The 267,692-nt window shown below is 45.4% G+C and overlaps 3 protein-coding genes across 4 annotated transcripts; all 3 read right to left on the reverse strand.

Annotated features, from left to right (window-relative positions):
* Positions 1–1,862: 1,862 nt before the first annotated feature.
* LOC143988279 (mitochondrial ubiquitin ligase activator of nfkb 1-A-like) lies at positions 1,863–38,756 on the reverse strand. Its single transcript, XM_077487730.1, has 4 exons — positions 38,538–38,756; positions 29,151–29,232; positions 13,604–13,724; positions 1,863–2,595 (listed from the first exon to the last, which is right to left on the reverse strand). The coding sequence occupies exons 1-4, from the start codon at positions 38,643–38,645 to the stop codon at positions 1,884–1,886; spliced, it is 1,023 nt and encodes a 340-aa protein (XP_077343856.1). The 5' UTR covers positions 38,646–38,756; the 3' UTR covers positions 1,863–1,883.
* Positions 38,757–53,850: 15,094 nt separating this feature from the next.
* Positions 53,851–54,485, reverse strand: LOC143986729 (uncharacterized). The gene is made up of 3 exons (XM_077485136.1): positions 54,320–54,485; positions 54,116–54,239; positions 53,851–54,035 (listed from the first exon to the last, which is right to left on the reverse strand). Exons 1-3 carry the CDS (start codon positions 54,374–54,376, stop codon positions 53,851–53,853), a joined length of 366 nt encoding a protein of 121 aa, XP_077341262.1. The 5' UTR covers positions 54,377–54,485.
* An 18,224-nt stretch (positions 54,486–72,709) lies between these two features.
* Positions 72,710–212,661, reverse strand: ECE2 (endothelin converting enzyme 2). 2 transcript variants are annotated; one of them, XM_077487732.1, is made up of 19 exons: positions 212,618–212,661; positions 168,876–168,962; positions 131,670–131,814; positions 124,642–124,857; positions 121,726–121,850; positions 120,496–120,642; positions 115,260–115,325; positions 97,545–97,733; positions 94,290–94,432; positions 89,818–89,932; positions 89,560–89,670; positions 89,372–89,470; positions 87,586–87,663; positions 87,383–87,486; positions 86,025–86,135; positions 82,734–82,801; positions 73,975–74,165; positions 73,753–73,848; positions 72,710–73,639 (listed from the first exon to the last, which is right to left on the reverse strand). In XM_077487732.1, exons 2-19 carry the CDS (start codon positions 168,960–168,962, stop codon positions 73,463–73,465), a joined length of 2,268 nt encoding a protein of 755 aa, XP_077343858.1. In that variant the 5' UTR covers positions 212,618–212,661; the 3' UTR covers positions 72,710–73,462. The 2 variants fall into 2 exon arrangements, with proteins under 2 accessions (XP_077343858.1, XP_077343857.1); XM_077487731.1 differs by lacking the exon at positions 212,618–212,661 and adding an exon at positions 209,327–209,528.
* Between the last annotated feature and the right edge of the window lie 55,031 nt (positions 212,662–267,692).

Consider the following 267,692-nt stretch of genomic DNA (forward strand, 5'->3'; position numbering starts at 1 on the left):
TAAAATTATATATATATATATATATATATATATATATATATATATATATATATATATATATATATAAATAACTTCGTTTTTGTTCACAAGTTTTATATGTGTGTGATACACAGGAAGTGCTGGCAGCTGTACCATAATTTTCACATTTTAGTTTATGAGGGCATACGACTACGGGTACTTTTAGAACTTGATCTAGTATCTACTGAGTGGACGAAGTATCCAAGAAAAATGTCAGAAAGCAAATCAAAGATACACACCTTACTCTATCTTAACAAAAAGGTAATACATTTTACCATCAAACTTCAATGCCTAACCGTTACCCAATTTTTGCTTAAATAAAATCATTATTCACTTAAATTGGCTAGCTGTAAAGAGCAATCTTAGGCAATAAGTTAAAATTCAGTAAGCTGCTAAAGCTACTCAGTAATTGCTGTAATTATACTAAAGACATAAAGTTAATTAATTATTTAATATACCTAAAGCTGGCTATGCACTGCAGCCAAAATAAAAAATCTAACAGATTCCTTCATTCACAAAATACAGCGCAGATGGACAAATCCTCCTGCTAAGCTACTGTATTCTGAATACCCAAACAGCAGCTGCATCTAACTGGATGCAGCAACTGTTCAACCAACACATTTTTGCCTGGAGCCTTTGATTTTTCATTTGAACAACATCGGGCACTAGTGGGCTGATAGGGCTACCCACTAAGTGAATTCATTCAGTCATCAGAAGCTGGACAAAATGTACACAGTGTATGGCAAACTTAGAGTTGGGTTCCAGAATTCAAATATCTCCTCGCTGGTGCACTGGGAGTGTGCTTCCCAAAGTCTGGGCTGTGAATCACACTCTCTCAGGTTAATGCATCATCAATCGCATTCCATGTATTTAAAGCGGAGCTCCCCCCTCCTCCCCCTCTACTGCTGCATTTGCCACTTGGTTTTTACAGGTACCCACTCCTACTTCCGGGTAAGATCACATGGGCGATTTATGAGCATTTCCGGCCCCTCCTGCTGCCTTCTGGGACACACAAAGGCCCCAGAAGATGGTGGGACCATTCACAAAGCGCAATGCAACTCGTGCATGCACAGTAGGAAACCCTTTACTTACAATGCCGGCACCTGCACCCAAAGCCAATTGATGAATCGTCTCAGGGATCCCTAGACAGGTATGTCCCCTTATATTAAAATTCAGCAGCTACAGTAGTTGTAGCTGTTGACCTTTATTTTTTTTTCTTCTTTAAATGGTAGAAAATTAAAAAAAATTTATTAGGCCCATTGCACACTAGAGATCCTGTCATTGGCGGAAAGCATAGAGTGACATCTCACTGTTTCCACCAACAAGAAAGAGATACGTGGAATAGGTTTTTCTGCCCTGCACGGTAATTCTATCACTGGCAAGTTTTCCCAGGCAACATGATCACTGACATTCTTCTAATTAAGGTTTTCTGTATGTGAGAGATAATAAAGAGCCTACACTGGGTGGGTATAAGAATTCTTGCTTCAAAAGCAGAGGATCCCTTCCCAGATTAAAAAAATTACTGACTAGATAAACTGGAATAGACTGGTAAATTACAGCAATATCTGGATGAAAAACTGAGGTCCTGAGCAGGCAGACTAAGGCTGTCCATACATTATACAATTTTCTTGTACAATTTTACTTTAGATTTACCAAAACCATATAATATGAGGTTAAACCTATACACTTTCAATTTGTATGCAATCAGGCAGGCCCTTGCACTACATCGTTTAAGGTAAATGTAAAGAAAATTCAATAAGAAAATTGTATAATGTATGGCCAGTCTAGGCTTCATATATGTATCTCCAGATTTAGCATTTCGTTTTGAGTGTACCTGTAAAGAATAAGGCAATAAAATTCTTTATTTATATCTGGAAAAGAGGAACGACTCTTTCTATAGAACATCTGCAGATAGGACACATGTGGTTAGGAAGAGCCTGGTAACACAGAAAGCAGCAACATACATGCCCACAAGGCAAGATCACACATTCTCGTGTTCTCGAAATGCAGATCACACATAATCTTTCAGAATCAACTGGCTCTTCATCAACATCCAGAGTCTGAATCTGCAGCTCATCCATGCGGTCTCGACTTTTCTGTTTCTCCTTATATCGCTGATAGGCTCGATACATGGCAATGCATACCACAACAGTCCCCAAAGCTCCAAAGAACAAAGCTGCACCCCTCCAAAAATTAGCTAGGGACTCTTGCTGATACAGTATGTCTTCATATCCAGAAAGGGATAAAAAGTATGTACAACCATCTTGAGGAGGCTCCAGTGAAATTTCCCCTTTATTATTGAGTGTCAATTTTCCTACTCCAGTTAGTATGGCGCCCACAGGCAGAATTTCCTCGGTTTCCAACACGCCTGTAGGCTTTTCCCCACTGAAGTAGTGCCCTAGTAACTCACCTAGACCCAAAGAGGCATGATGAAACCGTTCATGGACAATCTGCAATGTCAAACCGGAGGCATTCTGCGGATCACAAACTAGCACAGAGACCTCATTACCCTCCAGAGGACATAATTGGAAGGGAATTTCTTTCACAGACTCGTAAATTACTCGTACATATTCACTCCTGCAGAAAGAAAGCACGTTAGGCAAGTCACAAACCACCTTACTATTTCAAAGCTGCACCTTATCTTCACCATATATTAAGAGCCAACCTGCTGGCAAAGGTGCCAGCATATGAAAACAAAAAATACAATTCAAAGAATACAAAGCTTTTCAAGTAAGATTCTGGTCCTTTGCAAAGACTCTTCTACATTTCCTCATATGAGCCATATCCTGTACTGTTGCTACCTTTTTGAAAATACTTAAACGCATCCCATAATGCATTATTTCAGTAACTGTTAATTATGTAGTACTAAAAAAGTAATTGGTAGAGGGGGTGTCACAGTCTTGGTTTAAACAAAAAATTGCAGCTGTCATTGCTCATATTTTGTACCTCAGACCGCTGAGCCAAGTTTTCCATGGTTCCAAGTGTAATGCTCACCTATTACAGATCTCAAGGTTTACTAAAGACTACCCATAAAAAAATATATAAAAAATAAATTGTAGTATTAATCCTTTTTAGCCTCCAGAACCCTTTTGTTTTTTCAATTTTTTGCATGTTAAAAGTATGCTTGTTTTAAGTTTTCTTCTTAGTCTAGATGCATTTTTTATGTAAATCCATACCAAACATACAATTAAAAAAGCTAATACATAACAAACACATCTAGACTAAGATCAAAAATTAAAATAAGCATACAATTAAAAAGTTAACAAATGGGGACATGTCCAAGATAGCAAACCTAGCAAACGTGATAGAGGAGCTCTACTTTTATGTTAGCCTTGTCTGATTCTGGAGCACTGGCAGCTACCGACAACATCCTTTTACTCAGCTTTGCCTGCTGATGATGACCAGGCAAGCTTCACAGTTCTTATGCAGGCAATATTTAACTGTCAGGCGACACTTCCCTCTAAAATTGACTCCTTCCAAACAGACACCAGATTATTCCGTTGAGATATAGAGAAATTCAGCAATCTCTTGCCTGAAGTGGAACGCTGATGAGGAATCAGAGGATACCGTTACAGAGCACTTAGCTCAGCTGTACACCCTACGTACTAAAGCCTAGTACACACAGGCCGAATGTCGCACGGGCAAAAATGCCGGCATTTGGCCCATGTGTATAGCAGCCGGGCAGGCTTCTGTTGAAGGCTCATGACCAAAAAGGTCTGCCAACTGGCTCGCTTTCAGCTCTCTCAATGGCTGAGAGCGCTGACTGGAGTGTGCTGGTGGGGGGGGGGGGCCCTGTCAGAACACAATAGCTCAGCAGGGAAGATCGCTGTACTAACATTGGATTCTTAGTACAGAGAGTAGTGTGTACAAGGTTTGGTCTCTGAAATCTAAGGTGGAGGATGTGGAGAACTGCAATTGGAGGAACAAACTTCACAATCTGGGGCTGGCTGTGGAGGATCAAGACCCAACATCTTTTACTTAGCGCCTCCTTCGCACTCTGCTTCTGCAAGTGCCATTTTAATCTTTCTTTGCAGTGGAGCACTCTCATAGGCTGCCGGATGTTGGAGGCCCCCAGGAACCCCATTGCGTACCTTCATCCTCCAACTCAAAAAAAAAAAAAAAAAAATGGAAAAAAAAGTCCCCATTCCCGCGCTGCCTGGGTAACTTGTTTTTATCTAGGGGTGAGGAGAGCAGAGATATGCTTACCTAATCCCCTGATCCTCCAAGCAAAAGACCAGTCCGAGACCCCCGCATTCCAATAGTGAACCATTTCTGACGTCATGACGCCCAGAGCAGGCTTGATAGGACAGGAACAGTCCACCGCTGGACTGTGAGGAGTGCCATTTTCTGGAGGATCGAAAGATCAGGTGAGTATCAGCTCACCCCTAGGCAAAACAAGCAGTACACCCGTGCACAGCCCCACTACATGGGAAAAAACTTTTTTTTCCCCCCAGATTTTGGCTTTTATTTCCACGATTAGGACACTGTCCTTCATGAGGCAATGAAACAAGAGTACCTTCGTTATAGAGTTGCCAAGCTGATAATCTTCCTGGATTATTCCAGCAGAGGCTATGTAGGTCTTTTGATCAGGTGAACTTCACTCTCTGTAACAAGGGAAGTAAATACAGCAAGCTGTTTCCTGCTCAGCTGTGGGTACAGGATGTGGTATCTATCAGATTTTCACCAGAGGATGGTTCCCAATTGATTGAGATGCTACTCAGATTGTGAGTGGCCTGTTAATGCTATTTTCTGACGCCATAATGGCCGCATACATGTGATATAGCTCTGCCCCTATATCCACCCACAGGACCTGTGTAGCTCGATAAAATTCTGACTGAGAGCTACCCCCCGATTCTCCTTTTTGTCCTCAAAGTTTAACACCTACAGACCGTTACACTCAGGATAAGCTCTTACCTGCTGACTATGTCGGATTCCATCTGGGTTCAAGCCTCTCCCAGCAAGCAATCCCACATCTTAGGCTGATAAACACACCAACAAGGTGGGGAACCCCTTATGGTGGTCTTTTGGGGGTTGAGATGTTCTCTAATCAGAGATTACAATCCTCTTGTGGTATACCTGCTTTGGAGCCCAGATCCAGCAGCTGGGACTGCATGATGTCTTCTCTCCAATGAAACTCTTTCCAGGTCTGTCAATCTCTATAAAATGTTTTTTTCTTTTTCTTGCTCTCATGTCTCTAAAGACACCATACACACACACTGTGCAGCTTTTGTTGTCTGATTTCATTTAGATTTACTGAGACCATGTGGTGCAGGGGCCTGCCTGATTTGCACATAAAATTGAGGCTCTTAAGGTTTGACCTCGTAGTGTGTGTTTTTTGTAAATCTGGGGGAAAACATCTGCAGAGGATTGCATGATGTGTGGCCAGCTTAAAAGTGTGCTTCTGTGCGGATGGACTTTGGCTTCCCTCCTAATTGTACTAGCCCTTTTTTGAGTAGAACAGAGGACGGGGAGGACTGAGTCTCTCTCTCTCTCTCTCTCTCTCTCTCTCTCTCTCTCTCTCTCTCTCTCAAGTTCTCTATTTAAAGGGCACAATGGCCAGGTAATGGATGCCTTTGCGATTCAGGCATGCAGAGAGACAGCTTCTCATTCTGAGGAACAGTCAATGACAGGTAAGCCTTGCTATTCTAGTAATGGAGATCAAAGGGAGAGGGAGCAAGGAAGAATGTATTACTAGGGGATTTGGGGGGGGGGGGGGGGGGGGGGGTTGCCCAGATTTATTTTTATTTTTTCTTCCGCCACATCAGTGAACATGTTCGGGAAACCCAAATCAACTCTACCGTTCATCGTAGCCCCAAATCTTTTCAACATCATTGTAGCGTTTATCTCTCAAATCTGTGTTGGGTTTTTTTAAACGAATTATGTAATTAGTTTTACAGGAGGAAAATCAGGTCTTCTGCCCCAAGATCGAAGGTCGTAGGTCCAGAAGCCAGAGGGGGCAACTATCCAGAGGCAAACGGGTAACTGGATTTTGGAGGCTTTTGTCCATCCAAGAACTCCCAAAGGGGTTGGAGGGGTGCACAGTCAACCTTCATAAGATCGCAGAGAGCCAAGGCCCCTGAGACTCTCTCAGATACCCAGAAGCCCTTTTAATGCCAGGTCTGCCTAGGAGGCAGGCTGCCCAAAGGCCCAGTTCTGGCAAGACCACTGTCAAAATAACGGATTCAGTCCACAGTGGTGAAAGGCCAATATTGGCTGTTTAAACGACCGCCTCCAGAATGACCTCAAGAGGCTGAATCAATTTATCCGGATAGAGAGACTCAAGATGGAGTCTCTCCATTCCAAAATCCAGGTTATTCAACCAGGAGATTGGAGGATTTTAGTGGACTTGCAGGATGTCTATTAGCAGATCCTTCAGTCATACCAGCAGTTCCTCAGATTTGCGTTGGGGGGGACAGGCATTACCAGAGCCAGCTGGAGCCTACACAGAATATGGTCTACCTAGGGGCCCAATTCAGGACTCAGGTGGCCCCAGTTTCTTTGCCACTTCAGAAACTCCCCAAAATCAGGAAGAAGTTCCAACAGGCATTGGCTGCACCAGTGATGTCAGCATCCCAGGTCATTGTCTCAGGACAATGGCTTCATGTATCCTGATAGTCTCCTGGGCTCACTGGAAACTTAGAGTTTTCCAACAAGGCTTTCTGATGCAGTGGAAGAGTTTGTCCAGCCCAGTCAATCAGGATCACCAGCCGGATGCGTCAGAATCTCTGGTGGTAGATGAAACAAGAAATGCTAAACAGCATTGACCATTAGGCCTGCAGCCATGGATTATTGTCACCACAGATGCCAGCGTAGAAGTGTGGGGCACCACCTGTGAACAACTCAAGATCCAGGGCAGAGGAGAATTTGCCACTCAGGGCCTAGTTTCCAATATTCTGGAACTTCGAGCAGCATTCATGGTGTTGGCCACCTTGCTGCCTCACATATAGGGTGGCCCAGTCCTGCTACTTCTGGACAACATGACAGCAGTGTCCTATATATAGCAACAAGGCGGGACACACAGCCAACAGCCAATCCCTCTTGAGAGAGGTGGAACCGACCATTACATTGGCACAGCAATATCTCCCAGATTTGAGGGCCATATATATTCCAGGCTGTCAGAACATGGAAGGGGATCGCCTTTCCAGACAATTCAAGGATCCAAACAAATGGTCCCTTTACTCCGAAGTGTTTAAACAGATCACCCACGAGTGGGGGTGTCCACAATTGGATCTTTTTGCCTCGTCAACTAACTGCAAGGTGAGCCGGTTCCTCTCACACCACCCTCATCCATTAGCGGAGGGGACAGATGCCTTGACCCATCCTTGGGTTGCGCAACTGATCAATGCCTTCCCTCAAATTTCTTTAATCCTGAGGAGATTGTCAAATTCTCTGTCAACAGTCATCACAGTATTATCTTACTGGCCTTGCAGACCATGGTTCTTTCTGGCAATGGATCTCAGCGTGTGCCCACCGATCACTCTGCCGGTGACTCCTCATCTCCAGTTGCAAAGGGATTTCTTACATCTGCAACCATCACGACTGGCCTTAGTGTCCTGGAGATTGAAAGGCAGGGGTTACAAGAGTTAGGATGTTCTCCAGAGGTTATTAGAGCTTTACAGAGTTCCAGAAAGGGGTCAACCAATGCCATCTACTCCAGAATATGAAATAGGTTCATGAGCTTTGCAGCTGGACGTCCGTTTGCTCCTAGTGATCCAAATGTATCTCAAATCTTGTCTTTCCTCTAATCCGGATTGGATTGGGGCTCAGCCTAAGTTCGCTTAATGTGCAAGTTTCAGTCATCTCGGCTTCTGCCCAAAAGAAAGGGGCAGCAAACCTGCTGGTGGAGCACTTCATGAGAGCAATACTTAGACTACTCCCTCCCAAGAGAAATGGGTTCCCTCAATGGGACCTGGCAGTAGTCCTCAATTTGCTAGCAAACCCTCCTTGTGCTCTGACAGAAGAATGTTCATTATGGGATATCACCTTAAAAACGGCTTTCCTAATAGCTATAAATTCAGGGGGATAGGGTGTCGTAACTCCAAGAATTGGGGCAGCCAAACCTTATTCCATGTTCTTCCCAGACAGGGTTATGCTGAGATCATTGGATCACTTTGTCCCAAAAGTGGCATTAATATTTCTTCTCTAGAGTGGATGGGTGCTTCCAGCCTCCCCAGCGGAATCAGATGCTGATCTGCACGAGATGGACATTCCAAAAGTCCTTAAAGCCTGTTTCCAGGCTACTTCTACATTCAGACGTTCTGACAGACTTTTCATCCTATTTACCACAAAAATTTAAAAGGGAAAAAGAGGCCTCGGCCAGAACCATCTCGACCTGGATAGTAAAAACTATTCACTGGCCATATAGAGTGGCCGGGAAGGATCCCTCGGAGGTGGTTAGAGCTCACTCAACCAGGGCGATGTCTTCTTCTTGGGTGGCACAAGCAGTAGGGTCTCTTGAGACAGTCTGCAAAGCAGCTAGCTGGTCATCACATCATATGTTCTTAAAACACTACAGGGTGCATTCAGCAGCTCCCACTACATTAGAGTTTGGGAGGAAAACTATCCAAGCTTCTATGTCTTTATCATATGTATGCTGCCATGTTGGCATCAGAAAAATGTAAAATTGTATCACATACTTACTGTAATTTTCCTTTCCTGGCGCCAATACATGGCAGCATACGAACCCTCCCTCTGATCTTTGTGCTTTATATGGAGAATGGGGGAGGTAGCTGCTGAAACCACCCCACTATTAGCTGCAGTGTCTGGGAGCGGTGTGTGGGAGAATTACAGCAGTGTCAATGACCCCATCACCACACATTGTACTGTTTACATTTTTTTAAATTAACTTTATTGCAATGTCAAATAGTGACATTTTATTAAGTTTTGGCTTCAGCGCATGGCAAGGCAGTGAACTCTATCACACTGTGCTGCACCAAAAAAAAAGTACTGCATGTCTACTTTTTTTCAGTACACCCCAACGCAACACAGTGGTATGAACTGGCCAGGTAGGAGACAAGACATTTTGTCCCGTCTTGCAATAGGACTTCAATGGAATAGCCGCCAAACACACTTCTACAGCACCTGGTGTGAATATGCCCTCAATCAGTGAAGGTAAAGGACAATTTTTGCTTACTTTATGAGGCTTGTTCATCTCATACTGGATTTATGAGCAGTTTAGCCTGTCATACAGGAGCCTTTAGATTCACTTTATAGCTGAATCGCAAGGCTTCACTTCCTGTTTCCCTTACTGCAGAAGCCGGCGCCTGAAGCAGATTGATGAATCGGCTCGGGGTACCGACAACGTGAGATCCCTGGACAGACAAGTGTCCTTATATTAAAAGCCAGCAGCTACATTATTTGTACCTGCTGACTTTTATTTTTTTTAATTTTTTTTTTACAGACTAGAACTTTGCTTTAAGCTAATAAATGTTAAAAAAATGTTCAGACTTCGGTACCACTTTAAGGCACAAAAGGCTTTATTTAAATGTATTTCTTAATAGCCACAAAAGAGATAAATCCACTTTGTGTGCACCAAATACCTTTAAAAAGCCCAGATATTTCCATGTAAAAGTATCATCACTGGGTTACATACAACCTGCGCAGAAAGCACAGCTGTAAGTGGGACCACCCACTACTGGGGGAGAATACAAGACCAGACACCCTGTACACCTGTACAAAAAAATAAAAAGAGAGCAACAGTGAACGGTCTTTATTACAGAAAGTTCAGAGTTGCTGATTACTGCCTAAATCAGATAGAACCACATAAAAAACACCTAGATTAAATTAAGTTTACACATGACTCTTGTAGTAAGACAATATTTGTTTAGCCTAGATTTCAGCTTTAAATGATCCAGATAGCTTGTATTTTTAGTCCTTCATGGAATTAATTACTTTAATTGTATAGCCTTTGTGCTGGACACACTTCACCAAACCCCTGCATCCTACTCCACTGGGCATTCAAACTATTAAAATGTAACTGTTATTTCAATTGCTTCTTTAAAACTCATTTTGTCTATTAAAACTCACTAGACCCTTTCTCATCTTATCTCAAAATGTAGTAGCAAAGTACTCTCACCTGGCTCATTTCTTCGATACCATTCCACGGCTCTTTTTTCAACACAGTAAAAGAATACAAAAATAAGTGCTGCTAGGAGGATATAGAAGAAATAAGCCATATAAGATTAGTTTGTCAGTAAATTCTGAATGGCAGTGAGAGAAATGTGTAGTGGATAAAAGTGAATTTTAAAGAAAAAATAACATAGAAATAGAAATAACAATTACTTTTTAAAAAACGCATGTCCAGTGAAGTAGGATACAGCGGTTTGGTGAATACAAAGTCTATAAAATTAAGCAGATACTTAGCATGTGTAGCATAACAGGGAGATAATATAGCATAACACGAAGATATTATACTTCTGTACATCCTCATTTTGTGTAGGGATAGTTATGCAAACAAAAGTTATTTTATTTGTAATTGTTTTGATTATTTGTTTTTAATTTTACATTACATTAAACTATTTTATTATGCTGTTCTTATTATTCATCATTATGCACAGTATCTCACAAATGTGAGTACACCCCTCACATATTTGTAAATATTTTATTCTATCTTTTCATGTGACAAAACTGAAGAAATTACACTTTGCTACAATGTAAAGTAGTGAGTGTACAGCTTCAATAACAGTGTAAACTTGCTATCCCCTCAAAATAACTCAACACACAGCCATTAATGTCTAAACCGCTGGCAACAAAAGTGAGTACACCTCTATGTGAAAATGTCCAAATTGGGCCCAAAGTGTCAATATTTTGTGTGGCCACCATTATTATCACTGCCTTAACCCTCTTGGGCATGGAGTTCACCAGAGCTTCCCAGGTTGCCACTGGAGTCCTCTTCCACTCCTCAATGAGGACATCATGAAGCTGGTGGATGTTAGAGATATTGCGCTCCTCCACCTTCCGTTTGAGGATGCCTCACAGATGCTCAATAGTGTTTAGGTCTGGAGACATGCTTGGCCAGTCCATCACCTTTACACTCAGCTTCTTTAGCAAGGCAGTGGTCGTCTTGGAGGTGTGTTTGAGGTAGTTATCATGTTGGAATACTGCCCTGCGGCCCAGTCTCTGAAGGGAGGGGATCATGTTCTGCTTCAGTATGTCACAGTACATGTTGGCATTAATAGTTCCCTCAATGAATTGTAGCTCCCCGGTGTCAGCAGCACTCATGCAGTCCCAGACCATGACACTCCCACCATCATGCTTGACTGTAGGCAAGACACACTTGTCTTTGTACTCCTCACCTGGTTGCCGCCACACACACCTGACTCCATCTGAACCAAATAAGTTCATCTTGGCCTCATCAGACCACAGGACATGGTTCCAGTAATCCATGTCCTTAGTCTGCTTGTCTTCAGCAAACTGCGGGCTTTCTTGTGCCTCATCTTTCAAAGAGGCTTCCTTCTTGGAAGACAGCCATGCAGACCAGTTTGATGCAGTGTGAAGGCATATGGTCAGAGCACTGACAGGCTGAACACCCCCACTCCTTCAACCTCTGCAGCAATCATATATTACTATTCCCCAAAGACAACCTCTGGATATGACGCTGAGCAAGTGCACTCAAATTCTTTGGTCAACTATGACGGCCTGTTCTGAGCGGATTCTGTCCTGTTGAACTGCTGTAGGTCTTGGCCACCATGCTGCAGCTCAGTTTCAGGGTCGTGGCAATCTTCTTATAGCCTAGGCCATCTTTATGTAGAGCAAAAATTCTTTTCTTTTTTTCAGATCCTCAAGAGTTCTTTTCCATAAGGGGAGAGAGAGAGAGAGAGAGAGAGAGAGAGAGAGAGAGAGAGAGAGAGAGAGAGAGAGAGAGAGAGAGAGAGAGAGAGAGAGAGATCCCCTTGTAAGACTAACGACTCACATGAAACTGGGGAGGGAAAACTGCTAATTGGGCCCAATTTGGACATTTTCACTTAGGGATGTACTCACTTTTGTTTAGACATTAATGGCTTTGTGTTGAGTTATTTTGAAGGAACAGCAAATTTACACCATTGTACAAGCTGTACACTCCCTACTTTACATTGTAGCAAAGTGTAATTTCTTCAGTGTTGTCATATGAAAAGATAATAAAATATTTACAAAAAGGTGGGGGGTGTACTCACTTTTGTGAGATACTGTATATTCATGACTTAGGGCTCATTCACTCAGGCGGGTTCCTAGTCATAGCACATGAAGAGCAGTTTGTGCTTAGCTGCACATCTGCCTTCATTTTGTTAAGTGCTGCACAAACTGTTGGCGCTATATAAATCCTGTATTATAATAATAAGAAGAAGAATAAGAATAATGTAAAGCATTGGCTGTGCAGACTATCCCACACAGCTGAGTTTATCGGTATGCAGGGATGGTTGCACAGACCAGGATGCACTTGTCCCTGAGTACTTGTCAAACTTGGCTGCGAGTCTGTATAGCCGTTGCGTATCCATTCACTTTATATAAGATGCCTGCACCCAGCTCAGTGCTAATACAAAAAGTAAACAATTGGCTCTTCATGCTCTGTGGGAGGTGAACATCTGTGTGATTGAGCCTCTTAACATACAAGTCCTAATGTGACAGTATACATATGGCCCTCAGCAGGCAGACTTATGACTTTGAGTGCTTTGATAATTACTTAACAATTAAGGTCATCTTTTCACTCTTGAGGGATGAATATTACCTTCATTCTTGCTCATCAAATAAATAATCACTTCTATAGACAAGACAAAGCCTGGCCACAATGTTTACAAACGGTTTGGTTTTGCAAGGTAAGCCCCTTGATTATCATTAAGTGGATATCACACATCATATGCTATCTTGGAGAGGGACAATCATTATTGTATGGTATGAATCACTGTCAGGCAGAGGGTTAAAAGGTGCAAACCCCTGGCTGTCATTCATATCCATCCATCACTAGTTATCACGTTGTTAACTTGAATGATGGTGCAGGTCAGGTGTCCTGATAATTCACTGACAGCATATGCTTGCGCTGAGTTTATGATTAAGCAGTGAAGCAAGGACAGGTGAAAGGCTGCATTCACACAGACATTTAGCTATGCCACATATCTACTTATTTTTTCTGCTGGGATTGACAGCTGCATGCAGGTAGCACTGCAATGACAGGCTGTCAGCGGCCTCAGTTATTTGTGCCTGTCTGTTAAAGCAGCAATCATCTACCATGGTCATGGTTGGATGCGCTTTGTGTGGGTCTGGGATTCGTACAGTGGCTAATAGGTTCCCTTGGAAGTCTTTAATAGATATTAAAGTTTGACATAACAAGACAGAAAAATGCTGAGTTAGCCAACATTATACGTATAGTGCTTTAGTGTTTTCGGATGGAAGTCTTGGAAAATGAAGTGGTACATTGGATGTGTCACTCTTCTACAAAATATGGCAAATGATTAGGATGTTCTCACAGTAAAAATTTCCAAAAAAGATAGAAAACAACCCTGTACAATAATGAGCATAACAAGATGGGTCTCTTATCACCATCCTGCCATTCAGATACAGGCCAATGACACATCATTGCTATTGCTCTAACTGCCCAAAATTCTCATCTCACCAGCTTCTGGTTAGGCTGTTCCAAAACAAGCGGTGCTCTACCATTTTGTGCTTCTGAATTACAGCCTGGAGAAAGGGGTAGTTCTCACTACTGATAGCTTCACCAAATGCCTCCACTCTTCCTGTAAAGAAAAAAAATAGGATTACTTACTATATTAGTGGATTACAAGAAACTACATGAATGCAAATTAGGGAAGAAAAAAAAAGTAAGAAAATCCTCCAATTGCTGGAGGAGCCTCACCTGCCATGTTCATAAAAAACAAACAGAAAACAAAACAAAACAAAAAAACAAAAACAAACATGATCGATCACAGAGACCCCAAATTTGGGGCTCATATCACCTATGGTCCTGAGGATATGGGGCTCCTTGTGCAGCCTTTCAGAAGCTACATACAGCGCAGCCAGTTTAAATATAAGCTGGCACAAACTGTTTGCAGTAGACTGAGAGGATAAGCTCACAGAGCCTCTTGACTTTGTATTGGAGGCACTGAGCTCAATGGACAGCTTGGAGCCTTGGACCAATGGTCCAAGCTGTCCAATAAAAATGCTACCGTGGAGGCTCTCCTCTCACTGCAGTGTCATAGAAGGGGACCTGTGTCTAAAAGACAAATGTACTGCCCTCCTAACTACAAGGAAAAAACATGGGTTTATGGGTATAAGGTTTACCCATAATCCCATGTTTTTCTCACACAGTTTAAAGGGAGAATCTGCTGCTGCTAAAAAGGTACTTTTTAAGTCAAGCTAAATAATATATCATTATGCTATATTTTATAACATAATAATGCATTATTTATCTATTTACTGTGAAATTACTGGTTTGAAGTTTAGTAATTTATCCATTAAGCCACCTGCTTGAGTACAGTTTTTGAAAATATTGTAAGTTACCTTAAAAACAATATATAATTATTTGTATATTACTTACTTATAGTAATTAACCACTTGCCACCCAGGCCAATTCTGACACTTCTCTCCTACATTTTTTTTGCTAGAAAATTACTGAGAACTCCCAAACATAATATATATATTTTAGCAGACACCCTAGGGCACGCAGAGCCCTTTCTGTAGGCACCCGATGAAGAAGAGCACACACTGACCGGCTATCCTATACAAGGTGCATCTTGTCCACGCTGGACCTCCCCATAGAACTACATTTCCCACATGCCTCTAGGGACAGGGATGATGTGTCCAGAGTGGGCGTGAATGAGACAAGGTGGTTCTTTGGAGGAAGTCACGGCGATACTGGATGCCGGAGCCAGGTGAGATTCTAATGTGCTAGTCTCACCTGCAGCCTGCCTCTGTCTGTCCATAGTCTCAGCAGTTGCCCTCCACACTCATCACTCCACTCAGGGCCACTGACAGGGGGGGTACACAGGGGGATGGGTACAGCTGGACACTGCACTGTTTCTCTCCTTAAGCAACTGAAAGTTGGCTTTTAGCTGCTGTAAGGGGATAAACAGTGCAGTGTCCTGTAATTGTCCTCCCATCCCTGAGCCTGTCACTATTACTGACCAGTGCTGTTACAGTGTGTGCAGTTGATTGATAAAAAAATAGCACACCATTAATATGGAAATAGCATGACATTCCCATGTAAACAGAGCACTATTTATACGTAAATAGCGCGGCATTCATATGTAAACAACAGGGGGTGGTCATATGCAAAAGCTGCCCCTCCCTCAGTTCCCACCCACCATTATCTTGTGAATGGTGCCCAAGAAGTGGATGCAAACAAATTGAAAGTGGCTGTACAACCACTTTTACCTACAGGTAAGCCTATATTAAGGCTTACCGGTAGATACTGGAAATATCTCCTAAACCTTCACAGTTTAGGAGATATTTACAATAAAGCTGTGCACCAATGTCTACGGCACATTCACACTTTATAACGGGCAGATCATGCCGTTTCTAAAGGGCTCATGCCGCGACTGGCAGCTCCCGTGTGCATGTGCAGGAGTGACATTGCGTGACTCCGGCCAGTCACAGAGCCATAGTTTGTGGCCTCAGAAGGAAGGGGGGTGAAGATGGAGGCTCGCTGCTAGTGGGGGACATCGGTGACATCACAGGCTTCAGTTTCAGGTAAGTGACACATAATGGGCTACTATGCGATGCTTTACTTTTGCAGGGAAATAAGGAGGAAGTAAGTAGAACCCATCAGGGTTTACTTCCTCTTGAAGCAGGCTTGAGAGTCCTGCTTGCCACTGCCCTGCTGGATGTTCCATCAGGTACAGCATTCAGGTTTCTGTAATACTGGCTCAGCAGTGAGGTAGAAGGAAAGGGGGGAGGTTAACTATTTGGAGTGCACAGGTGAGCAGGGGGTTGGGGTGCAAAGGTGGGCAAAGAGAGGCAGTGTGCAGAGGTCAGCAGCTTTGTGGTGCAATAGTGAGCAGAGGAGGGCATGTAGAAGTAAGCAAAGAGGGAGGCTTTAGGGTGCAAATGTGAGCAGCTGGGCCGGGTGCATTTACATATGCAGCAGCTCTTGCTGTCCCTCTGAGAAGCAACCCATGGTGGATCAATTTTCAGAAGGCAGTTGACAGGTGGCTGGGAGGCCTTCTCACCACCAGTATTAACCCACTGTCAATTTGAAATAAATAAGTTGGTTTTGTGTTGCAGTTTGAGCACTTGGGCTCAAAAAGGTTTGTCATCACTGCTCTAGGGAATAAAATGGTGGCCGTTGCAACTTTTTATGTCACACGGTATTTGCGCAGCAATTTTTTAAACACCTTTTTGGGGGAAAAAATGTCATGAATAAAGAATAAAAAAAAAACACAAAAAGTTAGCCCAATTTTTTTTGTATAATGTGAAAGATATTACGCAGAGTAAATAGATACCTAAAATATCACTCTTTAAAGTTGAGCACACTTGTGGAATGGCGCCAAACTTCAGTACTTAAAAATCTTCATAAATTTTTTTACAGGTTATCTGTTTAGAGTTACAGAATAGGTCACGTGTGGTTTGAACACCGTTTATATATGCTAAAACAAGTCCTTATGCTGGCTAAATTAGTAAAACTATGAGAACTAATGAAGGTGCTAGCCAGTGCCTCACGCATATCTTCATAAGATCAATACAAAGCCCCTTTGAACAAAAAAAAATAAATAAAAAAAAACCAAAACACTGAAATATCTACCACACTTCAATTTGAGCTCACCACCCACATCTTTCCGGAGGCCTAGAATTATAGCTAGAGCCTAGAAGATCCCACAGTTCCTTTTGCAGTAGTCTTACCTTCCATAGAGAATCCCTGACAATTTAACTTCCATGGGATCTTTGCTTTGTGTTTGTGTCACCGGCACAAAATTAAAGCGGAGGTTCACACAAAAATGGAACCTCTGCTTTTTGGAATCCCTCCCCCCCTCCAGTGTCACATTTGGCACCTTTCAGGGGGGAGGGGGTGCAGACACCTGTATAATACAGGTGATTGCACCCACTTCCGGGAATAGACTCCCGCGGGAGTCACGCCCCTACCCCCACGTCCTGCTGTCTCCTGGGAAACACACAGGTCCCAGGAGATAGCAGGGACCAGTTAGGATGCGCAGCGCAATTCACACATGCGCAATAGGGAACCGGGAAGTGAAGCCACAACACTTCACTTCCTGATTCCCTCACCGAGGATGGCGGCGGCAGCTGCTGAGAGCCAAGCGATTGATCGGCTTCGGCTGTCAACATCGCTGGACCCTGGGACAGGTAAGTGTCCATTTATTAAAAGTCAGCAGCTATAGTATGTGTATCTGCTGGATTTTGATATTTTTTTTATTTTTTATTTTTTTTAGGTGGACCTCGTCTTTAAATTAACTAATAAATGTGTGTTTCTTTATGTGCTGGGTCTGCTGCAATCATAAATTCCCTACCATCCTATGGGATGTGCAATATGTTAATTTTAGTGGATGACTGCGCTAGTAAAGAAAAGTCCACGTGCTCTTCTTCAAAAATGGGTGATTAAACCCTCTTGAACAAATCACGATATTTGTGAGTGCAATATTTTATATATATTTTTAACTGAATACAATATACTATAATATATATAATATATAACTGAATTACAATAAAGTTGCGGAAGGATGGCCGTTTGTTTCCTATGAGTTTTTAAGATACCCACTAAGTGGAAATATCATAGAATGATTACAGAGATCCCAGTTGGAAAACTCAGATATACTCTGATACATTCTGATGAGAATTCTGATGCCCATTTTGGAAGGTGGTGGGGCATCATGGATTGGTGGAAGTTTAAACACAGCATCATGATTTATTCAGGAGGGTTTATTCACCCATTTTTAAAAAAGGGCATGGGGACTTTCTTTACTCTATATCTATCGGCGTATAACACGTACCCCAAGTTTAGGAGGGAATTTTAAAGGAAAAAAACTTTTAGGAGGGAAGTTTAAGGAAAACTTACATTTAAATGCCCATCAATGCAGCCTTATCAGTGTCCATCTGAAGCCTTGTCAGTGTCTTTTGCAGCCTTGTCCATCATTGCACCCTTGTCAGTGTCATATGCAGCTTTGTCACACAGCCTTCTCCATAAATGCAGCCTTGTCCATCAATGCAGCCTCGTCCTCTTGTCAGTGTAATTTTCAGCTTTTATTTTAAAAAATGGCGCCACTAAGGTGTCCTGTGTATCTCGGCAGAGCTCGGTAGTTCTCGGCCACCTTCGGCCCTTCACGTCGGCCTTCGGCCGCTCTCGGCTGTCGAGGAGGGCCGAAGGCGGCCGAAAGCCGCCCAGAGGCTCCAACATGGTGGAGGATCAGCGTATAACACGCCCCCGTGATTTTCCCCTGATTTTAAGGGGAAAAAAGTGTGTGTCATACGCCGATAAATACAGTATACACATGCACACACACAGTATCGCACAAAAGTGACATATGTTTATGTGTGTATGTAGGAGATTATATACACACAGTATCTCACAAAAGTGAGTACCCCTCACATTTTGTAAATATTTACTTATATCTTTACATGTGATGACGGTGAAGAAATTCCACTTTGCTACAATGTAAAGCAGCGAGTGTACAGCTTGTATAAAAGTGTAAATTTGCTGTCCCCTCAAAATAACTCAACACACAGCCATTTATGTCTAAACCGCTGGCAACAAAAGTGAGTACACCCCTAAGTGAAAATGTCTAAATTGGGCCTAAGTGTCAATATTTTGTGTGGCCACCATTATTTTCCAGCACTGCCTTAACCATCTTGGGCATGGAGTACACCGGGGCTTCACAGGTTACCACTGGAGTCCTCTTCCACTCCTCCATGACGACATCATGGAGCTGGTGCATGTTAGAGACCTTGCGCTCCTCCACCTTCCGTTTGAGGATGCCCCACAAATGCTCAATAGGGTTTAGGTCTGGAGACATGCTTGGCCAGTCCATCACCTTTACCTCAACTTCTTTAGCAAGGCAGTGGTCGTCTTGGAGGTGTGTTTGGGGTTGTTATGTTGGAATACTGCCCTGCGGCCCAGGCCCAGAGGGGATCATGTTCTGCTTCAGTATGTCACAGTACATGTTGGCATTAATGGTCCCCTCAATGAATTGTAGCTACCCGGTGTCAGCAGCACTCATGCAGCCCCAGACCATGACACTCCCAGCACCATGCTTAACTGTAGGCAAGACACACTTGTCTTTTTACTCCTCACCTGGTTGCCGCCAGACACACATGACTCCACCTGAACCAAATAAGTTTATCTTGGCCTCATCAGACCACAGGACATGGTTCCAGTAATCCAAGTCCTAAGCCCTTGTAAACACGATCGGAGATTCCACCGGAATGTGTCCGATTGGAGCGTTTTGTCGGATATTCCGACTGTGTGTGGTCTGCATCGGACTGTTTCCGTCTGAATATCCGGCGGACCAAATTTTCCAACTTGCCGGAAATATTTTCAGACAAAATGCTCCGATCGGACATACTCCGATCATGTGTAGAGAATTCCGATCGGATAAAGTGCCACGCATGCTCAGATCAAATTTATACATCAAAGCTATTGGCTACTAGCCGGAGCGTAGTTCCATCGTAACAAAATTACGTCATCACGTTCTGAAAGATCGGATTTTCCGACAACTTTGTCCGACCGTGTCTATGCAACAGTTTTCGGACAAGATCCGTTGGACAAAATCCGACGGATTTGGTTGTCGGAATCTCCGAACGTGTGTACAAGGGCTTAGTCTGCTTGTCTTCAGCAAACTGCGGGCTTTCTTGTGCCTCATTTTTCAAAGAGGCTTCCTTCTTAGACGACAGCTATGCAGACCAATTTGATGCAGTGTGCGCCGTATGGTCTGAGCACTGACAGGCTGACCCCCCACCCCTTCGACCTCTGCAGCAATGCTGGCAGCACTCATAGGTCTATTTCCCAAAGACAACCTCTGCATATGAGGCTGAGCACATGCACTCAACTTCTTTGGTCCACAATGAAAAGGCCTGTTCTGAGTGGATCCTGTCCTATTAAACGACTATTGTCTTGGCCACCATGCTGCAGCTCAGTTTCAGAGTCATGGAAATTATCTTATAGCAACATTTCTTTTTTCAGATCCTCAGAGAGTTCTTTGCCATGAGGTGCCATGTTGAACTTCCAGTGACCAGTATGAGAGAGTGAGAGCAATAACACCAAATTTAACACACCTGCTCCCCATCCACAACTTTAAGACCAGAGACCTTGTAACACTAATAAGTCACATGACACTGGGAAGGGAAAATGGCTAATTGGGCCCAATTTGGACATTTTCACTTAGGGGTGTACTCACTTTTGTTGCCATCGGTTTAGACATTAATGGCTGTGTGTTGTTATTTTGAGGGGACAGCAAATTGACACTCACTACTTTACATTGTAGCAAAGTGTAATTTCTTCAGTGTTGTCACATGAAAAGATAGAATAAAATATTTACAAAAATGTGAGGAGTGTACTCACTTTTGTGAGATATATTTTATATATATCTCTCTATCTGTCAGGGCTGGCTTAGTCCTTCCTCCTCTGGGCTGGCCACTCAGCTGTCAGCTAATTTCCAGCTCTCTTCTCTCTCCACAGTTACCAGCTGTTCCCCATGATGCTCGTCTGACCTGCCTATTTAAAGCTTTCCAGCTCACTTCTCCTTTGCCTTCGCATTGGTCACATCACAAGGTACTATCTCCTGCTGTTTGTTTCAAGACTGGCTTGCTGACATCCCTCCTGGCTCCTTATCCTGCTTGCAGTTGCTCTCCTTGGATCCCTGACTTCAGGCCTGGCTGATTACCCGATCTGGTTATTGAACTTTGGACTGGCTGACTACCCGATCTGGCTACTGGACTCTGGCTATGCTTGACTACGCTTTTTCTATTTACCTTTTTATTTTTATTAATAAACAAGTGTGATTTAATTGTACTTCTGTCTCAGTCTGATTCATGGTTTCTGACACTATCTCTCTTTATAGCGCTCTCTCTCTATATCTATGTATATATAGCCAGAAATACCATTCCCCATATTGCTTTTATTTTAACTGTGATCACTTTTATTCATGCATGTCGGTTTTCATCAATTAAAACTTACCATTTTTGACCTGCACTATTGGAGCCCCATTTTTTCTTTTCTTTCCATGTTCTGTGGATGAAAGCTTTTTTGGGTTCCTTTATTGGGTCTGGGCTACCTGTTAGGGGGTACTCCACATTTATACACTGGCCCCCCTTTGGATTTTTCGCTGACACCTCCGGCTACTTGATCCTTCTACATGACTGGAGATCAACATTGGATTGATTGCAAGTTGTCCATCGGTTTCTCTCATGGCTAATATCATTGGGAGGTCAGTGGGGCACACCTTTAACCGTCCAGGATTCCTGACGATTGGGATAATCCTTGCTTGATTGACCTGTTGTCACTGACAGTCGGGTCCAACAGTTTGTAAGTGTGCATAAGTCATACCATTTGCTTGAAAGAAATTTTAAAGAAATTTCCATAACACTTATACCTACATATTTATTATTATTGAATTTACACTACAGGATGTAAATTAATATTCACTATTCACTATTATAGGCATTTTTTGGGTGGTATCTTTTAAAGGTTGGCGCAGTCAGCCACTAAAATTAATGCGTGATTTTATGTCGGTATTACATTGTATATCCCTGTATGTTGTGGTCATTCAGGTGCTTATCTAATAGTTTTTGAAATTATCGATGCTCCCCGCTGAAACCACTGCCTGTGGAACGGAATTCCACATTATAACCGCTCTTAGGCCGCGTACACACGGGCGGACTGTTCGCCCAACTTTGTCCGTCCAACAGTTTCGGCAAACAGTCCGCTCAAAATTAGCATGGACGGACATGGCCACACACGACGAACGAACAGTTTGCTGAAACCGTGCGCGATGACGTGAACGGCACGTACGACGGGACGAAAAATACGACGTCCTATACACTGCATTATAGCTTTCGGCGTGAAAATCCTTTCTGAGCATGCGCGCAACTTTGTTTGACGAACAAGCCTACACATGAGCGGACTGTTCGCTGAAACAAGGTTTCAGCGGACAGTTTTTCGGAAATTCCGAAAAACCTTGTCCGTCCAACTGTCCGCTGAAACTGTCCGCTGAAAGCCCACACACGAGCGGACTGTCCGCCCAAACACTGTTCAGCGGACAAAGTTGGGCGAACAGTCCGCCCGTGTGTACGCGGCCTTACAGTAAAGAACCCTCTACGCAGTTTAAAGGTTAAACCGCTTTTCTTCCAGTTTTAGTGAATCTCTACGTGTCTTAATAAATTTCCTTACTTGGAAATGTTTTATACCTATTGTGGGGTTACTAGTACGGTATTTGCACATTGAAATCATATCCCCTCTCAAGCATCTCTTCTCTAGAGAGAATAAGTTCAGTGCTCGTAACTTCCTCATAACTAATGTCCTCCAGACTCTATTAGCTTTGTTGCCCTTCTCTGGTCTCTCTCCAGCACATCCTTCCTGACGACTGGTGCCCAGAACTGGACAGCATACTCCAGCTGTCCCGGGCCAGAGTCTTGTAGAGCGGGAGAATTCTCGTTTTATCTCTGGAGTTAATCCCCTTTTTAATGCATGCCAATATTCTGTTTCTTTTGCTTGCCGCAGCTTGGCATTGCATGCCACCGCTGAGCCCATCATCTACTAGGACCCCCAGGTCTTTCTCCATCCTAGATTCCCCCAGAGGTTCCTCCCCCTCCCCCCCCTCCCCCCCAGTGAGTAGATTGCATTAATATTTTTGCCACCCAAGTGCATTAATTTTATATTTTTCCACAGTAAACCTCATTTTCCATGTAGTTACCCACCCCATTAATTTGTTCAGATCTTCTTGCAAAGTTTCCACATCCTGCAGAGAAGTCATTGCCCTGGTTAGCTTAGTATTGTGTGCAAATACAGAGATTGAACTGTTTATCCCATCCTCTAGGTAGTTTATGAATAAATTAAATAGGACTGATCCCAGGACAGAACCCTGAGGGACCCCACTTTCCACCCCTGCCCATTCCGAGTACTCCCCATTTATCACTACCCTCTGAACTTGCCCCTGTAGCTAGTTTTCAATCCATGTACTCACCCTATGGTCCATGCCACCTGACTTTACCTTGTACAGTAAACGTTTATGGGAAACTGTATCAAATGTTTTTGCAAAATCCAGATACACCACTTCTATGGGCCTGCCTTAATCTAGATGGCAGCTTACCTCCTCGTAGAAGGTTAATAGATTGGTTTGGCAAGAACGATTCTTCATGAATCCATGCCAATTACTGCTAATGATACAGTTATACAGTCATTGCTAAAATCTTGAATATAGTCCCTTATCATCCCTTTCAAGAGCTTTCATACAATTAATTTTACTCTAACTTGTCTGTAATTCCCAGGAATTTATCTTGGCCCTTTTTAAATATTGGTACTACAAGTCTATTTCTAATTCTGTCCCGTTAGCCATGAGGGTGCTTCCTGTGACGTGTCATGAGGGTAAACATTGCAGTTTTGGTTACTGAACTGCCCCCTCCCCCCCCCCCCCCCCCCGATTCCCTCATGAAGACTGAGGAGAAGAATAAATTCAATACCTTCGCCATCTGTCCATCCTTAGTAACCATATTCCCTTCATCATTCTTTATGGGACCAATATGAACTGAGCTCCCTTTCTTACTATTTATGTACTGAAAGAATTTGTCCTCTACTCTCCATTGTCCCCTTTTTCTTCTTTTCTCCCTCTATTTTTTTCCCCCATCTCCTAATACTGGTAGCCTGGACTCCTAATTTTAGACTTTGTTACTTTAACCTGTGAATACCATGATAGAAAAAGGAATTTGTGGTAAATCTTGTTATTATTTGCTATTAAGTTAATTTGTGAACTAAGTTTTTATTTCCTGTTAACCTGTAACTATTGTAAAACTTGTCAGAGCATTTGTTTTGATTGTATCACAAATCTTTGGAATACTTTAACATCAGCTTTGTTTGAAAATAATACAAAATGTATTAAACAAAAATTAGGATTTTCGACTTACCAGTAACTTGGGATTCTTAGAGTACAGGACTTCTTTAAACTATTATATATAGATCTCGTCAGATGATTGGGACGCTAGCAAAAAAGAAAAGGCTGCAGGAACACCCACTATATAACCCCTCCCACTCCCAAATAGCTTTAGTTTTGTAGCAAATAATAGGGTGCTCATATAAAAATAAAATTAAAAAAAAAGGGGAGCGTTTCCTCTCCTGTACTTTACTCGGGAAGTTAAAAATCCTATTTTCCTGATCATACAGTAGAGCAGTGGTTCTCAACCTCAGTCCTCAAGTACCCCCAACAGGCCACGTTTTGGGAATTAGTCTTATATAAAATAGCTGTCCAAAACACCAAGTCATTGACTCTGAATTAAAGCACCTGTGCAAGATAAAGGAAAACCTGCAAACATGGCCTGTTGGAGGTACTTGGGGACTGAGGTTGAGAACCACTGCAGTAGAGCATACAGACATTACAAGTGGGATGTCCAAAAATTCAAACAAGGGGTGGGCAACACCACGAACAATGCCAACAGGCTAGAGGTGAAGAAAAGCTCAACAGACTCAGAGAAGGATGAACAGCGTATCCAATTTTTCAAAAAAGTGGAAGCAGCCGAGAAGTACACTCTCATCATGTGCACCAAGTAGTGGAGAGAAATTTCTTTAGGATGCTTTGGAGCAGAAGAAAAGGAAAGGATAAATCCTGATTAAGGTGAAAAACAAAGAGACCACTTTTGGGAGAATCTCTAAACATCCTTGTTCTTGTGCAACACAAAGAAGGGCTCCATGCAGGATAAGGCTTCCAACTCAAACACTTGCCACGTAGAGATGATAGGGGCATACAAAGATCCCAGGGGCACACATGAGAATGAACAGGTGGAGAGGTTTGATCTACTCCCTGAAAAAAACTAGAGAGAGTGATAGGCTAAAGTGTGGTACACACAAGTAGTTTTTTTTTCGTTCAACCCAGAAGGCTCAGCAGGCAAAAAAAAAAAAAAAAGCGAAGAGCTCAGGAGGAGCCACTGTACGAATCATCCAATGTTGGTACAGCGATTTCCCCTGCTGAGCTATTGTATTCTTACAGGGGGACGCCCCCCCTGCCAGAACACATTGGTCACCGCTTTCAGCCATTGGCTGAGAGCCTGACTGTGTGCCGATCGGCAGACCATTTTCAGTCAAGCCCCTTCGACAGAAGCTGACTGGATTCTGTTGGACCGGCTGCCGTACACAGGGGTCGAATGTTGGCGAGTTTCTGTTGAACCGGACGATATTTGGCCCATGTGTACAGGCCTTAAAAGGTCTCTAAAACAAAATGGCCTAGGCCAAGATTTGTTATTGATGAAACTCACAGGCAGTTTTTGGGCCAGAGGATGGTATACGCCCCACAGTATACTTTCTAAGATGAAAGTTCCTAGACTTGCACCAAGCATAGTAGGTTCTCCAGATGTGATGGTAGACTTTACAAAAAGTCAACTTCTTAGCCTTCAAGAGGATAAGAATGACAGAATCTGAAAGGCCCCTATCCCTAAGGACTGTGCAGGGTTTCAACAGCCATTCCATTAAAGACAGTGACTTAGAAGCAGGATGGCACACTGACCTTTGTTACAGAAGGACCAGACAAACTGAAAGAACACATGGAGTGCTTGCCAGGAGCTTGAGTTTGTCATAATACCCCATTCTCTGCAATTGAGTGCAATGAGGACCATAGGATGCCTTCCTTTTCAATCTTGCAAAGTGGAAAAGGAAGACTGTTAAGGGGTATAAAAGGTATATATTAGATTGAACTGAATTCTGAATTTAATGTGGACAGCAGACAGTGCTGTGACATGAAGGTATGCCCAAAAAAGGATCAAGTCTGCTTCTTTTAGAGCGGTGTGACTTTCAGTGTCTTCTTGATGAGTGACCTAAGCCATGGCATGGTCCGAATGTATGGTACAGGGGTAATGACCCCTTAGCTAAAAGCAGCTTGACATTTTTGATGGGGTAGGAGACAAATAGAAGCAGGGAGGAGGCAGAATGTAAAGACTGGAATGGAAACACTCTAGGCCCGGCATCTGAAAGATTCTGGGACCATATGCACAAATAATAACTACATAAACTGGCAGCCATAAAAATAAAGAGACTTTGATGGTGCTCTCCCCTTCAAGCAAATACAAACATGCATAAATAAAAACCAAAATGTTTATTAATATTTACAAAAAAATCAACTCAGCATTAAAGCGGAAGTAAAGGCAATTATTTTATTTTTTTTAAAAGCACACCCTGTAAGGCAAAGGCATAATGAGCTAGTATGCATAGCACGAGATGTTGCTTGGCTGGTGTCCTGAATGCAAAGAGGAAAAGGTGCATGTCCAGAAACCTCCATCAGAGCAGCGCATGTGCAGTAAGCAGCTTTCAGTTGTGCAGACGCAGCACAGGGGCCCTGATCATCCTGGACTGTACAACTATGCCATTGAAAGGGTGAAGGGTGGTAATATCTTACCCTCAAAATTAGAACTCAATTTGATATGACTGAATGTTTAAAGGTCTTTCAACCTGCGAGATCACCACATCAGTAGCAGGACTTATGAGGAGTTAACCCCTTTCTGGCTTCACCCTTTGCATGGTGGACATACCGCCTTCAAGGGTCTTCAGCGACTGAGCCCTGTGCAAGGAAGACTATAGCTCTGGACCTGTAAAGCACCCTGACTCCACATGCTTCTCTATGTGCCGAGGGGAGCGTCCACAGGGTTAGTTCACAGTACAGCAGGATTCAATAATATGCGGGATTAGGGTACAGTCCCCCAAGGCTCTGCCAAAGAGTCCACTGATCCAGAAGCTGCATAGAAAAATCGCAGTGGATAATTTGCAAAGATGGTAATGAATGAATCATCTTGAAAAAGAGAAAAATCCTCCATAAAAAGAAAGTTAGCTTTTCTTAGTAGAGAGAAAAAGTTTTAACACACCTAAGGACACTAGCAAAAATGACGTTAGCTGGAGGAGGGAAAAGTTATACAGAGGGCAGTCCCTGCAGCCTTTTTTTGCCAGTGTCCAAGCATTGTGGGTGTGTCGTTCTCAGAGAAGAACAGCAATACTCCCCCCTGTAGGGCTATGGGGTGCTCGTCCTAATGGCTGCTATGTCATAGTAAAATGTTGTAAAAACAGGGTAGAGCTGTGTAAAAAAAGTAGCAGTTTTTCTGGCAGTCTTCTAATATTGTGTATATGGCCCACTGGTATGTTACCAGACGAGAGGCATGGTTGTAAGATCTGATCATCATAGTGTGCTACTATGGTGCCCAGTGACTGCATGGTGTTTTGTTTTTGTATAACAGCGAACTAACCTTTTAAAGAAGCAGTGTCCTGTACAGTACAATCAGGAAATATGAACTATATAATAGTGTTCTTGGGTGATGGTAATTTATGGGTGGTGATTGGACAACTCTTTTAGGAAGATGGTAAGTTTCTGCTTTGACAGCATCCAATACCCTTAAAATCCTTTGTGTAAGGGTTTGTCCATTTTCTGTACAACTGTGGAACCCTGAAGGAGAAAACCATTACAGAGCCCATTCTTCTTTAGTGTCTGTCAAAGCTTGAAGCAAATAAAGGGAAACCATCTATTTAGGGAATTTCAGACCAGTGCTGGCCACACACACACACACACACACACACACACACACACACACACACACACACACACACACACACACACACACACACACACACACACACACGTCTGACTGTACCAGGTTTTTTTTTCTCAGAGAACAGGTGTAGGAACTCATCGCACCCCCATCATAAACCCCCTCCACTCAGGTGGAAAAAGGAGCAACGCGGCATGTTGTGCCCATTGTGTCATAGGGTGGGTGTGGCCAAATTGCACCAACAACAGAAGGGTCTTAAAGGGGCATTGTAATAAAAAAATAAATTAAAAAAAGGAGTGCAAGGTTCAGAACTGCACTATGCATGGAGTACAGTGTTCATGAGCACAGTACACATAGGATGCAGGGTTCAGGAGTGCCCTATGCACAGAGTACAGAGTTCCGGAGTACATTACACAGAGTACAGGGTTCAAGAGTATGTTATACATGGCTCAGGAGTGTACTAGTCACAGAATTCAGGGTTCAGGAGTGCACATTTCACTGGCCAGTTTACAAACAAACCTTTTTGGTTGTAAACTGGTCTGTGAGGTATGCACTCCTGCACCCCTGTCTGCACCTCATCTCCACTCACTTTCCCCCCTTCCACAGCTCACCTCGGCATCCCTAGCCATAACTAACCTCTGTTCACAGCTCACCTCTGCACCCATCTTCCACAACATATCTTTTTAACTCCCCACCGCCACCTCCTTCCTCCTCAACAGTTAAACTCTGCATCCTCCATCCCATCTCTCTTCTCAGCTCTGTTTTCTGCACCCCCACAGCTCTCACCATTGCACCCTCCCCCGCCCCCCCCCCCCCAATTCACTGTTCTCCTTTCCGAAATCTCTCAGCAGCTAGCCCAGTATTTCACTCACCCTCAATGCTCTACCTCTCCCACAGTGGCAGAGATACCATCCAGCAGGGGCATCAGCATCCAGGCACCAGGCTGCAGCTCGTCAGGCTTGCCTTCCCTGCCACACAGAAACACAATGTGCCCCAGCAACTGTCCCTGCCATGTCCACGCCCTGAAAGCAGGGGCAGAGAGTGTTCTGATAAAGGTGCTCTGTCACTTGTAAACACAGAAGCAGGCCTGAGCATAGACACATAACCTGGGAGTAAAATCATTGCATCCCTCGGTCACCAACAAAAGTAATTTCAGTATTGACTGCTGTGTAGGAGGGAGAATAAAGGTAGTGTTAATAAGGTGATTATAGAGGAGGAGGGGTCGGGCCTTGGCAGATACAATGTCACTTTGCCCCAAATGTGCACAGTGACACTCTCTTTGTAATGAAATTCGTCTGCTTTTCACACTACTTTGGAGTACCCTGTTCAGTAGTACTGACCAAAATGAAGTAATAATCCTATCATTCATGCATCTGTTTCTGCAGAAGCATGGGAAATTCAAAGTACACTTTTCTGTATAAGACTTATCACATAATATTGCATGAAAGATCAGTCCATCCATACCCTTCTGTAATGATCTCATCCCTTACCTTCCAATGCCACATAACTCGTTTCCGTTGTTGTTTGCATAAAGGTCCGCAGGTCAGCACTCACCTGTAGCCTGGGAGCTGCCTGGTGATTGGAAACACAAGAGACAGATCAAGGAGGTGATGGTGGCAGCAAGTACTCTACATCTACAGTACTATTAAAAAAAAAAGGTTACAGGCCTGAGCCAAGAACATTCTCCCCCCCCCCCCCCCCCCCCGATGAGATGCAAAAGCCAGCATATATAATCCCAACACTTCAGACAGTGCTGACTGCTATAAATAATGAATGATCACTTTAAAAAGTGAATACTGAATAAACTTAAGATGAAACGGTGCTCACATCAACCAATCACAAGACTGCAAAACATTATTTTTTTTTAATTTCCCTTGCACATAATTGGTCATTCAAACTGAACAAAGGTCACAGGTTCGGTGTATCTCCTATCATTCACAAAGTGAACAGCCTTCACTTTGGTAAATCAATAGAAATGTGTTTCAACCTATAGAGGTTTTAACTGCTGTCTGTATGTCATTCCATATAATTACTCATCACTTTCTGTTCAGTGTGACACCGGTCTCCTGGGAAGGAAGTGGGGGAAAATCTTCCAAATGGAAGCAGCAGCATGATCATGACAAAGGTCCCAACTCTTTCCGTCTACTAAAAATTATACATTTCTACTTGTGTCACTGTTAGGGAAATTCTATTTCTACACCTGTTCTGAGACCTGTCATATACAGTAGACAGGAACGTACAATAGACAGCAATGAAAACTAAAGTAAAGTAGAGATGGTCTAGATACTTAAATAAAAAAAATAAAAAAGGAGTACCAACTATCAGAATTCAGGTAAGATCTTACCTCTACTGCTGTCATATGACAGTTTTCCAGAAATCTTAATTTCCTTTAATTACAAAGATGAAAGAACAGATAAAGGCCACTGGCGGTAGATTTCCTTTATCGGTTTGCCTGTCTTTTCAACTGAAAAAGTCAGACACGATTCAGTTCTATCATATTTGATGTTGAGATTGGCTGAATACTGCCATGTAATGTATACGGCTACGCTAATGCTGGTCATACATACAGAAATTTCTAGGAAACTTCAATCAGCTTTTGGTTGTTTAGATCAGGATTATTGATTTAAAATTTCAGACGAGGTCTAAATCGCAAGTTTGTGCAATGACTCGGATCCTTTCCATCATAACTTCCTCATTTTATATTATTAAAATGTTCTAACATCAGTATCCTAAGTCCCCCGCACATCACATTCCCCCGCTTCACATCAGTTTCCCCTTTACATTAGTGTCCACTGCCCTCTTCACATTAACTCCCCCGCCCACAGCACTGGCCCCCTTTACATCATACCCCTCCCCCCTTTTAGATCTTCTTCCCACAGTACTGTGCCCATTTCACATTACCCCTCCCCCACATCACTATTACCCTTTACACCCCCCCCCACATCACTGCCCCCTTTATATTTATCCCTTCACAGTTCTTGTCCCCTTTACACCTCTCACCACTGCACTGCCCCCCTTTACATTACCCCCTCCCCCCACAGCACTGCCCCCTTCACATCACATCCTCCTTCCCTCCCCACCAACACTTGCCCCCTTTACATCCCCCCACTGCACTTGCTCCCCTTTACACCCCCCCACCCCACAGCACTGCCCCCTTCACATCACCCCCCCCCCCACATCACCCCCCCCCCCCACAGCACTGCCCCCTTCACATCACCCCCCCCCCCCCACAGCACTGCCCCCTTCACATCACCCCCCCCCCCACAGCACTGCCCCCTTCACATCACCCCCCCCCCCACAGCACTGCCCCCTTCACATCACCCCCCCCCCCACATCACCCCCCCCCCCCACAGCACTGCCCCCTTCACATCACCCCCCCCCCCACATCACCCCCCCCCCCCCCACAGCACTGCCCCCTTCACATCACCCCCCCCCCCACATCACTGCCCCCTTTATATTTATCCCTTCACAGTTCTTGTCCCCTTTACACCTCTCACCACTGCACTGCCCCCCTTTACATTACCCCCTCCCCCCACAGCACTGCCCCCTTCACATCACATCCTCCTTCCCTCCCCACCAACACTTGCCCCCTTTACATCCCCCCACTGCACTTGCTCCCCTTTACACCCCCCCACCCCACAGCACTGCCCCCTTCACATCACCCCCCCCCCACATCACCCCCCCCCACAGCACTGCCCCCTTCACATCACCCCCCCCCCCCCCACAGCACTGCCCCCTTCACATCACCCCCCCCCCCCACAGCACTGCCCCCTTCACATCACCCCCCCCCACAGCACTGCCCCCTTCACATCACCCCCCCCCCCCACAGCACTGCCCCCTTCACATCACCCCCCCCCCCCCCCACAGCACTGCCCCCTTCACATCACCCCCCCCCCCCCCCACAGCACTGCCCCCTTCACATCACCCCCCCCCCCCCCACAGCACTGCCCCCTTCACATCACCCCCCCCCCCCCACAGCACTGCCCCCTTCACATCACCCCCCCCCCCCACAGCACTGCCCCCTTCACATCACCCCCCCCCCCCCACAGCACTGCCCCCTTCACATCACCCCCCCCCCCCCCACAGCACTGCCCCCTTCACATCACCCCCCCCCCCCCACAGCACTGCCCCCTTCACATCACCCCCCCCCCCCACAGCACTGCCCCCTTCACATCACCCCCCCCCCCCCCACAGCACTGCCCCCTTCACATCACCCCCCCCCCCCCCACAGCACTGCCCCCTTCACATCACCCCCCCCCCCACAGCACTGCCCCCTTCACATCACCCCCCCCCCCCCCCACAGCACTGCCCCCTTCACATCACCCCCCCCCCCCCAGCACTGCCCCCTTCACATCACCCCCCCCCCCCACAGCACTGCCCCCTTCACATCACCCCCCCCCCCCACAGCACTGCCCCCTTCACATCACCCCCCCCCCCCACAGCACTGCCCCCTTCACATCACCCCCCCCCCCCCCCCACAGCACTGCCCCCTTCACATCACCCCCCCCCCACAGCACTGCCCCCTTCACATCACCCCCCCCCCCCACAGCACTGCCCCCTTCACATCACCCCCCCCCCCCACAGCACTGCCCCCTTCACATCACCCCCCCCCCCCCACAGCACTGCCCCCTTCACATCACCCCCCCCCCCCCACAGCACTGCCCCCTTCACATCACCCCCCCCCCCCCACAGCACTGCCCCCTTCACATCACCCCCCCCCACAGCACTGCCCCTTCACATCACCCCCCCCCCCACAGCACTGCCCCTTCACATCACCCCCCCCCCCCCCACAGCACTGCCCCCTTCACATCACCCCCCCCCCCCACAGCACTGCCCCCTTCACATCACCCCCCCCCCACAGCACTGCCCCCTTCACATCACCCCCCCCCCACAGCACTGCCCCCTTCACATCACCCCCCCCCCACAGCACTGCCCCCTTCACATCACCCCCCCCCCCAGCACTGCCCCCTTCACATCACCCCCCCCCACAGCACTGCCCCCTTCACATCACCCCCCCCCCCCCCCCACAGCACTGCCCCCTTCACATCACCCCCCCCCCACAGCACTGCCCCCTTCACATCACCCCCCCCCCACAGCACTGCCCCCTTCACATCACCCCCCCCCCCCCACAGCACTGCCCCCTTCACATCACCCCCCCCCCACAGCACTGCCCCCTTCACATCACCCCCCCCCCACAGCACTGCCCCCTTCACATCACCCCCCCCCCCCACAGCACTGCCCCCTTCACATCACCCCCCCCCCCCCCACAGCACTGCCCCCTTCACATCACCCCCCCCCCCCACAGCACTGCCCCCTTCACATCACCCCCCCCCCCCACAGCACTGCCCCCTTCACATCACCCCCCCCCCCACAGCACTGCCCCCTTCACATCACCCCCCCCCCCACAGCACTGCCCCCTTCACATCACCCCCCCCCCACAGCACTGCCCCCTTCACATCACCCCCCCCCCCCACAGCACTGCCCCCTTCACATCACCCCCCCCCCCCCACAGCACTGCCCCCTTCACATCACCCCCCCCCCCCACAGCACTGCCCCCTTCACATCACCCCCCCCCCCCCACAGCACTGCCCCCTTCACATCACCCCCCCCCCCCCCACAGCACTGCCCCCTTCACATCACCCCCCCCCCCCCCACAGCACTGCCCCCTTCACATCACCCCCCCCCCCCCACAGCACTGCCCCCTTCACATCACCCCCCCCCCCCCACAGCACTGCCCCCTTCACATCACCCCCCCCACAGCACTGCCCCCTTCACATCACCCCCCCACAGCACTGCCCCCTTCACATCACCCCCCCACAGCACTGCCCCCTTCACATCACCCCCCCCACAGCACTGCCCCCTTCACATCACCCCCCCCCCCCCCCCACAGCACTGCCCCCTTCACATCACCCCCTCACAGCACTGCCCCTTCACATCACCCCCTCACAGCACTGCCCCCTTCACATCACCCCCTCACAGCACTGCCCCCTTCACATCACCCCCTCACAGCACTGCCCCCTTCACCCCCCCCCCCCCACAGCACTGCCCCTTCACACCACCCCCCCCCCCCACAGCACTGCCCCCTTCACACCACCCCCCCCCCCCCACAGCACTGCCCCCTTCACACCACCCCCCCCCCCCCACAGCACTGCCCCCTTCACACCACGCCCCCCCCCCCCACACAACTGCCCCTTCACACAGCCCCCCCCCCCCCACAGCACTGCCCTCTTCACATTGGTGCTCCCTTTTACATCTCTCTCTCCCTCCCTCCACCAGCACTTGCCCCCTTTACATCACCCTCCCCTCACAGCACAGAATGAGGAAGGCCATCTGGTTACAAAGGATGGGGAGATGGCGAAGGTATTGAATTTATTCTTCTCCTCGGTCTTTACAAGGGTTTCGGGGGGCTTTAGTAACCAAAACGACAGTGTTTATCCTGGACAGAATTAGAATTAGACTTGGCAAACCTAACAATAAATTATCAGGACTGGGTGGCTTGCACCCGAGGGTACTTAGGGAACTCAGTCAAGTAATTGCCAGACCATTGTACCTAATTTTTACTGACAGTACCAGCGGATTGGAGAAAAGCCAATGTAGCACCAATATTTAAAAAGGGTCCAAAATACATCCCTGGGAATTACAGACCAGTTAGCCTAACATCAATAGTATGTAAACTCTTGGAGGGGATGATAAAGGACTAGATACAAGATTTTAGTAATGAAAATGGTATTATTAGCAGTAATCAGCATGGATTCATGAAGAATCATTCCTGCCAAACCAATCTATTAACCTTCTATGAGGTGAGCTGCCATCTAGATAAAGGGAAGCCCGTAGTCATGGTGTATCTGGATTTTGCAAAAACATTTGATAGTTCCTCATAGACTTTTACAATACAAAATAAGGTCCGTTGGCATGGGCCATAGGGTGAGTAAATGGATTGAAACCTGGCTACAGGGGTGAGTTCAGAGGGTGGTGATAAATGGTAAATACTCTGAATGGTCAGGGGTGGGAAGTGTCATCCACAAATGCAGAGATTGAACTGTTTATCCCATCCTCCAGGTCATTTATGAACAAACTAAATAGCATGGTATAAACAGTTCAATCTCTGCATTTGTGGATGACACTAAGCTAAGCAGAGCGATAACTTCTCCACAGGATGTAGAAACCTTGCAAGAAGATCTGAACAAATTAATGGGGTGGGCAACTACATGGCAAATGAGGTTTAATGTAGAAAAATGTAAAATAATGCATTTGGGTGGCAAAAATATGAATGCAATCTATACACTGGGGGGAGAACCTCTGGGGGAACCTAGGATGGAAGAGGACCTGGGGGTCCTAGTAGATGATAGGTTGCTGCTAGCAAAGCAAACAGAATATTGGCATGCATTAAAAAGGGGATTGACTCCAGATAGAAAACGATAATTCTCCCTCTACAAGACTCTGGTCGGGCCACACCTAGAGTATGCTGTCCAGTTCTGGGCACCAATCTAAATGTCTAAAAGGGTATATACCCTCACCTTGGAGAGCACCTGCTTCTACTACATTCTGTATCTCTGGGACAGGAAGGGCTGGAAAATCCAGAATGTTTTAGTTCACAAAAACCTGAGTCAAGAGGGAAATTCGTTGTCTAAAGCTATAACGTATTTTTTTTTGGACAGCGTAGGCAATGTGATGAAATCTCTGTTGTGTTTTTATCACGGTCTTTGTCCCTCAGAGGTGATTCATCCTATCTGCCCTGATGGCCATTGCCCCCAGGACAAAAAGTGATTGGCTATTTAAAGTCCTAAAGTAGTCATCCGAAGGTGTACTCAAGTGCATCTGGTGTGAATTAACCCTTAAGTCCCGGATGCAGTGCGGGGAACCGCATGTGATTCAGACAGGAATCGCACTGCATTCCTGTTCAAATCACGCAGTGCAATTTGAGCCCATTTTGTATGGCTCAAATTGCACCGCACTCACATGAAAAAGATGCATGCACTTTTTTTTTGCCACACTGGAATAACATCACATGTGTGAGAACACCCAACACCCGTATTGACACCCACATGACCAGAGCGCGATTATGATGCAGTATCAGGAATCACTGCAAATCCCGCATCGCATCAGTGTGAACCGGGACATAAGGGTTACTAAAGGTTAAAGTGGTATTAAAGTATTTTTAAATATTTTTTTTTAAACAACAAACCTCGATCCTTCTCTTCGTGGGTTCCCTGCTCTTGGCCCCTCCCTCCTGCCTAGTGCCCCAGAGCAAGCAGCTTGCAAAGGGACCACCTGAGAATAGGGTTGCCACATCATCCCTTTAGGGCTCTTTCACACGGATCATCACTGATCCACCCCGTGGATATCCACTTGCTCAACAGGGATCACTCCGTTGATCCCCGCTGAGCAGGAAGATGACAGGTCAGTTTCTGCACAGGGACGGACCTGTCAGAGCGCCGCTCTCCCCTATGGGAGATCCGATGACGAAGAATCGCAGAGTCCATCGTCACCTGATCTGATGATGGATGGAAAAGTAGGTTTTTCCTCCGTCACACTTTTTCGGATTGGAGCGGGTCGGATGTCAGCGGACATGTCACTGCTGACATCCAACGCTCCATAGAGCTCTATGGAGCATCTGTTCAGGTCCGCTTGAAAAACTGACAGGCGGACCTGAACGGATCGGCCGTGTGAAAAAGGCCTAAATCCAGGACACACATTAATTACACAGGTTCTACGGCTGATTAAGGTGGTAATATCTGCCTTATCTGCATGAAATCAGCCTCAGAACCTGTGTAATTAATATGTGTACTGGATTAAAGGGATGATGTGGCAACCCTACCTGAGAAGGCTTGCTCCTGACCCGTGGCCATTTAGAGATGGAGCTTGGCCCCACCCTCTCTCTCATTTCATTGGCTGTGTGATTGACAGCAGCAGGAGCCAATGAGGAGGGAGAGTCAAGGTTTTCGTGCACAACACTGGATTCAAATGGGGCTCAGGTAAGCATGGGGGGGGGCAGCTGCTGCACAGAAAAGGAACATAATAGAAAGCATGAAGACAAATAAACGTTCAGCCTTTACAAACACTTTAAACGTTCTTTTCTTCAGCATAACAAACATGTCAAACTTACTTGCTCTGTGCAATGGTTTGACACAGAGCAGCCTTGATCCTCCTCTTCTAGGCTTTCCTGCTGCTTTCTCGCTCCCGAGCCCTTCTCCGTGTGTCCCTAAGGCTGGGTTCACACCGGAGCGATGCGGGAATGCCGCAAATACGCTGCGTTTTCCCGCATCGCATGCCTCCCGCCGGCAGTTCACACTGCCCTATGCGGACTGCTGGGAGTGTCAGTGAAATGTTAATGACACCCCCAGATCAGTCCGCATATCGCAGTGCGATCTGCAAACTCGGACAGGAATCGGATCGCATAGTGTGAACACCCATGCGATCCGATTCTGCTGCAGACCAAAAAAAGGGTCCCGCGCGAGTTTGGGGCGGGTGCGATGCGAATTCAGCCATACTATCTGTATGGCTGAACTCGCATCACACAGAGATAGGATGTGATTTGCACTGCAGTGCGGTGCGAATCACATCCGGTTCTCGCTGCCGCAGCGGTGTGAACCCAGCCTTAGACACACAGAATGGGGCTTGGTCCTGCCCCCGCTCCCTCCTCACCTGGCTGTAATTGGCTCCCACTGCAGACTCTCAGTATCGCAGTTGGGCTTAAAGTGGGAGTAAACCCACTGACATTTATTTAAAAAAAAATTTGACCTGCAAGGGAAAAGGCATAATGAGCTAGTATGCACCACATACTAGCTCATTATGAAATACTTACCTTAGAACGAGGCCCCGACATCTCACCCGATACACACCGAGGGAGCTGACATGTTCCCTCGGCGTGTCTTCCGGGTATCGCGGCTCCAGCGCTGTGAGTGGCCAGAGCCGTGATATCGTCACTCCCGCACGTGCACGTGGGAGATTTCTTTCCGGCAGGGTCCGGCATCGGCGGGACTTTCAGCCGAGAATCCCGTGCGCATGCACCACTGCAGCCAGCTGCACATTGCGAGGGGCATATCTCCTAAACCATACAGGTAAGCCTTAATATAGGCTTACCTGTAGGTTAAACTTACAAAAATGACTATACAACCTCTTTAAGTATTGGCGTGGAGCCTTTGCAGCCACTTTACGCTTCTGTCAGCCTTCTTCACTAACTTCACTAATACATACAGTCAAGCTGGAAATGTACATATTTTAAAAGAAAGTGACATATAGCTGTTGAGAGCGGGGTTTCCAATAAGGAAGTGACTTCTCTTGGTTTCAACAAAATGACGGCCTCCAGCGGGAAGAAACAGACGCAATGCTGGAGGCAATTTGCCACACACACACACACACACACTTATTTTGGTAGCATCATTTTTAACCACTTCACCGCTGGAAGATTTACCCCCCTTCATGATCATGCAATTTTTCGCGATACGGCACTGTTATTTTAACTGACAATTGCGCAGTCATGTGATAAATGGTCAGTCCTTTTTTCCCCCCACAAATAAAGCTTTCTTTTCGGTGGTATTTGATCAGCTCTGCAGTCTTTATTTTTTGCGCTATGAACCACTGACAGAGCCAGTTCTAATCTTTCCTCACAGTATAAGCCTGGAGATTTGCAGACCAGTATTAGCGAATGGTGACTAGCTGTCAGCACTCCTTGTACCACGTTACAACCAGCACTGGATGAGACCTGCTCTGTGTAAACACAACACCTATAATAAAAGTACAATGGAAAGCTGCTCTCTCTAGCGCAGGCTGCTGTTGTGAAGCAAATGCTGGAACTTCTACGGGCGGAACTACACAGGCCGGGAAGTTGTGAAGATGCAGGGGGGCAACATTGTGTGTTACACATCACACCGTACCTGAATACGGCGGACAGCCGCTCTCTGCTTCCGGTACAGGTAATAGAAGAGGCTGGAGAGGGCCAGGCTAGAGCCCGCGCACACCGTCTCCAGGCCTGACAGCTCCATGTCACCCCGGCCACCTAGCGAGGTCCAAATCACTACAAACTACACACACGTCCTTCCCCCCAGCATCCTGTGGAGCCGGGCACTACTATTCCCGAGAGCCTCTGCGGTTCTAAACTGACCTTCCCGGCATGCACCGGGCATAGGGTGCTCATGTGCTCCCCTGCGGCTTCGCCTCTATATTATTTACAGCTCTACGAGTGGCTGCAGGAGGCAATACAATGCAGTCACAGCAAGCTGCAGCCTTCTGGGTTTTTTTTTTATAGTTAACCCTTTACTGGTACTTGGAAACTGACATTTCTTTAATCTTTTCACTGTTTGTGCACATTTAAAAAATCATTTTAGGTTTGAAGATTACGTAAAAAACCCCACAAAACATTATATATTGTATGAAAGCACCCTAGGGAATACAATAGTGGTAGTTCTATTTTTTGTAAGGTCACACAGTATTAGTATAACAGTTTATGGAACACAAAATTCCAGTAAACCCAAAAGTAGAACGTCCGCTTTAAGTACTCCTCACCCCCTGCACAATTGGCATGTCATCTTTTTGGGCGGGGGGGCTGGGTACCTGGTTTGGAGTGGGACTTCCTGTCCCACTTCCTCTGCCAGATTTATGGCCACCTAGGCGGCCCCTCCCTCCTGGCAATGTTCTGGGACACTTCACAGGTCCCAGAACATTGCCTGGCCATTGACGCAGCGTGGCTCGCTGTGAAGCCGCAAACTGTCATAACTGGGCGCCCACACTTACAATATTGGCGCCACAAAGAGGAGGGGGAGAGAATGGAGCAGAGGCGGCCCGCCCATAGGGGGCGCCCCGGGCGCCGCCCCCCTCTCCCTAGGTGTAAAAAAGTAAAAAAAAAAAACGGGCCCTTTAAGACATTTAAAAAAAAAAAAAATGTCATTTAACAATTTGACATAGTGTACTGTGGCGCCGGTCACAGTGCACTATGAGAAGCGCCACGTCGATGCAATCACAAGATTGCATCCATGGCGCTTCATTTGTGGGTTAAAAACCCGCCTTGCGGCGCACTGCAAAACGCCGACTAGCTTCCGCCCGTAAAATCACTGTGATTCTACGGGCGGGAGCATTGTCATTCTTAGACAGGCAGTCACTTCCGGCTTTCGGCTGCTTCACAAAACCCGGAAGTGACGTCGGCAGCTCCGTTCCTTAGCCCGAGCGGAGCTGCCAGACAGTGAGACAGGTGAGTCACCGCATAAAGGCTTTCTAGTTTCTACTTTGTTGAGAATGTTCATGCATTTAGCTGAATGAATGCAAAAAGCTTTCACAGCCAGAAAGGTTTCCCCAGGCCAGGCGACTTTTGCCGTGGCCAATCAGAGAATGAGCTCTGAAGGGGGAACTCCACGCCAAATTTCTGAAAAAAATTTGATGTGGGTTCCCCCTCCGAGAGCATACCAGGCCCTTAGGTCTGGTATGGATTCCAAGGGGAACCCCCTACGCCGAAAAAACGGCGTGGGGGTCCCCCCCAGATCCACACCAGACCCTTATCCGAGCACGCTACCCGGCCGGCCAGGAAAGGGGGTGGGGACGAGCGGGCGGCCCCCCCCCTCCTGAGCCGTAAAAAACGTGGCCTGGTACGGCTCAGGAGGGGGGGGCGCGCTCGCTCGCCCCCCTTTCCTGGCCGGCCGGGTAGCGTGCTCGGACAAGGGTCTGTTGTGGACTTTGGGGGAACCCCCACGCCGATTTTTTTCGGCATTGGGGTTCCCCTTTAAGTCCATTCCAGGCGGCGGAGCCCGCGACGGAGACTACTTTGACACGCGCTCGAAATGAGCGGACTGTCCTCCTCGTGTGTGGGCGAGTCCGTTCATTTCAAAAGTTGCGCGGACTTAGTACGACGAACTTAGTCCGCTCAAAAAGTGCCGTGTGTGGGCAAGTTCGTTCATTCAAAAGTTTGAGCGGACTGTTTGACGAACTTAGTTTCGGCAGACAGTCCGCCCGTGTGTACGCGGCCTTAGTCCTTTTTTTTTAACATTTATTCAGGATAAGCACAAAAGTCCTTCGATAGAGGGTCAAGGGATAAAAGGGGAGTTAAGGCACCTAGTAATTGCGGGTTGGAGGTATTGGTCAGATCCAGAGGACAAACAGCTCCACAATGGATCCAGAAATCACCGGATAGGCCCCGCTCACTTGACCTAGCAGCCGATGAGATGCTCAACAAAGTCTCTGCCACAGACTTGTCAATTAAACGAAGAAATCTTGAGAGTTGAGAAGAACTACCATACAATACCAGTTTCTTTCAGCCGACCCGGCGATACTGTATGGGTGTTGATCCAGGTTGCGTCCTCTAACTGAGTTTCCAGGCTCCTCCAGAGACACCAGCCTTGTGCTCGGTCCTCTACTAGAAAAGTCCTCCGCTGGATCCTCCAGGGTTCTTGGCTTTTCCCTGCAGGCGAGACAGCACAGGACCACCCCTGGATCAGTAGGCCCCAACACTTTTGTGGGCACAGGACCATGCGACACAGACCCCAGGCCAGGAGGGCCATGAGGTCGGGATATCGGACCCTGGAAAAATAAACCACAAAAAATGGCGTCGGTACCTTAAATACCCTCTCCCAGAATGCACAGCAGGGAAACCACTCCCACTGAGCTATTTCCGAGCAAGAGGTAGTATTCAATACATCCAGCCTGCTGCATTTCCACACTTACCGGCGGTGACAGCGACACCTACGGTCAAGTGGGAATCAGAGCAACCCAGCTAGACTGGGACCGGGCCACCGCCAGAAAAAGAGCTGGAAGAAGGAGCGGTGGCCCGGCAAGAAGAAAGGAAGAGGGAGACAAGACCCCCAAAGTCGGAAGAAGACCCCGGGCCTCAGCGAAGAAGAAAGCCAGGCTCCTCTGCTAGTAAAAGCGCTAGCAGAAGATAGCGGAGGAGTCCGGCGAGAAGACCCCCCAAGACCGAAGAAGACCCCTTGCGTGTTGTGTTTTATTTACATTTTTTCCACAGGTGAATTTAATAAGGGGGCTCCCGGATTCCAATAAGTCCCCCACCCGCAGACCCCGACAACCAACGGCCAGGGTTGTCGGGAAGAGGCCCTTGTCCTCATCAACGCGCAGCCCCCCTTCCCCAAAGCACCCCCCCATGTTGAGGGCACGCAGCCTGGTATGGCTCAGGAGGGGGCGGGGGCGCTCGCTTGTCCCCACCCCCTTTCCTGACCAGCCGGTGCTGCGTGCTCGGATAAGGGTCTGATATGGACCTAGGTGTGGGGGGGGGGGGGCATGCCGTTTTTTCGGTGTAGGTCTTCCCCTTTAAGTCCATTCCAGGTGACGGGGCCAGCGACGTGTCAATCTCGCCGCCGAAGGCGGCGACATTGACTTCTTTCGCTAGTCCCGGATACCTGAAGCTGCACTCAAAATGAACTGACTTTTCTCCGTACGGGAAAAGTCTGTTCATTTCAAAAGTACGGCGGACTAGCACACACACGGCCGTATTGTCCGGTGGACAAATTTTGATGCAAAACTACTTTCTAAGTCTGCCAGACTTTTGGGTAAAAAAAGTCCGCCAGAGCCCACACATGGGGGGACTTTTCTGCCAGATAGTTTGATCATGTGTACACGGCATTAGGGAGTGCTGGGACGGCTGCTGTACAAAGAAGGTTATTTTAGCCTAATGCATAGAATTCATTAAGTTAAAAACCCTTCTGACTTTACAACCCCTTTTTATTTTGCTTGCAAAAGAGATTTGGTCGGGGGGTTGGCCATTCCTTACACACAAATCCTATAATCTTGGAAAGGAAAGTTTGATGTCCACATCTGCTCCTGTGCTAACGAACTCTTGAAAAGGAAAGTTTCGTGTTCGTTTGGTGCATATTTTTAGAATTTTGCATATTTTAAAAGTTTGCAGCCCTAATATAGCCGAATTAGATTTCTGTAGAGGTAAATCATAGAGTGTACATAGATACACATTAGATTTCCCATTTTTTCATTTAACCACTTCAATACAGGGCATGTATACACCCTTCCTGCCCAGATTAATTTTCAGCTTTCAGGGCTCTCACAATTTGAATGACAATTACTTAGTCATGCTACACTGTACCCAAACAACATTTTTATCATTTTTTCTCACAAACAGGGCTTTCTTTTTTTTATATAGTCTTAATTTTTCATTTTAAAATTTTATAAAACAGAAAGGCTTCACAACAGGGATACATAAATCGGGGGGAGGGAGGGGAGGGAAAAAAGGGGACGGGATAAGGGGGAAATGGGGGAGGGGGGTGGGGGGGTACAATGGGGTGCATATAACCTGGTCCGTGTGTGGACAACCTTGTTAATCGGGAGGCATGTCTACAAGTGCTAACCAAAAGGTCACCCTTCCCGTCCCAGACATTCGATCCATATGGACAGGCCTCCCCTCCAAAATTGGAAGAGGGTAGGATGTTTATTAGCTGTAGATCCAAAGTCATTGTATATATGGCTCCCATAATGTAAATATCATAAGTGAACTCGGAGTACCTGGGTTGGCCAGAAACCTGTTGACCGTCCAGGTAGTTTGAAAGGTGGATACTAGGTACACTGAAGTTCTATCACAGCAAAAACACATAACAATCATAATGAAGAGAAAAAGAGAAGAAAAAAAAGAAAAAGGGGGAAAGGAGTAGTAGGAAAAGAAAGCTAGAGAATGGGGAGAAAGTGTGTGGAACGGGTCTCACCGGATTTGTTGATGCAGAGTCCACTTTAAGTAGAACCTGTAGATGTTGAGGAATGGTTCAGCTGGACACGGCCCCTAAAGGAAGGATCTGCTACAGCAAGTAGTGCTAGATCTACACTGGATGAGACCATAGTTGTGTCGTGTACATGGGTTCTCCAGGCTGTCCATGTAAGGTCAAATCTCTCGTGGGTATCCCTGCAAGTGGCAAGCCAACTCTCTGCTTCCATGATCTCCCCCACCTTCCTCAACCAGTCTGACTTGCTTGGAATGTGCGAGCTCTTCCAGTGTATTGGTATCAGGCGTTTTGCTGCATTGAGGATGTGGGGGAGAGCACTTTGTTTATATCGAGACAGGGGCATGGGAGGGACGTGGAGCAGAAAGTGTTTTGGCAAAGCCGTGATATCTATGCCCAGGCAGTCTGAAATGTGTTTGCCTACCATATCCCAAAATGGTGTCAACACTGGGCACTCCCTCCAAATGTGGAGGAATGTGCCTTTCATTCCACATCCCCTCCAGCATCGGAAGCAGTAGGGAAAATTCTAGCCAGGGTAGTAGGTACCCTGTACCATCTAGATAGAATTTTATAGTTGTTTTCTTGGGTCTTGGAGTCTATTGAACTCAAGTGAGTCAGACGATATAGGTGGTAGAGCTGTTCCTCTGTGAATTCAAGTTGGAGGTCTCTTTCCCATTCTTTGGCATACAGGTGTTTTACAGGCACTGATGGGGACAGATAAGTCAGTACTGATGGACACAGATAAGGCAGCACTGATGGCCACTGATAAGATGGCACTGATGGGTGGCACGGATGGGCACTGATAGGTACCACTGATAGATGGCACTGATGGGCACTAATAGGTGGCACTGATGGGCACTGGTAGGTGACACTGATAGGTGGCACTGATGTGCAGCACTGTTCAGGCACTGATTGTGGGCATTGATAGGTGACACTGTGGGCACTGACAGATGGCACTGTGGGCACTGATAGGTACCACTGATAGATGGCACTGATGGGCACTAATAGGTGGCACTGATGGGCACTGGTAGGTGACACTGATAGGTGGCACTGATGTGCAGCACTGTTCAGGCACTGATTGTGGGCATTGATAGGTGACACTGTGGGCACTGACAGATGGCACTGTGGGCACTGACAGGTGGTGCTGGTAGGCACTGACAGGTGGCACTGATGGGCACTGGTAGGCAGCACTTGTAGGGGGCACAGGTGGGCACAGATGAGCTGGCGGCACATCACAGTGATCGGGACTGATGTCCCTCTCACTGCTGTCGGTGATCGGCTTTTTTTTCTTCTCCTTGCGCTGTCAGTGCGAGGAAAAAAAATAGCCGATTACCAGCTGTGTTGACATCACATGATCAGCTGTCATTGGCCGACAGCTGATCACATGGTAAGGGGTCAGGATCTTATAGACTCACTGATCACAGAGCACGCGGTGCGCACCCTTCAGGGGGTGCACAGGCCGCTCGTGCACGGGACGAGGTTATTAGATGTAGTCCCATCTATCAGCTATAGCGTGGATCTCTAGAGGTTAAAAAAAGTCAATTTATAAGATATTTCCAACGCATAGCATGTACATAGCAAAAATTACACCCAAAAATATATTCTGCTACTCCTCCTGAGTATGGTGATACCACACGTGTGAGACTTTTACACAGTCTGGCCACATACAGAAGCCCAACATCCAAGTAGCACCTCTAGGAGTTCTAGGAACATATATTGCACACATAAATTCCTGCCAACCTTCACATTGTTGAAGGCCCTTCATATTTCTAACACATAGAATGTACTGTACATACCGATTCCAAATCAAAATAAAAGCCAAAATACATTCTGCTGAGCAAAGGGTAAAGAAAAGATTACCTGTGGTTTTAGTAGTGCAGTGGTCCACAGAGGAGAGCATTGGTCCAGGCAGCAGGCAGGAACGTGCACAGCGACAGCAAAACAGGCTGTCACGGTTGGATGCAGGCAGGAATACTGTCCATAGTCAGTACAGGTAGAGATGTTGTCAGCACAGCCTAAGGCCGCGTACACACGGGCGGATTGTCTGCCCAACTTAGTCCGCTGAACCGTGTTTCAGCGGACAATCCGCTCGTGTGTGGGCTTCAGCTGACTTTTTCAGCGGACAGTCTGACGGACTTTGTCTTTCGGAATTTCCGTAATTTTGTCCGCTGAAACTTGGTTTTGTCCATCCAAACTTGGTTTCAGCGGACAGTCCGCTCGTGTGTAGGCAAGTTGGACGGACTAAGTATGGCGCATGCTCAGAAAGGATTTACACGGCCGAAGGTTGCATTGCAGTGTATTGGACGTCGTTTTTCTAGTCCCGTCGTACGTGCTGTACACGTCATCGCGCAAGTTTTCAGCGGACTGTCTGTTCATCGTGTGTGGTCAAGTCCGTTCATTCAAAATTTGGACGGACTGTCTGTCGGATTGTCTGACGAACTTAGTTGGGCAGACAATCCGCCCGTGTGTACGCGGCCTAAGCATTGGTCAAGGTAGCAGGCAGGGATGTGGTCAGTAGCAGCAAAAGGATCGTCCATGCAGCAGACAGTAATACTGTCCGTAGTTAGTACAGACAGCAGGCAGAGATATGGTCAGTACAGCCAAAGTATTGGTCCAGGCAACAGGCACATGGTCCATAAAGTCCTGGGTCAGTGTAGGCAGAGATATTGTCAGCACAGCCAAAGTATTTTTCCAGTCAGAACCATCAAGCTTAGGGCCTTGGTCAGGAAAGAATGAGGACAGAGGTAGAGGCTTCTCCTACCCAAATCTCTTTGAAGCCCCCAGACAACCAGACCGTGTTCAGGGAACACAGAAAAACAAAAACAGTTTTTCTCAACTCAGAACACTCTTCTGGAGGCCCTCACATATGTGAGATCCCTGTGTAGTAGAGTGAAAGATCAGTCCAAGGGGCAGGCAAAAATATGGTCAGCAGGCCGAGGTTAGTGCAGGTAAAAGGCAGAAATAGACGGTAGGTGGAGGCATAGTCGAAAGTCCATGGTCAGTTCACGTGAAAGGCAGAAACATGGCAGATAAACAATGCAGACAGCAGGCAGTGGCATAGTCGATAAACAGGCCAGGGTCAGTTCACATGGAAGGCAATGATATGGTTGGTTGAGGCATAGTGCTTCTGTGGTGTCATTTGTCCCTCTGTTCTAAAAAACCTGGTTGATCCTGCCTGTTCCTGTGTCCCGCTTAGTGTGCTGACCATGGTAATCATGGCTGCTGTTCCATGATACCATGGTCAGATTACGTTCCTCTGTCAACCCACTGCTGTCCTCTCTCTCCCTGTCAGCTCAAGAGTCTTGTAGTGAGGCGTCTTTTTCCCGCCCCTCCCCTCCTGCAGCTATTTTGTCTGTAAAAAGTTACTGATTCCAATTCCTTCCAGTCCCTCTGCAATAACAAGATGTACTACACAGTGTATTCTTTTTTTTAATTCTGCAGTTAAATGCCTTTGTTCACATCGCTGATGTTCGTTCAGGTGACCACCCAACTGACGTCAGAGGGGAACTCAGCCCCGCCCACTGTAGTTTGTAGATCAGGGAAGAAGAGCGGTGTGTGGTCACGTGACCACACTGCCGAATTTAAAACAAAAAAATGCACAATGGAAATTATTTACTAAAGGAAAATCCACTTGCTCTGCAAGTGCACTTGAAAGTTCACTTAGAAGTAAAGTCACTGTAGATCCGAGGGGGATGCACATGATTGGATGATAAAATCAGCAGAGCTTCCACTCATTTCAGATCTACCCAAGCATGAGCTGCTTCCATCACTTGCTGGAGAGAGAATTAGGCATTATGCTCCCTCCAGCCTGCAGGGGGAGATAGACAGCCGGCAGACTTTCCTTCCTCTCTCCCCTTATCACTTGTTATCACATGACTGGAGAGAGGAATGAAAAGCTGCCTTCAAAACTGTGAGTACATGTGGGAGGGGGAGGAGAGGGAGGACACTCTGATGTGAAGGGGGCCTCTGGTGGGGACTCTGATTTGAAGGGTGCTACTGATGGGGACTCTGATGTGAAGGGGGCTGCTGATGGGAACTCTGATGTGAAGGGGGCTGCTGGTGGGGACTCTGATGTGAAGGGGGCTGCTAGTGGGGACTCTGATGTTAAGTGGGCTGCTGGTGGGGACTCTGATGTGAAGGGGGCTGCTAGTGGGGACTCTGATGTTAAGTGGGCTGCTGGTGGGGACTCTGATGTGAAGGGGGCTGCTGGTGGGGACTCTCTGATGTAATGGGGGCTTCTGATGGGGACTCTCGGATGTGAAGGGGGCTTCTGATGGGGACTCTCTGATATGAAGGGGCCTACTGATGGGGACTCTGATGTGAAGGGGGTGCTGGTGGGGACTCTGATGTGAAGGGGGCTGCTGGTGGGGACTCTGATGTGAAGGGGGCTGCTGGTGGGGACTGATGTGAAGGAGGACGCTGTTGGGGACACTCTGATGTAAGGGGGACACTGTTGGGGACACTCAGAATTAAAGTGGGCCGGTCATGATGAAGTCCAGGGCCAAATTTTTGTCCCAGTCCAGCCCTGGATCTACCCCTTATGCCGTGTACGCACGACCGGACTTTCCACCAGGCTAGGTCCAACAGTCTTCCCAACAGACTTTCGGTGGAGTTCCGACTGACTTTCCGAACTAGTGTACTTGGCCACACACAAACGGACTATGTCCTTTGAAAGTCCATTTGTTTTGAATGTGAGGACGTAAGACGGGACTAAAAATAAGTTCAATAGCCAGTAGCCAATAGCCTCCCTTGCGTCGTATTTGGTCCGTCGGACCAGCATACAGATGAACGGTTTTCGCCGAATTTAGTCCGTCGGACAGATTTGAAACATGATCGGATTGTTCAATGGACTGATTCCGTCTGACCTAGTCTGCTGGAAAGTCCAGTCATGTGTACGCGGCATTACATTTAGAGCGACTGCACTTCCAAGTGCACTTTCAGTGAAAAGTAGATTTTGCCTTTCATAAATAACCCCCAATGTGTAGTACGGCTTGTTATTGCAGAGGGGCTGGCAGGAATTGGAATATCTGACATAACCACTTTAGGGGAAATGTAACCGGGGGTGGAAGAATGTAAAATAACTAGCTACGTTCATTCCATTGTTGGCATAATAGGATTTTTATAACAGATTACTTCTAAAATCCTTTTCTTGGAGTACATCACGGGACACAGAGCACATAGTAATAACTATGTGGGTTTTAGGTGAATGGACACTGGTATAATCAAAAAGGAAACAGGAAGTGCCCCCCCCTATATAACCCTATATAACCCCTCCCATACCAGGAGTATCTCAGTTTTTGTAGCAAAGCAATATATACACATATCCCAATAAGAGGGGGGGGGGGGGGGGTGGGGGGGACTCTGACCTCTACTCCAAGAAAAGGATTTTACAGGTAGGCTGTTATGAAAATCCTATTTTCGTTATCATACATCACTTACCAGAACAAATGGCCACCGCCAGGCGTGAAGACCTATACTGCTGCCTGCAGCACACTGCGCCCGAAGGCGGTGTCCTCCTGCCATCTTAAATCCATTTGATAGAATCTTGTGAATGTATGTACTGAGAACGAGAGAATGTAATAATTTTTCTTCTGCAGAACGAGGTTCTAGGAGAAAGGAAGGTAAGGAAACATCTTGATTCAGATGAAAACCAGACACTACCTTTGGCAAAAAGGTTGGGTGCGGACGCAGAACAACCTTATCCTTGTGAATGATTAAGTATGGCTCTTTACAGGAGAAAGCAGCCAATTCTTATACTCTTCTTGCGGAGGTTGTCGCAACTAGGAATACCAATTTCCTTGTCAAAAGGATCAAAGGAATATTCCCTATAGGTTCAATGGGTTGTCTTTGCAACACAGACAAAACCAGATTCAAATCCCATGGGCACAAGGGTATTCTAACTGGCGGAGTTATCCGAGTTACCCCTTGTATGAATGCCCGGACTAAAGAGAGCGACACAAGCGGCCTTTGGAAAAACACTGCCAAGGCTGAAATCTGACCCTTCATTTCTACTCCTAATTGTAGAAAGGCCAGAAATCTTCCATACGTACAAGGATGCCAACCCGTGGTTTCACACCAAGTGACGTAGGCCTTCTAGACCCTGTAATAAATGGTCCTGGAGGTTTCTGGCATTAATTAGGGTGGTCGATATATACATATATATATATATATATATATATATATATATATATATATATATATATTCATTCACATTCCCTGTGTTTCTGACTTACCTGATTCCCGCTGCAGGACTGCTGGAAATGATCACAGACAGATACAGCCTTCACCCATCACGGTGGGCCATATCATGCCAGACCTTCATGGACCGGAAACAGGGAACATGGATTAGGACAAGAAAAGTAAGTGACTGTAGATTTAATAGAAAGCTTTGATATTTTTGCAAAAAAGAAAATGAATGCTATATTGGTGCATAGGGGAGCTGGAATTGAGAAAAAAAAAAAGTATACAAAGGTGAACTTACCCTTTAAATTTCAAAATAGTTAGGGCTCATTTACACTTGCTTCAGCTTCAACAAGGCTTAGGACAGGCTGTGGTAAAGCTCTCTGAATGCTAATCAAAGCTCCTGTCACTAAATAAAATGGTTAGCTTACAGTCCCATTTACACCTTTCCTTTGCTTTGCTTTGCTTCCGCTTTGCTTCAAAAACTATATCCCATGTTGCGTTATTAGTGGTGCTTCAAAGCGTCTTCAAAGCCTCCATAGAAGTCTATGGCATAGCTCGCTTGAAGCCCCACCGAAGACTCATTGAAGCCCCATGAAGCCTCACCGCAGCCCCACCAAAGCCTCATTGAGGCACCAAGCAAAAGTAAGGTGTAAACAGGACTGTAAGCTAACCCTTTTATTTGGTGACAGGACTTTTGACTGGCATTCAGAGAGCTTTAACAAAGCATGCCCGAAGCCATGTTTTGAAGCAAGTGTAAACTAGCTGTTACTGTTATAAACTTTATATAGGTATTATGCCCCGTACACACGAGAGGACTTAAATCCGAAGGAGTTTCCGCCGGAGTTCCGCCGGAGTTCCGCCGGAGTTCCGACAGAGTTCCGACGCAACGGACTTGCCTACACACGATCCCACTAAAGTCCGCCCGTCTGGTCCGCTGTGACGTACACCAGGTCCGACGAGACTATAAAACGGAAGTTCAATACCAAGTGCGCCACCCTTTGGGCTCCTTCTGCTAATTTCGTGTTTATCTCGTGTTAGTAGAAGTTTGGTGAGAGACGATTCGCGTTTTTCAGACTCGTATTTTTCAGAACGTTTTTCACTGCTTTTCAGTTTGTGCTTGTGAGGTTTGTATCTGTTTTTTAGTGCGTGTAGTCAGTTCGTGTCTGTATTTTGCAGTGCGATCTAACTGCGCTCGCTGACTTTCAGCTCGCTCTTCACAGGCCTTGCTGTTCTTCAGTGACGTCTGTTAAGTCTGCTCTGACAATCCGACCGTTTTGAAGCCATGTTGCGTGTACGTACTCGTCGTCGAGTTCGTGCTTTGCTTGCGCTTGGTGTTGTAGTTCATTCTGCAACCCAAGAACAGTCCTTGGACGGGGTGTTGAGGAGTTCATGGACGAAGAATTGGTTGCTCCAGCGTGACCAGTTCTCGCACATGCCTTTGCTTCGTGAGATCCGGGAGAATAATCCTGATGATTTCAGGAATTATCTCCGGATGACGGACCCCGTTTTTCACCGTCTGCTGGCTTTGCTGACCCCTTATATCAGCAGGCAGGATACCTGCATGCGGCAAGCCATCACTCCGGAGCAGAGGCTCGTCGCCACGTTGCGCTACTTGGCGACAGGGAGAAGCCTTCAGGACTTGAAGTTCTCGACAGGCATCTCCCCCCAGGCTCTGGGGATCATTATCCCAGAGACCTGTTCTGCCATTATACAGGTCCTGCAGGAGGACTATATTAAGGTAAGATTTAGCATTTAACATCACATTTTATTGTCTTTAATGTTTGCTAATGCCTTGTATTTCTTTCCTCAATCTCTAATTACCATGATTGCAATATGCTGTGAATGTCCCCTTTGTCCTCATGCATGCTGCAATCTTTTAATGCTCCTTTTTGTTTTTCATGCATATTTGCCTTCATTAAACCTCACCAACATGCTATGGTAGGCCCATATCCACCTAGTCTAGTCACTTAAAATGTCTTTTGTCAGCTCCATTCTATTGCTTTATCCTAAAACCAAACATTTTAAAGCTTATTCCAAATGGTCTGTGTCCCCTTAACTGAATCCCCCCCCCCCCTTAATAGTATCCCAAATGGTCTGTGTGTCCTTTAACTGGATCCCCCCCCACACACACTTAATATAATTCCAACGAGTCTGTGTGTCCTTAAATTAATGTTGAATTATATATTGTATTTTTAACACACTTCAACCCTGGAATGATTTTCCCCCCTTCCTGACCTTCATCACTTTTTTGGGTGATTTGGCAGTGCGTTGTTTGAATTGACAATTGTGCGTCCTTGTAACATGGCTCCTCCTAGTAAATTATCTTCATTTTATTAGCACAAAGAGATTTTGTATTTGGTTGTCTTTGATCACCTCTGCTTTTTTAGTTTTGGTGATTAACCACCAACAAACCCAAAATGCATTTTTCTAAATATGCATTTTTTTCTCTCTTTTCGCTCTAAAGAAAGATAGGCACAAAAATATATCACCATGATTTTTTGGGACATCATTTGATGCTGATACGTAGTCTTTTAGTAAACAAAAATGTGTTAAAATGAATCACAATTTAAGCGTTTCTTGATTGTTTTGGTTAAAAGTTCAATCGTTTCGTAAATATGGTCTATTTTGCTGGCATTTGTAAAATCTTGCCATTTTTGAAAATAGTAATGGCGTTGCTAACCGTTTTTTTTTTTTTTTTTGTTTTTTGTTTTTCTGGTGACTGCCACATTATGGCGGACACATTGGCCAATTCCAAACATTTTTGTGACCATTGTCATTAATACAGTGATCAATGCTGTCAAAAATTGTCTTGATTACTGTAAAAATGTCACATGCAGTGAAGGTGTTTTATTAAGCACAAGGGGGCCAAGGAATGGTTTAAAGTGTGTTCTGGGTGAGTGTTTTTCTTAACTGTCTGGGGGATGGGCTAGCAGTGACATGACCCTGATCACTGCTCCCAATGACAGGGAGCAGACGATCGGTGTCATGTGACTAGGCAGAAGCGTGAAATAAAGTTTGTGTTGTAATGTACAATGTTTAATGTGCAAAAGTACTTATTTTGTTTTCTTTCTTCTTTTTGCCTCCCCAGTTTCCTTCATCGCCACAGGAATGGCAGACTGTGGCATCCCATTTTGCCACCCGGTGGGACTTTCCTAACTGCGGTGGTGCCATAGATGGGAAGCACGTCCACATTGTGCCACCACCCCATTCGGGGTCATACTTTTTTAATTACAAGGGGTTTCACAGTATTGTGTTAATGGCGGTGGTGTCGGCACAGTATGAATTTCTCTATGTGGACGTGGGGAAGAATGGCCGCATGTCGGATGGAGGAGTCTTCGCCCAGACGGAGTTCTACCGCCGTCTACAGACAGGTGGCCTGGGCTTGCCACCTGATTCGGAGAATGTGGAGGAACTACCCTTCGTATTCATCGCGGATGAGGCTTTTGCTCTTGACAACCACATAATGCGGCCATTCCCCCAAAGAGCCCTCACCCCGGAGAGGAGGGTTTTCAACTACCGGCTGGCCAGAGCGAGAAGAGTGGTGGAAAATGCTTTTGGAATAATGGCCAGCCGGTTCCGTGTATTTCTGACGGCTCTAAACCTAGCGGAATACAAACTGAACTATGTCATCCTTACGTGCTGCATTTTGCACAACTTTTTGCACAAATACTCCAATACTTACTTATCAGGAATAATGCCGGAGGCTGGAGTTGGTCCAGAATCAATGACAGGCCTGGATACTGGCCGTACTGGCTTGGCCCCCCAAAGTGCACGTGAAGTGCGTGAAAGATATGTGACTTATTTTAACGGTAGGGGGGCCATTGCAATGCCACCCAATATTTAATTTTTAAAAAGAGGAAAATAATAAAATAACCTCAAATCTGAAATGTGTTTTCTTGCTTGCTTTTGGTTTGTGCTGTCTCCTATGTTATCCTAGTGCACTTGTAGTGCCAAGTGTATTTTCATTAAATTCAATAAGGCCCATTGTCACTGGATACACAAAATCCCTTTTCCCAAACTGGTATTAAGCATTGAAAGAATACGCCACACATTGTTGATTATTCAAAATTTTAATTTGGCCACATTCACATGTGCCATTGAATATTTAGTGATCTAAATTTTTTTTTTGGGTTTATTTAACTTTCTTTGCCAAACATTTTTTGGTTTGCTTTTTTTTCAATTTTTTAAAACCTTTTTTATTTTTTTGTGCTTTTTATTTTTCTATAAAAAATATGAAAAATGTATAAAACAACAATCAGCCACAATCGTAAAAATTGGTGAAGTAACAATCTTTGAACTAAAACAAGGGAAATGAAGAACATGATCGATATTATGGAGAAACGGATTATATTCTCCCCAAAATATCGATCATGTTCTTCATTTCCAGCTGCATATTGTCAATCTGAGTCTTCATGAGATCCAGGCTAGTTCGCATGTCATCTAGTTCCCCATTCCAGCCCATTATCTGGCCAATCAGCCTTTGTGCGCTGTCACTGGAAAATGGGGCCCTTTCCACAAACAGAACATCACCTACAATAGATGGGAAAAATTGGGTCAAAAATTATGCAGTCATACATGGATTTCAACAAGCTGGGGTGTCAGACACTCACCTGGTGGGGTGCCCAGCTCCCCTACTTCCTCCACCTCTCCTTCCTCAACCTCTCCTTCCTCGACATCCTCGGGGGGGGGCACTGGTGCTTGGAAATGTGTCGCTTTCCACAACCACAACATCACCTAAAATAGATGTAAAAAAATGTGTTTGGAAATATGCAGGTATACATCGATTACCTGAAGCTGTGGTGTCAGACACTCACCTGGTGGGGTGCCCATCTCCTCTCCTTCTTCCACCTCTCCTTCCTCCACATGCACATCCACGGGGGGGATGGGGCTAACCTCACATTCCTGCTGGCAAGGGTGGCGGTCCCTGGGATCCTGCTTTGTGAGGCTTTTCTCCCCTATGAGAAATTAACAAACAAAAAGGTATACTTTAGCACACAGATATTTAAGGCCAGAACTAGGAAGATGAAACCTTGATTAGAAGTGTTGTACAATTGTCGGTTTATGAAGAGATGCAAAATGTGAAGACATGAGAAATCAATTCACTTTGACAAAAAAGCAAATAATTTGCTTTTTGTGCGAAGGTTCACACATGCCCAACCCCCCCCCCCACCAAGTATACCAGGGAACCCCGTGTGGCGTGTGGTTTACCCTAATAAATGTTCTCTGGTGTCCCACACCTTTGCTCATGAGTGCAGATGTGTTTTTACCCAGCTGCCAAGTGTCCTCTCCTTCAATTACACTGAATGTTCTTTTCTAGTCATTGTATTTTGAAACACATCTAAACCACAATGTCCTAATCATTTGTTGTGTCCTAAAAATTACACACCCAAAAAATGCTGTTCAAACCCTGTATCATAAACGAGGTTTGCCACGAACAATTTACGAGGGTTTGGAAAAACGATACGATTCTTTTACTGTATACAACATGAAAGCAGCAATTTTTTACATTGTACAAAGGTAAAGCATATGGATCTGTATGCAATAATCATAAAATAGGAACACACGACAAGTACTTACTTTTTTTCAGAACTTTCTTGATCCTTCTGTATTGATCCGGCTCCCTCAATTTCAGGTCGGACCACCGTTTCCTCAATTGGTCTTTTGACCGTCGTACCCCAAAACGATTATGCAGGGTCTTAACTACTTTGGCCATGATTCTGGCCTTGCGCAAGTTCGGATGGGTGTATGGTCCATGCTTGCCATCATAATCCTTACTTCGCAAGATTCCCACCATCTCCACCATCTCTTGAAATGCCATATTTGAGGCCTTAAATCTCCTCTTTCCGGATCGGGACGTTTGTGGCTCCGGGGATTCCTGACTACTGGAGTCGTTCATATCAAGCACCTGTTGTGTTTCCGCCATGTTTCTCCTACTGCGCACCGTAGAGAAAAGGGGGCGGGAAATATTCTTGTAAAAGAACGTCATGGGCGGGCAAAGCAGGCGTAGTTCTACGCGTACGCACTGGATCTTACGCCAAAATCACACGTCGTACGTACGTTAAGTGCGCAGAAAGGGGCGGGAAACCATGAACTTGACTAAAAGAACGTCAGGGGCGGGCAACGCAGGCGTAGTTCTACGCGTACGCACTGGATCTTACGACAAAATCACACGTCGTACGTACGTTAAGTGCGCAGAAAGGGCGGGAAACCATGAACTTGACTAAAAGAACGTCAGGGGCGGGCAACGCAGGCGTAGTTCTACGCGTACGCACTGGATCTTACGACAAAATCACACGTCGTACGTACGTTAAGTGCGCAGAAAGGGCGGGAAACCATGAACTTGACTAAAAGAACGTCAGGGGCGGGCAACGCAGGCGTAGTTCTACGCGTACGCACTGGATCTTACGACAAAATCACACGTCGTACGTACGTTAAGTGCGCAGAAAGGGCGGGAAACCATGAACTTGACTAAAAGAACGTCAGGGGCGGGCAACGCAGGCGTAGTTCTACGCGTACGCACTGGATCTTAAGCCAAAATGCACATGTCGTACGTACGTTAAGTGCGCAGAAAGGGGCGGGAAAACATGAACTTGACTAAAAGAACGTCAGGGGCGGGCAACGCAGGCGTAGTTCTACGCGTACGCACTGGATCTTACGACAAAATCACACGTCGTACGTACGTTAAGTGCGCAGAAAGGGCGGGAAACCATGAACTTGACTAAAAGAACGTCAGGGGCAGGCAACGCAGGCGTAGTTCAACGCGTACGCACTGGATCTTACGACAAAATGCACATGTCGTACGTACGTTAAGTGCGCAGAAAGGGGCGGGAAAACATGAACTTGACTAAAAGAACGTCAGGGGCGGGCAACGCAGGCGTAGTTCTACGCGTACGCACTGTATATAACGACAAAAATCACATGTCGTATGTTCGTTTGCGAAAATAGGAACAGAAGTTGGGAGCAAGAAAAACGAAGGTAAGTTTAAACCATTTCCCCAAATAAGTGGCAGATCCTGGAGTCTATCTTGGGCTAAGATTAGGAGAGTCTGAGCTAACATTATGTTTTTTGGCTTGTGTATTGTCTTGCAGAAAAATGAATAAAAAATTCAGGGATCCAGAATTTTTAAGTCTGTTTATTGACAAGTATAAAGAAATGTCTAATCTGTGGCATACCAAGCACAAGGATTATTTTAATAAACAAGTAAGGAGGGCAACACTGGAGAGATTTGTGACATTTGTGCAGACTTGGATCCCAGAGGCAGACGTGGACTTTGTGGATAAGAAAATTCAAATATTGCAAAATATGTTCCGAAAGGAAAAGAGGAAAATCGCTCAATCCCAAACATCAGGAGCAGCACCAGGTGATGTATATGTACCCAGGCTGTGGTACTTTGAAAAGCTACGGTTCCTGGACGACCGGTGTAGACCCAGGGAGTCGCTTTCTACTCTTCCCTCCACCCTTCCCTCCACCCTTCCCTGCAGCATTCCCTCCACCTCAGCAGAGGCTGATGAGCCTTCCATCCTGGAAGAAGCGGATGCACCCAGCTGGAGCCAGGTATTTTTTTACCAAAAATAGTGATATTCAGAATATTAATGATGTTAACTAGATGTTATTCGAATTTGTACGCTATTATTGATGTTAAAAAATAGTTAAAATTTGGACATATCAATTTACAGTAGTGGCCACAAATGTTTGTCACCAGCAAAAACAAGAAATAGTGGTGTCATAATGATACTCTTTTATATGTATTAACAGAATTTTGAAGTCAGGAGCTGAAAAATGTTTAGGATTGATGAACAAAAAACTAAAACAATGTCCCTTTTTTATACACAGGAGGAGCTCAGCCAGGAGGAAGGTGGGGAAAGTGGCAGGCAGGAGGAGGCTATGCCCACTCTCAGCCAGGAGGAGTCCATGCCCTCTGTCAGGCAGGAGGTGGCCGGGCCTAGTAGAAGCCTCACAACATCTCAAGTGCCTCCCCTCCGTCTTCCATCCAAAAGGGCCAAAAAAAATACGCAGGCACAAGAGGAATCCCTGCGACTAATTAGAGAGGCTACTAATGTTTTAAACAGCCCCCCTGACGCAGAAGAGGCCTATGGCTGCTACATAGCCAGCCGGCTCCAGCAACTAGAGATGGGCCAACGTCTCCACTGCGAAAGGCTCATTTTCCTGGCGTTACAGAAGGGGTTCAGTGGAGAATTATCGGCCAACAGTAATATTGTGGAGCAAGTTCCTCCTGTTCCTCCTCCTCCTCCTCCTCCTGCCATGAGTCCACCACCGGAGACACAGCCTCCCAGGAAGGCTACAGGGAAGTCTGCAGGGAAGGGTGCAGTGAAGGGTGGAGCGAAGAGAAGAAGGTGATGACCTGGCTTCACTCTGGTCCGACCAACCACAGCCTGGGGACATATATACCATCTGATGCTGCTCTTGATGTCTGGGATTCTGGGACCATATTGGATTTTGTAATATTTGAATTTTCTTGTCCACATAGTTTCACGTTTGCCCTGGGGCCAAAAGGCTACACAAATGTCACAATTTTCTCCAGTGTTGCCTTAATTTTTTTGTTTGTAGAACCAGAATAAATGGATATTTTTGTTTGAAAATATAATTGCCTATGTGTTTTTTGGTCAAATACCTTTCTATAAAAGACAATGTGAAATTAACAAGGGACACTAACCTCCTTGAGGTTATAAACAAAATAAAAATGTTATTGTGGTAACTTGTCACCAGAATAAAAATAAAAAGGTTATTGTGGTAATGAAAAAAAAATAAAATAAAATAAAGTTTTTGGTTTTAACTTGACGGAACAATTAAATATGGAGATCACAATAAAAAAAAAATGGTAAAGAATTGTACCAAAAATATGTAGGCCAAAAATTAGTCACCAACATTTTTTCTTGTTTTTTTTTATTTTTTTGGAGTAATTTTTTCATCAATATTTTTGGGTGAAATCATGAACATTTTTATTCTTGTGATCTCCATATTTAATTATTCGGTCAAGTTAACAACTTTTTTTTTTTTTTTTTGGTTTTAATTGACAGAATAATTAAATATGGAGATCACAAGAAAAACATGGTAAAGAATTGTACCAAAAATATGGAGTAAAAAAAATTATTAAAAAAAAAATAAAAATAAAAAATATTGAGATGGGGCTTTAAAATAAAAACAAGATCATTCATGAGATGAGGAGAAATAAAACAGAAATGTGTTTGGTGAGAACTCTGTGAGTGAATATGAGCAGCAAAGCAACTTCGTTCTTCTAGCATTATAAATAAAAAGGCTTCGTTCTTCTAGCATTATAAAGAAGATGCGCTATACATTTAAACGAGCACAGAATTTGCAGCATGACGAATGTGCTACTTCCAATACGAACTGGAGTTTTACAAGACCGAGCACTTCCGTCTCGTACTTGCTTCAGAGCATGCGTCGTTTTAGGACTGTCGGAACAGCATACAGACGAGCGGACTTCTACATCGGACCTGGGTCCGGCGGAGTTCCGTCGGGAAAATTTGAAGCATGCTTCATTTCTAAAGTCCGTCAGACTTTTGCGAAGCTAAAGTCCGTTGCAGCCCACACACGAGCGGATAGTCCGCCGGACTCAGTCCGTCGGAGTTTGGATGTCGAAAAGTCCGCTCGTGTGTACGGGGCATTATGCTTTCATAAATTTGTATGATATATTCACAATAAAATCAGATGAACCCCCTGTGGTATACAAACAATCTGGCAAGGCTAATGCCCCGTGCACACGATTGGAAATTACGCCAGCAAAATCCGCACCGTGTGTATGCTCCATCTGACTTTTGCTGGGGAATTCCCGCCAGCAAAATATTGAGAGCAGGTTCTCAATTTTTCAGTCGGAAAACGTTCCAATCGGAAATTCCAATCGTCTGTACCAATTCCAACGTGCAAAATTCCTACGCATGCTCGGAAACAATTTGATGCATGCTCGCAAGCACTGAACTTCATTTTCTTGGCTCGTCGTAGTGTTGTACGTCACCGCGTTCTTGACGGTTGAAAGTTCAGAGGACTTTTGTGTGACCGTGTGTATGCAAGCCAAGCTTGAACGGAATTTAGTCGGAAAAACCATCCATGATTTTTCCGACGGAAATTCCGCTCGTGTGTACAGGCATAAGTATAAATAATAATTTAAAATTTAAATTGAGTAATTACTAAATATGCATGGGTGGGGGTGAACACTCACCATAATGAATTGCACATTATAGTACACGTTACCTCCCAATGTGCTGTCCTCCAGCAATGACTGGTCCAGGATCCTATCAGAAATTCATCCCAGGCTTCTGCCATCACAGCCAATAATTCTTTTGGGTCCCATGGCAATCTTCTTCGGCCACTGATAATCTAATCCCTGTCAGCCGACTATATTTTCAACATGTCAAGAATGAGTGGGGCTTTACATTGCCTGCTTGCAGTCAGTGTACAGAAAAGCCAAACAAATCACCAGTTCTACTTTATATAGATCTCCAGTTTTGTATGAACTTGTGTGTTGTATAACTAGAGGAGAGCAGAGCAGACAGGGTATTATGGGGTTTTGGAACCAGGTGTCTTCCTAAGATTCCAAGCACAATGTAGTTTTCTTTAGGCTGGTGTCTAACTTCCTGGAATAATCACCAGCATAACATTATTTAGCTTTACAGAAATGTATGGCTCTTGCAGGGGTAAGCACTATCAATATCAAATTACAATTAGGAGATTTATTTAATTATTGCAGGTACTTATTATAGCGCTGTCAATTTACGCAGCGTTTTACACTCACAGATACACTCACTGGCCTCTTTATTAGGTACACCTGTTCAATTTTTTTTGGCAACACAAATTGCTAATCAGCTAATCACATGGCAGCAACTCGGTGCATTTAGCCATCTAGACGTGGTGAAGATGACTTGCATTAGAATGGAGAAGAAAAGGGATTTAGGTGACTTTGAGCCTAGGTTCACATTGGTATGATTTTTCAAATCGCATGCCAGATCGGCGGCTATTGCCAGCAATGGCACCATCCGAATCAGTGCGGCTACTTTGAAGCACTGCACTCATTCCCAAAAGTAGTTCCTGTACTACTTTTGCTGACTTCGGAGGCAATTTGTATAAACATTTGTGCAGGAACCTGCACAGATGTCCGTCTGCATTGCCGGGTTGAAATCGTTGTGAGTTCAGCTGAACACACACGTTTTCTAACCTGTGAAACTAGGCTGAATGTGGCATGGTTGTTGGTGCCAGAGGGGCTGATCTAAGTATGAGACCTGAGTATTTCAAAAACGTCTGCTTTACTGGAATTCCCACAAACAACAATCTCTAGGGTTTACAGAGAATGGTCTAAAAAGAGAAAATATCCAGTGAGCGTCAGTTGTGTGGACAAAAATGCCTTGTTAATGACAGAGGTCAGAGGTGAATGGGCAGACTGGTGTGAGATGATAGAAAGGCAACAGTAACTTAAGGCTTCATGCACACGAGACGCAGATGCAAACGCTGCTGGACACATGTTGAAACCGGCGTTTAGAAACGCGCGTTTTGCCGCGATTTTTACCGCGATTTAGCGGCGTTTTACCGCGTTTTACCGCGTTTGCGTCTAGAAGCGTTTAGTTAAGCTAACATCATAGACCCTCCCCAGCTCAAAAAAACAGTATTATTAACTATTTCAGCAATTTTGTGAGACCAGAGTGAGTAGCAGCAGCTGTGAGAGCTGCAGTGTACTTGTATTTAGCGTGTCACTTGCCACGGCACCTGCCACAAGTTGTGGATTGTCCACTTGCCACGTCACTTGCCACGTCACTTGCCACGTCATCTGCCACAAGTTGTGGATTGTCCAACTGCCACGTCACCTGCCACAAGTTGTGGATTGTCCACTTGCCACGTGACTTGCCACATCACCTGCCACGTCACTTGCCACGTCACCTGCCACAAGTTTTGGATTGTCCACTTGCCACGTCACTTGCCACGTCACTTGCCACAAGTTGGGGATTGTTTACTTGCCACATCACCTGCCACGTCACCTGCCACAAGTTGTGGATTGTCCACTTGCCACGTCACTTGCCACATCACCTGCCACGTCACTTGCCACGAGATGTGGATTGTCCACTTTCCACGTCATCTGCCATGCCACCTGCCACAAGCTGTGGATTGTCCACTTGCCACGTCACCAGCCACATCACCTGCCACAAGTTGTGGATTGTCCACTTGCCACGTCACTTGCCACATCACCTGCCACGTCACTTGCCACATCACCTGCCACAAGTTGTGGATTGTCTACTTGCCACGTCACTTGCCACATCACCTGCCACGTCACTTGCCACGTCACCTGCCACAAGTTGTTGATTGTCCACTTGCCACGTCACCTGCCACGTCACCTGCCACAAGTTGTGGATTGTCCACTTGCCACGTCACTTGCCACGTCACCTGCCACAAGTTGGGGATTGTCCACATCACCTGCCACGTCACTTGCCACATCACCTGCCACAAGTTGTGGATTGTCCACTTGCCACGTCACTTGCCACATCACCTGCCATGTCACTTGCCACAAGATGTGGATTGTCCACTTTCCATGTCACCTGCCATGCCACCTGCCACAAGTTGTGGATTGTCCACTTGCCACGTCACCAGCCACATCCCCTGCCACAAGTTGTGGATTTCCACTTGCCACGTGACTTGCCACATCACTTGCCACGTCACCTGTCACAAGTTGTGGATTGTCCACTTGCCACATCACTTGCCACGTCAGCTGCCACGTCACTTGCAACAAGATGTGGATTGTCCAATTGTCACATCACCAGCCACATCACCTGCCACGTCACCTGCCACGTCACCTGCCACAAGTTGTGGATTGTCCACTTGCCACGTCGCTTGCCACATCACCTGCCACGTCACTTGCCACGAGATGTGGATTGTCCACTTTCCACGTCATCTGCCATGCCACCTGCCACAAGCTGTGGATTGTCCACTTGCCGCGTCACCAGCCACATCACCTGCCACAAGTTGTGGATTGTCCACTTGCCACGTCACTTGCCACGTCACTTGCCACGTCATCTGCCACAAGTTGTGGATTGTCCAACTGCCACGTCACCTGCCACAAGTTGTGGATTGTCCACTTGCCACGTGACTTGCCACATCACCTGCCACGTCACTTGCCACGTCACCTGCCACAAGTTTTGGATTGTCCACTTGCCACGTCACTTGCCACGTCACTTGCCACAAGTTGGGGATTGTTTACTTGCCACATCACCTGCCACGTCACCTGCCACAAGTTGTGGATTGTCCACTTGCCACGTCACTTGCCACATCACCTGCCACGTCACTTGCCACGAGATGTGGATTGTCCACTTTCCACGTCATCTGCCATGCCACCTGCCACAAGCTGTGGATTGTCCACTTGCCACGTCACCAGCCACATCACCTGCCACAAGTTGTGGATTGTCCACTTGCCACGTCACTTGCCACATCACCTGCCACGTCACTTGCCACATCACCTGCCACAAGTTGTGGATTGTCTACTTGCCACGTCACTTGCCACATCACCTGCCACGTCACTTGCCACGTCACCTGCCACAAGTTGTTGATTGTCCACTTGCCACGTCACCTGCCACGTCACCTGCCACAAGTTGTGGATTGTCCACTTGCCACGTCACTTGCCACGTCACCTGCCACAAGTTGGGGATTGTCCACATCACCTGCCACGTCACTTGCCACATCACCTGCCACAAGTTGTGGATTGTCCACTTGCCACGTCACTTGCCACATCACCTGCCATGTCACTTGCCACAAGATGTGGATTGTCCACTTTCCATGTCACCTGCCATGCCACCTGCCACAAGTTGTGGATTGTCCACTTGCCACGTCACCAGCCACATCCCCTGCCACAAGTTGTGGATTTCCACTTGCCACGTGACTTGCCACATCACCTGCCACATCACTTGCCACGTCACCTGTCACAAGTTGTGGATTGTCCACTTGCCACATCACTTGCCACGTCAGCTGCCATGTCACTTGCAACAAGATGTGGATTGTCCACTTGTCACATCACCAGCCACATCACCTGCCACGTCACCTGCCACGTCACCTGCCACAAGTTGTGGATTGTCCACTTGCCACGTCGCTTGCCACATCACCTGCCACGTCACTTGCCACGAGATGTGGATTGTCCACTTTCCACGTCATCTGCCATGCCACCTGCCACAAGCTGTGGATTGTCCACTTGCCGCGTCACCAGCCACATCACCTGCCACAAGTTGTGGATTGTCCACTTGCCACGTCACTTGCCACATCACCTGCCACGTCACTTGCCACATCACCTGCCACAAGTTATGGATTGTCTACTTGCCATGTCACTTGCCACATCACCTGCCACGTCACTTGCCACAAGATGTGTATTGTCCACTTTCCACGTCACCTGCCATGCCACCTGCCACAAGTTGTGGATTGTCCACATGCCACGTCACCAGCCACATCACCTGCCACAAGTTGTGGATTGTCCACTTGCCACACCACTTTCCACGTCACCTGCCACGTCACCTGCCACAAGATGTGAATTGTCCACTTGCCACGTCACCAGCCACATCACCTGCCACAAGTTGTGGATTGTCCACTTGCCACATCACTTTCCACGTCACCTGCCACGTCACCTGCCACAAGTTGTGGATTGTCCACTTGCCACGTCCCTTGCCACGTCCCCTGCCACGTCACCTGCCACAAGTGGATTGTCCACTTGCCACATCACTTGCCACATCACCTGCCACAAGCTGTGGATTGTCCACTTGCCACATCACCAGCCACATCACCTGCCACAGGTTGTGGATTGTCCACTTGCCACGTGACTTGCCACATCACCTGCCACGTCACTTGCCACATCACCTGCCACAAGTTGTGGATTGTCTACTTGCCACGTCACTTGCCACATCACCTGCCACGTCACTTGCCACAAGATGTGGATTGTCCACTTTCCACGTCACCTGCCATGCCACCTGCCACAAGTTGTGGATTGTCCACTTGCCACGTCCCCAGCCACATCACCTGCCACAAGTTGTGGATTGTCCACTTGCCACACCACTTTCCACGTCACCTGCCACGTCACCTGCCACAAGATGTGGATTGTCCACTTGCCCCGTCACCAGCCACATCACCTGCCACAAGTTGTGAATTGTCCACTTGCCACATCACTTTCCACGTCACCTGCCACGTCACCTGCCACGTCACCTGCCACAAGTTGTGGATTGTCCACTTGCCACGTCCCTTGCCACGTCCCGTGCCACGTCACCTGCCACAAGTGGATTGTCCACTTGCCACATCACTTGCCACATCACCTGCCACAAGTTGTGGATTGTCCACTTGCCACGTCACCTGACACAAGTTGTGGATTGTCCACTCGCCACGTCACTTGCCACATCCCCTGCCACAAGTGGATTGTCCACTTGCCACGTCACTTGCCACGTCCCCTGCCACAAGTGGATTGTCCACTTGCCACGTCACTTGCCACATCACCTGCCACAAGTTGTGGATTGTCCACTTGCCACGTCACATGCCAGTCACCTGCCACAAGTTGTTGATTTTCCACTTGCCACGTCACCTGCCAGGTCACTTGCCGCGTCACCTGCCAGGTCACTTGCCACGTCACCTGCCACAAGTTGTGGATTGTCCACTTTCCACGTCACTTGCCACTTCACCTGCCACGTCACTTGCCACAAGTTGTGGATTGTCCACTTGCCACATCACTTGCCACCTGCCATGTCACTTGCCACAAGTTGTGGATTGTCCACTTGCCACGTCACTTGCCACCTGCCATGTCACTTGCCACAAGTTGTGGATTGTCCACTTGCAATTGTTTAAAATATTTTTCTAATGGTTTTTCATCATTTGCAATCATTTTTGAGATTTTTAATGTAAAAAAAAAGGTCACCTTTAAAAACGCATATAAACGCAAACGCGGCTAAACGCGGTAGCGGCGTTTTGCCGCGTTTTACCGCGTTTTGCCGCGTTTTGAGTCTGAAACGTGGAAATTTTTGCTTCTGAACGCATTTTTTTGCTTCTGGAAAAACGAGATTAAACGCAACTGCATAAAAACGGAAAAAAACGAGACTGTGTGCATGGACACATAGGATAACATTGAATGAGTTCAGGGGCAGTTGGAAAAACTGTCCAACTGCATCTGAACGCGCGTTTAACTGCGTCTCGTGTGCATGAGGCCTAAAGCGGAGGGCCGGTTATAAAAAAAAAAAAAAGTCAGCAGCTGCAAACACTGCAGCTGCTGACTTAATAAACACACTCACCTGTCCAGGGCGCCCGCGATGTCGGCCGCCCGAGGCCGACCCGTCCCTCGGCTCTCGGGTCCCGGCGCCGCCATCCCTTGTAAGGGAAACAGGCAGCGGAGCCTTATGGCTTCACTGCCCGTTTCCTACTGCGCATGCGCGAGTCCCGCAGCTACTGCGCATGCGCGAGTCCCGCAGCGCTTTCTGAATGGGACGCGCTGTGTTCTGGAACACACAGTTCCCAGAACACAGCGCGACTCATTAACCAGAAGACGCCGCGACGAAGAGAGAAGACAGAAGATCTCCGCGGAGGAGGAAGAGGAAGATTAGGATAAAGTGCCTAGCAACAGGCATTTCTGGTAAGTAAAAAAGAAAAAAATTTTCATTTTTTTTTTTTTAGATTTTTTGTAATTTTTAACATTTTTTTGTTTTTCAGGGTGGCCCTCCCCTTTAAATAACGTTAGTTGGTTGTAACCAAGGTATGCAGAAAACCATCTCTAAATGCACAACACATCAGACCTTGAAGCAGATGAGCTACAGCAGCAGAAACCCACATTGGGTGCCACTCCTGTCAGCCAAGAACAGTAAACTAAGGCTACAATTTGCACACACTCACCAAAACCGGACAATATAAGATTGGAAAAACGTTGCCTGGTCTGATCAATCTCGATTTCAGCTGCGACATTCAGATGGTAGGGTCAGAATTTGGCATAAACATGAAAGCATGGATCCATCCTGCCTTATATCACCAGTTCAGGCTGGTGATGGTGGTGTAATGATGTGGGGGATAATTTCTTGGCACACTTTGGGCCCCTTAGTACCAGCTGAGCACCATTTAAATGCCACAGCCTACTTGAGTAATGTTGCTGACCATATCCATCCCTTTATGACTACAGTATACTTATCTTCTGATGGCTCCTTCCAGCAGGATAATGCCCCATGTCACAAAGATCAAATCATCTCACCACTGATTTCTATAACATGACAATGAGGTCACTGCACTCCAATGGCCTCCATAGTCACCAGATCTCAATCCAATAGATCACCTTTGGGATGTGGTGGAACGTGAGATTCGCATCATGGATGTGCAGCTGAAAAATCTGCAGCAACTGTGTGATGCTATCATGTCACTATGGACCAAAATCTCTGAGGAATGTTTCCAACACCGTGTTGAATCTATGACATGAAGAATTAAGGCAGTCATGAAGGCAAAAGGGGGGTCCAACCCGGTACTAGCATGGTGTGCCTAATAAAGTGGCCAGTGAGTCTATATAACATAAGATAGGAATTTTTCTTTAATAAAACACAAATTGGGTCATGTTTTCGCACAGGTTTTTCCCCTTTGCCTGAATTACCGGGGGGGGGGGGGGGGGGGGGGCCAAGATACATGATACTTTTTTAGGGCTGGCCCAACACCAATTTATGCACAGTGATGCTCGTTAAGACTCAAATTTAACATATGCTGCAATGTGATACAATGCTTGCATGGGAGCTCAATAACACAGCTTACATCAACACATGGAAAAACACATGTTGGCACGTGCATAGATTTGAAGGACACTTTAAGGTTGAACTCAATAGACATTCGTCTTTTAAAATAATAGGTATTTTAAGGGCTTTTTACAACGTGTCCCTAGTGGCATGCTGTGATTTTACTCAAGGGAAAGCAGCAACCTTCATATCTGCAAGTGTGTACCTAAGTAAGTTACAAAAGGAAAACACATCACTTCTGACAGTACATTTTCCATCACAAATATTACTGAACAAGAGCACTTCCAAGCTGAATATATAGGTCAACAATAATTTATCTGTCAATGTGCACGGGTATAGTTTTAATGCCCCCCGTTTAATCTGAAGGTTCTCCTTAGCTGATAAATGACTGGATTTTGTCACGTTTCATCATAGCTAAGCATAGACAAATTTGCTAAAGATCAGTTTGTTATCCTCTGTTGATAATATACTCGTTGTGTTGGTATGATGGGGTACATAGGGGTTGATTTGCTAAAGGCAAATAAAGCTATTTGCCTTTAGTAAATCAGCCCATAAAGTGTATAGGAAAGACTGAAATACTTGTATTGAAATGAATGCTGCTTCCCTTTAGCACCTGCCAAATGTTTGATGGCTTAGGCTCAAAACCAGTGCTGAGAGAAATATGTAGGTCATCACTGCTGACTTTTCCTTCTAAAAATGCTGGTTGCATTGTTGTAGTGTTGTCAGTTCTTTGATTCAGGAATAAGTGCGTGAAGTCAGAATTTCCGGTCTGCATGCTTTGGCCAATTCAGAAACACTGAAGTCACAGGCTTGGCATGGCAAGCAGGAAAATACCAGTTTGAGCCCTTGTACACACGGTCAGAGATTCCGACAACCAAATCCGTCTGAGTAATTCCGGAAGAGGTCCGGAAGTGATGTTGCATATACATGGTCGGACAAAGTTGTCGGAAAATCCGATTGTACATAACGTGATGACGTTATTTTGTTACGACGGGACTACCTTCAGGCTAGTGGCCAATAGCTTTGGTCTAGGAATTTGATCTGAGCATGCGTGGCACTTTGTCCGTCGGAGTATGTCCGATTGGAGCATTTTGTCGGAAAATTTTACCGGCAAGTTGGAAAAGTTGGTCCGTTGGATATTCCGACGGAAACAGTCCGATGGAGACCACACACTGTTGGAATATCCAACAAAACGGTCCGATAGGACACATTCCGTCGGAATCTCCGACCATGTGTACAAGGGCTAAGAGGTAGTCAAGTAGAAGTCAGCTAAGGTAAATGTGACCAAGAGCCTAAGGTTTTCACATATGGCAATACTAGAAAGTACAGAATTTTCCCCCAAAGGCAAGTATTTCAGTTTTTCTATTACTCTCTAGATATCCATCCCTGTGAAATTGATAACTCGATAAATTGATAACTCAACGAAAAGCCGTCAGAACCCTAAAAGCCCAATTAAGCCAACCTACCACTGGTGATTTAGCCAAAGCTATAGTGATATAAAAAAAAAAAAAACTTTACAACGTATGCCCATGTTAATGTCTTGTCCACATTGAAGGAATAATTACAGTGTATGCCCAAATAAAGAACTCTCAAACACAAATGCAAGCAGATTCTTTTGGGTTTAATAGACATGAAAAAATAAAACCTTTTCACAGATACACAATGGAGAAGCCACAAGCATCTAGTAAACAGTAACATTATATAATGAGGTGATGTGTAGTTCATAACCACTGAGTCAAAGTATAGAATCAGTGGAATTATATGCAAACATTGCATTATTTGTGAAATATCCTACTGCATGAAACCAAGTAGAATAATGTGAAGCTTAGTACAGCCAAGTGATAGTTCACACACAGGTGTCCCTGTATTGTATTTAAATTACTGAGGATTATAACCCATGTGTTCCACTGAGACTTGAGAAGTTTCATGGTTTTAATGACCAGATCTAATACTACCTAACGGTGCTATACAAGGACTACACTTACCACAATGCACTGCTTGAGAGTCTGAGTACATAGTTGAGCAGACAGTACATATCACAGGTGCGAAGCTGTCAATAGTTAAAATGTGTTTTGTGCTGAAATCTCAAGCCATCTTATACTGATCCACATCTTTTCCAGTAGAACGTCTATGATGGCTGCCTCCTGAGTAAAACTTCTTGTGTCCTTCATATCAGCACACAGATTGTGTGTAACAGTGGGAGAAACAGCAGATGTCACAGTGTGAGGTAGGTGTGGAGGGAGCAGACAACAGGTCTATCAATACAACAGCACATAGCCCCATCCCTCTCATTGAATGGCATGTGCCCACTGGCTTTCTTTACCTAGAACGTGCTTATGCAGCCTTGTAAACCCTACACATGGCTACTGGCTGAACATGTTGGGTAAGACTGGGCACTGAATGACAAATCTGCAGGCCTCTAGTAAAATTTGGGTAAGCTGTAAATTTGCATGATGTCCCAATCAGGCATACCTAGAGTACCTTCTGTACTGCTGGTTTTGTCTGCTGCTGAACTGTGCAGATTGTCAGCATGTACTTTACAAAGCCAGTATTGTTTCAATTAGGGCCATGTAATCATTATGCAAGACTCTGGACATCATACTAACAGGTGTTGTCTGAATAGGACTTCAGGGAGAAAGGTAAAATGTAATGATATTATTCCACAGCCTCTCCTAGGCCTTGTGTCCTATAGTAGTGGCATGGTCCTCAAAGGTGGCAGTAGGGTGCCAAATTACAGTTCTCAGGCTGCATATAGCTATTCTAGGGCTTCAAAGCATTTATGACCCTTTGTCTCTAAGAAATATTCATATTACTTCTCCCACAGACTGGAAATAGCACTCTCTTTGCAGTACATGTAATACATAGGAGGAAAAGAAACATATTTACCCTGACATAGGCTACTTGCCTAAAAGTGAGAACTGCATAACTCACTAAAACAATGTAAAACTTAACTGGTTCACGCTATGTGGCACTGAGTTTCTAAATGAATTAGAATCTCTAATATAAATCTCTATGCGGGTGTGCTGGCGATTAAGGCATGGTTTTCATTTTTCTCTTTTAGAGTATCCTGTGTTTTATGGATCCCCTGTTGTATCTTTGGGAGGTTGAGTTCTGTCATTGCTGGATCATTTGAAATGTCACAATGAATTTTATTCATGCAGCAAGCGTAAAACAGTATCTCTGTATAAACCCTTTTTTCCTGCTACATTTTCGGGCATTGAAGGACAGTATATGTCTTTAAAATGATTGTATGGTATCCCAGTGTAGCCTGGCAGAACACCATGTGACGTTTACACTTTCTAGTCTCAAAAGCATGATGCCAGCTTGATATGTGTTCCATACAGTGCAAAAGAGGAAGATTAATGGGGCAATAAGACCCCTCCCAGAATAGGGACCCCCATGACAGCAGACGGTCAGATGTGTGGTGAAGTAAAGCTGACACTGCATTTAGCACCAGCAACATCAACACACAGCATATTTTATAAGTATACACATGTGCAGCATATTGGTTTTATCACTTAGAACACAGTCACGGACAGTGTATTCTCATAAAGCACAGTCATCTCAGATTGCACACACATACAAACAACTACCGCACTTGCAATACCTTCTCAGCACATTCATACAGTACTTTGCATACATACACTTTCATACAACAATCTGTTATAGTAACTTATATGATGCATGTGACATCACATAGTCTTTCTGATGCTCTGAAAGCAATTCTGATAAACAGGGACCTAACAATGGAGCATGCACCGGGTGCCACTGTGATAATACCAGTAAGGTTTTGGGGGTTGTACCCATCACTCTTTAAATACCAGCTATGACTCTGTAAGGAATAGAAAAGCATTACTACGTTTTTTTCCTGCTTCAGTTGTCTGTTAATTTTCTAACAATTTTATTTTAAAAGACGAGCCTTTACTTCTTTAGTAAAAAGTGAAAGCCCAAAGGCTGGATCGAACGATGTCAGGATCTGAATAGCTCAAGGTTGCTAGTTATCATATAGTCAATGTAATATTATCAGCGCACAAACAGACTGCATATGTACAGAGTATGTTTGTGCCTGCGCTCAAATCATGTTCCAAGTACATCTTTCTTTGGACATACACACAAAGTCACCATTCTATACTTGCTATTCATTCAGTGTCATACTAGAGATAATCCTTACACACTTCTGAATACAATTTAAAATACCCATGTCAGTTCACATTCGCATATCGGTCATTCATTGCTAAAACACTGCTTTACGTGTTAGCGCAGCTAATAAAGTAGGGGTCTCATAAAAGGCATATTAATGGTTAAATGTTCTGGCACTTGATTTGCTTTGTGATAACAAAGCGCTCTATTCGCACAATCCATATCAATGTTTGTATGTGGGTTTAAACCACGCCACAATGCAAACATTTTGGGAAGTGTCCTTCCATTGATAGTCTAATAGGATTATTAATTATGATCTGTCAGGTCCACTAGGCAGAATAAGGAAAAGTAATAACCAAGAAAGCATTTTGTACTAGGCTCTCATTTTAAGTAATAAAGCTAAACTATATTAACCAACAGCAACTAATCAGAACTTTTCTTTCATTGTACAGATTGGCATAAACGGATAAAAATCGTGGGGGTGTTATAGGTAATTAAACAACCAGGTAACCAGTGACTTAATACTCTCACAGCTCAATAGCTGTATATACCTGCACATGTGGAATTGTCAATTCCTTTACTTCCTTGACCCTATGGAAGTCTTATAAATATAGACATATTATCTTTAAAGACTTCTAAGGTATTTAATAATACTTAGTTTTGTAGATAAAAATATCATAGGTGAATAAGCCCAAACTATTGAATATAACCCAATGATGTTGCTTTTCATGCTATAAGAGTTAATTACTTTCTCTATTTGGCACTTAATTTAGTGAACTGCTTCTATCTTTGGTCATAATTATGCTACGTCATCATGATAAAAACAAACTTTTACAAATCCTGTCTGTCACTAACAGATCACATCCATTTTTGTACCATCTATTACATCGTATCACCCATCATACAAACATAACAAATCACATAAAATGTATCATTACATTCATACCATATCATATTCATCTCACACTTTAACTTAAGATTTAAAGGAAACCTTTTTTGGGAGAACTACAAAGGTTGCCATTGCTGACCTCCTTCTGAAAATGCTGGTTTCATATTGATTCTCTGACATCTGTACTTTCAGGGTCCTAACCTGGAACAACCATGCGGATTAGAAAGTCTTAGTGAAGATAAAAGCAATCTGCATGCGTAATGGTCAACACCTCAGAAAGTTCAGAAGCTACTAATTTACCATGGCAGTCAGGGAACTATCATATATTTTCTAAAGAAGAGGTAAGCAATGGAAACCTCAATACATACTCACTACATGATTCCCCTAATGTAGAACTCCAGTTATTTCTTAAATTCATTTGGACAGAATATAAATTGTATTTATACTGCTGAGTCACCATTGAGAAAATCTCCCCTGAATTCCTGTTTTGTTATTGAATCTATCCAATAGGAGACGTGACAAAAATGCACCTTTATTGGGTGAGTGGGTAAAGTGTATAACCTCTGTGACAGTGTTGCAATGTAGGTCTCTGGTGGGGAAAATGGTTTTCTTTCCAATATGTCACCAGAACAGGAAGTGAGGGAAATCTAATAAAAGGTGAACAGCAATGAAACCTGACAATGGGTCTAACCCTTACCCACACTACCTTAAATCAAAGAAAAAAGAAAACTTTTGCTAGAGTTCTACTTGAATTGTTTTGTTTATCTAGACTGATGTGTAACAGGTTGAATAACCCTCTTCTTATATCTTTTGAGGATTTTGCTTCTTAATTGCCACAGCTATTCCAAAGGGTCTCACATTCTTTGCTGCATTTTTAAATAAGTGACTTTATACTATGAAATGCAGCATAAGCAAGATTCAATACATAGAGTAGAGCTGGTAACATAATAGGTCATGTCTTTACAAGCTGACAGAACTAAGAACCTAAGTGACCTTCACCTTGCAATTTTAGAAACTTTGAAACTTTAGAGATCAAACCACTTGAGTTCCTAAGAGATACAAGACAGGGGATGATTCAACCTACCAACACTTCCCATTAATGAATTATCCATTTTGGTAGAATTACCATTTAAAGTTAACCTCATGTATATGCAGAACAAGCAGCCATACTAATATGTGCATCTAGATTTTCACCATACATCACAGTATTTTCCTGGGTTCATTGGGGTCCCTTTGGGACAATTGAAATGTTCAGCAAAGTCTTTTGAGTTTGACAAGGTTCCAATCACTCTGAACTTTGCAGGACTGTGGGGATCCGTGACTAATCCTTCATGGCTACTCTCCGGAGTCCGTACAGAGCACCATACCTGCAAAAAAGATTGCGGAGAAAGCTTAGTGCCAACATGAATGTTCAAGCAAATCTAGGAACAATTACTGTCATTTGGGACAGTATCCATAGGCCAGTTCTTTGTCTTTTTACCTGTGCGAATCCTACAAAAAAGAGTTGGTGGTTGGATAGCCCAACTCCAGGCAATCGTTTCTCCTCACCATGTTTTTGCAGCCAAGATTTGTAAGCCTGAAACAAAAACATTGGCCATATGACATATAAAAGTAAATCATGCTAGGCTTCAATACCAAAAAATGTTAAACTATTATTCATAAAATCGGAACAATGATTAAGTTGATACAACGTGTCACTTACATGGTATGCTGCTTTTAGTCCTCCATTATCTGCTATGTTTTCCCCCAGTGTTTGTTTTCCATTGACCTTCTCTCCATTTACAGTGTAAGCATTGTACTGACTGACCATACACTCAGTACGGTTTTTAAATGCTTCCAAAGAAGAATTTTGCCACCATGGACGCAAATTTCCATCCTCATCATATTCTCGACCTGTAATGGAACATAATAGTGGATGACTGGGCTTAAGTGTACTTCAAAGGTAACCCATGTAAATCACTAGTGCCTTGACCAACAAAAACATACAGCATTGCTACTCATACTACTTATCATGTTTCTATAATTTCCACAACCATTGTCTCATAGACAAATATTTATTTGTTGCACAGGAGTAACTTGAAAAAATCCTGTATTGGTGCATGTATTAAGTGACACACTGTGCAGGTCTTGAATTAAGAGGTAAAGAAGTAAAGCTTTATACTAAAATTCTATTTAAGAACTAAGTCCCCATCCACCACATTTTCCCCAATATAATAAAATGCTGTGCTCCATTTCCTTAAAATCCAATTTGTTCAGCTGCTAACACCACTGTTCTCCCCAATTTGTCCTACACTTAGCAGGATGCACCTAGTCCCGGATGCTGGGCTCTGGAAATCCGCAAATTTGCTCATCCCTTTGCATGTGCAATCTGCTTGTTCTCACAGCTCAGTGGTTTTGCAAGTGTAAAGGAGAGTGGACTGTATATGCATGAATGAGAAGGGAGGCTTAGAGTGCTCATTCATGGACTTTTGGGGCTGTGCATCTGGCATCGGATACATGCATGCAGCCATCTGCAGGAAGGATTGGGAAGGACAGTGGTGTCAGAAGCTGAAAAAGGTGGACTTTTGTTTGTGTTTTCATATATTGGGGGCAGGATGGTGCATGTGGACTTTATTGTAAAATTAATCTCAAGGTGAACTTACACTTTAAGTCTTTCTCTGTCTTTCAATGGGCAAGAATACGTTTTAGTAGGTCGGCATACCACATCCACCTGGGCTAGTTGGGAGCAATGAGGATAACTGAAATGTTCTCTATTTTGCAAAGCTGGGGAAGAAGAAGTTTCAGTGGAGGAAAGGCAAAGATCAGAATTTACTGATCCCACAGAGCTACCAGAGCATCCGCTGCTTCCACAAGAGGATCCCTGTACCTAAAGTCAAACCTGTCTAGTTTGTTGTTGAACCTGTAAGCCAAGAGGTCAAAATCAGGCATCCCCTGCCTGTAAAACACGTCCTGAAACACCTCTGGATTTAGGTATCATTCCCTGGGTCTAGGTGCTGTCCACTGACTAAGTCTGCCTTCCAGTTGTCTATGCTTGGGATTTACAACAGACTAGGGAGGATAGTGAGGTTCTGCCCAGAACTGGATCTTATCTACGTTTCTTGCCACTGCAAGACTTCTGATAAGACTTAGGATTCTTCCCTGATATTTGATGTATGCCACTGTCAAACCCAGATCAGATCTAAGGGGAGCCCTGGCGGGGACACCTGATGTAAGGGAAGCCCTGGTGGAGATGCCTGATGTAAGGGGAGCTCTGGTGGCCAGACCTGATGTAAGGGGGAGCTCTGGTGAGAATACTTGATGTAAGAGGGAGCTCTGGTGGGCACACCTGATGTGAGAGGGAGCTCTGGTGGGCACACCTTATGTAAGGGGGAGCTCTGGTGGGGACATCTGATGTAAGGGGGTGCTCTGTTGGGGACACCTGATATTAGGGAAGCCCTGGTGGGGACACCTAAAGTAAGGGGGGCCCTGGGTGGACGAGAGACACCTGATGTAAGGTGACCTCTGGTGGGCACACCTGATGTAAGGTGGAGCTTTGGTGGGCACACCTGATGTAAGAATGAGCTCTGGTGGGAACACTTAATGTAAGAGGGAGCTCTGGTGAGCACAACTGATGGAAGGGGGGCTTTGGTCGGCACACCTGATGTAAGAATGAGCTTTGGTGGGGACACCTGATGTAAGGGGTAGCTCTGGTGGGCACACCTGATGTAAGAGGGAGCTCTGGTGGGGACACCTGATGTAAGGGGAGCTTTGGTGGGGACACCTGATGTAAGGGGGAGCTCTGGTGGGGACACTTGATGTAAGGGAGAGCTCTGGTGTGCACACCTGATACAAGAGTGAGCTTTGGTGGGCACACCTGATGTAAGGCGGAGCTCTGGTGGGCACACCTGATGTAAGGGGGGCTTTGATGGGGATACCTGATGTAAGGGGGAGCTCTGGTGGGCACACCTGATGTAAGGAGGGACTCTGATAGGGATACCAGATGTAAGGGGGATACACTGATGGGGACACCAGATATAAAGGGGAAGCTCTGATGGGGCACCAGATGTAAGGTGGTTCTTGTGGTGAGAACACCCGATGTAAGGGGGCACTCTGATGGGGACATCAGATATTAACGGGGGCTCTGATAGGGGCATCTGATGTAAGGGGGAGCTCTGGTGGGAATGTCTGATGTAAGGAGGGACTCTGCTGGGGACACCTGATGTAAGGAGGGACTCTGCTGGGGACACTTGATGGCATCTAGTGGCAAGCGACATGGCAAGTGACACACTCAGGGCTCCCACTGATTCTGCATTATGGTTAGTTGATTTATTTCCTTTTATATAACAGTAATAATATAAATAATGCGTTTCAATCATCCTGACACCATAACAACCATGGTGTTGCAATGATTGAAGCGCTAACACCAGGTGTTTTGGAGTATCTTTATCTGCTGATTGTAAAACTTTCTGGAATATACATATTTCTATTGTGGTGTAGGATCTGGGCCTGCTGTCCCTCCTGATCTAAAAGGGGGCTCTGGTGGGCACACCTGATGTAAGGGAGGCTCTGGTGGGCACACCTGATGTAAGGGGGGCTCTGGTGGGCACACCTGATGTAAGAGGGAGCTCTGGTGGGCACTCCAGATGTAAGCAGGGTACCCTGATGGGGATACCAGATGCAAGAGGGAGCTCTGGTGGGCACACCAGATGTAAGAAGGGTACTCTGATGGGGACACCAGATGTAAGGGGGGACTCTGATGGGGACACCAGACGTAAGCGGGTACTATGAGTGGGCACACCTGATATAATATACACCGCTCCTTCCCATTGAAATCAATAGGGCACCATGGCTATACCACCGGCAGCGCTTTGTGGTGGTTTTAACGCTTTCTCTGCCGCTAGCAGGGGGGTAAAACCGCCCCGCTAGCAGCCGAATACCGCCACTAAAACGACTACTAAAACGCCACTAAAAATAGCGTCTTTTTACCACCGATACTGCTCCCACCCCAGTGTTAAAGGTGCCTAAGTCTTAATGGCACTACCACACCCCTTGCTTATGCACTCATTCACCTGCAGCAAAATATCATGCGTTCTGATGCAGCACAATTTTTTAAAAAAAGATACAGGTTTCACATCTATTTGTACTACATTTTGATTTTCAATTGTTTTGTATTCTATGAAAGAAAATAAAAATTCAGCGTGCGACTAAAGTGTTTGGGGTTTGGATTGAAGAAAAGGTGGCAACCCTACTGTAAACAGCTGCATTAAATAGTACAATCAGAGAGACAAGCTCTAACAGTGATGTGGAGCAGTCTTTCTTGAAGAAAAAAGTTTGATCAAAGATCAAAAAAAGGGTGATATCAAAAGTAAGTTAGTCTTTCACACAGCAGAGCTGAAGAAATATGTCCATCCTCTTAAAATGCTAGCAAAAACTAACGCATGCTGATAGTGAGAAGTGTTATCCTGGGCTGGCCTACAGTTTGTTGTTTTCCAGTCCTCCTATAGGAGGCAGTACACACAGTCAGACTTTCCGACGGAAATTGTGCGTTTGGAGCGTGTTGTCAGAAATTCCATCTGACTTTTTCCATCGGAATTTCCGACACACAAAGTTTGAGATCTGGATCTAAAATTTCCCGACAACAAAATCTGATCGCGTAAATTCTGATTGTGTGTAGACAATTCCGAAGCACAAAGTGCCACGCATGCTCCGAATAAATTACGAGACGGAAGCTATTGACTACTGGCTATTGAACTTCCTCTTTTTTAGTCCCATTGTGTTGTATGTCACTACGTTTTTGAGAATTTCCGACAACCTTGTGCAACTGTGTGTATGCAAGACAAGTTTGAGCCAACATCCGTTGGAAAAAATTTGATGGATTTTGTTGTCGGAATGTCTGATCGTGTGTACAGGGCATTAGGCTTCCTGTGTCTCTCAATGGACACAGGAAGAAAGAAACATCCTTTATTTAAGACCTGAGCAATTCTGGCATCCATTTTTTACACTGCTTTGGGTTAGCTGTTAATATCTTTTTATTATGAAAGATATCAATAGTAATGTCATAGGTACAAATAGGCTTTCTATTGGCAGTAAAATTATATAAATATTTATTTGTGTTTTTAAGAATATATTGGCAAAATAAAATATAATATACAGTATTTAGTAGTTGTCCCTGACTAAAACTGAAGTTTTAACCTTTTTATTTCTGTACAGCTTTCGTTACTTTACTTACCTGTAATGACGTATGTCCCACGCAGTCTGCTGAATTCTCAAGAAGTCTTCACCTGTCCTCTTTGTGCTACTGAACATGGGAGTTAACAACTTTGGGTCTCCAGGCTCAGCTGCACTAAAGATGATCCAATGGGGACATGCCCCCTTTTGCTCTCTCCTTCAGGCTTGGTTCAGACTGATGTGATTTCAGATGTGACTTGGGTCGCACTGTATCGCATGACAATGGAAATAAAATGGCTTCCAATGCTGACTGTTCACATCAATGCAGCCCAGCTGCAATGCAAATTTGGGGAAGGGTCATGTGCTCTGCTGGCTTCCAAATCAGATTCTGATAAGCTCCTCCCGCATCCCCACAACCACAACATCGGGACAAGGTGCTTTGCCAGAGCGCCCCACCAGGCTTTCCTGGCCTGGTGGGCTGCATGCTCAGATAAGGGTCTGTTATGGAATTTTTTTGGGGGGTCCTCATGCCTTTTTTTTTTGGCATGTGGTTCCCTTTAAAATTCATATCAGACCAAAGGGCCAGTATGGATTTTGAGGGGACACCATGCATTTTTTTCCTGGTGTGGGGTCCCCCTTAAAATCCATACCAGACAGGAAGGGTCTGATATAGATTGGGGAAAGACCGCCAAATTGTTTTTTTTGTTGTTTAACGCCAGCTCTTTTGTTGACATTCTTCTGTCAACAGGGAATCCCCATTGACAGCAGGAATAAGTCATCATTGTTAGGATGTTAACAGATGCTGGCTGGGAAAACATGCATTAAAAACATATCAGAAATGCACGGAATTGCACTGCAGGTGCACTACAAAATCGCATTGAAAATTAGATCAAAAGTGCACTGCACTAGTGTGAACCTAGCCTCATTGAGAAATATTTTTTCACTGATTACACTGCCCATAACATGATCTGTGAATGGGCATGCTTGCCAACTGTCCCGAATTTCCTGGGACATTCCTGTGATTTAGACCTTTGTCCCAGTCTTACCGTTTGCCATGAAATGTCCCAGGAAATTATTTTTTTCTTGATTTTTTTTTCTTTCCCGCCACCGCTAGAGGTCCGCGGCATTGGCCAATTCTGTCAGTATCGCCATTTTACAGAAGGCCAGCTGGAGCATTTCTATTGGCAGCCGCTTTCTGTCCGCCCAGGCTCCGCCTCTTGGTTCTGTAAATGGCTCGGTGACCAACACACCATCCTGAGTGGCGCCGATGCCTGATGGAGAGTTCTGGCTCCTGGCGCCGGCTATCCCTGAGTGAGACTGGTCTATCTCACTCTCACTGGCTGCCTCCTGTCCCAAGTGCGCCGCCTGGAGAGTCAGTGACAAGTGGCAAGCAACTCTCTGGGCAGCTGCACACTGACTCCTGTCTGCTTCCTGCCCAGGTGCATAAGGGGGCGTGGGTTGTCCTGGGGTTGTTTGTACAGATGGTGGGTGGGTTGTCCTGGCGAGGGTTTGTACTGATGGTGGGGGTTGTCCTGGGGGAGGGGTTTGTACTGATGGGGTGCGGGTTGTCCGGAGGGGGTTTGTACAGATGGGGGTTGTACTGATGTGTCTTGTACTGACAGGGGGGTTGTACTGGTGGGGGGTGGGTTGTCCAGGGGGGTTGTACTGCTGGGGGTGGCTTGTCCTGGGGGGTTTGTACTGATGAGGGGATGGGTTGTCCTGAGGATTTGTACTGATGGGGGTGGGTTGTCCTGGGGGGTCTGTACAGATGGAGGGGTGCGTTGTCTTGGGGGGTCTGTACTGATGGAGGAGGGTGGTGGTATATCCTGAGGGGGTCTATACTGATGGATGTGGGTCTGCACTGTGGGGGGTCTATAATGATGGAGGTGGGTCTGTACTGCTGAGGGGGTCTATACTGAAGGAGGGGGGTCTATACTGATCGAGGAGGGTCTGCATTAAAGGGGGTCTATACTGATGGAGGGGGGGTCTGCACTGAGGGAGTCTATACTGATGGAGGGGGGTCTGCACTGAGAGGGGTCTATACTGATTTAGGAGTGTCTGCACTAAAGGGGGCCTATACTGAAGGAGTAGGGACTGCACTGAGAGGGGTCTGCACTGAGAGAGGGGGTCTGTACTGTACGAGGAGGGGGTCTGTACTGAGGGAGGGGATCTGTACTGAGGGAGGACTATAGTAGATGAGGCTACCATGTTTTTCCGCACTGGGTGACACCAACCCTAGTAATGCCACTGATAACTGGGGATACCTGATGTAAGGAGAGACTCTACTGGGGGGCACCTGATGTAAGGAAGGGACTCTGCTGGGGGCACCTGATGTAAGAAGGAAATCTGCTGGGGACACCTGATGTCAGGAGGGATTCTACTGGGGGCATCTGATGTAAGGCAGGACTCTGCTGGGATTACCTGATGTAAGGAGGGACTTTGCTTGGGACACCTGATGTAAGGAGGGACTCTGCTGGAGGCACCTGATGTAAGGAGGGAATCTGATGGGGACACCTAATGTAAGGAGGGAATCTGCTGGGGACACCTGATGGCATCTAGTGGCAAGCGACATGGCAAGTGACACACTCAGGGCTCCCACTGATTCTGCATTATGGTTAGTTGATCTATTTCCTTTTATATTACAATGTAATAATATAAATAATGCATTTCAATCATCCTGACACCATAACAACCATGGTGTTGCGATGATTGAAGCGCCAACACCAGGTGTTTTGGAGTATCTTTATCTGCTGATTGTAAAACTTTCTGGAATACACATATTTCTATTGTGGTGTAGGATCTGGGCCTGCTGTCCTTCCATCCCTCTTTCTTTCCTTCCTTCTCTCTCCTTCCCTCCCTATTTTTATTTCCTTCTTCTTCCCACTACAGCACACCTACAAACGAATGCCGCACACCCTAATTATAATAAGACCCCGCTTACAGAGAAAAAAGTGTCCCCATAAATTTTTTGACAATGTAGGCCACTATGAATGGGGGAGAAAATCTTCCGACTGATCAGACTTCCCCATTCACAGATTATGTTGTTGACAGTGTAACCAGAATAGAACATTTCTCAATGAAGGAGCAGGTGAGCCCAGAGACCCGAAGCCGTTAACCCCACAGTGCCAAAAATTCAGCATGAGGAAGAGGACAGGAAAGATTTCTACAAAATGCGGCAGCCTGCACATCATAGGACATACTTCCTGATGATGTATGCACATCATGGGACATATTTCATACTTCATAACATACTTCTAAAAAATCTATATAGATTTCTAAATTATAAGGTAGGTCATACAGTATACAATTTTCTTTCTTTCAGCCACAGGTTGAAGGAAAAAAAATAGCTTGATTTCCTCATCAACACAGTCAGTGTTGATGAGGGAATACCTCCCATAGCATTATTGTGTTCTGCTGGCAGGGAGCCTTTCCCACTGGCAGAATACAATGATCACTGTGCGCTGCTGTAACCGATAGCAATGATCTTGCAAAAAAAACCTGACAGCCTGCCCATAGATGGATCGAAATCTGGTTGGTATTTGCGGAACGGGCCGAATTTGGATCCATCTGTGACGGGCTTAAACCACATACCTGTTAAAACTATTTTGTTGGAGTTTTTAGCATGCACAAAGGCAGATAAATGCTATTTACACACAAATAAATCTTGCCCCACAGCTAGAAAATGAAATGAAGACTTTTTGCAACAATATTTTTTAAATTGAATAGGATGGAAGATGTAGGTGATGATTAATGTCATATAATTATGTCTAATACTATATTTCTGGACATTTGAATATTAAACACAGCATATGTGGAATTCATGACAGGAGGATGCACTGCTCAAATCATCTCCGTTTTAGCTTCAGATGGTAAATCTAGTTCTCCTCTATACACTCCACGAGGTGACAAAAGGCAGCAGCACCTCAGATGCCCTAAATGTCTCTTTATTTATTACTCATATGCTCATTACTTCAGCATACTGTATACTGACTTAACATCCTTAGTTGTCATTCAGTACCATTGTAGCTAAATAGGAATTTCAGGCATTTGAAGTGCTGTTACGTTATGTTACATTGAACAACATACTATTTGCACATTTTGTTAGTGTTTTTTTCTTTCACAAAAGTTTAGCTTTATTTTAAAAATGTGTAAATTAAACCTAATGTGTGTGGTTATTTTTTTTTTTTTTTACATTACCTTGAACTGCTAAATCAGTAATGCCAGATATAAAACATTCAAAACAATGGCATCTATCAATCAACCTGAACACCACTTCTAGCTACAGATCATCTGACTGCATAATTTGTCACAAACCTTGATCATCAAATGCATGCGTCAGTTCGTGTCCCATCACCACCCCAATACCCCCGAAATTTAGAGCCCTGAAGAAGAAGAGGAAACAAAAGCATGAGTGAGAGGAGACATGCACTAGCAATGCAAAAGAACAGCTTTGTGTGGTATTAGTGCTGTGGTTTAGATCTTAATGGCAATAAAGGTCAGTAGAATAGTTGTGAAAAAAAGCGAGTGATAATTTAAAGATTAGACCCTGCTATCTGATATAGAGTTACCATAGAAAGACATAGCAATGAAATGATCAACATTTTAAATTTTTTTTATTTTAACTATATGCTTGTTGCATCTGTTTCCACCTGAAACTTTTTTCAGATAAACAGAGGTTGGAACGTGCATATTGTGAGTGGATCGCAGAGCGAATACCTGGTTCATAGAATGGAGCAGTTTTGATTACAATTTTGATTTTTGGCAGTTTTAATTTACTTTTTTCCCATGACTTTAGGTACTGCAAAAAACATCAGTGGCTGTTTTACATCCCTTCCAAGCATGCCACTAATTTAAACATAGTACCTGGTGTTTGCTTTGATATCATTTACAATAAATACCTGTGAAAAAAGGAAATTCTAACATTTGCTTAATGGTTTCTAACATCTAAAATATCCCAGTAAAAAAAGAAAATCCCTAAGGCAGCCTTTTCAACCTGTTTAGAGGAACCCATTAAATTGTTTTCAGATCTCAGGGAAACCCCACTAAAATTATTAGATCTATAGCACAAGGTACATTTGGTAGGTTGTACAGAGTTTAAAATAAAAGAATAAGGTTCACATAATAATTAATAATCAAAATGGATAATAATCTCTTTAATTGTTGTTAGCTGCAGATCATCAGTCCAAGGTAGGATTCAGTATACAGAGGGGATAGGCTCAGTAGTAACTCTGGTCCAAATGAAATTGGCTCTTTTGAAATTGTATGCACCAGCTGTGATTGACATCCCCTGAACCCACAATGGGTGTTGCGGGAGACTAGGCATCTGCAGATAGGAAGTGTGCCTGCAGCAATGCCTTTTTAATGAAAATGTAGCAACACACAGTGATGATGGTAGAGTAACATAGCTTTTTACCATGCACCAGAGGCATAAACAGATGGGCCAAAATAGGTGAGGCTGAAGTTCTTTAATAAATTAAACCTAGCCTGTGAAAGAAGTTGATGTATACCTTTTTGGGGCCCATGTCTTAAAGCTCTGCTGTGTTTCAGATATCAAGGAGTTGCATGTAACCGACACTTCAAGGTATGTCAAATACCTACTGGCACCTTTGCCACCCAGGATATAGGAGCTAGCAATAGGAACCACAACATGTGGCAGGGTATATATCATCTTCTTTTACAGTCTTGGTTTAATTCAATTTGGTGCACTTACTAGCAGTCAATTTCACATAATTAGGCCTCAACCAACACTCAACTTGACCCTTAAATTTCACCTTCTCCCCATATTTTAAGCAAACTTGTAATGAGAGAAACATAGAGGTTGCCATTGCTGACTTATTATGAAAACACTAGCAGCCTGACTGAAATACTGACCTTCTGGCTTCAATTCTTTGCATTATTTACCTTAAACAATCATGCAGATATGGACAATTTCTATAAAGTCCTTGATCTGTATTCTTGTTTCAGGTTGATGGCTTGAAGTGTTGAAGCCAATGGGTCAACATAAACCCAGCTGAACGAAAACAACTGAGCCGATTTCCCCATCCACACATTCAAGATTAATGGGGAAATCTTCCACACTGTGTCTTTGTATTCTGACAGTGGGACTCCCCCGCCGGCAGAATACACTGATCAGCGCTTGCGCTGATTGAATGCTGCTTTTCCAGCAGGACAGTTCCACAGAAGTTGTCAGTATCTTAAAATGCCATTGCTTCTTAGGCAGCTGCAAGTATTGTACAACTCTGGGTGTGCGGAATACCCCTTTCCCCGCCACACACAGTAGTTCCTCTCGCCGGGTCATATACAGGACGTACAAGCTGGTGGGAGGAACCGCTATGTGTTATGGGGGAAATAGGTGAATTCCCCATACAGTATTGGCAGCAAAGCTGCAACATTTCACAGCCTAAGCCAACATAAAAGTATGTATACTGTATTTCTCTTCTTTTAAGAGGTATGGTTTTGGCAGCAGTTCAAACACAACAGTGGAAGACTCATGAGTAAGTTCTGCTTAGTGTGAAACACGTAAGGCCGCGTACACACGCGGGGACTGTTCGCCCAACTTTGTCCGCTGAACAGTGTTTCGGCGGACAGTCCGCTCGTGTGTGGGCTTTCAGCGGACAGTTTCAGCGAACAGTCTGCTGAACAAAGTTTTTCGGAAATTCCGAAAAACTGTCCGCTGAAACTTGGTTTCAGCGAACAGTCCCCTCGTGTGTAGGCTTGTTCGTCAAACTAAGTTCCGCGCATGCTCAGAAAGGATTTACACGCCGAAAGTTGTAATGCAGTGTATAGGACGTCGTATTTTCCGTCCCGTCGTACGTGCCGTTCACGTCATCGCGCACGGTTTCAGCAAACTGTTCGTTCGTCGTGTGTGGGCAAGTCCGTCCATGCTAATTTTGAGCGGACTGTTTGCTGAAACTGTTTGACGGACAAAGTTGAGCGAACAGTCCCCGCGTGTGTACGCGGCCTAAGACTTTTGTAGCTTCTTGTATGGACCTTAACCCGATGCAATAAAGAATATATGCTTTTGTTCCATCATCCACTATTATATTTGGACAGTTTTATGCAGTGATGATCTGGACAAACTACTCAGGCTACTTATTGTGGGCAAGGGCAAATCAACTTGGAGCAATACTAAACTAAACTTTGCAAAATGATTTAGGGCTTCAAGTGACTTTTTGCTGACAGGGTCACTGTAATCCAGAAAACCATAACCTTAATCCCCCAAATACCTGACTAACATGAGCCCAATTTGTAACAAAGAACTAACGTCTATAGTAGCATACTTACCTAATAATGTGCCTCGAGCAGCAGCACTAAAAACTGCTAGAGCACTGAAATGCCAGATGGATTGTATTCCAAGGTTCATAATCATTTATATTCATTTGATTCTCTTTTACATGCTTGCAGATCAAAATACGTTCAATCTACTGTTTAGAGAATAAGGTATTTTTATTCTATGATAATATGTTAAATATTATTAAAGTAGAGAAAACATTTTAATACAGTATGTGTATATTTAAAGCAAGTAAAGACATTGCAGTGGCACTTAAATACCTGCGTAGTATTTGACAATAGGCATTGTTCGGCTGGTAAATTCAACATACGTACTTTGGATGTGTGGGAGCATAGAATGGAGCCTGAAGTATGCCTGCTGGAAAGACTATTTCATTCTTATTTGGCAGGTAATAGGCATTGACAGTCTGGGGTGTCATACTCCATCTGCAAAAATATTGGAAACATAAATGCCTATTCTGTACATGACAGCTGTATAAACAATACATACAGGAGAGTCAGATGTGGCAAGCAAGTTATTTTTTATTTGTTTCTGTGCTGGGAACTGGATAACATTATGTGGTTTCCCTGTGGTTGTGATTTTGAAAAAGATGCAGGGACCTTTTCCCTGCATTTGCCATAGGTACATCAGCCCATTAAAAAAATAGGCTGCTGTGCCCGCACAAACACGGCCGCTGGGAAACCAGCAAAGTGTGAAAGTAAAGTACCGTATATACTCGAGTATAGGCCGACCCGAATATAAGCCGAGGCCCCCAATTTACCCCCCAAAAAACTGGCAAACTTATTGACTCGTGTATAAGCCGAGGGTAAGACATGCCTGTCCATCCCTGTGTGTGTGTCCGTCCATCCCTGTGTGTCCGTCCATCCCTGTGTGTCCGTCCATCCCTGTGTGTCCGTCCATCCATCCCTGTGTGTGTGTGTGTCCATCCATCCATCCATCCCTGTGTGTGTGTGTCTCCATCCATCCATCCATCCATCCATCCCTGTGTGTGTGTGTCTCCATCCATCCATCCATCCCTGTGTGTGTGTGTATCCATCCGTGTGTGTGTGTGTGTGTGTGTGTGTGTGTGTGTGTGTGTGTGTGTGTGTGTGTGTCCAGCCTACCTGTGTCCCGAGCCTTTGTCCCGAGCCTCCGTCCCGTGCCGAGCCTCCTTGCCTCCGTGCCTCGCCGCCGTGCCTTGCCTCCGTCCCGTCCCGTCCCGTCCCGTGCCGTGCCTTGCCTTGCCTCCGTCCCGTGCCCTCTTCGTTCGTCGGCGCCTCGGCGGCCATTGTAAAATTCAAAAGCTGCGCCGCCGCCTTCGCCTGTGATAGGCGGAACACTGAATTTCCCAGCAGCCTGTGTTCCGCCTATCACGTACATCGTATCATCCTCGTCCGTAGTACGAGGATGATACGATGTCCGTGATAGGCGGAACACAGGCTGCTGGGAAATTCAGTGTTCCGCCTATCACAGGCGAAGGCGGAGCCGGAGGCGCGGCTTTTGAACTATAGAATGGCCGCTGTCTGTCTGCTCGACACGCTGATCGAGCGGGCAGACAGCGATGACTCGAGTATAAGCCGAGGGGGGCACTTTCAGCCTCAAAAAAGAGGCTGAAAATCTCGGCTTATACTCGAGTATATACGGTATGTGTAAATCAACTTGTCTGGAGAATCAAATCTTAAAGCATTCTTACTGTTCTCGGTTTGGTGGCTTCCTTAATTGTTCAGCCATTAGTTTGGCTGAAAAGTTATAGAAATTCAACATGTTCTGAAAGAAAGAGTCCTCAGCCACCTCAAACTGGGAGTAAAAAGACAGAAAAAAAAAAACCAACATTACTGTTAATTCAATTATAAAATTCACGTTTGAGTTTTTCCCTTTTATCTAATATCTTCTTACCCCATCATACACCTCATCCAATTCTTTTGTGTCCAGAATGAAGTCAGGAAATCCAATCATGTCATATATGGCATCTGCCTAAAACATCAGACAAAGATTATCATTGCCGAGCCCTGCATAATTATACATGGATGTTGACATGTCTTCAGTTTTCCCACCCCCCTGTGTTTCCCTTAATAATAATAAAAAAAATTATATATCCTTTATTTCCTAGTTAAAGCAGTTTATTGAATTCAAGTGATGATTGGTGGTCAATAAGAAGATTGATTAAATGCACACACATATGTGGTCCTTATACCATTCTTCTTGTAGCTAGTTATCATTTAATCAGAATCTGTGGACAACGTTTGTTCTCTCCAGATGTCATAAAATTGGCCACTGGCTAATATGAGGATAAAACATAACAAAGGACTGGGTCTTGTAGCCACTGAACTGGTACCACACATTTACTATATTTCTCATCTATTAACTTCCCCCAGACCCCTTTATTTGTTCAAACATATTGTTTTTTTAATCCACTCCTGCCCCCTCATTGTTAAAGCTGAACTTCAAGGCAAACTGCTACATACACAAATTAAATACTAATGCGGGAGTTCTTTGCTTACCAACCAGGACTGAATCTAGCTAGTCTGATGCAGGGATGCAGTAAAAAATGTCAGGGGGCAAAGGATGGGATGTCAACAGGGCAGTGTATAGAAACAGGAATCAACAGGGCAGTGTACAGAAACAGGAATCAACAGGGCAGTATACAGAAACAGGAATCAACAGGGCAATGTACAGAAACAGGAATCAATAGTGCAGTGTACAGGGGGTCAGGAGGGCAGAGGACAAAGGGCAGCAGGGCAGTGTGTAGTGGGTCAACAGGGCAGAGGATGGGAGGTCGGCATGTGAGTGTACAGTGTCAGTAGAGAAGAGAATAGGGGTCAGTAGGGCAGAAGACAGGGGTCAGTAGGGTGAAGAATAGGGGTCAGCAGAGCCACGGACAGGGGTTAGTAAGGAAGAGGTCAGGGGTCAGTAGGGCAGAGGATGGGCAGTCAACAGGGGAGTATACAGCGGGGTTAGCAGGGCAGAGGAGGTTTAATTTGTTTCTGAAGGAAACAGTATAACCAATATGTAAACATTGACAATATTAGCAATATTGTCTTTACAATATTGGCTTCACAATTAAAAAGTCAAGACAGAATGACAAGACTAGAATTATGAAAGACATGAAGCACCCTGGGACAGAACAGAAAAGTTCTGTGGTTGGCCAGTAGGGGGTCTTAAAGGGGAATTGAACAGAATCTGTGTTTACTGTATATAAAAACACATATACCACAGTCCTTGTAACCAGAGAATACTAATTACTGTGCCACAACTGACACTCTCACAGACACAAATAAACCTCAGGACAAAAGATCATTTTTTTTATATTAACATTTCCACTACATATGTTTTTTTGCACAGAAAAAATATGTTTTTGTCTTATGCACCGGCCAAATTTCGATCCATGTATGGACAGGCTGGTTGTACAGAAGATGATCCAATGATCAACTTATGTACAACCAGCCTCTAGGAAAATTTCCACATGATCAGTGCCGCCGCTTGTGGCCAGCAGCAGTGACTCATGTATTCTGAAGGCAGGGAAGTCTCCCCGTTGTCAGAACACAATACCTCAGCGGGAGGTGGAACGGAAAAAAAATGAAACCTTTAAATCGATGAGTTTAGTTCTGCTTTAACTAACTGACATTCACAAGTGCCTGGATGTGGAATGATAACTGAAAGAATTAACAGTGAAGTACAACACCTTCTCCTTAGCTGTTCTCTTTGTCTTCTCATCCATCCATGATAAACTTGCTAAAGTGAATTCAAAGGCTGTTCGGATTTCAGCAATCATCTGCTCTGCCTAAAAGTAATTGAATTCAAAATTATTGCTGCTCCTTGAACACTAATATACAATTATTTCAGGGGTTGCATCCAATCATGAGCACTTACAATTGTTTTACTGTTCTTATCAAATGTCGATTTAACAAACAGAGATCCCAGAGAAAATCCAAGAGTATCATCTGTATTGGATAAACAGGTCTGCCAGCGAGGGGTACAGGACTGCAATCAAGAGGAACAAAATGAGCAAATGACAGTGCAATGCAGTGGAAACTGCATTTGCACTTTAGTGTTGAACATCTTGTGCTTTCAGAAATAAGGGCAAGCCTAGCTGGAAGAATCTAGGGAAAAATTACTTTGTAATAGTACCTTTTTGGCCCCATACAGTGACTCAAGCAGCTTATCCTGAGCTTTCTCAAAACGGGAATCCAGACTGGGTGACATTTTTTGGACCAGATTCCAAATCAAGTAATTGTTTAAGATCCTAAAAATTTAGAAAAGAGAGAAAACATAGAAGGTTATAGGGTAAGGAGGAAGAAAGCACCAAAAATGATGTCTTATTTAGAGGTTATGGACTAATTTCTACAAACCACAAACAGGAAGTTTAAAACCTTCAGTTCCCTACTGGCATATGTAAAAGCTCATATACATGGGTATTGGGCTGTGTGCACATCCCATTCCCATCAGAACAAGGGGCAAGCCAACAGGACAAAAACAGGAATTACTGTTGGTGTATGAAGGCTGTCAGATGTGCATACTGTAGATGTCCAACTGCCCTTGTAAGTCTATTGGCAGCTTTACAGGAAAACCAGTCTAAAAAAGCCAAGTAATAATGACCTTTCAGTTCCACATAAATCTGACATATTTTAGTACATAGTAATGAAGATAGCAATAGCTACATTGCTTTGCCAGATACCACCTAGTGGACATCTACTTAAAATTACATAGTGCTTACACTTACAAAATTACATAGCACTTACAGTGCATCCGGAAAGTATTCACAGCACTTCACTTTTTGCACATTTTGTTAAGTTATTCCAAAATGGATTAAATTCATTAATTTCCTCAAAATTCTACAAACAATACCCCATAATGACAATGTGAAAGAAGTTTGTTTAAAATCTTTGCTAACATTTGTTAAAATAAAAATATGAAAAAATCACATGTACATAAGTATTCACAGCTTTTGCCATGACACTCAAAATTGAGCTCAGGTGCATTCTGTTTCCACTGATCATTCAACAGTTAACAGTGCATGTCAGAGCACAAACCAAGCCATGAAGTCAAAGAAATTGTCTGTAGACATCCGAGACAGGATTGTATTGAGGCACAGATCTGGGGAAGGGTAGAGAAACATTTTTGCAGCATTGAAGGTTCCAATGAGCACAGTGGCCTCCATCATCCGTAAATGGAAGAAGTTTGGAACCACCAGGACTCTTCCTAGAGCAGGCTGCCCAGCCAAGCTTAGCGATTAGGAGAGAAGGGCCTTAGTCAGGCGCGTGACCAAAAACTTGATGGTCACTATGACAGCTTTTCTCTGTGGAGAGAGGAGAACCTTCCAGAAGAACAACCATTGCTGCAGCACTCCACCAATCAGGCCTGTATGGTAGAGTGGCCAGACAGAAGCCACTCCTCAGTAAAAGGCACATGACAGCCAAAGGCACCTAAAGGACTTTAAGTCTGTGAATACTTACTGTGTGTACATGTGATTTATTTTTTATTTTTAATAAATTTGCAGATTTCAAACAAACTTCTTTCACATTGTCATTATGGGGTATTATTTGGCAGATTTTGGGGGAAAATAATGAATTTAATCCATTTTGGAATAACAAAATGTGGAAAAAGTAAAGCTCTATGAATACTTTCCGGATGTAGTGTATGTGCATATAAATCAAGTATGTATGGAGTGGCAGTTCCTTTGGAATAATAAATTAACCTTTTAAAGTCTGCTATATACCTAAATGTATGTACAGTAAGTATTTGATAGGGAATTTTCAGTTTTCCTGACAGATTCCACGGCAGCATATGTTTGGGAACTAACTAGCCCAAAAAAAAACAAGGATGAGATGCCAAAAAAAATAGGGTTTCAATCATAGCACTTAGCCAACAGAAATCTTATTAATATATATTAACAGTATAAGGAAGTTGGCTACACCCCCACAATGAGCCAAAAGACTCCCTACAAATATTCCTGGCGCCTTTCACAAGGAGCCTACACACTCCTTGTTGAGTGTGTTGTCACTGCTTCCGTAGGAACCAAACCCTTAGCTCTATAAGCCTCTTGGCTAGCCGGAATTAACCCATCAAGCGATAATTCTGGATGATATCTCCGTCCCGCTGGTTTTGCTAGATAGAGTGACAATAATGTCATAAAACTCTGAACAAAGCTGTAGCTTAAGAGCATGCTCAAAGTATCCTAATATCCATGGCATGGAACCAGTTATCCTTAGTGACCCTGCATATGGGAGGAACAAATCTTTTGTTCTCATAGCATGCCAAAGCCACCTCTGATTGCAACCTAGTATGGATATTACCACTACCCGTACTAGGCAGAATGCCAACAAGGATCCATCAGGAGAGTCCTCAACCAAGAAATCAGCAAAGAGCTCCACTGCTGGGGGAGAGGTTGCTTACTAGTCTTTTTTCAGATTGTGCAATCCCACACATATCTTATGGGTACCTGGTTGCTCCTTTTCTGATAGGAGGGTACAGCTTTGGTCTTGGAAGCTTAGACTCTTTAAAAAATGCACTATTGGTTTCAAATATATCCAAAAATGTTTAATTAGTTACAGTCCTTTTATTATTAAAAATTACCACGTCATTACACATTTTATCATAGTCTATACTGGGCCATGCCATTGAACACATTATACCACACTAAATCAGTGTATTTTGGCAATGAGACCTCTGGTATGTTCAGAACAGAGAATCCTAGTGCAGAGAGATAAATATGCAAACAGTGAGTTAAATTTACAGAAGGGAGGATTAATATTAGGGTTACAGGTAAGGTGAATGTGATAATGAGTGTGAGGGTTACAAGGGATGTTATTGTAAAGGCTAATGTCAGGCTTACAGGAAAGTTTAGTGTGATGGTTAGTATTAGAGCTTAAAAGTGGTCTAATGTAATAATAAATGTAAGATGAGTGCAGGGGGTGGTGTGAGAGGACCATTCTCAGCTCCAGTGCACATTACCTGGCACTGAAAGCTAATGAGGGACATTCATCAAGCAACTTAGTGACATCAGATGCAAATCATGCTTCCTCACATTTATGCAAAAGTTTGATTGTATATTTGCAACCCCTGACCCATGTCCCTGTAATCCTGGGCAGCCAACTGTCAGATCTGTTTATACCCCCCCCCCCCCCCATTGCCTGTGCCATCCTCCTTGGCTTTCCATAAAGATCAGTAATACAACTATCAGTCCCTTGCCTCATACCAGGGTACTAGGTGTAATCCTAGACTCTGACCTGTACTTTCTGTACCAAATCTAATCACTGTCAAAAGCTTATAGACTCCACCTTCATAACATCTCTAAATGCACCCTTTTTAACTAATGAAAGAACCATGCTACTCATTTTTTATCTTGTTATCTTTCGCCTGGCTATTGCAACCCCCTTCTCTTAGGCCTACCTCCATGCAGGCTATCCTCCCTCAGTCCACCATGAATGCATGCTGCTGCCAGACACATTTACCTTACCAGCCACTCAGTGTCTTCCAAACCTCTGTGATAATCCTTCCACTGGCTTCCGACTGCCCAGCAAATTCAAAATACTGACAACATACAAAGCCATTCACAACTCTGCCCTGAGCTACAGCTCCAATCTTGTCTCCAAATATCACCCAAACCATCCTCTCTGCTCCTCCCAAGACCTCCTGCTCCCCAGTCTCCTCCTCTTGGATCACACTTGGGAAGTGGTCAGGGTCAGGTTTCCTTTGGTTTCCTTTGGAGGCAGTGCCACTTTAGAGCAGGTAAGGGAGGAAATTATGAATCAAGCTGTAACCTTGAAATAAAATTGACTCAAAAATCTGTCTCGCTGCTTTTTAACATTGGCTTGCTGAGTGAAATAATTGATAAATGTCCCCCAATGTATCTTTTCATTACCACTTCTGTATGCATACACATTGCATCTATATTGTTGGTGTGTTTATCATTATTATTATTTTTTTTAATGATGAAACTGCCATTGTATTTTTTTCTACTCTTGCACACTGGGAATCATTAGCACACTTGGTTGAATTTGGACTTTCTGTGTTTCTCTAACCCTAAAGGGGCTGACCCAGACCACCTGCTCACAATTTACTGATCTTTGTTCTGGCTACCTGGATTGATTGCTGGCGAATTGTATTATTGTCCATTAACAGGTAATGGAAGGGGAAAAGGCGATGAAAGCACCATGAAAGGTGCTCCAAAAAGGAACAAACTGTAGTTTCTCTTAGAAAAAATTCAAGTTTAATGAAAAATTGTTAATACACATAAATTAAAATCCAGTATGAAAACATTGTCACATACCAAAAAACAGACAACCCGGGCTCACATGCATACTCCCATGCACACTGATAAGGGCAGCAAAGGGTGGAAACTGGGGGGTGGTGGATGGTAACCCCCATGTGATGGCTGATATCCCTCAAATTAGGGACTAAAGGGGAAGTACTGAGCTGGGGGCGATTAACAGGTATGCCTGTCACACCCAACTCTTTCAACGCTCAGCTGCTAATGTTGATATTATGCAAAAGAACATAGAGTTATCAGCAGAATAGAGAAATACTAATACTTATACAGGTATGATATGAACTTTGGAAGATAATTTATTAGAATAAAGAAAAAAAAGAATATGTCTTACACTGGGTCTGTGTTGTTCACAAGGTCTGACACTTGTTGTAGATATTCCTTGCCATATACTACCACAGGCTCTGTGTCATTGATCTCCAAGGGTGACAGTGCAAAATTTAAATAATCCAACCAATCAAATATGGGTGCAAGATTCTGCAGAAAACAAAATCAATAAATGAAAGTGTACATTAAAAGTAATGTGTCGAGTTTCTGCTAGTATCTATTTACAAGTAAGACCTCATTTACACAGGAGCTGAGGCCCATACTCCGTGAGTCGTCAGGTGCTGCATGTACGCAGTCCATGTAAGTGCACACTGTCTGTGCTCAGGTCCACTCATTTGCACATGCATGGTTGTCACATTGGTACAAACAACTGTGGTGCAGCTGCTGCATCGCTATTCACTTGCATGGGATGCCTGCACACAGCACCTGGCAGCTTATTTGCTGTTCTACTGGTATTGAAAGTGGCCTCCCCAAAAAAAAATACAATACCTCCACCACGCCAAAGAGTCAATAACGTGAAAAAAATCAGTGAAAAAAAACAGCTGCTACTTTCTTTAAACAACATATAAAACCAAATGAATTATACCTAAAATGTGTACTGCAAATAATATTTAGGAAATAATTAAGTAGCACTAAATGCAATTTATAACGTGATCTATATAAATAAAAAAATAAATATAAATATAACACCCAGTGACGGAATTACCAGGGTCGCAACAGTCACAGTTGCGACTGGGCCCTGGAATTCCATCACTGTGGGGGGGCCCAGCGGGGTGGCTATCCACAGGGCTGTGAGTGGAGACCGTGTCTCTCATGTAACAGCAGCACAGAGACACCGGGAGTGACGTTTTTTTTCCCCTCGTCCTGTCTCACACGGGCATTCAGGTGTGAAGCTAACAAGCTCCCGGAGACACAGGAGAGGAGGGGAGGGGGGGCAGAAGGGGGAGCAGATCAGCTGTGTGTTTTGTGTCCCGTGCGAGACAGGACGAGGGGAAATAAAACGTCACTCCCGGTGTCTCTGTGCTGCTGTTACATGAGAGACACGCTCTCCACTCACAGCCATGCTGACCCCTCTCCAGTGTGTGTATAGACTCAGGAAGATCCGCCCATCAACATCATAGAGCTGCTGATCGCTGCCTCCCCCCAGGTGCGGGGGGGGGGGTACAGAGATCTGCTGGGGGCCAAGGTGCACAGCGGAGTCCAGCAAGGTACAGAGAAACCTCTTTAAGGGGGGGTGACTGTCTAGGGACCCTAAAGTAAGGGGCTCTCTCTGGGGACCCTGATGTAAGGGGAGCTATCTGGGGACCCTAAAGTAAGGGGGGGTATCTGGCGACCCTGAAATAAGGGGGGACTCTCTGGGGATCCTGAAGCAAGGGGGCCCTCTGTGAACCCTGATGTCCAGTACCAACGCCACCCCTCCTCCAGTACCACCACCACCACCGTGCCACCCACCTTCAGTACCACTGCCACCCACCTCCAGGACCACCATCCCCCTCCAGTACCACCACCACCCACCTCCAGTACCACCGCCACCCCCTCTCCAGTACCACCACCATGCCACCCACCTCCAGTACCACCGCCGCCCCTCTCCAGGACCAGCACCATGCCACCCACCTCCAGTACCACCGCCACCCCTCTCCAGGACCACCACCATGCCACCCACCTCCAGTACCACCGCCACCTCTCTCCAGGACCACCATCCCCCTCCAGTACCACCGCCACCCACCTCCAGTACCACCATCCCCCTCCAGTACCACCGCCACCCCTCTCCAGGACCACCATCCCCCTCCAGTACCACCATCCCCCTTCAGTACCACCATCCCCCTCCAGTACCACCACCACCCCCCCTTCAGTACCACCACCACCAACCACCTCCAGTACCACCGCCACCCCTCTTCAGGACCACCATCCCCCCAGTACCACTACCCACCTCCAGGATCACCATCCCCCTCCAGTACCACCGCCACCCCCCTCCAGTACCGCCACCCTCCTCCAGTACCACCACCACCACCCACTTCCAGGACCGCCATCCCCCTCCAGTACCACCACCGCACTGGTGACACAGGTTTCACTGGGGACACAGGTTTCACTGGGGACACAGGCTGCACAGAAATGTTTTACTTTGTTGTACAGTGGAAAAAATATAGTATCAAAATCATGCTTTTCGGGGGGGGGGGGGGGGGCCCTTCCTGATTTCTTGCACCGGGGCCCTGAGGTTTCTAGTTACGCCTCTGATAACACCCAGTGATGCTGTGCTATATAGTAGAAAAGTCCATTGATAAATGTGCAAGGAAATCAATAAGAAATTAATATTCATCAAGTCCTTCAATCTTCCACCACACCGACGTGTCAGTGATTCCTCTCCCAATTAAATCGCACTCACCAGCTGATGGTGCCTCCCACTCTCGTGTTTGGGCGAGTGGAAATATTGAAGTGTGGTTGTGAGAATTTTAATAAATTGGTTAAATAGTATCACGCTATGTGGAGCACTTTTTATGTTTTTTTTCACATATGGATATGCTTGGCTTGGATTAACCATGATATTGACCCAGGTGTAATCTATCTGCTCTTTTGCCAAACACGAGAGTGGGAGGCAACATCAGCTGGTGAGTGTGATTTCATTGGGAGAGGAATCACTGACACGTCGGTGTGGTGGAAGATTGAATAACACTGGGTGTTATATTTATATTTATTTTTTTATTTATATAGATCACGTTATAAATTGCATTTAGCGCTACTTAATTATTCCTAAATATTATTTGCAGTACACATTTTAGGTATAATTAATTTGGTTTTATATAGCTTATTTGCTGTGCAGGGGCTTCAGCACCCATGTGAATGAGGCCAACAGACAATAAACTTTTGACCACCTAGAATTCAGCTATTTAATTTTTGTAGTTTTAACACAAAATATTTATCCCTTCTCTTTGACAATGTTGCTCTGCGATACTGGGGTTGATTTACTAAAGGCAAATAGACTGTGCACTTTGCAAAGTGCAGTTGCACCCTGCAAGAGCGGTTGCTCCAGAGCTTAGTAAATAAGTAGAAGCTCTGCTGACTTCCATCATCCAATCACGTGCAAGCAAAAATGCTGTTTTTTTTATTTACCTTGCACGTGATTGGGTATTCTTTGCAAAGCGAAGCTTTACCTCATTTCCTAAGCTCTGGATAAACTGCACTTGCAGAGGGAAACTTCACTTTTCAAAGTGCATAGCTTATTTTCCTTTAGTAAATCAACCCCACAGCATAAGCCTGTGGTTACCTGTAGCTCGGCCACATTCATGCGGTTGTAGATTTTTTCCTCATCCCGACGCTCATCTTGAGGAACTGTGAGATTAGCCAGCTGGGTCTCAAGTTCCACAATCTGTGCCATCTGGACTTCAACAGAACCTATGGCACCCCCAAGCAGTAAGCCCATGTCCACCATATATTGCTGGTATGCAGCTAACACCTGTGAACAAAGAGAGAAGAAAGTGGCACACACAGAGATTAAAGGGGAACTTTAGTACATATACAGTCAAAAATGTTTTATTACACTCAATTTGTAATAGAAGTTACTCATAATAATTATAAATCAGTCACTGCCATCTGGAAAGATTTGCTATTAACTGCAAAAATGTTCGACAACAATGCATTGTAATGCTTAGCTACCTAGCTACCTGACCCTACAATTCTTACAGGATGGCAGTGTTGATCCTAAAAGAAAGCTTTAAAGCTGATGTCACAAGAGGGATCATTTTACTAGAGACAGCTCGCCAGTGATGAGATCACTAACTTACCATCTACCTATTTCTATGGAGTTGCTAACTTGCTAGAATAAAGAGTGAGATGTCATGCCCTCACTGCTCCCTTGCTAGCAAGGTACATAGGGCAGCATTCCGCGCCATCAAGGAAGTGATCCTATAGAGCAGTGATGGCGAACCTTGGCACCCCAGATGTTTTGGAACTACATTTCCCATGATGCTCATGCACTCTGCAGTGTAGTCGAGCATCATGGGAAATGTAGTTCCAAAATATCTGGGGTGCCCAGGTTCGCCATCACTGCTATAGAGGCAAGTAGAAGTTTTTACCAGGCAATTCTGCAGGTGAAAACAGATCAAATTGCCCATATGAAATCAACTAAAAACTTCCTTACCCCTAAGTAAGTAAAGCTTGTTTGAACAAAAAAAAACTTACAGATTTCTGCATGTACACAAGCAATGTGGATGTAGGGATCTTTATTGTTGCGCTATTGTATTCTGACAGCGGGGACTCCCCCTCTGTCAGAATACACTGGTCAGTGCTGCCAATGTTGGCTGCAGCGGCCGATCGAATGCGGCTTTTCCAGCAGGACCATTCAATAGACAATGGTGTAACAATTGGCTTCTTTTGAACAGAGAGGGGTACACATGGATTGAAATTCACTTGGTTCCTGCTGAACAAGCCAAATTTTGATGTATGTATAACCAGTCTACAACATAATAAAGAATACAAAAACCATTGTTGAGCATGTAACAAATAATGTTAAAGTAGTTGTAAACCCTTACAAACCACTTTGACCTACAGGTAAGCCTAGATTAAGGCTTACCTGTAGGTCCAAGAAATATCTCCTAAACCTATACGGTTTAGGAGATATTTACCTGAAGACAGCCACTGCTGTCTACAGCGCATGCGCCGTAGACAGCGGCACGCAGGCGCACTGGGCAAGCCGCAGGTCGCAGCACCGGAGCAGCGAGACCCACCAAGAAGATGGACGCTCGGAACTACAGGGGACAGCGGTGACATCGCTGGCTCCTGTGTCAGGTAAGTGACACATAATGGACTACTATGCGATGCATAGTAGTCCATTATGCTTTACCTTTGCAGGGAATCAAAGAGGAAGTAAACTCATCAGGGTTTACTTCCTCTTTAAATGTACTATTTTTTGCCACCATCTGGAGAAAATTAAGACATTTCTATGACTGTAATGTTTTTTTTTAACATATAGGATCGCCTACAAATTTATTTTTTAAACTTAAAGTATGTTACTTTGAATCATTAGACAGCACAAAACTAAGTTCACACAGTGGGGTTGCTTTACTATAAAAAGGGAGATAATATTCACTTTGCAAAGTGAATGTGCACTTGGCTTAGTGGATAAACTGAGAATCGTGCAAAAATGGGGAAATTAAAAAAAAATGTTTCTTGTAACATGACTGAGTGATTGAAGTGAACACAGCTTTAAACAAGTTGTAAACCCTTACATATACCTAGTAAAGTTACTGGCCTCAAGTGATACACAGAGGTGAAACAAATCCTCCTACATAAGTTGTACCTGTTTAACTACAGCAGGCATGTCCAAAGTCCAGCCCGCAGGCCAATTGTGGCCTGTGTTCCGGCTTTAAACAGACCCACTGGTAATTTGGCTATATAAATCTTTTGTGGCCCCCCAACGAATCTCTGAGCAGCGTGGGGGCCACAAAAGATATATTCCCATATTTATGTTTATATATGTGCCTTGGCGGGGACAGGGAGGGGGTGGGACGAACGCTGACAGAATACATACAGGGAGAAATGCCTTATTACACGGCGGCCCCTGTAATAGGAACTCTCATCTTCTGGGCTGCCATTGGACGACTATTATGTCAATCATAGGAGGCGGGATTTTGTATTAAGGAGACCACTGAGAAAACAGGAGATTCTCCTGTATGTAATCTATTGGTACTCATCCCGCCCCCCCTCCCTGTCTCCTCTGAGGCTGCAGATGGGCATCGATCAGGCTGCACTGATGGCAATGGTAAAGCTGTATTCATGCAATGGTGAGGCTGCATTTGAAGCTGCATTCACGTCAATAGTGAGGCTGAATTCATGCAATGGTATGGCTGCATTTGAGGCTGCATTCATGTCAATGGTGAGGCTGCATTCATGCAATAGCGAGGCTGCATTCATAGCAATGGTGAGACTGAAATAATGGCAATGGTGGGGCTGCATTCATGGCACTTGTGAGGCTGCAGATGGGCACTGTTTAGGGTGCATTGATGAGCACTGACCCTTATTTTGCTTTACAGTCCTTCATTTCAAATTGTATTTTTTTCCTGAAACTTCCCTCTTAAAGTGAAGGTGCGTGTTATACCCAGATAAATACGGTATATTGCAAAAACACACCCAAGCTCATCCTTAGTTCTGAGCAGCACTCAAGGATTCGTTGGGGGCCACAAAAGATATATAGAAAGGCCAGTATGGTGGCCTGGAATTATGGGAGGAGCCCGGTGGAGTATATAACCAGCCCGTTCGCCTATCTTCCTCGTCGGTTCCGGCGCGCGATACCTGATACGTCAGATATCAAGGGCCGACTATCCTAGACCAGACGCAGTGAGCCCGTTCGTGAGTTCCCGCGTTGTTCGTCTCCGTCTTGACCGTCTTCCCGTTCATCAGCGTCCGTGGGTTTCGCCGTCGGAGTGTCGTCTTACCCATCGAATTTGTCGTTACACGTCGGGCCGGCTGTCGCAGGTAGGGCTTCGGCACCCCCTTTTCGGTTCATGTATTACAATGTCCCATCAACATTCCCTGAACTCACGAACCGCTCGAATGTTTTACTGTGGCTCTCGTACTCATGTCACTGTTTCTACTTTCGATGTAGTCGTTATCACCTTCGGTCGATCACGCCACGTCAGGCGATTCATTCGCAGGTACGACATTCGAAACCATTCGACTCCCCGAGCATTTCTATTAGTATCGGTCGAATCGTTCGACTCACAGCCGACTGCTTGTTACGACAAAGCAAGCAGTCCGCACGTATCGGTTGGTCTGCTCCAGTTCGAATATATCTCATCATTCATGCAGTTGTGTTATGTATCTCATTTCATCTCATTTCAAGTCATTTCAGTCCCACTCATTTCTACCGTTTCAAATCATTTCTGTCACTAGCCGCGCTCCGGCGCGAATCCTGTCGCACCTCTGGTGCACCGATTCGCTTTGAAGTGCCCCAGGGTTCGGCCTCATTTCTGTACATGCTCCAGAGACTGAGTCACTCGCAGGTTCACGCACGGTCCCTGATTCTTGTCTTTGTCATGGCATACCATTTCTGTCACTTATTACGCTCCAATTCGAATCCTGTCGCATTCTTCTATGCACCGATTCGTCATGGTGTGCCCAGCTGCTACGCCTCATTTCGGTACATGCTCCAGAGACGGATTCTTTTTTTCGTAACCTGCAGTCCAGTCGTTGAATCCGGTCTCTGTCATGGGATATCATTTCTGTCACTTATTACACTCCAATTCGAATCCTGTCGCATTCTTTTATGCACCGATTCGTTCTGGTGTGCCCAGCTGCTACGCCTCATTTCAGTACATGCTCCAGAGACGGATTCTTTGTTGTAACCATCAGTCCAGTCGTTGAATCTTATCTCTGTCATGGCATATCATTTCTGTCACTTATTACGCTCCGATTCGAATCCTGTTGCATTTATTTATGCACCGATTCGTTCCGGTGCGCCCAGCTGTTACGCCTCATTTCAGTACATGCTCCAAAGACAGGATTCATCTGTTTGGTTCAAGGGCTCGTCCTCTGATTCTTGTCTTTGTCATGGGTTTTCATTTCATTTCACCTATCACGTTCCGCTTCGAATAGTCACATCTGTGTACCAAATTCGTCTCGGCGTGCCCCAGGAATGGCCTCATTTCAGTACATGCTCCAGAATCCGTTTTGTGCTCGGTCGCAAGTTGTGGCATGGCGATCCGGATCTCTGTCATGGCAGGTTCTCTCATTTCACTGTCACATACCGCTCCCCGGTTGGGGTCCAGTTGATTTTTCAAGGTTTGGATGCCTACCAGGGGGCCTTGCTCCTCGGCCTCATTTCATTATAAAGTTGCCTCAAAAGGGAAGAACACAGCTTCGTTTAGGCGTGTCTCGTTGTTTTTCTCCACATACAAGCATAGACTTCGTGCAATCGTCGTAAATACACATCCAAGCATAGACTTCTTGCAATCATTGCAAGCACGCATCCAGATATAGTCTAATCGCAATCATTGCAAGCACACATTCGAGCATAGACCTCTCGCACTCATTGCAAGCACGCATTCAAGCATAGACCTCTTGCGATCATTGCAAGCACGCATTCGAGCATAGACCTCTTGCACTCGTTACAAGCACGTATTCGAGCATAGACCTCTTGCACTCATTACAAGCACGCGTTCGAGCATAGACCTCTTGCAGTCGTTGCAAGCACGCATTCGGGCATAAACCTCTTGCAATCATTGCAAGCACGCATTCGAGCATAGACCTCTTGCAATCGTTGCAAGCACGCATTCGAGCATAGACCTCTTGCGATCATTGCAAGCACGCATTCGAGCATAGACCTCTTGCAATCATGGCAAGCACGCATTCAAGCATAGACTTCTTGCAATCATTGCAAGCTGATGTCCAGGCACAACTTATGGCAATCATTGCTGCCAGGCACTTCTGGCTGCTCAATAGATTGCTTTGGGGAAAGCCTGGATACCTTCCTAAATGTTCGTTGTATTACAGGGTACTTATACTTATAGGTATAGTTGATCCAGGGAAAATCCGATTGCCTCTCGAGGGGTCAGGAAGGAATTTTTCCCCTGCTGTAGCAAATTGGGCTATGCTCTGTTGGTTTTTTTTTTTGCCTTCCTCTGGATCAGCTGCGGGCGTAGAATTGGGTGTGTCGGGTTGTGTGATACCTTATTTATTTTGATTTGTGGTTGGACCGGATGGACTTCTGTCTTTTCCGGCCTGGCTACCCATGAAGCCTACTGTAATTCCTTGCAATCGTTGCAGGCACGCATCCTAGCATAACATCTTGCAATCATAGCAAGCACGCATCCTGGGTAACATCTTGCAATCATCGCAAGCACGCGTCCAAACATACATTCAAGCACAACTCCTGCAGACTTCGCAGTGCACATGCGGTAACACGAATTGCTCACAGTCACTACGTACACATCTCCTGTGACAAACTCCCGGGCAATTGTCGCAAGCACACGTTTAAACACAACTTTTAGTCATGCCCAGTTTAGTCATCCAAAAGACACCTACAGTCCCTTCACGGCATGTCGAGTTTCGCTATGCACATCATCCCTCAGGGGTCGCGCCTTTGTGTCACGCCTATTGGTCTTACTGTCCCTCTCACAGGATCCAGAGCAAGTCCTCAGCCTGGATCCCGCGGCAATAGCAGTCCTTGCTATGCGGGAGGAATTCCTATCGTCTAGGAATAGCGTCTCCCTGTTCATTCCCTCCGTGTCTTCCCTTTCACCCAGGTGATGACCGACGCAGCGGCCTCCACGGGCTTGCGGCTGTTTTGGCCACCTCTGGCTCGCAGCTCCCTGGCCTCCCCAGTTACTGGCAATTCCTGGCTGCGCTTAGGCGTCCTCCCTGTTGATTATGTCCTTCCTACGTCAACTGGTCCAGCTCTTGTTGTTCTTTCAGTTCAACATCCATTGTTCCTTTATCCCCGGTAAATTCAATCAGGCAGCGGCCGCCCTCTCCCGCTTTAACCTTGTCTCGTTTTTCGATCAGGTACCCGGAGCCGGACCAACATCAGCAGCTATCCCGGACTGGTCTCAACTGACCCTGGATTAGCCCCTCACCTCCTAGCGGCTACCCAACTCATCGATCACTCCCTTTCCCGCAATACCCTCAAGGCCTGTCAATCAGCCTGGAGGGCCTTTAACCGCTTCATCACGTGTCACAGCACAGAGACGTCCTGTGTCAAGCAATTCATAGCCTTCATTTCCTACTGCCACTCGCAGTTGGCGTTATCCTTTAATACGATCTGGCTATACTTGACCGGTGTACAACATTTCACGTCCCTCCAGGACCCTACCGTACCCTCCTTATTTTCTTACCACGCCGTTCAGGCTGTTATGCGCGGTATCCAGAAGCGCCAGCCGATGGCCGGCACCAAACCACTGCCTATCACAGGAGACGTTTTAGAAATATGTCAGATATCCTGGCCACTTCACCTTTCGGTCTCCACATTAGTGTCATTTACAAGCAACCATACACCTAGCCTTCTACGGCTTCTTACGGCCAAACGAGTTTACTTGTAGTAGCCTCACAGCACGCATGCTGTGCAAGCATCACCTGGTCCGATACGAAGACCATTTCGTCTTACACTTAGCAGTCTCCAAGACGCAGCTTGGCTCGGGTATGGACATACACTTCTATAAGTCCAACAACCGCTGGTGCCCGGTCGCCATTCTCACCCGCTTGTTGACCCCTTTTTGGCTGATCAACCAGGAACTAGTCCACTGCGGCCATTTCGCACTAAACCTCTGAACGCTGCCCGCTTTATGGAACATGTCAGGATGCTCCTGGGTATCCTTCACCTCTACCTTACTCACTACTCCGGACATTCCTTCCGTATCGGAGCAGCTCCAACAGCATCCCGCCAAGGGGTCCCGGACCACATTGTCAAGAAGTTGGGCAGGTAGAGGTCCACCTGTTTCACCCGCCACATACCCAATCCAGAAGGGGAGATGGCCCAGGCCTTTGTCAAGCTCACCCGGTAGCAAACTTGAATCAATTAAATGCAACCCCTACCTGAATGTTTTGCCCCCTTATTTTGGCATACCGTACGTTAGACCAGGGCACACTTTCAGGTCCATTTCAAGTAAGCGACTTTATGTTAACCTTGTTTGTCATCCTTATCCGTATCGGTCAGAGGGCTCTGGACCATAAATAGAAAGGCCAGTATGGTGGCCTGGAATTATGGGAGGAGCCCGGTGGAGTATATAACCAGCCCGTTCGCCTATCTTCCTCGTCGGTTCCGGCGCGCGATACCCACCCGCCCATCCCCTTTATCAGGGCATTTCTCAAGCATTATACTCTTCACGAGAGTACTCATTTCACTCCATTTCATATTAATTTCATTTTATCACCCATTTCTCTATCTAAGGTATGCCCCCTTATTTTGGCATACCGTACGTTAGACCAGGGCACACTTTCAGGTCCATTTCAAGTAAGCGACTTTATGTTAACCTTGTTTGTCATCCTTATCCGTATCGGTCAGAGGGCTCTGGACCATAAATATATATATATATATATATATATCCAAACAACATGCTCAAGCTCATCTCTTTACCACACACAGCCACAAAGGCAAGATAATTATTGTTGGGCAGTATATTAATACTCGGACTAACACACTTATACCGAATTTTAATGTTTCAAAGAATGGCAGGCAAAATGGTCGGCCCTCACACATGTTCACTTCATCAAATCTGTCCCTCTCTGAAAAAAGTTTGGACACCCTGATTCAAAGTCCAGGATTTTTTAAAGTTGTCTGAGCTGTGAGAAAAAAGCTGAAGTTACACTCTGCAGACCTCATTGCGCCCACTCGTGGAATGGTGACAAACTTTGACACTTAAAAATATTCATAGGCAAAGTTGAAAAATGTCTACAGGTTACTAGTTTTGAGTTACAGAGGAGTTCTTTTGCTAGAATTATTGCTCTTGCTATATGTGGTTTAAACACTGTTAAAATATGCAGGCGTGACTTTCGTATGCGTTTGCTTCTGCATGCGAGCACAGTGGTACGGGGCGCTTTAATTTTATTTTTATTTTTACACTGTCCCTTTAAAAAGAAAACAATTTGGATCACTTTTATTCCTATTACAAGGAATATAAACATCCCCTGTAATAGAAGAAAAGCATGACAGGACCTTTTTAACCACTTAAGCCCCGGACCAATTTGCAGCCAAAGGACCAAGCCCCTTTTTGCTATTCGGCACTGCGTCGCTTTAACTGACAATTGCACGGTCGTGCGATGTGGCCCCCAAACAAAATTGGCGTCCTTTTTTTCCTCACAAATAGAGCTTTCTTTTGGTGGTATTTGATCACCTCTGCAGTATTTATTTTTTGCGCTATAAACAAAAATAAAGTGACAATTTTGAAAAAAATTCAATATTTTTTACTTTTTGCTATAATAAACATCCCCCAAAAATATATAAAAAAAACATTTTCATTCCTCAGTTCAGGCCGATACGTATTCTTCTACATATTTTTGGTCAAAAAAATCGCAATTAGCAATTACTGATTGGTTTGCACAAAAGTTATAGCGTTTACAAAATAGGAGATAGTTTTATAGCACTTTTATTAATATATTTTTTTTACTAGTAATGGCGGCGATCAGCGATTTACATTGTGACTGCAACATTATAGAGGACACATTGGACATTTCTGACACATTTTTGGCACCATTGTCATTTATACAGCAATCAGTGCTAATTAAATGCACTGATTCCTGTGTAAATGACACTCGCAGTGAAGGATTTAACCACTAGGGGGCAGTGTAGGTGTTATGTATGACGTTATGTGTTTTTTTTTATTGTAGGGGGGCGTGGCCTGGCATGTGACGTCACTGATCGTCCTTCCCTATAAAATGGAAGAGAAGATCGGTGACAGCCACACAGGGAAGCACGGGGAGAGGTTTGTTTACACAGACCTCGCCTCGTTCTTCAGCTCTGTGACCCAATCGTGGGACACCAGCGGCAATCGGGTCCGCTGGTCCCGCGGCCACAGTCACGGAGCTCAGGACTGGGTCAGGAGCGCGCCGAATGGATACAAAAACATCCTCCAAGAGAAACTTCTTCCAACCATCCAAGAACAGTTTGGTGAGGAACAATACCTTTTCCAGCATAATGGATTATTTTGCCATAAGGCAAAAGTGACCTGGGGGGAAAAAAAATCGACATTTTGGGTCCACGGCTAGGAAACTCCCCAGACCTTAATCCCATTGAGAACTTTTGGTCCATCCTCAAGAGGCGGGTGAACAAAAAATCCCCACAAATTCTGACAAACTGCAAGCATTAATTATGCAAGAATGGGCTGCCATCATTCAGGATGTGGCCCAGAAGTTGATTGACAGCATGCCAGGGCAAGTTCTTTTGAAAAAGAAGGGTCAACACTGCAAATATTGACTCTTTGCATAAACTTCATGTAATTATCAATAAAAGCCTTTGACACCTGTGAAATGCTTGTAATTATACTTCGGTATACCATAGTAACATCTGACCAGAACACTGAACCAGCAGACTTTGTGAAAATTAATATGTGTGTCTCAAACCTTTTGGCCATAGCTGTAAAATGAAAAGCAATGACTGTGTATAGACCTGTTACATCAATATGAAATGTGAATACATTTTGAAGCAATCATGCTTCTTACTAAGGCATGTCAATATTGTGTTTTTAATGCAATTGCATACAGTATATTTGCAAGTCATTTTGAAGGAAGTCCACATGATGAAACTATTATGAAAAAAAAGTCATCAACCTAAATATCCCATATATCTGTAGGCAGGGCCGCTGTTAGAAATCACGGGGCCCCCTACAACCTACCTGACAGGGCCCCCGGGAAATCAAATTGCTAAAATGCCATGGTCACAATGGTATGCTTTGCAGCCATTGCAGAAATAAGAGCCTTGCTACTGCTGCCTCATGACACCTGTTGTTTTTATTTTACATTTTACATTTTTACATTGTGAGACCGCATTGCAGCTGTAAGCCAAGTATTTGGCTTGAAGGTGCAGAGCAGCCCCATTGAACTCAATGGGAAGTTTGACAGATGGTGCTGCCAGTCAAATTCTGCAGCCTGCAGTACAAATGCCTCAGCTCTGAAGTAAAGCGTTGCAGCCATGGCATGTATACAGCCCGGTATGACAGCTGGCTTTTGTCGAAGGGGCTTGATCAAAAAAGGGATGCTGACCATCTCCCTGACCGGAGTGTTCTGGTGGGGCGTCCCCTTGTCAGAATACAATAGAATAGCAGGGGAGATCACTGTACTAACATTAGATTGTTAGTACAGAGGCTCTGACCTGAGGTGTCAGGGTTTTTTTTCGTTCAGCCTGTGGGGTTTAGCAAAAGTAAACTAGCAGTGTATATGAGACATTAGGCCACATTCACGTTGGAGGTGACCTGAATGTGTGACAAGTGCACAAGTAATGGGCAATTTGCAGTGCATTTTGGAAATGCGCTGCACATGCGCATAGAACTTGTGGTGCACAATAATTGTTAATGTCACCCCAAATGCAATGAGAAGACATGCGTTTTGTCATGTGGCAACGCTGCATGCCTTAAAAGTTTCTGAAGCCTCTACCGGTATATGTTTGTCACATATATGGCAGCCCATTCAAGTGAATGGGTTACCCTATGTGTGAAAAACAAGAAAAAAAAAAAAAGAAAATGTGAGCAGGAATGTTTGTTACTGCTATATGAAGTATAAAGTGACCTTAGGGATGGTATATAGAAATAGCTGGGCAGAGATGCCTGGCAGCTGGAGAGAGAGAGATGTGTCCACTGGGTTCTTGCTCAGCACTGCATTGACAGTTATCTGCAGTTCTAGGCTGGCTTCATATTCACCCTCTCTCCAAAATCCTAAAGTTTTGTGACTTTGTTCCAGCAGCAACCCCCCCCTCCCCCCCTCCAGCAGAAGCACTGCTCCATCCAAACCCTGGAGTTCAGTGAGCACAGAGCAGTGAGAGCAGATCTGGAGGGGGATGAGAGGTCAGCACTCAGGGAGGAGGTGAAGCTTCCTGCTCATGCTGACCAGAGATAACATTGACGAGGGGGAGTTTCAGGACCCGGTGTTCTGCCTAATAGAGTCCGGCCATCCATATGTGTCCGCTCCGTACTGCGCATGCGCAGTACGGAGCAGACGAAGCTTCGGAAAATCTCCGAAGCTGAACGGCGCCTGCGCCGTGAGTGGAGGAGGTAGCCCCACTATCCAAGCGGACATAGGGTTTAGAATTTTAGAGGGCCCCTCGCGGGCGAGCTTCGCTCGCCACGCTTCGGGCTCGGCCTCGCTGCGCTCGGCTCTTTTTTATTCTAACTCTATGTCCACTTGGATAGTGGGGATAGAACCTGGACTCACGGCGCAGGCGCCGTTCGTCCTCGGCAATTTTCGGAATCTGTGCTCCTGTGTACTGCGCATGCGCAGTACGCAGAGGACAGCATCCGATGGAGGACCCTATTTGACAAGACACCGGCAGAGACACAGGCAGACTGAGACTGCAGCTGTCTTCTGCTCCAGATCAGGACACTTTACCAATTGCCAGTAGGAAGAACTGAGATGCTGGAGGGAGAAAGCAACTTTTAACCAGCTTTTGATTGCCAATATGATTGCTGTGACTCAAAGAATAAAAGCTGCCTAGCATTAATGTATTTGATTGACCCTCAATCAATTGGTTGAAATAGACTTAAAACAAGAAATAATAACTACTATAAAGAAAAAAACGATTGTGGTAGAAAACGACTAAAATTTCTGCTGCATTTGATTTTGGTTTCTTCAACTTGATTGCTCAGCAGCAAGGTACAGCATATTTAGTTATAGACAATGCACCCTTTGAATTAGGGTGCCATCAAAAGTAATGTAAGTTAAAGGATTACTAAACCCAGGACCCTGCATTCACTATATCTGGTCTCCCACAGTACACAGAACATGGAAATACAATTATTTTAGAAACATAAAGAGTGGTAATTGTCACATGCTGATCACATGCTCTCTCCCAAGGAAAAAATAAATAAAAACTTTCTAGCAATACACACCAAACTGAGCATGTGCAGCCTGTCCCCTGGCTCTGTAAATATCAGGTATTTTTTGGAGACTGAAAGAAGGAGATGATCAGAGGAGACCAGATCGAACGGCCTTTTCACAAAATGCAGACTATTAACCCCTTAGGTTCCACAGTGAGTATAACAAACATGCTATAGTGAATATACAGACTGATTTTACTCCTGTGGGTTTAGTAACAGTAACTTGAGGTGACATCAGTGCGTCGTCCTGCTCCACCCGAGCATGACGACGCAATGACGTCACCTTGAGTTACTGTTGTGTATCCAGAAGGACGGGTTTGTCTGAGTGTTTACAGCCGGCACGTCAGACTTCAGGCTTTCTAAGATGCTACATTTGTAAGTGTGTTTTCTGTTTTTAATCTTCCAATAAACCATAAGATTTTACACTATCGGAGTATCTATGTTTTTTACATGTTATGTGCACCCACTATTGAGGCCACTATTGAGGCCATTCGGAGTTATAGCTGCGCATATGCTTTTCTTGATCCTCTGTAGTGGGGGATCACGACGATTTGGTAACTCTCTCTACATGCTGGTGGATTGCACTTTTTTGGTTGAAGACTCATCTCATCAGTGGATTTACTTTTTCCCTGATTTTTGCATGGGTGGATGTGATATTTCATGGTTAATTCTACACGGATTGTTCAGTTTCCGTTATGGACTCAATTTTGGAAAATCTTGTTTTTCATAAATGTTTATGATTTTTTAAATTTATTCATATACATTTGTTATCCACAATGAACTGTCGTGAATTCACACACTTTAGAGTGCACAATTTAGGGCTTATCAGCCATTTGTAGTCACATTGCACTTGGAATGGTTTGCATATTTATATGTTTAATTTATGGTTTACTTCCATTTACATTTATAGGTTTAGTGCGATTCTGATTTTTTTTCCTTAAGTTATTATTAGTTAGTTATTAATTCAGATTTTCAAATTTTTGGGTTTTTGAATTTCAGATTTTGTTTGAATTTCAGATTTTTTTCAAATTTCAGATTTTTTTCTGACACACCGCATCTCTGATTGTGGTAAAGAGCCTATGACCTAGGCTCTTTACCACTTGATCAGCTGTGAGCAATCACAGCTGATCACAGTGTGTAACCAGGAAGTGCTGTTAAATGGCTTTACTCGGTTCGTGCTGACAGGAAAGCTGATCGACGGCTCTTCTGTCAGAGGGAGGGTCTGCGCTGATAATCAGCACATTGATTATCAGCTCAGCCTCCTTTAGAGGTGCCCACCACATCTACCAATCACTACCCATCAGCTGCCAATCAGTGCCCACCAAAGTGGCCATCAGTGCCCAAAGTGCCAATCAGTGCCCATCAGTAATGCTTGTCAGTGCCCTTCACAGATGCCAATTACTGCCCATCAGTAATGACTGTCTGTACTAGGCTTGTGCAATTCTTTTTTCGTAATGAATCTAAATTCGGCCGAATTTTGCATCTTTTGGACATTCTGATGCATCTGAATGTCTGAAGAAAAAATAACGAATTTCAACTAATACGAAAGAAATTATAGCGGATATAACGAATGAATTTGACATGATTCGGTAATTCGTTAAAGATCTAATGAAACAAAAGGTCAACTTAAAGTAAATCTTACAGTCCAATCAGCTGATTAATTTTGTGCTGGAGCTTGGATTACTGGCAAAGTGCATTCATGAGAAGGGTCGCATAGGAAGATCCAAGGATTGGGGCTTCCTGTTCCAAGCCGCAAGGATGCATCTTTGCAGAGGCCTTGAGTGGAACTGGGCGAATGGGATGGCCTCGAAGGAGGCGACCATTTTCCCTAACAGTCTCATGCACAATCGAATGGGGGACAATCTCTTGCCCAGAAATAGGCACACCAGATCCCCAATGGCCAAGGCTTTTGGCCTTGGAAGAAACACCTTGCCCTGAGCGGTGTCGATGATCATACCCAGGTATTCCAACCTGGTGGCAGGCTATAGCGACGACTTTTCTAGGTTTATAATCCAACCTAGGCGTTCCAGGTGTTCTAGCGTTCTGGTGACGCTGTGGTTCAGGAACGCTACTGTTTTCTCCATGAGAAGCAAATCGTCTAGATAAGCCATGACAGCTATACCCTGAGCTCTTAGGTTTGCCAAGAGAGGGTCCAGAATCTTTGTGAAGACTCGAGGGGCCGTAGCAAGCCCGAACGGCAAGGCCACAAATTGAAAATGGCGCCGCTCTACCGCGAGCCTTAGAAATTTTTGGTGTGCGGGAAAAATTGGCACATGGAGATATGCATCCTTGATGCCTATTGATGCCATAAACTCTCCCCCTTGCAGGGAGGAGACCCCAGTGCGGATTGACTGCATTCGGAAGGACCGGATGCGTAAAAACCGGTTCAGATCCTTCAGATCTAGGATAGGTCTGACACTTCCATTTGGCTTCGGAACGGTGAAGAGATTCGAGTAAAACCCTGAACCCTGTTCTTTTGGGTCCACTTCTACTATCACCCCCCTGGGATAGTAAGTGATCTAAGGCCAGAAATAGCGGTTTTTGCTTTACTGGATCCCTGGGGATCCTTGACCTTAGAAAGCGAGAAGGTGGAATCTCCTGAAACTCTAGCCTGTAGCCCAGAGGTACCGAAGAGATCACCCACTTGTCCCGGATCTCTTCCCGCCAGGCTCCTGCAAACTGAAGGAGCCTTCCCCCCACTCGGCCGAGCGGGGGCGCCCCTTCACAAGGAAGCTTTTGGGGTTTGCTTGGCAGGCTTTCGCCCCCAAGTCTTTTTCTGCCCCTGGGCCCGGCCCTGAGCCTTTCCTGTAGAGGAGGGTTGAGAAGGCAGGTGCCACTGCTTAGAGCTAGATCCTCCGGGAGAGAGAGCATGCCTAAATGCTCCTTTTGACTGGAAGAAGAGTAGATTTACCCCCTGAAATTTTTTGGACGAATTTGTCTAATTCTTCTCCAAACAAACGTTCCCCTTTAAACGGGAACCCAATCAAATGCTTCTTGCATGACAGCTCAGCTGCCCAATTCTTTAGCCATAGGGCCCTTCGCATGTGTACCCACAGGAGAGACAAACGTGATGCTTGTTGGACAGAATCCAAAATCGCATCAATCATGAAACACAGAATATGAGGTATTTCTGCATAATTCTCTACTTCCTCACTGGGAAGGAGCCCAAGCATCTGCTTAACCTGTTCCTTGAGGAACTGACACAACCCCACGGCTGCGACTGTAGGTTGCACTACAGCGCCAGTCATGGAAAAGGAGGCTTTTAATAAGATTTCCAGCTTCTTATCAGTTGGATCTTTAAATACCTGCGCATTATCCAAGGGACAAGTCAGGTTTTTATTCACGCAAGAAACAGCCGCATCGACAGATGGGACCCCCCACTTCTTGGTGAAACTTTCCTCCAGAGGATAATGCACAGAAAATCTTTTAGGAGGAGCAAACAGTTTATCGGGATGTCCGCAATCCTCATACAACAATTTATCCATTAAGGGATGAATTGGGAAGGAATAGGCAGTCTGTGGGGCTTTCCTGACTCCCAGGGAAGAAACAGAGGACGTAGCGACTTCAGCAGCAGGCATTCTGAATGTGGTACGCACCAATTCCGTATAATACCGCACCTGTTTTCTGAGCGCCTGGGAGGAGGGGACGCTCTCCTCTTCCTCTGATTCCTCCGACTGGTCAAGATCCCTGTCCCAAGACAGGGATCTCTCCTCATTGTCAGAAGAATCATCTGAGAGAGGAATCTCAGCAGAGGGAGGGGATCTACCCCTTTTCCTGCTATCTATCAGGGAAGCAGAAATAAAATTCATTATTCTACCTTCAAAACCCTCCAATGTAGCCCTAAGGGAGTCCTCAGTGACATATACCGGGGCTGAGACATTAGGAGAGGCTGCAAAACCTGACAGGGGCACTGACTAGTCCTGAGAGTCTGGCTCCAGTCTTGCAGGGGGGGATGGTAACTTACAGGCTCTTTTAGAACCCCTCCCCCTGAGACCCTCTTACGAGGAGACATAGTCCTAAGCTACAAGCAGAGGTACTAGTACAAAGTGCAATCACTGTTGTGCTTAAAGTCTCACAATAAATATATATGCTTAAACTGCACAACCTGATGCTGAGTAGGTGTCTAAGGTTTGCCTGGATCCAATCCCCTGGGATGCTTACTGCCCACAGCTCCTGTGTCTCCACTTACAGCCCCCTGACGCTCTGGGCTTTTTAAAACTGCCGCCTGGCGCCTGCGCAGTACAGCGCCGTGCACACTTACGTGCACGGCTCACAACCACACTCCCCCCTCCTCCATTAGGCCGGGAGCACGCCCGGCGCGTGTGCACGAGGACCGCGGAATCAAGGGGGGAAAGGGAAACTCCATCGGAGCTGCGTGGGACCCCCAGACTATGTGGGACCCCTGTATTACCTCTATTGTGGCAGGGACTGCAGTGGAGACGTGAGACAGCTGGAGAACCAGGCTTCACTGAGCGTGTGTACTGAAAGGCATGTAAGTATGCATCAAGCTCCTCTTACTCCCTCTAGTGGTGGAAACCAGGTAAGACATACAACTACTCAAAATGAAGAAATCCATCATATTATTATATATATAGGATTAACTTCCCTTACCTGTCCTCGCCGCAGGAATTGCTGAAACAGACAAATTCCAGCCTTCACCCATCACGGCGGGCAGTGTTAGCCAACCTTCAGGTTTATCTGGGGCGCTTTCTCAGAAGAGCCTCCTACCTGGACCATGTAAAAGACTCTGCCAGAAACGTTTGTGCACTCTGTGTAAACAGTACACCAAGTCTGGTTTTCCCAGAGCCCAGTCTTCCAATAGGAGAGGACTTACAGGCCAAACCTCGTTTCTTCGGCTGACAAGGCCATATCATCTTGGGAGTCAAATATCGGGCCGAGATATGGATCAGGTTTGCTGTAGCCCCTAGGCCCCCGCACAGGGGCCTGCACAGAGCTTTCTTCATAACACATGTTTTACGTGACCAACCACCATAGACACTGGCGAAAAAACTGAGGTGCCTCCCATATGGGAGGGGTTATATAGGGGAGGAATTCTCCTTAATTGGGGTTAACCAGTGTCCAATCACCAGAGGTGCCTATATAACCCACTATGTAATGAAGCTCCTGTGTCCCGTGATGTATTAACAAGAAATGTACTTTGAGTACACGGTAGCATGACCGTGCAATTGTCTTTCAAAGTGTGACAGCGCTGAAAGCTGAAAATTGGCCTGGGCAGGAAGGGGGTGTAATTCCCCTGTATTGAGGTGGTTAAAACAAAAGTTATTAAAACAGTAAATATGCTGTGACTACTTATTTTAAACGTTCCCATATGCCAGCTTTTCTATTAAAGTGGACTTTAAAATGAACACATGCCTTTATGCTAAGTGACGTAAAACCTAGCAGTGTCAACAGCTGTGTAACATTTAAAAGTCTTTAGACCCCAGCTAGGACAGAACATACTGACTTACCTTTCCATTAGTTGTCTTATTCAAATAATAATCTCTTGATGGAAGGAAGAGTCCAGACTGGTCCACCTGTGGTAGAAAGAAATTTTAAGTAAAAAGGCATTACATGTAACTGTAAAGGGCTTTGTCATAGTCTGACTCTATATGTATATAGACTAATAACAATAATAATCATAAAATTAAAAATATATATTTTTTGGTTTTCACCTATACATTTGTCTGCTTTCAGTATTTTTATATATCATTAGTTAGGTATTGTTGTTACCAGAACATACATAGAGGGTAAATCTTCCAGTGGAGACACTTATTCCAATGACAACTGTCTAATACTTTACACCTATGCAGGTTGTAGTTTGCATATTCCAGGGGCATTTTATATGTTTGAATACACATTTTTGATCCATTGAAGTCTATGGAACCAAAAACCAGAAAAAAAGTCCCTGGCCCTTTCCATAAAATGTACAATGTCAACGTGACCCATGGGAAACCATGTTAAATGGACTGTAGCGTAGTAGTCTTCAAAACTGAAAAAGCTCTAAAAAATGCATAGGTGTTAACCAGGGTTTAGAGGAGAATTCCCTCTACAGATTATATCTCATTTCCTGTTGCATCCCAGGAACAGGAAATGCGGTGAAATCTTTCCAATTGGACAGAGCCAAAAATAAACTTTCATGGATTTTAACAATTCCACAAGCAACTATTTTTTTACCATTTTGGTGGATCGCTTTTTGCAGGGTGGTATGGTAGCAGGTGACAGGCTTTCGGGTTTTTACTGCCCTGGTCACTTGTGAAAGTGCCCAAAAGGCTGCTGAATCACTGTTGGAGAATGGGTGATTTGAACTGGATTACAAACTTTCAAAATGGGAAGTAATTATGGCTCTTAAAAGAGATCAAATATGATATAGGAAAACTTTTAGAAAACGCTTAGGACATTCCTCAGAATTAGACGAAAAGCTTTAAAGCGGTTGAATACCCATTTTTAAAATTTTTACCTACAGGTAAGCCTAAAATAAGGCTTACCTGGAGGTAAAATTAATATTGCCTAAACCTGTTCAGTTTAGGAGACATTCACTTTGCATGCAGCCGCTGACGTCAGCGGCGCATGCGCTGTGAATGTCTGGCTGAAGGTCTAGCAGACGCTGCCGGACTTTGCCAGGGAAAAGACTCATGCGAGCCTGCGCGGGAGTGACGTCATCATGGCTCCGGCCACTCACAGCACCAGAGCCCCAAAGACGCGCTGAGGGCAAAATGTCAGCTCCCTTGGCGTGGACTGGGATTAGATACTGACACCTCGTTCTAAGGTAAGTATTTCATAATGAGCTAGTATGCGGTGCATACTAGCTCATTATGCCTTTGCCTTACAGGTTTTTTTTTTTTGTTTTTTGCCTTACAGGTTTTTTTTTTACCTTTTTTTTTTTTTTCTGCGGGTATACAGCCAATTTAATACAAAAATGTTATAAAAATGTTTTACAAAATAATTTTAAAATCACAAATACTGTATCTCTAATTTATAGGACTACTCAGATACATTTTAGCAATGTTATAGTATACAGCGTATTCTTGTTATTCATTTATTACCATACAGTGTAAAAGCATAAATAAAGTGCAAAAAAGAATTAGAAATAAATATATATGTATAAATATTTTTTTTTTTTTTCAATTAACATATTTATTTATTTTCAAAAAGTGCATTACACGTCATGCATTACTACATCAGAATAAAACATCTAGAACAGAAAAGAGTAGGCCGCAGGGACCACCCACCTCTTGGCCCATCCCAGTTGGCCCCCCAGGGCCGGCAAATGCCAGCCCGGGGGGGCCCCCCGCGAACAACCGGGCCGACCCTGAGAAATAAAGAATGGCTTTACCCACCATAGGGTCCAGTGGAGTAGCCCCGCATCAAGTCATGGACCTCTTCTTACAGTATCAATCTCTCATGACAAACAGCATCCACAAAGTAGTGTGCTAAAAGAACAACAAAGCACGTACATGCACCAGCCATGATAGAAAAGGAGAGAGAGGCTGGCAAAAAAGAAATAGGGGTACTAAGCAGCAGAGAGAGAAGAAGAACGAGAGCAGAGGTGAGAAGTATAGGAGATAAGAGGGATAAGAAGAAAGAAAGAGAGTTTAGCAAAGGCTAAAAAGTAAAGAGAAAGGGGGGAGGAGAGTGTGGGGGAGGAGGGGTAGGGAAAGGTAGGGGGTATAGTCACCGTGCGTGGTCTCTGCTTCTTTTTCACAGTTGGATCTCCCGGGAGTTCCATGGACTCCAGACCACATCGTGGGCCTCGAGCCTGTCCTGTATCCTGGCGGTCATCCTCTCCATCAACTCCACGTCCTGAACTCTAGCATGGAGTGCTCCCAGAGCGGGGGGCAGCACCTTTTTCCAGTGTAGGGCTATTAGGCATCTCGCCGCAGTCAGGATATGCCGTGATAATTTCTTGCGGGACTTCGTCAATGTAGGGAGAGGGATGCCCAACAAGAAGGTCTTAGGATCCAGGTCCACCCGCCGATCCAAGAGATCAGCCAGGAGGCGCTGGACCCCTTCCCATATGTATAAATATTAATATATATATATATATATATATATATATATATATATATATATATATATATATATAGTGCACAGTGACAATCTGTAAACATACTACAGAGGTGCTAACACCCATCGGTGTTGTGCATATATATACAAAGCTCTAATGGTGTTGGCTACTTAATATCAAGATATAAGATTATAATCTATTATGGTGCCAAATTGCAAAAAGTATAAAGTGAAAAAAAGTAAACGCACTACAGAGACAATCTGTGGGCATTAATTTCTGGTAGTGTGAAATATCATGAAAAAAAGTGCTAGGTGCTCAATAAATAGGTGCAAACAATACACATAATAAAAACATATGATAAAACCTTCAGGGATGTATACAACATCTCAAAAATAAATAACAATTCATTACTCAAAGTGAATAAATAGATACAAAATAGATATGTGCACTAAAGAGTCTATATATATATATATATAAATAGACCACACAATTGATGAATTGCTGGAAATTGATGAGTGCACTTTATCAATTGTGTGGTCTATTTTTATATATAGACTCTTTAGTGCACATATCTATTTTGTATCTATTTATTCACTTTAAGTAATGAATTTTTATTTATATTTGGGATGTTGTTTACATCCCTGAAGGTTTTATCGTATGTTTTTATTATGTGTATTGTTTGCACCTATTTATTGAGCACCTAGTACTTTTTTTCATGATATTTCACACTACCGGAAATTAATGCGCACAGATTGTCTCTGTAGTGCATTTACTTTTTTCACGTTTTTCTTTTTGCAATTTGGCACCATAATAGATTATAATCTTATATCTTGATATTAAGTAGCCAACACCATTAGAGCTTTGTGTATATATATATATATATATATATATATATATATATATATATATATATATATATGCACAACACCGATGGGTGTTAGCACCTCTGTAGTACGTTTACATATTGTCACTGTGCACTTTATATATATATATATATATATATATATATATATATATATATATATATATATATATATAATATATATATATATATTTATTTATAATTCTTTTTTGCACTTTATTTATGCTTTTACACTGTATGGTAATAATTGAATAACAAGCATACGCTGTATACTATAACATTGCTAAGATCTTTTTAAATTATCTTTAAGAGGCTAACCTTAGATTGAGCAAGGTAGATTTAAAAGGTTAGATAGCCCTTTGATTTATAAATTAATCAGATTAGCGCAACATCAACACACCCCAGCTATTTTTCATCAGTGGATTCAGTTTTATGCATTTTCGGTGTACGCAGCTCTTCCCAATAATATTTTAACGCAGTGGCAGCGCAGGAATAACCACTTACTATTACTCAGATACATTGTTAAAAAGTTAAAGAAAAAAGAAAGTTCTTAAAACTTTCTAACAATTTACATGTGATTTTAATAAAGTTTTGTATCCAATTTTTTTGTTATTTTGGGGGAATGTTCAAAACTTAAAAAAGAAAAATCTATATTTTTCTGGATTACAAAATGAATAAATTACTTTTACTGTGATCTTTGAGGATAAATGACTCCACAAATGTTTCACTGCAGCTTCCTTCACTATTTCTTTGTTTAACCTACGATCTCTGCTATTAAAGGAGGGTAGACACTACAGTTTTTTTTCTGGTGGGTTGCACAAACAAAAAACCTGACAGCTCCGGTTGGAGACACTGTACTAACCATGCAAGGTTAGTTCAGCGATCTGCCCCGTTGAGCTGTTCTGACAGGGGAGAGGTCACTGATCGGAAGTCACTTGAGTGCTGGATTTCCAGCATGCACGTCCAACAGACTGACATATACATGGACCGCATGACGGCCCGTTTTTTTTGGAACCAGACGTTGCCTCCCGACATTCCGCCTGTGTGTACGAGGGTTTAGACTTGGTACACATAGGTGCGGCTTTGAAATTGCGCTACTTCAGCCTGATTTCAAAGCCGTAGATCAGTGTGATTTGCACCGCCAATTTCATTGCATCTTGCGACTTCATTTAACTGCTTCCGGACCGCCCACCTTACATATACTGCAGCAGGGCAGCCCGGCTGCGCAAAAATCAGGTACCAGTATGTGATTTTGGGCACCCGGTGTAGGGAGTGCTTGAGCGCTGCCAGAGCGCAGCTACTGCTGTGATTGGACATGCAGAGGTGATCAAATACCACCAAAAGATAGCTCTATTTGTGGGAAAAAAAGGACATCAATTTTATTTGGGTACAGAGTCAGGAAATGGGTAAATCCTTCTGGGGCTGAAGTGGTTAACAGAAGTCTATGCCAGTCGCAATGAAATCAGAAAAAAAGTAGCGCAGGAACCTTTTTCATAATCACTGTGACATGAGGTGATATAAATGGTTCCATTGCCTACAAGTGAGTCTGTTCCAAATCGCATGACAAATTGCACCGGTGTGAATGAGGGCTCACTGTCAAGATTGTGTGGTTCTATACATATCATTTATAAATGGTATGTAAATTGCAGGAGCAGTGCTGAGTAAACATTGCGGTGTCTGTCGGATAGTGGATACCAGTATCTGTTTTTCATTATAAATAACCCCCGAAGTAGGTCAACTATTTCTATGTGCCAAAAACATGAATCCAAATGATATATTTATATTGTTCTATTGTATATTGTATATATATATATACTGTCTAGTCTAATGCTAATACCTGTATAATGTTGCTATTTGAGCTCTTGGAGTCCGCGCTTACAAAGACACTGAAGAATGGTGTCGCCCGGTACGTCCCTGAGACAGTCTTTAGCACAGCCATAAAGTTATCCCCTCTCCAGGTACCTGAGATATTCCATCCACCAACCTTAATAGAAAAATTGTTTATTGTTACCAGCACAATTATGACAAAGCTACTACAATGGTCTACAGAAATACTGGAGTACATAACAAGGAATTTGGGGTATTAGGATACAATGCAAAAACAAGTTGGATAACACTGTCAATGATAGCCGCTAAAGCTACATAATATATTCCAAGAATAAAAGAGTTATTGAAGTGTGAAGGTACAGTGGTTTCCAAGGGTAAGAAAGGTGTACCAAGCAGCCTGTCATGAATCATGTACTTGTGACAGGTGGGACAGCCTCTTGCAGTGAGGAAGTTGTTGTCAGCACTCTCGCCATGAGCCGTCCATCTCCCATAGAAATGGGAGCAGACTTGTGCAGCAGAGGTTCTCAACCTGTACACAGGTATGGAAAAGCAAGAGTTAGGTGAAGTGCAGGCATAGAGTCCATGCTAGGTGCATGCCCCCACACCGCTACTGGGATTGAGATAGTGGTAATATGCTGGATGGGTGGAAGTGGACAAGTCTCAACATGTCTCTCCTAAATGCAAGTTAGAGTGAATGTGTACATTGTCACCGGGACCCAAGAGTTAGCTGGATAACAGTTATGGTGCAAGTGTATTTGATGTATGTTCATCTCTGAGTGTAGAGGCCCCACAGTAGCAGCATCAGCCTTGTCCCAGGACATTGATGAAAACGGCACAGAAGAAGAGGAACCCCATGTGTAATAGAGTGATCTTGTTGCATGTGCCTAGCGTAGCCCAGAAGAACCCACCCCAGGGTACACCTCTTATGTCATCTTCTAGATTGTAAGATCTAACGAGCAGGGCCCTCTGATCCCTCCTGTATTGATTTATATTGTTAGTGTACTGTCTGCCCTCATGTTGTAAAGCTCTGCACAAACTGTTGGCGCTATATAAATCCCGTATAATAATAATAATGTCACCCTTGCTTGGTGTCCAACAAAGAGGGAAACATGGAAGAAGACGTGACAACCACCCCAGCACCCTACCCTTAAATGGTACAATTATTTAAAATTTTTGCAAATTAAATATCACTCAGTTAAGATTTTGATCTATTTTAACAAGAGATTGTTAGTATTTTCACCTTCTTTATCAGGTCAGTGAGGGGTTTTTCTTTCAGCTCCTCAATTTTCTGTTCTTTGAGGCAAGACAGGTAAAACCGCTGTGTCTTCATCTCTGCCTCACTGCTAGAGTTAAATGTAGAATTCTCTGCAACATATAACATTGTATGTCAGTTACAGTTAAAATTATAAAATAAACATTTGTATACCTATGGCAGACCCCACCAACCTGCAGGTACCCAACCAAACAACACACAGTTTACTTTAAGGCCGCGTACACACGGGCGGACTGTTCGCCCAACCTTGTCCGCTGAACAGTGTTTGGGCGGACAGTCCGCTCGTGTGTGGGCTTTCAGCGGACAGTTTCAGCGGACAGTTGGACGGACAAAGTCTTTCGGAAATTCCGAAAAACTGTCCGCTGAAACTGTGTTTGAGCGAACAGTCCGCCCGTGTGTGGGCTTGTCCGCTGTACTTTCGAAATGAGCGGACTGTTCCCGCTCGGAAAGTCCGCCCATTTCGAGCGCGTGTACAGGTAGGCGGGGCCCGCGAAGGAGACGTTGCGGGCTCCGCCGCCTGGAATGGGCTTAAAGGGGAACCCCAACGCCGAAAAAAATCGGCGTGGGGGTTCCCCCCAAGTCCACACCAGACCCTTGTCCGAGCACGCTACCCGGCCGGCCAGGAAAGGGGGGCGAGCGAGCGCGCCCCCCCTCCTGAGCCGTACCAGGCCGCGTGCCCTCAACATGGGGGGTGCCTTGGGGAAGGGGGAGCCGCGCGGCCCCCCCACCCCAAAGCACCTTGTCCCCATGTTGATGAGGACAAGGGCCTCTTCCCGACAACCCTGGCCGTTGGTTGTCGGGGTCTGCGGGCGGGGGGCTTATCGGAATCCGGGAGCCCCCTTTAAGAAGGGGGCCCCCGGATACCGGCCCCCCACCCTATGTGAATGAGTATGGGGTACAATGTACCCCTACCCATTCACCTGTGAAATAAAGTACAAAAAAAAACACAACACATGGAAAAAGTATTTTATTGCACAGCTCCGGGGGTCTTCCGTCTTCGGGGGTCTTCTCGCCGGACTCCTCCGCTATGTGTGTGTAGCTCTTTTACTAGCGGAGGAGTCCGGCTTTCTTCCTCCCCGCCGCCGGCCTCTTCTCCCGACTTCGGGGGTCTTGTCCCCCTCTTCGGTTCTTCTGCCGGGCCACCGCGCCTGGTCCGGTGGCCCGGTCTTCTGTCGCCGTCTTCCGTTCTTCTGTCGCCGCCTTCGGTTCTTCTGCCGGGCCACCGCGCCTTCTTGTAGCTCTTTTACAGGCGGTGGCCCGGTCTTCTGTCGCCGCTGTCATCGCCGTCGCCGCCGCCGCCGCCTTCCGTTCTTGTTCTTCTTCTTGTTCTTCTTCTTCTTCTCCTGGAGATGTTGACTCGACGATCTCTCCGGCCGGAATGCCAGGGACACGCTCCGCTGCCACTTATATAGTGACAATGGGGCGGTGTCACATGGTATATGTCACATGGGTTGGTCACATGGGTTGATGTCACATGGGGACTATGACATCGTAAGGGGGCGGGGTCACCATGTGACCAACCCATGTGACATATACCATGTGACACCGCCCCATTGTCACTATATAAGTGACCGCACAGCGCGGCTCTGGCATTCCGGCCGGAGAGATCGTCGAGTCAACATCTCCAGGAGAAGAAGAAGAACAAGAAGAAGAACAAGAACGGAAGGCGGCGGCGGCGACGACGACAGCGGCGACAGAAGACCGGGCCACCGCCTGTAAAAGAGCTACAAGAAGGCGCGGTGGCCCGGCAGAAGAACCGAAGGCGGCGACAGAAGAACGGAAGACGGCGACAGAAGACCGGGCCACCGGACCAGGCGCGGTGGCCCGGCAGAAGAACCGAAGAGGGGGACAAGACCCCCGAAGTCGGGAGAAGAGGCCGGCGGCGGGGAGGAAGAAAGCCGGACTCCTCCGCTAGTAAAAGAGCTACACACACATAGCGGAGGAGTCCGGCGAGAAGACCCCCGAAGACGGAAGACCCCCGGAGCTGTGCAATAAAATACTTTTTCCATGTGTTGTGTTTTTTTTTGTACTTTATTTCACAGGTGAATGGGTAGGGGTACATTGTACCCCATACTCATTCACATAGGGTGGGGGGCCGGTATCCGGGGGCCCCCTTCTTAAAGGGGGCTCCCGGATTCCGATAAGCCCCCCGCCCGCAGACCCCGACAACCAACGGCCAGGGTTGTCGGGAAGAGGCCCTTGTCCTCATCAACATGGGGACAAGGTGCTTTGGGGTGGGGGGGCCGCGCGGCCCCCCCTTCCCCAAGGCACCCCCCATGTTGAGGGCACGCGGCCTGGTACGGCTCAGGAGGGGGGGCGCGCTCGCTCGCCCCCCTTTCCTGGCCGGCCGGGTAGCGTGCTCGGACAAGGGTCTGGTGTGGACTTGGGGGGAACCCCACGCCGATTTTTTTCGGCGTTGGGGTTCCCCTTTAAGCCCATTCCAGGCGGCGGAGCCCGCGACGTCTCCTTCGCGGGCCCCGCCTACCTGTACACGCGCTCGAAATGGGCGGATTTGCCTCCTCCTTACGTGGGCGAGTCCGTTCATTTCAAAAGTTGAGCGAACTGTTTGCCCAACCTTGTTCGTCAAACAGTCCGCTCGTGTGTGGGCAAGTCCGCTCATGCAAATTTTGAGCGGACTGTTTGATGAAACTGTTTGCCGAACAAGGTTGGGCGAACAGTCCGCCCGTGTGTACGCGGCCTAAGACCAGGCCATTTCAACTGCTGATACCTAGAATCATGGAATGAATACTCAACAGATTGTGCAAATATACATTTCTAGACATTTAATGTTGCCTAACTTATTTTACTTGATTGCTATTATTTTATTATCTTTCAGATCCCTGCCCTTCACTTATCCTTTCTTTCAACCATTATCTTTCTTACCAAGTATATGTTTTAACACCGCTTGGTTTTGATCCCAGATGCTGTTGAAGGTGTTCCATCTTGACCGGCCATCAGGTAAAGGGTTCCTCTTCATCCATCCTCCACAAGCATACTGGTAGAAGTCCTGACATGGTTCTATGTCTCTGTCCAGGGAATCGAGTATACGGCCAGCTACAGAAACACAGGCCTCTGAGAGACACAAGGAGCGAGTCTTGTCTAGGTGTAAGAAGATACAATACAAAGGGATCAGACCTCCTGCACCTAAAGCCTCCCTATTTGCCAATTACAATGCCTATTACATGAATGCCTCTTGCACACAGACGTAATATATATTTCTGATATTTATTCATAAGATCTTGCTTGTGGCTCTGAATGCTGCATTAGAATTCTTTATGCACCTGTCTGCATTGCTCCATAAATAACAATGCACCTGTGTTCAGATCCGTAAAAAAAAAAAATATATCTATATACATGTCTACAAATGTGTTTTTTGCCCATGTGCAAGATGCCTCGTATACAGTATGTAGTGGCCATAACCCATGGTAGGGCGGCCTTAACTTTTGGGCTTACCGTTTACCTCCGCTTGGCTTGTTCTTCCACGTCTAGGGGTTTCCAGGGTTAGTACCCAACAACTTTGACACCATAAAAGTCCTTTAGAAAGGTTTTTATTTGCAGGGGTAACATCCAACAAACACAGTCTCGTATGGGAACAGAGGGTAAGGGTGAAGAAACTCAGGCACCTTGAACTGCTAATCATCAGAAAGTCTCTAATACCATCCAGAGAGAGAGTAGCCATTCGCAGCTGGGCGCTTCAAGGCTGAACAAATCTCTAACCAGAGATTATGGCAGTCTGCACTTTGATCCAGAACTTGTGAAATCTCTGACCTTGAATAATTGGTAACAGAAAGTGAACAGGAACCTTTTCCTCGGTACCTGGAACGTTCTCTGTCTTCTTGGCACTACTGGAAAAGCGTGGATTCATTAGTGTCCTTCACAACCCAGCAACCAGACACTTCTTGGGATGCCAGTTTGTTGGCCCTCCTCTGAAGAGTCCTCCCCCGGTCGCTTACACGAGCTGTGATGCCCCTCCAAGCTGAGAGCACACCCGGACGCCTTGAATTCTCCCTCAGTTACTGTGCCTCAGACCAGCCGGTTCCGAGACTCTGGAACAGACGAATCCTTACCCCAGACCAGGCGAGTCTACTGGGGTTAGTCACCCGAACCATGTTGCGGAGCAACACGCTCCCTTGACCGGGACCCCTCGTGGGGCTACCCTGGTCCAGAATCAGGAACAGGCCGCTATGGCCTCACTAACGAACAACCCGGAACACGTGACTTCTACATCTTAAGTACCCTTCCCCAGACTCCTCAGCGGGGCCAGGCGCACCCAGTGATTGACTCCGGGGAACACTGATATCCAAAGCGTCCAACCAGGCCTGGTTCTGAGCCTGTCATGTGCACTTAACTGTACACATGACCAGGCAGAACTGATGTCAAAGTTAAACCTACATAATTAACCCTCAGAACCCTTTACTGTTCTGAGGCAAAAACTAAATTTGTACATGACAGACACCTTGTCCAAAGTGTCATCGCTACAAGTATATGTAAAGTCATATCAAAAAGCAAGCAATTACATTGAAACACTATTGCTATCTCTCATATAATAATTCATTCTTCTTCTTCAAAAAAAAAAAAAAAGCAGCTGTATACCATTTTTTCCCTTTTTCAGCAGTCACAGTGCGTGGACTCTTAGCCCATCTTTCTTCAGAGAGCAGAGCCGTGGCTACATTCAGCAGCATGCTTCCTCTCTGCTGCTCATTAGTAACATGTATCTACAGCAGGTGTAGGCAACCTTTTGAGCACAGTGTGGAGAGAAATGTTTTCAAAGAAATTGAGCGTGCCGATTTTATAACAAAAAGTCAACTTCACATTCTCAATCACGAAAAGGATTTTTTATAAAGTAAATGCTGTAAACTACTTTTGTAGTGAGAGATTAACATCCTGCACTCTCACGCCTCAGACCAGCCCCAATTCCTGCAACTTCAAACCTCAGGTGAGCCCCAATTCCTGCACCTTCACCCCTCAGATCATTGTCCCCCCTGCTCATCTGTCCCACCACTGTAACCCCCTGCACATCTGCCACAACACTGTACTACCCTACAAATCTGCCCCACCACTGTAACCCCCTGCTCATCTGCCCTACCACTGTAACCCCCTGCACATCTGCCCCACCACTGTAACCCCCTGCACATCTGTCACACCACTGTACTGCCCTGCACATCAGCCCCACCACTGTACTACCCTTTGAATCTGCCCCACCACTGTAAACCCTGCTCATCTGCTCTACCACTGTAACCCCCTGCACATCTGCCCCACCACTGTAACCCCCTGCACATCTGCCCCACCACCTTACTACACTGCACATCAGCCCCACCACTGTAACCCCCTGCACTTCTGCCCCACCACTGTAACCTCCTGCACATCTGCCACACCATTGTACTATCCTGCACATCTACCCCACCACTGTACTACCCTGCTCATCTGCACCACCACTGTAACCCCCTGCTCATCTGTCCCACCAATGTACCTCCTTTTTCCTCTGCCCCAACGCTGAACCCAACCCCGCTCATCTTTCCCACCACTGTAACCCCCTGTACATCTTCCCCAACCATTGTACCTCCCTGCTCATCTGCCCCACCAATGTACTCCCTTTCTCATCTACCCCGCCAATGTAACCCTTTTCTCATCTGCCCCACCACTGTAACTCCCTGCACATCTGCCCCACCATTATAACCCCCTGCACATCTGCCCCACCACTGCCCCCCCTGCTCTTCTGTTCTACCACTGTCTCACCCTGCTCTTCTTCTGTCCCACCACTGTACCACCCTGCTCTTCTGTCCCACCACTGTTCCACCCTGCCCCTCTGTTCCACCACTGTAACCCCCTGCTCATCCGCTCGCCCAATGTTCCCCCTTTCTCATCTGCCCCACCACTGTACCTCCCTGCACATGTGCTCCACCGCTGTACCTCATGCTTATTTGTCTCACTGCTGAACCATCTTCTCATCTGTCCTAACACTGAACTTATCTGCTCATCTGCCCAACCACTGTAACCCTCTTTCTCATCTGCCCCACCACTGTACCTCCTGCACATCTGTCCCACCACTGTACCTCCTGTTCTTCTGTCCCACCACCGTACCCCCCTACTCATGTGTTCCACTGATGTACCCCTTTCTCCTCTGCACATTTGTCACACCTCTGTACCCCCCTGCTCCTCTGCCCCACCTCTGTAACCCCCTGCTCATCTGTCCCACCGCTGTAACCCCCTGCTCCTCTGCCTCGCTGCTGTAACCCCCTGCTCATCTGTCCCACCAAGGTACCTCCTTTCTCCTCTGCCCCAACGCTGAACCCAATCCCGCTCATCTTTCCCACCACTGTAACCCCCTTCTCATCTGGCCCAACACTGAACCCCCCACTCATCTGTCCCACCACTGTACCCCCTGCACATCTGCCCCACCACTGTACCCCCCTGCTCTTCTGTCCTACCACTGTAAATCCCTGCTCATCTACCCCACCAATGTTGCCCCTTTCTCATCTGTCCCACCACTGTACCTCCCTGCACATCTGCTCCACCACTGTACCCCCATGCTCTTCTGTCTCACCGCTGAACCATCTTCTCATCTGTCCTAACACTGAACTTAAATTCTCATCTGCCCCACCACTGTAGCCCCCTTTCTCCTCTGCACTCCTCTGCTACACCTCTGTACCCCCCTGCTCCTCTGCCTCACCGCTGTGTCCCCCTGCTCATCTGTCCCACCAATGTACCTCCTTTCTCCTCTGCCCCATCACTGTACCCCCTGATCTTCTGTCCCACCACTGAACCCCCTACTTATCCCTCCCACCACTGTACCTCCTGCACATCTGCCCCACTACTGTACCCCTTTGCTCTTCTGTCCCACCACTGTACCCCCTTGCTCTTCTGTCCCACCACTGTAACACACTTTCTCATCTGCCCCACCAATGTACCTCCTGCACATCTTTCTCACCTCTGTAACCCCCTGCTCTTCTGCCTCACCTCTGTTCCCCCTGTCCTCCTGCCCCACCACTGAAACCCCCTACTCATTTGTCCCACCAATACACCTCCTTTCACATCTGACCCACTGCTCTACCCCCTGCTTTTCTGTCCCACCACTGGACCCCCTTCTTATCTGCCCCAACACTAAACCCCCCTGCTCATCTGGCCCAACACTGAACCCCCTGCTCATCTGGCCCAACACTGAACCCCCATTTTCACCTGCTGATCTGGCCCAACGCTAAACCCCCCCTGCTCATCTGACCCAACACTGACCCCCCTGCTCTTCTGCCTCACCTCTGTTCCCCCTGTCCTCCTGCCCCACCACTGAAACCCCCTACTCATTTGTCCCACCAATACACCCCCCTGCTCATATGGCCCAACACTGACCCCCCTGCTCATTTAGCCCAACACTGACCCCCCCTTCTCATCTGGCCCAACACTGAACCCCCTGCTCATCTGGCACAACACTGTACCCCCCTGCTCTTCTGTCCAACTGCTGAACCCCCTTCTCATCTCCTCCACCACTGTACCTCCCAGCATATCTGCCCCACCGCTGTACCCTCCTGCTCATCTGCTCCACCGCTGTACCCTCTTCTCATCTATGATATGCGTAATATGCAGAGTGGTGAAAGGAAGCAGAGATCAGACACATTTACCTGTCCTGGCACACTCATCCTGCTGATCCGACTCTCGCATCCAGCCCATGTGCTTGTATATGATGTATGTGATGTATGTGATGTCACACACAAGCATCTGGAATGGATGCGCAATGATGAACTCAGGTTAGGGGCATTTTCTGAAAGCCTTGGGCCTGTGTGCAGTATCATAGGTTAGGCCCCTGCAGCCGAGAAAAAGTGCGGTGCTCTGCACCACAGGAAAAGTTGGGTGTGATTTTCATTGCTCTGAATACTGGCTGTGGCTTAAAGGAACATAGAGTGCCGGGGTTAAGTAGTAAGTGACGCAAAGGTTTAGGAATTTCAACAAAGGTCCCAGAAGCTCAACAGTAATTCCACAAACTGTCACCTAATTGTGGTTTTCTCAATCATAGTGAAATCCCTTATTTCTGAAATTGGCAGTAGCAACCAAGCGAGTCATCTTCCTCCAGATGGTGGGCGGGGCTAGCAGCACTGTGATTGGCTTTAGCAGTGGCCAATGACAGTCCTCCTCCTGGAAACAGGGGCCACCCTCCTAGCAGAACTGCACCCAATCTCTGTCCCATCACAAAAGCTGACGATCGCAGCTACAGCAAATCTAGAGAACCAAGCAATGTTTCCCATCTTTAGAATGTGTGGGGGCAGAGTGCCCCCCCCCCCCCCAGTGCAGGTGCATGTGGGGAATTCTTAAATTGGAATGCATTAGTGTTTCACTGACACTTCCCTGCGCTGCACTGCTGATGGGGAGTGAGGCGAGTGTCGGCAAAAGAGGCTTTGTGTGCCACTTGCAGCACCAGTGCGGGGGGTTGCCTACTTCTGATATACAGTATGGTGTTGCCAGCAAGGCTCCTGCTTGGAGCTGCTCACAATCAAGCCAAGTATGATAAGGTGGGAGGGGTGGGCGCGTCAGCCAGGCTGACTACAGGAGTAGGGGCACACTGTACATCTGTACAGCATTCTGTAGCTCCGATTACACACTGATACAAACTGACCACACCAGCACAGATCTGCTTCCATTCTTAGTGTGGTCAGAATGCTGCAGGAACGTAAAGGGACTGTCAGGATTACCAGGTATTTACTGCTTAAAATTGATTCTACTGAAAAGGGAACATGTTGATGTTTACAATTGAAAAAGGAATGCAGTAGGCCCCTTTCACGTGGGCTTTCCGATCAGGTCCGCCTGTCAATTTTTCAGGTGGAGCTGATCGGAAGCTCCATGCACTTCTATGGAGCGGCGGATGTCAGTGGTGACATGTCCGCTGACATCCGCCTGTAGCTGATCTGATCTGATCCTGTTTATGAAATCCAGACAGTGGAAACCCTATTTTCCATCTGTCTGGAGAATCGGATCAGATAGGATCGGATGAAAACATACGGCCTGATCTCCATAGAGGACAGCGGGGCTTTGACAGATCCATCTCCGCACAGTGAGCAGAGACGGACCTGTCACCCGCCTGCTTAGCGGGGATCAGTGCTGAGCAAAGCGGAGTCCGTACACGGACAAGCCCATGTGAAAGGCCTAATAAAATATCACTATAAAGGTTTACATATACTGTAAATCGTGACTCAAGCTAAAACATTTTTTTTACTCTGGAGTTGGAGTAAGGAGGGGTTAAAAACTCTGTTGGGTTTTAAATGGTTTACTTTCAGTGTAAAGACTCTCCAGTGAGGACACAAAAAAACAGAAACCTGAAAGATAGTCTAACCTTTCTTACAAAAACATTACTGCAATGTCACCATTAGGATAACTTCCTCTACTACCTGTTCTGACTTACACCTCTTAAATAGGTGGGAAAGTAGGGGAAATTTACCAATGAGTAACACAGAAAGTACCTGATGGAGATTGTAACCCTTCTCCACCCTTTCCAAAATGTGAAACATTTGGACAACTCTTGGTGTGACTGAGTGAAGTTTAGCGTTTTACAGTAATAGGACTGAAATACAACCGTACCTGCCTGTAACATTTGGTTATTTTTTAAATTAATTGAATTTGTGATACATTTGATTTAAGCAATTGTGATACAGTTCTGGAGGATGCTCTGCGACTAATGAGAATAAGCATATTTTTGTAATCTGTCACTTTAAGAACTGGCAACATAATCCGCCAACCACAGTTAAAATTTAAAATGACTGAATATACCCTCCTCTTTTCATGGTGCAGGTGCACAGTAATAACATTTGCATAGACGTACTTAGGTAAATTGGTCAATTTACTAAAAATTTGTACTTTACTTTCACTGTCTTTGAGCTTTTAGAATTGATAAAAGGACAACATTCAGGAATGGTATGAATCTGAAGCACCTGAGACTTGCTGAACTCCTAAAGCAATAAGGCATCCAAGGAGCAGCAATCCTAGAACAGCACTAAGGGCTCCTAGAAAAACTTCTGGCTGAGATCTACCACCAAGTGAGCCAAAGATATGTCCTCTTCCTTTCCGAAATCCAACCTATACAAAATAAACACATATTTTGAGAAAAGAAGGGTAAAGAAACATAGCAGCTATAACTGAACATGGAATGCTAATAGGTTTATTTAATGAGACAAAGTAACACAGAGCAACCTTCATTGTTGTGACTATACTTGATGAATATTTATACCTGATTGACTGTTGTGCTCTTTAGGTGGCCCTAATAATCTATAGGGTTGATGTATGAAAAGTTTGCTACAGGAAAAATTCCTAAACTGCCAAAATGAAACATTGATTTTTTTTTGAGGAGGTGTCAGCAACAATCTGGCCACAGGAGTACAGGTATAAATTGTGAAAAAAAACAATCAGCACCAAAATAAATTACTTCCTCCTATAACAGGGTAAATGTGTGAAATTACCAATATATGTGACTGCAAAGGTGCTAAACACTTACAAAATTCATAATAAACATTTCATGATCAAAAAAAAATTGAAATAAAAAAATGAAAATGTCAAAAAAAAATTGGAAAAAAAACAGTTCATCTGTGTCAATGCTTGCTGCTCACCTCAAAGATGAAAGTAAAAGCATAGACAAATCTCTCCTCGTGTCCACCACAATGGATCAACTTTCACTCTCCAATGGTCATCCTACAGTCTCCAGACTGCTCCTCTGTGTGGGTAATCAGCGTTTGTATTGCCGTCAGACAAACCTTCCTTCACTTTCTCATAAGTGCTCAATCACGCTATTACTTCCATAGGTTATAGACATGAAACTACAAACACAAGTGCCATAGTGTACTCTGTTTGCATGTTTATTAAAAGCCCCCAAAACAAAGCCACTTACAAGATAAAAACTTTAAAACAGCATCATTCTACTGATGAAGACCAATGAGATGCCGACACGAGTTTAGAGGGGAGGAGCCAAATCTGTGAAGTCTCGTGAGTGTAGATTTGCGGTGAATGAAGTGATGATTTGAGACATGCTGTTTTAAAGTTTTTATCTTGTAAGTGGATTTGTTTGGGGGCTTTTAATACACATGCAAACAGAGTACACTATGGGACTTGTGTTTGTTGTTTCATGTCTAGAACCTACAGAAGTAATAGTGTGATTGAGCACTTATGAGAAAGTGAAGGAAGGTTTGTCTGACGGCAATACAAACGCTGATTACCCACACAGAGGAGCAGTCTGGAGACTGTAGGATTACTATTGGAGAGTGAATGTTGATCTATTGTGGTGGACACGAGGAGTCATATGTCTTTGCTTTTACATTAATCTTTGAGGTGAGCAGGCACTTTAGCTGGTGGAGGTGTGCACTGGATATTGGTGCTTTTGAGGACGATCACACATAGTGGTGATTGTTTTGGAATCATTGACACAGATGAACAGTTTTTTTCTAATTTTTTTACATTTTCATTCTTTAATTTAAAATATTTTTCTGATCATGAAATGTTTAATATAAATTTTGTATGCACATTATTTAATGAGACACAGCGCTGCACTATTTAGGAGTACAGGTATGCCCAGAGCATGCAGGGCATCCTGTGACTGAGTTAGAAAACAGAGACACAAACTGACAACGCTAGGACTGATCTTCTGTCCTTAACGTGACCAGATTGAAACAGAAAATAAGGCAAACTGTAGGGATCAGCAAGTTTTCCTCAGCTAAGGAACAAATAAAAATACAACAGCATACAGTTCAAATAGGTATTTTTAGGCATGGAAATATATACAAAATATATTTTGGTGTAACATTCACTTTAAGAATTTACATGTTGGGTATTTATTTACTTGTTGCAATATGATTTTCTTTTTTTTTTACAAAACAATTGTGTAATATATTGTGATTGTGTGCACTACTATTAACTTTAGTGTATTGTTTACTAAAAAAAATTATATAAAATCTTCAGATCTAAACCTTGCATTTTAACATGTTTCAATCATTACAGAAAGTCAGAGCTGTCTTGTATCTTCTGTACACTTACTGTTGAAGCACACCTGTAAGTGTCTCTTTGATAAGTATATTAGTACAACTAATACGTGAATCTGCCGACACCCTCAAAATCATGTGACACAGTGAAACTGACAATTGTAAATAATATGCAACTTTATTCAGAGGTATCTGCACACTGAAAGTACATGAAATGGTTTAATGCAAATACAGTAACAAGCTAAATAATTAAAATGGAATCTCAGTACTGACATTAGAACATCAACACATGGGATGTAGCAGTTCACTTCCCCATCTGACTAAGCTAACTATAATATAAATACTAAACTTGTCCATTGGTGAGCTCATGATGGGCCTGTGCTTGGCCCTGGTCACAATTGCACAGCAACAGATTTCTTTCCAAGACAACAAGGTAGAAACTAATGTATTGTCTCCTTAAGATAATACACACTGAAGAAGCAACAGATGTGCAGTCCCTTTACGATGATCTCCCTTGCAGACCGTTTACTAGGGATGGCCAAACGGTTCGCCCGGCGGTCGGTTTGCGGCGAATTTCGGCTGTTCGCGGTCTGCCCGATCGGCGGACTATTGCCGCTGTTCGCCCGGCGGACTTACGTGTTTACTGTGTAAAAGAACTTTGACCTATGATGACACAACCATCATGTGGTACAGGACAGCCAATTGGGACATTACAGCACATGGACACTTGGACATTCCCCCTAACTTATAAATAGACCCGATCCGGCGGCCATTTTACATTCTTTCGTATGTCACTATAGGGAGAGGTTGCTGTGTGGAGCAGGGAGTGGACTACAGTGACCCAAATCGCTAGCTATTAGGTCCACAAAAGTTCTTTTAAGGACTGGTATGGTATAGGTGTAGTTCAGGATATAGGTTTGAGGCACTGTTATTCAAGTCATTGTTGCAGCAGCCTGTCTTTTGTCAGTGCTGAGAGAGGGACAGGACGCTGTGTGCAGCAGGGACAGTCAGTTTAATCATTAGCTGTTACTATTAGATCCACAAAAGTCCTTTTTCAGGACTGGTATGGTAAAGTAGTACAGGATATAGTTTTGAGTGCTATTCAAGTTATTGTTGCAGCAGCCTGTGTTTTGTCAGTTTAAATAGGGACAGACAGGAAGCTGTGTGTGGCAGTGAGGGACAGTCAGTTTAATCAGTAGCTGTTACTATTAGGTCCACAAAGGGTTTTTTCAGGACTGGTATGGTAATAGGCTTGTACACGTATAATATTCTTTCTTCCAAATATAGAAAGAATATTATACTTGACTGTTGCCCTTCTGCTGCAGTAGTCCTTTGAGTATAGGGACTGAGATACAGTCTGCTAATCACAACCTACTAGTTGCACAAAGATCCTTCTAAGGACTGGTAAGGTATAGCGTACTAGAGTATATAGGGTTGAGTGAGGTACAGTCTGCTAATCCTTAAGGACTGGTATAGGTCCACAATATATAGGGTTGAGGTGCACTACTGCTGACTGCTGCCCTATTCTGCAGCAGTCCTTTATCAGTATAGGGACTGAGGTACAGTCTGCTAATCACAACCTACTAGTTCCACAAAGGTCCTTATAAGGACTGGTAAGGTATAGTGTACTACAGTATATAGGGTTGAGTGAGATACAGTCTGCTAATCCTTAAGGACTGGTATAGGTCCACAATATATAGGGTTGAGGTGCACTACTGCTGACTGCTGCCTAATTCTGCAGCAGTCCTTTATCAGTATAGGGACTGAGGTACAGTCTGCTAATCACAACCTACTAGTTCCACAAAGGTCCTTCTAAGGACTGGTAAGGTATAGTGTACTACAGTATATAGGGTTGAGTGAGGTACAGTCTGCTAATCCTTAAGGACTGGTATAGGTCCACAATATATAGTGTTGAGGTGCACTACTGCTGACTGCTGCCCAATTCTGCAGCAGTCCTTTATCAGTATAGGGACTGAGGTACAGTCTGCTAATCACAACCTACTAGTTCCACAAAGGTCCTTCTAAGGACTGGTAAGGTATAGTGTACTGCAGTATATAGGGTTGAGTGAGGTACAGTCTGCTAATCACAACCTACTAGTTCCACAAAGGTCCTTCTAAGGACTGGTAAGGTATAGCGCACTAGAGTATATAGGGTTGAGTGAGGTACAGTCTGCTAATCCTTAAGGACTGGTATAGGTCCACAATATATAGGGTTGAGGTGCACTACTGCTGACTGCTGCCCTATTCTGCAGCAGTCCTTTATCAGTATAGGGACTGAGAGTTTTGTCACAGGGTCATTTAAAAAATGACAGGCAGAGGAAGAGGCAGGCCCTTCCGCAGGGGTGGTAGGGGTAGGGCAGGAGCAACAGGCTTGAGCAAAAGTGGGAAATTGCAGAAGATGCATGCGCTTACGTCAAAGGAAGCACCAGAATTGGTTGACTGACTCACTCAGCCTCACTCTTCTGCACCCTCCTCATCCTCTCGATCTGCACCCTCTTCTTCACTCTCTGCAATGTGCACCCCCAAAGACACTACCACCAACAACACCACCACCACCACCACATACCTTCCGCTTGAGTCACAGGAATTATTTTCCGATCCATATCAAGACATTTCTGAGGCTCCCACCATCCCTGTGCTATGCTGACTTCCTCCTGGGGCTGCTTATTATGAGGGGCTCCCACCATCCCTGTGCTATGCTGACTTCCTCCTGGGGCTGCTTATTATGAGGGGCTCCCACCATCCCTGTGCTATGCTGACTTCCTCCTGGGGCTGCTTATTATGAGGGGCTCCCACCATCCCTGTGCTATGCTCATTATGAGGGGCTCCCACCATCCCTGTGCTATGCTCATTATGAGGGGCTCCCACCATCCCTGTGCTATGCTGACTTCCTCCTGGGGCTGCTTATTATGAGGGGCTCCCACCATCCCTGTGCTATGCTGACTTACTCCTGGGGCTGCTTATTATGAGGGGCTTCCACCATCCCTGTGCTATGCTGACTTACTCCTGGGGCTGTACCTCTGCTGTGCATATTATGAGGGGCTCCCACCATCCCTGTGCTATGCTCGTTATGAGGGGCTCCCACCATCCCTGTGCTATGCTGACTTCCTCCTGGGGCTGCTTATTATGAGGGGCTCCCACCATCCCTGTGCTATGCTGACTTACTCCTGGGGCTGTACCTCTGCTGTGCATATTATGAGGGGCTCCCACCATCCCTGTGCTATGCTCATTATGAGGGTCTCCCACCATCCCTGTGCTATGCTCATTATGAGGGGCTCCCACCATCCCTGTACTATGCTGACTTACTCCTGGGGCTGCTTACGGTGCAGCTGTCAGTGCTGTATATCACGGTGCTGGTGTCAGTTCTGTATATCACAGTGCTGGTGTCAGTGCTTTATGTCACGCTGCTGATGTCAGTGCTCTCTATCACGGTGCTGGCGTGAGATCACTCTATCATGGTGCAGGTGTCATTGCTGTATGTCACGCTGCTGATGTCAGTGCTCTTTATCACGGTGCTGGTGTCAGATAACTCTATCACGGTGCAGGTGTCATTGCTGTATGTCACGCTGCTGGTCATCATCTCCTGCACCCTCTTCTTTGCCTACCCTGACCTTCCCTCTCCTCCATTGCCTTCATGCGCTCCACAGTCCTGAATTGTCAGAATTTCACATATAAAAAAAGAATGCTTGTAGTTGTCGATCCCAGATTCACCTCATACATGTGTTATGTCATTGGCCATGTGGTGGGACTATGTTTGCACAGCTAGTAATTATTTTGTGGCTGCAAATTTGACCTGTAGGTTTGCAAAGTTCGCCTCCCATTGAAGTCAATGGGGCCCGCAGCGAACGTTGCGGTTCACGAACTATCGGCTCACGGTCCACGTTCGCGAAACGTCCCTTCGGAAGTTCATCCATCACTACCGTTTACTTTATTCAGCAGACACTAATATAAAGCAATTACTGTATCTGGATTTATCTTCTGCATTTAGATCACAGTTTTAGATTACAGTTTTACCTTGACTATGCAATATAGTCTTTCACACTAGCTTCTGTTGAGATGAACAGATAGATGGAAGACAAAGCAGTTCAGTGTTGCAGCAAAGTATGGCAAGAGATACAGGCACTTGCTTGTGAAGACGAATATGCAAAGCCGCGCCAACCCTCCCTTACATATATAATGTGAATACAAAGAAAATAATAATATGAATAAAGACTAGTACAATTAAGTAATACGTTTCAAAAAAAGTTAAAGTGACTCAAAAAAGCCAAAAATGGCATAAAAATAAAAATAAAGTCCAATTAAGGAAAAGTTCACAGGTGAATCCAAATGGCGGACATAAACGTTCTTAAATGATAGCACCACAGTGGTTCAGCACTTTCCAAGGCGCGTGAAATACCCGTCACCATATATTAAATGCGCTTACCAGAAAATATATGGAATGAAGCATATATAAATGATAAATGGATGACGTCCAAGTAAACGTTCCTCAGCTGGGTCAGCACTCCATCCCTTTAGCGGTGATTCCAAGGTGATAATCTGTTCAGTGGTCTCGATATAATACGCTCAGAGGCCCACAGAAAAGAAAGGGACTAACATAGCGTAATAACGTAGGAACAGTTTAATGAAAAAAAAGTAATGCACTTACAAGTTTGTAGATAAAATACAGCATAAAGGAGCAAACATAAAAAGCCGGCCGGCAAACAGGAGCCCGTCCTCCTCTCCTACAACGTGGTGGCGTCACTTCGTGCCCTCCCAGACGCGTTTCGTCATACCAGACGTTGTCAATGGGGAACGGGCAGCGCAGTGACGCTCCGCCTAATATAACAAACGAAGGGAACCAAGCCTCGTGTTGAGATACGTGGCTCAGTAACGCTCCGCCCAGTAAAACTAGCGAAGGGAGCCAGGCCTCGTTTTGAGATGCAAGACTTAGTCGACCAACGCCATTGCAAAAAATGGCAAGTAACCCAAATACGAGCGCTGTCTGTCAAAAGTTAAATGTTGTAATAACCCGCAACAAACACACCTAGCAACCATTAAATGGAACATCATGGAAGTGAATTCAATCTAATAGATGTATTACGTGTTTAAACAAGAGATAAAAATGATAAATAAATATGCTAATTTAACCCAGATAAAAAATTGGAAATATATAAATCTCATAGCACTTCTTAGTCGCATATCTCTCCGTAAAGCACGAACGAAAAGTTAATTAAGTCGTGAAAACGAAGGAATTACATCCGGTCCTTATGACGTGATTGGCGCGAAAAAAAAAAAGCGTCTGCAAAAATGCTGTCATATGCCTAATAGTATACTAACAATGTGAAAAGTTGCATACCCTTCGCAGTATACGAAAAAGATAAAAAATCAAGATAAGTAAATATAATAGGATCATTGGAAACAATATATATAAATTGGATTTCCGCGCATGAGCCGGACCCCATAGCAACATAAAAAAATAAAATAAAATAAAAATAAAATTAAAAACAGCCTGATCCTTACGATCAGTAGACCGTCTAAAGTGCAAAAAATCCCTATACACAAAATAAAATGTCGTATGTGCCCAAAATGTATATTCAAAAATTGGGCACGCTAAAATTACATGGACCAGTCTAGCATCTCACAGCAGGCAAGGCAAAAAGGATATTGTACATATAAAACAAGTATAACATCCAAAGTACAAAAAATACATAGATTAGATGTATAAAGAATATATAAAAATAAAGAGTCAAGCCTAAATAGACAAAAAAAGGAGGTTGAACTAAGAGTTGTCAATGAAGGCATTGACATCAGTATCGATATTAAGCCCAAAAGGGGTATAGGTTTTGAGACGGTGGACCCAAGACATTTCTAGTTTAGAAATTTCTCTAACTAAAGAGCTGCCCCGCCAATGAGGCTTATATTTGTCAATCCCCAAGAAAAGGGTCTTGGAGGGGTTTTTGCTATGAAAATTCAAATAGTGTTTAGACACAGAGTGGTTGGGGAAACCGATGAGAATATTGCTTATATGCTCATTGAGTCTCACCTGTAGGGGGCGCTTTGTGCGTCCCACATATTGCAGCCCACAAGGGCACTGCAACATGTACACCACTCCCACAGTAGCACATGTAATACATGGTTTAATAGTATGATCTAATCCAGTAGCTGTACTACGAAAAGTGGTGGTCCGTCTCTGAAGACAAGAATTCAAGGAACAGACCCTACACTTACCACATTTGTAGAATCCTGTGAGCTGATCAAAGAAACCCCTACCTCTAGCTGGAGGGTCTATGACATTAGGTGCCAAGCGATGACGAACTGACGATGCGCCTCTAAACACTATTTGGGGCCTCTCACTAACCACATTCTTCATGATAGCATCGCTACTAACAATGTGCCAGTGTTTATTTATCAATTTCTTTATACTCTTCTGTTGAAAGGAGTAGGTAGTAATAAAGGGGACTTTTCCTTGGGTGTCATTAACACGTGGGCCCCTTTCAGCCAATAAATCAGCACGGTGAATATTGGTCACTTCATTAAGGGTTTTAGTTAAGAAGTCCTGTTGGTATCCCTTTTCTAAAAATCTGGAGGTGAGAACCCTGGCCTCTGCCAAAAATTCCTCAACTTCAGAGCAGTTACGCCTCAATCGGATGAATTGACTTTTAGGAACTGATCGGAGCCAGGGGACATGATGGCAACTATCAATCGGGATGAAGGAGTTCCGGTCAGTATCTTTAAAGAACGTTGAGGTGACAAAACGATCTTTTTCTATAGTGATATTAAGATCTAAAAAGTTTATTCTCACCTGGCTCATCTCATAACTGAGATGTATGCCCCTTTCGTTAACGTTCAAAGAGTCCATAAAAAGTCTTAAATCTCGCTCCTGGCCATCCCAAAGGAGGAGGATGTCATCTATGTACCTAGCCCACAAAACAATCTGAGGTGTGTCGTGGGCATAGATGACATCCTCCTCCCATCTGGCCATAAAGAGATTAGCCAGACTGGGGGCATACTTTGCCCCCATGGCGACTCCCATTATCTGTCTGTAGTATTGGCCCCCAGACCAAAAATAGTTGTGCGAAGCCGCAAACTTCAAAAGGGACATCAGAAAAGACACCTGTTGAGTGGAAAGCCTAGGATCTCTATCGAGATAGGAATGAACCGCCTCTAAACCCAAGCTGTGAGGAATACTCGTATACAAGGAGGTCACATCTGCCGTGACCATCCAAGTCTCAGGTCCTGCAGATAAACCCTCCAAGAGGTTAATGACATGTCTAGAGTCTTTGACATAGGAGGGGGTCTTCTGGACCAAAGGTTGTAAGAATGAATCTAAATATCTGCCCACCCGGGAAGTGATGGAATCGATACCACTAATGATGGGTCTTCCCGGGGGGCAGACAGGATTCTTGTGTATTTTTGGCAAGTAGTACAAGATCGGTGTACGTGGGGCCCTAGGAACCAAAAAGAGAGATTCCTTTTGGTTCAGAAGACCCGCCCCCTGTCCCGTTTTTACCAACTTTTCCAATTCCCTGATGTAGGTAAGTTTAGGATCAGAGGGCAATTGGATGTAAGTATTGGTGTCACTCAAGATTCTATTGATCTCAGTAACATAATCAGCCCGATCCAATACCACAATTGCACCCCCCTTGTCGGCTGGTCTAATGACCAACTCTTTATTCATACAGAGGGAATCTAAACCTTCCTGTAAAACTTTTTTCATTCTACACTTTTTCACTTCCATTGTGTCTAAATCCCTTAGGACAACATCCCTAAATACCCGTAATGCTGCGGGAAGGGTGCCAGGGGGATTAAAAAGTGAGGCATTAGCCAAACCTGAATGCACAACCTGCGGAACTTGATTATTAACTATCTTAGAATTATACATGTTGGATGAACCCATCATATATCTTCTAATGTTGATTTTTCCCTCCTATGTCAAAGACTCTAGACATGTCATTAACCTCTTGGAGGGTTTATCTGCAGGACCTGAGACTTGGATGGTCACGGCAGATGTGACCTCCTTGTATACGAGTATTCCTCACAGCTTGGGTTTAGAGGCGGTTCATTCCTATCTCGATAGAGATCCTAGGCTTTCCACTCAACAGGTGTCTTTTCTGATGTCCCTTTTGAAGTTTGCGGCTTCGCACAACTATTTTTGGTCTGGGGGCCAATACTACAGACAGATAATGGGAGTCGCCATGGGGGCAAAGTATGCCCCCAGTCTGGCTAATCTCTTTATGGCCAGATGGGAGGAGGATGTCATCTATGCCCACGACACACCTCAGATTGTTTTGTGGGCTAGGTACATAGATGACATCCTCCTCCTTTGGGATGGCCAGGAGCGAGATTTAAGACTTTTTATGGACTCTTTGAATGTTAACGAAAGGGGCATACATCTCAGTTATGAGATGAGCCAGGTGAGAATAAACTTTTTAGATCTTAATATCACTATAGAAAAAGATCGTTTTGTCACCTCAACGTTCTTTAAAGATACTGACCGGAACTCCTTCATCCCGATTGATAGTTGCCATCATGTCCCCTGGCTCCGATCAGTTCCTAAAAGTCAATTCATCCGATTGAGGCGTAACTGCTCTGAAGTTGAGGAATTTTTGGCAGAGGCCAGGGTTCTCACCTCCAGATTTTTAGAAAAGGGATACCAACAGGACTTCTTAACTAAAACCCTTAATGAAGTGACCAATATTCACCGTGCTGATTTATTGGCTGAAAGGGGCCCACGTGTTAATGACACCCAAGGAAAAGTCCCCTTTATTACTACCTACTCCTTTTAACAGAAGAGTATAAAGAAATTGATAAATAAACACTGGCACATTGTTAGTAGCGATGCTATCATGAAGAATGTGGTTAGTGAGAGGCCCCAAATAGTGTTTAGAGGCGCATCGTCAGTTCGTCATCGCTTGGCACCTAATGTCATAGACCCTCCAGCTAGAGGTAGGGGTTTCTTTGATCAGCTCACAGGATTCTACAAATGTGGTAAGTGTAGGGTCTGTTCCTTAAATTCTTGTCTTCAGAGACGGACTACCACTTTTCGTAGTACAGCTACTGGATTAGATCATACTATTAAACCATGTATTACATGTGCTACTGTGGGAGTGGTGTACATGTTGCAGTGCCCTTGTGGGCTGCAATATGTGGGACGCACAAAGCGCCCCCTACAGGTGAGACTCAATGAGCATATAAGCAATATTCTCATCGGTTTCCCCAACCACTCTGTGTCTAAACACTATTTGAATTTTCATAGCAAAAACCCCTCCAAGACCCTTTTCTTGGGGATTGACAAATATAAGCCTCATTGGCGGGGCAGCTCTTTAGTTAGAGAAATTTCTAAACTAGAAATGTCTTGGGTCCACCGTCTCAAAACCTATACCCCTTTTGGGCTTAATATCGATACTGATGTCAATGCCTTCATTGACAACTCTTAGTTCAACCTCCTTTTTTTGTCTATTTAGGCTTGACTCTTTATTTTTATATATTCTTTATACATCTAATCTATGTATTTTTTGTACTTTGGATGTTATACTTGTTTTATATGTACAATATCCTTTTTGCCTTGCCTGCTGTGAGATGCTAGACTGGTCCATGTAATTTTAGCGTGCCCAATTTTTGAATATACATTTTGGGCACATACGACATTTTATTTTGTGTATAGGGATTTTTTGCACTTTAGACGGTCTACTGATCGTAAGGATCAGGCTGTTTTTAATTTTATTTTTATTTTATTTTATTTTTTTATGTTGCTATGGGGTCCGGCTCATGCGCGGAAATCCAATTTATATATATTGTTTCCAATGATCCTATTATATTTACTTATCTTGATTTTTTTATCTTTTTCGTATACTGCGAAGGGTATGCAACTTTTCACATTGTTAGTATACTATTAGGCATATGACAGCATTTTTGCAGACGCTTTTTTTTTTTCGCGCCAATCACGTCATAAGGACCGGATGTAATTCCTTCGTTTTCACGACTTAATTAACTTTTCGTTCGTGCTTTACGGAGAGATATGCGACTAAGAAGTGCTATGAGATTTATATATTTCCAATTTTTTATCTGGGTTAAATTAGCATATTTATTTATCATTTTTATCTCTTGTTTAAACACGTAATACATCTATTGGATTGAATTCACTTCCATGATGTTCCATTTAATGGTTGCTAGGTGTGTTTGTTGCGGGTTATTACAACATTTAACTTTTGACAGACAGCGCTCGTATTTGGGTTACTTGCCATTTTTTGCAATGGCGTTGGTCGACTAAGTCTTGCATCTCAAAACGAGGCCTGGCTCCCTTCGCTAGTTTTACTGGGCGGAGCGTTACTGAGCCACGTATCTCAACACGAGGCTTGGTTCCCTTCGTTTGTTATATTAGGCGGAGCGTCACTGCGCTGCCCTTCCCCATTGACAACGTCTGGTATGACGAAACGCGTCTGGGAGGGCACGAAGTGACGCCACCACGTTGTAGGAGAGGAGGACGGGCTCCTGTTTGCCGGCCGGCTTTTCATGTTTGCTCCTTTATGCTGTATTTTATCTACAAACTTGTAAGTGCATTACTTTTTTTTCATTAAACTGTTCCTACGTTATTACGCTATGTTAGTCCCTTTCTTTTCTGTGGGCCTCTGAGCGTATTATATCGAGACCACTGAACAGATTATCACCTTGGAATCACCGCTAAAGGGATGGAGTGCTGACCCAGCTGAGGAACGTTTACTTGGACGTCATCCATTTATCATTTATATATGCTTCATTCCATATATTTTCTGGTAAGCGCATTTAATATATGGTGACGGGTATTTCACGCGCCTTGGAAAGTGCTGAACCACTGTGGTGCTATCATTTAAGAACGTTTATGTCCGCCATTTGGATTCACCTGTGAACTTTTCCTTAATTGGACTTTATTTTTATTTTTATGCCATTTTTGGCTTTTTTGAGTCACTTTAACTTTTTTTGAAACGTATTACTTAATTGTACTAGTCTTTATTCATATTATTATTTTCTTTGTATTCACATTATATATGTAAGGGAGGGTTGGCGCGGCTTTGCATATTCGTTATTACTGTTGGGTGTCATATCACATTTATTGCTGCTGCCTATTTTTGTTAATTTTGTTAATTTTACACTACTCATCCTAGCGCAGTTTACATTTTTTCTAACTTGCTTGTGAAGACCATATGGCGCTTAGACCAGTGGTTCTTAACCTGGGTTCAATCGAACACCAGGGGTTCGGTGAGTCAGTCTCGTGGGTTCGGCAGAAGTCAAGACAAACATCCGATTCATATGATTCATGATGACGCGCCCCGCTTGTCCATCATTGGCTGCAGGTGATAACGCCACATCGCTAGGCGGCCTATCTGTGCTGCAGGGAATTTGGTGCACCCAGTAGTCGAATTGTAACTGTCGTGATGGTACACCGTGTGTTTTCTTTCTTAATATTTTAATCCCTTCATACTAACTATGTCAAGCAAAAAAAGAAAGTGGTTGGACGAATATGTACAATATGGATTCACATGTATAACGGAACGTGATAGGAGTCAGCGTCCTAACTGCATGATTTGCAATGTCAAGTTTAGCAATTCTAGTCTAGCACCGGCAAAACTAAGAGAACACTTCCTTAAGCTGCATGGAAATCACAAGAATACAACGCTCGCTGAATTCAAGGTGAAGAGAGCTAGATTCGATGAAAAGGTTACTCTGCCTGTTCTCGGCTTTGTACCCATCAACAAACCGATCCTCATAGCATCGTACGAAGTTGCTTACCTGATCGCAAAGCAGGGCAAACCACACACAATTGCTGAAACACTCATAAAACCAGCTGTGCTAACGATGGCGAATATCATGCTGGGAAAAGCGGCTGAAGTTAAGTTATCCCAAATTCCTCTTTCAAATGACACCTTCAGCGACAGAATAGAGGACATGAGCAAAGACATCTTGGCTCAAGTAGTTGCAGATCTGATTTCAAGCCCGGCAAAATTCAGCCTTCAACTCGACGAGAGCACAGATGTTTCCAATCTAAGCCAGCTTGCAGTATTCGTGCGCTATGTGAAAGACGACGTGATAAAGGAAGATTTTTTATTTTGTAAGCCTCTTACAACAACAACAACTAAGGCAGCCGCTGTGAAGAAACTTGTGGATGACTTCTTCAAAGACAACAATCTTTCATGGGATATGGTTTCTGCAGATTGTTCGGACGGAGCTCCAGCCATGCTGGGAAGAAAGTCTGGTTTTGGTGCGCTAGTGAAAGCCGATGCACCACACATCATTGTTATGCATTGTATTCTGCACAAAAACCTTGCCTTTAAAACTGGCAGAATGTCAGGTCACCTTGAGGCGAGGTGACAGGTGCACACCGTAGGGATCAGGAGTGCACCGCAAGGTTGTGGACCCTATGGCTGACTGCTGCAGATGGGGGACAGATCCCACTGAGGTTAGAGCGTAAGATTCCCTGGGGCGCGGAGTCTAAGAGCCAGCAGGTGTTCACCAGCGCCTCTAGTGGTGAGGATAGACTTGGCTGCAACTGGCTCCAGGTCGCGACCCCCAGGGTCCCCCAGCTCACACCCACAGTAGGCAACAGGAGGATAGGGATGGTGAGGGACAAAGCCAAGGTCGGGGCCACAAGCAGACAAGAATAGTCGGGTACACGCCAAAAGGTCAGGATCACAGGCAAACAGGGATAGTCAAGACACGCCAAAGTCGGTAACGGAAAACAGAAGCAGAGCACACGGCAGGAAACAGGAAGCTAACACACAAAGGAATACACAATGGTTGATCAGCACTGATGGCCTGCAGTGCACAGGTTAATATAGGGCTCCCTGATAGGGCCTGGGGTGGAGCCATGCTTAGAGGAGAGGTTATAAAAACCACCAGGTGGAAGTGGCTGACCTCTTAGTCTGAAGACACGAGGGAAGGTAAGCAAACACAGGAAGATCACTGCATAACCATGACAGTACCCTCCCTCTTACGAGGCCTCCCCCTCCCCCTCCCCCGCCTGGGTCCAGGCTTAAAGGGAAACTCCAGATGGAACCTCCTTAACAGACAGGGAGCAAAGACCTCAGATGCAGTGATCCAAGACCTCTCCTCAGGACCCAACCCTTTCCAAAGTACAAGGTACTGAAGAATGCCTTTACGGAGCCGGGAATCCAAAACTTGACTAACCTCGTATTTTAGATTATCCTCAGAGACTGAAACAGAGGTAGGGAGAGGACGAGAGGACTTGAGGACTAAAGGCTTTTTAGGAATGGGTAAGGGCATGAGAGAATCAGGAGTCTGAGCAGGGTCCCCCACACCCTTAAAGATGAGCTGGGCATCCATAACAGGACCACCAGACTGGGCAGAGGTCAGTGGATTCCTGAGGTCAGGTTGGTTAGAAAGTGACATGTCACAAGAGTCAAGCTGGATAGCTGCAACACAAACAGAATGCAGAGAACCCTGAGAAAAAGATTGAAAACCCCACCTGGCCGAATGAGGCAGTCTATCCAAAGGATGGATTGAAGCTCTTAAATGGGTTTGAACGGACATAGTAGCAGTAGGGTGAGGCCAGGTCACAGAAGGTCCTGAACAAGAAGCATGAAGCTCATTGGGCATGGGCTGGACTGGCATAACTGGTGCTGAGGTCGGCTGAATAGTATTGTCAGGTGTAGCGACCATCTCAATCGCATCACAGAGCATAGCAACTGTGGAACTTGCAGACAAGTTAGCCTGGCTGTGCGTCCAAGGGAGATTAGGGACAGGCAAAGGTAAATGGCCATGCAAACTGGAGTGAATGATCGACTCAGGTTCATAGGTGAGCTCCTCATCCAGAGTACCGCATGACCTAGAGAGTGCATCAGTCCAACTATTGCAGGACGCGTCCCAGAGATCGCTATATATAGTGGGAATAGCAGAAGATACTGGGATGGTGGTAACAGGAAGTTTCTCTTTTGGGGTACCCTTGAGTAAGCAGGAAGAGGAACAGGAGGAACCCCAAGCCAGGATCTGACCAGCAGACCAGTCGACGTGTGGAGAATGGAGCCGTAACCAAGGAAGACCTAATATGATAGGAGATGAAGCCTTAGGTAAGACAAGGAAGGATATCCACTCCTGGTGGAGTGTCCCTACTGATATCTTAACAGGAAGAGTCTGGAAGCGGATAGGGCCCCCTGGGAGAACAGTGCCATCAATCGCCAAGACCACCAATGGCGTTGTAAGGGGCAAAAGGGTAAGTCTCATGGAGGATGCAGTTTCCCAATCCATGAAATTGGCAGCGGCTCCGAAATCCAGATATGCTGAGTAGTGATGGCCGAACGGTTCGCCCGGCGGTCGTTTCGCGGCGAATTTCCGACTTTCGCCGTCCGCGGGTTCGAACGCCTTTTTCCGTCGTTCGCCCCGGCGGACTTACGTGTTTAATGTATACAAGAACTTTAACCTTTCGTGACACGTTTATCATGTGTTACAGGACAACCAATTGAGACATGACAGCTCATGGACACTTGGACATTCCCCCTAACCTATAAATACACCCGATCCGGTGGCCATTTTACATTCTTTCTTCTGTCACTGTAGGGAAAGGATCCTGTGTGGAGTAGGGACAGAGAAAACGCTAGCTATTTGGTACACAAAAGTTCTTTTCAGGACTGGTATAGGTGTTAGGTCAGCAGCCTGAGTTTCTTTTGTCAGTTTAGATAAAGGGACAGAGCGCTGTATGCTGCTATTTTAGGGACAGCTCAGCCAGATTAGTCTTTCTTCATCATCATCATCATCATCATCATTAGCTGTTACTATCAGGTCCACAAAAGAGCTGTTCCAGCTAATCGTTCCAGCCTACTCTTTTTTGCCAATTTGTATAGGGACAGGCAGGAAGCAGTGTGTCAGGCAGTGAGGATAATTTTAAAGACTTGCTGTTACTATTAGTTCCACAAAGGTTCTTTTCAGGACTGGTATCAGTGGTACGGTAATAGGCTTGTACACGTATAATATTCTTTCTTCCAAATATAGAAAGAATATTATACTTGACTGCTGCCCTTCTGCTGCAGTCTGCTAATCATTCACAACTCACTTGTTCCACAAAGCTCTTTATCAGGACTGGTAACTTGGTCTGTCTAGGGTGCTACGGTACATAGGCTTGGGTGCGGTACAGTCTGCTGTTCTGTAAGGACCGCTATCGGTCCACAATACATAGGGTTGCCGTGCACTACTGCTGACCGCTGCCCTATACTGCAGCAGTCCTTCATTGGTATAGGGACTGACGTACAGTCTGCTAATCACTAACACACAACCTGCTTGGTCCACAAAAGTTCTTATAAGGACTGGTAACTTGGTATAGGGTGCTACGGTACATAGGCCTGAGTGCGTTACAGTCTGCTGTTCTGTAAGGACCGCTATCGGTCCACAATACATAGGGTTGCCGTGCACTACTGCTGACCGCTGCCCTATACTGCAGCAGTCCTTCAGCGGTATAGGGACTGACGCACAGTCTGCTAAACACTAACACACAACCTGCTTGGTCCACAAAAGTTTTTATAAGGACTGGTAACTTGGTATAGGGTGCTACGGTACATAGGCCTGAGTGCAGTACAGTCTGCTGTTCTGTAAGGACCGCTATCGGTCCACAATACATAGGGTTGCCGTGCACTACTGCTGACCGCTGCCCTATACTGCAGCAGTCCTTCATTGGTATAGGGACTGACGTACAGTCTGCTAATCACTAACACACAACCTGCTTGGTCCACAAAAGTTCTTATAAGGACTGGTAACTTGGTATAGGGTGCTACGGTACATAGGCCTGAGTGCGTTACAGTCTGCTGTTCTGTAAGGACCGCTATCGGTCCACAATACATAGGGTTGACGTGCACCACTGCTGACCGCTGCCCTATACTGCAGCAGTCCTTCAGCGGTATAGGGACTGACGTACAGTCTGCTAAACACTAATACACAACCTGCTTGGTCCACAAAAGTTCTTATAAGGACTGGTAACTTGGTATAGGGTGCTACGGTACATAGGCTTGAGTGCGGTACAGTCTGCTGTTCTGTAAGGACCGCTATCGGTCCACAATAGATAGGGTTGACGTGCACCACTGCTGACCGCTGCCCTATACTGCAGCAGTCCTTCAGCGGTATAGGGACTGACGCACAGTCTGCTAAACACTAACACACAACCTGCTTGGTCCACAAAAGTTTTTATAAGGACTGGTAACTTGGTATAGGGTGCTACGGTACATAGGCCTGAGTGCGTTACAGTCTGCTGTTCTGTAAGGACCGCTATCGGTCCACAATACATAGGGTTGCCGTGCACTACTGCTGACCGCTGCCCTATACTGCAGCAGTCCTTCATTGGTATAGGGACTGACGTACAGTCTGCTAATCACTAACACACAACCTGCTTGGTCCACAAAAGTTCTTATAAGGACTGGTAACTTGGTATAGGGTGCTACGGTACATAGGCCTGAGTGCGTTACAGTCTGCTGTTCTGTAAGGACCGCTATCGGTCCACAATACATAGGGTTGACGTGCACCACTGCTGACCGCTGCCCTATACTGCAGCAGTCCTTCAGCGGTATAGGGACTGACGTACAGTCTGCTAAACACTAATACACAACCTGCTTGGTCCACAAAAGTTCTTATAAGGACTGGTAACTTGGTATAGGGTGCTACGGTACATAGGCTTGAGTGCGGTACAGTCTGCTGTTCTGTAAGGACCGCTATCGGTCCACAATACATAGGGTTGCCGTGCACTACTGCTGACCGCTGCCCTATACTGCAGCAGTCCTTCATTGGTATAGGGACTGACGTACAGTCTGCTAATCACTAACACACAACCTGCTTGTTCCACAAAAGTTCTTATAAGGACTGGTAACTTGGTATAGGGTGCTACGGTACATAGGCTTGAGTGCGGTACAGTCTGCTGTTCTGTAAGGACCGCTATCGGTCCACAATAGATAGGGTTGACGTGCACCACTGCTGACCGCTGCCCTATACTGCAGCAGTCCTTCAGCGGTATAGGGACTGACGTACAGTCTGCTAAACACTAATACACAACCTGCTTGGTCCACAAAAGTTCTTATAAGGACTGGTAACTTGGTATAGGGTGCTACGGTACATAGGCTTGAGTGCGGTACAGTCTGCTGTTCTGTAAGGACCGCTATCGGTCCACAATAGATAGGGTTGACGTGCACCACTGCTGACCGCTGCCCTATACTGCAGCAGTCCTTCAGCGGTATAGGGACTGACGTACAGTCTGCTAAACACTAATACACAACCTGCTTGGTCCACAAAAGTTCTTATAAGGACTGGTAACTTGGTATAGGGTGCTACGGTACATAGGCTTGAGTGCGGTACAGTCTGCTGTTCTGTAAGGACCGCTATAGGTCCACAATAGATAGGGTTGACGTGCACCACTGCTGACCGCTCACCTATACTGCAGCAGTCCTTCAGCGGTATAGGGACTAAGAGTTTTGTCACAGGGTCATTTAAAAAATGACATGCAGAGGAAGAGGCAGGCCCTTCCGCAGGGGTGGTAGGGGTAGGGCAGGAGCAACAGGCTTGAGCCAAAGTGGGAAGTTGCAGAAGGTGCGTTCAATTACTTTAAAGGATGCACCAGACTTGGTTGAGTGGCTCGCTCAGCCTTACTCTTCTGCACCCTCCTCATCCTCTCGATCTGCACCCTCTTCTTCACTCTCTGCTATGTGCACCCCCAAAGACACTACCACCAACAACACGACCACCACCACCACCACCACATACCTTCCGCTTGAGTCACTGGAATTATTTTCCGATCCATATCAAGAGGACATTTCTGATGCGCAGCCACTCTTGGTATTGGATCAGGAAGAGGAGGTAGCAACAAGCGCTACTCAGCAGTCTGACGCCAGTACCCAGATCAGCCCAAGGAGGAGGTTGGTCCCCGGTGTTGCTGCCTACTCTACTTATAGCGGTGGGGAAGGTGACGTTGATGATGACGTGTCTAGTGATGTCACGTGGGTGCCCACAAGAGAGGAAGAGGAGGGGAGTTCAGAGGGAGATATGGACCAGCAGATAGGGAGGAGAAGCAGCAATGACTTACATTGCACAGCAGGGACAAAGCAGACTGCAAATGTATCAGGAGCGAGTCATCGACCATGTACGGTCACATCTGGCGCTCCCAGGACACCGGCACATGGCTCCGCAGTGTGGGCTTTTTTTAACGTGTCCGCTGCTGACAATAGCGTTGCCATCTGCAATCTTTGCAGTCAACGCGTTAGTCGCGGTAAGCCCAATACTCACCTAGGGACGACCGCCTTAAGAAGGCACATGAGCAGCCATCACCGAGCCCAGTGGGAGCAACGGAACACACAAAGCCACACTGCAGGCTCTCACCGTCCAGCCTCGTCTTCTACTTCTCCTTCTCCTCTCTCCTCACAATTGTCCTCCACTCCACCTTCCATCACGCCAAGCTCACATTTTTCTGCAAAAAGGCAGGCTTCCGTGGGCCTAATGTTTGAGCGTAAAAAAATGATGACGCCGGATAACCCTCTTGCCCAACGGTTGGCGGCTGGCTTGTCAGAACTCATAGCCCGCCAACTACTGCCATATAAACTGGTGGACTCGGAGGCCTTTCGCAAATTTGTGGCCATTGGAACACCACAATGGAAGGTCCCAGGAAGGAAGTATTTCTCAGAGAAGGGCATCCCAGAGCTATATGGCCATGTTCAGCGGCAAGTGAATGTATCTCTGGCACACAGTGTCGGTGCCAAGATACATCTGACCACAGACACGTGGTCTAGCAAACACGGGCAGGGAAGGTATATCAGTTTTACTGCCCACTGGGTGAACCTTCTGACGGCCGTCAAGCATGTAACCCGTGGCACCCGTGTAGATTTGGTTTTACCGCCACGGATTGCATGCAGGCCTGACTCTTCTTCTCCTCCTCCTACTCCATCCTCCTCCCTCTCCTCCTCAGCTGCCTCCTCCTTTTCCGCTGCTAGCGTCTCTTCCACTGCACCGCCCAAGCTCCCCAGAACCTATTCCACATGCCAGGTGAGACGTTGCCATGCCGTGCTGCGTCTGTTGTGCCTGGAAGCAAAGAGCCACACTGGCCCGGCACTCCTTTCAGCTTTGCGTTCACAGGCAGATGAGTGGCTAACACCGCTCAATTTGACAGTTGGTAAAGTGGTGTGTGACAACGGTGCCAATCTGCTTAGCGCATTGAAACAGGGCAAAATCACGCACGTGCCGTGCATGGCACACGTCTTAAACTTGGTCGTGCAGCGATTCCTTGTCAAATACCCTGGGGTCCAGGACATCTTGCGGCAGGCAAGGAAAATCTCGGCCCATTTCAGAAGATCTTACACGGCCATGGCTCGCCTTGCTGACATTCAGCGGCGACACCATCTGCCGGTCAGACGTCTTATTTGCGATTGCCCGACGCGATGGAACTCAACCTTCTATATGCTTGATAGGCTGCTCCAGCAGAAACGTGCAGTTAACGTCTACCTGTATGAACTCTGCGAAAGAAACGGTTCTGGGGAGCTGGGTTTTTTTTCACCGCGCCAGTGGCTGCTCATGCGCGACACATGCAGACTTCTGCGGCCATTTGAGGAGATCACCAAACTGGTCAGTCGCAGCCATGGCGCCATCAGTGACATGGTACCTTATGCCTTCTTTCTGGAGCGTGCATTGCGTCGTGTCATTGATCAGGCTGTGGAGGAGCAGGAGCGGGAAGATGAGGAAGTCGCAATGCTGGATGAATTCCCAGGGGGGGCTACTCTATCTGAGACAAGTCAACAACAGGAGTCTGATGAGGAGTCAGAGGAGGATGGTGCCGGGGCGGATGAGCAGGAGCAAGAAGAGCATGCTTTAAACCTTTCTGGGATCCCTGTTGTGCGAGGATGGGGAGAGGAGAATGAAGAGGACGACATTATCCTGGATGATGAGCAGGAGCCAGGCCACCACACCGCTTCCACTTTAGTGCAAATGGGGGCCTTCATGCTCCAGTGTTTTAATAGGGACCCCCGTATAAAAAGCATGAGGGTCAAGGACCAGTACTGGGTGGCAACGTACTTAGACCCCCGGTACAAACACAAAATGGCGGAAATGTTACCGCCGTCGCAGAGGGCTGTCAGAATGCAGCACTTCCAGGCCTTGCTTCGAGAAATGCTGCATTCTGCTTTTGCGTGCGCTGGCAGAGGAGCAATTCCCACTCCCAGAGAAGGATTTGCGGGTACCAATCCAACAGCGCCTGCAAGAAGAGGCCGGTTTGAAGATGTGTTGGTGACTTCGGATATGAGGTCATTCTTTCAGCCGACCCATCGACAGGTGTCATCCGGATCCAGCATCAGGGAACGCCTAGACCGTCAGGTGTCCGACTACATTGGGTTAACGGCCGATGTGGACGCTCTGAGGAGTGATGAACCCCTAGACTACTGGGTGGGCAGGCTTGACCTCTGGCCAGAGCTTGCCCAATTTGCAATCGAACTGTTGGCTTGCCCCTCATCCAGTGTCCTGTCCGAAAGGACGTTCAGCGCAGCAGGGGGGATTGTGACCGATAAGCGTACTCGCCTAGCTCACCACAGTGTTAACTACCTCACATTTCTAAAAATGAATGAGGCATGGATCTCGGAGGAATTCAACACATGTGATCAGTAGACCATGTATATGTCTATAAACAATTTTTGGAATCAAGCACACAGACCTTCTTAATTCATTTGGCTCACTTCCCTGACCCAAAAAAGCACACCGTACTATATGCCCCTACCCTCCTCTTTGAAGAGGTTGAGCGGTGTCATATTTCTACTGGGGCTGCTTATTATGAGGGGTTCCCACCATCCCTGTGCTGTGCTGACTTCCTCCTGGGTGTTCTTATTATGAGGGGCTCCCACCATCCCTGTGCTGTGCTGACTTCCTCCTGGGGGTTCTTATTATGAGGGGATCACACCATCCCTGTGCTGTGCTGACTTCCTCCTGGGGCTGCTTACGGTGCTGCTGTCAGCGCTGTATGTCACGGAGCTGCTGTCAGCGCTGTATGTCACGGAGCTGCTGTCAGCGCTGTATGTCACGGAGCTGCTGTCAGCGCTGTATGTCACGGAGCTGCTGTCAGCGCTGTATGTCACGGAGCTGCTGTCAGCGCTGTATGTCACGGAGCTGCTGTCAGCGCTGTATGTCACGGAGCTGCTGTCAGCGCTGTATGTCACGGAGCTGCTGTCAGCGCTGTATGTCACGGAGCTGCTGTCAGCGCTGTATGTCACGGAGCTGCTGTCAGCGCTGTATGTCACGGAGCTGCTGTCAGCGCTGTATGTCACGGAGCTGCTGTCAGCGCTGTATGTCACGGTGCTGCTGTCAGCGCTGTATGTCACGGAGCTGCTGTCAGCGCTGTATGTCACGGAGCTGCTGTCAGTGCTGTATGTCACGGAGCTGCTGTCAGCGCTGTATGTCACGGAGCTGCTGTCAGCGCTGTATGTCACGGAGCTGCTGTCAGCGCTGTATGTCACGGTGCTGCTGTCAGCGCTGTATGTCACGGAGCTGCTGTCAGCGCTGTATGTCACGGAGCTGCTGTCAGCGCTGTATGTCACGGAGCTGCTGTCAGCGCTGTATGTCACGGAGCTGCTGTCAGCGCTGTATGTCACGGAGCTGCTGTCAGCGCTGTATGTCACGGAGCTGCTGTCAGCGCTGTATGTCACGGAGCTGCTGTCAGCGCTGTATGTCACGGAGCTGCTGTCAGCGCTGTATGTCACGGAGCTGCTGTCAGCGCTGTATGTCACGGAGCTGCTGTCAGCGCTGTATGTCACGGTGCTGCTGTCAGCGCTGTATGTCACGGAGCTGCTGTCAGCGCTGTATGTCACGGAGCTGCTGTCAGTGCTGTATGTCACGGAGCTGCTGTCAGCGCTGTATGTCACGGAGCTGCTGTCAGCGCTGTATGTCACGGAGCTGCTGTCAGCGCTGTATGTCACGGTGCTGCTGTCAGCGCTGTATGTCACGGAGCTGCTGTCAGCGCTGTATGTCACGGAGCTGCTGTCAGCGCTGTATGTCACGGAGCTGCTGTCAGCGCTGTATGTCACGGAGCTGCTGTCAGCGCTGTATGTCACGGAGCTGCTGTCAGCGCTGTATGTCACGGTGCTGATGTCAGTGCTCTGTATTACGGTGCTGCTGTCAGTGCTCTGTATCTCCTGCACCCTCTTGTTTGCCTACCCTGGTCCCTGACCTTCCCTCTCCTCCATTGCCTTCATTAGCTCCATAGTCCTGAATTGTCAGAACAATTTCCCAAATAAAAAAAAAATGCTTGTAGTTATCGATCCCAAATTCACCTCATACATGTATTATGCTATTGTCCAGGTGGTGGGACTACGTGCTACCCCCTAATAATTACCCCGTGGCCGCAAATTCGACCTAAAGGTTTGCGAAATTCGCCTCCCATTGAAGTCAATGGAGCCCGCGGCGAACGGTCGTTTTCGCGAACGTTTGTGTCCGTTCGCGTTTCGCGTTCGCGAAACGTCCCGTCGGAAGTTCGTCCATCACTAATGCTGAGACCGAACGAGAGGAAGCACCGACATGAAGCAACACAGAAAGGAGAAGACGAGAAGGTGAAGGTGATATTTCAGGGTCTAATACTCCACCTTCCAGATGTATTAGCCCTGAGCGTTTTTTCCGGACGAAGAGAACAAGTATCACGGAAATGACCTTTGGCCCCACAATAGAGGCATAGGCCCAGAGTTCTGCGCCTAGCACGTTCTTCGGGATATAACTTTGTCCGGCCCAACTGCATAGGTTCCTCAGCAGGCAGGGGTTGCTCCTCGGATCGAAGAGAAGAGACTGGGGGCTCAGACTGCCTAAAGAACGGGGAGTGCTGGCGTCTTTTTTCCAGGGCCCTCTCCTGAAGGCGAATATCGATCTGGTTACACAAGGTGATGACACTGTCCAGATCAGCAGGAAGGGACCTTCCTGCTAATTCATCCTTCACTCTATCAGAGAGGCCATGTAAAAAAGTTGCAACTAGGGTCTCATTATTCCAGCTCAATTCAGCTGTGAGGATACGGAACTGAAGAGCATACTGTCCCACAGACGCAGACTCTTGATTATTATTATTATTATTCAGGATTTATTTAGCGCCAACAGTTTGCGCAGCTCTTTACAATATGAGGGCAGACAGTACACTTACAATACAAATCAATACAGGAGGGATCAGAGGGCCCTGCTCGTTAGAGCTTACAATCTAGAAGGGAGGGTCAAGTTGAAACAAAAGGTATTAACTGTGGGGGGATGAGCTGATGGAGAAAATGAAAATACAGTTAGGTGTGGGTGGGGTAGGCTTCTCTGAAGAGAAGTGTTTTCAGGGATCGTCTAAAAGCTAATAAAGTAGGAGATAAGTGGACAGATTGGGGTAGGGCATTCCATAGGATTGGAGAGGCTTTGGAAAAGTCCTGGAGGCGAGTATGGGAGGAGGTGATGAGGGAGCTAGAGAGCAGGAGGTCTTGAGAGGAACGAAGAGGACGAGTAGGTTGGTATTTGGAGACTAAGCTAGTGATGTAGCTGGGGGCAGAGTTGTGGATGGCTTTGTATGTAGTTGTTAGTATTTTGAATTTAATTCTTTGGCTGAGCGGAAGCCAGTGGAGGGATTGACAGAGAGGAGTAGCAGACACAGAGCGATTGGTAAGGTGGATGAGTCTGGCAGCGGCATTCATAATGGATTGAAGAGGTGATAGACTAGGTAGAGGTAAGCCAATGAGAAGGGAGTTGCAGTAGTCGAGGCGGGAGATGACCAGCGAGTTAATTAAGAGCTTTGTTGTGTCATTGGTTAGAAAGGGGCGTATTTTGGAGATGTTGCGGAGGTTGAGGCGGCAGGATTTGGACAGTGATTGGATGTGTTGCTTGAAGGAGAGTTCAGAGTCCAGGACTACACCTAGAACCTTGGCGTGAGGGGATGGGCTTATGGTTGTGCCATCAATTTTGACAGTGAGATCAGGGGAAGGGGCATATGGGGGAGGAAAAATTATAAGTTCGGTTTTGGATAGATTGATTTTGAGGAAGTGATGTGACATCCAGACTGATATATCTGATAGTAAATTAGTGATACATGAGGAGACAGAGGGAGTGAGCTGAGGGGTAGAGAAATAGATTTGGGTGTCGTCAGCATAGAGGTGGTATTGGAAGCCGTGGGAGGCTATCAGTTGACCCAGGGAGGAGGTATAGATTGAAAATAGGAGAGGTCCAAGAACAGAACCTTGGGGGACCCCAACAGAGAAAGGAAGAGGAGAGGAGGAAGTAGAGTTGTAAGAAACGCTAAAGGTGCGGTTGGATAAGTAGGAAGAGAACCATCGTAGAGTAAGGTCACGGAGACCAAAGGTGTGGAGTTTTTTGAGAAGGAGGGGGTGGTCAACCGTATCAAAGGCAGCAGAGAGGTCCAGGAGGAGGAGTACAGAATAATGTCGATTGGTTTTGGCCGTTAGTAGATCGTTTGTTAGTTTTAGGAGAGCAGTTTCTGTGGAGTGTTGAGGACGAAATCCAGACTGAAGGGGATCGAGAAGGCCATTATCAGCGAGGTGGACACTCAGTCGGTTGTAGTCCAGACGTTCGAGTAGTTTGGATAAAAAGGGGAGCAAGGAGATGGGGCATAGGTTGTTAGGATTGGATGGGTCCAGTGAGGGTTTTTTAAGTATGGGTTTGACAAGTGCATGTTTTAGAGAGTTGGGGAAGATGCCAGAAGAGAGGGAGAGATTGAAGATGTGAGTTAGAGAGTGTAGCATAGAGTCAGAGGGTGAACGCAGCATTTGCGAGGGAACAGGATCCAGAGGGCAGGTGGTAAGGTGGACATTACCAAGTAGCAACTTCGTCTATAGTGGTGGGGTTGAAAGAGGGAAGTAATGATTGTGCCTGTGGGCATGATGTGTAAAGCGTGGAGGGTATCAGAACAGTAGAGATCTTCGCGCAAATTGTATCAATCTTCTGTTTGAAGTGATTAGCAATCTCCTGGGCAATGAGTGAGTTGGCGGGTGGAGGCGGTGGAGGACGAAGTAGAGAGTTGAAAGTAGAGAAGAGTTGACGGGGACGGGATGATAGGTTGCTGATGAGAGTGATAAAATAGTTCTGCTTGGCAGAGAGGAGGCTAGAATTGTAATTTTGGAGGGCAGATTTATATTGGTTGAAATCTCTCTGAGACTTGGTCTTGCGCCACAGGCGCTCATGAGCACTAATAAGTTTTTTCAGACTTCTAGTGACATCTGTTTGCCAAGGTTGAAGGGGTTGGGGCTTGATTCTGTGTGTAGTGAGACGTGATGGAGACGTAAAAGAGCGCTAGCCGCTGAGGAGACACGACCCGGTTCCTCGAAGATATTCCGAAAAAGTTTCAAGAAATCAGACAGGCTAGAAACCACTGGATCATTCAGTTCCCACAGAGGGGCGGCCCAAGCTAACGCCTTGCCGGACAGGAGGGATATGATATATGCGACTTTTGCCCGATCGGACAGGAAGTTTTGGGGCTGAAGTTCAAAATGAATTGTGCACTGGCTAAGGAACCCCCTGCAAGCCTTGGAGTCCCCAGAGAAACGGACCGGAGCTGGTAGTTGTAATGAATGTGTGGCTGCGACTGATGCGATAGGTGCAGCGGCAGATAGCGGTTGAGGTTGTTGAACCGGGGGTCCTAATGAGGCTTGAACCTGTTCAACACGGGTTGCCAAATCCTGAAGGAATCGCATCACCTGGGTCTGATGCGATTATTGGGTCTCAAGTCGCCGAACTAAGCTCTGCAATGGATCATCTGCAGGAAGCGGCACGTCAGCCGGGTCCATGGCTGATCAAACTGTCAGGTCACCTTGAGGCGAGGTGACAGGTGCACACCGTAGGGATCAGGAGTGCACCGCAAGGTTGTGGACCCTATGGCTGACTGCTGCAGATGGGGGACAGATCCCACTGAGGTTAGAGCGTAAGATTCCCTGGGGCACGGAGTCTAAGAGCCAGCAGGTGTTCACCAGAGCCTCTAGTGGTGAGGATGGACTTGGCTGCAACTGGCTCCAGGTCGCGACCCCCAGGGTCCCCCAGCTCACACCCACAGTAGGCAACAGGAGGATAGGGATGGTGAGGGACAAAGCCAAGGTCCGGGCCACAAGCAGACAAGAATAGTCGGGTACACGCCAAAAGGTCAGAATCACAGGCAAACAGGGATAATCAAGACACGCCAAAGTCGGTAACGGAAAACAGAAGCAGAACACACGGCAGGAAACAGGAAGCTAACACACAAAGGAATACACAATGGTTGATGAGCACTGATGGCCTGCAGTGCACAGGTTAATATAGGGCTCCCTGATAGGGCCTGGGGTGGAGCCATGCTTAGAGGAGAGGTTATAAAAACCACCAGGTGGAAGTGGCTGACCTCTTAGTCTGAAGACATGAGGGAAGGTAAGCAAACACAGGAAGATCACTGCATAACCATGACACAGAAGTATTAAAAATTGTAGTGGAATGCATGAACTATGTGCGAAATAGTGCTCTGGAGATTTTCATACCGTTTGTTACAACCTATCTTTGCGAGCAATCCTTTTCGAGGATGCTGGACATAAAAACGAAGAAAAGGAACAGACTTTGTTGCGAAAATGACATGAGAGTGGCACTTGCCAAGGTAAAGCCGTGCATTTCTGAACTGGTCTCTGAAAGGCAACAGCAGAAGTCGCACTAATTTGCAGTAAATATTCATTATTATGGTTTTGTTTTTGTGTGAAAATCATGTTTCAATATTTTGATGGTTTTGTTCTTTGTTCTTAATGGTCTTATTCATTTTGTGCACCTATGTATAAAAATATACCTAAGTATAAATATATACCTATGTTTTGAAGTTGAATAAATCATATTTTAGGGGAGGCAAGGAAATGGATGAGCCTGATCTCTCCCACTCTGGCCGAGTGGAAAAATTTGGTTAATGGAAGTCTTCCATACAGAAAATTTCTCTATATTAATAGAGGATGTCCTACTAAATAGAATAAAATATGGGACCGGTGGCTCAATAAATTTACCACCTAAATTTAACAGATCTAAGGGCACCTGGAGGTACAGCACAAGTATCACTAGACAACCCCAGGACGTACAGCCTGATAGGAAGGACACACTCAGGTATCTACTTCAGAATCAGAGTCAGCCAATTAGTCTATCCATGTCTGCTGTTTTCATGTTTTTACTGCCAAAGTATAACTTAGGTAACATGCATAAATATTCTGTATGTATATATTGCGAAATAAAACGTTTAAATTTAAAAAAAGAAACTGGGCGAATTTCTGAGAGCCTGAGAGATCAACACCTATTTTTCTATACTTGTAAAACCTTTAAAGGGGGGATTAATCATTAACATCTCAACCTTTAACAGCTTCCTATTAATTAAATCAATTTATATTGTCCTAGGGCACCTCTCTTTTCATTACTGGTTGGACAACATAATCTACCTTTATGGTCCTATTTCCTTGTGCCACTATTGTGAGAAATCCTCTAGCTTTTTTCCTGCTTACTGAGTGGGTGTCCAGTAATTGGGCTCAATGGTCTGATTACTCCCAGGGTTAAATTATCTTCAACCAGGTTTTTTTCGGGTTAGTTCACCACTCCCCCTCCTTTTCTCCTCCCCTTTTTCTCCCCGCCTCTTTTTTTTCCTCTTCCCTCTCCCATTCCTCCCCCTCTCCCCCTTCCCTCTTATCCTCAACTCTATTTCCTCCCCCCTTTCCATCTCCCCCACCCTTCTTGACCCTTCCCTTGTTCTTTTCCACCCCCCTTTTTCCCTCCCCTCCTTTCCTTTCCTATCTTCTAGGCCCTCTCTTCTTTTCCCTTCCCCCCTCTTCCCCCTTTTTTCCCCTTTTCTTTTCATTCCCCCCCCCCCTTCCCTTTGTCCGGTTGTGGTACAATGAGAACCACTGCTTTAACCATCTCTGCCTAAGGTACCGTATTTGCCGGCGTATAAGATGACCTTTTACACTTAAAAAAACTGGCCGAAAATCGGGGGTCGTCTTATACGCCGGATCAGCCCCTCCGATGCCTGCTGAGGGTTCGGTAATACTGTATGTAGCTTCGGCTACATACAGTATATACCGCTGAGCCAATCCCAGCAAGCGATGTATTCAAATGAATACAGAGCCTGCTCGGATTGGAGCAACAACCTCTGCCAATCCAAGCAGGCTACTCTGTAGCCTGCTCGGATTGGCTTTGAGAGTCAGAGAGGCGTGGGCTGATGATGATACAGCCTCTGCCAATCCAAGCAGGCTTTGTATTCATTAATAGAATACATCGTTCGCCGTGATTGGTTCCAGCAAAAGCAGGAAGAAGGATATGGCGCCAGCTCCTGCTCCAGCAAGAAGGACGGAATATCAAGCGTCGGAAGCCTTGGAAGGGGGTCGTCTTATACGGTAAGTACAAGAAAAAAATGCTTAAACAACAGTAAGATTAGGGGGTCGTCTTATATGCCCGGTCGTCTTATACACCGGCATATACGGTAAAAATGTTTTATTTCATTACATCTCGTATTCATTTCCAGTACATGGTCACGTGTTTCTGTCTCATTGCCCCCCCCACCCCACCCCCATGGGGGAGTGCCTTTGGGCATCCCCTATCCTTGCTGCTTCTGTTTGCCTGCTCTTTTGGGTAAGCAACCAAAGTTCTTTTTTTACTTTTCCCTCTTGTATAATATTTTTTGCCCATCATTAAATTACTTTGATATTTTATTGTAGTGTTATAGATTAGGTGTCTATAATTCCTCCTGAAGAAGTGTTTTTTTCACCTCAAGACATGTCAAAGACCCAGCATTTATCTAAAGAGTAACTGCATCTTATTAGCAAACATCAGCTTGGAATATTATATATTTGTATTGTTTCTCTAATTGTTATATTTTATTTTTATAGAAAAAAGTGGTGCCTGCGGGGGGGGGGGGGGGGGGGGGGGGTGGTATAGGTGGGAAGACCAGCATGGGGGCTTGCTTTGTCTCACTTTGCCAATTCATCTCACACACAGAGGACACATTCACTGGTAAGCACATATCCTATTCATTGGGACATTTCTACGTATGCACATATCCCCTCTTTTATGGTGTTTCATATGCCTTCCAGTGGCATAGCACGGGTTGTCAGCACCCGGGGCAAGGCAAGTAATGTGTGCCCCCTAACCTATGAACTTTTCACATCCAAGAATGGGGGCCCAGGGACTGCTCTGCTGCTGCTTATGTGATCTGAGATATGTTTTTGACTACAGTAGTCAAAGAGATATCTTCTTATTATCAAACAATAATCAAAGGCTGCAGGTAGCCAATCAGATTCTCAGGTTGTAAATAACAAGGAGCACTTATATACAGCAGAGCAGGCAGCCAGTAATAACCCAGACTTAAGGGGTGGGCATAATATTTAGTGCTAGACATACTACAGGAGACAGCCAGAGGCTGCAGACATATTACAGGAGACAGTCAGAGACTGCTGACATACTACAGGAGATGGTCAGAGACTGCAGACATACTACAGGAGATGGTCAGAGACTGAAGAAATGATACAGGAGATGGTCAGAGACTGCAGACATTATACGGGAGATGGTCAGAGACTGCTGACATACTACAGGAGATGGTCAGAGACTGCAGACATGATATAGGACATGGTCAGAGACTGCAGACATGATACGGGAGATGGTCAGAGATTGCAGACATACTACAGGAGACATTGGAAGACTGCAGACATACTATAGGCAGGGATATTTTTCTCAGATGATAGGTGCAGGAAATTAACCATGCCACCACCGCCTAATGCCGCGTACACACGGTCGGAGAATCCGTCGGAATGCGTCTTATCGGACCATGTCGTCAGATAATCCGACTGTGTGTGGTATGCATCGAACTGATTCCGTCCGAATCTCCGTCGGACCCAATTTTCTAACATGTTGCAAATATTTCCAGACCAACTGGGCCGGTCGGACGTAATCCGATCATGTGTAGAGAATTTTGATCGGACCAAGTGCCACGCATGCTCAGATCAAATTCCTACATCAAAGCTATTGGCTACTAGCCTGAATCTAGTCCCATCGTAACGAAATTACGTCATCACGTTCTGAAAGATCTGATTTTTCGATAACTTAGTCCGACCGTGTGTATGCAACAGTTTCAGACACAATCCGTCAGACTAAATCCGACGGACAAAATCCGACGGATTTGGTTGTGGAAATCTCCGACCGTGTGTACAGGGGCTAACAGTGGGAGAGTCTAAATGGGGCATTGTTAAATACCATTTGTGCATTCTGCACAGAGTGCAGAGTTCAGGAGTTTGCTACAATAAAAATGAAACGAGTGGCCCCCTCAGTGGAGCAACTGTAACTGTGCATGTGTCCATCTGGTACTGGAAATTGTGCCAGTAAAACCAGGTTTTATTGAATTGTTACTTTTTTTGTTTTAACGCAGCCATCAATTGTTCCATCAGGTTAATTTCATTAATACTACTGGACTCTTATAGGCAGTTGCAATTGCTATTTTGGCCACCAAATGCATGAAATGGATCAAAGTCTGGGGGTGTCTAGGAACCCCTTCAACAGGCTCATTAAATAAAGTAACTAGTTTTTAACAGCTTTTATCATGGTCACGGAGTATATCAGGCTGTGAACTTTTGTCCAAGCCCACCTGTCCACACCCATGGAAACAGATTGGGGATGAACCCGGGTACATTTTCGATATACATTGAGGTACAAAATACCATTGAGAGAGTACCTTGTAGCCTGCTTCTATAAGTGAGCTATTCATAATTCTTTTATAAGTTCTGATTGACCAATCCCTCAAGCCCGACTTATCTATCTCCATTCCCAGGTCCTTTTCCCATGCACGCATGTGGGACAATACCGCCAGGATTCACAAATTGTTTATACAATTCTGGGATACCGCTCCTCCGAGAGTCACCACAATGGCACCTGTTTTCAAAAGCTGTCCGTGTCTCAAAATCAGTGGTGAGCGATTACATAGTTCTAGGATAATATATTTTTTGTTGCAAGCAGTAGGCCTTGGAGTCCAGCATCCCGAGATTCTGGGTGAAGTAAGGGGGGGGGGGGGTGTAAGTCCAATAAGGTTATTGCTAGCAAGACTCACACAAAAAGTCTTAGCAGCAATAAAAAAAAACAAGGCAGAGAAATACTGCTTCTGGAGTTCTAGAAAATGCAGAGCCTAGATGAGAATTTGTGTGTGTGTATGTGCTGAGGAGGGGGTTAAGGGTCTGTTACTTAACACTAATAATTGAGTGCACTAGTTCTAGCACTCGTACTTATTGGTTTTGGACATCCTGAACACCTTGCTTTAATAAGCTAGTTCATATTATACTGGCATTAACCCAAAATGGGAACATCAGTTTTAGGTAAAGTGACCCTTTTAAAGCATTCTCAGATTGTGCCACTTTCCAAAGCAGATGCTGTAGAAGACATCAATATAAGGCTGCATAGAAATATGTCACTTTGGTTAATAGGCTTTTTAAATACCCGACCTAGGTAAGCATTCATGTGCTAAAATGAGGACGGGCAATTGATTTTATTCTAGGGCAGGGGTCGGCAACCTACAGGCACCCAGCCCGCCGCCGCTAAATTTTCGGCCCGTCAGTGCACTTGATGAATTCATGTGCACTTGACCCATGGACATATTAAGTAAGAGCAAAGACGGGAGATACACACAGCAGCACTGATAAGACAGTGGGAGCTTCCGTAGTGAACTTTCCAGGTGATGGTTGCTAGATAACTTTCCAGGTGATCATCAGCTTGTTAATATGAAAAATTAACTCCAGAAACTCCCACTGTCTCATCAGAGCTGCTGAGTGTCTCTCCTGTGTTCTCATTCAGCCTCCTGTTCCCTGCTCTGGGGGTCCAGAGTTACAGGGGCTGTGTAATGAAAAGGGGTCCAGAGGTGCAGGGATGTAACCTGTTCTAGGGTTTAAATTACAACCCCACGTTTTCCTGGAAGGATGTTCATGCTAATGTCCTCAATATTGCTTGGCATTAAAATAAACAGGAGTTCTAGACAAGCTTCAGAATGAGGGCTGGAGGAGAAATTGGCAGTCCCAGACAAGGAGCTTGTGTGCTGCAGACACACTGCAGGGGGAGAAAATGTTCTTAGATATAGTGCAGTGAGTAAGTGTTGTCAAAATAAAACGCAAAAGAAGACAACTAAAACAGTCACCACCTTGCTAAATACTGTATATACACTTCCCTTCTCTCCCTTTTTGTTTTAAATTAAATAGGGGATGATAATATTTGATCTGTATTGATATGCAGTTGTTTTGGGTACCAGCAGCACTAAGCATATGAGTGAATCTAATTTTCCTTGAAATACCAGATATCATCGGCAGAGCCAACTATTTCAGCTATAATGTACAAAACAGTGGTGTAACAATAGCTCTAGCAGTCCATGCAGCTGCTATGGGGCATGGGGTGAAAGGGGCCCATTTAAGGGGGCTGTTGAATCAATTTAAACGTAGAAAACTTGTACATAGAGTATACGAAGACAACACATGCCCATTACTGCATTACTAAGAACTGCAGAAGTTGCTTTTGTCGCTGATCCTCTACCCCTTGTCAATTAAGAAGTGCTGATGTCAGATATAGAGGAGGAGACTTCAGAATTGTTGTTGTTAGTCACAGATCCCCCTTGTCAGTTTTGCCCTAATGAGAATTGATTTGGCTGTTTTAGATTGCCCATAGACTAGTAGATTTTTGTTTGAAAATAGTTTTAGGAACGTTTGTTCGATTTTTTTAATGGTCACTGGGATCAATTCTACAGGCATTTTGACCACATTGATCAGATAATTTGAAAGAGAAGATGTAAAAATGTTCTTGAACACATGAATTTTAACATTGTGTAACCTAGTCTGCAGCTCTGGCAGGAAAAGGACTGTGTGTCTGTGCTGCAGAGGAGACTTTTAAACAGGCACAGCTGCAGAAGGAATTGCAGAACATAGAGAAGCCAGTATCAAGCTACCCTCCATCCACTCCATGCACTGAGGATGTTGACTGCTAGGGACTATTGAGAAAAGTTGGGTGGATTTGGGGAGGTGTTGTTTTAAGTACTGAATTGGCCTCAGATTCTAAGAGGAAAGACTTCAGCTCCAAGCGGCACTGTGGTGCAGAAAATGGGGAGTGTTTTAACTTTCCTGAACTTGCAGACAAACTGAGGGTGCTGCACCTGAGTGAGAGACACAGTGGCAGGCATTCCTGAACAACAGAAGATGCCCTGGATGCTGATTAAGCCTGCTGCCTGATTGAGGACTCAGACACTAACCGTGCTCACTTTGGCATTGAGCAGAAGGAGATACCCTGCTGACACAGAGTGGTGAGACACGACTGATCAACCCTGCACTACATATAAAAGAGGGAGAAAGTTGTCTGAAAGAAACACAGTGACAATGTCTGCATATGCTCTTAAATGGACACTACCTTGAACGCTTCACCATAAGCCCTTGTACACACGGTCGGAGAATCCATCGGAGTGTGTCCTATCGGACCGTGTTGTCGGATAATCCTACTGTGTGCGGTATGCATCGAACTGATTCCCTCGGAATATCCGTCGGACCCAATTTTCCAACTTGTTGGAAATATTTCCCGACCAACTGGGCCGATCGGACATACTCCGATCATGTGTAGAGAATTTTGATCGGACCAAGTGCCACGCATGCTCAGATCAAATTCCTACATCAAAGCTATTGGCTACTAGCCTGAATGTAGTCCCATCGTAACGAAATTACGTCATCACGTTCTGAAAGATCGGATTTTTCGACAACTTTGTCCGACCGTGTGTATGCAACAGTTTCGGACAAGATCCGACGGACAAAATCCGATGGACAAAATCCGACGGATTTGGTTGTCGAAAATCTCCGACCGTGTGTACAGGAGCTAAGAGTTGGGCGTCAATGAGCTGGCCAGAAAAAAACAATAGGGTAGCATATGATTGACGTTTGAACTGTTATTATGGTATGCTGTATATACAGTGGGAATAATAATTTTTTGATCCCCTGCAGATTTTGTAAGCTTGTCCACTTACAAAGAAATTAAGGGTCTATAATGTTATCATATGTGTACTTTAAATGATAGAGACGATAAAAACACATGAAACAAATGTTATAAATTGAGTTGCAGTTCAGTGAGTAAAATAAGTATTTGATCCTCAAGCAAAACATGACTAAGTACTTGGCGGAGAAACCCTTGTTGGTAAGATGTTTCTTGTAGTTGGTTACAAGGTTTGCACACATCATAGGAGGAATTTAGTCCACTCTTCTTTACAGACCTTTACAGATCTTCTCATGTGGGCAAACTTACAAAATCTGCAGGGGATCAAATAATTATTTCCCCCACTGTACATCTCCCCCTAGGTAGGGTTGCCCAGTACAGGCTTCAGGAGGGATTGTGTTTATATAACTATAATAACCATATTAGTCCTGTTGATTCATCCTCTCCATTTGTTATGTTTACCATTATCATTGAAAGTGAACGAAAAAGCCCATATTTTGGCTTGTCCTTAGAACAATAACAGTATTTAAAAGTATTGAGACGGTATATTTCTTCTTTGTCACCCTTGTTTCAATATACTTATTGCTATTACTTAACTTAAATATGCAATGTAAACCTTTGGGATGTACAGTTCAGTATATGCTGTATTCTTTTTTTTTTTTTATTTGTTTCTTTTTTTTCCCAACAAAACTGGAGTTACCCTTTCAGCTATAGATTTTCTAAGTGTTATTGACATTTTTTCAACTATGAGTTTCTCAAAACAGTGAATTACAAATTCGAAACTGCAATTTTTTTTTTCTCAAAATGCCATAGTATGTATAAGATATCGCTAAACTGTCATAATGTATTATAATGTATTATGCTGAAACTAGTATGCTGTTTGTTACATCACGCAAGGTAATCTCTGTCACCATGGAACAGGGACTTGTTCCTTGCACTTGTAGTCCACTGTTTACTTCATCCAACTCCATAAATGAAAGTCTGTACTTTCATATAGACCTAGGGCTTAAGGGAGAGTCTGCAGGAGCCTGTCTATTGCACCCATGATCAGAGTTCCAATACTTTGCATTCTCCAATGCAGAAAAATAAAAAAATGCACTTTTTTTATTTGTGCGATACTGGTGCATTTATTTATTTTTATTTTTCACAAAAGGTGGAATGTACCTTTAATATCCACTGTCTCTTGGATAATTCATTAGGATCTTTTATGTTCTCTTTTGCTGATTTATAGTGAAAAGCCAACAGCAAAATCGTAACACAAAACATTCTTACCTCTACAGTATCAGGAGATGAAGCAGTCTCCCCAGTAGGGTCCTGGACTTCCTCATCATGAAATGTTGCACGTTTATAGTCAGACATCTGAGAACAAAAGAAACCAAATCAAAATCAGTATACTGGCAAATGAGTATAAAGTGTATAAAGGCCACTTTGATTAGCACTGTTCTGAGTCAATGTGAAGATTTTTCAATGCTGGTGTTCTCTGCTAGAAGAGGAATTATAAACAGCAGCTCTTACAAAAAGCTTTGACTTTTCGAAAAAGAGCTTCTTTATGTAATCTATTACTATAGTGCAGGGATATGCATTTAGCGGACCTTCAGCGGTTGCAGAACTACAAGTCCCATCATGCCTCTGCCTCTGGGTGTCATGCTTATGGCTGCCAGAGCCTTGCTATGCCTCATGGGACTTGTAGTTCTGCAACAGCTGGAGGTCTGCTAATTGCATATCCCTGCTATAGTGTCAGTCTGCACCAAAGATATACATCAAAGATTTTATCTGTGGGTTCATCCAACAAAACAAAATAAGTATCCTGACTAGGGATGAGCTTCGTGTTCGTTCGCCCGTTCGGTGAATTCCGAACGCTATGGGCCGTTCGCGCCAAATTCGTGTGGCGCTCATGGCCCACAATGCACTGCGATGGCGCAGTGCATTGCTGGCTCATGATTGGCCAAGCATGCACTGTGACCCCGCATGCTTGGCCAATAACAGCGCCGGCAGCGAGGAGAGCCATGATTGGCCACAGGCAGGATGCCTGTGGCCAATCATAGCTCAGGCTGTGTAGTACACGCCCCACACTATATAAGGCCGCCAGCGCGGCGGCCTTGTGTAGTGTGTTGGCATCTGTAGCAGTTAGTGGGTGTTCTGTGTACCTTCAACACAGTATACACCGATCGTTATCGGCCAATTTTTCATTCTTGCTCTTCTGTAGTGGTTGTTGTCTGCGTGCCCTGACCGCATTATACACCCCTATATTCACCTATATATCTAGCGATATATCTATCTTTTATAATAGAGCTTGCAGTCAGTGTTAGGAGATTGTGCGTTCTGTCTGCGTGCTCTGAACCAGTATACACCGCTATATCCACCTATATAGCTAAATATCTTGCTCGTTTTAAATAGAGCTTTCAGTCAGTGTTAGGAGATTGTGCATGCTGTCTGCGTGCTCTGAACGCAGTATACACCGCTATATAGCTAAATATCTTGCTCGTTTTAAATAGAGCTTTCAGTCAGTGTTAGGAGATTGTGCGTGCTGTCTGTGTGCTCTGAACGCAGTATACACCTCTATATCCACCTATATAGCTAAATATCTTGCTCGTTTTAAATAGAACTTTTAGTCAGTGTTAGGAGATTGTGCGTGCTGTCTGCGTCCTCTGAACGCAGTATACACCGCTATATACACCTATATAGCTAAATATCTTGCTCGTTTTAAATAGAGCTTTCAGTCAGTGTTAGGAGATTGTGCGTGCTGTCTGTGTGCTCTGAACGCAGTATACACCGCTATATCCACCTATATAGCTAAATATCTTGCTTGTTTTAAATAGAGCTTGCAGTCAGCAGTAGGAGATTGTGCGTGCTGTCTGCGTGCTCTAAAAAAGACGGACAGCAAAACAAATTATACAGGGGTGATAACCCTTCCCTATGTTTTCCAAAAAGCTTAAAAATTGTTTTTTTGACTGGAGCTACACTTTTAAAATGTACCAGTTGAAAATTACAGATTCAACTTAACACAACAAACCTACACAGTCCCTGTCTTGTTTGCACCGCCTGTATACTGCTGTTCTGAGTATATAGGGCCTGGGGGCCACACGTATTTCCTTTTTTTAACCACTTTCAGACCGGACCAATTTGCTGGTCAAAGACCAGACCACTTTTTGCGATTCGGCACTGCGTCGCTTTAACTGACAATTGCGCGGTCGTGCAACGTGGCTCCCAAACAAAATTGACGTCCTTTTTTTCCCACAAATAGAGCTTTCTTTTGGTGGTATTTGATCACCCCTGCGGTTTTTATTTTTTGCGCTATAAACAAAAATAGAGCGACAATTTTGAAAAAAACGCATTATTTTTTACTTTTTGTTATAATAAATATCCCCCAAAAATATATATAAAAAACATTTTTTTCCCTCAGTTTAGGCCGATACGTATTCTTCTACATATTTTTGGTAAAAAAAATCGCAATAAGCGATTATTGATTGGTTTGCGCAAAAGTTATAGCGTTTACAAAATAGGGATAGTTTTATAGCATTTTTATTAATAATTTTTTATTATTATTTTTTTTACTAGTAATGGCAGTGATCAGCGATTTTTATTGTGAATGCGACATTGTGGGGGACCCATCGGACATTTTTGACACATTTTTGGGACCATTGTCATTTATACAGTAATCACTGCTATATAAATGCAGTGATTCCTGTGTAAATGACACTGGCAGTGAAAGGGTTAACCAGTGGGTGGCAGTGTAGGGGATAAGTGTTCCTAGGGGAGTGTTACTAACTGTGGGGGGGTTGGGCTTTCATTTAGTGTACACTGATCTCTGCTCCAATCACATGGAGCAGAGATCAGCGTCACTAGTTGCTAGGCAGAATAGACAAATGTTGTTTACACAGCATTTGCTCTATTCGGCCGCTCCGTGAGACGATCGCGGGGATGCCCGCGGCGATCGAGTCCGCGGGTCCCACGACCGGACTCACGGGGGTCCCGACCAACGCGGGAGCGCGCCGCCGGCGGCGCGCTCCCGATGGCAGGGCGGCATAGAATATTGGACGTACCTGTACGCCAATATGCCTGCCCGTGCCATTCTGTCGACGTACATCGTCGTGCGCTGGTCGGGAAGTGGTTAATATGGGTACGGGGTTCCCCTTAATATGCCTACAAGACCCAAAGGGGCTGGTAATGGGCAGGGAGGGCTACCCATGACATTTTTCTCAATGATTTTCAACCATATTGCAGGAACCAGATATAACATTAAAACTGCAAGCAGTTTTAAATGACGTTATTTCCGTTAAATGTCATTTTGTGCAGGGACTGTTCTAAACATGGGAAACACGTGGCACTTCACAGGCATACTACAGACACCCGCCAGGCACGATATTTAAAGGAATATTTCACTTTTTTTTTCACTTTAATCGTCATTAAAATCAGTGCTCCCGCCAAAACGGCCGTTTTTAAAAGTTTTTTTTGCATTGACCCATGTCTCCTGGGGCAGGAGCCAGGTCCCCAAACCCTTTTTAGGACAGTATCTTGCATATTAGCCATTAAAATTAGCACTTTTAATTTTGAACGTTCAAGTCCCATAGACTTCAATGGGGTTCTAACGTTCGTACGAATTTGGGGTCCGTTCGAAAGTTCTGGTGCGAACCGAACCGGGGGGGGGGGAGGTGTTCGGCTCATCCCTAATCCTGACAGAACTGGGATGGAATAGGTGAACATCTTGGTAGAAAACTCTCTCTGTATCTCAGGATATTGAATAATATTTTTTAAAATTTTCCATATAAAACAATGGAAGTAATTTATAGTCTGGTTCAAGTTCAAGTAATAGAATTATATCACGTTTAGTCCCCCTTCATACCTGTCCATTCTGTTGCAGCACATTACTGCATGTACACTAACATGGGGTATCCATGTAGTACATGTGTATTGTTTTAAGGGGGCCTATTGATTTAAATTTAGCTGCATGGCAGCCGACTTTTTTTTTCTGGAGCCCGCATTGTGGAATGCAAAGACAAACACCAAAGTGAACCAAAAAAAGTATGCAAACACACAAAAAAGTGCACTAGGGTAGAGGGTAGGCCCCTTCCCTGACCTTCCGCAGGACTCCTGACAGGGACAAGGCACACTCTGGTTCACCTAGCCAAAAGGCCCGGTGGACACCTCTTCCCACAATTCTGCAAGGGGGAATAGGGGAGGGGAGGTAGACTATGACTACATTATATTGTCAAAAGTATTGAGACACCTGCCTTTACACGCACATGAACTTTAATAGCATTCCAGTCTTAGTCCATAGGGTTCATAAAGACTTGGGGAGTGAGTTTGGGGTGGAGGCACTTAACTGGCCTGTACAAAGTTCTGACTTCAATCCGATAGAACACCTTTGGGATTAATTCGAGCGAAGACTGCGAGCCAGGCCTTCTTGTCCAACATGAGTGCCTGACCTCACAAATGGACTTCTGGAAGAATGGTCAAACATTCCCATAGACACACTCCTAAACCTTGTGGTCAACCTTCCCAGAAGAGTGGAAGCTGATATAGCTGCAAAGGGTGGGCCAACTCAATATTGAACAGTGGCAGCCCATCCATTAGGGGCGCACAAGCACCACAAGCGCCAACCACCCAGTTGTGCGACAATAGCAAATGAATACTCGCTATTGTCACACTGATTCTCCTCCCAGGCAATCAGGAAGTGGGTCCTGAGACCCATTTCCCGATTGGCTGAAAAGAGAAGCGATCCTATTGGCCTAGCAGGAGGAGGGAGGAGTAGGGAGGAGATGCACAGCCAGAGGAGATGCATGGCCAGAGGAGATGCAGGGGAAGCCCAACCGACCCACCAGCTGACACTGTCTCCAGGGATGGCTCAACCATAGTGGCTCAGCCACATCCAGCACTCCACACCTCAGAAAGGGAAGGGAGGAGGAGGGGAGATCAGAGTGTCATCCGGGGCAGTACACCTGCCTCCTAAGGTAAGGAGGCCTTCAGCCTTCCTGTCTGCCCCTCTCCCACGGGCGGGGGTGTTGCTGGTGTTCATGGTGTTTTCTGAGGGAGGGCATTGGTTTTCGCCCCCCCCCCCCCAATTATAGAGCGCTGGCCGCCACTGATTGTTTCATGTTACACCGTACATATAGATATCACATGACATGTCAGAAAGATGAACTTAGCTTTTAAATATATTATTATACCACGGACAAAAACTTGTAAACATGTGTAATCAGATTATGATTTGTCTTGCAATTGAAAAAAAAAGGGTGTAGCTCTTTTCTATGTAATTCACCATAAGACTTAACTTGATTATGTGTTCTCTGTACTAAATGAATGTTTCTTGCTTTTAATTTCCTAAGATCGATTTTGTTGTGCAGCTGATCACGTTCCCTTTAGGGCATCAAGCACAAATTTTAAAGAAATCTAACAGTTGAGCAAGCCATGATGTAAACAGAACCCTCTAAATTGGCTAAGCTAACAATAACTTTTGTATACCAAGCTGAACAGAGGTCATACAGCTTAGCTACAGTATATTGTTTTTTTAAACTTATTTATATATTCTTGGCACAAAAGGGTTGGATAGGAAATTTTGACATGATGTCTAAAGTAAATGTTTCTGAATCTTGTTTATTGCAGGTCAGTGTCATGCCAAGGGCAAGGCCATGGGTTTGGTCCACCTCTGGCACAAACAATAAGGGCCATGGGTTTGGTCCACCTCTGGCACAAACAATAAGTGTGTGAATTGTAGAGAATGGGGCACTACAATGACCACCAATGTAAAGGCACACTACACTGGCAATGTAAATGGGCCATTCTTCTCTGACCACCAACATAAGTTGAACTAACATAGCCACCAATGTTAGAGGAAACTTCTTCCCTGACCATCAATGTAAAGGCACACTACACTTGCAATGTAAATGGGCCCTTTTCCTCTGACCACCAACATAAGGGGAACTAACATAGTCACCAATGTTAGAGGAAACTTCTTCCCTGACCATCAATGTAAAGGCACACTACACTTGCAATGTAAATGGGCCCTTCTCCTCTGACCACCAACATAAGGGGAACTAATATAGCCACCAATGTTAGAGGAAACTTCTTCCCTGAACATCAATGTTAAAAGGGTACTACACTGACCATCAATGTAAAGGGTCAATACACTGACCACTAAAAAAAAGGGACACATCACAAATTACTAATATAAATGGGCCCTCTCCACTGACCATCAATGTAAGGGGGATTACAATGACCATCAATGTTAGGGACAACTCCTCCACTGATTACCAATGTAAAAAAAGTACACCAACCACCAATATAAGGGAGCATTTCTCCACTGACCCAAAATGTTAGGGCGACTACACTAACTACTGTGCAGTGGGCCCCCCCCCCCCAGGCAGTAAAAAAAAGTAAGAAAAAAAGCACCCTCCCTTATCAAATTCATGATTTATTTTTGGAGGTCGGACGGCAGCACCCCTCCCCCTTTTTTGGAGGTCGGATGGCAGCACATCACCCCCCCCCCTCCCCTGGTTATCAAATTCATTCCTTTTTTTTGGAGGTTGAACGGCAGCACATTCCCCACCCCCCACTTATCAAATTCATTCATTTTTTGGGGGTAGTTGGATGGCAGCACTCAAAAAAAGAGAGAGGACAGCAAGAGTGTATAATGTGCAGCCTGGTATATGATGTGCAGAGCCCTGTGTATAATATGCAGCCTGGTATATGATGTGCAGAGCATTGTGTATAATGTTCAGCCTGGTATATGATGTGCAGAGCCCGGTGTATAATGTGCAGCCTGGTATATGATGTGCAGAGCCCGGTGTATAATGCGCAGCCTGGTATATGATGTGCAGAGCACTGTGTATAATATGCAGCCTGGTATATTATGTGCAGAGCCCGGTGTATAATGTTCAGCCTGGTATATGATGTGCAGAGCCTGATGTATAATGCGCAGCCTGGTATATTATATGCAGAGCCCGGTGTATAATGTTCAGCCTGGTATATGATGTGCAGAGCCTGGTGTATAATGTGCAGCCTGGTATATTATGTGCAGAACCCGGTGTATAATGTGCAGCCTAGTATATGATGTGCAGAGCACTGTGTATGATGTGTAGCCTGGTATATGATGTGCAGAGCACTGTGTATGATGTGCAGCCTGGTATATTATGTGCAAAGCCCTGTGTATAATGTTCAGCCTGGTATATGATGTGCAGAGCCCGGTGTATAACGTGCAGCCTGGTATTTGATGTGCAGAGCCTGGTGTATAATGTGCACCCTGGAATATGATGTGCAGAGCCCTGAGTATAATGTTCAGCCTGGTATATGATGTGCAGAGCCCGGTGTATAACGTACAGCCTGGTATATGATGTGCAGAGCCCGGTGTATAATGTGCAGCCTGGAATATGATGTGCAGAGCCCTGTGTATAATGTGTAGCCTGGTATATGATGTGCAGAGCCCTGTGTATAATGTGCAGCCTGGTATATCATGTGGATTATATAAGGGGTGTGGCTTATAAGAAGTGGGATGGACCAAATGGGGAGGGGCAGGGTCTTGCACCCCCCATCCTAAAACTTTACCAGCCGCCACTGCTACTGTGCATAAATTATTCACTGCAGCTGTTAAATACATTATATATGCCACTGTGGCAATTTGTCCTTCCTTTCTAGTACAGGCTGTCTATCCTGGCAGGGTTCTATAACATAGCTTTACTTATTTTTCCTGTGTTTTGTTGTACAATAACCAGCATGGCACCAGATGTAAAAATATTAGAAAAATGATATCTAGAATCAAGAGGTTCAAACATTATTAGCATTTACATTTAGGTCACCATATTGTCACATTTGGAAACATTTACTTCCTGGGTTATCTAGAAAACAATCTAGACTAGTCCCTCATCTGTTAGTTCCTCTATTAAAAAGATTTTCATTTACTCTTTCACAAGATGACGGGGAAATAGACCTTCAGAATCATTCCACTAAGACATTCCACTAAGTAGAAAAATTGGATGTTTAAATATTATGGCGACAATTAAATATTTTACATCCTGACAGTATTTACAGTTCTAAACATTTATTAATCATTTGGAGAGCAGACATTTCTCAACTTTCAAAGCTGATTCTGCTGTTGGCTTTTCAGAGCCAGAAGATGTTGAATGTCCTTTCTTAGAAGAAATACCACATCAGTTCTTCAAAAATTAGACGTTAACTAGAGGTTTTAGGAAGATAGTCACTGTGTTTCCATCGAATAAACACACATCTTGCTTCTTTTACTCTTATAAAAGCAATAAACTGCAAATGCCTGTCACAGCCTGAACTATCTGAGATATTTAGAATATAAAACCTATATAGAGCATATTCCACAGCTGACACTCATATATATAACAAACAAAGTCAACACGAGACCTGGAGGACTTTAAATTGTGAAATATAATCAAATATTTGGTTTAGCACATTTCTAGACAGTTCTCAATAAAGGTACTGTGCATCAGGTTATTGGAAGGGCATTACTAAGTTCTATATAAAAAAAAAGCAGCTGTAAGACACCAACTTTGGCCATAGCACTCAAGAACCTGGATCATAAGCAGACTCAAGCATTCAAGTCAGGTGAGTCTAAATTAGGGTCCGTGGCAAGTGGAATACTAGACCAATCCTTTTCAACCAGGGTGCCACGTGGGTTCTTCAGGAATGCCGTGGTAAAATGCTTAATAATTACCCCAAATTGCCTAAACATTTTGAACAGGCTGGTGGGTGGATCAAGCCACAGGTATTTATTGTGCAGCATTATAACTTTGGGCACTGTGTGGACCAGTCACTTAAAGAGGGATTCCACCAAAAAAAAAAAATATTAAAAGCCAGCAGCTATAAATACTACAGCTGCTGACTTTTAATAAATGGACACTCACCTGTCCCGGGTTCCAGCGATGCCGGCAGCCGAGGCCGATCGATCGCTCGGCTCTCGGCTGCTGCCGCCGCCATTCTAGGTGAGGAAATCAGGAAGTGAAGCGAATCGGCTTCACTTCCCGGTTCCCTACTGCGCATGCGCGAGCCGCGCCGCGCAATAGGAAATCTCCGCGCTGTCACTGGGACCCGTGTGTGACCCAGCAGACAGCGCGGCAGGGCAGGAAATGGCGTAGACTCCCACGGGAGTCTATGCCCGGAAGTGGGTGAAAATACCTGTCTTTGACAGGTATCTCCACCCCCCTCCCCTCTGAAAGGTGTCAATTGTGACACCGGAGGGGGGGAGGGATCCGATCAGCGGAGGTTCCACTTTAGGGTGGAATCCCGCTTTAACATACTAGTCAGTTCAAGTGTGCAAAGATGTATTTGCTTTGTAAAAATAAATCACCTCTAATGTTGGGTGTTAATGCATTATGTAAATGTATTTGTTTTCTTTTTAGAATGAGGTCCCTCGAGATTGTGCCTTGACTGAAAAAGGGTGCCTTGACTAAAAGAGGGTTTAGAAACACTGTACTAGACCCTCCTGTTATTTATGAATGTTTTTTCTGGCATGTATCATTGTTTTCATTGTAGGTAGGATGGCTTGCGGCAATTTATCTTTCTTAGCCATCTGAGCCGTCACTGGTAATGTTTCTGTTACTAAGCCCAGGTTCACACTTAGCTGTGGGAATGAAGCTGTGCGAGTTCAGCTGAACTCGCACGATTTCACTCCCGCATTTCAGTCCCGATTTCGGTTTCTGCACAGATGTCCATGTAAATCGCAGCCTGAAATCACAAAAAAGTAGTACAGAAACGACTTTTTGAAATTGGTGTAGCGCTGCTGATGCGTCGTCGCAACAATTAGGACGGTGCCACTGATGGCAATTGCCGCCGATTTGACATGTGATTTGACATTTCAATCGCATGTCAAAACGCTCCAGTGTGAACCAGGGCTCAAAGACATTGTATAAAAAAGGTTATATTCTCTCATAAATGTACTCTGTAAAGCAAAAAGGAATTATTCTATTCAGACTGCAAAGTGTGTATACAGTTGATGTCTTTAGGAAATACTCTGCAACAAAAAAGCTGCAAAGAACATGGGTAGGATAAGGATTTTTTTAAAACATTATTTTTTTTAGGCTCCACTGTCCCCAACCACCCACCCATATCAGCTCAGTCCCACCAATACCTATAAGCTGCATCCTTCTGCATTTCAGCACTAAAATTAATTATTGTGAAAAAAAAAATAAAAAATATATATATATATATATATATATATATATATATATATATATATATATATATATATATATTTTTGTCACAGATTCATTCTGAAATGCATAATGACAGTTAAAGAAGTGAAATGGGAGGATATTCAATTTGCTAAGTGCTTCCCATTTTTTTAAAATAAAATATTTGTCTTTTTCATCCTGTGTTGCTTCTCAGTGCTTCTGATCTCCTGCAGCCACTTCCTGTCTACATGCATGCATTCCAGTGATGACTGTAAGGCATTTTGAGGACATGTTATCTGATAGGGCCAAAAGTGTCCAACCTGATTAATGTGTGTTGAAACAGCCACTTCTACACTGGCCATACATGGATCTAAATTTGCCTGGTTCAGCGGGAATTGGATGAATTTTCGATCTATGTATGCCCGTTCCTGTTTTGGAGTTGGGACTGTCAGTATATTTTCACTCTATCAGTGCTTGCAGCCAGTCAGCTGCAGCACTGATTAATGTATTCTGCCACTGGAAGAGTCCTGCTGCCAGAATACAATAGCGCAGTGGGGAGGATTCCCCCATCCTCCTCGAATGTGTGGATAAGGTAATCAGTTCAGTTTATTTTTTTATTTTTTTGGGCAGCTGGCCAGCTTTAGTCCTTATAATGATACATTGAGGATGTTTTTTTTTTTCCTTTTTTTTTCCATCAGGTTACCTTATCATCCACAATGTATTATTTCAATAATAGTGATTAGTGTTATTATATAGTTTTTTTCATTGTTTCTTTTCAGCACCCATATTCTCATTGTTGTTCAGCACTCATATTCTCATTTGTGTTTATTTATTTTGACACTCTCATTACTATTGACAGTTTGGTTTTAATTATGAACCCGTGGAGGGGATATTGTATCAATATCAGATTGATTCTTCTTACGATTTTTCTAGCCCTGATGAAGGGGGCACTTGGACCCCGAAACACATTGGCTACCTTTTGAATTGTGCCCCCGACCTTTAATGGAATAAAGTTGTACCTACTTCAGTAATCAAGGAGACAGATGGATATACATCCTTATTTATGTTGATAACATTATAACTTTTTTTTGAACAAGAAGGACATTACAAACAGATAGTTCACAAGCTGAAAGAGAATTTTGAATTCAAAGAACTTGGAAACATTAGCTACCACCTGGGAATCCAAATAGAGAGAGGAGAAGATGGAAGTTATCTTCTTAACCAATTTCAGAAAATCTCGGATATCTTGGAACAATTCCATATGTAAGATGCAAAGGAAATGAAAACTCCTATGGAACCAGGCTAAAGAGCAATGAAGCAAAAAAATGCTACCCAACAATGACATGTATCACAGGGCAATTGGTAAGCTACTATATGTTGCCAATGTGACAAAATCAGATATAGCCGCAGCAGTGGGCATACTATGCAGGAAAGTTTCAGCTTCCTGTCAGCGTGACTTGAATGCGATAAAAAGAGTGATGCGATACCTCAAAAAAACAATTCAGATGAATTTTAGGCTACCAGCAGCATCAAATCCAAAACTCGTCAGATGTGGATGCTGATTGGGCCGGGGACTGCACAGACCACAAATCCACAAGTGGATTCATCTTCCAGTATGGGGAAGGAACCATAAGTTGCTCTAGTCAAAAGCAAGCAACTGTACATTGCAGCAGCACATGCATTGCAAGAAGCAGTATGGTTTCGTCAACTTTTTGTGTACATTGGGATTACCGGATTAACACTTGACATGAACAATAGATATGACGTTGACTTATTCCTCCGTTAGGCTGTAGCAGGTAACGACTACTCTTGAGGATTTTTTTATCCATTTTCTTCCAAACAAGGAATAATTATTTCACTTTATTATTTGATTGTTTTTGCATTTGTTTACTACAGATACAGATTTTGTCTGTTTTTAGAAAATGATGTATAGTGCACTGTGTAGGGATTACATACACACAGGGATGTTACCCATTTACCTTGATTGAAGATAACATCTGATTGGTAGTGATAAACTTGCTTGTACATATATAAATGCTATGTGTGTCACTTTTGAATGTGCTGTGAACAAGGCCTGCGTGCCGGAAACGCATCAGCGTGTTTTCTGTTTATCATGGTAATAAGACAACAATAAAATTGAAGACTGAATTTCCAGTGGTGCCGGCTCTTCTATGTACATTTGTGGTCAGTTTCTGGATGTGGGAGGGACATCCTGAGCCAGAGCACCTGGACTAGGTGTGCCACTGTCCATCTCATCATTTGACTTTTCTGTTCAGAGCGGTGTGATTTTGTGTTTCAGACATTGGCATAAACATGTCAAAACCAATTCCCATTTTTGAGGACAGCCAGGGTTGTATAACGCTTATGCAATCAGAAAGGGTCAATCCTAGGACTAAACACATTGATTTCACGTATCACGTACTGAGGGACAATCAAAAGCAAGGTGTTATTGACATTCAATACTGCCCGTCAGAGGAGATGACTGCTGATGCATTCACCAAACCTTTGTTGAAGGAATGCCATTATTATTTCCAGAAGCTGATTATAATGCACATGCTGTTGAGAAGGGGTGTTAGAAAAGAACAACAGCATGTAATGTAAAGTTGTTACTAAACTGACAATACTGTTTGCATTATACCCATCTATGCAGCAGGTGGCGCTGTGGTATTATAGTGTATAGTTCTTATATTATATGATATAACAGGATGTATTGTCTATCTATGCTCGATGCACTCTATGTGTTCTCTTCCTGTCTGTCTGCATGATGATAAAAGGTATGTAATATATTTCTCCATGAAAGTAAAGTATTCTGCTGTATACAAGAAGCTTCTAGCGCATGATTCAATACTCTGCATAATGCAAGGCATGTCCTCCCTGGTTTCCCTGTGAAATGGTCACAGTGAGCTGCAAGCATTTCCAGCAGCTGTGTTTCCTGTGTAGAAGAGAGGTGCAAATTGTTCTTGAGGTCTGCCCCCCAATTTCAGAGTGTAAGCTAACAAGTCAAGCATGCTCATGCATCATACCTTACATGAATCCATTGTACACTCATGGGAGGCTCTAGCATCACCCTGAAAAATCTGCATTCTTGTGACTATTTGCCAAGTAATGACCACACTAAGCAAAAAGACACTGTGAGTATATGCTCATATGGATTATGAATTTGCAGGAGAGATTAGATATTCTGCAGGTCAGGTGCCAAGACCCAGGAATCCACTCTCTCTCCAGTGTAAACCACAATCCAAGAAATGGGCCACACACCAAAGATCTCTAACTCCAGCCAAGGTTTATTGCAATAACAGCACACCACTCCACCTAAAGCCACACCCCAACAAGTTTCACCCACAGCAGGTCTTGTCATGGGGATGAAAGTTTTACTATATCTTCTGCATGAAATAAACCTTCAAGGGCTACATTCCCTTTTGTCTATGGATAATATGCCTTGATGAATGTCTTTTCACCCAGTGGCAAAATGTGTATGCTACTTCTTTGAGATGGATGTTATGCATGGACACTACATCTACATTTGATTCAGGATACTTTCCTTTATGTATTTTCTTGAGATTTGTGAACCATCTAAATATTATATGCCAGGCATGCTATTCAGTTTTGTACAGACATGTATTTTTCACTCCCCACGTGTTTAGTATTTAAAATACTGTGACTACCTGCATTTGCTGTTACAAGGTCTTGTAGAATTTTTTCTCTCAGGTTTTTTTTACAAGCTCCATATTTAAACATATTTATCACAAAAAAAAAAAGAACAAGAGCATATGTACACTCAAATATTAAAAAAGTTTATTATCAAAAACATTGATACTCCTTACCAATATAACAAACCACCCCCCCGCCAATTATGGTTATAACAGGCAATTACTAAAAATTCTCCTGGAAGACTAATCAGTTAATGATACTACAGGGCATGAATCCAGAAGGGAATACATGCAGTATGTATTTCAAGCCTCCATCCCCTGCATTCATGATAAACTGGACGCCCATATTGTACAGAACAAATTGGCAGATATGTGGAGTAATGTGCATGCCAAAATTATTTACATATAGGAATCCCACTGGGGCAATGGCCTCCTCCATGCTACAAGCCACCATCTACCAACACAAATATCATCAATGCTAGTGGGTCCGTCCTTTGGGACTAGAAGGAATTACTCCAAAATGGCAGCTTTCAAGCAGAAGCCAACAATCTATACGATAGATTTTGAGCACATGAATATTCACATAAGTGTGTATGGGGGCTTATGATTGCCTGACAGTTGTGCCTAACTCCTTGCCAGAGGCCTTCCCACAATATCCCTGGGCAATAGACTTTATATTCAGAAAAAAGGAATGTCCACACAAATATTATTGTTTTCATAGGTTACTGATGTTCTTTAAAAATGGCAGTGATAGACCACATCAAAAAACACAGACAGGTCGCTTGGGATTCTTGGCCAATCATAGATAGTGGATGTAATGCAGCAGTCATTATATATAAGCAGCACAGTGCACATCACTATTAAGTATTAACTGTCTCTCTCGTGCCCATGGTCATTAGTACACACGCAGAGGGCTCTGCCTTTCCCATTAGGCTCATAATTCCATGCATGTTGTTCCAGAGACAGGACTGGTGCAGCTGCTCCTCTAGTTTCTGTACACTTCTCTCAGGACCTTCGGGGGAATAGCAGTCCAACAAAGAACACTTAGCCTGGTCTAAAATACCCTTAGCCTCCACCAACCATAATGAGTTAGGATAACTACAACCAGCTGTTTTGGGTGTAGAACTATCCCCTGTCCTCCTGTCCTTCTACCCTGCCCAGTGCCTCTGTGTTAACTGACTAAATCTGCATGCTGGTGGGTTGCTTAGCTCCCATGCCCCGACTGCACTAGAGCTCCGCCCATCCTGTTTTTTATATGGGCACTGACTACACCCGTGACATCACTACAGGAAGGCTTTGTCTAAAATGGACCTAACACCTAGTTACACCATTCCCTCTTACGATACATTATTTTGGTACAGAGCCACCTAGTGGCAGACTGCACCTGCTCACACGTGTACTTGAAGGGGTTTTAGATGACCATTAAATGTGTATAAAGCTGAAGAATGGAGAGATTGGAACTAGAAATCAAGAAGACCAACTAACAAGAAATTTTTACGAAACATGGTATACATTGTGCGCATCTGAAGGGGATTATAACGAGACAGTGGTGTATTTTACATATGGACCCTTATATGGCAACACAAAAAACTAGGAATCTGAAAGATAGTCTAGTTAGACGTGAGTTTTAGGGCTCTAGTGACATATAAATGAATAGAAAAGGTTAGAAAGGAATGTACAGATGTGGTGGTTGTGAAATCTATTAGTACAGAAGGTGTCAATTCATTTTACATTATTACTTTTATTAATTGTGCATTACGCAGAGTGATTTACAGAATCAAATGCCCCTGAGGATTGCATCTAAGAGACATCATTTAGAAAAAAGATAAAAGGCCTTTTTGCTAAGTATCATAATGGATCACCAAAGGGCTTAAACGTGAAGGGAATTTACAGTATTTATTACAATTTAGTTCAAGACGTGGTGATTTTAACAATGTTCTGTTACAAAAGGAATGTTTTTGGATTTATATCTGGAGTACCCTAAGGGGTCAAAAAATAACTTAAAGGGGTTGTAAACTCTCATGGTTTTTCGCCTTCATGCATTCTATGCATGAAGTTTTCAGAGTGGCCCCATTTACTTGAATGGGTCATGATTGGCAGGCGGTAGCACCCACCATAAGCAACAGGGGGCTTAATTCCTGCTGAGGTACCCACAGGGTTTTACCGTTTTAACAACACCACCCCCCCCCCTCCAACTTTACACGTGAATGAGCCCTAAGGGGGGCCACTGCTAAACTAAGGGCTCATTCAGTGCAGCAGGCACTGCTGCTCCTCTGACAAAGTGATCTGAGTGTGTTTGACAGGTGGTGAGGGGCAATGTTTCCTCCTCACCACCTGATTTAAACCCACGATCACTGTGCAATGCATGTGATTGCTACACAGTAGTACAGCAATTAGAGGTTTAACAGGTGTGAGGACTGTGCCCAGTGATCTTTGACTTCTCTCATGATGTTCAGGTAGATTTCCACCTTTATAAGGTTGCCTACCCCTGCTATAGAGCACCTGTGGAGACATCTCAAAACAGCAGTTGGGAAAAGAAACCCTTTTCAATCTGAGAGACCTGAAGCAGTTTGCAAAAGAAGAGTGGGCCAAAATTCCAGTAGAGAGGTGTAAGAAACGCATTGATGGTTACAGGAAGCAATTGATTTCAGTTATTTTGTCCAAGGGGTGTGCTACTAAATATTAAATTGAGGGTGCCAATAATTTTGACCAGTCCATTTTTGGAGTTTTGCTTGGAATGTGTCAGATTTGGCTTTTTGTTTTTCCACTTTTTTGTGTCATACCAATACAAACAAAAGAAATAAAACATGAGAATGCCTAAACATTTGTAATTGCAACAGTTTTCTGGATGGAGTGGTGCATTATCTGTCAGAAATGCAGGGGTGCCAATATTTGGTCATGACTATATGCTGGAAAGATTCAGAAGCTTTGGCTCCACTTGATTTAACGAACAATCTGGAAAAGTCCTGGAGGCATCATGGGAGGAGATAATGAAGGAGCTAGATAGCAGGAGGTCTTGAGAAGAACAAATAGAGCGATTAGGTTGGTATTTAGAGAGTAGGTCAGTGATGTAGCTAGGGACATAGTTGCAGATGGCTTTGTAAGTAATTGTTAGTATTTTGAATTTAATTTGTTGGGTGAGTGTGAGCCAGTGGAGGAATTGACAGAGAGGAGTAGCCTGACACAGAGCGATTGGTAAGGTAGATGAGTCTGGTAGCAGCATTCATGATGTATTGAAAGGGGCAATAGCCTATGTACAGGGCCGGATTAACATAGGGGCTATTGGAGCTGCAGCTCCAGGCCCCTTTCTCAAGATAGGCCCATTTGCCCAAAAAAAAAAAGAAATAAAAAAAAAAAAAAAGATTGACTTCGAGGATTGTAGCTCGGCGATCAGGAGTCACAGAGACCTCACATTTGGGGGGTATGTAGCTAAAGACCAACTCCAGCACTGGTTAAAATATGGGGCTGCTATCATCTATGGTTCCGGAGATACGGGGCTCCTTGCACAGCCTGTCAGAAGCTACATACAGAGCGGCAGTATAAATACAAGGTGGAACACTCTGCAGCAGACGGAGAGGATGACCTCACAGTGCTTATAATAATTATTTGTATATTACTTATGATAGTTAACCCCTTGCCACCCAGGTCCATCCTGAGACTTCTCTCCTACATGGAAAAATCATCATTTTTTTATGCTAGAAAATTACTCAGAACCCTCAAGCATTATATATTGTTTTAGCAGAAACCCTATGGAATAAAATGGTGGTCTTCGCAACTTTTTATGTTACACCATATTTGCGCAGCAATTTTTCAAACTTTTTTTTTTTGGAAAGAAACTGTTTCATTCATTTAAAAAAACACTAAAGTTAGCACGATTTTTTGTTGTGTACTAAGCAATGCTTTAAATTTTTTTACAGGTTACATGTTTAGAGTTACAGAGGAGGTCTAGTGCTAGAATAACGATCATGGCGTATGTAACCTGTGTGTATCTGGCTTTGATACTAACCAGTGCCTACCCAGGGACTGACTAGTATCTCTCTCCAGCCTGTCCCCTCTCACCTGCTGGCCTGTGAATGGGGCAATCACCCCCGCAGTGTTATTGTGTTCCGCCAGTGAATACAATGATTACATACTGCTCACTGTCATACCCTCCACACTTCTCTCCTATACATAACGTCCTCTGTCATATCCTACACACTCCTCTCCTGTACATAGTGCCCGCTGTCATACACTTCTCTCCTGTACATAGTGCCCACTGTTGTACCCTCCACACTCCTCTCCTATACATAGTGCCCACCATCATTACCCTCCACACTCCTCTCCTGTACATACTACTCACTGTCATACCCTCCACACTCCTCTCCTATACATAGTGCCCACTGTAATACCTCCAACACTTCTCTCCTATACATAGTGCCCACTGTCATACCCTCCACACTCCTCTCATGTACATACTACTTACTGTCATACCCTCCATACTCCTCTCCTATACATAGTGCCCACTGTCATACCCTCCACACTTCTCTCCTATACATAGTGCCCACTGTCATACCCTCCACTCTCCTCTCCTATACATAGTGCCTACTGTCATACCCTCTACACTCCTATGCTGTGCTGTGCATACTGCCCACTCTCATACCCTTCACACTCCTCTCCTGTACATAGTGCTTTCTGCCATACCCTCTGCACTCCTCTCATGTACATAGTGCCCACTGTTAGACCCTCCACATTCCTCTCCCTCACCTGCACATATTTCACATTTTCATACCATCCATACTCCTCCCCTATGCCTCTTACCCACAAAAACTGTTCTTTAAATTTATACTGAATATCCTCAATGTTACCAGCTCTAGAATGGGCACTTTTGTCAGTTCAACTAAAGGAAATCTCACAATCCTCATATTTGTTCTGCCCGTTATTAGTACTTATTTAATTTTGTAATTACTATTGTGATGTATAGAGGAACACGGGGGATGTCAGCTACTCTAAATATAGCACTTGTAAAAAAGCGCCCCTGAAAATATTTTTGAAATGTTGACAACTATGCACTTAGGGCCACAGGGTCAGTAGGGGGCCCCATGAGAGGCTCCTGTGATATTAAAGCGGTAGTAAACTTTTCTAACATTACTACTTTTTAGAGGCCCTGGGGTAGGTTATGCTATAATGTATAAGTATGCCCAGCATATTAGCACATTAGGGCACACTTACCTGTCAGACTGAGCCCTCCAGTGCTGTGCTGTGATCAGTCCGGCGGGGCCCGGGCACTTCCATCTTCACCCGGTCTTCCTTCTGGGTTCTGTGCCTTCGGTCATTTGCCTTGGCCAGGCTGCGTTGATGTCATTCCCACACCTGCTCATGTCCATCCTCTCTCTCTCATCCCCCCCTTTCTCTCTCATCCTCCCTTCCTTACCCCTCACAACTCCTCCATCCCCTTTCTCTCTCTCTCATCCTCTCTCTCTCTCTTTAATTTAATTTGTTATAACAAAAAATAGTTAGCATTTTTATTTATTTATTGTTTATAAAAGGCCCCACCAAAATCCTCAGCACCAGGCCCATGATGTTCTTAATCTGGCCCTGCCTATGTAGAGGTAAACCAATGAGTAGGGAGTTGCAATAGTCGAGGCGAGAGATGAGCAGGGAGTAAATTAAGAGCTTTGTTGTGTCATTGGTTAGAAAGTGGTGTATTTTGGAGATGTTGCAGAGGTTGAGGCAGCAAGATTTGGACAGTGACTGGATGTGGGGCTTAAAGGAGAGTTCAGATTCCCGGATTAGACCTAGGACCTTTGCATGTGGGGATGAGTATGTATCCATTGCTTCAGTTCAAAGGAGGAGGTTAGACTGATAAGTTTGGAAGTCCCGGGGGTGTTAGTATTAGTAGGGATGGTAATGTCCCTGAGAATGATAGGATTTCAGAAGAGAGAAAGTAGGGCAGCCAGGCAGAGAAGTCATTAATAAAGGTTGGTCAGTAGATCACGGCTATCCTTAGAGAAACTGGGGAGAAGAGACAAATGCAGTGTGCCTCAAATTAGGAGAGTGACAAAGAGGGAGGTGGGTGAAGTACCTGAAAGATGCTATGTGGGGCTAAAAGGATTCCAACACCCCCTCCTCTGCGTCCACTGGGTCTGGGGGAGTGAGTCCAAAGAAGACCACCGTGGTATAGGGCAGCAGAAGACGCAGTGTCAGATTCATGAAGCCAGGTTTCGGTAATGGCAAGTAGATCAAATTAGTTAGCGATAAAGAGATCATGGAGAGAGGTGAGTTTGTTACAGACAGAGCGGGCATTCCAAAGGGCGCAAGAGAAAAGGAGTCTGGTCTTGGGAAGAAGAAAAATGGGAACTAGATTGTGTGCATTGAGGCTGCAGCCAGAGGGTGTAGGGTAATGGGTGCGCTGAATACAGTTAAATGAATTAGGCCCAGGGTTTGGGGATACATCGCCAGAGGTAGGAGAAGCAGAAGGGTGAGGGAGGTAATGTGGGAGTATGATTTATATGAAGGGACATGTCCCAGTGTCCTAGATATTTTTTGTGCATGTGGTTTTAGAATTAGCAGGAGTTGATGAGTGCAGTAATAAGGAGAGGACAGAAGTGAGGGTGATATATATAAGGTGTGGGGTGGAGGACAGGTGTGCAGGAGAGTTAGTTTAAGGATAGAGGACACAGCTGTCAGAAGGAGTGGGGGGGGGGGGATTTTAAAAGGGGGAGGAAGAGCCAAGGGTATAAACAAGATCGTCTGTAGTATTTTTTAAGGCGTTTATTTGTGTTCCTTGGCTGAAGTGCAGAGTCAGAAGTGTTCCCACTTATAGAAATAGCCCCACTTTGATAAAGAACCCCATCTGCAAAGGTGCCACCCCCATCTGGCAAACCTGCCTTTCCCAAGAGATGCTTAGTTATATACTGCTGGGGGGGGGGTTTGTAATTACTAACAGGGGTGTAACTATAGGGGGTGCAGCAGTCGCGACCGCAACTGGGCCCTGTGATGCAGGGGGCCCATGCAGCCCCCTCTACATATGGCCGGCAACAGCATAGGCAGCTAGGGGTACCAGTGCACCATACACACGGGTGGCTGGAGGTGGAGGGTGACTAGCAGAGCTCCATGCTCGACTATAGCGCTGGCTGCTCTTTAGTTGTGCATTCCCCGCATGACCTGTGTCCTCGGCTGGCTCCTCAGACTACCCCTCTCCTGCTCCATGCATTGCCACGCAGTCCGATGTCTGTTCTCCCCAGCCAAAAAACGACTGATACCAGTGGTGGAACTACAGGGCTCACAAAGGTCATATCTGTGACCACGCCCTGGAGTTCCACCATCGGAGTCGGAGGTAAGGGCCCTGGCTGGGGTTCAGGGGGGCCCTTCATGGTTTCTTGCATCGGGGCCCGGAAGGTTCTAGTTACGCCACTGATTACCAATCAGGGAGGTAATAAAAGATGGCTGGCTATGCAAAGCAAAATTCTCACTTCAGAAACAGACAGCTAATAAAGAAAAGGCCATCATTTAGGTTAGGCAAAGGGAGGAAACAAAAATAGGAAAGCAATGTGGACAATCTACAGATGGTTAAGCAAAGGAGCATACCAGAGTTAAAGAAACATAGGAAAACAGTTTTCAATGTTGCAATTATGGCTGGAGTTGCAGCACTGAAAGCATACCAGAGTTAAAGAAACTTTATATTGGTCTCCATACTCAGTATTGGAGTAAACCTTTGCAGCATGGTAGCTTGCACTTACCTTTATACGAACTGGAGATCATCTACTAGAAATTAGATGGAGAAAGATTGATTGTACAATCCCAGTTGGTGAATGTATGGTGCTATCTGTTGAATGCTCATTTAAGCGGAACAGATGCTTGTAATCGGGGATGTATGTGGACAGAAGACGTATTTCTTTATATTGATTACATATCTGCCTATACTCAGCAGTGGAGTTAATTCCATGCTGCTCTGTAATGCCACGTACACACGACCGGACTAGGTCCGACGGTCTTCCCAATGGACGTTCGGCTGAGTTCCGACGGACTTTCCGCAAACGAAAGGACTAAGTCCGTTCATAAGTCCGTTCGTTTGGAACACGATGACGTAAACGGGACTAAACAAGGAAGTTGAAAAGCCAGTAGCCAATAGCTTCCCTTGCGTCGTATTTGGTCCGTTGGACCAGCACACAGACGAACGGTTTTCTCAATTTGTGTCCGTCGGAATTGAGTCCGTCAGATAGATTGATTGTTCTATTGCTAGGTCCCCCCCTTTTTTTTTTTTTTAAACTATCAGACTAGCCCACACACGATCGGATTTTCTGATGGACTAATCCCTCTGCCGGAAAGTCTGGTCGTGCTTACGCGGCATTACTTGCACCTACCTTTATATGAACTGGTGATCACCTACTAGAAAATGTATGGAAAAAGATTAACTGTATAACCCCAGGTGGTGCATGTATGTGGAAAGATGCTGATTGTATATCTTCTGGATTGCATGTTGCTACCTGTTTTATCCTTGTTTAAGTGAAACAGATGTTGGTCCTCCACAATGGCTTTGCTGGTGTATGATTGCGGTAGAAGTACAACTGCATATTAAGATGAAATATTTTTCCACATAAATACAATGTTGCAATTATTCCTAGTCCAAAGCATAACATACAAGGTGAATCTAGTTAAATCAGCGGTCCCCAACCTTGGTTTCATGGCAGCCAGTTTTCACAGGGACCAGGTTGGGGGGGGGGGGGGGGAGTTTGGTGGGTGGGTTGGGGGATGAGATATTCACTGAATCTGACCTCAGCCCCATTCACACCGAAACCCCCCTTTACAGCACAGCCCCCGCCCCAATACCAATGTCCTCAGTTCCCCTTCATGTCACTGACCCTCGTTACATTACAATGTCCCTTTATAGTGTGGTCCCCTTTACATTACAGTGTCCCTTTACATTATTGTAATGGGGATTGCTCTGTAATGGTGGCACTGTGATGTAAAGTGGACTGCTCTGTAAAGGAGCCACTGTACTGTAAAGGGGGGGGGGGCTGTGATGTAAAGAGGATTCCTGGGTTTCATGCATCGTGTTCTGGTGTGAACCAGCCCTCAGAGCGGGGAATGTTGAATTTCTATGTTGCGCAGATTAATCCACATATCTGCCAATTTGTCTGGTACAATATAGGTGTCCAGTTTAGCATGAATCAGAGAATGGAGGCTTGAAATACATTTTTATTTTCTCCTGGATACATGCCCCATGGTATCACTAACTGATTAGTCTCCCAGGAGATTTTTTTAGACAATTGTCTGTGTTAATTATAATAGGGGGAGGTTGGTTGGTTATGTTGGTAAGGAGTATCTATATTTTTGGTAATAACATTTTTTGATAATTGAGTGTGCATATGTTCTCCTTGTTCTTTCTTGAGTACTTTTTGGAGGTATAGTATTTAGGGGAGAACACTCCACTAATTGTATTGTTTTTTTTTTTGTTCAAAAATAGGGGATGTGGCACAGCCAATCACTGTGTATCAGACCGAGACAGAAGTTCCGTTAAAATCACACTTGTTTAATAATAATAATTAAAGGTAAACAGAGCGACATAGTCAAATCATAGCCAGAGTTCGGTAACCAGGATGGATAGTCAGACAAGCCAGGACATCAGGGAGCCAGAGATCAGTGTACTTCAGGACAGGCCAGGAAATCAGGAAACCGGAGAATAAGTGTAGTGGAACAGCAAGCAGGATCAGGAACCAGAAGGGACGTCAGCCAAGCAAGTCTTCAATAGGTACACAGGAGAGAGTCTCTGGATGTGTTGACCAAGGTGAAGGCAGAGAGGGACTGAACTGAAAAGCTTAGGTAGCCAGCAGGACCGACAAACAGGATATCATCATCAGGTGAGTCAATGTGGAAAAGATTGGAGCTGGCAATCAACTGACAACTGAGCGGCCTGCTCTGAGAAAGAAGGGCTCAGCCCAGCCTTCTCAGAGCAGGCTGAGCCCAGTACCCCCTCCTGAACGACCCCTTCCCCTCGGAGGACCACCTGGTTTGAGGGCAATTCGTCTTTGGAAAGCACAGAGGAGGAAGGATAGGGGCATGTACATCCGAGGATGAGAACCAACACAATTCCTCCGGACCATACACTTTCAAATGCACCAGGTACTGCACGCGCCACGCAACCTACGGGAGTCAACAATGGACTGTACTTCATACTTCTCATGATTCTCAACAAGTACTGGGTGAGGACGTGGCACTGAGGTGGTAAAGAGGTTGCAGACCAAAGGTTTTAATAAGAAGACATGGAATACATTTGAGATACGCATATTAGACGGAAGGTTTAAAGCATAAGCCACTGGGTTAATCCTGCGGAGAATACAGAAAGGCCCAAGACAATCAACTTGGGTAGCCCATGTAAGCGAAAGATCTCCCGAGCAAAAATGGAAGGCAGTCCCTTTGATGTGGGCAACTTCTTAAGTGGAAGACAATGAGAGATCTTCAAGAACCGCTCAACCACCATAAGAATAACTGTGTTGCCCTGAAAGTTGGGTAACTCCACAATAAAATCCATTGACAGGTGGGTCCAAGGCCTCTCTCCATTGGGTATGGGTTGTAGGAGGCCCACTGGAAGGTGTCGTGGTGTCTTACTCTGAGTACACATGGAACAAGCAGCTACGAAGGTGGCTACATCAGCACATAGACTAGGCCACCAGAATTGGGAAATGGCCCAAAAGAGTTGATTCTTCCCAGGGTAGCCAGCAGTCTTGGGAGAATGGTAAGTCTGGAGCACGGCAGTACGGAGACTCTCAGGGACAAAGCAGTGGTCACAAGGTTTCTCAGGAGGAACATGGACCTGAGCTGCAAGAATTTTGTCACCCAAAGAAAAAATTAGACTGGTGCAAACCGTAGCCAGAATACGATCAGGAGGAATCACAGGAACAGGAACCGAGTCCATCTTGGAAGTGGAGGAAAATTGTCACGACAAAGCCCTTATATTCTTAGTACCGGGTAAGAGAGAGACAATGTAATTGAAACTTCACAAGAAAAGAGACCATCGCGCCCTTCTGGGAGAGAGGTGTTTAGCCTCAGACAAGAATTTCAGATTCTTATGGTCAGTAAGAATGAGAAACGGACAGTGGTACCTTCAAGGACATGCCTCCATTCTTTAAGGGCTAAAATGATCGCTAACAACTCTCTATCCCCAATATCAAAATTGCATTCCGCAGGTGACAATTTCTTGGAAAAGTAGCCACAAGGATGCATAGCGCTCTCAGAGGTAGGACATTTAGACAGAAGGGTGCCAACTCCAGTCTCAGAAGCATTAACCTCAAGGATAAAGGGTAACATAGGATCAGGATGTGCCAACACAGGAGCAGAAACAAAGGCAGCCTTGAAACTCTTAAAGGCCTTTATGGACTCTGGAGAAAAGCTCTGTGGGTTACCATCCTTTCTGGTCATATCAGTCAGGGGCTGGATCAGAGATGAGAAGTTACGAATAAACATTTGATAATTGGCAAAGCCAAGAAAACATTGCAGAGGACGTATACCCATGGGTCGGGCCACTGTAGGACTGCTGAAAGTTTCTCTGGGTCCATTGAAAAACCAGCAGTGGAAATTACATAACCCAGGAACTTAACCTGTTCTCGATGGAACTCGCACTTCTCCAATTTACAAAAGAGATTGTTCTCTCTCAGCTTCTGAAGAACATGACAGACATCTGTTTGGTGGCTCTCTACGGACTTGGAAAAAAATGAGGATATCATCGAGATAAACCACCACACATAGCTGCAACAAACCTCGGAGGACATCGTTGATAAATTCCTGGAAAACTGCCAGAGCATTGCAAAGGCCAAATGGCATTATGAGGTCTGTTTTGGTATTAAATGCAGTTTTCTATTCGTCGCACTCCTTGATCCTCGCAAAATGATATGCTCCTCTCAAATCCAGCTTTGTGAAAACCATTTTTACCTTTAGGCAGTCAAATAACTCCTTAATCAACAGAATTGGATAAGCATTCTTAATCGTGAAACGATTGAGACCCCTATAAGAAATACTAAGGTCTCAATTCACAAAGAAGAAACCAGCACCAGTAGGAGACGGGGACTTATGGATGAATCCTCGAGAAAGTGTGTCTGCAACATACTCATCCATGGCTTTAGCCTCTGAGATCAACAAAGGGTAATCCTGGCCACGAGGGGGTATGGCACTAGGTTGAAGGTCAATTGTGTGGAGGCAAATGACCTGCTTTACCTTTGACAAAGACATCGCTAAAATCGTGGTACTCCTCTGGCAGGGAGGAGAGTGAAGAGTTGCATAGGGCCTTAGCCATATTCTGGAAACATGTCTTGCTGCATTGTGGCGGCCAGGAGAGAAAATCAGCACGAAGCCAATCAAAAGAGGGGTTGTGCCTCTGTAACCAAGTATAACCAATGACCAGCGGTAACTTAGGTGAGGAAATAACTTGCAAGTGGATTATCTCATGGTGAAGAGCCCTTACGGCCATGGACAATGGAACAGTCTCATGAGTCACATGGGCAGGCTGTAAAGGTTTCCCGTCAATAGCCTCAATGGCAAGTGGAGTGGCATGAAGCTGCAGTGGAATCGCGTGCTTAGATACAAAGGCAGCATCAATGAAGAGGCCTGCAGCTCCAGAGTCGATTAGAGCCTGTATCTCGACGGATGACTCAGACCAAGAAATGGTAACCAAAACCAGGGGCATATCCTTCTGGATAACTGGGGACATAACAACGCCATCCAAGGTCTGTCCCCTACAGGTCATCAAAGTTCGGGCATTCCCTTGACGTTTAGGACAAGACTTTGAAAAAGTGACTTGCTTGACCACAATAAAGGCACAAAATCTCCCACCTCCTAAAGGTTCTCTCATCTGCAGAGAAAAAAGATATTTGGGGGGCACACCCTAAAAGATGCATTAAAGATGGTGCAGCCATAAGACCATACAACAGAACAAGATATTACAGCGCACACATGCAAAAAAGACATTTACTGCCAGCAAGGCTTATTTAAAGTGGATGTAAACCCAATGTCATCCTTTCTAAACTACTGCCATAGGTGTTATCTATAAGGATATATATGCCTCCTGCATGTATCTTTACCTGTCAAATGTCTCTGTCTGTTATGAGACCCCAAAAAACTGCAGACTCTGTGGGTGGGTCTGTTATCTGGAGCTCGGTGGGTGGAGTTGTGATGTCAGTAGACTTCCCACCCACCTCTACACTCCCCTCGTCAATATGCATTTTCTCCTGTGTATTTCTTACACTGAACTTCTGCTATGGTCTCTAACATCCAGTGAAAAGACAGGAAAGTAACCACATAACTTCAGCATGCCCAATTATGCTGAGGTGTGGAACATCCAATCCTGGCAGAGCAGCAGAAGAAAGGAGTGGGAGGGAATTAAAAAATAATGCATGTTTCTTAGGCTAGTGCACGAGACATGGAAATCACCTCTCACTCACAGCAAGGGGGAAGATTTGACAAAGTTTTTCTCTGTTTGTCAATATTTATCTCACTGAACAATAAAAGAGGATTGCTCAGAGCTGGATTAACTTTGTGGCAAGACTGGGCTCAAATGATAGGAAATCTTATACTCTACATCATGACATAAAAAAAATTGGGTTTACATCCACTTTAAAACACCTAGACATTTTCAAAAAAACATTATAAAAAAATATGGGGATTTGGTCACACCATATTGCTATATGGTGATTAAGCCCACTTACTGCGACAAAGTACCCACTGATGTCTTTTTTGCATGTGTGCGCTGTAATATTTTGTTCTTTTCTCATCCGCAGAGAGACGCATGAAGCCCAAGTGCATGGGTTCCTCTTCACTGACTGATTGACCGGTACCAGGAGGAATGGGAGGTGAGGGAGGCAAGGCTGGGACTGCAAAGCATGGATATAAATGTACAGGAGGCTTCTGTAAGCGCTCCTTAAGGCTGGGTTCACATTGCTGCGGGGGGAGATCCGGATGTGATTCGCACCGCAAATCACATCTGATCTCCGTAGCGATGCGAGTTCAGCCATACAGATAGTATGGCTGAATTCGCATCGCTCCCGCAGCAAACTCGCACGGGACCCTTTTTTTGGTCCGCAACAGAATCGGATCGCATGGGGGTTCACACCATGCGATCCGATTCCTGTGCGAGTCGGCAGATCGCACAGCGATATGCGGACAGATCTGGGGGTGTCATTAACATATCATTGACACTCCCAGCCGTCCGCATAGGGCAGTGTGAACTGCCGGCAGGAGTAATGCGATGCGGGAAAACGCCGCGGATTTGCGGCGTTCCCGCATCGCAGCGGTGTGAACCCGGCCTTAAAGAGAGTCTTTCGAGGAGTCTGGAGTCAATGAGGATGGCAAACGTGATCAGCTTCTCCAGCTCAGTAGGTATATCTCGGGTTGCTATCTCATCTTTGATGGTATCTAAGAGACCAGTGGCGGCCCATCCATAGGGGGCACACGGGCGCGTCAAACACCCCCCCCCCCACCCAGCAGTCACAAAAAAATCGGCCCCTTTAAAAAAAAATGGCTGCATTTGATGGGCACAGTGGCTGCGTTTGATGGGCACAGTGGCTGTCTTTGATGGCACAGTGGTGGCAATTGATGAGCACAGTGGCTGCGTTTGATGGTACAGTGGTAGCGTTTGACGGGGCACAGTGCCTACGTTTGATGGCACAGTGGCGGCAATTGATGGGCACAGTGGCTGTGTTTGATGGCACAGTGGCTGTGTTTGATGGTACAATGGCTGCTATTGATGGTACAGTGAGGCTGCAATCGATGGGTTTTTTTCCCATAATTTTTCAGTTTGTGTGCGCACCCCCAAAAATTTTGAGCACCAGCCGCCACTGCGAGAGACCATGAGAAAAAGCAGCCACGAGGGCCTCATTGTTCCACGCAACCTCTGCTGAGTACGGAATTCAATGGCATAATCTGCAACAATTCTCATACTCTTTTTGATGGAAATGAGGCACTTGGCCGCAGAACGTCAAATACCCTTTTAACCTGATTGAGAAACCCTCTGCATAGAACTGGATCGCCCTCAAATTGCTGGGGAAGCAGAGCGGAACCAGACATACCTATTATAGAGGTAAAACTTGAGGCGGTGCCTGCACAGCAGCAGCAGTGGCGGCCTGCAACACAGTTTGTGCCAGAGCAGCCACAGTGGGGAATTCCAGGTGAGCCGTGCAATTCAGGAGCGTCTATAGCGCTAAGACAAACTGATCCATATGGTGATCCTGCTCATCCAACCTGGAAAAAATATTACCAACAAGTGAATTAACTGCTTCTTCTGAATTCATGACTTTCGCCTGCTGTCAGAAATCATGAATCAGACCGAGACAGAAGTCCAGTTAAAATCACACTTGTTTAATAATAATAATTAAAGGTAAACAGAGCGACATAGTCAAATCATAGCCAGAGTTTGGTAACCAGAATGGATAGTGAGCCAAAGATCAGTGCACTCTGGGACAGGTCAGGAAATCAGGAAACCGGAGAATCAGTGTAGTGGAACAGCAAGCAGGATCAGGAACCAGAAGGCATGTCAACCAAGCAAGTCTTCAACAGGTACACAGGAGAGAGTCTCTGGATGTGTTGACCAAGGCGAAGGCAGAGAGGGACTGAACTGAACAGCTTAAGTAACCAGCAGGACCGACAAACAGGATATCATTATCAGGTGAGTCACTGTAGAAAAGATTGGAGCTGGCAATCAACTGACAACTGAGCGGCCTGCTCTGAGAAGGAAGAGCTGAGCCCAGCCCTGACACTGGGAAGACCAGTGTACTACTGTTTCTCTGCCCCTAGCTTTCTGAGCTCCTTATACAGCTGAGAATTATGTGATCACTTATTTATAAGGTATTTATAATGTTTTTTTATTATATGTATACACATATGTTTTGCCTTTCATTTCTATTTTAATCTGAATGGGTTGTTTTACAAGGTGAGGGTTTACATATACTTTACCAATGTTATCATTTAAACACAGAGCAGCTCTCCAATGTTTTTCAGGGTGCTAAGTAGGTCCATGTTTTTTTAATAGGGTTATTTATTACCATGTTATTTTATTGTCTTATATCTGTGTACAATAATTAATCTTGACATGTCTCTGTTTTACATTTATTTGAGATATTTACAAATTTTTGTAACTGTAATAATCAGATGTATTTGGTTTGTTGTGATCTATAAACTGTACATTCATTTGTATGTTATATTTTAAATTGTAGCATAGATTCTAGCCCAGTTAAAGTGTTTGTAGGCCACTAACGTATCTTCTATAGTATAGCTTTTATTCATATATACAAGTCTATATAGAACGGAAAAAAGGCCCTGTGGTTCTGAACAAATGACTATATCTAATTCCCTGCAGGCTATTACAGAGGCATTATTGTTTGGCTTTGGGGCCCCAATTATTGCACGCATATTTCAAAGTGAAGACTCCATGCTTTAGAAAAGTACAGTATGATGTTTGCACAATAGGAGGCAGGCTTAGGGAGAAACAGAACAGAAATGAGTCTGGAAATTGTTGCCAAACTACACTAATTTATCCTGGTTATGTAGATCTAATTGTAGTTGGCCTGTCAGTTACTATTAGGTTCAGTTTATATTGGCTCTGCTAATTCTTGGAATAGCAGGGTAAGAATGTTACAAGGAAAAAATACACATCAATAGAAAGAAAATTTAAGACATAAAGACCCAACCATTTAAACAGGAAAAATGGAAAGCTGTTGCAGCTTGGTATTATCTTGCAAACTGGCAGTTCTGATGGCTTTCAGAAAGGGTGGTGAATACGGAATGGAGTTTGATAAAAGCACCTTTACTGATATTCCCATTCGATTTTACTTTGCAAAAATTATTGTTGCTTTTTCCTTAGCAAGATTTGGTCAAAAAAAGGAAACCATCACACAGGATGGATACATGGATACTAGTGATCCCTCCACCATGCGGTGGCTTCCTTTTTCAGTATCTAGTCTGTAAGCAGAGATACACTATATTACCAAAGTATTGGGATGCCTGCCTTTACACGCACATGAACTTTAATGGCATCCCAATCTTAGTATGTAGGGTGCAATACTGAGTTGGCCCCCCCTTTGCAGCTATAACAGCTCTAACTCTTCTGGGAAGGCTGTTCACAGGGTTTAGGAGTGCATCTATGGAAATGCTTGACCATTCTTGCGGAAGCACATTTGTGAGGTTAGGCACTGATGTTGGATGAGAAGGCCCGACTCGCAGTCTCCACTCTAATTCATCCCAAAGGTTTTCTATTGGGTTGAGGCCAGTCAAGTTCCTCCACCCCAAACTCGCTCATCCATGTCTTTATGGGCCTTGCTTTGTGCACTGGTGAGCAGTCATGTTGGAACAGAAAGGGACCAGCCCCAAACTGTTCCCATAAAGTTGGGAGCATTACATTGTCCATAATGTCTTGGTATGCTGACTCCTTAAGAGTTCCACTGGAACTAAGGAGCCAAGCCCAACCCCTGAAAAACAACCCCACACCATATTCCCCCCTCCACCAAAGTCCTGACCTCAACATGATAGAACACCTTTGGGATGAATTGGAGAAGAGACTGTGAGCCATGCCTTCTTGCCCAACATCAGTGTCTGACCTCACAAATGTGCTTCTGGTCAAACATTCCCATAGACACACTCCTAAACCTTGTGGACAGCCTTACCAGAAGAGTTGAAGCTGTTATAGCTGCAAAGGGTGGGCCAACTCAATATTGAACCCTACAGACTAAGATTAGGATGCTATTAAAGTTCATGTGCATGTAGAGGCATGGTCCCAATACTTTTGGTAATATAGTGTAGCTTGTAGTGCCCCCTTGGCACCTGTGCTTCAAGTAGAGGAAGAGAACAGCATATATAGTGGATATTTTTTATGTTTAAGCATCTAAAGATTTGGTCAAGTTCACATGTGGACTGCTTTCCTGTATACTGTATGATAAGCAGTGAGGCTGTACCTGCACTGATTAATAGTTAATTTTATCCAGGGGATAGAAGAAACAGTTTGAGAGGAGAAACAGTTTTACTTGTCAAACCCTCTGCACCCTTGGCAAGTGGCGTTCCCCCACAATCCAGCGGTGAACTGTCCTTCAGCATCCTCACGTCCTGAGCAGGGCTATGGACCCTATTCTGGTCTTGTTGACATTGTGACCCTAGACCGTGGCGGTGCAAAAAGCTGCAGGGTCAGCCTAGCTGTGGGGAGGAGCGGAGGACCATTTAATTATATCTCCCTTTATTATTTCCCTGACATAAACAGCAATTAACCCCTGCAGTGCAGGCACATCGCCACTGCAAGGGATACTTTTTTTTAATTTCCCTGGAGTTGGGCTTTAGGTCTACACAAATTTTCATGCAGCAATTTCATGTAGCAATAATTAGGCTAACCATATCTACGGTATATACCACATAGGATATATTGTAATCATTTTATCAAGTTTACTCCCCTTTTTGAAAAAAAAAAGTGAGCAGATCAAAACCAAGAAAAAAAATCACAAAGAATGCAAAACATTCTCTAAAGCTTTAGTGACTCAATCCCTCAAACAGAGTGTCCAATACGTGTAGGTAGTAAACGCACTACAGAGATAACGGAATATTGCGATTAAAGTTAAAAGTGCATAATAGTACTGTAAACGCCTCTATAAAGTGTAAATTATTCCAATATGATTGTAAAAAAAACATGAAGCAATATCCATAAAGTGCTACGTGCTCAAAATCTAGAAAAAATAGTAAACGCACTCCAGAGGTGGCAAGAAAAATATAGATGAATAAAATTAAAATTGCATAATCGTGGTAAAAAACATATATGTATAAATCACAGTATAATTAAAGTGCAAGGAAAAGAAAGTAAAAAAACACTGCTGAAGCAGCTAAAACATGCATCAAAAGAATCGCTTAAAAAATAGAATATCCATGGTTATTCAGCTCTTTCCAATCGTAAATATAAATATATAAATGTCCAATACAAAAGTGGTGTGTAGAGACTGGCTCCTTTAAGTGCAAGTGCTTCTTTGTGTAAACTGTGCATTATTCAAAACAGGTGACAATTTCCCAGTGTTTTATCACTCTGTGAACACACACTTTTGGTAGGCAATGGCCCCTTACCTTACGGTAAGGAGGAAATCACATGTAAGCATATATCCCTGGATCTCCTTATAACTCTTCTCCCCAGATCCACAGAATGGCTTCTCCTTTAATTCTTTATCCCCCAGTGGGGACCCCAATAAATCAACAAAAAGGGAGTACCATAGTGTAGTAATTTTATAACAGATAAAGTGCTTTATTAAGTATTGCACAAGGTACTCACATAGATATCAGTTAAAACACCCTCTCACGCAGTCCCCGTCAACTCTTTTCTACCTTTATAACTCTACTTCGTCCTCCATTACCCCCACCCACTAACTTACTCACTGCCCAGGAGATTGCTGATCACTTCAAAAATAAGATTGAGACGATTCGTCTCGAGATCTCCGCTCTACAGATATCTCCCTCACCTTAGACTCCCTGTCCTCCTGCACAATCAATACTTTCCTCTTTTGACCCAGCTACTATAGAGGAAGTCACTAAACTTTTTTCTAATGCCCACTTAACCTCCTGCCCCCTGGACCCTGTTCCTTCTCAAATACTATGGTCACCATCTGACTCAATCCTACACTCCTTAACTCATATCTTCAACCTCTCTCTCTCTACTGGCATCTTCCCCAACCCTCTAAAACATGCACTAGTCACTCCCATACCAAAAAAGGCCTCAGACCCCACCAATCTTAACAATTTAAGACCCATCTCTTTACTCTCTTTTGCCTCCAAACTCCTTGAACGTTTAGTCTACAACCGACTGAGCAACCACCTCATTGAAAATAACTTTCTCGATCCTTTTCAGTCTGGATTTCGCCCACAGCACTCCACAGAAACTGCCCTTCTAAAAATCACTAACGACTTACTAACAGCCAAAACCAATGGTCATTATTCCATACTCTTACTCTTGGACCTTTCTGCTGCCTTTGATACAGTTGACCACACCCTCCTCCTCAAAAAACTCAATTTGCTTGGTCTCCATGGCTGCACTCTCCGTTGGTTTGAATCTTACCTATCTCATCGCACCTTCAGTGCCACTTACAACTCCACTTCCTCTTCTCCAACTCCCCTTTCCGTTGGGGTCCCCCAAGGTTCTGTCCTAGGACCTCTACTATTCTCGATCTACATGTCCTCCCTGGGCCAGCTGATAGCCTCCCATGGCTTTCACTACCATTTATATGCTGATGACACCCAAATCTATCTCTCTACCCCTCAGCTCACCCCATCAATCTCCTCACGCATCGCTGATCTACTAACAGACATATCAGCCTGGATGTCACACCACTTCCTCAAACTTAATCTATCTAAAACCGAGCTCTTAATATTTCTTCCCCCACCTACCCCTTCGCCTGACTTCTCTGTCAAGATCAATGGCACATCTATCAGTCCATCCCCACATGCCAGGGTGCTAGGGGTAACCTTAGACTCCGAACTGTCCTTTCAGGCCCACATACAAGCCCTGTCCAAATCATGCCGCCTTAGCCTCCGCAACATTTCCAGAATACGCCCCTATTTAACTAATGACACCACCAAGCTTCTAATTCACTCCATGGTCATCTCTCGCCTCGACTACTGCAACTCCCTCCTCGTTGGATTACCTTTACACAGACTATCCCCCCTCCAGTCCTTAATGAATGCCGCTGCCAGACTCATCCACCTTACCAGCCATTCAGTGTCCTCCACCCCTCTCTGCCAATCCCTGCACTGGCTTCCACTCACCCAACGAATAAAATTCAAAGTACTAACAATAATTTACAAAGCCATCCATAACTCTGCCCACAGCTACATCACTGACCTAGTCCCAAAATACCAATCAAACCTCCCTCTTCGGTCATCTCAAGACCTCCTGCTCTCTAGCTCCCTTGTCAACTCCTCCCATACTCGCCTCCAGGATTTCTCCAGAGCTTCTCCCATCCTTTGGAACTCCCTACCCCAATCTGTCCGACTGTCCCCTAATCTATCCATCTTTAGACGAACCCTGAAAACCCTTCTCTTCAAAGAAGCCTATCCTGCTTCTAACTAACACTGTTTTACTTCCTCCATCAGCTCATCCCCCACAGCTATTACCTTTTGTATCAATTGCCCCTTCCTTTTTAGATTGTAAGCTCTAACGAACAGGGCCCTCTGATTCCTCTTGTACCAAATTGTAATGTAAATGTAATGTCTGCCCTCATGTTGTAAAGCGCTGAGCAAACTGTTGACGCTATATAAAACCTGTATAATAATAATAATAATAATAATAATAAAAAAACAGCCTTTTTCCAAACGAGCAGCGAACTCGTATCTGTGCACATCAATGCTGAGCGTCTTTCCCGTCCCTACGTGTGACGTCACACCACGTGACTTCATCAGAGGATCCCCTGATGAAGTTCAGATTCAGCACCCAAACTTTAGCTACGTTCATCAAACCCTGCTTAAACCAAACCCAGGTATGTTTGGCTCATCCCCACTCACTAAAAGCTATAGAGTTTTTTTTTTTTATGGTAACATTCAAGCTTTTAGTTAATTTACTGTTGATTGACTCAATAATGGAAGTCTGTTTTAAGCATTTAGGGGTGGAAACCTGCCTCTCTGACTCAGTCAACCAGAGGAAGCTTTGTATTCATTGCTAGAATACATTGCTTTCTCTGATTGGTTGAGTGCTGATCAGATAGACTCTATTGTTCCGGGTATGAGGCAGGAGATCTCAGCTCAAACTCAGAACACTGTGTGGTATGCTGTATGCAGCCTCAGCTACATACAGTTTATACCACACCTTTGGGTGCCCCAACAAGAGTAGTGAATAGTGGGTGTGCCCAAATTGTGTTAAAAGTGGGAGGGACTTAAAGGGGGATAGTGAAATAACACCAAAGCATTATTGTACCCATAAAATATATTAAGATTAATAAAAACAAATGTCACTAAAATATGAACTTTGCCTACCGTAAAAGTGTACAGTGTCAGACAGTAGAGCAGTGAACAGTGTAAGGCAGTGGATGGTGTGTGGACCGTGTCAGTGGGGCAATAGAGCAGCGGATGGACTCAGTAAGGCAGTAGATGTTGTCAGTAAAGCAATGAACGGTGTCAGTAGAGCAGTGGATGATGTTAGTAGAGCAGTGGACATGTCAGTAGGGCAGAAGTTGGTGTCAGTAGGGCAGCGAATGGTGTCAGTCAGTATAGCAGTGGACTTTGTCAGCAGGGCAGAGGATGGTGCAGTAGGGCAGAGGACAGTGTCAGTAAAGCAGAGGTTGCTGTCAGTAGGGCAGTGGATGGTGTCAGTGTCAGTAGTTTTTTTATTTGCAAATTTTCATTTTTTTATTATTGTTTAGAATTTTATTTTTTAATTATTTTTTTACAAATTTTTAGGAGCCCCATTGGGGGGGCTTTGATGAAATATATTAGGGGTTTAAACAGGCATCAGGAAGAAGTGGAACCTGGACAGGAGAGATGGCATGAGGACATTTACTAGAATTAATTAGCTGAATTTTCCTCCTGCAGCCACTGAATGCCAGTAGGAGGAAGAGGAGGAGAAGCTGTCTTTCAGCTGCTTCTGAAGGAAAATACTGCTGATCAGTTCTAGTAAATAGTGTCCCTACCGCCCCTCCTGTCCCCATGTGACAGGGAGGCCACTTGGCAGTTTGAATAATATGTCTGGGTTTTAGCAGATTGAAACTCGGATGAGTGAATCAAAACCCAGGCTGTCCAGGTGAATCCTGGACAGGTGGCAACTCTACCACAGACACAGAGGGGTCTATTTATAAATGTCTTCACATATGAGTTACACAGCTTTCATTCAGGATTCACATACTATTCCAGTTGAATGCAAAAGAAAATGTGTGAATCCTGAGTGAAAACCCCATTGTTTGCATAAATTTGTCACCAGCATTCCTTCATCAAAGTGAATAGGTTTTAAAGTAATTTTTTTTAACAAACATGTTATACTTACCTGCTCTGTGTAATGGTTTTGCATAGAGCAGCCCAGATCCTCCTCTTCTTGGGTCCCTCTTCGGCACTCCTGGCCTCTCCCTCCTGTTGAGTGCCCCTGCAGCAAGTTGCTTGCTATGGGGGCACCCAAGCCGAGCCGCAACTCCGTGTGTCCATTTAGACAGACACGGTGCCATGGCCCAGCCCCACCCCCTCTCTCTCCTCATTGGCTCACCGATTTTGATTGACAGCAAGGGGAGCCATTGGTGCTTTGCTGCTGTCTCAGCCAATGAAGAGGGAGAGTTTCAAACAGCTGAGTCTCTCATGCAATATCTCTAGAGCGAGATGGGCTCAGGTTAGTATTAGGGGGGACTGAGGAGGGCTTCTACACACAGAAGGTTTTTTTTATCCTAATGCATAGAATGCATTAAGATAAAAAACCTTTTGCCTTTACAGCCACTTTAATGAAAAATGTGAAATATGTATCAAAGTGGCAGACAAACACAAGGTTTCTCAGAGGAGTCTCCCTTCAACAAGGCAGCAGTGACATGGCCGACTTGAATGTAGATTCATTAAAAGCTATTTGTATGTATTGCACATTTACAGTACACCTTAGGAGAATTGGAAATCCAACCATGCTGATGCTTTCGCACCCGATGTGCTGTATATCTGTTCAGTTGTATCTGCCAGTTTGCTCACTGTGTTCCAGCACCCTATAGCAGTCACGGTCTGAGGCTGTAAGTTACATCATTGAGATGCATAAGGCAATAAAAAATAAATTAACATTTACAAATGGCTATGTTTGGATGCAAAATTGGCAATCTTTCTTAATAACGTCCACTTCTCTGCAAATGACCATGACTATACCATTGATGACATGGTACTTAATACCATAATATTTGTACAATGGTACCAATACCATAATAGTAATAAAAAATCGCTATGTATGTAACACTATAAAGTGGTCTTCGGCGGTTTCTATTTCAGTGATGCGAACAGCAGAAAAACCATGCAGAATAGTTTAGTATACTATTAGAAAAGCTGGTAATTTACTATGTCATGCACAGGAAATTACTTCTTAATTATACCTTGCATCCTGCGTAGGTCAGTAATGATGTAAACAGTTTTCTGTGTTCGCTATAATAAATTAAGAATTGGGATATAAAGTAATTTGCTTACACTATAGATATTATCATTTTAAAAATAGGCATTTATAATGAATGGACATAGCTAAGATATGCAGAACAACTTTATACATTGAAATGCATTTATTTCAGATTGCATGTGCAGCTTAAACCGTGAGCTGGGTGGAGACTAATTTATTTATTCCTGTTTATCTCTCAGGCTTTGTAACTAAAGACTGCATAACCCGCAGCCCCACTGCACTTAACCACACTGCAACTGTACTTGAAATTCAGGAACCCTGCTAGGATAATCTGAGATTATTCATGGTGTCTAAACATTATCCACATTTGTGACAATATCCATTATATTTTTCGGTATCCATCTAGGTATTGAATATCACTCAGCTATGTGCTAGACAAATATAGTGATGCTTCAATGGAACGTTTAAAACAACAAAAACAGAGAATGTTCTTCATTTTCAGATAATATAGTCTGTAGCTTTATATATATATATATATATATATATATATATATATATATATATATATATATATATATGTTGACATTTCAGTTTTTCATTTGCATCAATTACAATTAATAGAGGATTAAGCGCTGCGCAAACTGTTGGAGCTAAATAAATCCTGCATTATAATAATAATAATAATAATAGAGGATAAAGAAAATATTTGCCCAATCCAGCCAAACTGGAGGACATTTGTATGTCTTAAGCCTTCCCTGACTGCGGCACAAATCTTCTGCCTGAGCCTTCTTGGGGGGGATTGTTGATCATCAAGAATTGATTTTTTTTTTTTTCATTATTTTTCCTCAAAAAAGAAAAAAACTGGAGATGGCTGTAGAGTGCACCTCTTCCCTCTCCATAGGCACAAACCTGCACGTGTGCCCAGTGCAAACTTGTATGTCCATACAATGTCTTTTCATTAACAAAAAATTGTTTCTCAGCCAGATAATGCACGAACCAGCTTCCCGAGGTCGTTAGCGCCTGTAGGAAGCTTAAAACTTTCATAATGAAACGGCAGCCTAAGCTGAGAGGTGCACTGCTCAATACATCACACACCACACAGGTCATGCAAACCATCATTAAGGTGCTATTGACCAGCCTCGCTGTCATCCTTTGCAGTTATTGATGAACCCCTGTGATTCTGATAATCGCTAACCTTGTTATTAGTTGGAGCTGACAAATTGCACTAGAGGGGGCACTTTGAACAGCACTCCCTCGTATTAAAGTCATTTGAGGATTAAACAGGAAGGAAGCCACACACCAAGTACCCTCGAGAATTTTTTTTTTTAACTAAGACTACATTTAATTTACTATGGATTCTTGGCTTGGACACCATCATTTTATCTATGTAATAAGTTATTAATAATAGAGGTGTCATAAGTACAAATCTGGAGCAAAAAACAAAAACCTTAATGCTTGTTTGAAAAGATAACAAGCAATGTGTAAAAGTGATGTAATCCAAAGAAATCAATCAGTGTCAATCTGTCACTATTCTGATTGCTCTCATCCTATAGACTGTAAAGTGATTAGGTGCCATCAGGCCCAGTACAAGAAGTGGGCAGGAGAGGCGGCTGTCCTGGGCACTCATGTATCATGTGAGGTGGGAGAGCGCCATGAGGAGATTGGGGGAAATGGATTTGTGTTGGAAGGGGGAATTTGGGGGGTGGCAGGGGGTAAGAATTGTTCTAGGAGAAGGGAAATTCAGGGGAGGGGGGTGCTAGGAGTGGTGATTTAGGGGGATCTGTGTTGGGAGGGGGGGTGGGGGAATAGGATTTGTGCTATGAGAGGGGATTGGATTTTTTGTGTTAGAAGAGGTGATATGGTGGCGGGTGGAATTGTGCTAGGAGGGGACTTTTTTTGGGGAGAAGGATTTGTGCTAGTAGGGATGATCGGAGGGAAATTGGGTGGGGGGGAGTTGTGCTAGGAGGGGGCACTGAGGGGGGAATGTGTGCTGGGAGAAGGGTATTTGGAGTGGGGTGAGGGGATGTGTACTAGCAGGGGGGATTTTTTTTTGGGAGGGGGCATTTGTGTTAAGGGGATGGGGGGGCAAAAATTTGTACTGGGAGGGGTGATTTCAGCAGGGTTGCGCATTTGTACTGGAAGAGAAGGGATTTATGCTTAGGGGGAAATCATGCAGATTAGCGATCAGTTTTGAGCACTTTTTTTTTTTTGCTGATGCATAATGCTCATGCATCTTTGGGAGGGGGCGCAATTTGGCATATTTGCCCTGAGCTCTAGATGACCTTGTCCCAGCACCGGGTGCCGTGCACAATGGTTTACCAAAGTTTGGCAGAACTAGCTTTGATAAGCCAAGATTTGCATTTATTTATAGGAATTACATTTGAAAGTAGGAAATGTTCCTTTCTTTTCCAGAAATACAGATATGAGTAGCAATGTGTGCGGAAATGGAACAGTTAAATTATTAAAAACTTTAAAAACTATTATAGGGATGACAACTGCACTATATGAAAGCAATACTACTCAACGGGATAGATACATGGAGCAGCCTGCTCGAAGATGTGAAGAGGACATAAAACATTGTAAAAAAAAAAAAAAAAACAAGAATATAGATGGACACGTTACGGATTAAATGATGGGTAGTTGATTGGTAGTTGTGGCCTATACTATGCAGTATCACATGATGTGCTGGGATGTATGCCATTTTTGTTATATGTTTGTGTATGCAAAATCCGAATGCAAGCATATCGGCAAATTAGCTCTGCAGCTGATATGTAAAAAGAGAGCGGCACATCTTTGCACGGTATGTACAGGCCAGAAATCAGCTTGCACACACCAGTGTACATGTATGATGAGGCAGAGCTTGCATCCAATAGTAAAAATAACCCCCCCCCCCCCATTGGCACTTACGCTGTTGCTGAGATTCTGAAGCGCAACGTTCATCCTGAAAATGATGGAGCAGCAGCAGCATCTACAGAGAATGAGCCATGCCCAGGAGCCAAGGGATACAGCACCCGCTGCCCATCCCTGGATCACCCTACAGATCCTAGCCAGCCTTGGCAAACTGCAGGGAGATAAGGCCTGAGAGAGGGGGAGGGAGAGGCAGGGCGAAGGAGGGAGGGAGTGAAGCTGGGGCTGCTAACTGGGAACGCTCTGGTTACCATGACAAAACCCTATTGTATCCTTCAACAGGAAGGACAGGAGAGCATCAGATGTTACAGGGAGGGAGGGAGAGCAAGAAAACACACTATGGCTAATTTGTAAAGAGGAAAAGAAAGTGCGGCTCTATGTACTAAAATGGTGGGTGGCAGATGACGAAAAAGACGCCAAGAAAAAAAAAAACATAAACAGATAAAAGGTAGAATGTGACAATGTAATAATCTCTCAAACAGTATGAATGGAGATACTCCGGACCTGTTTGTACGGTTATATCAGAATAAGGGTGATGCAGACATCTGCATCTAGGCTTATTTTAACCTTTTTTTACATGTTGTAGTATATAATGTAGGCTCACAAATCTCTTATGGGTATGATCGTGCCGCTAAAAAGAGGTCAGTTGATCATTTAATTAGAAACTGTCAGACCCTCAGGAGAATCCTTTATTACTTCCATGTGCAGTGAATGTTGGGAGAGCATAGCATTTATTATGGTAATTGGAAATTGGCATAAATGTTTCACTGGGGTTGATTTACTAAAGGCAAATAGAATGTGCACTTTGCAAGTGCAGTTGCACTAATTTTCCTTAGTAAATGTATTGTGGTAAAGCTTCACTTGGTGAACAATACCCAATCAGGTGCAAGGAAAATAATTAAAAAAGTATTGTTGCCTGCACATGATTGGTTGATGGAATTCAGTAGAGCTTTACCACCTTCACCATGCACTGGGGAAAATTAGTGCAACTGCACTTGCAAGGTACACAGTTTATATGCCTTTAATAAATCAACCCCATTGACTCCATATTTGAATATTTGTGTTCTGTTTGTATCATGCACAGCTGTCTCTTTCTAACTCTTGTGAGAGTTTGCCAGGAAATGGGGGGGGGGGGGGGGGGTGAGTCATAAGAGGGCCAATGAGCGCTGCAGAGCTGGAGGTGTGTCTGTGTAAATCCAGGAAGGGAACAGGCAGCAGCTTCAGCTGCCCAGAGTTAAAATGGATGCAGCCAGACTCAGTGGAGGAAGATTTCTGCAGCATTTTTGGCTAGTACAGAATGTTTTCATTACAAGTTAGGAGGGCAGAAAAAAATGTTTTCCTATCCATAGTTAAACAACAAGGGCAGAAGATTTAATAGATGAAAAGATGAAAAAATGACTAAAGCTCCACTTTAAGTATTTTTTTTTTTTTAGTTGTCCCTAAACAGAAGGGTGCACATTGGTTGACTTTTTGATTTTCTTATGCAATACAATGAGTAAAGAAAAAGAGCCCAATGCTGGATCAGTTACTGTATGCATGAATATAAAGGGTAACTCCACTTTCATTAGAAAAAAAATAGCAAAAAAAAATACAATTACTCCACGAATCATATTTGTGCTATTAAAAAATGACCTTTACTTTTTAACCACTTGCCTACAGGTACATGTAACTTTATTGCCATCACTCAGGGGCTAACAAAAACCTCCTTTTCAGACAGGATTTTGACAGCTCTGAACCCAGAAATGCTCAGAGTTGAGCACTCCAGGGTTCATTGATTCCAGAACAGTACAGGGAATGGACACTGCCTGATCTGCTCCCGCTCACCATCCTCACAGCATTTACCATGGTCCCGGGCTCTCCAGAGAAGTGGGAGGGCCCGGGGACCACAGAAGGGGAGGGGAATCAGTTGCAACTTTACATTCCCGTAAAAATGATTGGGTGGCTCTACAGACACTCAGAATGCTTTTACATAAAGACCAGCTGAACAAAGCCTTAACAAGCTCATACCAGCTGCTGGAGCCATGAGCTGATTTTAATCTCCAATTCCAATTTAAAATTTTTATGTTGTTAGATTTTTTTTTTTTATAAAAAAGCATATTAAAATGTGTAAATTCAAATAAATAAACCATATCTAGGCATCTCCACTTCAGATTTGTTTTTTGTTTTTATATATAAAATGAGGGTGCATAAAAATAAAATATTCTTTAATTTATGTTTTTTCATTATTATGCTTAGCAGGCTTGCCATGGCAGCAATGCTGGAAACCCGGATCACTGCATTCTATGTGATAGCGGTGGTCTAGACCTTAACCGGCACGCCCCCTGCACAATGTTCCAATCAACAACGTTGTTCAGGGAGTGTGTGCATAGTTGACTGGAGCACAACAGTTGTGAATGCATGGGGGGGTGTTGAACTTCTGAGATCCAGACCATATGTTAACATAGAAGGCATGCTATGCATTAGCTTGAAGCACATTTATTATTATTATTATTATTATTATACACGATTTATATAGCGCCAACAGTTCTGGTAAGGGAATAGTTACATTTTAGTGCACCCTTACTTCCGGAAAACATTTCAGGAGTAGGTATGCCTAAATATGGTTTCTTTATTTTATCTATTTTACTTTTGTTTTACTGTTTAATAAGTATCTAATGACATAGAAAAAGGCACCATAGAAGACCACCTTCCATAATAGAACAAAGAGTAATAATATGTAGTATCCTATAGCAACAAAACTGGACTTTGCCTGGATTCACATCTACAGTATTCATGTGTACTTTTATGCATTTTTGCATGCATTATCAAAAATCCTGTACTTTCATGCTCTACAATTGTCATCAATAGGCTCTATAACACGTGTCAATGCATAAAAACATGGAGAAACATTTCAACATATCATATAGATGTGATCTAGCAATATTTAATGTAGTGGCTAATCTGTGTATATACAGTATACTGATGTGCATTGAATGTGTGCATTAAAACACATACAGTAGGTATGAATGGGTCTTTTCATTTGCAATATGTTGATGTAATCATACTGCTAAAGCATTTTAATTGTCTATAGATCACTGCACATATTTGTCATTTACAATGCTATTCATTTAGTCCTAAGTAATACTCTTAATTCATGCCACTTGTCACTTCTATGTCATTTTTTAAATCAATTTTTGTATTTTTTTTTTTATCAATACAGTAGTAATAATAACTGTGTATGTAAAGAATGATTACTATAAACTCTCCAGTAATAGATCACACACAAACATCTTTGATATCATTTACACTTACTTTATCACCCCAGAAAGAAGCCTTATACAGTCATCCAAATCCGATGTAAGGCAGCAGTAACAGAGCCATTCAAGCATTATCGTTGCCTTTAGTTACTCTGCTTTTTTAAGGCCTCAATCACACAGCAGGAAGGGTGTTTTCCTTTGGCTGCACGTAATGACTGTTTAAACAAAAATAATGAACAATAGCCTATTAAATACTCTAAAACAGAGGAGAAATACTTTGGGGAAACGAGATAACATTAGCTGAGACGAACAGTAATCAGCATGCCATTCAATGTCTGATTTTCATGCTGCCCGCTGTTATGACCTGACCGCCCTTAGGGTAAAAAAGCTTTAGGCAGCCCATAGATGAGTAATTTGTTTTTTTTTTGTTCAACCAGCAGTTCAAATGGAAAAAAAAGACTCAATTCCCCCATCCACACACTCGATGTGGATGAAGGAAAACTCCTCACTAAGCTATTCTATTTTGACAGTGGGGAGACTTCCCCACTGTCAGAATACACTGATCAGAAATGAGGGCTATTGCCAGCGGTACTGATTAAGTGGGCAAAATCCTACAGAACGGTTGTACAGATGTCGATCAATATATCAACTTCTGTCCAACCTCCCTGTTCATACATGGATCAAAATTTGTCAGTTTCCTGCTGAGCTAGCTGAAATCCGACCACGTATGATTGCCTTTAGAGTGAAAATTTGAAAGCTCAGTTTTGCCTACCTAAATATATGTGCATAAATACTTACAAGCCCTGGCCCTGTCAGGTATGCTGTACAGGGCCCTTTGATTTCTAATAGCGGCCTTGACTTCAGTGGATGAAAAGATGTTGCAGGCGGGAGTAGATATTAGCATTGTCACTACTGATTCACAAACCTGTAGCTAGCTTGTCAGTAGGGATGTCCAACCTCCCTGCCCATACACAAATTTACATAGCATATACCATATGTGATCATATATGCATCTCCAAAATTTGAGGCCCCACAATCACAGGTAAATAAGTACATAAAGCCTGTGTTTTTTACAGTTTAGCAAAATGTTTTGGTCTCAACCTACAGCCATATGGTAACATTATATGTGTCCTGATGTGAATATAAAGGCAATATGAGCAGATACCACAAATATAGGTACCCCTCACTGTACATGGCCCCCCTGTACTTTTGTGTTGGCTATGCATCAATTTATTCTTCAAACATGTGGCCTTCCTAAACATAACTCGGGAAAGTCTGCCACAAATTGATCAACTAATAGTTCATCCTTTAACCACTTGCCGACCTGCCCACGATGATGTACGTAGACAGAATGGCACGGGCAGGCAAATGGGCGTACATGTACGTCCCTTTAAATTTGCCGCCCTGCCAGCGCTGGTCGGGACCCCCGTGAGTCCGGTCGCGGGACCCGCGGCATCCCCGCGATCGTCTCGAATGGAGAAGTGCCGTTGTAAACAACATTTCTCCATTCTGCCTAGCAACTAGTGACGCTGATCTCTGCTCCATGTGATTGGAGCAGAGATCAGTGTTCACTAAATGAAAGCTCAACCCCCCCACAGTTAGTAACACGCCACTAGGAACACTTAACCCCTACACTGCCACCCACTGGTTAACCCCTTCACTGCCAGTGTCATTTACACAGGAATCACTGCATTTATATAGCAGTGATTTCTGTATAAATGACAATGGTCCCAAAAATGTGTCAAAAATGTCCGATGGGTCCCCCACAATGTCACAGTCACTATAAAAATCGCTGATTGCCGCCATTACTAGTAAAAAAAATTATAATAATAAATTATTAATAAAAATGCTATAAAACTATCCCTATTTTGTAAACGCTATAACTTTTGCGCAAACCAATCAATAATCGCTTATTGCGATTTTTTTTACCAAAAATATGTAGAAGAATACGTATCGGCCTAAACTGAGGGAAAAAAATGTTTTTTTATATATTTTTGGGGGATATTTATTATAACAAAAAGTAAAAAATAATGCTTTTTTTTTCAAAATTTTTTGACGCTCTATTTTTGTTTATAGCGCAAAAAATAAAAACCGCAGAGGTGATCAAATACCACCAAAAGAAAGCTCTATTTGTGGGAAAAAAAACGACGTCAATTTTGTTTTGGAGCCACGTCGCACGACCGCGCAATTGTCAGTTAAAGCGACGCAGTGCCGAATCGCAAAAAGTGGTCTGGTCTTTGACCAGCAAATTGGTCCGGTCTGAAAGTGGTTAATAAGTGTCAGTATTTCCGTACACCACCACTAATAACCCTGTGTTGTCTACTGTATCCAGTGATGATTCTTGTTTCATTTTTCTGTTGGGAATTGGTTTATAGTAGGCCATACTGGGGTTGTTCTATGACTACTAGGGATGAGCCCGCAGTTCGAGTCGAACGTAATTTTGACTCGAACTTCGGGTGTTCGTTTGTTCCACAACAAACCGAACATATAGGGCATTTGCGGAAAATTTGAGCGCCGCAGAACGCCCCATAATGCACTGTGAGATTGCAGTGCATTGCTGTATGATGATTGGCCAAAGCATGCACCTGACCTGCATGCTTTGGCCTATCACAGCATGCCAGGGTGCCTTTGGACAGTCATGGTTCAGGGGGATTAAGTCCACACCCCACACATATAAGGCTGCTTACAGAGCGGCCGTGTGTAGTGTTTTTCATAGTTAGTAAGGTTGAATAAAGACACCAGTCCATCCAATTCAACCTGAGTGAGTGTCTACAATTGTCCCTATCCCTGTACATTGCACACTCACATCAGTCCCTGCCCTCAAGGAGCCACAATCCTAGATTCCCATTCATATACTAGGGCCAATTTTGGACAGAAGCCAATTAACCTACCTGCATGTCTTTGGATTGTGGGAGGAAACCAGAGTACCTGGAGGAAACCCAGGCAGGCACAGGGAGAACATGCAAACTCCAGGCAGGTAGCGTCATGGTTGGGATTTGAACTAACGACCCTTCTTACTGCTAGGTGAGAGTGCTAACCACTACACCACTGTGCTTTTTGGCACGGACAGAGAGATAGCTTGAGTTAGATTAAGCAGGCAGGTTATTCAGTTAGTGGTAGCGTATTTGATATATATATATATATATATATATATATATATATATATATATATATATATATATATATATATATATATATAAAGTCAGTCTATATGTAGCACTGACCCCCAAAGGAGCTGCTGGTTTGATTGGGCTTACCGTTACCTTCTTTACCTCTCTGTCTAGGGTTTCCCGTGGTAGATGGCCCAAAGAAAGGTAGAGGGTTAGGAGAAAGTTCAGGTACTTTAGGACTGCAAAAATAGAAAGTATCTTATAGAAGAAATTCAGAGAATAACCGTTTCACAGTTGGATTCTCACAACCTCCGGATAGACCTCCTCTTAATAGGCCTAGCAGCAGGTAGGGTGTTAAGTAAAGCGAAGTCTCTGCCACAGACTTGGATGTGAATTACTTGAGAAAAGTCTCTGCCACAGACTTGAATGTGAAATACTTGAGAAAAGTCTCTGCCACAGACTTGAATGTGAAGTACTTGAGCGTAACTGAGGGGCGTAGACAAATTTAGAGAACCATTATGCGGTACCAGTATCTCTCAGCCAGTCCGGCGATACCGTATGAATGAAAGTCCATGAAGTGTCCTTCAAATGAGACTCCAGGCTCCTTCAGAAAAAAGAGCCTTGTGCATGGCCTCCTCCTAAAGAGTCCTCCCCTGGATGGTTCTCCAGTTGCTGGGCCTCTCCTTAGATGATACGGCACCGGACCACCTTTGAATCCTGAGGCCTCGACATCCATTCAGGCCTGTCCCTGCAGTTACTTTGCCTCGGGCTATCCAGCCACGAGACTTGGAATTGCATGGATCCACACCCCAGGTCAGGAGAGCCATGGGGACTGGTCAGGAGGACCAGGACCAAACAGACAGAAAATATCTTCTGGACCGGAACTCTGTAACACGAGATGTCAGTACCTTAAATACCACCTCCCAGAGTGGACAGCAGGAGAACACTCCCACTGGGCTGGTTCCAAGAAACGTGGCACTCAATATACCCAGCTAAACTGTGTTCTACCACTTACCGGCGGTGATAGTGACACCTGCGGTTAAAAAGAACTCAGTGCAATCCAGCCAGACTGGTACTGAAACCATAATTTAGCAAAATTAGCCCAACTGTGGTTTCATGAATATTAATTTTCAAAAACATGTAGCGCATGCTCGTCAATATATATATATATATATATATATATATATATACTCTGCACTTAGCATAGACTGAATATTCAGTGTTTACTCTATATTCAGTCAGTGCAGGCAGTGTATTAATCTATATATACAATCTAGTGTATATATATATATATATATATATATATATATATATATATATATATATATACACACCAAGGAGAGGTAGACGCTCACAGGCCACTAAAAGAGGGCAAGCAGCCTCTGTCTACAGGCAACAGTGGTGGTCGTGGCCATGGGACATGCTTGTCCTTTTTTGCTGCTACTGGCCATGTTAATGAGCCACAACATGCAGAAGAGTTGGTGGAGTGGATAACGAAGCCATCCTCATCCTCTGTCACCCAGGCTCAGAGTAGTTTGCCTTCCAACTCAGCCGCCAAAGTGGCCTATTCCATCGGCTCCTTGTCCACAGTCACTCCTTCCGTAGCCCCACCACCATGCACAGAGGAGTCCCCAGAATTATTCGACCACAGTGTCAGTTATATGCTGCTGGAGGATGTGCAGCAATTTGAAGGCTCCGATGTTAGTTCCCAGGTTGAGAAAGGGAGGAACCTGAACCTAGAGAGAGGGGTGCCACAGAAGGAACAGAATTTTTATCATTTTGTTCCAACAAATAGAGATTTATTTTGGTGGTATTTGATCACCTCTGTGGTTTTTATTTTTTGCTAAACAAATAAATAAAGACCGAAAATTTTGAAAAAAATAAACGTTTTGCTTTTGTTTCTGTTATAAATTTTTGGAAATAAGTAAGTTTTCTCCTTCACTGATGGGCACTGATAAGGCGGCACTAACGGGCACTAATAAGGCGTCACCGATGAGGTGGCACCAATGAGCGGGCACTGACAGGCACCGATGATGGGCACTAATATGCGGCACTGATGGGCACTGGTAGGCGGCACTGATGGGTGGCACTGATATGCAGCACTTATGGGCATTGATAGATTGATGGGCACTTATGAGTGGCACTGGTGAGCACTGATAGGTGACACTGATGGGCACTGAGAGGCTGCAAAGATGGGTACTTATGGGTGGCACTGATAGGCGGCACTGCTGGGCACTGATAGGTGGCACTGCAGGGCACTGATGGGCATTGATACGTGGCACTGATGGGCACTGACATGATGCACTGATAGGCATCCCTGGTGGCACTGGCAGTGGTAGGCATTGTGAGTGGGCACTGATTGGCAGCTGCCTTGGCATTGATTGGCATTTCTCTGGTGGTCTGGGGGGCATACCTGGTGGTCCAGTGTGGATGGCCATCCTGGTGGTCCTGAGCGGCATCATGTTGGTCCTGGGCGGCATCCGAGGGGGGGGCTGCGCTGATAAACAATCAGCACAGACCCCCCCCCCCCCCCCCCCCCCGTCAGGAGAGCCGCTGATTTGCTCTCCTACTCGCATCTGTCAGATGCAAGTGAGCAAAAGTGATCAACGGCTCTTCCTGTTTACATCGTGATCAGCCATGATTGGACACTGAGAGCTTGCTTCATGGATACCTGAAGCAAATGAACTATTAAAACCCTAAATCTTAGCTTTTCCATGACATATGACTGTGATAGAATTTTTTGAATGTGAAGATGTCTGTATAGGAGGATGGCTGCCTAGCTAGTGGCCTTTCTTGGAAGGTCACTGCTAGCAATACTATCTTGCGTGTTTCTAGCTCTAATCCCACCTGACTGGTGATATCCATCCCTTACTGCCAGTACTTGAGAATAAAACAAAATTGTTCCAGTGAAACTAGGTTTCGGAAGGAGGCTGACTTACAGTACTTCAAAACACCTACAAGACAGAGGCTATAGGCACACCTATTTAAAAAAGCATTCCGTAGATCATACAACAACCCCGAGATGATCTTCTATACAAGATCAATACCAATCAGAAAAAGCAAACAACAATGATGCTGTACACAACACATTGTTATCAGAGGCAATACAAAGGCACCAGTACATTGACACCAGGACACATACAGTATATGAGTATTATTACCAGATGGCAGTAGGTTGAGACCCAAACATTTTGTAATCTGTAAAACCATGGGCATCATTTACTTTCTTACCTGTGATTGTGGACGATCACGTATATGCTGAGCAAATTGCCAGTTTAAAGTATAACTTTTCATTTTGTTTCATGAAGTGCCCTCCTCTAGTTAGACTGTGTAGCTCCGGTACTCCTGAAGAGTACGTGCTATGTCTGTATATTTCGTTTTTCCCAAGACTATAGTTGAGTCTTGGGGTTAATTGTTCTAAATTGTGGTTTTGGCATCAGTTTGGCTGGGCTGTATTAATGTTCTGCCTGGTCATAGATGTAGGTAACACCTTTGACAGGCATTGGAACACAGTCTGGTTGGACACATTGGGTACCAATCTCTCTCTAGGAAGCCAATCAGTGGGTGCGTTGTCTCGCTGGGTATTCCGGGAGAGGGTACTTAAGGTGCTGAAGTCACGTGGTTCTGGGTTCCGGTCCAGAAGTATGTTCTGGATCCATGGTCCTGGTCCTCCTGACCAGCCCCCAGAGGCCCTCATGGCTTGGGGTGCAGATCCATCCGTTTCCGAGTCTCAAAGGGCCTGGTATGGAATTTCGGGGGACCCCCACGCATTTTTTTAATTAATTTTTACTTAATTTTTTTTTCTTAATGCTAATGCTAATGACCTGTGTGCAATGCAATTAGCCTTAAAAAAAACCCATAGAAGACGTACAACATTAGAATCCTACAATAGCTTCTAGTCGAAATATTTGACCGGGAATGTATGATTGCAGCATGATAAGTGAGTTTCGCTGCTCCGTCGAATCCTCTTTAAACATTCGACAGATACCATAAGCCTTCAATGACAGATTCAACCGTAATTAATTTGGATTTTCGGACGAATGCAATTTTTTAACGAAAAATAAATAAATAAAAACGAATTTCAGGACTAAATAAATAAATTAATTTTTCAGACGAGAATGAAATTCTGAAACAAAATATTTCAGTATGCACATGTCTAGTAGGGATAAGCCAAACACCCCCTGTTTCAGTTTGCACCAGAACTTGTGAACTTGCCAATAGAGATGGACGAACTTCCGACGGGACGTTTCACGAACGCGAACAGCTAACGCGGCCAAAAGTTTGCGAACCACAAAGTTTGCGGCGGGCCCCATTGACTTCAATGGCAGGCAAACCTTAAAAACCTACAGGTCATATTTTCAGCCACAAAATACTTACTAGCTGTGCACAGATAGTCCCACCACATGGCCACTGACATAACACATGTATGAAGTGAATCTGGGATCGACAACCACAAGCATTCTTTTTTTATCTGTGAAATTTTGACAATTCAGGACTCAGGAGTGCATGAAGGCAATGGAGGAGAGGAAAGGTCAGAGTAGGCTATGAAGAGGGTGCAGGAGATGATCACCAGCACTGTGATAGAGAGCACTGACACCAGCGCCGTGATAGAGTGCACTGACACCAGCACCGAGATACAGAACACTGACACCAGCACCGATATAGAGAGAGAGCACTGACACCAGCACCAAGATAGAGAGCACTGACACCAGCACTGTGATAGAGAGCACTGACACCAGCACCAAGATAGAGAGAGAGCACTGACACCAGCACCGTGATAGAGTGCACTGACACCAGCACCATGATATAGAGCACTGACACCAGCACTGTGATAGAGAGCACTGGCACCAGCAGCATGACATAAAGCACTGACACCAGCACTGAGATAGAGAGCACTGACACCAGCACCGTGATATAGAGCACTGACACCAGCACCGAGATAGAGAGCACTGACACCAGCACCGTGATAGAGTGCACTGACACCAGCACCGTGGTAGAGTGCACTGACACCAGCACCGTGATATAGAGCACTGACACCAGCACCGTGATATAGAGCACTGACACCAGCACCGAGATAGAGAGCACTGACACCAGCACCGTGATAGAGTGCACTGACACCAGCACCGTGATAGAGAGCACTGACACCAGCACCGTGATAGAGTGCACTGACACCAGCACCGTGATGTAGAGCACTGACACCAGCACCGAGATAGAGAGCACTGACACCAGCACTGTGATATAGAGCACTGACACCAGCACCGTGATATAGAGCACTGACAACAGCACCAGCACTGAGATAGAGAGAGAGCACTGACACCAGCACTGTGATAGAGAGCACTGACACCAGCACCAGCACCGAGATAGAGAGAGAGCACTGACACCAGCACCGTGATAGAGTGCACTGACACCAGCACCGTGATAGAGTGCACTGACACCAGCACCGTGATATAGAGCACTGACACCAGCACTGTGATAGAGAGCACTGACACCAGCACTGTGATAGAGAGCACTGACACCAGCACCGAGATAGAGAGCACTGACACCAGCACTGTAATAGAGTGCACTGACACCAGCACCGAGATAGAGAGCACTGACACCAGCACCGTGATAGAGTGCACTGACACCAGCACCGTGGTAGAGTGCACTGACACCAGCACCATGGTAGAGTGCACTGACACCAGCACCGTGCTATAGAGCACTGACACCAGCACAGAGATAGAGAGCACTGACACCAGCACTGTGATAGAGTGCACTGACACCAACACTGTGATATAGAGCACTGACACCAGCACCGAGATAGAGAGCACTGACACCAGCACTGTGATATGGAGCACTGACACAAGCACCGTGATATAGAGCACTGACACCAGCACCGAGATAGAGAGCACTGACACCAGCACCGTGATAGAGTGCACTGACACCAGCACTGTGATATAGAGCACTGACACCAGCACCGTGATATAGAGCACTGACACCAGCACCGTGATATAGAGCACTGACACCAGCACAGAGATAGAGAGCACTGACACCAGCACCGTGATAGAGTGCACTGACACCAGCACCGTGATAGAGAGCACTGACACCAGCACCGTGATAGAGTGCACTGACACCAGCACCGTGATATAGAGCACTGACACCAGCATCGAGATAGAGAGCACTGACACCAGCACTGTGATATAGAGCACTGACACCAGCACCGAGATAGAGAGCACTGACACCAGCACCGTGATAGAGTGCACTGACACCAGCACCGTGATAGAGATCACTGACACCAGCACCGTGATAGAGTGCACTGACACCAGCACCGAGATAGAGAGCACTGACACCAGCACCGTGATAGAGTGCACTGACACCAGCACCGTGGTAGAGTGCACTGACACCAGCACCATGATATAGAGCACTGACACCAGCACCGTGATATAGAGCACTGACACCAGCACCGAGATAGAGAGCACTGACACCAGCACCGTGATAGAGTGCACTGACACCAGCACCGTGACAGAGAGCACTGACACCAGCACCGTGATAGAGTGCACTGACACCAGCACCGTGATATAGAGCACTGACACCAGCACCGAGATAGAGAGCACTGACACCAGCACTGTGATATAGAGCACTGACACCAGCACCGTAATATAGAGCACTGACACCAGCACCGAGATAGAGAGCACTGACACCAGCACCGTGATAGAGTGCACTGACACCAGCACCATGATATAGAGCACTGACACCAGCACCAAGATAGAGAGCACTGACACCAGCACCGAGATAGAGAGCACTGACACCAGCACCGAGATAGAGAAAGAGCACTGACACCAGCACTGTGATAGAGAGCACTGACACCAGCACCAGCACCGAGATAGAGAGAGAGCACTGACACCAGCACCGTGATAGAGTGCACTGACACCAGCACCGTGATAGAGTGCACTGACACCAGCACCGTGATATAGAGCACTGACACCAGCACTGTGATAGAGAGCACTGACACCAGCACCAAGATAGAGAGCACTGACACCAGCACCGTAATAGAGTGCACTGACACCAGCACCGAGATAGAGAGCACTGACACCAGCACCGTGATAGAGTGCACTGACACCAGCACCGTGGTAGAGTGCACTGACACCAGCACCATGGTAGAGTGCACTGACACCAGCACCATGCTATAGAGCACTGACACCAGCACAGAGATAGAGAGCACTGACACCAGCACTGTGATAGAGTGCACTGACACCAACACTGTGATATAGAGCACTGACACCAGCACCGAGATAGAGAGCACTGACACCAGCACTGTGATATGGAGCACTGACACAAGCACCGTGATATAGAGCACTGACACCAGCACCGAGATAGAGAGCACTGACACCAGCACCGTGATAGAGTGCACTGACACCAGCACTGTGATATAGAGCACTGACACCAGCACAGAGATAGAGAGCACTGAGACCACACCAGCACCGAGATCGAGAGCACTGACACCACACCAGCACTGAGATAGAGAGAGAGCACTGACACCAGCACTGAGATAGAGAGCACTGACAGCAGCACTGATACCAGCAACTCGCTGCTGGGCCCCAAAAATATGACACCGCTCAACCTCTTTAAACACGAGGGTACGGGCATATAGTACGGTGTGCTTTTTTTGTACAAGGAAGTGAGCCAAATGTAGAAAAAAGGTCTGTGTGCTCGATTAAATAAATCGTTTATAGAGATATACATGGTCTACTGGTCACATTTGTTGAATTCCTCCGAGATCCATGCCTCATTCATTTTTATAAATGTGAGGTAGTCAACACTGTCGTGAGCTAGGCGAGTGCGCTTATCGGTCACGATCCCCCCGCTGCACTGAACGTCTTTTCGGACAGGACACTGGATGAGGGGCAAGCCAACAGTTCGATTGCAAATTGGGCAAGCTCTGGCCAGAGGTCAAGCCTGCCCACCCAGTAGTCCAGGGGTTCATCACTCCTCAGAGCGTCCACATCGGCCGTTAACCCGATGTAGTCGGACACCTGTCAGTCTAGGCATTCCCTGATGCTGGATTTGGATGAGACCTGTCGATGGGTCAGCTGAAAGAATGACCTCATATCAGAAGTCACCAACACATCTTCAAACCGGCCTCTTCTTGCAGTCGCTGTTGGATTGGTACCCACAACTCTTTCTCTGGGAGTGGGAATTCCTCCTCTGCCAGCACACGCAAAAGCGGAATGCAGCATTTCTCGAAGCAAGGCCTGGAAGTGCTCCATTCTGACAGCCCTCTGTGACGGTGGTTACATTTGCTCCATTTTGTGTTTGTACCGGGGGTCTAAGTACGTTGCCACCCAGTACTGGTCCTTGACCTTTATGCTTTTTATACGGGGGTCCCTGTTAAAACACTAGAGCATGAAGGCCCCCATTTGCACTAAACTAGAAACGGTGTGGTGGCCTGGCTCCTGCTCATCATCCAGAATAATGTCATCCTCCTCGTTCTCCTCTCCCCATCCACGCACAACAAGAGGGATCCCAGAAAGGTTTAAAGCATGCTCTTCTTGCTCCTCCTCATCCGCCCCGACTTCATCCTCCTCTGACTCCTCTTCAGACTCCTGTTGTTGACTTGTCTCAGATAGAGTAGCCCCCCCGGGAATTCATCCAGCATTGCGACTTCTGCATCTTCCTGCTCCTCCACGGCTTGATCAATGACACAACGCAATGCACGCTCCATAAAGAAGGCATAAGGTACCATGTCACTGATGGCGCCATAGCTGCGACTGACCAGTTTGGTGATCTCATCAAATGGGTGCAGAAGTCTGCATGCGTCATGAGCAGCCACTGGCGCTGTGAAAAAAACCAAGCTCCCCAGAACCTGTTCTGCCGCAGAGTTCGTACAGGTAGTCGTTAACTGCACGTTTCTGCTGGAGCAGACTATCAAGCATAAAGAAAGTTGAGTTCCATCGCGTCGGGCAATTGCAAATAAGACGTCTGACTAGCAGATTGTGTCGCCGCTGAATGTCAGCAAGGCGAGCCATGGCCGTGTAAGATCTTCTGAAATGGGCCGAGATTTTCCTTGCCTGCCGCAAGATGTCCTGGACCCCAGGGTATTTGACAACGAATCGCTGCACGACCAATTTTAAGACGTGTGCCATGCATGGCACGTGATTAATTTTGCCCTGTTTCAATGAGCTAAGCAGATTGGCACCGTTGTCACACACCACTTTAACAACTCTCAAATTGAGCGGTGTTAGCCACTGATCTGCCTGTGAACGCAAAGCTGAAAGGAGTGCAGGGCCAGTGTGGCTCTTGGCTTCCAGGCACAACAGACGCAGCACAGCATGGCAACATCTCACCTGGCATGTTAAATAGGTTCTGGGGAGCTTGGGTGGCACAGTGGAAGAGATGCTAGTAGCGGAAAAGGAGGAGTCAGTCGTGGAGGAGAGGGAGGAGGATGGAGTAGGAGAGGGAGAAGAAGAGCCAGGCCTGCATGCAATCCGTGGCGGTAAAACCAAATCTACACGGGTGCCATGGGTTACATGCTTGACAGCCGTCAGAAGGTTCACCCAGTGGGCAGTAAAAGTGATATACCTTCCCTGCCCGTGTTTGCTACACCACGTGTCTGTGGTCAGATGTATCTTGGCACCGACACTGTGTGCCAGCGATACATTCACTTGCCGCTGAACATGGCCATATAGCTCTGGGATGCCCTTCTCTGAGAAATACTTCCTTCCTGGGACCTTCCATTGTGGTGTTCCAATGGCCACAAATTTTAGAAAGGCCTCCGAGTCCCCCAGTTTATATGGCAGTAGTTGGCGGGCTATCAGTTCTGACAAGACAGCCGTCAACCGTTGGGCAAGAGGGTTATCCGGCATCATCATTTTTTTACGCTCGCACATTTGGCCCACAGAAGCCTGCCTTTTTCCAGAAAAATGTGAGGATGGCATGATGGAAGGTGGAGTGGAGGACAATTGTGAGGAGAGAGGAGAAGGAGAAGTAGAAGACGAGGCTGGACGGTGAGAGCCTGGAGTGTGGCTTTGTGTGTTCCGTTGCTCCCACTGGGCTCGGTGATGGCAGCTCATGTGCCTTCTTAAGGCGGTCATCCCTAGGTGAGTGTTGCCCTTACCGCGACTTATGCGTTGACTGCAAAGATTGCAGATGGCAACACTATTGTCAGCAGCGGACACGTTAAAAAAACCCCATACTGCGGAGCCATGTGCCGGCGTCCCGGGAGCACCAGATGTGACCTACATGGTACTCGCTCCTGATACATTAGCAGTCTGGTTTGTCCCTCCTGTGCAATGTAAGTTCTTCCTGCTTCTCCTCCCTATCTGCTGGTCCAGATCTCCCTCTGAACTCCCCTCCTCTTCCTCTCTTGTGGGCACCCACGTGACATCACTAGACACGTCATCATCAACATCACCTTCCCCACCGCTATAATTAGAGATCTCGGAGTAGGCAGCAACAGCGGGGACCAACCTCCTCCTTGGGCTGATCTGGGTACTGTCGTCAGACTGCTGAGTGGCGGTTGTTGCTACCTCCTCTTCCTGATCCAATGCTAAGAGTGGCTGCGCATCGGAAATGTCTTGATATGGATCGGAAAATAATTCCTGTGACTCAAGCAGAAGGTACATGGTGGTGGTGGTGGTGTTGGTGGTAGTGTCTTTGGGGGTGCACACAGCAGAGAGTGAAGAAGAGGGTGCAGATCGAGAGGATGAGGAGGGTGCAGAAGAGTAAGGCTGAGTGAATCACTCAACCAAGTCTGGTGCATCCTTTGACGTAATCGCACGCACCTTCTGCAATTTGCCACTTTGGCTCAAGCCTGTTGCTCCTGCCCTACCCCTATCACCCCTGCAGAAGGGCCTGCCTCTTCCTCTGTCTGTCATTTTTTAAATGACCCTGTGAAAAAAGTCTCTAGAGAAATGCAGTATGTACGTGGAAGAAGGGATATAACACCCCGCTTCAATCTGTCATTTTTGGGGGCCATTGGTCTATCACACCAGTTATAATACTTTTTTTTATTGCGTTTGTCACTCTTTGTATTATCGCTGCAGAACCGCTCAGCAATCACAATGCTGCACAGTGTAAATGCTCTACACTAGGCTTTCTATATGTGCAAGTATTTTATACGTGTATTACATACCTATATACTGCACACCAAATAGTACACCTATACCAGTCCTTAAAAGGACCTTTGTGGACCTAGTAGCTAGTGATTAGTGATGGCCGAACGGTTCGCCCAACGGTCGTTTTGCGGCAAATTTCGGCTGTTCGCAATTCGCCCCATTCGGCGGACTATTGCCGCCGTTCGCCCGGCGGACTTCCATGTTTTCTGTGTAAAAGAACTTTGACCTATGATGACACATCCATCATGGGGTACAGGACAGCCAATTGAGACATTACAGCACATGGACACTTGAACATTCCCCCTAACTTATAAATACACCCGATCCGGCGGCCATTTTACATTCTTTCTTCTGTCACTATAGGGAGAGGTTGCTGTGTGGAGCAGGGAGAGATTGCAGTGACCCAAATCGCTAGCTATTCGGTACACAAAAGTTCTTTTCAGGACTGGTATAGGTGTAGTTCAGGATATAGGTTTGAGGCAGTGCAGTGCTAGTGATTGTTGCAGCAGCCTGAGTGTCTTTTGTCAGTTTAGAGAAAGGGACAGGACGGTGTGTGCTGCAGGGAGAGTCTGCAGGGAGAGTCAGTTTAATCATTAGCTGTTACTATCAGGTCCACAAAAGTGCTATTCCAGTAAACAGTTATTGTTCCAGCAGCCTCTGTTTTGTCAGTTTATATAGGGACAGGCAGGAAGCAGTGTGAGTCAGTTTAATCAGTAGCTGTTACTATATTCATAGTTTTCATAGTTAGTAAGGTTGAATAAAGACACCAGTCCATCCAGTTCAACCTGAGTGAGTGTCTACAATTGTCCCTATCCCTGTACATTGCACATTCACATTGGTCCCTACTCTCAAGGAGCCCACAATGCAAGGTCCCCATTCATATACTAGGGCCAATATTGGACAGAAGCCAATTAACCTACCTGCATGTTTTTGGAGTGTGGGAGGAAACCAGAGTACCCGGAGGAAACCCACGCAGGCACAGGGAGAACATGCAAACTCCAGGCAGGTAGTGTCGTGGTTGGCGATTTGAACCAGTGGCCCTTCTTACTGCTAGGTGAGAGTGCTAACCACTACACCACTGTGCCGCCCTATATTAGGTCCACAAAGCTTCTTTTCAGGACTGGTATCAGTGGTATGGTATTAGGCTTGTACACGTATAATATTCTTTCTTCCAAATATAGAAAGAATATTATACTTGACTGCTGCCCTTCTGCTGCAGTCTGCTAATCATTCACAACCTACTTGTTCCACAAAGGTCATTATAAGGACTGGTAATAACTTGGTGTAGGGTGCTATAGTACATAGGGTTGAGTGAGATACAGTCTGCCATTCTATAAGGACTGGTATAGGTCCACAATACATAGGCTTGAGGTGCACTACTGCTGACCGCCGCCCTATACTGCAGCAGTCCTTCATCGGTATAGGGACTGACGTACAGTCTGCTAATCAGTCACAACCTACTTGTTCCACAAAGGTCCTTATAAGGACTGGTAACTTGGTCTGTCTAGGGTGCTATAGTACATAGGGTTGAGTGAGGTACAGTCTGCCATTCTATAAGGACTGGTATAGGTTCACAATACATAGGGTTGAGGTGCACTACTGCTGACCGCCGCCCTATACTGCAGCAGTCCTTCATCGGTATAGGGACTGACGTACAGTCTGCTAATCAGTCACAACCTACTTGTTCCACAAAGGTGCTTATAAGGACTGGTAACTTGGTCTGTCTAGGGTGCTATAGTACATAGGGTTGAGTGAGGTACAGTCTGCCATTCTATAAGGACTGGTATAGGTCCACAATACATAGGGTTGAGGTGCACTACTGCTGACCGCTGCCCTATACTGCAGCAGTCCTTCATCAGTATAGGGACTGACATACAGTCTGCTAATCAGTCACAACCTACTTGTTCCACAAAGGTCCTTATAAGGACTGGTAACTTGGTCTGTCTAGGGTGCTACAGTACATAGGGTTGAGTGAGGTACAGTCTGCCATTCTATAAGGACTGGTATAGGTCCACAATACATAGGGTTGAGGTGCACTACTGCTGACCGCTGCCCTATACTGCAGCAGTCCTTCATCGGTATAGGGACTGAGAGTTTTGTCACAGGGTCATTTAAAAAATGACAGGCAGAGGAAGAGGCAGGCCCTTCCGCAGGGGTGGTAGGGGTAGGGCAGGAGCAACAGGCTTGAGCCAAAGTGGGAAGTTGCAGAAGGTGCGTTCAATTACTTTAAAGGACGCACCAGACTTGGTTGAGTGGCTCACTCAGCCTTACTCTTCTGCACCCTCCTTATCCTCTCGATCTGCACCCTCTTCTTCACTCTCTGCTATGTGCACCCCCAAAGACACTACCACCAACACCACCACATACCTTCCGCTTGAGTCACAGGAATTATTTTCCGATCCATATCAAGACATTTCTGATGCGCAGCCACTCTTGGCATTGGATCAGGAAGAGGAGGTAGCAACAACCGCCACTCAGCAGTCTGACGACAGTACCCAGATCAGCCCAAGGAGGAGGTTGGTCCCTGGTGTTGCTGCCTACTCCGAGATCCCTACTTATAGCGGTGGGGAAGGTAACGTCGATGATGACGTGTCTAGTGATGTCACGTGGGTGCCCACAAGAGAGGAAGAGGAGGGAAGTTCAGAGGGAGATCTGGACCAGCAGATAGGGGGGAGAAGCAGGAAGAACTTACATTGCACAGGAGTGACAAAGCAGACTGCAAATGTATCAGGAGCGAGTCATCGACCATGTACGGTCACATCTGGCGCTCCCAGGACACCGGCACATGGCTCTGCAGTGTGGGCTTTTTTTAACGTGTCCGCTGCTGACAATATGCCATCTGCAATCTTTGCAGTCAACGCATTAGTCGCGGTAAGCCCAACACTCACCTAGGGACGACCGCCTTAAGAAGGCACATGAGCAGCCATCACCGAGCCCAGTGGGAGCAACGGAAGACACAAAGCCACACTCCAGGCTCTCACCGTCCAGCCTCGTCTTCTACTTCTCCTTCTCCTCTCTCCTCACAATTGTCCTCCACTCCACCTTCCATCACTCCAAGCTCACGTTTTTCTGCAAAAAGGCAGGCTTCCGTGGGCCTAATGTTCGAGCGTAAAAAAATGATGACGCCGGATAACCCTCTTGCCCAACGGTTGACGGCTGGCTTGTCAGAACTCATAGCCCGCCAACTACTGCCATATAAACTGGTGGACTCGGAGGCCTTTCGCAAATTTGTGGCCATTGGAACACCACAATGGAAGGTCCCAGGAAGGAAGTATTTCTCAGAGAAGGGCATCCCAGAGCTATATGGCCATGTTCAGCGACAAGTGAATGTATCGGTGCCAAGATACATCTGACCACAGACACGTGGTGTAGCAAACACGGGCAGGGAAGGTATATCACTTTTACTGCCCACTGGGTGAACCTTCTAACGGCCGTCAAGCATGTAATCCGTGGCACCCGTGTAGATTTGGTTTTACCGCCACGGATTGCATGCAGGCCTGACTCTTCTTCTCCTCCTCCCCCTACTCCATCCTCCTCCCTCTCCTCCTTGGCTGACTCCTCCTTTTCCGCTGCTAGCGTCTCTTCCGCTGCGCCACCCAAGCACCCCAGAACCTATTCGACATGCTAGGTGAGACATTGCCATGCCGTGCTGCGTCTGTTGTGCCTGGAAGCCAAGAGCCACACTGGCCAGGCACTCCTTTCAGCTTTGCGTTCACAGGCAGATAAGTGGCTAACACCGCTCAATTTGACAGTCGGTAAAGTGGTGTGTGACAACGGTGCCAATCTGCTTAGCGCATTGAAACAGGGCAAAATCACACACATGCCATGCATGGCACACGTCTTAAACTTGGTCGTGCAGCGATTCCTTGTCAAATACCCTGGGGTCCAGGACATCTTGCGGCAGGCAAGGAAAATCTCGGCCCATTTCAGAAGATCTTACACGGCCATGGCTCACCTTGCTGACATTCAGCGGCGACACAATCTGCCGGTCAGACGTCTTATTTGCGATTGCCCGACACGATGGAACTCAACCTTCTATATGCTTGATAGGCTGCTCCAGCAGAAACGTGCAGTTAATGTCTACCTGTATGAACTCTGCGGCAGAACAGGTTCTGGGGAGCTGAGTTTTTTTTTTACCGCGCCAGTGGCTGCTCATACGCGACGCATGCAGACTTCTGCGGCCATTTGAGGAGATCACCAAACTGGTCAGTCACAGCCATGGCGCCATCAGTGACATGGTACCTTATGCCTTCTTTATGGAGCGTGCATTGCGGCGTGTCATTGATCAAGCTGTGGAGGAGCGGGAAGATGAGGAAGTCGCAATGCTGGATGAATTGCCAGGGGGGGCTACTCTATCTGAGACAAGTGAACAACAGGAGTCTGAAGAGGAGTCAGAGGAGGATGGTGCCGGGGCGGATGAGGAGGAGCAAGAAGAGCATGCTTTAAACCTTTCTGGGATCCCTGTTGTGCGTGGATGGGGAGAGGAGAATGAAGAGGACGACATTATCCTGGATGATGAGCAGGAGCCAGGCCACCACACCGCTTCCACTTTAGTGCAAATGGGGGCCTTCATGCTCCAGTGTTTTAATAGGGACCCCCGTATAAAAAGCATAAGGGTCAAGGACCAGTACTGGGTGGCAACGTACTTAGACACCCGGTACAAACACAAAATGGCGGAAATGTTACCGCCGTCACAGAGGGCTGGCAGAATGCAGCACTTCCAGGCCTTGCTTCGAGAAATGCTGCATTCTGCCTTTGCGTGCGCTGGCAGAGGAGCAATTCCCACTCCCAGAGAAGGAGTTGCGGGTACCAATCCAACAGCGCCTGCAAGAAGAGGCCGGTTTGAAGATGTGTTGGTGACTTCTGATATGAGGTCATTCTTTCAGCCGACCCATCGACAAGTGTCATCCGGATCCAGCATCAGGGAACAACTAGACCGTCAGGTGTCCGACTACATCGGGTTATAGGCCGATGTGGACGCTCTGAGGAGTGATGAACCCCTGGACTACTGGGTGGGCAGGCTTGACCCCTGGCCAGAGCTTGCCCAATTTGCAATCGAACTGTTGGCTTGCCCCTCATCCAGTGTCCTGTCCGAAAGGACGTTCAGCGCAGCAGGGGGGATCGTGACCGATAAGCGCACTCGCCTAGCTCACGACAGTGTTAACTACCTCACATTTCTAAAAATTAATGAGGCATGGATCTCTGAGGAATTCAACACATGTGACCAGTAGACCATGTATATGTCTATAAACAATTTTTTTAAACAAGCACAAAGACCTTCTTTCTTCATTTGGCTCACTTCCTTGTCCAAAAAAAGCACACCGTACTATATGACCATACCCTCCTCTTTGAAGAGGTTGAGCGGTGTCATATTTCTACTGGGGCTGCTTATTATGAGGGGCTCCCACCATCCCTGTGCTGTGCTGACATCCTCCTGGGGCTGTACCTCTGCTGTGCATATTATGAGGGGCTCCCACCATCCCTGTGCTGTGCTGACTTCCTCCTGGGGCTGTACCTCTGATGTGCATATTTTGAGGTGCTCCCACCATCCCTGTGCTATGCTCATTATGAGGGGCTCCCATCATCCCTGTGCTGTGCTGACTTCCTCCTGGGGCTGCTTATTATGAGGGGCTCCCACCATCCCTGTGCTATGCTGACATCCTCCTGGGGCTGCTTATTATGAGGGGCTCCTACCATCCCTGTGCTGTGCATATTTTGAGGTGCTCCCACCATCCCTGTGCTATGCTCATTATGAGGGGCTCCCACCATCCCTGTGCTATGCTCATTATGAGGGGCTCCCACCATCCCTGTGCTGTGCATATTTTGAAGTGCTCCCACTATCCCTGTGCTATGCTCATTATGAGGGGCTCCCACCATCCCTGTGCTATGCTGGATTCCTCCTGGGGCTGCTTACGGTGCAGGTGTCAGTGCTGTATATCACGGTGCTGATGTCTGTACTCTCTATCACGGTGCTGCTGTCAGTGCTGTATATCACAGTGCTGGTGTTAGTGCTTTATGTCAGGCTGCTGATGTCAGTGCTCTCTATCACGGTGCTGCTGTCAGTGCTGTATATCACGGTGCAGGTGTCATTGCTGTATGTCACGCTGCTGATGTCAGTGCTCTCTATCACGGTGCTGCTGTCAGTGCTGTATATCACGGTGCTGGTGTTAGTGCTTTATGTCAGGCTGCTGATGTCAGTGCTCTCTATCACGGTGCTGCTGTCAGTGCTGTATATCACGGTGCAGGTGTCATTGCTGTATGTCACGCTGCTGATGTCAGTGCTCTCTATCACGGTGCTGCTGTCAGTGCTGTATATCACGGTGCTGGTGTTAGTGCTTTATGTCACGCTGCTGATGTCAGTGCTCTCTATCACGGTGCTGGTGTCAGATCACTCTATCACGGTGCAGGTGTCATTGCTGTATGTCAGGCTGCTGATGTCAGTGCTCTCTATCACGGTGCTGTTGTCAGATGACTCTATCACGGTGCAGGTGTCATTGCTGTATGTCACGCTGCTGGTGATCATCTCCTGCACCCTCTTCTTTGCCTACCCTGGTCCCTGACCTTCCCTCTCCTCCATTGCCTTCATGCGCTCCACAGTCCTGAATTGTCACAACAATTTCCCATATAAAAAAAGAATGCTTGTAGTTGTCGATCCCAGATTCACCTCATACATGTGTTATGTCATTAGCCATGTGGTGGGACTATGTTTGCACAGCTAGTAATTATTTTGTGGCTGCAAATTTGACCTGTAGGTTTGCGAAGTTCGCCTCCCATTGAAGTCAATGGGGCCCGCCGCGAACGTTCCGGTTCGCGAACTATCGGCAGCGCTCGCGGTCCGCGTTCGCGAAACGTCCCGTCGGAAGTTCGTCCATCACTACTAGTGATTTGCAGACTGTCCCTCAGTCCCTACACTGATAAAAGACAGCTGCAGAAACGAGCAGTTATCTGCAGCACAGCAGTGCACCAGCACCCTATATATTGTACACCTATACCAGTCCTTAAAAGGACCTTTGTGGACCTAGTAGCTAGTGATTTGCAGACTGTCCCTCAGTCCCTACACTGATAAAAGACTGCTGCAGAATAGGGCAGCAGTCAGCAGCAGTGCACCAGCACCCTATATATTGTACACCTATACCAGTCCTTAAAAGGGTCTTTGTGGACCTAGTAGCTAATGATTTGCAGACTGTCCCTCAGTCCCTACACTGATAAAAGACAGCTGCAGAAACGAGCAGTAATCTGCAGCACAGCAGTGCACCAGCACCCTATATATTGTACACCTATACCAGTCCTTAAAAGGACTTTTGTGGACCTAATAGCTAGTGATTTGTGTCACTACAGTCTCTCCCTGCTGCACACAGCTTCCTGTCCCTACACTGACATAAGACAGAATGTAAAATGTCCGCCAGATCAGGTCTATTTATAAGGTAGGGGGTATGTCCAATTGTCCATGTGCTGAAATGTCTCAATTAGCTGTCCTGTATCCCATGATGGATGTGTCATCATGGGTCAAAGTTCTTTCACACTGTAAACACATATGTCCGATGGGCGAACAGCGGCAATAGTCCGCCGGTTTGGCGAATCGGGAACACGCAAACTTTGCCGCGAACCGACCGCCGGGCGAACAGTTCAGCCATCCCTACTTGCCAACACATGAACACCGTTAAAGTCTATAGAACACGAACATAAAAAATCTAAAGTGCCAGTTTTAAAGGCTTATATGCATGATATTGCCATAAAAAGTGTTTGGGGACCTGGGTCCTGCCCCAGGGGACATGTATCAATGCAAAAAAAAGTTTTAAAAACTGCTGTTTTTTCAGGAGCAGTTATTTTAATAATGCCTAAAGTGAAATAGTAAAAATGAAATATTCCTTTAAATATGGGCCTGGGGGGGTGTCCTTAGTCTGCCTGTAAAGTGGCGCATCTTTCCCGTGTTTATAACAGTACCACAGCATACTTTTATAAAGGAAAAATGTCATTTAAAATTGCTTGCGGCTTTAATGTATTGTTGGATCCGGGCAATATAGATAAAAATCATTGAAAAAAATGCACGGGTCCCCTCCCTAGATCCAACTCGCCTTCTCGCATTTTGCAAGTGGATTTTGAGGGCTGGCGAGGAAGGGCTGCCTGGGAGCGGGGGGAGAGCACCACCGGCAGCCTGGGTTGAATGGGCGTCCTTCTCTCAGTGATTGCGGAGGGGAAGAGAGAGGAGAGCCGCCCTGATGATCAGAGTGCAGGGAACACAGTGATAACATCTTTCAATTCACATTGCTGTGTTGCCCGCTGCTCAATGTCACATACAGCCCCTCCTCCTCCTGGTCCCAGGATTTTGATAGACAGATCACCCGTCCAATTCTGCGATTTGTCAAGTTTCCCTGGCTGCGATTTGTCAAGTTTCCCTGGCCAGAGGGCGGGCTGTATGTGACACTTGGCGGTAGGAACACAGTCATTGATATGAAAGCTGTTATTGCTGTGTTCCCAGTGCTCTCCTGTTCCTATTCTGCCCTGCACACGTAGGCTGCATGGTGGGCAGAGGCTGGCCTGACATATTTTGATATAGTATAATCCTCAGTGATGAAATGCCAGTTTTTGGCAATGAGTGTTTGTAAATGCCGTTCACAAGTAGAAAATCTAGCAACCAGACTTACTGTTGAGTGTCCACGTTTGGGAGGAATGTTATAGAGTATAGCACCACTAGTTTTGTTCCATGCCTTACTGAAGGCATGTCTTAGGAGGGTACGAGAGTACCCTTGTGCAAGCAATCTTCCATGCAGAATATCTGCCTGTCTTTTAAAATCTGTATCCAAAGTACAGTTCCTCCGAAGACGGAGATACTGAGCATATGGAATACTTTGTATCAGAGAATCTGGATGTGAGCTGCTGGCATGAAGTAAGGTGTTGCTGGCGCTAGGTTTACGATAAAGGTCAGATTGTATGTAGCCTTCTGGGCCGATTAAAATGTTAAGATCAAGGAAAGGAATCTCAACCAAATGAAATGTATATGTAAATTTGAGATTGTAACTATTTAACTTTAATTGGTCCATGAACTTATGTAGTCCAAATCACCAGCAGATCGTCAATAAATCTGAACCAGCACAGGATGCAGGGGAGCCAGGGCACATATCGATCACTGGAAAAGACCTCTCTTTCCCATCCCCCAGATAGAGGTTAGCGTAGGATGGTGCACAACAAGTGCCCATGGCTACCCCCTGCACCTGTAAATAAAGGTGGTCCATAAACACAAAATAGTTTTTAGTCAAAATAAGAGACAATAGATCCAAAATTAAATGATAGAAAGGCCAAGAATGTCAATCTTCTTCCATGATGAAGGACTCAGCCATCCAGATGCCCTGCTCGTGTGGAATATTAGAATACAATGATTCTATATCACTGGCAACAAGCAGGGCGCCCGGAGGGATATGAGTACCCTCCACTAGAGATGGCCTTGCGGTTCGCCCGGTGGTTGGTTCGCGGTGAATTCTGCTCATTTGCAAATTGCCAAACCGGCGAACTTCTGGTGCTGTTCGCGCGGTGGACATATGCATTTACATTGTGAAGAACTTTGACCCATGACACATCAGCCATCATGGGGTACAGGTCAGCCAATTGAGACATTTCAGCACATGGACAATTGGACATACCTCCTACCTTATAAATAGACCTGATCTGGCGGCCATTTTACATTCTGTCTTTTGTCAGTGTAGGGAAAGGACGCTGTGTGGAGCAGGGGCAGTCAGTTTAATCACTAGCTATTACTATTAGGTCCACAAAAGTCCTTTTAAGGACTGGTATAAGTGTACAGTATATAGGGTTGTAATACACTTAGAATATACTTTCTTTCAAATATACAAAGTATATTATGGTGCACTGCTGACTGCTGTGCTGCTGAGTGCACTGCTGACCGATTCTGCAGCTGTCTTTTGTCAGTGTAGTTAGGTCCACAAAGGTCCTTTTAAGGACTGGTATAGGTGTACACGATATAGGGTTGTACACGTATAATATACTTTCTTTCAAATATAGAAAGTATATTATGGTGCACTGTTGACTGCTGTGCTACTGAGTGCTGACCGATTCTGCAGCTGTCTTTTATCAGTGTAGGGACTGAGGGAAAGTTTGGTGTTTGGAGCAGGGACAGTCTGCAAATCACTAGCTACTAGGTCCACAAAGGTCCTTTTAAGGACTGGTATAGGTGTACAGTATATAGGGTTGTACACATATAATTTATTTTCTTTCAAATATAGAAATTATATTATGGTGCACTGCTGACTGCTGTGCTGCTGAGTGCTGACTGATTCTGCAGCTGTCTTTTATCAGTGTAGGGACTGAGGCACAGTTTGGTGTTTAGAGCAGGGACAGTCTGAAAATCACTAGCTACTAGGTCCACAAAGGTCCTTTTAAGGACTGGTATAGGTGTACAGTATATAGGGTTGTACACGTATAATATACTTTCTTTCAAATATAGAAAGTATATTATGGTGCACTGCTGACTGCTGTGCTGCTGAGTGCTGACTGATTCTGCAGCTGTCTTTTATCAGTGTAGTGACTGAGGGACAGTTTGGTGTTTGGAGCAGGGACAGTCTGCAAATCAATAGCTACTGGGTCCACAAAGGTCCTTTTAAGGACTGGTATAGGTGTACAGTATATAGGGTTGTACACGTATAATATACTTTCTTTCAAATATAGAAAGTATATTATGGTGCACTGCTGACTGCTGTGCTGCTGAGTGCTGACCGATTCTGCAGCTGTCTTTTATCAGTGTAGGGACTGAGGGACAGTTTGGTGTTTAGAGCAGGGACAGTCTGCAAATCACTAGATACTAAGTCCACAAAGGTCCTTTTAAGGACTGGTATAGGTGTACAGTATATAGGGTTGTACACGTATAATATACTTTCTTTCAAATATAGAAAGTGTATTATGGTGCACTGCTGTGCTGCTGAGTGCTGACCGATTCTGCAGCTGTCTTTTATCAGTGTAGGGACTGAGGGACAGTTTGGTGTTTGGAGCAGGGACAGTCTGAAAATCAATAGCTACTAGGTCCACAAATGTGCTTTTAAGGACTGGTATAGGTGTACAGTATATAGGGTTGTACACGTATAATATACTTTCTTTCAAATATAGAAAGTATATTATGGTGCACTGCTGACTGCTGTGCTGCTGAGTGCTGACCAATTCTGCAGCTGTCTTTTGTCAGCGTAGGGAAAGGACGCTGTGTGTAGCAGGGATCAGTTTAATCCCTAGCTATTACTATTAGGTCCACACAGGTCCTTTTAAGGACTGGTATAGGTGTACAGTATATAGGGTTGTACACGTATAATATACTTTCTTTCAAATATAGAAAGTATATTATGGTGCACTGCTGACTGCTGTGCTGCTGAGTGCTGACCGATTCTGCGGCTGTCTTTTATCAGTGTAGGGACTGAGGGACAGTTTGGTGTTTGGAGCAGGGACAGTCTGCAAATCACTAGCTACTAGGTCTACAAAAGGTCCTTTTAAGGACTGGTATAGATGTATAGTATATAGGGTTGTACACATATAATATACTTTCTTTCAAATATCGAAAGCATATTATAGTGCACTGCACTGCTGTGCTGCTGACCGATTCTGCAGCTGTCGTTTCTCAGTGTAGGGAGGGACAGTTTGGTGTTTGGAGCAGGGACAGTCTGCAATTCATTAGCTAGCTACTATTAGGTCCACAAAGGTCCTTTTAAGGACTGGTATAGGTTTACTATTTGGTGTGCAGTATATAGGGGTGTAATACACGTATAAAATACTTGCAAATATAGAAAGCATAGTATATTTCCACTGTGCAGCATTGTGACTGCTGAGCGGTTCTGCAGCGATACTACAAAGAGTGACAAACGCAATTAGAAAAAAGTATTATAACTGGTGTGATAGACCAGTGGCCCCCCAAAATGACAGATTGAAGCGGGGTGTTATATACCTTCTTCCACATACATACTGCACTTCTCTAGAGACTTTTGTCACAGGGTAATTTAAAAAATGACAGGCAGAGGAAGAGGCTGGCCCTTCCGCAGGGGTGGTAGGGGTGGGGCAGGAGCAACAGGCTTGAGCCAAAGTGGCAAATTGCAGAAGGTGCGTTTGATTACGTCAAAGGATGCACCAGACTTGGTTGAGTGGCTCACTCAGCCTTACTCTTCTGCACCCTCCTCATCCTCTCGATCTGCACCCTCTTCTTCACTCTCTGCTGTGTGCACCCCCAAAGACACTACCACCAACACCACCATATACCCTCCGCTTGAGTCACAGGAATTATTTTCCGATCCATCACAAGACATATGCCGATGAGCAGCCACTCTTGGCATTGGATCAGAAAGAGGAGGTAGCAACAACCGCCACTCAGCAGTCTGATGACAGTACCCAGATCAGCCCAAGGAGGAGGTTGGCCCCCGGTATTGCTGCCTACTCCGAGATCTCTAATTATAACGGTGGGGAAGGTGACGTCGATGATGATGTGTCTAGTGATGTCACGTGTGTGCCCACAAGAGAGGAAGAGGAGGGGAGTTCAGAGGGAGATATGGACCAGCAGATAGGGAGGAGAAGCAGGCAGAACTTACATTGCACAGGAGGGACAAACCAGACTGCTAATGTATCAGGATCGAGGCATCAACCATGTACGGTCACATCTGGTGCTCCCAGGATGCCGGCACATGGCTCCGCAGTGTGGGCTTTTTTTAACATGTCCGCTGCTGACAATAGTGTTGTCATCTGCAGCCTTTGCAGTCAACGCATAAGTCGTGGCAAGCCTAACACTCACTTAGGGACGACTGCCTTAAGAAGGCACATGAGCTGCCATCAACGAGCCCGGTGGGAGCAACGGAACCCACAAAGCCACACTCCAGGCTTTCACCGTCCAGCGCCGTCTTCTACTTCTCCTTCTCCTCTCTCCTCACAATTGTCCTCCACTCCATCTTCCATCATGCCATCCTCACGTTTTTCTGGAAAAAGGCCGGCCTCCATGGGCCAAATGTTCGAGCGTAAAAAAATGATGACGCCGGATAACCCTCTTGCCCAACTGTTGACGGCTGGCTTGTCAGAACTGATAGCCAGCCAACTACTGCCATATAAACTGGTGGACTCGGAGGCCTTTCAAAAATTTGTGGCCATTGGAACACCACAATGGAAGGTCCCAGGAAGGAAGGAAGCCAGGAAGCAGGCCTGGCTCTTCTTCTCCCCCTCCTACTCCATCCTCCTCCCTCTCCTCCACGACTGACTCCTCCTTTTCCGCTGCTAGTATCTCTACCACTGTGCCACCCAAACTCCCCAGAACCTATTCAACATGCCAGGTGAGACGTTGCCATGCTGTGCTGCGTCTGTTGTGCCTGGAAGCCAAGAGCCACACTGGCCCTGCACTCCTTTCAGCTTTGCGTTCACAGGCAGATCAGTGGCTAACACCGCTCAATTTGACAGTTGGTAAAGTGGTGTGTGACAACGGTGCCAATCTGCTTAGCGCATTGAAACAGGGCAAAATTACACATGTGCCATGCATGGCACATGTCTTAAACTTGGTCGTGCAGTGATTCGTTGTCAAATACGCTGGGGTCCAGGACATCTTGGCAAGGAAAATCTCGGCCCATTCCAGAAGATCTTACACGGCCATGGCTCACCTTGCTGACATTCAGCGGCGACACAATCTGCTGGTCAGACGTCTTATTTGCTATTGCCCGATGCGATGGAACTCAACCTTCTATATGCTTGATAGGCTGCTCCAGCAGAAACGTGCAGTTAACGACTACCTGTACGAACTCTGCGGCAGAACAGGTTCTGGGGAGCTTGTTTTTTTTCCACTGGATGAATTCCCGGGGGGCTACTCTATCTGAGACAAGTCAACAACAGGAGTCTGAAGAGGAGTCAGAGGAGGATGGTGCCGGGGCGGATGAGGAGGAGCAAGAAGAGCATGCGTTAAACCTTTCTGGGATCCCTGTTTTTGTCCGTGGATGGGGAGAGGAGAACGAGGAGGACGACATCATCCTGGATGATGAGCAGGAGCCAGGCCACCACACCGCTTGCAGTTTAGTGCAAATGGGGGCCTCCATGCTCCAGTGTTTTAACAGCCCGTATAAAAAGCATAAAGGTCAAGGACCAGTACTGGGTGGCAACTTACTTAGACCCCTGGTACAAACACAAAATGGTGGAAATGTTACCACCATCACAGAGGGCTGTCAGAATGGAGCACTTCCAGGCCTTGGTTCGAGAAATGCTGCATTCTGCTTTTGCATGCGCTGGCAGAGGAGGAATTCCCACTCCCAGAGAAAGAGTTGCGGGTACCAATCCAACAGCGCCTGCAAGAAGAGGGCGGTTTGAGGATGTGTTTGTGACTTCTGATATGAGGTCATTCTTTCAGCCGACCCATCAACAGGTCTCATCCGGATCCAGCATCAGGGAATGCCTAGACCGTCAGGTGTCCAACTACATCGGGTTAGCGGCCGATGTGGACGCTCTGAGAAGTGATGAACCCCTGGACTACTGGGTGGGCAGGCTTGACCTCTGGCCAGAGCTTGCCCAATTTGCAATGGAATTGTTGGCTTGCCCCTCGTCCAGTGTCCTGTCCGAAAGGACGTTTAGCGCAGCAGGGGGGATCGTGACCAATAAGCGCACTCACCTAGCTCACGACAGTGTTGACTACCTCACATTTATAAAAATTAATGAGGCATGGATCTCGGAGGAATTCAACACATGTGACCAGTAGACCATGTATATGCATAACTCTATAAACGATTTATTTAATCTTGCACACTGACCTTTTTTCTGCCTCTGGCTCCCTTCCTTGTACAAAAAAAGCACACCGTACTATATGCCCGTACCCTCGTGTTTGAAGAGGTTGAGCGGTGTCATATTTTTGGGTCCCGCAGCGAGTTGCTGGTATCAGTGCTGGTGTCAGTGCTCTCTATCTCGTTGCTGGTGTGGTGTCAGTGCTCTCTATCACAGTGCTGGTGTCAGTGCTCTCTCTCTATCTCTGTGCTGTGTCAGTGCTCTCTATCACGGTGCTGGTGTCAGTGCTGCTCTCTATCTTGGTGCTGGTGTCAGTGCTCTCTATCACAGTGCTGGTGTCAGTGCTCTCTATCACGGTGCTGGTGTCAGTGCTCTCTATATCGGTGCTGGTGTGGTCTCAGTGCTCTCTATCACGGTGCTGGTGTCAGTGCTCTCACGGTGCTGGTGTCAGTGCTCTCTATCACGGTGCTGGTGTCAGTGCTCTCTATCATGGTGCTGGTGTCAGTGCTCAGTCTCTATCACGGTGCTGGTGTCAGTGCTCAGTCTCTATCATGGTGCTGGTGTCAGTGCTCAGTCTCTATCGCGGTGCTGGTTTCAGACAGTGAGGGAGATAGCAGTGGAAAAGTCAATCAGCAGGCAGTTGCCAGCACCATGGCTGAGGATCAGCACTGTACTGGCACCTCCGGACCACCGCAGTGGAGCCCTGCATAGGTGGGGGTAAGGGCCGGGCAGAGGGAGGGGCTCAAGCACAGGTTGGCACACTGGGACACTGGCACAGGACTGTGCTGCCCTGACTGTGGCACTGATCATCTTCTGCACCCCCTTATAGCCTGCCCTGACCTTGCCTCTCCTTCATGGCCTTCATGTGCTCCTGAATTGTCAAAATTTCACAGATCAAAAAAGAATGCTTGTTGTTGTCGATCCCAGATTCACTTAATACTTTTGTTATGTCAGTGTCCATGTTGTGAGACTATGTGTGCACAGCTAGTAAGTATTTTGTGGCTGAACATATGACCTGGAGGTTTTTAAGGTTCGCCTGCCATTAAAGTCAATGGGGTCTGCCGCAAACCTTGCAGTTCACAAACTTTTGGTCGTGTTCGCGTTTGCGAAACGTCCCGTCGGAAGTTCGTCCATCACTACCCTCCACATGTCTGAGTAAATCCGGTGTGTCCTTGATAAAGAACAGTAGACTAGTTACATGTGGAAGCAAAAAAGAATCCACATATCTGCTACTTGCACATTCACATAAAGACCCTATCCCAGAAATGATGGGTCTTCCTGGCGGGCATTTTAGATTTTTATGAACCTTAGGTAAAGAGTAGAATATAGGGCTGTGTAGAAAAGGATTGACAAGGTACCCTAGGGTATCGCTCTCAATCAAGCCTTTCATATGAGCCTGTGTGCACAGGCCCCGGACATTACGGAGCTGGTGGATGTTAGAGACCTTGCGCTCCTCCACCTTCCATTGGAGGATGCCCCACAGATGCTCAATAGGGTTTAGGTCTGGTTTTGGCTAGTCCATCACCTTTACCCTCAACTGCTTTAGCAAGGCAGTGGTCGTCTTGGAAGTGGGTTTTGGGGTCGGTATCGTGTTGGAATACTGCCCTATGGCCCAGTCTTTGAAGGTAAGGGATCATGTTATGCTTTAGCATGTCACAGTACATGTTGATATTAATGGTTTCCTCAATGAACTGTAGCTCCCCAGTGCCGGCAGCACTCATGACAATGACACTCCCACCACCAAGCTTAACTGTAGGCACGACACACTTGTCTTTCACCTGGTTGCCGCCACACACGCTTGACACCATCTGAACCAAATAAGTTTATTTTGGTCTCATCAGACCACAGGACATGGTTCCAGTTATTCATATCCTTAGTCTGCTTGTCTTCAGCAAACTGTTTGCAGGCTTTCTTGTGCATCATCTTTAGAAGAGGCTTCCTTCTGGGATGACAGCCATGCAGACCAATTTAATTCAGTGTGCGGCGTATGGTCTGAGTACTGACAGGCTGATCCCTCACCACTTCAACCTCTGTAGCAATGCTGGCAGCACTCATACATCTACATCATCATACAACATCTGGATATGATGCTGAGCACGTTCACGCAACTTCTTTGGTCGACCATGGCGAGGCCTGTTATGAATGGAACCTGTCCTTTTAAACCGCTGTATGGTCTTGACCATCATGCTACAGCTCAATTTCAGGGTCTTGTCAATCTTCTTATAGCCTAGGCCCTCTTTATTTAGAGCAACAATTCTTTTTTTTTCAGATCCTCAGAGAATTCTTTGCCATGAGGTGTCATGTTGAACTTCCAGTTACCAGTATCTGAGAGTGAGAGCGATAACACCAAATTTAACACGCCTACTCCCCATTTACACCTGAGACTTTGTAACACTAATGAGTCACATGACACCGGGAGGAAAAATGGCTAATTGGACCCAATTTGAACATTTTCACTTAGGGGTGTACTCACTTTTGTTGCCAGCAGTTTAGACATTAACGGCTGTGTGTTGAGTTATTTTGAGGGGACAGCAACATTTATACAAGCTGTACACTCACTACTTTACATTGTAGCAAAGTGTAATTTCTTCAGTGTTGTCACATGAAAAGATGTAATAACATATTTACAAAATTGTGAGGGGTGTACTCACTTTTGTGAGATACTGTAGATTATATATATATATATATATATATATATATATATATATATATATATATATATATATATATTGTGACATTGGGGGATGTGTAGCTCAGTGGTAGATGCCTTTTCAGTAAGTTCACAGCCAACAGGAACTTTAGTTTAAGGGAATGGTAGCCCACTTTTATTAAAAGGAACACAATAAACGAAAGTTCATACATGCACTTGGATGCCCACACAGGGGTTCCTTCTCCCAAAAACAATAACCAATGAAAAATGCCAAGCCACCTGGCTCTCTCTCTTCAGCAGTACTGCCACTTAGGCTTTACGCTTCAGCCCTCTTGGCCATATAACAGGGTTCCCGTACAACTACTGTACCTCTTTTCAGCTTCCTTGCTGCTCACTCTCTGGACTCCTGGAGACCCTCTGTCTCTCTGGATGGAACCCAGAACCCTAATCCTGACTCTGCTATAAGCCCAGGACCCACCTGCTCAATCAACCAGCCAGGCTCCTGGCTGTTCCCAAAACCCGGTCCCAGGATTGGAGATTTCGTCGTACCCATAACGCTATGGAATCTCTGGGCTCCAGGTCCCCAACTGGATTTTACAAACTTTGGAGGAAACTGATAAAACAGATTCCTCCACATTAAATACCCCTGGAGCCCCTCAACCTGCCTATTTGAGAAACCTGGGTGACAATTACTAGGACAGGGAACTGTATTGTCACAATATATATATATATCAAATACACTGCAACTAACTAACCTGCCTGCCTAATCTAGCTTTATATAGGATGGGGCATGGACTTAGTCCCCTTGAGCCATGATTGGCCAAAGGCACCCTGCCTTTGGCCAATTATGGCCCTCTCAACAGAGCGCACTGGGATTGGCCAAAGCATGCCGGTCAGGTGCATGCTTTGGCCAATCATCATACAGCAATGCACTGCAATCTCGCAGTCCATTATGAGGCGTTCTGCGGTGCTCGATTTTCCCACGAACACCCCATATGTTCAGTTAGTTTTAGAACAAACAAACACCCGATGTTAGAGTCAAACTTACGTTCAACTCGAACCGCAGGCTCATCCCTATTGACTAGTGACTAGTATGCTTTTATAAATCTATGTTTATGGATCATGAGATTAGTGTGAAAAAAAATCATTTGCTGGTGAATTGATGGTATGAGTTTTGTTAGAGGAGTTGAGTTTCTTATATTTTAATAGTTGGCTGGTTGAGACCTGGGTCTTTTGTTTCTTATGGGTCTTTTTATACTCCGTACTTTCAAAAAAAACGGGCTGCTGACAACTGGTTCCCCTACTCTTGCACAGCCAGGCAACACACATTCTTTGCTTGCAACCAAACACAAGAAGTCAGTCTCTTGGCTTTGTTTTTATGTTTTATTTGGGGTAACATTTTGGATGGGTGAAGGAAATTATGGGATGCCCAACTTGAAACAAGAACAACAATAAGGGATAACTTTATTCCTCTGTACAAAAGATCCCAGACTGTTCTCTCTCCTTTCCTCACACAGTCCTTAGTGGATTTATAAGAAAAAGTTCCTTACAGAGTAGGAGCTTTCAGCCACTCTGAAAATAGCACATCATTTGAGGCAAACTACATGCAGGAGTGTATCCTCTCCATGTGTAGATCTGCTCCCAGCTACGCTGCTTACAGGCACTACCAGCCCTCCTGGCTGCTCTGAAGATCTCCTAGGGCAAGGTAATAAAAGGGTTAAGCACAGTGCTGTCCTTTCAAAAAACTTGCTACTGTACATGCAGCAGTCTCTTCCCTTGAATGTCCCTGGGTGTGCTGATGTACTCACACTGTCCTCCTTGCTCCCACTGCTTTTCAAGCAAGATCCCATGTCAAACCACTCTGCTGAATGGATCCCCCTAAGCCAGCCCTAAGCCAGCCCTAAGCCAGCCCTAAGCCAGCCTGGAGCTGGGATCTCCCCTAGACCTAGGAAACCCCTCCTAGGCAACCGACAGTGTCCTAAGCACTCCACCCTCTACCCGACTCCCTGCTGGCATGACTCATCTGCTGCCAGGACAGTACGCCTGGGAAATGGCTAGGTTCACCTAAGTATGCAGATCCATCCTCCTGGCCTCTGCCAACTAACTTCTAGAAGTCTCTCCAAACTACAAGAATCAGGGGGAGGCAACAGGACCTGCTTGTATGAGTCATCCAGCCTGATCTGCAATAAACCCTGACCCAGATTCCAAACTCACACTTACATGTCAAATAAATTTGGCTGTACTTAAACACTAGCACACTAGAGGGTGCTACATATGATATGAGTGTATATATTTAAACACAATTGCCAGTTGTAATACTATTGTATGATTACACCAATATATGTTTTTTATACAGCAAATAACCATTATGACATGAATAACATGTTGTATATATGATTGTATTGCTGGCTTTTGTTGTCTCACTCTAAGGGACCCCCTGGTGGTCAGATGAGGGAATGGGAATTCTAAACACCTGACATGGATAAAAATACTTCCCCCTTTTTCTAATGATGTTGGGGTTGGGCCCTGGGCATTCTTTATGCCCATGGTGCTGGGAGTCTGTAGGGGGCAGTTTCTGTGAGGCAGGCTATTAGCTACCTGGATGGTGCTAGGCAAACACCTCTTTGACCCTGTTTGTCAGCTTGAGTGCAATGACATTACCTATGTTAAGATGTTGTGTGAGCATGATGTTGTCATTGCTTTGCCTTTTTGGGCAGTGATGGTGTCCTCAGTGCAAGTAGTGGGGGACCATTTAAGGGGAAGCTGCCTTCCCCTTTGGTCCACTCTGCATCTACCAGATGTCAAGCCCCCTTTTGTGTGTCGTGGGACCACTCGTACTGGGAAGATGAGCTACTTTTAGAGGCATTTAGGGATTCACTTACATATAGTTAAGATTTTGGGGTATTTTAGTGGGATATTCTCAGGAAGTGATTTTAAAATGCTGCTCCCATTTTAACATTGGAAAGAGCAGTGACATGTTCAAGCTCAAATATTAAAAGTCTTGCCAAAAATGTTTCAGAAGGTACCATCTTATAACTATTGACTCTGGGAAATTAGTACATCTAGTGCAGACTGCTTTGCAGCAATTCCATGATTGATTTACTGGACTGCTGTCAGAGAAAGGAGCCGTCAGTCAAGTAACATCTATTTTCAGTTTAAATTTAGTTCTTAAAATAGTTCACCCAAGAGTGAAAGCCTTGCAGAGCTGAAAACTGTAGCTGAAGAAAAATCCATATTTATTTAATCATTTAGATCAGTTTCCTCCCCTGCACCAGCTGGAAATGTGTGAGGTACAACCCAGCAAGCAGTAAAGAGCTTGGCGAGACTTAGTAGTGGGTGAAGAGAAACTCTGTAAAATTGAGTACATTTAAAAACAAAGAATAAAAAATGACACTTTAAATTTGTTTGTTAAAAAGGTTTTATTAATGTACCAAAGTGTGGAAGGAAATGTTGAAGAGACAACCATTGTATTATAGCTATACAGGTCTGGTCATATGTGAGAATCACGTGTCTATCTTTGTCTTATGGCCAGCAAATGGCAACTCACAGTATAAAACAACAGTCAATCTTTGATTAAAAGGAAGTTACCTTACATTTTCACAGTGTACACATTATATGAGATACCAATAAAAAGTTTAAGGCTGAACTAGGATTAGGCTGAACTGGGAAAAATAGAAAATGTCCCTTGCAGTGGGGATTTCCCCCGCACTGCAAGCTTTTAATGCTCATTTCACAAAAGGGGAACAGAAAAAGAAGCTATAATTACCCTATTCCTTGCTGTATTAGCTGCCAAGGATGTAGACAAGGCCTCCCATCCTTAGTTAGTTACAATGCAAGACTGCTGGCCCTGGATGGCATGTGTTGATATCAAATTGCAACGGTGAAAAGTTGTGCAACTAGGAGGAAGCCTGCGGGAGTAAGTAATAAGGTAAGTTTTGTTACTTTTTATGTTCTTTCTAGCAAGCAATTAACCCTAGCAGCGTGGTGGAAGCCCTGCATACATGTGGTAAAATCTCGGCCCTTAACTACCTATTTACAAAACCTCCATTTTTGTAAATAAAATTAACATTAGAGGGGGAGAACATAGTATGCTGTTATGGTTTGAATTAAAATGAGGAGAAATCTCTCCAATAGGGAGATAAACAGCAATAAAAACTGGACATAGTATCTAACTCTTCAATACACTATCCAAAACAGCTGCAGAATAACCTTATCAGGATAGGATGTACTCTAGGGCTCCCTGCACCCCAGGGCTTGAATCGCTGAGATTTTGTACATTTACAATACCACTACCAGAAATAAGGTCTTGAATATTGCAACACAGGCAGAGTAGGAGTAAGCAGAGAGCTGGCCAAAAAGTTTAGTAAGAACTGAAACTCCCACTGGGCCTCACTAAAACCTTTAGGAAGTGGATCACCAAGGGATCCTCTGCCCACCTTGAGTTGGTCTTTGCAGAGATGACAGTAGCCTGCACTCAGTGATCAAGCTCAAGCCCAAATCTGTGTCCTTCTAGAGAAAGTCTAGCAACTGGGGAACCCAGGGATTAAAAGGATAAACATTTTTCCCAATGTAAAAACAAACTTATCCCCAGACTCAATGGTAAACTGCATGGTAGCTGGCTTTCTGGCTCTGAGCAAGGTGATAAAAACTGCAGATAAACAGCCTTACAGGAACCTTCAAGCCCTCAGAAGTAGACAATGTAGATGAACCTGAGACAACATTGTTGAAGACTCTGGATGTATAATTGGAGGATTTACACTGTGTTGGGTCAAGAAGGAGAAACACGTTCTCCAAGGCCAGTAAGAAACAAAAGACAATACCTCTATTTTCTTGGACAGAAGACAGATCAGGAACATCATTATAAGAGGGATTGATGGAAAGATGTAGCCTAGCCAGAACGACCTGTGTTAAACAAAGTCATCTGTTTTGATGACATGTGACTTGGATACCTAGAGAAGAAATTAGTATGCATATTGTCAGTGCCTTGACTTGAACCTGGGACCTCTGCTGTGCCTGGCGATGACTCTTCTTGCTGAGCTACCTGAGATGCTGGATAGCACACTGTCTGATCCTTGAGCAACCACACCTTGTGCTTTAAATTCTGTTGAACCTTGAACTCTTTGCTCCTCCCATGAACTTCTTGATTTAAGCTATGTCTTTGCACTTCTTGTTTGCCAGATTATTGTGCTCCTTTCCACCAATGTCTCGCTCTCATCTTCCCTGCTGTCATCCATATTGTTCTACCACTCATTATCGATCCTAGGCTTGTTTCTCGACTACACGTCTGCCTGATCCCAACCTGCAACTGCCTGTTACTGATTTTTGGCTTGTTTTACTGACTAGGCTTCTGTTTATTCCTTACCTGCTTATCCGCTTCTGGACCTCGGCTTGCTCACCTCCTGGTAGGGCAATCCTGAGGATTGCAACCTGGTACTTACACACAGCAAAAGCAATCTCCACCATCAGGAGCTCTGGTGAACACCAGTTAGTATTTAGACTCTGCACCTCAGGTGAGCCCATGTCATCCACCAGGGTACCTGTGTACCTATCCTGCTGGTCGGTGGTAGTCCCGCTACTACTAGAGCAATTGGTCTTCGAGCATGACTCCTGATCGTGACACTTTTGTTGTATGGTGAGGCAAAATTGTCCCCACTGACCACAGATCTGGTCAAAGAGATCTGAGATGAGCGACCACTTGCATTCTATAAAGTGGTATGAGAGGTAATCCGCTTTGGACACTGCAGCCCAGTAAAATTCAGGATTTGTCTATGACGAAGCAGCATATTCCTGTCTCTCATCAGGATGTATTAGAAAATGTGTGGAGGATTTGTTGAATCTTGAAAAGTAAAAAAAATTTATATTTACAAAAAAAAAAAACTGTTGAAGTCTATGAAGTGAAGTAAAACTTGATGAACAGTTTAAGACTAATAATCAAGCAAATGTCACAAAAGAGCATTGTAATAGGGTACATGTGGCAATGCAAAAAAAAAAAAAAAACTGAAATTCCGCACAGGAGACAGAGGGTTCTCCTTTTAGTGTGACATTGAGGGAAACATGGGTGAAACAAAAATTATTTAAATTACAAGCATAGAAAATGTTGTATGTGGTGTTACGGAACAATTTTCACCATACATATTTTGAACATTTGATTATTTTATTACTTTTACATTTAGCTGAACTTAAATATTATAGCAGCCCCCTATTCTGACTTATTTCAACTTGATAAAAAAATGCAAAATTTCCTATCGAATACTTAACATCATTTTCCTTTCCTGATGGACTCCATGCTGCCATTGAGTCCATCAGGAACGGAAAAGGATGGTAAGTATTTGATAGGAAATTTTCAGTTTTCCTGACAGACTCCATGGCAGCATACCTATAGGAACTAACTAGCCATACACCCTATGGGCGGGCAATGCTGAACCAATGGCTTTAATTTGTACCGTAAACAGACAGGACCTGCAAGGTAGAATAAACAGAAGATAAAGATGCAGGCTTTACACAATAGAGAGCCATAAATGTACTGATTGAGGACCACAAGGCCGCCCTACAGATTACATTGGAAACCACATGCTGCCAAGCTACCCAAGCTATAGATCCACTCCTGGTCAAGTGAACAGTCAATAGCTCCAAAGAAGCCAAGTCCTTGGCTCTGTGAGCCTGCCGGATGACCTAGACCAGGGATATGCAATTAGCGGACCTCCAGCTGTTGCAAAACTACAAGTCCCATCATGCCTCTGTCTCTGGGTGTCATGCTTGTGGCTGTGAGAGTCTTGCTATGCCTCATGGGAGTTGTAGTTCTGCAACAGCTGGAGGTCCGCTAATTGCATATCCCTGACCTAGACCATGGGTAGGCAACCTCGGCACTCCAGCTGTGGTGAAACTATTTGAGTGAGCTATGTAATTAGGCCCAGAGGCCTACATATGCTGAGGTGGCCCTGAGGCTGTCCTGCCTGGTAAGTAAGAAGACATACCAAGGTGAGAAATCCAGGGGAAGCCCCTTGCTAGTGAGAGCCAGGATGAAGGCTGGTCTCTCAGAAGGGCCTGGTGACTCGCTTGGAGGGCTTGTGTAACACATTTTTACTGATTGCCGGTTGTTAAACGGCTACAAAAACTGCAGTTCAGTTGGCACAGGAACTCGTATAGCAATGCTAAGAATGTTGGGACTTGTATGCTGCAAGCAGGATTTCTTCATTCAGTTAGGCTTGAATAAAACTACAGATCCCAAGTGAGTTAGCAAAGGAGCTGGAGTATATAAAAAGAAAAGCCTGAGAACCCTGGGAGAGAGAGGAAAAGACAGAGAGAGAGAGACACGATGTCCGGGAGAGTTGATTGCTGATCTAGGAGCCCACAGGCAGGATCAGATTGAGCTGGAGAGTGGAGAAGGGGATTTTCAAATCGCTGATCATATCATCTATGGACATCCTCCTGTGATACAGTTTTCAGCGCCCCCCCCCCGTGCGGTGCGCATCAGCATGGATCTGTGATCAGCTCATCACAGATCAGGGTAAAGACCCAATCATGGCAGCTCTTTACCATGTGGCCAGCTGTATCCAATCACACCTGATCACAATGTAAACAGGATTTGCTGGTTATCAGCAGTTCTCTCCTCGCGCTGACAGCGTGTGAGGATAGCCGATAACTGGCAAATCCACACAGGTGACATCTACACTGATAATCAGTGCAGCTCCAACAGTGCCCACAAGTGCTGTCAATCTGTGCTCACAAGTGCTGCCAAACTGTGCCCAACAGTAATGCCAATCAGTGCCCATCAGTGCTGCCTGTCGGTGCTCATCAGTGCTACTTGCCAGTGCCCAGCAGTGCTGCCTGTTAGTGCTCATCAGTGATACCTATCAGTGCCACCCACCCATCAGTGCTGTCTATCGGTGCCCATCAGTGCCACATATCAGTGCAGCCTCATCAGTGCCTCCTCATCAGAACCCATCAGTGCCACCTCATCAGCGCCCATTAGTGCAACCTATCAGTGCAGCATAATCAGCGCACATCAGAGTAAAATTACTTATTTAGAAAATGTATAATAGAAACTAAAAAAAACTGAAAATTGTACCATACTTACCGTAATTTTCTTTTCCTGGTGCCTATCCATGGCATCATACCTATGACAAGCTCCGCCTTGGCTCCTCCCTCAGGACTAGTGAATATTATAAAAGAAAAGGTTAGTACAACCCCCGCATTCTTGTTAATATAGAATACCGAGGGTGGGATTGTATGCTGCCATGGATAGGCACCAGGAAAAGAAAATTACGGTAAGTATGGTACAATTTTCTGTTTTCCTGGTGTCTCCATGGCAGCATACCTATGACAAATAACTAGCTGAGATGGGTGGGATAATGCTTAGAGGTTTATTTTAAAGAAATTATTATTTAGAAGAAGCGAAGGCTGAAGTGACTGCCTGTCTGCCAAACTCCACCGAAGAGAGAGCTCCTGGGTCCACCCTGTAATGTTTCAGGAATGTATGTTGAGATGACCAGGTCGCTGCCCGACAAATAGTTTCGATCGACACATTTGCTCTTGCCGCCCAAGAAGCAGACACCGCTCTGGTGGAGTGCGCCCTGACCGCCGAAGGGGTCTCTAGTCCCTTCGTCCTGTACACCTTGTGGATGAGTTTAACGATCCATGAGGCGATAGTTTTGGCTGATGCCTCTTTTCCCTTGTTTTTTCCCCAGGGAATTATGAACAGTCTGACGGAGGCCCGGAATGAAGCTGTGGCTTGCAGATAGCATTTCAGAGTGGAGGCGATGTCTAGTTCATGAAGAGCGCCAGAGTCCTGTTCAGAAAAAGTTGGGAGTGCCCAAGGTTCTGACATGCTTAAGGATGATGCTACCTTAGGAATGAACCCTCGTACTGATCTGAGTTCCACTCTGTCTGGGTAAAATATAACGTGATCATGATCTGCTCCCAAAGCTTGGAGCTCTAAAACCCGTCTGCCAGAGGTTATGGCTATCAGGAAGGCTAACTTTAAGGTTAGATTCCAGAGCGATGCCGAGTTCGAAGGGGCAAAGGGTGGATTGGCTAAGGACTCCAGGATGACCGTAAGGTCCCAAGTGGGAAAAGATTGTTTGGTTGGTGGTCGGATCTTCCTGACGGCCTTAAAGAACTGGATTAACAATGGATCCTCTGCCCATCTTTTACTGGTTGCTGCTGAGATCGCTGATACCTGCACCTTCAATGTACCTAACGCAAGACCTAGGTCCAGGCCTGTCTGCAAGAACTCAAGAATTTGAGATGATGAAGGGGAACCTGGATCACAGTTTCTGTCAAGCATGAAGGCTCTGAACTTGTTCCATACTTTATCGTATATGTTGTTCGTGGATGGTTTTCTTGCTTTGAGCAGGGTTGCGATCACTTTGTTGGAGCACCCCAGAGATTGGAACCTTTTCCTTTCAGTTGCCAGATGTGAAGGTCCAGCCTGTGGGGATCTGGGTGGGTGTGACATCCTTGCGACAGGAGGAGGGGTACTATTGGAACCTTGACTGGAGGTCTGGTGCTCAGATCCATTGCCGTAGGGAACCAAGGCCTTCTTGGCCAGTATGGTAGAATCGCTATCACCGTCTCCCTCACAAGTCTTGACAGGAACCTCGGTATGAGGGGCCGCGGAGGAAAAGCGTAGGGGCTGAGAGGGCATCTGTTGCCTCCGCCTGGGGGTGCGGAAACCTCGAGATAAACCTTGGAAGTTTGGTGTTGGATGCCGTCGCAAAGAGGTCTAGCTCGAGGGGGCCCCACTGGATCACTGAAGATTTCCAGGTGTAAGGACCACTCGTTGGTATCTGCGAACCTGTGGGAAAGGCTGTCTGCCCTCAAGTTGAGATGACCGGGCAGATAGACTGCCCTCAGGTCCTTCAGATTCCTTTCTGCCCAGAGGAATATGGGCTCCACCTCGTTCAGGAGGGATCTGCTGCGTGTTCCGCCTTGTCGGTGCACATAGGATACTGTGGCCCTGTTGTCCATCCTGAGGAGAACTGGTTTGCCCGAAATCTCGAACTCCAGGGCTAGCAGTGCAAGGTAGGCTGCTCTGAGCTCCAGGACATTCGACACCATGCCGGCTGTATTGAAGGACCATCTTTCTTGTACTGAGGTCTGGTTGGAATGTGCTCCCCAACCAGCTGCGCTGGCATCTGTAGTAATTATGATCCAGTCGACATGCCCTAGCGGGCGAGATTTCAGAAGCGTCTGTCTCTTCATCCACCAATGTAGACTCCTGAGCATCAGGGTCGTCAGGTGTATGGGTTGGGAGAGATGTCGTCTGTTCCATAATCTTAGGAACTCCAGCTGAAAATGTCTCAAATGCCAGTGGGCCCAAGGGACCATAGGAATACATGACGACATCCGACCTATCAGGCCCAAACAATTTGAGGCTGTCAGGTAGGATCTCGTGCTGACTTTCTTCATTTGCTGGATAATGGAAGATACCTTCTGCGGTGGGAGAGACACCGTTCCGTTCATTGTGTTGAACAGCGCTCCCAAATAGACCATCTCTTGAGTCGGAGAGAGGAGACTTTTCTCGTGGTTTATCTTCCATCCAAATTCCGTTAGCGTTGTCAAAAGGATGTTCCTGTGTTCCACTAACTGGGCTGGGTCCCTGGCCAGGAGTAGAAGGTCGTCCAGGTAGTGATACACCCGAAGCCCCAATTCTCTCAGAGGTGCTATGATGGCAATCAGGGTCTTTGTAAAGACTCTTGGTGACGTGCAGAGGCCAAATGGAAGGCTCTGAAATTGGAGATGTACGTGCCCCACCGCGAATCTCAGGTATTTCTGGAACGTAGGGAGTATAGGTATATGTAGGTAAGCGTCCTGCAGATCTATTGACAACATCCAATCCCCTGGTTGGACTACATGAATAATCGTCTGTAGAGACTCCATCTTGAATTTTTCCAGAAAGATATAGCGATTTAGCCTTTTTAGGTCTATTACGGGTCTCCACCCTCCCTTTCTCTTGGGGACTAGTAACAGGGTAGAATAAAAACCCGAAAATCTTTCGGATGGAGGTACTGGAACTACTGCTCGTTGCTCCTGTAGGGAAAGAAGAAAACGCTTTAGTGCTTCGGCTTTTTGAGGGGATCTTGATACCCTTGTCGGGGAAAAAAAGTCCTTGGGAGGTCTGTCTAGGAAAGACCAGAAATGACCGTGTTTGACTGTGGCAACTACCCAAGGATCCCTGCATTTTTGTTCCCAGATCTTTGAGAACTGCTTTAACCTGGCCCCTACAGGGATCACTTGGGCTGGCCTGGCGTCAAAAGGATTTTGTTGGATCCTGTGGGGTGGGTACTGGCCTCTGTCTCCGGGACTTGAGAAACGTAGACTGTGTACTTTTCCAATTGTGTCTGAAGCCTTTCCCTTGTCTGGACTGTCGGTAGTCCCTATTTTTGGAGTACTGGAACCTTGGTGCAGATGATCTAAAACGCCTGGATCGCCTGTCTTGGGGAAGTAGGCCTGACTTTCCGCCAGTGACCCGAGAGATGGCCTTGTCAAGTTTCTCCCCAAACAAGGCTTTACCATCAAAAGGTATCTTGCACCAGTTTTGCTTTGAGGCAACGTCCGCTGCCCACGGTTTTAGCCACAGTGCCCTCTGGCCATTACTAAGTGAAGCATTGCTCTTGCGGAGCAACGAACTGAGTCGATGGCGGCCTCCCCAATGAAGTCTGCTGAGAGCTTCAGCTCATCCAACGCCTTGATTATATCTTCCTTAGGGATGTCCTGTTGGATTGCCGACTCTATATTATCCGTCCAAACGCGTAATGCGTTGGATACTGATGTCCGGGCTATCGCAGGTTTACAGGCATTGCCTGCCATCTGATAGGCCTTCTTAAGGTCAAGGTCCATCCTCCTGTCCAGAGGGTCCTTGAAGGAAGTTGAATCTTCCATGGGCAAAGTGAGATTCTTGGCCAGCCTTACTACTGCGGCATCGACCACTGGAGGGCCATCCAGCATTGCGGAATCCGCTTCAGAGAGAGGGTATAATTTTCCCAGGCGGTTGGTGGAGAGTCTTTTTTTGTCCTCCCCCATTCTTCCTCGATCACTTCCTTGATTTCCTCCATAAGAGGGAAGAAGGAGATCTGGCGCTTAAGAAAGGGGAAGTATGATTTGGACTTCCTGACCTCCATGTTGGACTCCTCCCAACCGATTGCTTGTTTGACGGCTTGCACATAAGGCTGGACCAAGGCAAAGGCAAAACCAGAGGCATATGGGTCATCTGAAGAATCCTCTGAAATGGCCATTTCATCCTGATGCTTAGAGGAGGAGGCAGGGAACGGACGAAAACTTCCACTCGTGGACGGCCCGGGCATGGAGGCCTCAGCCACCTGCTCCTGAGAAGGGGATGCCGGTTGTTGCATCGGCATTGTGGCGACCAATTCCGCAAGGGAGTCCTTTACTGCCTTTTTAAGGAGATCTGCCACTTGTAGGCCCTCAGACTCTCTGTCTGCTGCATAGTCTCTAAGGCAATCTCGACAAATTAGTTTGTCCAGAAGCGGGGTGCCTCCGTAGGCCTGACATCTAGTAGGTCTAGGTCTCGGGGAACGTGAGTGACGGCGCCTCTTGGCCGAAGCTTTTCTGCCACTTCTGTAAGTCCCATGTCTGGGCGACTTGTCTCTACTGTGACAGGAGTCATCATCATCATCTTCGTATCGCCTTGAGGTCTTCTTAGACGTCTTCTGGCGTACAGGACTGAAATACAAAAGTACCGTCCTTAGTGCACTCTTTTTTTTTTTTTTTTTTTTTAAACTTACCTGGGCGTAGGTCCTTACCTTGGGAGTAGAGTAGGATCTTGAACGGGCGGCGAAAGGCTCATATTAGGTGGCTTAGCAGAGGTAACGGCTAGGAAAGAGTCAGATGAGAGGCGTCAACTGGTCACGCAAGAATTCACGAGGAAAAGAAGGGAATTTGCCTACAGAAGTAACGATTTCCCCCCCCTTACTACTGTGTGCTGTTTTTTTTTTTTACACGTCCATTTTTTTTTTCTTTTTGGAAATTCCAATGACAAAATAAAATTTATTATTATTATTATTTTTTAAATAACTTAATAAATTAATAAATCATCAATTAAAAAATTATTCCTCCACATTATTTAGAGCAATATATATATAACCATATGCTCACAAATATATAAGACAAAATGCATCTACAAGCATTAAGGCATGCCTTACCTTTAACAGAGGTGGGAATAGCCTGGAACTCTAGAGTGTAGTTCTCTTGTCAGCCACAGGCATTTCACTTATGCTGCCAGAGGAATAAATAGGAGGAGGGGGAGTGGAGGGACGCCTGTACTCCACCCCTGCTGCTCTGAGGGCAAAGTGGACATTTCGCCCTCAGTAAAAATGGCCGCCGAAGCCTCCGAAGCTACCGCACATGCGCCGAGCGTCGAGACGAACCGTCGAAACATACGACGCGCCGGCGCATGCGCAGATGACGGCGGGGAACGCCAATCGACAATAAAGCACCAGAGGCTCGCCGCGCGCGGCCCCTAGTGAGTGGGAATGACAGACGCAAGGGGGAAGGAAGGGGGGCCTCTAAAAGGAATGGAAGCCAGGAAACAACCAGGGTGCTGGAGAGGAAAGAGAGAGAGAGGGAGACAGGGGAGACCAGAAACGAAAATCAAGTCTCAAGAACAGGGAAAAAGCTGCCACCTCTGCTGCCATGAACTAAAGCCTGAATGCCCGTACTGCAGGTAAAGCTCTTACTTAAGAGACAAACTGCTTGTCCCAAAAGATCCTACAGAAGGGACTTCCAACCTTATTAGCGCATTTAGCTGCCCAAGAGAAGGAACTGCGTCCGGGAGAGGCTTGAACCCGGACGGACGCTGCCGAATGCAGAAGGTAAGGACGCCGACCAGAATTCACTGCCATGAGGTATGAGGAAAAAAAGGAGAATGCGGGGGTTGTACTAACCTTTTCTTTTATAATATTCACTAGTCCTGAGGGAGGAGCCAAGGCGGAGCTTGTCATAGGTATGCTGCCATGGATAGGCACCAGGAAAACTTTTTTTTTCAAAATTTTCTGTACTTTTTTGTTTGTTTAGCAAAAAATAAAAAACATAGTGGTGATTAAATACCACCAAAAGAAAGCTCTGCCTGGTACAGTGACAGCACTGAAAGCTGAAAATTGGCATGGGCGGGAAGAGGGTAAAAGTGTCCAGTAGGCAAGTGGTTAAAGACCAAGCCTTTTCTGACAAAAATTGGTGTTTTGTGATAGAAAATTACTTAGAACTCCTAAATATTATATATATATTTTAGCAGAGGCCCTAGAGAATAAAATGTTGGCTTTTGACATTTTTTCTGTCACACGATTTTTGTGCAGTGGTTTTTCAACCACAATTTTTTGGGAAAAATACAGTTTAACCACTTGCTTACTGGGCACTTAAACCCCCCTCAGTCCCAGACCAATTTTCAGCTTTCAGCGCTGATGCACTTTGAATGACAATTGCGCGGTCATACAACACTGTACCCAAATGAAATTTTTATCATTTTTTTCCCACAAATAGAGCTTTCTTTTGGTGGTATTTAGTTACAGCTCGGAGTTTTATTTTTTGCTAAACAAACAAAAAAAGATGCAAAAAAAAAAAAAAAAATCATGTTTTAATAGTTTGTTATACAATTTTGCAAACGGGTCATTTTTCTCCTTCATTGAAGTGCGCTGATTAGGCGGCACTGATGGCTGCATTGGTGGGCACTGATGGGCTGCATTGGTGGGCACTGATAGGCTGCATTGGTGGGCACTGATAGGCTGCACTGGTGGGCACTGATAGGCATAGTTAAGGCGGCACTAATAGGCACAGATAAGGCGGCACCGATCGGCACAGATAAGGCGGCACTGATGGGCAAAGATGGGCACAGATAAGATGGCATGGATGGGTGGTACGGATAAGTGGCACGGATGGGTGGCACGGATGGGCACTGATAGGTACCACTGATAGATGGGACTGATGGGCACTGATAGGTGGCACTGATAGGTGGCTCTGATAGGTGGCACTGCTGGGCACTGATGGGCGGCACTGCTGGGCACTGATGGGCGGCACTGCTGGGCACTGATGGGCGGCACTGGGGTGCAGCACCTTTAAGGAAGATTGTGGGCACTGTGGGTGGCACTGTTGGTTGCACTGCTGGATGGCACTGTGGGTGGCATTGTGGGTGGCACTGTGGGTGGCACTGTGGGTGATCGGCTTTTTTTTTCTCTCCTCGCGCTGTCAGCGCGAGGAGGAATAATAGCCGATTACCGGCTCCGTTCTGTCACATGATCAGCTGTCATTGGCTGACAGCTGATCACGTGATAAGGGGTCGGGATCAACCCCTTGCAGGGATCGGTGATCAGGCGAGTCTCGTGGACTCGCCGATCACAGAGCGCGCCGCGCGCGCCCCTCAGGGGGCGCGCAGGCCGCTCGTAACCGGGACGACGTCAATAGACGTAGTCCCGGAAAAGTAGATCCGCGCTAATGCCGTCATTTGGCAATAGCGTGGATCTCAAGTGGTTAATGAATTTTAATGCATAAAAACACAATATTTAACCCAATTTTTTGGAGCATTAAAAATGATGATGTTACACCGAGTAAATTAAAACCTAACATGTCACGTTTTAAAATTGTGCAAGCTCGTGGAATGGTGACAAACTATGATACTTACAAAATTTCCATAGGTGACACTTTACTTTTTTTTTTTACAGGTTACCAGTTTAGAGTTACAAAGGATGTCTAGAGCTAAAATGATTGCTCTTGCTATAACGTTTGTGGCAATACCTCACAATAGGGATGGGCTGAACACCCCTAGGTTTGGTTTGCACTAGAACATGCGAATATGCAAAAGGTTTGAGCGAACATGCGAACCCTATTAAAGTCTATGGGACACGAGTGCTCATTTTAAAGGCTTATATGCAAGTTATTGTTAAAAAAAGTGTATGGGGACCCAGGTACTCAGGGCCGGATTAACATAGGGGCTATTGGAGCTGCAGCTCCAGGCCCCTTTCTCAAGATAGGCCCATTTGCCCAAAAAAAAAAAATCAAAAAAAAAAAAAAAAATGATCGACTTAGAGGATTGTAGCTCGGCGATCAGGAGTCACAGAGACCCCATATTTGGGGGGTAGGTAGCTAAAGACCCACTCCAGTACTGGTTAAAATATGGGGCTGCTATCATCTATGGTTCCGGAGATACGGGGCTCCTTGCACAGCCTGTCAGAAGCTACATACAGAGCGGCAGTATAAATACAAGCTGGAACACTCTGCAGCAGACGGAGAGGATGACCTCACAGTGCTTATAATAATTATTTGTATATTACTTATGATAATTAACCCCTTGGCAACCAGGCCCATTCTGAGACTTCTCTCCTACATGTAAAAATCATCATTTTTTTATGCTAGAAAATGACTCAGAACCCTCAAGCATTATATATTGTTTTAGCCGACACCCTATGGAATAAAATGGTGGTATTTGCAACTTTTTATGTTGGAAAGAAACTGTTTCATTCATAAAAAAAACACTAAAGTTAGGATGATTTTTTGTTGTGTACTAAGCGATGCTTTACATTTTTTTACAGGTTACATGTTTAGAGTTACAGAGGAGGTCTAGTGCTAGAATTATTGCTCTCGCTCTAACGATCATGGCGTATGTAACCTGTGTGTATCTGGCTCTGATACTAACGAGTGCCTACCCAGGGACTGACTAGTATCTCTCCCCAGCCTGTCCCCACACACCCTCTCACCTGCTGACCTGTGAATGGGGCGATCACTCCCGCAGTGTTATTGTGTTCTGCCAGTGAATACAATGATTAGTGTTGCTAACTATAGCTGGCAGCAATGATTGTTTTGGGGAAAACCTGACAGGCTGGTTGTACTCAAGTCGGTTATTAGGTTGACTTGTGTAAAACCAGCTAGCCCATACATAGATCGACTATGGCTGGTCTCTGCTTAATTGGTGTAATTTCAATCCATGTATGGCCCGCTTAACCACTACGCAGTTCCTAAACATCCTTCCACAAACCTTTACATTTTTCCTTCCCAGATTACTTCATCCTCCTCTCCTATACATAGTGCCCACTGTCATACTCTCCACACTTCTCTCCTATACATAGTGCCCACTGTCATACTCTCCACACTTCTCTCCTATACATAGTGCCCACTGTCATACTCTCCACACTTCTCTCCTATACATAGTGCCCACTGTCATACTCTCCACACTTCTCTCCTGTACATACTGCTCACTGTCATACCCTCCACACTTCTCTCCTATACATAACGCCCGCTGTCATATCCTACACTCTCCTCACCTATACATAGTGCCCGCTGTCATACACTTCTCTCCTGTACATAGTGTCCACTGTCGTACCCTTCACACTCCTCACCTATACATAGTGCCCACTGCCATACCCTCCATACTCCTCTCCTATACATATTGCCCACCTCCATACCCTCCATACTCCTCTCCTATACATAGTGCCCACCGCTATGCCCTCCATACTCCTCTCCTGTACATACTACTCACTGTCATACCCTCCACACTCCTCTCCTATACATAGTGCCCACTGTCATACCCTCCACACTCCTCTCCTGTACATACTACTCACTGTCATACCCTCCACACTCCTCTCCTATACATAGTGCCCACTGCCATACCTCCAATACTTCTCTCCTATACATAGTGCCCACTGTCATACCCTCCACACTCCTCTCCTGTACATACTACTCACTATCATACCCTCCATACTCCTATCATATACATAGTGCCCACTGTCATACCTCCAACACTTCTAGAATGGGCACTTTTGTCAGTTTAACTAAAGGAAATCTCACAGTCCTCATATTTGTTCTGCCCCATTATTAGTACTTATTTTATTTTGTAATTACTATTGTGATGTATAGAGGAACACGGGGGATGTCAGCTACTCTAAATATAGCACTTGTAAAAAAAGCGTCCCTGAAAATATTTTTGAAATGTTGACAACTATGCACTTAGGCACTGCCCAAGGGCCACAGGGTCATTAGGGGCCCCATGAGAGGCTCCGGTGATAGTAAAGCGGTAGTAAACTTTTCTAACATTACTACTTTTTAGAGGCCCTGGGGTAGGTTATGCCATAATGTACAAGTATGCCCAGCATATTAGCACATTAGGGCACACTAAAAAATTGTCAGACTGAGCCCTCCAGTGCTGTGCTGTGATCAGTCTGGCGAGGCCCGGGCACTTCCACCTTCACCCGGTCTTCCTTCTGGGTTCTGTGCCTTCCGTCATTTGCCTTGGCCAGACTGCGTTGATGTCATTCCCACACATCCTCGTGTGCATCCTCTCTCTCTCATCCCCCCCCCTTTCTCTGTCATCCTCCCTCCCTCACCCCTCACACCTCTTTCATCCCTTTCTCTCTCTCTCTCTCTCATCCTCCTTCTCTCTCTTTAATTTAATTTGTTATAACAAAAAATAGTTTGCATTTTTATTTATTGTTTATAAAAGGCCCCACCAAAATCCTCAGCACCAGGCCCATGATGTTCTTAATCTGGCCCTGCAGGTACTGCCCTAGGGGACATGTGTCAATGCAAAACAAAGTTTTTAAAAAAACATTTTTTTCAGGAGCAGTGATTTTATTATTGCTTAAAGTGAAACAATAAAAATGAAATATTCCTTTAAGTATTGTGCCTGGGGGGTCCTCTTAGTCTGCCTGTAAAGTGGTGCATCTGTGTGATGTGTTTTACTGTGCCACAGCAAAATTAAATTTCTAAAGGAAAAATGCTTACAGCTGTAATGTATTGCCGACTCCCAGCAATATTGTTATTATTATACGCGATTTATATAGCGCCAACAGTTTACGCAGCACTTTACAATGCAGAGGGGGGACAGCACAATTACAGTACAGTTCAATACAGAAGGGACAGGAGGGCCTTGCTCATAGAGCTTACATTCTAAAGGTAGGGGGTGGTGGTACAAAAGGTAATAGATGCGAGAAAGATTTGATGGGGGTGGCTCAGGAACAGTTGTTAGGTGGGTGTGGGATAGGCTTCCCTGAATAAGTGAGTTTTCAGAGATCTCTTAAAGGTGAACAGGTTAGGGGCTGATCAGATATACCGGGGCAGGGTGTTCCAGAGGATGAGAGAGGCTCTGAAGAAGTCCTGAAGGCAAGCATGAAAGGAGGTAACAAGGGAGCTAGAGAGCAGGAGGTCCTGGGAGGAGCAGAGGGGATGATTAGGGCAATATCTGCATATGAGGTTGGTGATGTAGCTGGGGCCGATGCTGGGGATTAGGGATGAGCTTCGTGTCTTTTTTGAGACAAGTGCATCAGATCACACCGCTGCTATTTGCAACATATGTCTCAAGCGTATCTCGCGTGGCCAAAACATCAGCCGCTTGGGCACCACATGCTTGACCAAACATATGTTGACCTGCCATGCAGCTCGTTGGCAAGCGTACCTCAAAGACCCACACCAAAGAACAAAGCGGCCCTCTCCTTTCTCCTCATCAGCTGGCATCTCCAACCCCACTAGACCTTCAGTCCTCTCTGAAACCTGCTCTGAGAGGAATGAAGGTGTAGAATTAGGTGTGTCACAGCCAAGTGTTTCCGGGCACTCTGCTAGCAGTACACCCACGTCCGATTATAGCAGGCAAATGTCCCTGCCCCAGCTGCTGGACCGGCGAAAGAAGTTCATTCCCAGCCATCCACATGCCCAGCGGTTGAATGCTAGCTTGGCTAAATTGCTAGCACTTCAACTGCTGCCTTTTCAGTTGGTAGACTCGGCCCCCTTCCGTGAGTTTGTACAATGTGCGGTTCCTCAGTGGCAGGTCCCCAAACGCCACTTTTTCTCACGGAAGGCGATTCCGGCTCTCTACTGGCATGTGGAAGGCAATGTCCTTGCCTCGCTGGACAGGGCGGTCAGTGGTAAGGTGCATATTACCGCTGACTCATGGTCCAGCAGGCATGGACAGGGACGTTACCTGTCTTTCACGGCCCATTGGGTCACTCTTCTGGCAGCTGGGAAGGATGCAGGACAAGGGGCAGTAGTGTTGGAGGTTGTTCCGCCACCACGCCTCCAAAATGCTACTATTGGTTGTGACACACCTCTCTCCTCCACCCCCTCCTCTTCTTCTTCCTCCATGGCCTCTTCCAGTGCTCTGTCCTCAGAACCAGCGGTGCTCTGTAGGCGTTCCAGGGGCTACGCAAGTATGCAGGCAAAACGATGCCATGCCGTGCTTGCGCTGGTTTGTTTGGGGGACAGGAGCCACACTGGGGCGGATGTTTTGTCAGCTCTGCAGGGGCAGGCCGAGAGGTGGTTGACGCCACGCCAGCTTAAGCCAGGAATGGTGGTTTGCGACAATGGCACCAACCTCCTCTCCGCCCTCCGACAGGGACAACTGACCCATGTGCCCTGTGTAGCTCATGTCCTTAACCTGGTGGTGCAGCGGTTCTTGGGCAGGTACCCCGGCTTACAGGATGTCCTGAAGCAGGCCAGGAAAGTCTGTGTGCATTTCCGCCGATCATTTAATGCCTGTGCTCGGCTGGCTGAGCTCCAAAAGGAGTTGAACCTGCCCAAGAACCGCCTTATATGTGACATGCCCACCAGGTGGAACTCAACGTTGGCCATGCTGCAGCAGCTGCACACGCAGCAGAGGGCCATCAATGAGTACCTGTGCGACTACGGCACCAGGACGGGGTAAGGGGAGCTCGGTTTTTTCTCACCACGCCAGTGGGGCATGATCAGGGATGCATGCACTGTCCTGTCACCGTTTGAGGAAGCCACAAGGATGGTGAGCAGTGACAGTGCATGCATCAGTGACACTGTACCTCTTGTCCACCTCTTGGAGCATACACTGCGTGGAATAATGGTCAGGGCACTTGAGGCAGAACAGAGGCAGGAAGAGGAGGACTTCCTTGCCTCTCAAGGCCCCCTTTATCCAGACAGTGTTCCTGCTGTGCCACCCATCACACAGGCAGAGGATGAGGAGGAGGAAGAGGAGGAGGAGGATGATTGTGTCAGCATGGAGGTGGAGGCTGGCACTCAGCATCAGCAGCAGTCTTGTAGGGATGATTTACAGTCCCAAGAAACACGTGGACTTGTACGTGGCTGGGAGGAGGTAGCTGCGGATCATGTTGTCCTTAGTGACCCAGAGGACTCCGGACCGAATGCCTCAGCTAACCTACGCTGCATGGCCTCCCTGATCCTGCAAAGCCTGCAGAAGGATCCTCATATTCTTCGGATCAAGGAGAGGGACCATTACTGGCTGGCCACTCTCCTTGATCCACGGTACAAGGGTAAGGTTGCCGACCTTATCTTGCCATCGCAGAGGGAGCAGAGCATGAGACATCTCCGGGAGGCCTTGCAGAAAGGTCTGTGCAACGCGTTCCCAGAGACTGGGAGGTTACAAACTCCTGGTCCTGGACAACGTGTTGCTGAGGCATCGGTCAGAAGGAGCGGTGGAGAAGGTGGCCGTCTGACTGATGCTTTCAGACAATTTTTTAGTCCGCAGCCCCAAGGTATGATCGGTTCCAGCAACCATCGCCAGCGTCTGATTTACATGGTGCAGGAATACCTAGGGGCAAGGTCAGACTTGGACACCTTTCCCACTGAAAATCCTCTGGCTTACTGGGTCTTGAGGATGGATCACTGGCCAGAGCTTGCACAGTATGCAATTGAGCTACTGGCCTGTCTTGCATCCAGCGTTCTTTCGGAACGCACCTTCAGTGCTGCTGGTGGCTTTGTTACCGATCACAGGGTGCGGCTGTCTACCGAATCAGTTGATCGACTGACCTTCATCAAGATGAATCAGTCTTGGATCACCCACAGCTACCAAGCACCTGAAGCTGATGTAACCGAATAATTTTTTTTGAAATATCACATCCCTTCAAGACTGCCTACTATGCTGATGCTGAGTGACTGTCCTGTTATGTTGATTGCCTATCCTCTTCCTCCTCCGATGATATGTTGGAAGAACATTTCTGGTTCTGGGTGATGCCATCAGCCCATTTTTTCTGCCCCTGTTTAACAGGGGCGTTTAAGTACAATTTTTGATGCAATGCTTTGCAGCAGGGCTAATTCCTGCAATAAAACAAGAGTATATGGGAGAGGTTGCAGTGTTGTGGCACCAGCACCAGTGCCTAAGGCCCAATTTTTCTACCCCTGTTTAACAGGGGTGTTTAATTAAAATTTTTGATGCAATGCTTTGCAGCAGGGCTAATTCCTGCAATAAAACTAGAGTATATGGGAGAGGTTGCAGTGTGGTGGCACCAGCACCAGTGCCTAAGGCCCAATTTTTCTGCCCCTGTTCAACAGGGGCGTTTAATTACAATTTTTGATGAAATGCTTTGCAGCAGGGCTAATTCCTGCAATAAAACAAGAGTATATGGGAGAGGTTGCAGTGTGGTGGCACCAGCACCAGTGCCTAAGGCCCAATTTTTCTGCCCTTGTTTAACAGGGGCGTTTAATTACAATTTTTGATGCAATGCTTTGCAGCAGGGCTAATTCCTGCAATAAAACAAGAGTATATGGGAGAGGTTGCAGTGTCGTGGCACCAGCACCAGTGCCTAAGGCCCAATTTTTCTGCCCCTGTTTAACAGGGACATGTAATTACAATTCTTGATATAATATTTCACAGGAGGGCCCGTTCCTGTGCCCACCCAGAGTAACTGTGAGGACTTATCGTGTTGTGGCACCAGCACCACAACCACCAAAGGTAAATTTTTCTACCACTGTTCAACAATGGCATGTAATTACAATTCTTGATATAATCGTTCACAGCAGGGCGCTCCAGCGCCCACCAAGAGTCACTTTGAGGGCTTACAATGTTGTGGCAAAACCAACACCTTGTTCCGCCATTTCTGCAGAGCATATAGGGCAGGCCCCTACTTTCAAACATCCAACTTACAAACATCTCCTACTTGCAAACGGAAGGAGACAACAGCAAGTGAGATGAAAAAAGATGGACGACAAAACAAACTATACAGGGGTGATAACCCTTCCCTATGTTTTCCAAAAAGCTTAAAAAATTTTTTTTGACTGGAGCTACACTTTAAAAATGTACCAGTTGAAAATTACAAACAGATTCAACTTAACCCAACAACCCTACACAGTCCCTGTCTTGTTTGCACCGCCTGTATACTGCTGTTCTGAGTATATAGGGCCTGGGGGCCACACGCATTTCCTTTTTTTAATATGGGTACAGGGTTCCCCTTAATATGCATACAAGACCCAAAGGGGCTGGTAATGGGCAGGGAGGGCTACCCATGCCATTTTTCTCAATGATTTTCAACCATATTGCAGGAACCAGATATAACATTAAAACCGCAAGCAGCTTTAAATGACGTTATTTCCGTTAAATGTCATTTTGTGCAGGGACTGTTCTAAACACGGGAAACACGTGGCACTTCACAGGCATACTACAGACACCCCCCAGGCACCATATTTAAAGGAATATTTCACTTTTTTTTTCCACTTTAATCGTCATTAAAATCAGTGCTCCCGCCAAAACGGACGTTTTTAAAACTTTTTTTTGCATTGACCCATGTCCCCTGGGGCAGGAGCCAGGTCCCCAAACCCTTTTTAGGACAGTATCTTGCATATTAGCCGTTAAAATTAGCA

Source organism: Lithobates pipiens, unplaced genomic scaffold, assembly GCF_037356315.1.
Source record: "Lithobates pipiens isolate NorthernLeopardFrog02 unplaced genomic scaffold, aLitPip1_a1.2 Scaffold_18, whole genome shotgun sequence".
NCBI classification, from domain to species: Eukaryota; Metazoa; Chordata; class Amphibia; order Anura; family Ranidae; genus Lithobates; species Lithobates pipiens.

What these genes read in the sequence shown, in the direction of transcription:
- LOC143986729 (XM_077485136.1), bottom strand. Translation starts at nt 54,376, where the DNA reads ATGTGCATGTGGAGGAAGGAGAGGTGGAAGAAGGAGAGGAGATGGGCA. An exon ending in GGAGATGGGCACCCCACCAG is followed by an intron (nt 54,240 to 54,319) that starts GTGAGTGTCTGA and finishes CATCTATTTTAG; the next exon opens with GTGATGTTGTGGTTGTGGAA. An exon ending in GGAGCTGGGCACCCCACCAG is followed by an intron (nt 54,036 to 54,115) that starts GTGAGTGTCTGA and finishes CATCTATTGTAG; the next exon opens with GTGATGTTCTGTTTGTGGAA.
- ECE2 (XM_077487731.1), bottom strand. Translation starts at nt 209,359, where the DNA reads ATGAACGTTGCGCTTCAGAATCTCAGCAACAGC. An exon ending in CATCTCCTGATACTGTAGAG is followed by an intron (nt 131,815 to 168,875) that starts GTAAGAATGTTT and finishes TATTTTGTATAG; the next exon opens with GTTGGATTTCGGAAAGGAAG. An exon ending in GACTAAAAGCAGCATACCAT is followed by an intron (nt 73,849 to 73,974) that starts GTAAGTGACACG and finishes TTTTTGTTTCAG; the next exon opens with GCTTACAAATCTTGGCTGCA.
- LOC143988279 (XM_077487730.1), bottom strand. Translation starts at nt 38,645, where the DNA reads ATGGAGCTGTCAGGCCTGGAGACGGTGTGCGCGGGCTCTAGCCTGGCC. An exon ending in CGGCTGTCCGCCGTATTCAG is followed by an intron (nt 29,233 to 38,537) that starts GTACGGTGTGAT and finishes TCCAATCACCAG; the next exon opens with GCAGCTCCCAGGCTACAGGT. An exon ending in GAGTTATGTGGCATTGGAAG is followed by an intron (nt 13,725 to 29,150) that starts GTAAGGGATGAG and finishes TTTTCTTTACAG; the next exon opens with GAAGAGTGGAGGCATTTGGT.